Here is a 288,358-nt window from a genome sequence, read left to right on the forward strand (position 1 = left end):
GTGGCATCAGACCTCTGCCAAGACATGGAACTTCTAGAAAGACAGACCAGCTGAATCATCCAGTGTGGCAGGCCACGTCTTGGTCAGATCCTCAGGACAATGGCGATATCTACCCACATGTGCCTTTAGGCTCTTCGTTGGTCTGTAAAGCTCTTTGATGAAGGAATTCACTTGACTTATGAGTTATGTTAAAGCTTCTCAAAATGCCAGTTCATTGTGTGGTCCTTGCCCACTGTGCCAGTTTGCTGGGGCTGCCATAATAAAATGCCATCAACTGGCTTAAACAACAGAAATGCATTGTCTCGCATTTCTGGAGGATGGAAGTCTGAGATCAAGGTGTTGGCGTGGCTGGTTTCTGGTGAGCTCTCTCTCCTTGGCTTGTAGATGGGCTGTCTTCTCTCTGTGTCTTCACGTGGTTTTCCCTTCGTAAGTGTCTGTGTCATAATCTCATCTTCTTTTTTTCTAAAAAATATTTATTTATTTTTGGCCGCACGGCACGGCTTGAGGGATCTTAGTTCCCCGACCAGGGATTGAACCTGGGCCCCTGCAGTGAAAGTGAGGAGTCCTAACCACTGGACCACCAGGGAATTCCCATTGTCTTGTTCTTTTAAGGACACCAGACATATTGGATTAGAGCCCACCCTGATGACATGATTTAATTTAATTACCTCTTTGGACACTTTATCTCCAAAGTCTCCACATTCTGAGGTTATGTGGGCTGGGGGTTAAGGCTTTAACATGTGAATTTTGGGAGGGGGGTGCACAATTCAACCCACTAAATGCCAGAGGTGTCCTTCCCAGTCATTGTGCTAATCAAAAACACTCCCTAGGGTTTCCCTGGTGGCGCAGTGGTTGAGAGTTCGCCTGCCGATGCAGGGGGCACGGGTTCGTGCCCTGGTCCGGGAAGATCCCACATGCCGCAGAGCGGCTGGGCCCGTGAGCCATGGCCGCTGGGCCTGCGCGTCCGGAGCCTGCGGCCCGCAACGGGAGAGGCCACAACAGTGAGAGACCCGCGTACCGCAAAACAAAACAAAAAACAAAACAAAACAAAAACACCCCCTAGAGGGCTGGTACTACCCCCAGCTGAGCACAACTCAACACATCAATCTCTTTAGACAATCCCTGCATTTGTGTCCGGGGTGGGTACAAGCCAGTCAATTTATTGATCAACAAGTGCCCTTGACTAATAGCACAATAGTTCCTGTTTTGACTGAGAGCGGGGATGGGGGTGGGGGGGGTGATTAAGGCAAGGAGGCTCTGAGCAGGGGAAGCAGTGGGAGCAGGGGATTGGCATTCACCTCACTTCCTGTTCCCTCTGTACTTGTCTCCTCCCACCTCCACACCTGCCCCCCAACTCATCAGTATCGAAACTAACCCTCCATATGGCCCATAGACTGCAGAGTGGGTGGGCATCCTGTTCTAAGCCCTCTACCCAGGGGAACTTTGGCCCAAGAAACTGTTTTTGTCAGAAGAGGAAGAGGAAACTTCAGTTTCCCCGAATATGTGTGCTGAGAAATGGGGAAGCAGGAGCGCTGTGGTCACATCTCTGAGTCATGCTGTGGGGGAGTGGTCCATAGTGGAGCTGGTCCAAACCTATCTCCCTTCTGCATCTCTCATGATTGTCTAATTTCAGGTAGAGAGGAAAACATGAAGGAGGTCCTCTTTACCGCTTTTTTTTAAAAAAAAATTATTTAATTAATTTATTTTTGGCTGCATTGGGTCTTCCTTGCTGCCATTGGGCTTTCTCTAATTGCGGCGAGCGGGGGCTACTCTTTGTTGCGGTGCGGAGGCTTCTCATTGCGGTGTCTTCTTTTGTTGTGGATCATGGGCTCTAGGCGCGCAGGCTTCAGTAATTGCGGCACACGGGCTTAGCTGCTCTGCAGCATGTGGGATCTTCCAAGACCAGGGCTTGAACCTGTGTCCCCTGTATTGGAAGGTGGATTCTTAACCACTGTGCCACCAGGGAAAGCTCTCTTTACCTCTTTGGGTCTAGGGGACCAAAGGTTGGGCATTCTTGGTGGTTAAAAAAAAAAAAGCCATGATTAGTCAAGCATATATTATGCACTAGATAGATGGAGTAGCTCTCATTTAATCTTCATGATGATTTTGTGAGGTTGGAATAATTACCAACCCCATTTCATAGCTGGGAAAACTGAGGCCCAGAGGGTCTCATGGCCTGTCCATTGTCATTTAGTGGATAAGTGGCAGAGATGGTATTTGGACTCAGTCTGTGCCTCCAGTGGTTGATCTCTCTCTGTAGCACCTGCTGCCATTCAAGGGACTGTCCGTAAACCTGAATTATCTCTGAAAACTCTAACCCTGTGGCTCTTGCCTCAGCCCACAGTTATAGGAAAGGAACAACATGATATGATAGAACAGACATCCTGGACTGAGGTAGGAGAGCAGGAGTTGGATTCTGAGTCTGTTGATAAATCATCTCTGTGGCTCTCCTGGGGCTATTACAATAACGCAGGTGAGGGATGATGGGGACCAGGGAGCTAATTGTGAAGGCAGGAAGAATTCTAGATCTATTTTGAAGATACAGCGAGTGAGATTTGCTGATGAATTGGATGTCGGGTGTGAGAGAAAGAGAAGCCTAAAGAATGACTCCAGGTTTTCCGCTTCATTAGCAGGAAAGAAGGAGTTATCGTTACTAGAGATGGGGAAGAAAAAGTACTTATGCTAACAACACAGTTAAATTTAGGTGGTTCTTGAACTCCTGCCAAGTTCTAAGAACGTCTCTTGGGTCAAGGATAGAATCTCGTATGTAGCAGATGTGGTCATGCCCTGCTTATATCCTTAGTCCTCACATTTTCAGTGACTTCTGTTGGCCAGCAGCTGCCACTGGAAAAACACCTTATCTGGCAGAAGGCAGGTGAGAAGCATCAGGGGGAAAATGCTTCCCGGAACAATCCTCGACCAAAGCCTGAACTTGGTATACCCATGCCCCAGCTCCCTCATCCCTCAGGTGAGATGAGTCTGAGATGCAGGTCCCAAGTGATTGCCCAGAGGTCCCTGCTGGGATTAAGCTCCCATCTTGTATTGGCTTCCTTTCTTCCCCTGATTCACTTCTTTGCAACCCTGCTGGTGTTCACCGGGATCACCTCCAAAATAAACTACTTGCATTAGAATCCTTGTTTCAGAATTTGCTCCTGGGGGAACCCAAACTAAGACACTATGGGACAGGAGAAGATGAGATTGCAATATGATTCTGGTTTTCCTGGGATGGAGGGGTTTCTGGGATGCAGGACTTTTAGTGCCAAATCTGGGAAAGTCCAGGGCGAACTGGGATGAGTTGACCACCCTTATAGGAGGACAGTGTGGTGTTAGAGAAGCCAGGAGAAGAGAATGCTTCAAGAAGGAAAGGGGATAATGCATACATAGATAAAATCATCATGTTGTACACCTTAAATATATACAAATTTTGTTTGTTAATTATATCTCAATAAAGTTGGAAAAATACCTAAAAATACTTGATTGTCAAAAAAGAGAAGAAAGGAGGACCAACAGAGTGAAATGTGACCCAAAGGTCAAGTTAGGAAAGACTGAGAAGCCATCAGTGAACTTAGCACTGAGGAAGTATTTGGGACATTGAGTCATTCTTGGGTGTGTTGGAAGCAGAAATCAGACTGCGGTGGGCTGAGCAGTGAAGGGTGGGAGGAAGTGGGCACAGCAGGGTATAAACAAATTTTCTAGAATTTTGGCTATGAAGAGAAGTAGATAGAATGGTTATTGTAGCAGGGGGAACTTCTGGGGTGGAAGAGACCTGAACATACTTCCTCCCTACTCTTCCAACCTCTACCCCCAACTATTCCCATAGTAGATCTCCTCGGTCTCCAAGACTGATCATTTTCCTTCATGATTTTCATCTTTTGGCATTTTTTTTGCTCTGTTTTTTTCTTTTTTTTTTGAGATATTTCTTCCACATGGTCTTCTAACTCACTAATTTGTCTCATCCTCTTCTTTAATTCATCCAGTAAAATTCATCTTTTTATTTATTCCCTTTTTATTTGGTTCCATAGAATGTTTTGGTGCTGTACTTGAACCTCCTTGCATTCTTCTTTTTTATTATTCTTGTTTAAAGTTGTTGTCTGTCTACTCCAGCAGCTCGATTTTCCTGGGTGACAATTATGTTGGACCATCCTCTTTTTGGCTGTTGGGGGCCTCTCACGGGCTGTCATTTTTCTTTGGGGCTCAGATGTGGGGGTTGAGAACTCTAAGTGGTGACAGTTTCCCAAGTGATGAAAGGAGATGGATTCTTCCCTGCAGGGGTCTATGTGTGCACTAGGCAGGTGTGCAGAGGTGCCTCCTTGCTCCCCAATCTCCTTGCTTTCTTCTAGATTCAGGAGCAGAGCTCCTTTTGGAGTCCTTGGGAGCCAGATGGATCAGACACACACACACACAGGAGTGATGCTGACCTTATCCCAGGATGTCTGTGGACCCTGGTGGATCAGACTCTTCATAGGATGAACTGTCTGACTTCCACCCAGAGCATTCTTCAGCTTACCTTGGAACTTTCCACCTGGTGCCTAGGGGAGACATTTCAACCCCAGATTTCCCTTTGGGGATTCCCCCCAGAGATATCACTCTCATGCCCACCCAGCTGCCATGGGTCCCAGCAGACTTTTGATTCAAAGAGGCAGATATATTAAGGTAGAGCGTGGAGGGGAACTGAGATGTGTGCAGATGGCCATTTTCCTAGAATCTGCCATCTCTCTTTCTTTATCATGGGGGCCAGCAAACTATAGCATTGTGTGTGTGTGTCTCAAATCCTTCCTGCAGCCTGTTTTTGTATGGCCAGTGAGCTAGGGATGGTTTTTGTATTTCTAAAGTGATATACACATATATCCCTTTACACACATATCACACAAATGTATTTCTGTCTGTCTGTCTATCTATCACCTATCTTCCTATCTATCACTATATCTAGCCTGAAAAGTCTAAAATACCTGGCCCTTTACAGAAAAAGTTTGCTCCTCCATTTTTAAAAAAAGTATTTATTTATTTATCTATTTATTTATTTGGCTGTGTTGGGTCTTAGTTGTGGCATGCGGGATCTTTCATTGTGGTGCATGGGCTCTTTGTTGCCACACAGGCTCTTCTCTCTAGTCGTGGTGCGCGGGCTCTAGAGTGCGCAGTCTCAGTAGTTGTAGCATGCAAGCTCTCTAGTTGTGGTGCATGGGCTCCAGAGTACGCAGGCTCAGTAGCTGCAAACGTGGGCTTAGTTGCCCTGCAGCATGTGGGATCTCAGTTCCCCGACCAGGGATCGAACCCGTGTCTGCTGCATTGGAAGGTGGATTCTTAACCACTGGACCACCAGGAAAGTCCCGCTCATCCATCTTTAGCATATTTAAATGCCACTGAGGAATGTGAGGATGGGAGAGAGATGGAAGACTCAGGGAGAGAGGAGATAATCAATGGAGAAAGGTCCCCAAAGAGGCAGGAGGAGACAAGATCCAAAGCACAGCGGTGGAGGTTAGTTTCAAACAAGAAGAGGGACCCTCTCTGCCATTGTGGAAGAATGGAGGAGATGATGAGAATCAGTAGGGGAAGGAATCAAGGATGAGTGTGGATGTGGGTATAATTGTAAGGGATGTCAGAAAGTTGAGGGAGTTTTCATAAGCTGGTGTTTATTTTCTCTGTGAAGTAGGAGACAGTCTTCTATCTTATATAGAGAAAGAGGATGCAGATTGGGGAAAGAACTGAGAAACTAGAACTCCCCATGTGGGGAAGTTGACCAGGGAGAGGAAGAGTGAGTTCCAGGTAGCCTGGAAGGTCTTGTTTAGACCAGAAAACACACATTTGTATTGGCTCCTAGCTGAGTGATTCTGAGAGCTCACTGCCTTGATGGGGAGCAGAGAAGAGACATGATTGGTTCATAAGGAAGGATGCTTTGGACTGCAAGTAACAGATAACCTGACCCAACTGGCTTAACAAAAGGAGTTTATTTGTCTTACATATGAAAAAGTTCAAGGGTTGGTTCAGCAACCCAACAGTGTCATAAAAGCCCAGATTATTTCTGTCTTTTCACTCTTCCACCCTTAGTATTTCCATGATATCTTCTCTCCAAGCCTCATATTATTATATGATAGCAGCTAAAACTAGGAAGTAATCGGCAAGCCCTTCTTGAATTTGTATTTGTTTTTATCAAGGACAGAATATATGTGCCAGTAGGTGTTTCTTATATCTCAGTGGGTAGAATTGATCCAAATGCCCATCGCCAATGGTTTGGGAGGTTTCTCTACCTCAGAACTACTGATATTTAGGGATGGACAGTTCTTTGCTGTATATGTGGGGGGCTGTCTTGTGTATTGTAGGATATTCAACAGCATCCCTGGCATCTGTCACTTTGGTGTCAGTAGCATCCCCCCTTGCCCCAGTCATGACAACCAAAAATGTCTCTAGACATTGCCAAATGTCCCTAATGGTGGGGATAAATCACCTCCAGTTGAGAATCACTGGGCTGAGACCAATCTCAATGGACCTCTGGACCCAGGTACAGTGCTATCCCAAATATGAAAACAATCAAGGTTCTGTCAACAAGGAACATGTGATGGTGGTGATGGCTGCTGAGTAGACAAGCCACAGTGCCTGCCATGTTTGGATCAGTCCTGGATTTGGGTATTCCCAGCTAAATGTAGAATCAGACTGAGGAAGCAATGGTGTTGAGAGCATGGGAGAGGATCATTTGACATGGTTGATCACGAGATTTAGCCTGGATAAGAGAGGAGGTAAAGATGATGGTTTGGAAGAAGATGATGGTTTGAGGGACTCAGTGAGTTTAAACTTGTTTAGTTTAAACTCATAGTTTAGAGCAAGTTTAGGAGAGAGAGTAAGAAACTGAAAAAAGGCCTTGAAAAGGGCTTCTTTATTTACAAAAAGTCCAGGGAATATTTGCAATGGTCATGATTTGTGTATCCAGGAACAAGCATGGATTGAACACATCAGTGAAGAGAAGTCCAATTGAATACACATTTATTGAGAGCACATTATGCAGAACAAACACTTCAGGAAGTAAAGGTTAAGCATTTCCTCTCCAGGAATGACATGTATGATGATTCTTCTTGTCCCCACTTTCATTCTTTATGATGCCAACGAGATCCACATGTATGGCTTTCCATGAGGAGCTGAATGTTCTAGTTTTAGTATTTTCACTTGTCCTGGAAAACATGCCCCCCCCCAACAAGACGTTTAGATTAAAGGTAGATGTAAGGATAGAACAAACAAACAAACAAACAAACGAACGAACGAATGAATGACAACAAAACAGAAAGAAACAGCAGGAGTGGGTTAAAGCCAGAAATCTCCATCCAGCAGGCAATGATGGCATGATATCCTAGCATTTTGGAATCCTAGGAAAGGTGTGGCCTTCTTTAGCTTACAGTGGGAGGACTTCTCAAAAATCCAGGTTGAAGAATTCTTTTTTTGAAAAAAAGTTTGGATATAGTATCCTACTCTAGAATTTCAGCCCCCTGGATGTTGGTTTTTGTCCATAAAGAAAGGCTAGACTCTAAGCTCCTTGAAGGCAGGTACTGTGTTGGTCTTATTGCTTTTTGTACATCCACTGCCTACCATAGTGTCTTACACATTGTAGAACTCAACAAATACTCTCTTTGCCCCCTACAAGCTCCAGCTTGGTTTAGATGCCTCAGGCCCCCCAGAGGAACAAATATCTTGTACAACAGCCCATGAGGATAGGAATTCCTGACTCAGTTATAAGAGTCACTGTATGCAGGAAGTCCAAAGCTATGCCTTCCTTCCTGGTATTTATGGTTCATTCACAGAATTTCCCACCCAGTCAAGCATATGACTTTTCCCATAAACAGTATTCCCTGGTTATACAGCTGACCTTCCAATGTTATCAAATGTCTGGGGAACAGAGCTAGAAAGTTAACCCAAGACCAAATTTGTCTGTAAAGGACAGAGGGTTTTGTTAGCTTTTTACTCATACTCTGTGCATAAAAAATAAAAGCTTCAGAAATTCTTTTAATTAAAGCAAATGTATTTCTTAAATGCAGCTACATATAAAATATATTTTAAATATATAATATATCATATATAAATATATAATATATAATTCCCTTTCAAAAGATATACTCATTCAAGTTCCACAATGTTAAACAATAATAATAATAATAATAATAATAATAAAGCTTTCTTATTCATTGTGGGAAACCAGTAGCTGGAGTGCTGGCAGCTTTATTATTTTGGATTGTCTGGGAAACGTTTCAAAGGTCACAGCCAATGGTTAGCACCTACCACAATTTTACTCTTATTGAGAATGATTAAGCTTAATATATATTAAAAAATTTTCCAATCAGCTGACGTGACTGTCCTAAAACTTTTGTCCTAAAAATGGTTCCATTTTCCTCTTGGTTCTTTTGGAAAGATTTAGAATGAATTCCCTTTCCCTCCCTCCAGTATGGAATAGATGTTTCTTCAGTGACCTCAATATTTCCACGGCTGAAGAAAATCCCATATTTTCTCAAGAAATGTAGAAGACAATGTATCAGAAATTTCTCAGTTTTGTTTAGCTTAAAAACAACATATTCTAAGACTCTTTGGCTAGCAGATGTGGTAGGCATGTACATGGAAGGCATAAAACCAAATGAGATTGGGAGGATTTTTATGGATTTTGAGCTTTGGAGCCCATCTGGCTCATCTAGTGACATGGTTTCTTACAAGTATATTCTCCCATTTTTCTAAAAGAGCAATTAGGGGACAACTGTGGAGAGAAGTCTCAGATAGTACTGGGAGCTTATTCCTCAGTGCATTGGTCCTGAGTTAGCTCAATGGAAGAACAGACGAAAATCCAGCAACCAAGTTCCAGAGAGGTTCCCTTTCTAACAGGACCATTTCCTCTCCCAGGAAGGTCCCATTATCACATGCACTCCTCCTCTATAGGTATGTGGAGCATCTGGGGTGGGGTTCCTCTCCTGGATCCTTTCTGTGGTATCCACTAACTCCATGGGGCTCAAGTCCACCTCTCTTTAGACAGTGAGAGTTCAGGGGATGATGACCACTCTGCTATGTCTATGATTGTAAGTCTCCCGCTAAAGGATTCTACATTAGATGGTAGTGGTGCTGTACCCATACTTTAAATGACAGGAATATATTGAACAGCCAGCTTAAGCACTGTTAGCGGGCAAGGAAGAGTCACTGAGAAACAGTATGATGGGAATGAGGAATGCAAATCAGGTCATCAGGAAAAGAACTCTTCTCCATACCCTGCAAGAAAGGGAGTTTGTACTAAGACATGGAGAGGAAGTTCGGGGTGTCAAGGGGTAAAACATTAGAATAAGTCACAAGTCTTCTTACCTCACTGGGTTTTGAGTCAGGACCAAACCTGCTGGAAAGTGTATGAGTCTCAGGCTCAGATTTAGATTTGATGATCTCACCAAACCACTTTCGGACCTGGAACATCAAAGGAAAGGCTAGGATTGTTTTTGTTAACAATGGAGAAGAGAAAAGTCAGTGAGTGAGAAAGACGAGAGAGACATTATGAAAAACTTTTCCTACAAAATGTGATATATGCATACAATGGAATGTTATTTATTCCTTAAAAAGGAATAAAATTCTGACACATGCTATAACATGGGTGAACCTTGAAGACATTACACTGAGTGAAATATATGCGCCAGACACAAAAGGACAAATATTGTATGATTCCACATGAATGAGATCCTTATAATAGTCAAATTAATTGAGACAAAGTAGAATACTGGTTACCAGGGGCTTGGCAGGGGAGAATGGGGCATTATTGCCTAAGGGGTACAGTTTGGGATGATCAAAAAGTTCTAGGGGCTTCCCTGGTGGCGCAGTGGTTGAGAGTCCGCCTGCTGATGCAGGGGGCACGGGTTCGTGCCCCGGTCTGGGAAGATCCCACATGCCGCGGAGTGGCTGGGCCCGTGAGCCATGGCCACTGAGCCTGTGCATCCGGAGCCTGTGCTCCGCAACGGGAGAGGCCACAACAGTGAGAGGCCTGCGTACCGCAAAAAAAAAAAAAAAAAAAAAAAAGTTCTAGAATGGATGGTGGTGATTGTTGCATGACAATGTGAATGTATTTAATGCCACTGATCTGTACACTTAAGCATGGTTAAAATGATAAATTTTGTTATATATACTTTATCACAATAATTTTTTCATTTGTTGTAGAAACTCAACAAAATATGCATATGCAAAGGAAGAAAATAGAAGTCACACATAGTTGCTCAATCTAGCGAAAAATCACTGATCATGTTTTGGTGGTATCCTTCCATGTGTCTTGGTTTGGGGTCCCCCAGAGGCAGACCTTGAGACAAGGGTTCTAGTGCAAAGAGTTCTTTCGAGGGGTGATCCCAGGAAACACCAGTAGATCAGTGGGGAAGTGAGATTGAGAAGGGAAGGCAGCTAGTAAAGGATGCATAATCCTTTCCATTGTGGACATCTGGGGTTCAGTGCCACTCGGGGGCTCTGGAGACAACAGAGGACACACCTCAGAGTCATCCCACCTCAGGGACAAGGGAGCTGGGGCAACTATCTACCAGCTCCCATCAGTCATTGGTTGATGGCTGCTCTCAAGGGCCATTACTCTCTGGCACCACCAGCTTGCCCTGTGTATAAAGCAGGCATGTCCTGTGGGCAGTAAGAAGCCCACAGGCACAGAGTCACAGGTGTTTACAATAAGCAACCCTGGGCATGTAGAATATAATGCCAAAGTGATATGAGAGAGTCATCAACAACATTTGCTACACCAAGGTTTCCAACTTTGGCAATACTGACATTTTGAGTTGGATCATCCTTTGTAGTGGGGACTATCTTATTAACCGTAGGATGTTTAGCAGTAACTCTGGCCTCTACCAACTAATTGTCAGTAGTACCTTTTCCCCTAGTTGTGACAATCAAAAGTGTCCCCAGACATTGATAAATGTTCCCCCGGGAGTGGCAAAATTGCTTGAGAATAAGTGGTGTTTCCATATACACCATTACCCACACGTGAATAACTAGATAACATAGCATAAGAAATGAATATTTATATATGTTATATAAACAAAATAGAACCCTTCTGGAGCAATGTTTTGAAACTTACTCTTTCACTAATATATTTTTAAAAATTTAAAAATTATGTATTTTATTGATGTATATTTGGTTTACAATGTTGTGTTAGTTTCTGGTGTATAGCAAAGTGATTCATTTAAACATACATATGTATATATTCTTTTACACATTTTTTTCATCATGGTTTATTACAAGATATTGAATATAGTTCCCTGTGCTATACAGTAGGTCCTCGTTTTTAATCTATTTTATATATGATAATTTGTGTCTGCTAATCCCAAACTCCTAACTTATCCCTCCCTGCCCATCCTTTCCCTTTTTGGTAAAAATGTTTGTTTTCTATGTCTGTGAGTCTGTTTCAGTTTTGTAAATAAGTTCGTTTGTATCATATTTTAGATTCCACATATATTCACTAATATATTTTGAATATCCTTCCGGTCATAAAGTATTCTTGTGCCCAGACAAAAATTAACATTTGAATGGTCTATGCCTATGCTCATCCTTTGTTCTCTAGGGAGTGGCTGCTCTGTCGGCTCAGTTTCTTCCTCTCTCTTATCCTCAGAGGAGCTGTTCTTCCTTTCCTAGTTTGGTTCTTTGGGCGTGTGGATGCAGAGTGAGGAAAAGAGGGAGAGAGGAAGGAGCGCACGCGCGCGCGCGCGCGCGAGAAAGAGAGAGAGAGAGAGAGGGAGAGAGAGAAGAGGAAGAGGAGGAGAAGGAGGGAGGAGGAAGAGGAGAAGGAAGAGGAAGAAGTATATCAGTCAGGACATGTTTTGCTGCAGTAATAAACGACCTCAAAATCTTAGTGGCCGAGCTCAACAAAGCTCAGCTGGACTATGTGTCTTCTTCATGGTATTTGAGAAGTACAAATAAAGAACTTGGGTGATTTTGTATTTCTTCTGGCTGCTGGAATATCTTTATTTGGCCATTGCACCTCCTGGCCTGGATCATGTAGATCCAAGTTTCATTGGGGTTTCAGTCTTTTACATTATATTTAATAGTTGCATAGTATCCTGTTCTATAGATGAGTATAACTTAACTAAATCTAAGTAGAAGTATGTCAACGTGGTTCAGTAGTATACAGCACGGTAGCATCTTGCCTGGGGTTCATTTCTAGAGCCAGCATGCAGTTCATATTACCCCTGAGCACCCCTTAGTAAGGAACCATCTTAGAGATTTATCTCAACAAGCCCACAGCAGCCAGTATTTCCCAAGTGTCAGACGCACACTGTTTCTTTTGTTCAGCTGCAGACACATGAATTGGCTTGTGTTTAGTAGCCATATTGAATACAAAATATATATCTTGAAAAACTGGAGGCTCACACTGTGAGATGCCTCAGGCACTGAGATGAACTGGGGGAAGAGTACAAATAAGTCTTTTGCATGGTGCTCACTCAAGTGCATACATCCACTGAGAAGAGTTGCTTACAGTTTTCTTTGGCTGTACATGTGGATGGATGGGTAGATGAATAGAAGGGTAGGTATATGGACAGATATGTGATTAAGCAAACATAGCACAACGTTACTTACAGAATCTAGGTGATCGCTATTGCATGTTCACTACATAATTCTTTCAACTTTTTCGTATATTTGAAAATGTTCATGATCAAATGTTAGAAAAACTATATTATTATGTAATTTCATTATAGAGCTATTAAAACATTAGTAGAGAGGATATACATCACATGGAAATGTGTTTAAGAATTCATGTTAAGTGGTGTGGTAGATTGCTTTATTGATCTCAGTTATTCACTCTTCTGTAGTAGCATTACACCCTGTCTTAGCTTCGTGGTGAATGGAGTGTTTTTCTCCAATTGACTTTGGGCTTGGACATGGGATCTTATTTGGCCAATGAAATATTGGTGGAGGTGATGCAAACAGAATCACCTTGAAATGGCCTTGCTCAGTAGAGCTTGCCTTCTTGTGATTTTGCCATTGTTATAAGAAGAACTTATGTTAGGGAGATGCTCCCTTTTCTCCCAAGCCTCAGGGTCACAAAGAACAGACCTGAACATGATCTTCATCCTGGAGCCAGGTCAAGCTGAGCCCAGCCAAGATCAGCTGAACCCCAGTCAACCTGCAGACTCCAGAATGAGAAAAGTAAATATTTGTGTTTAAGCCACTGAGATTTTTGAGGTTGTTTGTTACATGGCAATAGATGACTATTACGCATGGGATAGTTGAAGAAAAACATGGTATTTCCTTGATGCAGCAATTATTTACTTTCTGAAAGCCATTAATAAATTAATATTTCTTACAATCAATAGCATCTCACAGTAGAGAACATATAGGGAGTGTTTACACACTACTCACAAGTGCCTATGAAAATTTAGAGAACGTGGATTTGAATGTTTATTAAACTATGTATCTCCAAATGTTTCTTAATTTTAAAACAATAAAGAAAGAGGTCACAGTTTACCTGCTGGCTGAGGAGGCAGTAGACCAAGAAAATGAAGAAACCCTGAAGGCTGTTGATGATGGTGAAGAGGTAGGCCATGACACGGGCAGCTGAGCCCAACTGCAAGACGCCCAGACACCATGTGCATCCCAGGATGAAGAGCTGAGCTGTTGCTTTGAGTGTCAGCATCCTGAGGGAAGTAGTAATCAATAATGTAAAAAAGCTAATGATGGACATGAATACTTCTACAGCATTGTTGTTACCGGTGAAGACTCTGGAGCTAGAATGCCTGGGTTTAAATCCAAGGCAGCACTAACTAACTGTGTGACCTTGGGCAAGTTACTGTCTGGCGTGTGTTTTGTTTTTTTTTTTTTGTTTGTTTTTTTTAAATCATGTGGCTTGGGAGATCTTATTTCCCTGACTAGGGATCGAACCTGGGCCATGGCAGTGAAAGCGCTGAGTCCTAACCACTACACCACCAGGGAATCCCTACTTTTCTGTAACTCAGTTCCCTAATCTTTGTAATACTCCTATTTCATAGGGTTGCTGCAAAGATTAAATGAGACCTTAACATATGTAAAGTATTTAGGACAGTATATAGAACAAAATTAGTACCATACATACGTAAAGCATTCTAAAACTGCAAAGATAAAGCTCTTTATCTCTCTCTATATATATCATTTATAGATGGAGGGGTCAAAATGTGTGCTATTCAGGGGAACTACATTCAATATCTTGTAATAACCTATAATGGAAAAGGATCTGAAAAAGAATATACATATGTATGTGTGTAACTGAATCACTTTTTTGTACACCTGAAACTAACAGAACATTGTAATCAACTATGCTTCAATGAAAAAGGAGTGTTTTTAATAATTACAATGCATCAACAAACATAACCTGGAACCATTCCAGGCAAACTGAGATGTAAGGTCACCCTACTTTTGTATCTATATATTCCTAATTTTAAAATATCATATTACATAAGTGAGAAAAGCTAGTTGAGGAACAATTTATGTAGTGATGCTATTGTATGTAAGTCTGTCTGTTCTACAGAAAATGCACAGAAAAAGTCCTGGGAAAATATCAGACATATCATATCATGCAGTTTGTTACCCCTGGATTCCCTGGGAGGTAAAAGTAGCAGGAAAAGAGGGAGTAAGCAACTTTCACTTTTAACTTTATATAGTTTGAAAACTTTTGCCAAGTAATGAACAAATAACAAATGTGTTATTGTTGTGATTACAATGAAAACCTCAACAAATTACATGTCAAATTAAGATGGATGCTGAGGTCTTCCCTGGTGGTGCAGTGGTTGAGAGTCCTCCTGCCAATGCAGGGGACATAGGTTTGTGCCCTGGTCCAGGAGGATCCCACATGCCATGGAGCAGCTGGGCCCGTGAGCCACGGCCGCTGAGCCTGCGTGTCCAGAGCCTGTGCTCTGCAATGAGAGAGGTCACAGCAGTGAGAGGCCCGTGTACCACAAAAAAAAAAAAAAAAAAAAAAAGATGGATGCTGAAAAATAAAAGAAATACTCATAGTTCCCAGTTTTTTGAAATAGTATTATACAAAATATATTTTAACCTAAATCCTCCCTGAACCTATTGCCTCTTGTGCTGTGTGGCCAAAGCTGTATTCTTCCATTCTCCTCTTCTTCCGTTTAGTGTTAGATTGCTTCGCTTTTTGAGATTTATCAAGGACACAGGGCTACCCAGTTAGAGACTACATTTCCCAGGCTCCCTTGCAGCTAGGTGTCACCATGTGACCAAGGTCTAGCCAATGGGATATGAGCAAATGTGGAACTTGCAACTTTCATGTCAACTCCTTCCTGCATATGGGATACTGATAAAGACAACATCCTAGGGGATGGTGGGGCAACACAATAGAAAGAACGTGAGTCCCTGGATCACTCTGTGGAGCCGAGCTTCCCATTAGCCCTGGACTGTTTACCTCTGGCCTGTGGCGTGAGAATGAAATAAACTTCTATTTCACTCCCATTTTTGAGTCACAGAAATTTAGCCTGTACTCTAGTGAATACAGCTTCTCATTAATTGTGATAGTGGAAGATGGTAGTGGTCTTGCTAGTCCTTAGAGCCTGGCTGTGGGGTGTATGTCTGTGTCAATATGTAGGAGGGACCAGTAGGAAGTGAGTAGAGGAAAAGAGGGTTAGAAAATACCACTTGCTTCATCTTACTTTAGATTCTGGATGGTTGACACTTCACTGTTGAGGGAGGAAAGTTTTCTTTTCAAAATCCAAAGAACCAAGATAAAAAATACAAAATTCACCTGCAGGAATGACACAGACCATGTAGAATACAAGTTAAGATGTACTATGTCCACTGTAAATTGTACACAACTCCTACCTCCCTGAACATGGGTTTGAATTGGTAGCAGGTGGAAAAACCAAATCATACAACCGAGAAAATATATGTCCCTTGTGCTATCTTGCACCCATGTCTGGTGCTTCTTCTTAGGTCAGGAACATCAGAGCCACATATTCACTCACACAGATAATGGCACAGACGGGGACGAGGAAAGCCCAGATGAATTTCTGGTTCAGGTCGAGCCAGCAGCTGGGAAAAATGGGAAAAGGGACGCAAAGAGAGATCAGAGAAAGCACATGAAATGGATATGAAATGACACCTTTTCCTAACAGAATTTTCCAATGTCTCCTGAAAATGTCAGCTGACAATGAAGGCTTTAATTGTTCACTACCATGTGTTACTGCTACATTTTACAGGCACAGTCCTGTTAAATTTTCACACTAGTATTCTGAAGGTGGGACCATGGAGGTGACCATTATCCCCATTTCACTAATGAGGGGACTGAGAATTAAGGACTTGAGGTCACAAATTATGGGAGAGATAAAGTTGGGACCTAACTGCAAAATTCTCCCCTTCCAGGGCCCGTGAGCCATGGCCGTTGAGCCTGCGCGTCCAGAGCCTGTGCTCCGCAACGGGAGAGGCCACAACAGTGAGAGGCCCACATACTGCAAAAAAAAAAAAAAAAAAAAAAAAAAAAAAACTCCCCTTCCAGAGCCTCTTACATCATTTTTCCCTGCCTCACTGGGAAAGAGATTAGAACCCTTATACTCAAGGAGAAAGTAGAGTGCATTTGATGTGAATATCCCAATCATCACTATTAACACTGCCCTCAAATATGTCCATGGCACAGGGTGAGAGTCAAGCTCACTGATCAGGTGTTCCATAAAGATGAGGCCTGGATGCTGCGGAAATGGTCACGATCACAGCCGGGACTCCGTAGCCCACTGGGAACATGAGCTTCTTCATGAACCTGTTGATACTGGAGTGGTTGACCACCGTCAGTTTGCGTGCAGTGAGGAAGAGGTACAGGCCCTCCAGCAGCATCCAGGTGAAGGAGGCCAGGTAGAGATAGTGCAAGGCACCTGCAATGATGGCACATAGCACCTGGGGAAGGAGGAAGGTGTCACCAGGAGGGATTGTCAGGGTGGAGCATGGCCCCAGGGCGTCTCTTTTATACTGACATTGAGTTCAGAACACCTGGTATTAGACCAAGGTCATTGAAGGTAAAGGTGGTTGATAATCAACGGCAGCACTACTCACCTTGGTACATCTCCCCCAACCTCCCTCTGGGGCCCAAGGCTATTTTATTAAGGTGTCCAATGCAGCATGGCTCCATGAACTCAGCAAACACTGGAGGCAGGGCAGGGGTATTTTGCGACAGTACAAGTACCTTGATCTCAGTTCTATCGATGGCTGTTAGGAAGAGCAGGTGGGCCAGGAAGAGGCAGAGTGAGAGCTGCAGGTGGAGCGAAGTGCTGGTGCTCTGGATGGCTTTGCACAGCAGGAAGGTGAGGGCTGCCAGGAGGAGGCACAGCAGAGACAGGCTCAGCCCCACATAGGTGATCACAGTCAGTGTGGGATCCTTCTCCTGGGACACATCAGAGAGGACATCACAGTCACCCTTTCCTGCTCTGGGATTATACTCCCCCACCCCTTGGAATGTGGCATCCCAACATAGGCAGATCACCTTCATCTCGGCAAGGAGGGGAGGGATGCAGGACTTCCTGTATGCTGTCACCCAGCCTGTGTTATCAGTACTCTGACCCCTCGTCTAGGATATGTGTCCAGTCTGACCTTCTCCCACCACCTTTGCTGCTGCCACCCAAATCCTGACCACCATCATCTCTCTACCAGTCCACTCCTGCTGCACAACCATCCATTCTTGACCCAGGAGCCAGAGATTTCTTCTAATAAGTATGCAGCATCCCTGATTCAAATTCTCTCTTGCCTTTCCATTGTAATTTGAATGAAATCCAAACTCCTGACCATAGCATTTGAAGTCTGATGCATTTTCCCTGTGCCCTTTTCTCCAACCTGAACTTTTCCACTTCCCTCTCATTCACTCTGCTCCAACCACATTTATGTCTGGAACACACCAAGTTTGTTCTCTCTCAGGACCTTGACACATACGTGTATCTCTTTTTGGGATGCTCTTCCCTGAAACCTTTTTTTTTTTCATTGAGGTAACATCCAAATAATATAAAACTAACCATTTTACACAGTACAATTTAGTGACTTTTAGTACATTCACAGTGTTGTGCAACCACCACCTCTCTCTAGTTCCAAAACATTTGAATCACCCCAAAATAAAACCTCATGCCCATTAAGAAGTTACCCCCACTTCTCCCCTTCTCCCAGCCCCTAGAAACCATCAATTTGTTCTGTCTCTATGGATTTGCCTATTCTAGGCATTTCATATAACTGGAATCCTACAATATGTGGGCCTCTGTGTCTAACTTATTTCACACAGCATGATATTTTTGAGATTCACCCACATTGTAACCCCACTGACTTAATATTCAGATTTCAGCCTGAGTAGTTAATTCTCCTCTAACCATGTTATCTAAAGTAGCACACTTCTGCAATCACTCCAGACACACGCTCTTTAAAAATTTTCCTTATAGCATTTATGGCCACCTAAGCAGGGCCTCCAAAAGGATTAGCTTGAGGAATTCAATGTTTACATCATACCTGTGTGTCGAAGGCCATGAGGACAGCGAAACTGGACAGGTGAGTGGCATTGCATATGCTGTGAGTCTTGTTTGCTTGTATCAGGAAACAGCCCTCCGTGGACCAGTGGCCGCCCTCCTTTGTACCTTTCCAGTAGACGCAGAAGACCTTTTTGATACTGGGCTTTATCTGAAAATAGAACAGGCTCATCATGTCCTTCCTTGGGAGGGACTGCTCTCAGAGTGTCAGTCTATGCCGGTGGGGTGCAAAGAGGTGACACCATGGGTTAGGAGAGATCAGGTAATTTCTATTTTAAGTGAAGAGGATGACCACCAGGAACCTGTCCGCGTAGTCCCAACTCTATTGGGATTCCACATAACAGAAAATGAACCCACCTCTCTCTGGGAGCCAGAATTTTACAAGATGTCATTGGCTTCAGGACTTGATCCTCCAACACGGGAGTCAAATAAAAATAGAGTATAAGGCTCACTTAAATTTTTCTCCCAAATACTCTCTAAGCCAAATTTCCCTGATGTCTTCACATCAATTCTGCCCTGACCGCTTACAACACAATAATTGCTCATACAATGACAGGGGTAGTGTAGGGAAGAAACATTACCAGGAGACAATAAAGTTAGTTTTCAATCTCTCTTTTTTTTTTTTTTGCCCCCAGGATGTCCATAGCAACACTTGATCGGGCCAAGGATGTGAGTTGGATGCTATCCTATTTGGCGGCTGTATCTCCTTTGATAATCCACTGGACCATCCCCAGATATCTTGCTCCACTTCCATTGCTCCATGCCATACATCAAAAATTCCATTCCTAGATTTTATGCATCAGATGGAGAAAACCTACCTTTCCTCACCTTCTCCCACTTAATTCTTATTTTCTTAAAAATTAAAAAAAGTTTGATTTATTTTTTCCAGCCTTATTGAGATTTAATTGACATATAACATTGTGTAAGTTTAAGGTGTATGTAATGATTCGATATATGTATATATTGCAAAATGATTATTACAACAAGGTTAGTTAACATCCATCACTTCACATATTTACAATTTTTATTTTGTGGTGAAAACTTTTAAAAGCTACTCTCTTAGCAACTTTCAAATATACCATACAGTATTGTTAACTAGAGTTAACTAGAGTCACTATTCTCTCCATTACATCCCCAGAACTTATTCATCTTATAACTGGAAGTTTGTAACATTTGATCACGATTACCTCTTTCTCCCACCTTCTGTCGCTGGCAACCACCCATCTGTCCTTTGTTTCTATGAGTTTGTTTTTACAGATTCCACATATATATGAGATCAGTCAGTATTTGTCTTTCTCTGTCTGACTTATTTCACTTGGCCATAAGGTCTTCAAGGTTCATCCATGTTGTCAAAAAAACGGCAAGATTTCTTTCAACTCTTACTTTCTAAACAGTTACTATGTCTGGCTATTAACCCTCCTGCCTTTAAGAGTTTGGGCAGAGAATGGGAAAAGGCAATGAATTATATAAAAATTTTTCTTCTGATTGAATTATGTAGTCTTAATAATTAATTCCAGGCTTTTGTGCAAGAATAAAAACTATGTCTCAGTTCAAATTTCACAGATGTAGGAGGTACCGGCAATTAAAAAATTCCACGAACTAGAATGATGCTGCCCAAGAGAAATATCATATGAGTCACTTATGTAATTTGAAAATTTCTACTACCACATTAAAAAAGGAAAAGAGGGCTTCCCTGGTGGCGCAGTGGTTGAGAGTCCGCCTGCCGATGCAGGGGACACGGGCTCGTGCCCCGGTCCGGGAAGATCCCACATGCCGCGGAGCGGCTAGGCCCGTGAGCCATGGCCGCTGAGCCTGCGCGTCCGGAGCCTGTGCTCCGCAACGGGAGAGGCCACAACGGTGAGAGGCCCGCGTACCGGAAAAAAAAAAAAAAAAAAAAAAAGGGAAAGAAACAGGTCAAATTACTTTTAATAAAATATTTTATTTAAAGCACTATATTCAAAATAATATCTTTTAATATGTCAATATAAATCAATAATCAATACATGTAATCAGTGTAAAATTATTGAGATGCTTAACACATTGTTTTTCTTACTAAGTCTTCAAAGTCTGGAAATACTGAATCTAAACCTGGAAATACTAAGTCTTCAAAATCTCAGTTCAGACTCACCATATTTCAAATGCTCAATAACTGTAGTTGGCTCCTGGCTATGATGTTGCACAGTGCAGGTCCAGAATGATTGACTTGGGAGTATTTAAAAATTGTTTGGTCTAACATCCATGAAACCTAAGCAAGTACAAATTGTAGCTTTCACCCACCTGCACGTGCTGAAAACTTAGAGTCACAGGCTGGGAGAGAGATGTGTTCCTTTGGGGTCCAATAGCGGCACTCACTACCTGGGAGTTCAGGTAAACTTGATCTTTCTCATTCACCTCTTCAAAAAATGTTGCATTTATGATGTTTCCAAGAGAAGAGTATGAAATAAAGGCAACTGCGCTGGGACCTGAGGAAACAGAATAATGGAGTCTTAAAAAGTGCCACCATTCCTTCTGTTGCCCTTTCCCACTCCATACCTGACAGACTCCCATGATCGCCACACCTGTGCTCAGCTGTGCCTAGGATGTTTACTTTTCCTCTCCTGCTCTTCCTACCCAAATATTCACAACTCCTCCTCAAAGACCCATCTGCAACCCAGCCTCTGGCTCGGGAAGTCTTCCCTAGAACCTCTGGCAGCTTGATGTGTCTTTCTCCAAATTCGTATTTCAAGTGCAGTCCCTGCCGTGCCAAAGAGAATTCAACTGTCCATTAATTATTTCCTGTGGATTAATCCTATTTTTCCAACAGGCACTAAACGTACTGAGTAACTAATACCGGATACTTCATTTGGAAACCACAGGGCTCCTAGCACAGTGCCAAGCATGTGGTAAATGATGAATTCTTTGAAAACATCTTTATTTTCTAAAAAAGTTTAACTTATATTTCAAACACTTAGAAAACTATAAAAAAGACATACAGACATTTACACTCGGATTTAAAATATATTATAGTTTTGTCGTATTGGCTTCAGAATTATGTATTTTTTTAAGAAATAAAATGTTTTAGATATGGCTAAAGATCCCACTATTATTTCATTCTCTTTCTTCCTTCTCGAGAAATAACCACGGACTTGAAGTGGAAGTGTGGCCTTTCCATGAATACATTTGTAATTTTACTACATAAGCATGTTTCCATTATAATATACAGTATTGTTTTCTGTGTTTAAAAATTCACATAAATGGTATCCTACATTGGGTATTCTTTTTTTAAAAAAATTATTTTATTTATTTTATTTTTGGCTGCATTGGGTCTTCGTTGCTGCGCACGGGCTTTCTCTAGTTGTGGAGAGTGGGGGCTACTCTTCGTTGTGGTGCGCGGGCTTCTCATTGCGGTGGCTTCTCTTGTTGCGGAGCAACTCAAGCTGCAACAACTCTTCCCTGGGTCTTCAACCTGCTGGCTAGATTTTAGACTTGCTACCCTCCACGATCACAGGAGCTAATTCCTTAAAATCTCTGTCTTTGTCCCTGTCTCTCTCTCCATACACACACACAGCCCCCACTGGTTCTGTTTCTCTGGAGAACCCTGACTGATACACCTACTGATGCTTCCTGGGATCATCTCCCAAATAAAATCATTACAACTGAACTCCTTATACTTGTCCATGGACTGCTTCTGAGTGAACCTAAACTGAGACCCAGGTAGAACAGCCCCTCAACTGCAAAGAAGTCTCTTTCATGCTGAAGAATAGAAAGCCTCTAGTTTAAGAAGATTTTTGTTTTTAAGGAAAAGACTCAAATGACACAGTTTTAGGGTAACAGACCCATTAGGGAGGAGCCTATTGTGGACCTTTCCTTACTACTCACACAGTGATATTGCTCTGCATGTCTTAGGGATTCTGCATGCAGCCACCACATGTACCTTGTGTATTTCCCTGGATGATGTCACTGCAGCGGATATTCATGGAGTTCATTAGGGCGCTCAAGTTGAAGATGACTCCTGTGGAGCAATTGTCTGTAACAACTCGAGTTTCAACAGCTGGTAGGAAAAACAACGGGCAAGCTTACCATTATTATAAGTTTTAAAAATGTGCATAGCTACACAAACAGCTCAAATTTACTGAATGTCTAAGATGTGCCAGGCACTGGACTAAGATCCTTATACATCATCATCTTATAACAGCATCATATAACGCCATGAGGAACCATTGTTCAGATGAGGAAACTGAAGTTCAGAATTTAAGTACGACTCTAACTCCTGAAACCAAGTTCTTAAATAATATTCTCTAGCATATTGTCTTTGAAGCAACAATTCTGTTTCTCGGAATTTATTCTAGGAGAACAATCATGGATAAGAGGACAGAATTAGCTACAAGAAAGATGTAGCTAATTTCACAACAGCAAAGACGATAATGGTGAAAAATGGGAAGTGACCTAAATGTTTAAGAAGGAACTGATTAAATAAGTTATGGCTTATCTCTTTAATGGGGAACCATGCTTCCAATAAAAATGAAGTCACAGAAAAGCAGGAAATAAGGGAATTCCCTGGCGGTCCAGTGGTTAGGACTCCACGCTTCCACTGCAAGGTTTGATCCCTGGTCGGGGGAACTAAGATCGTGCAAGTCACATGGCATGGCCAAAAGAAAAAAAAAAAAGAGCAGGAAATAAGCTCATGAAAATATTTATCTTAAAAATCAGACAGTCTGAGACTGGTCATGAGTTGGAAATTATTCAATCTGGATGATGAGTGCAGTAGGCTTATTATGTCTCCTTTTTTTACATTTAAAAAAAGTTAAAAAGAAGCAAGTAACAAAATAGCACTTAAAGAATGATACTATTATAAAGTAGATAGGAATATAAAAAATGATACTATTTAAATAAAACTTTATAATACTAAAGAGTGGAAAGTAGAATAATCAAAGTTATAGCAATTACCAGCCCTGGTTGTAAGTGTATTATATGCAGCATTATTATCTCATTTTATAGATGAAAAGACTGAAGCCCCTGAGGTAAGGGTACTGGTCATCGATTAAACAGTTAGGAACTGGCCAAATCAGGAAAGATGAGAGTTACTCGTAATCTGGTTTAATTTTGAAAGAAATTGTGCAGATTCTGGTTTCCCAGGAAGGTTAGACACTGAATTTTATTTTATTAAAGCAATTTAAAAAATTATTATTTTTATAAAGTATAAAGTACTTTATCATGCAAGTTGGTAAAACAAAATGGTTAGTTAGGCATACGCAAATACACTGACATCTCTGAGCTGAATAAAAAGCACAGCAAACAGCATTTCTGGAGGCCAATATAGTGATATGTATCAAAAGTCTATAAAATGTTTTTTTCCCTTTGACCTAACAATTCCTCTTCTATGAATTTATCCTAAGAAAACATCAAACAAACACACAGATAAATTTTCAATGGTCTTTGTCGCAGGGTTGTTTGGTAACAACCTGCGTTTACCAGAATAGGGAAATAAATAAATTATAGTATAAATAAATATATAGTATAAATAAATTATATATACAATGTAACTCTACAAGCCATTGAAGACAGTAACATAGGTAATGATGATGTATATGATTTACATGGAAAGATGTTAGTAATGTAGTGAGTGAGAAAGCAGGTTGTGCAACCGTATGTAATTTGTAACATACACAACAAACATGTGTCTCTTCATCAGACATGTAACTACATGGGTATCAGATTGGAGGATTGGGTTGTGGGCAGATTTGGCTGGTCTCAATTTAGTTTTGTGTACATGTTTTTTCCTAATTTTAAAAAAATTTAATACTTGGCTTTGCTATGGTATTTTATTTATTTTTATTTTCAAAAACAAAAATTGTATATATTTACGGTGTACAGTATGAAGACTTGACACACACATATACATAGTGAAACGATTACCAAGGTCAAGCTAACTGACATATCATCTCATCACATAGATATATAATGAATATGTATGACTAGTATAGTAAAAGTATTTCTTTTTTTGGCTGCGCTGCGTGGCTTGCGGGATCTTAGTTCCCCGAACTCAGGTCCCGGCAGTGAAAGTGCCGAGTCCTAACCACTGGACCACCAAGGAATTCCCTAATAAAAGTATTTTTATTTTAAAAATATGTAGTAAGATGTTCCTTCTGGGATGGTTTAAGTAGCATCCCTGTGACGTGTGCTGTTGAGTTATGTAAGCACTGGTTGAAAAAAAACCAAAAACCTAACTTCAAGCCAGCATCCCAGACTCAGGATTAGAAACCACTGACAATTTTTATCTATTTAAAATTTTTTTTTAATTTTTTAAAATTATTTTTATTAAAAAAAATTGTTGGCCATGTCAGGCGGCTTGTGGGATATTAGTTCCCAGATCCACCCGGGTCCTGGCAGTGGAAGCACTGAGTACTAACCACTGGACCACCAGGGAATTCCCCCACTGGCAATTTTTAAAAACAGCTCTATGGAGGTGTAATTGATGTACACAAAATTGCATGTATTAGAGTGTACAACTGGATGAGTTTCATTGAGTGTATACATCTGTGAAACCACCACCACAATCAAGGTAGAGAGCATTTCTATCACCCCCAACAATTTCTCCAAATTTTTCTCATGCCCTTTTTTCATCCCTTCACCTTTCCTCTCCTCCCTGTTACTATAGATTAGTTTGCATTTTCTAGAATTTTATATTAATGGACTCAGGCAGTACTTATTTACTTTTCTAATTGCTCAATCCAGACCCCAGTTAGTAACCACACCCTGTGTGTATCATGCCTTATTGTCTTCTTACCCACAGTACGGTTTTGGACTTTCTGGAGTTTTTGGTCTGGGGCTTTCAAGGCAGCTTCTAGAACAACTGATTCAATTTTCTGGAGAATAGATGTGAACGTGGTTGTGTTTTTCGTCTTTTCCGTTCCCCATACAGTCTCATTGGTGAGAAGTGACTCGATATTCTCAACAACCTGTTGCAACTTTGAAGAGAGAAAGAATTTTAAAAAATCCAATCTGACAGAGGGTCAGAAGAAAACACAAGAAAGCAGGTGCTGGAGCCAGACAACTAGTTTAACTCCTGACCCCACCATTCACCTGCTGAGCAACCTTGGGAAAGTCACTCAATCGCTCTGTGCCTCAGATACCCTGTTTAGAATGAGGACAGAACTAAGACCCCATAGAGTTTTGGGGAAGATTAAATAAGTGAAGAGATGCTACGTTTTTAGAACAGTGTCTGTGCCTGGTAAACACCATATAAGTGTTAGTTATTATGAACATCTTTTACCAACAAGGAAGTGGTAAGGTTTCTAGAAATAGACCAGTGGTTCTTAACTGGGGGTGATTTTGATCCCCAGGGGATCAAGTTAGTGACAATTTAGGACATTCATGATGTTGTGGAATCATCACCTCTATGTAGTTCTAAAACATTTCCATCATCCCCAGATAAAACCCATTAAAGAGTTACTCCCCATTCTCCCTTCCCCAAGCCTCTGGAAAGCACGAATCTGCTTTCTGTTTCCATGGACTTGCCTATTCTGGACATTTCATATAAATGGAATCATACACGATGTGATCGTTTGTGTCTGACTTCTTTCACTAAACATAATGTTTTTAAGGTCATCCATGTCGTAGTGGGAATCAGAATTTCAATTTTTTATGGCTGAATAATATTCCACTGTATGGACATACCACATTTTATTCATCCATTCATCTGTTGATGGTCATTGGGGCCATTTCTGCCTTTTGGCTATTGTGAATAGTGCTGCTAAGAACATAGGTGTGCAAGTATCTATTTGGGTCCCTGCTTTCTTCTTTCTTCTTTTTTTCTTCTTTTTCTTTATTTTATTGAAGTATTGTTGATTTACAATGTGTTAATTTCTCCTGTACAGCGAAGTGATTTTGCATCTGCTAATCCCAAACTCACTTTCCGTACCTCCCTTACTGCCCTCCCCCCTCCTTGGCAATCAAAAGTCTGTTCTCTATGTCTATGAGTCTGTTTCTGTTTTGTAAATAAGTTCATTTGTGTCATACTTTAGATTCTACATGCAAGTGATATCATATGGTATTTGTCTTTCTCTGTCTGACTGACTTCACTTAGTATGATCATCTCTAGGGCCATCCATGTTGCTGCAAATGCCATTATTTCATTCTTTTTATGACTGAGTAGTATTCCATTGTATATATGTACCACATCTTCTTCATTCATCTGTCAATGGACATTTAGGTTGTTTCCATGTCTTGGCTATTGTGAATAGTGCTGCTATGAAATAAGGATGTATGTATCTTTTGGAAATATACTTTTGTCCGGGTATAGGTTTGGGTCCCTGCTTTCAGTTCTCTTGGGTATATTCCTAGGAATTGCCGTGTCACCTGGTAATTCTATGTTTAATTTTTTGAGGAACGTGGCAATGACATTTTATAAAGAAATGCTCCTGTTGATAACATGATTATTTGTTCATTACTTCAATGAACAGTTGCTGAACTCCCAATGTGGGCTTGGTCTGATTCCTGCCCTCAAGAAGCTCACTGTCTAGAGGGTGACAGCACACCATGTAAATATTATCAGTCTGACGGAGATAATGATGGATAACATAGATGGAACATGTATTCTGGGTCAGGCACTGTGCTAAATACTACACATATATTATCTCATCTAAACTGCTCATCTATCCAAGGGTGCCATTACCACCCCTGTCTTACAGATGAGTAAATTGATCTTGAAGAGCGTGATGGTTAATTTTATGTTTCAGCTTAACTGGGTAATGGGTTACACAGATATTGGTCAAGCATCATTCTGGGTGTGTCTGTGAGGGTGTTTCTGGATGAACTTAACATCTGAATGGATAGATGAAGTAAAGCAGATTGTCCTTCCTGTTGTGGCTGGGGATCATCCAGTCAGTTGGAGGCCTGACTAGAATAAGAACTCTGAGGAAGGGATTTTCCTCCTGCCTGCCTGACAGTTCCAGCCTTGAGCTGGGACATTGTTTTCTTCCTTCAAACTCGAACTGAAACATCGGCTCTTCCTGGGTCTCAGACCTCTGGATTCAAACTGGAACTACACAATCAACTCTTCTGGGTCTTCAGCTTGTCGACTGCAGATTTTGGGGCCTGTCAGCCAATTCCTTATAACAAATCTCTTTATATCTTTTCCCCTATTGGTTCTGTTTCTCTGGATCACTTGCCATTGTGGTGCTGGGATTCAAACCTCTTTCTACACTTCTAAACCCCACATCCCCTACTGTAAGAACATAGTGGGGGGATATTAACTAAGATGGAGGAGTTTAGGGAGGCCATCCAGGAGGACATGACACCTGAATTGAGTCTTTTTTAAATTAATTAATTATTTATTTATTTATTGGCTGCGTTGGGTCTTCATTGCTGCGCGTGGGCTTTCCCTAGTTGTGGCGAGCGGGGGCTACTCTTTGTTGCGGTGCGCGTGCTTCTCATTGTGGTGGCTCCTCTTGTTGCAGAGCATGGGCTCTAGGTGTGCGGGCTTCAGTAGTTGTGGCATGCAGGCTCTAGAGCACAGACTCAGTAGATGTGGTGCACGGACTTAGTTGCCTCGAGGCATGTGGGATCTTAGTTCCCAGACCAGGGAACTAAGCTCATAGGCTCATAGGCTCTAGAGCGCAGGCTCAGTAGTTGTGGCACACGGGCTTAGTTGCTCTGCAGCATGTGGGATCTTCCCGGACCAGGGCTCGAACCTGTGTCCCCTGCATTGGCAGGTGGATTCTTAACCACTGCACCACCAGGGAAGTCCCCTGAATTGAGTCTTGAGTAAGGAAGAATGGGAGGAACCAGCCAGGTGAGGAACTGGAAAAAGGAGTTTCAGGTTGAGAGAACAGCATGTACTTGGAGGCCTGGAGCTTGGGAGGGCAAGGCATGAACAGTTTCTCTGGAGTAGAGCAGGGTGAGGGTGGGGAGTAGGGCAAATAAGGGACAAGTCCATTCTGCTAGACTATAGATTCTCAGAGACATGGATCATTCTTTTTGTTAAAATTCAGAGTCAGTTTACAGACACTAAATGATTACTACCTATCAGGCATCTTTTTGGTTTCTCTCTCTTAATTGTCCTACAATATCCATTTCCCCCTCTTACTTTTAATAATTGAATGAATTCCTCAAATTTTATCTGGGCCATGCTACCCAACCACAGACCATATTGTCCCAGCCTCCCTTGCAGCTAGGTTTGGCTATGATATATGCGACTTCTGGGTTATCACCTTAAGACATGTCTCTAGGGACTTCCCTTGTGGCGCAGTGGTTAAGACTCTGCCTGCCAATGCAGAGGACATGGGTCCAAGCCCTTGTCCGGGAAGATCCCACATGCTGCAGAGCAACTAAGCCCATGCACCACAACTACTGAGCCTGCGCTCTAGAGCCTGTGAGCCACAACTACTGAGCCTGCACTCTAGAGCCTATGAGCCACAACTACTGAGCCCGTGTGCCTAGAGTCCATGCTCTGCAACAAAAGAAGCCACTGCAATAAGAAGGCTGCACACCACAACCAAGAGCAGCCCCTGCTCTCCACAACTAGAGAAAGCCTGTGCACAGCAATGAAGACCCAATGCATCCAAAAAAAAAAGAAAGAAAAAAGACATGTCTCCAAGGAAGTTATCCTGACATTATTAGCATATCATGTAGTGAGTAGATGAGGAGACAGGCCCTCTCTCTACTCTCCCCTCTTCACCTTGTACTCCCGAGAACTTGCCCTGAGCACCCTCTTCCCTCTGTCCACCAGTACGAATGCAGCATTGCAGCAACCCAGCTTTGGCTATGCAGTTGAGGACAAGATGCCAGGGGATGATGGAGTGACAGTATGGAAAGACCATGGGCACACTTAATGGACTCATGGAGCAGAATCCCTTCACCAGCCTGGATTCCTTGCCTCTGGACTGATAAGTCAGAAAATAATAAAAATCTATCTTTTTAAAGCCATTGGATATTTGGGCCTCTTTGTTACAACAGCTCAGCATATCCTAATACAGTCTTGCTTAGTCTGTCTTTCTTGGTTTGGGATAGATCTTCTCTTTAGGGGGCAGACACACACATACCTATATATACATACACATACACCCTTATTTACATACATGCTGTATCTATCTATCTCTATAGTGAGATATGTAGCAATAAACATAGTGATGTACATGTATATATCATAGTTATACATAATACATATTAGATAACATTATAATAATATAATTAACACATATTATAATTAACATATATCAAAATATGTTGTCATAATATATATCATATATTTTATATTATCATATATATGGTATATGACATATAGCACACATATAATATATAGTATTCACCTCCATTTGCTAGCTTCGAGATTTGTAAATATTTGTTACCTGACTAGGTTCCAGGATTCAGCTTCCACTCACCTCTTTCATGCCACTGGTTTTCTCTGGGGGGGTGGTTTCTGAAAGAGACAACAAAGGATGTTACTGTCGGAATTGAAAGTTAAAGGGTGGAGAGGTTGGCAGGTAAGGTGGGTAACTTTGCATCTAGAAGGTCTGAACTCATACACTTTATGTTTCCTGACAAGGTCATTTGCTCTTTTGGGGGATCAGAGTCCAAATTCCCTGTTGTGGCATAGAGCAGTGCTTTTCAACTTATTTTGCCTCCAGGGGACCCTGGCAATGGCTGGAGATATTTTTGGTGGTCACTCATGACTTGGGGTGGGGGATGCTACAGGCATCTAGTGGGTGGAGGCCTGGGATGCTGCTCAACACCCTACAGTGCACAGAATGGCTTCTGACCACAAAGAATTATGGGGCCCAAATGTCAATACTGCTGTGGTAGAGATACCTTAGCATAGAGGAAGTGGAAATTTGCAAGCTCCAAATTCTTTCATTCAGACCTGGCTGAACATTATAACTGAAATGGCTGAGGAAACAGAAAATTAGGTGCTTCAGGTTTTAAAATTCAGCCTGGCTGGGAATTATAACTGAGACTAGAATGTCAGTTTATGATCTTCAGCTGTTAATGGGACCTTGGTATATTGCTTCTTGTATTGTACGTTGTGAGGATAATCATCTCTATTTTAGAAAGACGAGAAGAGTCTAGCAAATGTTTACATACCTGTTACCATCATACTGAGGTTAAATCTATACTTATTCTGTGTCTTGGTTTTCAGCTGAGTCTATTTGCTAAAAAGAGCAAAGAGTTTTCCTGTACATTGAAGGTTTTGTCTTAAGAGTTCAAGAACTTTTACTTACAGCCTGAGTCTGAAAATGTTTGTTATTGGAAACCACGTTCATTGTAGAAAAACATGCTTTTGGCTGAAAGCGGTATACATTTTTTGTGAGGGCTTTCTTGGACCTACCAACCTTGGTGATAACTAACCCTGGATGGACTCAATCCATATAAAAGAGCTCTTAAAATTAGAAAATGTCTTAAGATTAGGAAAATAACTAAGGCATTTCTCTTTCTTGTTAGATAAGGTGAGTTTAACAGATTAACATCATAACCCAGGCAAAATCTCAGCCTGTTTATACATTGTCAACAGAGGTGCCTGCTGCCTAGTAAAACGCTAATTCACTTTGGCTTCAATCATATTCTTTCACTCATTTACTCATTAATTCATGTAACAACTATTTATTGATTGTCTGAATTAGTGGTGGACTTATGGCACAGCAACCCCTTCCTACGCACCCCATGCTCATTTCTGTCACCTTCCCCACCTGGACCTCAGTCTCACACTTGGAGCGCGTGCAGCTCCAAGACCCTGGTGTGGGCTCCAGCTTGAGACTTGGGGAAATAGCGTAACCTGGGCCTGAATCTTGCAGGAGCACCTCCCATTGGTGGACAACATACTTTTGATATTAAAGAGAAACCTGAACTTTCCCAGACCTTTCTAACAGGAGCAGGGGTGTTAATGTAGTTTGGTTTTCCTGAGAATCAGATGAAAAGCTAGCAATATTAGCAAATACTTATAGGTACTGCACTAAATGCTTTAAATGGTACTATCTCATTTAATCCCTGCAATAGCCCTCTGAGGGCTGTATATCTTCCAAATTTCCAGCTCTCATCAGATGAACCCAGCTTTTGGATCCTGCTAACACCGCTTCCTCTTCTGTCCCCCTAGGTACAGGATGGCTACAGATTTCTGCTCTTGCTAATCCCTGGGTTGCTTCACTGTCCTTTTGACTTCTCAGCTCTTCCTTCACCAGCACCAATTCTCTATATGAAATTACTTATGTTTAAAAGACCTAGTGTGTTTCTGTTTTCCAGGCTTGATCTTGACTGATAAAGAGGAATAACTGATTATTACTATTATTATTATTATTGCACCAAAAAAACATGTGTTGTCCCTTTTATGGCTTCCCTGAGACCCATGTTGCAGTGTAGCAAGTGGCTGAGTGTGGACTCTCAATATAGGCTGACCTAAGCCTATCATCTTAAAAATCATCTTATTAGTTGGCAGACCTTGAACAAGTTACTTAACTTTTGGGTGCTTCAGTTTCTTTCTTTCTTTTTTTTTTTTTGTGGTACGTGGGCCTCTCACTGTTGTGGCCTCTCCCGTTGCAGAGCACAGGCTCCGGACGCGCAGGCTCAGCGGTCATGGCTCACGGGCCCAGCCGCTCTGCGGCATGTGGGATCTTCCCAGACTGGGGCACGAACCTGTGTCCCCTGCATCGGCAGGCGGACTCTCAACCACTGTGCCACCAGGGAAGCCCGCTTCAGTTTCTTTATCTGTAATAACAGTTTCTCCACAAATCAGTTTCCTAGAATTTAGCTTTAAAGACCCTCTCTCTTATGATTTCAACTGTAGTCAATACCTCATGGATAGTCTGCCAAGTCCCATGTTTCTTATGTATAGATCTTCTCCATCTATATGATTTCTATGACAGTGATCATGCTTATCCAAGGTCACAGATCTGAGGGTAGGCATATGACTCAAATTGGGCCAATTTGTACATTTCCAAGTAATATGCAATTATGTCCAAGAGAGAATCAATTGACCCTTCTTTGGGTGGTTGGATCAATAAAAATGGTAAGATTTGGAGCTGTTGGTGGCCAGATTTCCTGTCTTGTGGACAAGGAGTCAGAAAAGGCAGTTTGCAATGAAAGAGAGGAAAGGAGCAGACCCAGAGTATGAGAGACTGGGGTGCCCTGACAGTGTTTGGTCCCCAGCTTCAGTTCATTCCATAATCCCAGCTGTATTATTGCCATTGAGTTCCAAGACGTTTCCACGCATCTTTATCATAAACCCATCTTTTCTGCTTAAGTTAGCCTGAGTGGGTTTCTTTACTTTGCAATTCAAAGAATCTTCTCTCAGCCACAACCCTGTCACCTCCATCTCCAACTTGCCTTCTTCTTTTTTTGTTTTTGCCGCACTGCACTGCTTGTGGGATTTAGTTCCCCGACCAGGGATTGAACCCAGGGACATGGTAGTGAAAGGGCCCAGTCCTAACCAGTGGACCACCAGGGAACTCCCTCACTTGGCTTCTTAACCCCATTATTTCTCTAAACTTCCTTCTTTCCTTTTCCCCTCCTCTTTCCATCACCCATTTCCCTCCAGAAAATAGACATGTCCTGGACCCACCACAAGTATATATTTTCTGGTGTTAGACTCAATTAAAAATTAGAAAGGAGACAAGAAGACAAGAATTTTCTTACTCTGACAAGTGTTCTCATTGGAATTATTGAATTGTGCTTTCCCAGAGTGGGCTTTATATCCAGCCTTACAGTGACAGTAGAAACTTCCTTTGGTATTCTGACATTCAGCATTCACACCACAATATATACTAATGGGTGGTGTACATTCATCAATATCTGGAACACAAAGGAGAAATTTGGTTATTCATTTGACAAAGATTTATTGAACATCTAAATATGTGCCAGAAGCTATATCCTTTCCATCAGGGTCTATCCTGGCTTTCCAAAACAACTCAGTTAAGGTAATGGTTGTCTTTGTTCTGTCCTTTCTTTGTTGATTTTGGTTGGGTTCTCCAAGAAGCAGACATTGAGACAAGGATTCAAGTTCAAGTACTTTTTTTGGGAGATGGTCCCAGAAAACACTGGAATGGAAATGGTGAAATGAAACAGGGAAGGGAAGGCAGAAAATAAAGGGGGTATTATCCAGGAAATTTCTACTGTGGGCGACTGAGGCTCAATTCCTCTGGGAACCTCTGAGAGGCAGTGTAGAGCATGCACTTCAGGTAAGCCTACCTGAGGGGTGAGGGAGCTGGGATATTTATCCACAAAATCTTATTTATTGGTGGAGGAATGTTCCCAGGGAATGTAAACCCTCCAGTACTTCCATTTGTCCTGAGTGTGGACTGAGTGGTCTTCAGTAGCCAGAGAAAGCCTCAGACTTGGTGTACAAAGGAATGAAAAATGCTAAGGGCATATAGATGGGATACTGACCATGTTTGTATCTCCCCCCTACCCCCAGTTCATATGTTGAAGCCCTAACTCCTAGCGTGGCTGTTTTTGGCGATGGGGCCTCTTAAGAGGTAATTGACGTTAAATGAGATCATAAGAAAGGGGCCCTGATCTGATAGGAGTAGCATCCTCATAAGAAGAGACACAGGAGTGCTACTCCAAACCATTGTTTCTGCCCTTATGCCCAGTGAGGAAAGACCATGTGAAGATACAGCAAGAAGGCAGGTCTCACTAGAAACAGAATCTGCCAGAACTTTGATAATGGACTTCTTCCAGCCTCCAAAACTGTTATAAAGTAAATTTCTGTGGTTTAAGCCGCCAGCCTGTGGTATTTTGTTATAGGAACCTGAGCAGATTAATACATCTGCTAAACTAACTAATTGAGTTAGAATATTTTTGTTAAATCAATATGTCTCCAGTCCTCAGGGTCACTGTAGCCCCTTTACAATGATATCAAGTGGGAAGTAAAAATGTGGGATTTCCCTGTCTGTTACAGGAAACAGGGAATTTAGGATTTTCAGAGTGTGACATAGTGTGGCTGATGCTGTTGCTTACTCAATAGCTATTCCTTGTTTGGGAGGCCAAGCATGGCAATCTTGTTCCAGTTTCTCAGGTGCTCTCTTTCTCAGCCTCCCTTTCAGATAGGGTTGTCCTGTGACATACACTTAACCAATGAAAAGTAAGGATGGTCTCCTGAGAAAAACTTTACAAAATGTGAGATAGAAAGTAGTTACAATTCACTACAAAGGAATGAGACTCAATCTGGTACTGGAATTCCCAACTGCAAACCTGTAAACTTGAAGACGGTTTCTGTGATTACTGGGATATATATCGATGGATTACTGGGGTAAGAGGATGGAGTTAAAAAATTCTCTACACAGCCAAGATAGAATCTACTGGTTAGAGTAAAAGAAAGGTGAGGTTATACAATAATTGAGAGGGATATTACCCATGTACCCAATGTGAAGAAAACATGCAAAGAAATGCTCCAAGAAAACAACAAGTTAACAAGTATTAAATTAGCAAGTACAGAAACCTCAACTTGGAGGAAGATGAAGGGAAGAGGAAGCAGGGTTTCACAGTGAACATTGAAATAAAATTAACATTCATGGGGGGGGGATTGGAGGGAAGAGGAGGAAAGGAGAGGAGTAAAATGAGAGTATTTTAAGGATGTCATCTCTTTACTGGGGGAGGGGAAGTAAGGGTAAAATTAAGCATCTTGGTAGGGAAAACAATGCAACCTGGTGGGAAAAATAATTGATGAGTGTTTCAAATATTAGGAGAGAAATATGTGTTTGATTATGAAATTAAGAAAAGAGAAAGTAACCATTAATAGGATGAAAAGTATAGTAGAAATTCTAAATAAATAAAGGGAAAAATGGAACTAATAGCAACTTGATAAAACAAACACAAATAGGAAAAAGGCTAGTGGGAAGCAGCTGCACAGGGAGATCAACTCGGTGCTTTGTGACCACCTAGAGGGGTGGGATAGGGAGGGTGGGAGGGAGGGAGATGCAAGAGGGAAGAGATATGGGAATGTATGTATATGTGTAGCTGATTCACTTTGTTATAAAGCAGAAACTAACACATAGTTGTAAAGCAATTATACTCCAATAAAGACGTTAAAAAAATCCTATGCAAAAAAAAGAAAAAGGCAAATGAGGAAATTATAATAATATAAAATTAATAATAAATGTAAAGTAAGACCGTGGGAGTAACTGTGTCAGTCATTACACTAAATATAAATGGACTAATATACATTAAATATAAATGGAAATCTTCTATTAAAATAGAGACTAGGAAAAAAGAGAAAAAAATAGAGACTAGAATATTGAGTGTGACAGTTTCAAAACTGTCAAATTATTTGACACTCTTTCCATTGAGATGTGGGCACATTGTCTTATCTCTTTGTGTCCAAGTGTGCTCAGGACTGCTTTAGTCAAAAGACTATTGCAGGGTTTCCCTGGTGGTGCAGTGGTTGGGAGTCCGCCTGCTGATGCAGGGGACACGGGTTCGTGCCCCGGTCTGGGAGGATCCCACATGCCACGGAGTGGCTAGGCCCGTGAGACATGGCCGCTGGGCCTGCGCGTCCTGAGCCTGTGCTCCACAACGGGAGAGGTCGCAACGGTGAGAGACCCGCATACCGCAAAAAAAAAAAAGAAGAAGACTATTGCAGAAGTGTTACAATGGGACTTTGAGACAAGGTCATAAAAAACACGTAATTCTGCCTGAGTCTCTTGGAAGCCTCACTCTCTGGAAACTCCATGCTGAGACATTACCTCTCAGAATTCAACCATCAACTGTGAGAAGCCGAAGCTACATGGAGAGATCTAGCATAGGGGCTCCAGCTGACAATCCTAGATGATTCCAGTCTTTGCGTTATCCCATCCCAGGCACAGACATGTGAGGAGAGGTGCTTTCAGATAATTCTAACCCTCAACTGTTTGAGTCACCACCAGCCATTTGAGCCTTTTATCTGAGGCCTAAGATATCAAGGGGCAGAGAAGAGCCATCACTGTTTTGCTTGTCTGAATTCCTGACCCATATGAGCATAATAAAATGGTTGTTTTATCCTAATAAGTTTGGGTTTTATTATGCAGCAGTAGGTAAGTGGAACAATGGGCTAAAAAATGACACCCAACTATATACTGTTTTCAGGAGATTGATAATATTGGAAATAAAGAGGTGCACAAAGAGATACTAGGAGAATTCAAACAGAAATAAAACAATGTATAATATTAATATCAGACTCAGTGGAATTTAAGGTAAAGAGGGAAACTATGTAAAGGTAAAGAGGGAAACTATGTATTGATACTTAACACATTTTATGAAGAAAATTATATTCCATTCACAAATCTGTAAAACAAGGTAAAGAGGGAAACTATGTATTGATACTTAACACATTTTATGAAGAAAATTATATTCCATTCACAAATATGTATGCACCAAACAACACAGATAAATACAGAAAGCACAAACAAGTAGAAATGTAAGAAGCAATCAAAATACAATTATACTCGGATATTCAATTTACTTCTCTCGGAACTAGTAGATAAAAGATAAATAAGAGTAGAGAAGAACTGGATATCACAATCAATAAGCACATACAAACAGAGGAAAGATCTAGTGGATAAGAAGTAAAGATATGGGGAAATTAATGAGTAAATAAAATTAATAAATACACATATACAGAAAGTCAGAGAGACAGACAAAGGCACTCATGTGCGCGCGCGCGCACACACACACACACACACACACACACAGAAATAGAGACTGAAATAGAAGATAGAAGCCTATGCAGAGAGAAAGAATTTTATATTCCTTGAAAATAAAATATATACTTTCTTTCATAAAATCAATCATATGCTTCCACAAAGATATCTCTAATAAAAACTTATAAAGTAGAGATTTTCAGCCATTAGTTTAAAAATTCTAATAAATTTTTTAAAAGTAGAAATGATTCTTTAATTATCTAATAAAATTAGGAATATATAATGCAAAAATGTACAAAAAATCTTAACTTTTGGAAATGAGGAAGCACCCTCCCACATAATTCTTGGAGTAGCAAAACATCAAAAGGAAATTACAAACCATCCACAGATCAATAAGAAGAATACTTCATCCTGTAGAATATATCTAAACCTATACTCAGAGGAAAATTTATAATCTTATATGTCTTTATTTTTAAGAAAGAAAGGTGAAAAAATAAAGCATCTAAGTATTCATTTTAAGAACCCAGAAAAAAGAAATTAAGAAGAGATTAAAGCTGAAATCAATAAAATAGAAAACAAAAAACATAGTAGAAAGGATAAAAAATTCAAAAGACCAATAAGACAGATAAACCCACACAAGTTTGATGAAAAAAAACCTGACGGAAAATAGCAAGAAGGGGAACATACCACAGTTTCAAGGAGGTGATTAAAATAACCATAAGAGAATGCTGTATGTAACTTTATGGTCACAAATTTAGAAATTAGGGAAAATAAGTGATTTCTTATAAATAATAAATATTATTCCAAGAAGAAATAGAAAATTAGAATAAGCCCATTGAATCAGTAGGAACTGGAAAGATAATTCATGGTCTACCATTAGAAAAAGCACAAGGGGAGCATTTCAAGTGAGGAACAAGCCATGATGCTATATTTGCAAAGAAGGAGATGTCTGGGATCTGGCCGTGTGATTTTTATAGCCTTCATTCATGTGAGGTTTAAAAAGAGTTGGTAAGTAAGAGAGGAAGGATTTATTTGGAGAGAGCTGATGCTGTCCTGTGAGCCCCTCTACTTCCACCCAAGAGGAGAAGTGTGTGTGGGTGCTTTTCTCTTCAGCTTAATCCAAGAGAGGGATTTTAAGGAATTCATTCAGCTAATTACACTGTCTTTGCATTTTATGGGGACCCAGTTGATTGGTGCCTGTTTCCTCCTGAAAAATCTAAATAGTGAGCCACTTGGGCAGAAAAGAGATCTGCTGTACCTGCTCATCTCAAGTTTCTTGGGCAAAGGGTGAGTGAATATCTCCCAAGAGCTAGATGTGGGTCATGTGTGAGAAGTTTTGGGTGTGGGGTTGCTTAGTTTCTTTCAGAGAGGGCCACATGGAGTGTCAAATGGACTTTATCAGGGAGAAGCTAAAGAAGACACAGGATTCCTCCAGGATGAGTAAGGTGTAGGGATGAATTTGCTGTTATCAGGGGAATTTCAGGGGAGTGATTGGGGAATTGTCCTCAAATAACCCACAAAAGCTGTCACAACTGAAAGTGCTATATCTCAGGAACATAGAGACTAAATAGCAACAATAGTATTGTCAAGGAAAAACTTCCCTGCTCCCCTTTCCTCATCTCCCTGCCAGGTTACAACTCTTGCAAGATTGGGTGAAGGAAAGTAGAATGTTGGGTGGGGAAAGAGGAAAGAAACCAATTATACACCTTACTCCCAACTGTAGGCTTCCAACCAGGAGGGATGTTGAAAAGTAGGAAAGGGGAAAAACCTAATATTTACTCAACTCTAGAGTGTTCATTCTTCCATAGGATTGGACATTTAAATTATTGAGTTGAGGCAGCATCTTGCATCTTAGGTGACCACAGACTTTATATTAAAAAAAGTTTCTGCCCAAGCTTTTATTCTTTCTTTGCCATGACTTCAGTACATAATCTATCTCCTTAAAAAATTGTACAAAAAATTACACAATGCTTTATGATTCATGAAGTATAGTTACATTTATTATTACCTTATTCAAACCCCTTACTGCTATCATGAGGTCAGCATTATTATCCTTACATTATGGAGGAGAGAATTGAGACCTAACTAAGTTCTGGAAGAGCCCACTTTTCTGACTTCATGGAAGAATTTCTTTCTTGGTGAAGGTTGAGTTGGCAGAGGTTTCAGTATTGCATATTATTGTTACCCCCTCAAAGCCCTTATCCTGCCTTCTTTCCATATCTACCTCTAGGTGATTTGAAAATTATCCCTTTACCTTTACATGTCTCCAAGGGGAATGTGAAGTATCTCTGCCTGGATTCAGAAATGTATCCATGGTTGCAGGTACAGTGAGTGGCATTGACACAGGAAGAATGTGAGGGACACGAACGACAGGTCCCTGCAAGGAGAAGAGAGGCAGGTCAGATGTCACCAGAGTCAAAATCTCTCCTGTTATCATTTGGTTTTGCCTCTGAGCAAAGGCCTCTCAAGGCTGAGGAAGCTGCACCTTTTTCCTTTTGTGAGACGTCAGTACATTAAAAAGTTAAAAGATACCAAGCTACAGAAAAAAGTGTGATTCTTATGCATGATAAAGGACTGAGGTTGGCATTAAACAAGTTAATTTTAACACAAATATTTCAATGCAGTATAACTGTGTTATTCTCAAGATCATTGCAGAATATATAAAAGGGGAATGACTTGGTTAAGACCTGGGACACTGCGTTTGATTCTGGCTCCACCACTTACTACCCGTGTGTCTTTGCACAAGTGTCCTACCCTCTCTGTGCCTCAACTTCCTCATCTGTAAAATGGGTTAATGTGAGGAGTAAGTGAATTAATACATATAAAGTTCTTCAGGCAGTGCCTGGAACATATTAAATGTCAGCTATGATTACAAAAATTTGAATTCGTAGGGTACCACAGAAGGTATATGGTGATAAGGGTACATGTTATCTTTGTAACACTATGTGTAACTTCATTTAGATGGAGATCACTAAGGATCTTAATTTGAGGCCCCTTGAAAATGAATGGAAATAACAGGGGCTGAGGAAATATCTCAAGCTTAAGTCTAGTGGAGAATTCTGGGAGCTGTCCAGGGTTCACACAGAGTGGAGGCAGGGAACATGATGGGGGGAAAATGTGCAGAGCCTGGCAACTCAGAATGCATCCCTAGCTTTTAGCTAGAAATGTAGAATATCAGGCTCCACCCTAGGCTTGTTGATTCAGAATCTAGTGAGATCGCCAAGGGATTAAAGTTAACCTGGAATGAACTTCCTCATTTTTTGTTGACTTGCTTGTGATCGGAATGAAATGATTTTCATCATGCTCTGTCTCTCCTCACCAGAATGTTTACTTCATGAGAATTGGTGTGTTTTATTCACTGTTCTACCTCTACCTTGGTCATGCTGTGGTTACTAAAAACAAATATATAGACAAATAACAGTAAAATAAAAAAAAGATAACTTAAAATATACCCAAATTTGATGAAATGATGACTTAAAAAGAATTATAGGAGGAAACCTGCCCCATTTCTGTTCCCAGAAGTAGCCCCCTTCCTCTGTCTTGTTGGAGGATGTGAGTGGGCCCAGGTGCCTTATTGGTCTACACCCTCCCTGATCTCTGGCTATGGAAAAGTCAGGCTTTAAGTACTCACCTTTGGTTTTCTGAGCCACGACTCCTGACAAGGTTAGCAGAAAGCAGAGTCCTGGAACAGGGAAGCAGAAGGGAGACATGAAACGATTGAGGAAAGATTCTAGGATATTCTCCAAGGGCTGAGTATCAGTTATCTATTGCTGAATAACAACTATCACAAAATGCAGACATTCATTTTATTATCTCTTGTGGTTTCTATGATTTGGGAATCTGGGAAAGGCTCAGCTGAATAGTTCTGGCTTGGAGCTTCCTATACAGTTGCTGTTAGACAGTGATGGGGCTGGAGCTTCTGGGAACCGGCTGGACATGGCTTCATGTAGTCTCAGGGCCTAGGGTAGTTTGGGCTTCCTCCCATCATGTCAGCCTTGGTCAGGCAGCTTCAGAGCTCTAAGCATGAGGGTTCTAGCCAACCAGTCTACATCTCCTCTCAAGATCCAGTCCAGGAAGTCATGCAGCTCCATTCCACCGTATTCTCTTGGTTACAAGAAAGTCACATGTCCACCCAGATTCAAGTGGACCAGAACCAGAGTCTTTCTCCTGATGGAGGATAGGCAAAATTCCAGAAACATGTCTTGGAAGGGAAGTATTGTTTCTGCCTTTTTGAAAGATGAAGGCTGCCTCTATGTGAAGGCTACTTCTACTGTGGCTGCTAAAGTGCTATTTTCTTCTTCCCCAAACCTTCCCAACAACTGGCGGTATCATCAGCCATGTTCTTGCTTCTGCAAAGACCCGAAGGTGCTGGATAGATGGGTGGCTTTTCTCTTCCTTTCTTAATAAATCTTACACCACTCTGATTGTTAGTTCTCTCCTTACCTTCTTTTCATTCTCTTATAACATAGTAATGTCTAGAATAATTTGCCACTTGCAAGTACAATATACAAAATATTTAACAACTGGTATGTTTTAGGAACCAACCAATCAGAATGGACATTGGAGACCCTCTCTGAGGCAGCAGGTGTTAATCTTTCAGCTGCTGAATTGTGAGGCAGTCGATGGGGTCCCAGGAAAGGGTCTGGGCTGGCAGGAGTGTCCTGGGAGCTGATTCTGGGAAACAATTATTTACACATGGTGTGGAAACATTTCAATATGAACAACCAATGTGGCTCTTCTAGTGTGCACAGGTCCAGTGACTAGTAACCTTATTTGCAACATTGGTTACCTCCTAAGAAAGTGGGTCCTGCAGATGAATGGATAAAAAATGTGGTATATATATATATATATATATATACACACAATGGAATGTTATTCAACCTTAAAAAATAAGGCAGTCTTGCCATTTACAGCAACATAGATGAATCTAGAGGACATTACTCTAAGTGAAATGAAACCAGACACAGAAGGACAAATACTGTATGATTTCTCTTATATGAAAAGGAGTCAAACTCACAGAAGAGAATAGAATGGCAGTTACCAGGGCATTCTTTTTCAATGGGTATACAGTTTTTGCTACATAAGATGGATACGTTCTAGAGGTCTGCTGTAAACCATAGCAAATACGTTTAACAACTTGGTGTTGTATACTTCAAAATATGCTAAAAGGATAGAGCTCATGTTAGTCATTTTACAAAAAAAAGAAAGAAGAAAAAGAAAAACATTTCCACAAATAATGAACATTTTGGAAGTGATAGATATGCTTAATATCTTGATTGTGGGGATGATATCATGGGTGTATGGTGTATCCTTATGTCCACACTCATCAAGATGTATGCATTAAATGTGTGCAATTTTTTTGTATGTCAATTACACCTCAATAAAGCCAAAATAAAAAAAGAAAGTGGGTCCTGGTCATGGAAGGTGTCAGGTTACCAAGTTGGATGACAGGTTGGGTGAGGGTGGACTAGTTTGGTGGAGCTGGTAAACTTTGATTCCTGTTGGTAAAGGACTGGGATTGGAGGGCTCGAGGCTGAGAGTCTGGTGAAATGGGTGGGGGGGGATGTCTTGGCTTCCTTGGGGAGGTTCAGAAGATGTGGTGGCTGGTGTCTGTGGAGCAAGACTTGGAGGAGATGGGAATTTTTGGGTTAAAAGGCGGCATGCCCTGTGATGAAAACACCCCCCCATCCTGCCTATGAGCACATCAGTGAAATTTCTCTTGAAGAGAGAGACTCATGTCTTGGGGAGAGGATATCCTGGGTGGGGGAAATTGGGCAAAGTTCTAAGGGCAGCCTCCACAATATCCAAGAGGAATTGAGCTCTTACCACATGCCAGGCATTGTTCTAAACATTTTAGGTACATGAACATACTTCAGCTTTCTAACGACTTTAGAAGGTGAATACTAGAAAAATTAATTTTTAGCAAATATCTACTGGCAGATTTTGGTTTTTGGAAGTAATTTTGAGAGCATCTAGTTGCTAAGGAGTTTGGAGATTTCGTTTGCATGCACCGTTTTAAACAATGCTTTGCAAAAGATTCTGAAATAAAAAATAGTATATTGAAAAATTATACTCATGATAGTAATTAAATTACTGTCCCCTGAAATAATGTTTAATAATAAACATGTGAACATTCAAAATCCTTATGAAAGAATTATGAACTGGAGGGACAATTTGGGAAGAAAAACTCTAGGGAACAGCATTAAATATTTAATCTTTCCTGCTCTTCAGGTTATACTTCTGACTTTTCCTTTTAATTGCAATTTTTTAAAACAGAGAATTGCAAAATATAGAAATGACCCAGTTTGGAGACATATACAAATGTTTTCTTCTCTCAACCAGAAATTTAGACATAAGGAATAATAACTGGTTTATAAAGAATAAAAATACTTTCCAATATAACTAAAATTGCATCACTGAGACTCTTTTAAAAGCTTAAAAGTCATTCAACCATCATCCTATAATATTCTTTGTACTATCTCTAGTGTTATTTTTAGCAGGGAAAAGTTTATGTTTGGCATTTATTAACTTCAACTTCAAAATTATTTTTTTCTGAGCCACCAAATTATGGCTTCTGTTTGTTTTAATGATATTTTAGTTGAATTTATATTATAAACTAGGAGAGTTTGGGGGAGAATGGATACATGTTTATGAATGGCTGAGTTGCTTTGCTGTGCACCTGAAACTATCACAACATTGTTAATCGGCTATACTCCAATATAAGACAAAAAGTTTAAATGGTAAACAAAACAAAGAAAAACAAAACCAGAAAGCTGACTATGAGTGCTATTTCCATAGTAAATCTATAGTTGGAAATATTGAAATTACACAATGATTTACACATTCTAATCTAAATTATTTTATATTATAAACTAGAAAAACCTGATATATAGCTTTTTAAAAAAATGAGTGATCTTAGTGTGAAGGGGTTACTAAATCAGATCATTAAAATATTCATGAGAAAGAGAACACAAATGACATAAATTCTTAAGTTTTTAATTCCCATAAAATATCTCAAATATATAGAAAGAGTAACTGCTGTCAGCCAAACACTGCCTTGGACAGAAATGTGAGAACTTTTAAAAATGACTCACACTCAATCAAACAATAAAAGCAATAATATCTGCAGAAAACTATTTGTAAGTATATGTAAAATAATATGATGTATGTTTTGTCCTTTATTTTAAAATAAAAACACATGGAATAAAAAAAAAGAAGGTGCTCTAATTTCATTCTTTTACATGTAGTTGTCCAGTTTTCCTAGCACCACTTATTGAAGAGGCTGTCTTTTCTCCATTGTATATTCTTGCCTCCTTTATCAAAGATAAGATGACCATATATGCGTGGGTTTATCTCTGGGCTTTCTCTCCTGTTCCATTGATCTATATTTCTGTTTTTGTGCCTGTACCATACTCTCTTGATTACTGTGGCTTTGTAGTATAGTCTGAAGTCAGGGAGCCTGATTCCTCCAGCTCTGTTTTTCTTTCTCAAGATTGCTTTGGCTATTCAGGGTCTTTTTGTGTTTCCATACAAATTGTGAAATTTTTTGTTCTAGTTCTGTGAAAAATGCCAGTGGTAGTTTGATAGGGATTGCACTGAGTCTGTAGATTGCTTTGGGTAGTAGAGTTATTTTCACAATGTTGATTCTTCCAATCCAAGAACATGGTATATCTCTCTATCTCTTTGTATCATCTTTAATTCCTTTCATCAGTGTCTTATAATTTTCTGCATACAGGTCTTTTGTCTCCTTCAGGAGGTTTATTCCTAGGTACTTTATTCTTTTTGTTGCAATGGTAAATGGGAGTGTTTTCTTAATATCACTTTCAGTTTTTTCATCATTACTCCTTAACACCATACACAAAAATAAACTCAAATTGGATTAAAGACCTAAATGTAAGGCCAGACACTATCAAACTCTTAGAGAAAAGCATAGGCAGAACACTCTATGACATCAATCACAGCAAGATTCTTTTTGACCCACCTCCTAGAGAAATGGAAATAAAAACAAAAATAAATAAATGGGGGCTTCCCTGGTGGCGCAGTGGTTGAGAGTCCGCCTGCTGATGCAGGGGACACGGGTTCATGCCCCAAGTCAGGAGGATCCCACATGCCGCGGAGCGGCTGGGCCCATGAGCTATGGCCGCTGAGCCTGCGCGTCCGGAGCCTGTGCTCCGCAACGGGAGAGGTCACAACAGTGAGAAGCCCGCGTACCGAAAAAAAAAACAACAACAACAAAAAAAAAACAAAAACTGAATTTAGTGGCTTAAAAAAACAGAAATATATTCCCTTACAATTGCGTAGAAAATTCAATTCTGTCAAAAATCACTCTCATTGGGCTAAAATCAAGGTGTTAGTAGGGCTGATTTGGAAGCTCTAGGGGAGAATCCATCTCCTTGCTTTTTGCAGCTTTTAGAGGCTGCCCACCTTCCTTGGCTCACGGCCCCTTGGTCCATCTTCAAAGCCAGTGGCATAGCAACGTCTCTCCTTTCTGGTCTCTTGTCTCTCTCTGATGAGGACCCTTGTGATTATATTGGACCCACCAGTATAATCCAGGATAATCTGCTCATCTCAAGATCTTTAGCACATCTGCAAAGTCCCTTTGACCATGTGATGGGGTTCAGGACATGCCACCCCAAAATATTCCACTTTGGCATATTCATTATTTTGAGCTGGAGGCAATTGAGAGGCAGAAGATGCAGGACGACCTTTATGATCTACCCTTTTCTACCTAAAAACTGGCCATAATTTCCCACAAGAAAGGTGCCCTCCCTGTACCAGGATGAGAAGAGCATCTTTACTCCCAGAGACTGTGAATGGACCTTGAAACAGATCTGTACAAACAAACTTACTAAAATAACCCTATCTTCCAATACTTTCCCCTCCTCTGTATCTCCTAGTCACTTCCTCACAATTTATTGCATCTAGCCCCAATCCCTTTGTCTGTCTTGTTTCCTCACACATTTATCATTTCTTTGTCTAAAAGGTACAAAACTTTGTGCTCTGGTCACTTCTTTGGGTCTTCATTTTCTTGTGAAGGCTCCCGTGTACATGTTCAAATTTAATTAAATGTTTATGCTTCTCTCCTATTAATCTATCTTATGTCAATTTAATTCTTATTCCCAGCTAGAGACCATAAGAGGGTAGAGGAGAATTTTTACCTCCCCTGTATATGTGAGGTAACATATCCACACGTTTCAGGGGATGTTGACATCTTTGGTGGGGGCTGTTACTCCTCCTCCCAGGCTCTTATTCTAAATTGCCAGGTCTGTCCCGTGATCAATTACTTATGCAACTGCTTTCATGGAGCATTTTGAATATTTCCAGTGGTCCAATGAATATATTCTCAGCTGGGATGTGAACCGCTTAATGGCAGGATCCTGGAATATTTCTTAATACATTTAAATTTCCCTTTTTCCTACTTTGTATGATGATTAATTTGCAGCAGCTACACTAACATTACAGCTGCCCCAATGATGACTATAGCTTGCAGAGGCAGCTAGTAAAACATATGGCTGAAAAGTACTTCCTGGTTCCTAAAACTCAGGCAGTCTGGGTACCATCACATTTCCTCAAGGCTAGTCTTCAAGGTGTCCTTCCAGCCCAGCCAGCAATCCTGTGCTCAATAATACAGGCATGAGTCTTAAGTTAGAGCTCTCAAAGAGTCATTGGCATACCAGAATCCCAGAGTTCTAAGAGGCTTTAGAAATCATCAGCTGACTCTTTTTGTTAATGAGAAAAGAGGTCCCCAGGGGTCAAGTACCTCAGACACCAGTCGTGCAAATTGGAGCAGGTTGCTTAACTACTCTAAGTTTCCATATATGAAACAGGGTGATAGCATTGCCTGCCTCCTGGGGTTGGAGTGATGACATAAATGAGGGAATTGTGTAAAGCACAATGTCTGGCTGAAATCACTCCATAAATGCTAACTGCCTCTATTATCATTTTATTTGCACTAGAATTCTATTTTTAAATTCTTCACCTGATACTCATTCTACTACACTGTCTGTTCCATCTAGTGATGTGGTCAGAGAGGTCATGGATAACTGAAATTCACAAATAATCCATCTCAGAAGTTTCCAGGACTCTGCCTGCAGTTGCCCCAAAGCAGGAAACATCTTTTTTGAGCTTCTCTCATTAAAAGAGTTTTTTAGCTTTACTGAGGCATAATTGATATATAAAAAATTGCACGCTCTCTCACTTAAATTTGACCCCACAGATATATACTGGATACCTCTTATATGTAAGATGTTGCAGAACGGGCTGCAAAAGTGAGGGGACCTTTGCCTTCAAGTAGCTTATATTATTTTGATAGACTTTATGATCTATTACCTGCCTCTGCAACTAAATAAGTGTGAGGTTTTGAGCACCATTTCTGTGATGCCATTTTACATCTGTAATGTGGAGGTACTGTGCGATAATGAATATAGAACATCTTAGCCTGATACCAGGTGCTCAACATATGTTAGCTTTGGTTGATATTGTAGCTATTGATATTGTTATTTGATCTGGAGCCAGAGAATGGAAGGGATTTCAGAGTTGGAGAGCTACCTGCACAGATGTGGTTGTTGAAGCCATGGGATCTTAAGATTCCTCTAGGGAGAGAGAGTAGAAAAAGAGAAGGAAAAAACCCAAAGGCATATTAACAAAGATCTGAAGCCAGGAGGCTTGGATTCAAATCCTGGTTCTGCCATTTACAATCTGTGTGACCTTGGACGAGTAACATAACCTCTCTGTGCTCCAGTTTTCTCATCTATAAGATGGAAATAATATTAGTACCCACCTTATGAGCCCATTATGAGAATTAAATGGATTAATATGCAAGGTGCATAGTGAGTGCTTGAAAATTTTGGTTATTATTATTAGTATTCAGGAAAAGGCAAAAGGAGGAGAAAGAAAGAATAGCAAGAGAGGCAGAGGAAAATCAGGGCAGTGCTAGGTCACAGAAGTTATCAAGGAGGAGAGAATATCAGTTACAAAACAAGACCTGTGAAGAGGGAGATGAACAGCTCATTGGATTTGACCGTAAGGACAATTTTAGGGATATTTGAGAGCGTAGTTTGAAGAGGGTGGTGAGGAAGGAAACCATAACCCAAGGGTGAAAGGAGAGTGTTCAAAGCAGAGCAGAAGAAAGAGGAGAAGGGAAAGACAGCTAATTGTTGAACCAAGTAGCCCCTGATATGGGGTAGGTTAAGGTTACACATACCTGGAAGAAGCGATGACCCTTGCATTCCTGTGTGCAGGTAACCCTTGCCAGTCAGCACTCAAAGCTCCCTACTGTGCTCCCTCTCAACCACTTTTCCTATCTCAAGGAAATCTCATGAGACCTGACATGGTCAGCTGACATAGGAAACCACTAACAGAGAAGTGAACTTCTTCCATCTTTCACCATCAGACCCATGGTTCTTCTTTTCATTTTCTTTACCTTTTCTTCACTTGTTTTCAGATGTTTCCTTGGTAGTAGATTTTTCTAGCTATTGTTGATCACCTTTGGGATTACAGAATCAATTGACCCTAGAAAAGGAATGCCCTTTAATTACAGAGCATTGTCTGAGGAGCAGGAAGTGACTGCGGGATCAAAATAAACTTTAAATAACCCTGTGGTTTGGAGGTGGCTAAGCCAGAATTTACAGTATCTCTATCGTTATCTAAAGTTTCTGAAAGTGTCATTTTTTACAAATCTGTGATCCCCCTTCCCCCTCAAAATATGGCACTCATCAGATCTGACTGGAGTCTCAAAGTCTGGTAGAAGATGATGTATTATTTGGTCATTTGGAGCTATCTAGACCAATTGCAGGATTTGGGAGTCATTGCCTCTCTCAACAAATATTTATTAAGACAAATCTTATTGAGTGACAAGATCTGTGCTACTTTCTAGGGATATAGCAGTGAACAAAATTAACACAATATTTTCTATATAGAACTACAGAGAAAGGGAACATTGGAGGAAAAGCAGGTTTTGGGGGAGAGATAAAATTAAGTTTGGGGTAAGTTGATTTTGAGGTATTGTGATTTCAATATACATTGTATATGTAATCTAGATCACAAAAAAGAGGTCTTTTCCCTCCCACCCCCAGCCAATAGATGGTAGTTATAGCCATGATAATGGATTAAATCATTTAGAGATAGATTATAGAGTGAGAATAGAGTTCTGAGTAAGTAATTTAAAATCAGGGAGTGGAGGGATTTCCCTGGTGGCACAGTGGTTAAGAATCCACCTGTCAGTGTAGGGGACATGGGTTTGAGCCCTGGTCCGGGAAGATCCCACATGCTGTGGAGCAACTAAGCTCATGCGCCACAACTACTGAGCCCGCGCACCAGAACTACTGAAGCTCGCGCACCTAGGGCCCGTGCTCCGCAACAAGAGAAGCCACTGCAATGAGAAGCCCGCTCACTGCAACTAGAGAAATCCCACGTGCAGCAATGAAGACCCAACCCAGCCATAAATAAATAAATACATTTATATAAAAAATAAATACAATCAGGGAGTGGAGGAGCAGCTAATAGACGAGAGAGGGCAAGAGTGGTCAGACAGATGTGGGGGAATGAGTAGAGTATGGTGTCATGGAAGACCAAGGAAAGAGACCAAAATGAATTAAGACTGAAGAATATTCACAGGACAGAGCAGTAAGGAGGTTGTTCTATTCTAAGAGTAGTTCCAGTGGTGAGGATGATGGTGGTAATGAAGATGGTGGAGGTGGTGGTGATGGTGCTGGTGAAGATAGCAGAGGTGGTGGTGGAGATGATGGTGGCAGTGGGGACAATTGTACTGGTGGTTCTGGTGGTGATAAAGGTGGTGGTTATGGTGATGGTGATGGTGGTGAAAACAGTGAAGGTGGTGGCAGAGATCATGGGAGTGGAGGTGATGGTGGTGGTGATAATAGTGGGGAAGGTGGTGATGGTGATGGTGATGATGATGGAAACCAGAATGAAATAGATTGAGGATAAAATGGGAGGTGAAGAAGTGGAGGCACCAAGTATAGTCAACTCCAGAGAGAGGTGGAGAGAAGTGTGTGAATGAGAGAAGATGAACAAGGACCTCCTTGGGTGGTTGGAGCATGGTGGAATTAGCCAGTTATTGGGATGGACAAGGTCATGACTCCTACATAGTAAGACTGTTGGGCTCTCAACATCCCACTGGCCCAGCAACCATGTACTGGGTCTTCCTGTTGTTTCTTCCTAGTGGTCCTCTGGGGAGGGGGGAGAGGGGAGGGGGTGACAGTTGGAGGCAAGAGTTGATCAAGAAAGACAGGCAGTGCCCCCTAGTGGTCAGACCAATGCTATTGCAGAGTCCTGGCTCTAGAGCCAGACTGCCTACTTTCAAGTCTTGGCTTGGGCACTTATCAGCCGTGTGACTTTGGGGAAATTATTCAACTTTTCTGTCCCTAAGGCATCTCTGATATGGGATAACTTCAACAGTCTCCTAAATGGTTGTCTTTACATCCCATGCTCTACCTTTCATCCAGGAAAGCTTTCTGAAACAAGAATCTGAGCCCAGCACACACCTGCCTCACAGCCCCACAGATACTTTGCAGGCTAAATGTGCTTCATAGGCACATAAATCATACTCACTCTGGCCCCAGTCCACCTCACCAGCCTCATCTCCCACCCCTCTCCCTCCGGCTCCTCATCTGCCCTGAGTACTTGCTCAGGCATTGTCCAGCCTCCGTGTGGTCCCCTCCACCAGGAATTTCCCTTTTTCCTCCACTGCTCTGCCCCTGGCCAAGTCCTCCATGTGTGCATTCTTTTGTATGTCCTTCCTTGACCCCCAAGGTAGATCCCCCAGAGCCCTACTCTGCCCCTTTCCCTACCCCAAGGTAGAGTTAACATCTCCCCTCTTTATGCATTCTGTATGTAACCAAACCTAAGGCATCATTAATTTTAAGGTACGCCCGTATTTTAGGTACCACCAAACCTAACAAACTATGACACAATGCCTTCTTATTTAGAATTTTTATGTTATCCTTATTGAACAAGCTGTTGTAGATTTATTTGGAAAAAACTTTTACAACATATCACTCTTTCTTATATATGAAAAGGAAAACAGAAGCGGAAAATAAGTTAGTTAAGATATTTTGGAAACTTCTTTACATTCAGAATGTTCAAAATTGCTTTCAACACAGAGCTATCAAAGTCTATGTTTCAATGTCCATGTTTCCCTACATCGCTAGTTCTCAAGGTATGGTCTCTGGACCAGCAACATCAGCATCATCTGGGAACTTAGAAATTCAGATTCTCAGGCTCTGCCCCAGATTTGATGAACCAGAAGGTCTGGGGTGGGGCCCAGCAAGTTGCGTTTAACAGGTTCTCCAGGTGATTCTGGTGCATGCTCAAGTCTGAGAACCCAGATCTGCACAGTATTGTTCTCTGGTCTACCAACAGTATGATGATGAAGTATATATTAAAGGAACCCCAAAGAGAACCAGAAGCCATTGCTGGCTCTCTACCACCCTTACATTCCTCAGTAGAACACACAAGTACAAACCAAATATCCCTAGCTTTTTACCTGTGATAAGATGAGATTATAATAGCTTTTTTTTAAAAAAAATAATTATTTTTGGCTGCATTGGGTCTTCGTTGCCGCACGTGGGCTTTCTCTAGTTGCGGTGAGCAGAGGCTACTCTTCGTTGTGGTGCCCGGGCTTCCTAATGTGGTGGCTTCTCTTGTTGTGGAGCACGGGCTCTAGATGCATGGGCTTCAGTAGTTGTGGTGTGTGGGCTCAGTAGTTGTGGCTCACGGGCTCTAGAGCGCAGGCTCAGTAGTTGTGGCACACGAGCTTAGTTGCTCCATGGCATGTGGGATCTTCCTGGACCAGGGCTCAAACCCATGTCCCCTGCATTGGAAGGCGGATTCTTAACCACTGCGCCACCAAGGAAGCCCCTATAATAGCTTTTTATAACCAAGTTATTACAGCATAAAACTCCAGGGACTTTCTTGCTGAAAACCAGACCCTCTAAAATTGTCTCAGTATTTTTTTTAGCATTTCCTGCAGGTCCACCTTACAGATGCCTTTTCTATCCATCCATCCATCCATTCATTCATCCATCCATCCATCCACCCACCCACCCACTTACCTTTCCATCCATCCACTCACCCACCTATCTTTCTGTCCATCCCCAATCCATCCATCCATCCATCCATGCCAGACCTTTCACCTTACTGCCAGGTAGCTGTCTTTGCTACTTTTGACCTCCATGAGGTCACTGTCTTGTGCTGGTTCCTAGCCCTGACATTCATGCCCTAGACTCAGAAACTCTTTCTGCTTCCTCCTGGCTCATCTCAACCAGGTTGTGATGTTTAACAAGACTTTACTGAGGTCAGAGGTAATGTCATCCTGTTAAATCCATGTCGGATCCTGATCCTCCTCTGCTGAGAGTCCATGTGACTCCCACCTCACTCAGAGTAAAAGTCAAATTCCTCACTGTGGCCTGTAGGGCCCTGCATGATCTGCCCCTGTCACATCCTTGCCCTCACCTCCTCCCAGACTCTCCCTCACTTTTTCTGCTTTGACCACACTGGTTCTTTGTCTTTCCTTGAAGATGACAGGCACTCTCCTGCCTCTGGGCCTTTGCCTTTGCTGTTCCCTGTATCTAAATGCTTTTCCTCAGATACCTTCAGGTAACCATATGGCTCACTTCCTCATTTCAAGTTATTGGTTAAGTGTCCCCTTGTCAGTGAGGCCTTCCCTGACTGCCCTGTCTAAAATCACACACACACACACACACACACACACACACACACACACACACCCTATCCCCATTGCCCAATTATTTTTATTCATTGTACCCACCACCTTCTAATATACAAAACAGTTTGCTTATTTACTTTATTTATTTTGTTTATTGTCTCTCTCCACTACTGCAGTGCCAGATCCATAGGGCAAGGATTTTTGTTTATTCATTGTTGTAACCCTTAGAGTAGTTATCGGCTGCTTCGAGTCACTGACTAGCTCCTGAGAGGTCTCCTGATGGTGGGGGCCAGGAGCTCTCAGCAATGGGAATCTCTGGGCATCTACATATCGGAGTCCAGGCTCAATCTGCAGTCTCACCCCAGAGGGCACTGCTCCATTCTTGGTCCAAGGGATAAAATAGTGAACAGACAAAAATCCCCATTCTCATGGAGTCTTGTTTTTGCACACGCTGTTCCCTCTACCTGAAATTTCCTTTCTCTCTCTAACTCTAGCTCCCCTTCCAACTCCCAGACCCAGAAGAGATATTTCCTCCCAGGAAACCTTCACAATAGCTCCAAAAGTAACTTCTACTAATTGATAGACATTCCTTTATGATGTGGCCAGTCTCCTTTTAGCAGATCTTGAGGTAGGAATTAAGATGCACATGCTTTGTTGGGGAATGCACATGCTTTTGTAAGGGTTTGGATGTACTTGATTTGTCTGAGAGGCAGGGTTGTGATCACATGGTTTGTTGGGTTAGTAAGGGTTGGGATGACATAATTTGTTGGAGGAGTAAGTGTTGGCATGCAAATGATTTTTTTGGAGGGTAACAGTTAGACTGCACATGATATGTTGGGGGGAACAGTTAGCATGCAAATAATTTGTTGGGGGGTAATTGTTGGGATGTACATGGTTTATTGGGGGCAGGGGGAGAAGGGGTTGGAATGCCCATGATTATTTTAGGGAGGATATGGGTTGTCCCAGCTAATTCCAGGGGGGGAGCTCTGGAGTGGGTACCATGGAGATGATCCATCTTGAGGCAAAGCCTTTCATCCCCCTGTTTTAGTCAGTCGTTGGTTATGGGCTGCCTCTGGGGGTAGGGTGTTTACATAACTTGACAGGCAAAGTGATGAATGGGATCCGGACAGAACACCAGGAGTGTTCACTACAGTGCTCAAAACTTTGTCTGGTTATGTTTATCCACTGCCTCAAAAGTTGCTATACAGAATATGAATGTCACTTCCTCTTCATTTTAAAGTGTTCAAAATAATGATTTCCCATAGACCATGTTGCATCATCACATGATAAAGCCAGGGGTGAGCAGCTCACATGTAATTCTTAATTCTTTACAGCCTCAAGGATTATGATGTCACTCAGGCTTAATTCATGTTAAGTGTTGGTGTAGAGGATGATGTTAGTACCTCCCCTGGCCCCATTTCCTTAGAAACCAGTACTCCTTAGAACCAGTTCCATGAAAATATATTTTATTATTATTTTTTTAACATCTTTATTGGGGTATAATTGCTTTACAATGGTGTGTTAGTTTCTGCTTTATAACAATGTCAATCAGTCATACATATACATATGTTCCCATATGTCTTCCCTCTTGCGTCTCCCTCCCTCCCACCCTCCCTATCCCACCCCTCCAGGCTGTCACAAAGCACCGAGCCAATATCCCTGTGCCATGCGGCTGCTTCCCACTAGCTATCTACCTTACTACGTTTGTTAATGTGTATATGTCCATGACTCTCTCTCGCCCTGTCACAGCTCACCCTTCTCCCTCCCCATATCCTCAAGTCCGTTCCCCAGTAGGTCTGTGTCTTTATCCCTGTCTTACCCCTAGGTTCTTCATGACATTTTTTTCCCTTAAATTCCATATATATGTGTTAGCATACAGTATTTGTCTCTCTCTTTCTGACTTACTTCACTCTGTATGACAGACTCTAGGTCTATCCACCTCATTACAAATAGCTCAATTTCGTTTCTTTTTATGGCTGAGTAATATTCCATTGTATATATGTGCCACATTTTCTTTATCCATTCATCCGATGATGGGCACTTAGGTTGTTTCCATCTCTGGGCTATTGTAAATAGAGCTGCAATGAACATTGTGGTACATGACTCTTCTTGAATTTTGGTTTTCGCAGGGTATATGCCCAGTAGTGGGATTGCTGAGTCATATGATAGTTCTATTTGTAGTTTTTTAAGGAACCTCCATACTGTTCTCCATAGTGGCTGAACCAATTCACATTCCCACCAGCAGTGCAAGAGGGTTCCCTTTTCTCCACACCCTCTCCAGCATTTATTGTTTCTAGATTTTTTGATGATGGCCATTCTGACTGGTGTGAGATGATATCTCATGGTAGTTTGGATTTGCATTTCTCTAATGATTAATGATGTTGAGCATTCTTTCATGTGTTTGTTGGCAGTCTGTATATCTTCTTTGGAGAAATGTCTATTTAGGTCTTCTGCCCATTTTTGGATTGGGTTGTTTGTTTTCTTGATATTGAGCTGCATGAGCTGCTTGTAAATTTTGGAGATTAATCCTTTGTCAGTTGCTTCATTTGCAAATATTTTCTCCCATTCTGAGGGTTGTCTTTTGGTCTTGCTTATGGTTTCCTTTGCTGTGCAAAAGCTTTGGAGTTTCATTAGGTCCCACTTGTTTATTTTTGTTTTTATTTCCATTTCTGTAGGAGGTGGGTCAGAAAGGATCTTGCTGTGATTTACGTCATAGAGTGTTCTGCCTATGTTTTCCTCTAAGAGTTTAATAGTTTCTGGCCTTATATCTAGGTCTTTAATCCATTTTACTGTAAACATTTAAATATACATTTATGCTTGGAAAACAATGAACACTGTACTTGGATCATGGCAGGGTGCAAATAAGATCCCTTGTTATTAATATTATTTTATTGATTATGATGAGGATGATGGTTGAATCCTATTTGAACTTAGAGTACTTAGTCCTTACACCATACTGCCACCTTCCGGGGAACCTACGGAATAAGAAATTCAAAGCAGCTTCAAGTGCTGGGTTTATGAAACAGGTCGAAATCTTTGGGATGTGAGGAACTGAAGCAAATCCTACAGAAATATTAACTAGTGCCTTTTTATATCACCTTAAATCTATTAATATGTTCTTATTGCATTTGAAAATTCAGGTCCAAAGATACTCATTAAGTTAATAAGCTAAATTTTGTAACAAGTGCATAAAAATGGGGGGTAGGAACTTTATTCATCCCTCCACCTACCCACCCATCATCCACCCATCCACCCACCCATTCATCCATTCATCATCCACCATCCATTCACCCATCATCTACTCATTCATCCAACAAATGTTTAAGATATACCTTCTCTGTGCTAGTGATTTTATGTCAGGGTTATTAATTTTACTCAATCTCAATTTTCTCATACTTCAAGTGGGGTTAATCATGCCAATCCATTTACTCTTTAGGGGAAAGAAATACATTCATGGCACTAACAAAATTTGATTTTCTTTCTTTTATTTGTTAAAAAATGCATTGTTCATGCAAATAGTTCTAGGCAATAAAATCAGATAGTTGGTGCAGAGCAAGTTTGGGAATAAAGAAATGCTAGGGGATTAAAATAAAGATGTTGCTATGTAGTTAACTCATAACACTGACATATTTTGAGTAGCTATTGTAAATTATATACCACTTCAAATTTAATGACTTCACCACATTGCATTGTGTGGAATTATTTATTCAATTCCCTACTGATAGACCAGACACTTAGGTTGCTTCCATTTTCACCCTATAACAAATAATACTGCAGTGAACATCCTTATGTGTTTTATCACTGAGATCTTGTGCAAATATTTCTACAGAGTAACTTGTTGGAACTGAGTCAAAGGGTAAAGACCTTTGAGATCCTGACTTATTCTGTCTAAATGGTGCTCTAAAAAGATTTATGATTTATATTCCCTCCTGCTTTGATTGTCTCCTCTTCACCTCTTGGATGAGGAAGGGATTCTTGCCCAACTGTTAATGGGGATAGTGGAACACATGACATCTGATACTGGACAGACAGCACTTTATTAGTCACATATACTCATAGCCCTGGGGGGTGGGAGGATGCCATGTGTCACATAGGATTCCATGTGGCTATACTCAACAACAGAGTGAATAGCCAGGCTTTGTCAGAGGCAGGCTTTGTAGTGATAAGAGGATGAAGTGGCCTCTCGTTCCCATGGGTGGATGTGACTGGCTTGTTTGAATAATTCTGCAGGTTGGCAGGGCACTGAAGCCCGCTATTCGGGGATCAGCAGGAACTGCGCCTGGTCCCCATGATAAGGAGGATTGTTTGCTAGGGGATCATTTCTGTGGGAGCAGAGCGAGGAGGTGAACTTACAGTAGGCCATTCAAGACCATCCCAGTTTTCCCCAGATTTCAAGGCAGCACATAATAGTGAACCTTAATTTTAGGCCTTACACCACACCTCCCAAACAATAAGGTCAAGTCTAAGGAATAAAACAATGAATAATGTAAAAGCTCACCTCCCAGGCACAACCAGGATTAATAGTTGTGACCAGTCTTCCGTCTATCCCTGTCTGCATATCTGCAGAGAGAAGGATGGCAGACCAGGTCAACTGTAGGGAATATTTGTCATTCTTTTTTGACTGCCCAGATCATTTCAACACCTCCTATGCTTCTCACTCTAGAAGTCAGATCCCGCCCTTCCTTGCCTCCCTTGTAACACAGGGCTAGGCTCCACAAAGCAGATCCAGCATCACTTGAATCCTAAGCTAGCAATGCAGAAGGCAAGAATTTCAGGGGACCCATGCTGGGAGGGTAGTGAAATGGAGAGGACCCTATGGTCCTTCCCTGCCATGACCTCTGCCTGCCTTTTGTCTGCGGAAAATCTTTAGCCAAAGAATAAGTTTAATCAGAGAAGTGAGAAAATGCAGAAACAAAGGAAAACAGTCAAAGGAGACCAAATAATAGTAGTCATTAAGCATAGTCAAGGACCTTTATTTCCTTCTCAAGGACTATAGATAATATTCTGAGCCAGATCCTCTGAGCTGTCTTAGACATACTGAAACCCTCACCAGGTGGAAGATGTTAACTACATGATGACCAGACTGTAGCAATGACGTAAGCTGCCACAATTCCAAGAATTGGCCTCAAGGAAATGGGAAGAAACCAACCCTGGAAGTGAAGATTAACTGTACTTAAAACAATCAAAATGATGCTGCTCAGACCACTGCATGACCAATTTCAAGATGACTATCAGAGCTGACTGTGCTGTTTCTGCATGTAGCCCCCTCCCTCCGTCTATAAAATCTCTTGCCCACTGATTGTCAGTGGGAGAGGGAGTCAGCCTTTGGACAGGAGTCTGCCCTCCCACTGGTTGCTGTCGTCCAGGATAAAGCAAAGTTTCCTTTCCACCAACCTTGCCTCTTTATTGGCTTTTGAACAGCAAGCAGCTGGACCTCCTATTTTGGTAACAGTAGCAGCAGCTATACAAGGTTTTCTGGGGTTACCAGTGCCAGAGGATCAAGAGTTAGCATCCAGCACCCAGTGTTGGTCACATCAGTGTCTGGGTTTTGGTGTCTGTGCCTGCCACGTGGGAAATTACCTTAATGCAATGACAGGCCCCAACTATATCACCAGGCAAGCCATGCTGGAGGTCACAGCATAGAAAGGTTCACAGGCCAAACTGAAATACTTAAATCACATGGTTTACTAAATCAACTTAAAACACAGTGAGGAACAAGAGGAGAGATGGAGTAACACACTTAGGTGTGTGAGTGGACAGACCATGCTGAGTTCTAGGGTACACAATGTTCGTATGTCTTGTCTCCTTCCCTTTGCCCAGTCAGGCTTCCCTGCTGCTGCTGAGGACAGAGCTGAGGTTTGAGCAAGCGGTCCCCAACCAGAAGGTGCCCTGGACAATGACATATGCTTTTGGTCACTGGCATTGAAGTCCAAGGAGCAAGTGAGGAATTCGAGGACTGCAAGGCCAGTTAGTTGCTTCTATATGTGATGGGGAGCTTAAAAAAAAAGAATGACAAGCTCAAAGTCCTAAAATATTTGCTCAAGTCACTTGTCAGGGAATCAGGGACTCTATCGTACTTTACTAAAAGAATGTCTTATTTCCTACATCCTCAGGCTGAAATAATCTAAAACTAACCTTAAAGTTTTATCTTGCAGGTAGCAGAATTACAGCCACAGATAAACCCACAGCCTCAGTGGATTCTCAATTGTGATAGTGTTTGTGTTAAGGAGACTCCATAACTGTCCTAAAATAATCTCTGGGAACAAGTAAACTCTTAAGAACACTTTTAATTTGTATCTTCTAAAAGATATAACAAGAATAGTTGCAAGTAAAAAAAGAATAAGACAGAGCTTTAAGAAATTAAAATTATGGAAGCCAAGATGAAAATTCAATAAAAGGATTAGATATAAAGTGGTGACACTCTCAAGAAAGGAGACCAAAAAGATAGAGTCTGAGGAGTTTTAGAAAGAAAGAAACAAAAAAGAAAAAAAATCCAAGAGGAGCATGTTATCTAAGAAAATAATATACAATACTTTCCCAGAGCTGAAAGACATGAATTTCCAGATCAAAGAAGCCTACTGAGTAAACCACAGTGAAATTTTGGAACATGTAGTATATAAAGAAATTATTTTTTCTATTTCTTTATATTTCCCATAATATATAACATTTTAAAATAAGTAACATGGATGACTTTAAGTGGTCATAACCCTTTCTGTTCTATGGGGCATTTTTTTTGGTCAACTCCTGTTGGGTGTTATTCGTGTTTGTATTGTTGGTGTGGCAAGAACTCTACTGAGGATATAATCTTCTCTTTATATGAGGAATATATCTCCAAGTTTATCACTTATCATTTACTCTTTACTCTTGTTTAATATAGAGAATGTTATAATTTAAGTCTATTAAATCCATCAGTGTTTTTCTTTGTGATATATTAGAAAAATAAGTATTGAATAACACGGATGATTTTAATAATATAAATACAAAACAAGGCAGAAAGGAAAAAATAATTGATAATCAAGAAACAACACCAAATACTACTCTTAAATTTGACCATAACTTGTACTTTTAAAAATTAACACACTGAAGAAAAGGTGGAGCAAATTGAGAAGAGTAAAGAGAACTGGCTCACCCACCACCAGTCCCTCCCATCAGGAAACTTGCACAAGCCCCTTAGATAGCCTCACCCACCACAAGGCAGACAGCAGAAGCAAGAAGAACTACAATCCTACAGCCTGTGGAACAAAAACCACATTCACAGAAAGACAGACAAGATGAAAAGGCAGAGGGCTATGTACCAGAATAAGGAACAAGGTAAAACCCCAGAAAAACAACTAAATGAAGTGGAGATAGGCAACCTTCCAGAAAAAGAATTCAGAATAATGATAATGAAGATGATCCATGACCTCGGAAAAACAATGGAGGCAAAGATTGAGAAGATGTAAGAAACGTTTAACAAAGACCTAGAAGAATTAAAGAACAAACAAACAGAGATGAACAATACAATAACTGAAATGAAAATTACACTAGAAGGAATCAATAGCAGAATAACTGAGGCAGAAGGATGGATAAGTGACCTGGAAAACAGAATGGTGGAACTCACTGCTGCAGAACAGAATAAAGAAAAAAGAATGAAAAGAAATGAAGACAGCCTAAAAGACCTCTGGGACAACATTGAACGCAACAACATTCGCATTATAGGGGTCCCAGAGGAGATGACAGAGAGAAAGGACCCAAGAAAATATTTTAAGAGATGAAAGGGAAGAACCTACAACCAAGATTACTCTACCTGGCAAGGGTCTCATTCAGATTCGATGGAGAAATCAAAAGCTTTACAGACAAGCAAAAGGTAAGAGAATTCAGCACCACAAAACCAGCCCTACAACAAATGATAAAGGAACTTCTCTAAGAGAGAAACACAAGAGAAGAAAAGGACCTACAAAAAGAAACACAGAACAATTAAGAAAATGGTCATAGGAACATACATATCGATAATTACCTTAAACGTGAATGGATTAAATGCTCCAACCAAAAGACACAGATTGGCTTAATGGATACAAAAACAAGATCTATCTATATGCTGTCTACAAGAGACCCACTTCAGACCTAGGGAAACATACACACTGAAAGTGAGGGGATGGAAAATATATTCTATGCAAATGGAAATCAAAAGAAAACTGGACTAGCAACTCATATCAGATAAAATAGACTTTAAAATAAAGAATGTTACAAGAGACAAGGAAGGACACTACATAATGATCAAGGCATCAATCCAAGGAGAAGATATAACAATTATAAATATATATGCACCCAAAATAGGAGCATCTCAATACGTAAGGCAACTGTTAAGAGCTATAAAAGAGGAAATCGACAGTAACACAATAATAGTGGGGGATTTTAACACCTCACTTACACCAATGGACAGATCATCCAAAATGAAAATAAATAAGGAAACAGAAGCTTTAAATGACACAATAGACCAGATAGATATAATTGATATTTATAGGACAGTCCATCCAAAAACAGCAGATTACACTTTCTTCTCAAGTGCACACGGAAAATTCTCCATGATAGATCACACCTTGGGTCACAAATCAAGCCACAGTAAATTTAAGAAAATTGAAATCATATCAAGCATCTTTTCTGGCCACAATGCTATGAGATTAGAAATGAATTACAGGGAACAAAACATAAAAAACACACACACATGGAGGCTAAGCAATACGTTACTAAATAACCAGGAGATCACTGAAGAAATCAAAGAGGAAATCAAAAAATATCTAGAGACAAATGACAATGAAAACACGACAGCCCAAAACCTATGGGATGCAGCAAAAGCAGTTCTAAGAGGGAAGTTTATAGCTATACAAGTCTACCTCAAGAAACAAGAAAAATCTCAAATAAACAATCTAACATTACACCTAAAGGAACTAGAGAAAGAAGAACAAACAAAACCCAAAGTTAGCAGAAGGAAAGAAATCATAAAGATCAGAGCAGAAATAAATGAAATAGAAACAAAGAAAACAATAGCAAAAATCAATAAAACCAAAAGCTGGTTCTTTGAGAAGATAAACAAAATTGATAAACCATTAGCCAGACTCATCAAGAAAAAGAGGGAGAGGACTCAAATCAATAAAATTAGAAATGAAAAAGGAGAAGTTACAAGAGACACCGCAGAAATACAAAGAATCCTAAGAGACTACTACAACAACTTTATGCCAATAAAATGGACAATCTGGAAGAAATGGACAAATTCTTAGAAAGGTATAACCTTCCAAGACTGAACGAGGAAGAAATAGAAAATATGCACAGACCAATCACAAGTAATGAAATTGAAACTGTGATTAAAAATCTTCCAGCAAACAAAAATCCAGGATCAGATGGCTTCACAGGTGAATTCTATCAAACATTTAGAGAAGAGCTAACACCCATCCTTCTCAAATTCTTCCAAAAAATTGCGGAGGAAGGAACACTCCCAAACTCATTCCATGAGGCCACGATCACCCTGATACCAAAACCAGACAAAGATACTATAAAAAAAGAAAATTACAGACCAATAACACTGATGAACATAGATGCAAAAATCCTCAACAAAATACTAGCAAACAGAATCCAACAACACATTAAAAGGATCATACACCACGATTAAGTGGGATTTATCCCAGGGATGCAAGGATTCTTCAATGTACGCAAATCAATCAATGTGATACACAATATTAACAAACTGAAGGAGAAAAACCATATGATCATCTCAATCGATCGAGAAAAAGCTTTTGACAAAATTCAACACCCATTTATGATAAAAACTCTCCAGAAAGTGGGCATAGAGGGAACCTACCTCAACATAACAAAGGCCATATACGACACACCCACAGCAAACATCATTCTCAATGGTGAAAAACTGAAACCATTTCCTCTAAGATCAGGAACAAGACAAGATGTCCACTCTCACCACTATTATTCAACATAGTTTTGGAAGTCCTAGCCATGGCAATCAGAGAAGAAAAAGAAATAAAAGGAAATACAAATTGGAAAAGAAGAAGTAAAACTGTCACTGTTTGCAGATGACATGATACTATACATAGAGAATCCTAAAGATGCCACCAGAAAACTACTAGAGGTAATCAATGAATCTGGTAAAGTTGCAGTATACAAAATTAATGCACAGAAATCTCTTGCATTCCTATACACTAATGATGAAAAATCTGAAAGAGAAATTAAGGAAACACTCCCATTTACCACTGCAACAAAAAGAATAAAATACCTGGGAATAAACCTACCTAGAGAGACAAAAGACCTGTATGCAGAAAACTATAAGACACTGTTGAAAGAAATTAAGGATGATACCAACAGATGGAGAGATATACCATGTTCTTGGATTGGAAGAATCAATATTGTGAAAATGACTCTACTAACCAAAGCAATCTACAGATTCAATGCAACCTCTATCAAATTACCAATGACATTTTTTACAGAACTAGAACAAAAAATCTTAAAATTTGTATGGAGACACAAAAGACCCCGAATAGCCAAAGCAAGCTTGAGGGAAAAAAAACGGAGCTGGAGGAATCAGACTCCCTGACTTCAGACTATACTACAGAGCTACAGTAAGCAAGACAATATGGTACTGGCACAAAACAGAAATATAGATCAATGGAACAAGATAGAAAGCCCAGAGATAAACCCACAAACCTATGGTCAACTAATCTATGACAAAGGAGGCAAGGATATACAATGGAGAAAAGACAGTCTCTTCAATAAGTGGTGCTGGGAAAACTGGACAGCTACATGTAAAAGAATGAAATCAGAACACTCCCTAACACCATACACAAAAATAAACTCAAAATGGATTCAAGACCTAAATGTAAGACCAGACACTATAAAACTCTTAGAGGAAAACATAGGAAGAACACTCTTTGACACAAATCACAGCAAGATCTTTTCTGATCCACCTCCTAGAGTAATGGAAATAAAAACAAAAATAAACAAATGGGACCTAATGAAACTTCAAAGCTTTTACACAGCAAAGGAAACCATAAAGAAGATGAAAAGACAACCCTCAGAATGGGAGAAAATATTTGCAAACAAATCAACGGACAAAGGATTAATCTCCAAAATATATAAACAGCTCATGCAGCTCAATATTAAAGAAACAAAAAACCCAGTCCAAAAACGGGCAGAAGACCTAAACAGACATTTCTCCAAAGAAGACATACAGATGGTCAAGAAGCACATGAAAAGCTGCACAACATCACTAATTATTAGAGAAATGAAAATCAAAACTACAATGAGGTATCACCTCACACCTGTTAGAATGGGCATCATCAGAAAATCTAGAAACAACAAATGCTGGAGAGGGTGTGGAGAAAAGGGAACCCTCTTGCACTGTTGGTGGGTATGTAAATTGATACAGCCACTATGGAGAACAGTATGGAGGTTCCTTAAAAAACTAAAAATAGAATTACCATATGATCCAGCAATCCCACTACTGGGCATATACTCAGAGAAAACAATAATTCAAAAAGACATGTGCACCCCAATGTTCATTGCGGCACTAATTACAATAGCCAGGTCATGGAAGCAACCTAAATGCCCATCGACAGATGAATGGATAAAGAGGATGTGGTACATATATACAATGGAATATTACTCAGCCATAAAAGGAATGAAATTGGGTCATTTGTAGAGATGTGGATGGATCTAGAGATTGTCATACGGAGCGAAGTAAGTCAGAAGGATAAAAACAAATATTGTATATTAACTCATGTATGTGGAACCTCGAAAAATGGTACAGATGAACCGGTTTGCAGGGCAGAAATTGAGACACAGATGTAGAGAAGAAACGTATAGGCACCAAGCAGGAGAAAGTGGTGGTGGTGGTGGTGGTGGTGGTGGTGTGATGAATTGGGGTATTCGGATTGGCATGTATACACTGATGTGTATAAAATTGATGACTAATAAGGACCTGCTGTATAAAAAATAAATAAAATTAAGAAAAAAGAGAACTGGCTCAATCAACATACAAGAAACACAAATGATAAATAGAAAACATAAGATAAATGTAAAATAAGGTGGCAAAAGTACATTAAACATATCAATAATCACATTAAATGTAAGTGGATTAAGTTCCCCTGTTAGAAGAGAGTCACTTTCAGACTTCCTTAAAAAACAAAATCCAGCTACGTACTATTTCTTTTTTCTTTTGTTTCTTCAGCTATGTACTATTTATTAAAAAACATCAATTAAGAGAAAATGACAAAGAGGTTGAAAACAAGAGACATATCAGACAAATACTAACAACAAGAGCAAGAAGATGTTATGGCAATGTTAGACTAAAATTAAAGGCCAATTTTAAAAAGGGAAGAGGGGGAGATTTTATACTGATATAAGGTTATGTCATCAAAAACTATAATGATACTAGCCAATATTTATTGAACACTTATAACATGTCAGGTATTATGATAAGTGTTTTGCATATAGGCATTATATCATCCAATCCTCAGTGCTATCTCATTATTGCCCCCACTCAACAGTTTAGGAAACTTGAGGCACAGAGAAATTAGGTAGGTCACAGGTTGACTAGTTAAGTATCAAAAACCAGTACTCTTAACCATTGGGCTATGCAACTGATACCATACCTTTGAAAAATATAAAGCAAAATCTGTTAGGAATACTATTCCTATACTTTCATCTAATATCTTAAAGTTCTTTTTTAAGTTTGAGTCAGTCTTCCTGGAATTTATTGTTGTGAATGATGTGAAATGGGGATCTAAGAACTTAATCCTTTAGCCAATTGTCCCACTGCCTCCTTCCCCCATTGATTTGAGATACTACCCCCAACCCATACTAAAAGTCCATACATGCCTGAGTCTGCTTCTGAGCTATTGTTTCTTTGATCTATTTGTGTATTCCTGTGACAGTAACACACACAAAGAGCTTTAATCTCTAGCCATAACTCATTATTCAGTGTTCCCAGAACATGTATTCCCCCCTTGCCTCTGTGTTTTTGCTCACAATATATCCCCAAGTTGCAACATTTCTCACCCACTGCACTAACCATTCTCCATGACTTGATATTCATCCTTTAAGATCTACTTTCAACCAACTATGCCAAATTTCTTTATTTCTCTTCCACATATCCTTATCAGTTAAAAAAATTATGCTAATACACCACATATGACAATGTGTTGAGTTAGTTTTATTGGAATGGATCAATCTCATCTCTCTCTCCACATCTTCCCTCCAATCCTCCACTTGTAGCACCCTTGCAGGAAAGGGCTTTGTAACCTTAGCATGTAGCCATCAACTGATACTCTGTAGGTTACTTATTGAGAAAAATAATACACGCAGCGCTTGAAATATAAACGATATCAGGGAACTGGTCACAGTGGTTGTTTCTGGGGAGGAAAACTTAGGGATGGAAGGAGATCCCCCATTTGAACTTTTCCTATATGTATGTATTATCTGTACGACATAACAAATACATAATTTTAAAAAGAACAGTCAGATCTATCTATTGTCTTGAATAGAGTTTCACATTTTATTTTTAGTAAGAAAGGCAAATTGTAGAAGAAGTAGAATATATAATCTTATTTTTAGAAGAAATCAGAAATTCTGAACAAAACAATCTTACTTATGGGTATGTTTTTGCAGGGCATTGGGTTAAGGCAAAGGAGAAGTCAGGGCGGGGCAGGGTCGGGGGGAAGGAAGGGGGAGAGGAAAGTAGAACATCAAGCGTGCCAACGAGCCAGCGAGGCCCCGCCTCTGTTCCGCCCACCAAGCCCTGGCCCTCTCCCAATCCCCACCCATCGGGCTTCAGCTCTGTCCTTAGCCCCGACCAGTCGGCGTACACTCCGCTCCAACCCCACTCTTTAGGCCCGGTCAGAGCCCACCCCAGAGCTTGACCTCGCCCGCAGCCCTGGGGAAGGAAACTAGAATTCTTCCTCCAAGGTTGGATGAAGGAGTCAACCTTTCCGCCAGTGCCCTGAGGTCCTCTGGCCCTGAGGGCCGGTGCTCCGACCACTTCCGCTCCCGGCGGCCCTGACACCGGAAGCAGAAGTGCGCAGCGGCGGCGGATGGTGGCTGCAGTACGGGGCTGCACGGCGCGCTGCGGTGGGAGTGTCTCCGGCCGTTCTGCAGGTGCGGCCAGGCCCCTCGGGAGGGCGGGGAGGGCTCGGCGGGCGCGGGGAGAGGCCGGAGGGCCTAGGACGGCTGCCCGGGCCGAGGTGCTTACTCCCCGCGGTAACCCCGGGGCCGGGATGGGAGCCCGCACAGCTCGGCTCTGCAGCCGGGCTCCCCCTTTTCGGTCTGTCGCTCTCAGGTACCCCTTGTTCGGGCCAACAGGACTGTCATCCGCCTGTTGAAGGGGAAGTCACGAAGTACAGCCCAGGTCCCGCAGCTAACAAGTGGTGACACCAGCCGGCCCCAGTACTCACCCGTCTTCCCCGATTTGTAGGCCTACCGTATCTCCCATATGCAGGATAACTGTTTATTAATAAATCACGTTTTATTTCATATTACGTTTCAGGTTATCTAGCTCTGCAAATGGAAATTTAGGTCTGAGTCTACATGTGCAAACTGGTTTGAGGGACTTGGCATGTGAATTTAAAAAATGGAATGTACCCTCTATCAAGGGATGAATTAGTTGGTGACTGACAATTTGCACTTGCTTACCTTAGGACCTGTTAACTTAGCTTTCTTTTCCTTTTCCTTTCCTTTCCCCTCCCTCCCTCCCTCCCTTCTGACTTTTACTTTGTATCAGTTTTCTTAACTGTAAGGGGAGCATGTCCTAATAAAAGCTATTTCTCACTTATGTCACAAGTCTTATTAACATCAAAGAAAAGTAAGACTATTCAGTTCTTTTCAAGTTGGCTCCAGCCTGTAAATCGCCGTAAGGCTTCAAAAGATGGGACTCCAGGAAAAAGAACATAAGCTTTGTTAGTACCGGGAATTGAAATTGAGTTGGCAGTAAATGGGATGTCTTTTTTTTTTTTTTCTTCGGTACGCGGGCCTCTCACTGCTGTGGCCTCTCCCGCTGCAGGGCACAGGCTCCGGACGCGCAAGCTCAGCGGCCATGGCTCACGGGCCCAGCCGCTCCGCGGCATGTGGGATCTTCCCAGACCGGGGCGCGAACCCGTGTCCCCTGCATCAGCAGGCGGACTCTCAACCACTGCGCCACCAGGGAAGCCCGGGATGTTTTTTTTAAATCATAGGGTTAAGACTCATTTCTAATGAGAAATGGAGAAAAAATTAATTCTGGAGGAAAATTAAGCATCAGATTTCAATTTGATGAGTGTGGTGTTTGTTTTTAGAGAGGATTCATGTCCCACCTTGTCTTTTTAGAAAGAGTTAACGTTTCTTAAAGACAGCTGAAATCTAGTGTTGTGATTTTTGTTACATGAACAGGCATTTTAAGTCATTTTTATTTTTGACTTGGGGTGTTGTCTTATGTGTTTGTGTGTGTGTGTGTGTGTGTGTATGTGAGTGTGCATGTGGGCACATGGCTTCTTAGTCTAACTATATTGAATTATTCTTGAGGAGTGTTGATTGTTTGGCACATTTTCATTGGGGGTGCCCTCAATGAGCCAGGCCCTGTACAGGGGAAACAATGTGACTGAAATAGATTTAGTGCTTGCCCCTGTGGAGGTTTTGTTCTAGCTGGGAAGACAGATTTTAAATTAATAATGACAAGGGTGATGTAGAAACACAGAACAGGGGAACTTGAGGAGGAGATCAGCAAAAATATCTTAAATGGGACAAATGTTTGAAATTAAAAGATGAGTTTTATGTAACTAGACAGGGGTCAGGCTGTGGAGTCGGAGTGGGGAGGAGATTTGAAAGAACGGTGTATGCGTAATCCCTCAGGCAGTACAAAGCCTGGTGTATTCCAGGAGCTGAGAAAAGATAGGGAAAGCTAAAACACAGAAGGCAAAGGAGAGGAGGGCAGGGCCCTGAAGGCCATGGTAAACTTTGGACCTTGTTCTAAGGCCAGTGGGAAGCCACTGAATCAGAGTTTTAAGTAGGGAGTAATATGATTTTGTTTGTGATTTAAACAAACCACCAACTCCTGGGTTGAGCATGGTGTTTAGGATGGGCAAGAATGAATGCAAAGTCCACACATATAGCAGCTTGGGTTAGTTCAGGACTCAGACAATTGTGGAGTTGGAAAAGTTGGGGCTTGGTGGTGATCGTGGAATTGAAAAAGTTGGAATGTTTGCGATGCATAAGAGGTAGAACTGAGAGAATTTGGTGCTCGATGTATTCTCTCTACCACATGATATAGAGTAGGGCTTGGCAAACTGTGGCCTGTGGGCAAATCTGCCCCAGTGCTGGTTTCTATTAATAAGGTTTTATTGGAACACGTGTTTATGTGTTCCCTGTGGCTGTTTCTGTGCTATAACCACAGTTAAATAGTTGCCATACATGTGGCCCACAAATTTTAAGATATTTACTGTGTGGCCTTTTACAGAAAGTTTGCCAACCCCTAGTACGTAAAGTACTTAGTACTTACCAAGTGCGGTTCTGGTGGCAGGATTTGGAGTCCTGAAAAAAGTGGACACAGGTCTATACCTCGAGAGTTTACATCGTGGTTGGAGAGAGAGAGGCAAACTTACCTATACAAATACATATTAAAAAATCACAACTTGATAAGGGCAGTGGAGGAAATGTAGAGGATGTTAGAGGTGTTTTGAGGGAGGATAAGAGGAGAAATGATCCTTGTATTAGGTGACTGGAGCCAGTAGAAACGGTCAGGGCCTGTGGTGTGAAAGGTGGCTCAGGGCCCAATATGTTCCTTATTGAGATAATTTCCGGGTAAGCATGTTTCGCTTGGCCACCCTGCTGGTCCACAGAAATGGAATTATCTGGGCCAAACCCCTGCTTGGTGTTCTGCTTCCACTCTCATTTCTTCTTTTACCTCTGTCTCTCTTATTGCAGGAAGGACACCTACTGAAACTTTAAACCCTGGCGCTGGTGTCATGGTGAGGGGGAAGGAGGTGGTTAGGATGGATGGGGGGGGAATAATTATGTACTCTGGGCCCTGTCTCCTCTCTGCCTGCCTCCTCTCTGCCTGCCTCCCAACTGAGGAAGAAAGAAGAGGGAAGTGTGGAGCATCTTTAGCCCCGTCCCCAGGACCTGGCAACCTCTTTCAGTTCATAACCTCCGGAGAGAACTGGTTTGGGTGGAGGGTTCCCAAAGCGACCCTGGGGTTCTGTGCCTAATTCCAGAGTCTGACTGCAGTGCGGGGCTCATTTAGAGCCGGCAGCAGCAGAGCTCCAGGGCCATCCCTGCCATCGCTCGTGAGACCTACCAAAAACACATGGCTCTATACAGTAAAATTAAAATTAATTAAAATCCAACAAAATTAAAACCTCAGTTACTCAGTCACCCAAAGTACATTTCTCAAATGCTTAGTAGCCACACGTGCCAGTGGCTGCCTTTTTGGAAAGTGCAGACATAGAACATTCCCATTGAGCTTTACCAGTCAGTGCTGTTGTAGAGAATTCTGAGATTAAAAGGCCATCAAGTTTCTCAGATGCAATGGAAGTCCTATTTTAACAAGCATAAAAAATGACTAAATGCTTATCTATGTCTTGGGCGGCGTCCTAGGGACTTCATGAAAATTAAAAGATCAAACCCAAACTTTTGATGTCTTAAATAAGGAGTTTAGGAAAAGCTCTGTAAAGCTGAGAAGAACAGGCTGCGCCATCACTGGTTAGTGGAGTGACAGAGAGCCAAAGTTTATACTTTTGGATCTGTCCAAACGTTAAAAGAAAGTCAGTATTTTCTGCTGGGTCCCAGCAACTCCTCAGTTCTGCCCTTGTAGCACAAAAACTGCCATAGAGATAAACAAAGCGGTGTGGCTGTTTGCCAGTAAAACTTTATTCAGACAAACAGGAGGCAGGCCGGGTTTGCTAAGCCCTGCTTTGGAGAGAACACTCTCTGAATGTTCTTGCATTGGGTCTACCTTCCCCAGGGATAACCCCTCGTCCTGCAGAATGGTGAGAGTGGTCCTTGCTGAGCCGGAATATGTGTACTGTCTTAGGAATCAGTCACCTTGGAGGATGTGGCAGTGGGGCTCATCCAGGAGTGGGCGTTGCTGGATGACGCTCGGAGGAATCTGTGCAGATATGCGCTGCTGGACAACTGCAGGACCCTGGCCCCCCGGGGTAAGGCTGGTGCTACTCTGGTCCTTCCTGTATGCAAATGCTTTTTAAGCGCCTGCCACGTGACCATAGTGATGTAGTGTGGGTTTCCAGTTCATGGGCTTCCACAGGATAACAGCTCCATGCATTGCTTTTACTTAATTCTCTCCATAGTCACTCGTGTGGGTCTCACTGACCTTGAGCTTGGGCTTTGGGACTTAGAGAACCTCAGTTCCATGGGGCAGAGAGGGAGCGTTTGTAGTTTGGGCCCTTGTGAAAGAACCTCACTGAGTTCATTAAAAACTGGATGTGATCACTTAGGTACCCCATGTACTTGCTCGGGGTCAGGAGCTGAGGTCCAGGTGGAGGGTGGGCAGGCAGGGGAAGCATTTATTTTCCTCTGCAAGCCCTCCCTTCCCTCAGCATGTATGTTTTTCTCCACCAGCAGGGACTCCATCCTGCAAAACCTGTCTGGTCTCCCAGGTGGGGCCAAGAGAAGAGCTGATGACAGCAGAACGAGGCATTCTCTGTGCTACGGGTGTGGGTGAGTACCAGGGGGCATAGCACATTGTGACCCATCCAGACCGGGGTTTGAGGGTGGGTGCTGCTGGGAAGTGTCAGTCTGAGGGCATTTTTAAGGTTCTTTATTCTGAGGGGAAATAAGGTTGTTTGGGGTGAGTTCCTTTAGCTCTTCTTTTTTCACTTTTTAACTCTCTTACTTTTTGTTGGTTTCAGAAAAAGATCTGTTCCAATTTCTCTTTTTTTAAAAAAAAATTTGAGATACATACTGTAAAATTCACCCTTTTAAAGTGTACAATTCAGAGGTTTTTAGTATATTCACAGAGTTGTGCAACCATCACCACTATCTATTTCCAGAACATTTCTATCACCTCCAAAAGAAACCCTGTACTTATTAGCAGTTCCCCCCCATCCCCCTTCCTGCAGCCCCCAGCAACCACTAACTCACTTTCTGTCTCTGTGGATTTGCCTGTTCTGGACATCTCATATAAATGGAATCATACGTCTGTGTCTGTCTTCTTTCACTCAGCATCATGTTTTTGAGGTTCTTCCATATAGTAGCATGAAATGCTTCATTCCTTTTTAAGGCTGAGTGATATTCCATTGTGTGGATGCACCACATTCTGTTCATCCATTCATCAGATAATGGCCATCTGTCTTGTTTCCACTTTTTGGTGATTGGGAGTAGTACTACTCTGAACATTCATGTATAAGAATTTATGTGGAGCAAACATCATTCTCGATGGTGAAAAACTGAAAGCATTTCCTCTAAGATCAGGAACAAGACAAGGATGTCCACTCTCACCACTATTATTCAACATGGTTTTGGAAGTCCTAGCCATGGCAATCAGAGAAGAAAAAGAAATAAAAGGAATACAAATTGGAAAAGAAGAAGTAAAATGGTCACTGTTTGCAGATGACATGATACTATACATAAAGAATCCTAAAGATGCCACCAGAAAACTACTAGAGCTAATCAATGAATGTGGTAAAGTTGCAGGATACAAAATTAATGCACAGAAATCTCTTGCATTCCTATACACTAATGATGAAAAATCTGAAAGAGAAATTAAGGAAACACTCCCATTTACCACTGCAACAAAAAGAATAAAATACCTGGGAATAAACCTACCTAGGGAGACAAAAGACCTGTATGTAGAAAACTATAAGACACTGATGAAAGAAATTAAAGATGATACCAACATATGGAGAGATATACCATGTTCTTGGATTGGAAGAATCAATGTTGTGAAAATGACTATACTACCCAAAGCAATCTACAGACTCAATGCAATCCCTATCAAATTACCAATGACATTTTTTACGGAACTAGAACAAAAAATCTTAAAATTTGTACGGAGACACAAAAGACCCCGAATAGCCAAAGCAGTCATGAGGGAAAAAAACGGAGCTGGAGGAATCAGACTCCCTGACTTCAGACTATACTACAAAGCTATAGTAATCAGAACAATATGATACTGGCACAAAACAGAAACATCGATCAATGGAACAAGATAGAAAGCCCAGAGATAAACCCACAAACCTATGGTCAACTAATCTATGACAAAGGAGGCAAGGATATACAATGGAGAAAAGACAGTCTCTTCAATAAGTGGTGCTGGGAAAACTGGACAGCTACATGTAAAAGAATGAAATCAGAACACTCCCTAACACCATACACAAAAATAAACTCAAAATGGATTCAAGACCTAAATGTAAGACTGGACACTATAAAACTCTTAGAGGAAAACATAGGAAGAACACTCTTTGACATAAATCACAGCAAGATCTTTTTTGATCCACCTCCTAGAGTAATAGAAATAAAAACAAAAATAAACAAATGGGACCTAATGAAACTTCAAAGCTTTTACACAGCAAAGGAAACCATAAACAAGACAAAAAGACAACCCTCAGAATGGGAGAAAATATTTGCAAACAAATCAACAGACAAAGGATTAATCTCCAAAATATATAAACAGCTTATGCAGCTCAATGTTAAAGAAATAAAAAACCCAGTCCAAAAATGGGCAGAAGACCTAAATAGACATTTCTCCAAAGAAGACATACAGATGGCCAAGAAGCACATGAAAAGCTGTGCAACATCACTAATTATTAGAGAAACGAAAATCAAAACTACAATGAGGTATCACCTCACACCAGTTAGAATGGACATCATCAGAAAATCTACGAACAGCAAATGCTGGAGAGGGTGTGGAGGAAAGGGAACCCTCTTGCACTGTTGGTGGGAATGTAAATTGATACAGCCACTATGGAGAACAGTATGGAGGTTCCTTAAAAAACTAAAAATAGAATTACTATATGATCCAGCAATCCCACTACTGGGCATATACCCAGAGAAAACCATAATTCAAAAAGACACATGCACCCCAATGTTCATTGAAGCACTATTTACAATAGCCAGCTCATGGTAGCAACCTAAATGCCCGTCGACAGAAGAATGGATGAAGAAGATGTGGTACATATATACAATGGAATATTACTCAGCCATAAAAGGAACGAAATTCAGTCATTTGTTGAGATGTGGATGGATCTAGAGACTGTCATACAGAGTGAAGTAAGTCAGAAAGAGAAAAACAAATATCGTATATTAACTCATGTATGTGGAACCTCGAAAAATGGTACAGATGAACCGGTTTGCAGGGCAGAAGTTGAGACACAGATGTAGAGAGCAAACGTATGGACACCAAGGGGGGAAAGCCACGGAGGGGTGGTGGTGGTGGTGTACTGAATTGGGCGATTGGGATTGACATGTATACCCTGATGTGTATAAAATTGGTGACTAATAAGAACCTGCTGTATGAAAAAATAAAATAAAGTTCAAAAATTAAAAAAAAACGAATTTATGTGGATATGTTTTCATTTCTCTTGAGTATATACTTAGGTGTGGAATTGCTGGGTCATTTTTTAAACTTTTTGAAGAACCGCCAAACTGCTTTCTAGAATAGTCACACTATTTTACCTTCCCACCAGCGGTGCATGAGGGTTCCAATTTCTCCATATCATACAAACAATTATTGTCCAATTCCTCTTTAAACCAAACATTTCTTTGTGTGTTCCTTTTCTAATTGCTTCTTACTTGTTTGCCTGATAACACTGTCTGATAACGTCATTTTCAATCTCCACGGATTCCTTTGCTGGGAAAAAAGTCTCTCATATCCACCTCATTCCCATCACTGCCCAATTCCTACTCTTAGAGCCTCACTTTCTCACTGATAGCTTCTTCCATTTCAGTACTGACCCAAGTTTAGGGTCAATATTAAAAAAAAAAAATACATGTTGTGTGTGTCAATATCATGCCACTACTTCTTTCTGAAAGAAGGTAATTTTTTTTTTTCCAATTCATTTTAGACTGGGAATCTCAACTTAAACCCAAAGAGTCTACTCTTCTGCAGGATATTTTGGAGGAAAATTCATCCCATGATTTGCAAATGGTAAGATTCACGGGTGATGATTCTTTACTCCCTCTCATAGAAGAAGTTGAGGAATACGTGAGTTGGACACGCACACCAGCGCCAGGCAGATATTTGAGCCAGGGCTTTTCCTCAAGGACATGAAGTGTCTGGAGGGAGCATCCATGACCCATGAATGTGGGCAAATCCCACCTATCACTTAAGATTCTTTCTTCTTAGAAAGTTCCCCTGAGTAAACATTTCCATCAGTGAGAGTCAGACATTGCTTGTATGCAGTGTGATTTACTCTTCAACAGTGATCAGAAACACGTTGTCTGTTAGAGATGCCCCATGTAAGTTCAGGATGTGAGAAAGCCTAGTGGTGGAACCTGCCACATCCTGGAAGAACTCAACCTGTCTGAACAAGGCGCACCTTTGAAAATGCTGAAAACGTGCCCCTGACAAGGAGCATCCCTGGGTGACCTTTTTGTCATCATCCACCGCTCATCAGGAGCAAACTCCTCCTGGAGAGAAGCCACCTGCTGATTTAACCGTGGTGAGAAAGGCTCCTGGAGGAATTATACCTTGGACCTGAACAAGAGGACCTGCAGGAGAGGGCCACTCTGATTGTAAAGAATGTGGGAAAGTTGTCAGGGGTCCCACACCCCTAGGGAGACAAGTTGAGACCCCACACTGGAAGGAAGCCCTTGTCAAAGAGTGGAAAATCATTCAGAACCAGCTTGCACAGTATGGTGCGTGAGAAAATGCAGAGTCCTGCCATCCCCCCTTTGACCCTGAATTCCTGCCTTCCTAAACTACCGAGCCTCCAAGTTTGAGTTCCCATTCTTGGGGTTTTGAAGCTTAGGGTTAGGGCTAAGATTTGGATAGAGGGACATACAGAGCCCATCTTCACCCCCAGGCCCAGAGCCAATGAGGTATCTAGCTTCTCTTCCTCTCCACCTCTATCACGGATGGTGTCAGCCTCAGAGTGTCAGAGACACTGGCACAGTGCATGGGGTGGTGAGGCCGGGGTAGTAGAGACCCCTTTTCCATTCCTGTGCCCTGAGCACGCGGAGCCTCAGCCCTGCACAGCCTCGTGAGGAGTGGGCTGCCAGGCAGCTGAAACTCTCGCCCCTGCATGGCTGGCATCAGACCCCAGGGCAGCCGAGCCCTCTCCTTAGTGCCCAGATCCTCCTTGTCCTTGGTTTACACTCTTGTTTTGGAAGAGAACGTCCTCCACTAGCTGCTTGGGAAAGGGCGCTGGCTTTTGAGACCTTAGGATCTGCAAATGTCTTACTGGAGCTGCTGGATCCCAGGGGCCTCATCTGCTGTTGTTGTTGCAGTAACCCCATTATAGAGTGTTCTGTGCACCATTATAGAGCTCTCGATTGATGCCTGTTGAATGAAGGAGTGAACAGATGGGTGCTGGTAAAGACGGCTCCAGGCCCCTACCGGCACCATGCCTCAATCAGCAGATGGACCGTGTGAGGGCGGGAGTACGGGCCATGAGGGACGGGTGTCCTTTGTGGTTTCTGTGGGCTCTTTCCTCTCAGTATGGGGTTCCAGCACTTTCCACAGAACTTCACTGCCAGCTCAGTAGTGAGTACTGAGTGTGGGAGAGGAGGGGCTTCTGCTGTATCTGGAAACACAGGCAGTCACAGAATGTTGTGAGTGGGCATAAGTGGTCCACTTCCTTCTATATAGAGGAATCCCACTACAGTTCCTTCTGTGTAGAGGAATCAAGCAGCTCACCCCTGAATATGCCCCTAAGTGGTCCAGCATATGTGAGGTCGGGAGTCAAATCCAGGCCTGTCTCTAGAGACCGCCATCTTAGCCATCAGGGTCTTCTGCTTGAGGATCGCACATCCTGATACTTGGTCGATGTGGCTGAACCTTTGGTTATCCCTTCTAGGCCATGTGGGTGTCACTGAGCCTTGTCGCAATCACTGGGGCCCCTTATGGCAGCTCTGAGGTCACATGTGAATAAGTGCTGGTGGCCAGGGACAGACCAAGGCCCTGTAGCCCCAAAGAATGGGCATCTCCAGGCTCAGCCTTCCTACTGTCCCAGGGCCACCCACGCCACCTCTCCTGCACAACACCCAGCTCCTCAAGGCTGTGGTTTCACCTCTTCTGTTTCCTGCTGGATCCACAGTGCCTGTACTAGCAGTGCTCAATAAGTACGTGTTGAGCAAATAGGCGGAACTCCTAAAAACCTTCAAGAAGAGTGATCTGTGTCAGAATTATTCTGATGAAAACATTTGTCTCAAAATGGTACCCCCGGGATTTCAATTTACGGAGGTGACTGAGTGATGACATGGAGAGGCCAGTGACAGCGACTTACATTTCTTGAGAGGAGGGGGCTGGCCACGCCACACAGGGCCACACGAGGAAGCACCAGCATCAGTCAGGAGGCTGACAGGAGTGAGGGGAGACTCTAGGCCGGAGCCTTCATTGGTTTTCTGTAGGAAAGGCAAGGCAGGGCAGGGTAAACATCTTAGGATTGGTGAGTTTGAGTGATAATTCTGGGGGATCTTGAGGCGCAGGGGCTGTCCCCAGTTGTCTGGTACCTGGCCTTGGTGATTTAGGGCAGGGGGAATGTTGGCTTGGTGTGTGAGAACTAGCTAAAGGAGGTGGTTCGGAGTACGAGCTGTGGATCACAGGGGAGATGTAAACAGCTGTGGCCATCAGTTTGGCCCTGTGATTGATGGATGCCAGGGGCATCCTCAAATATGGAATCTAAGGAAACAGAATGAAGTTCATATTCAGAGCCAAGGGCTCCCAGCCTTTCTATAGCAACCTTTCTAGTAAAATATCTTGTAGCGCCTCCAAGGGCTTGTGGCCTGACCTCCAGACAGGGCCTCTCCAGAACCAGAAAGGGGTCAGGTCTGTCTCCAAGTCTCTGGCATGATCAGTCCTCGTTGGTGGCAGGGGCCCACAGTGCAATAGGGGGAGTCACGAGGTCTGAAACTACCAGGCCCACGTTCCCCAAATTCTGATGGCACGAGCCCCAAACTTAGGGTCTCTGAGGGTGAGAACAGCCTCCATACCGCCTCTGTCCTGCTCAGCACCCTCCATGCCTTTTCCCAGGGGCTGGGACTGGACCTGAGGATGCAGATCAAGCCCATGATGGGAGAGAGGGGGACACCTCTGACTCCAGGGGACCGGTCAGCTCTCCAGGAGTCACCTTGGTCTTCTGAGGACACAGTAAGCCTGGGAAGTGGTTTGCTGGGAGGGCCCCAGCCCCATCCAGGAAAGCCTAGGGTTCAGGAGTTTTGTTAGGTGGGGAGGCAGGAGGGAGGGATGAATCTAGGACCAACTGCCAACTGTTGGGGGAATTGGGAACATGCTGGAGGCCCAGGCTTACCTCCTGGTAGGAACTGCTGGACATGCCGTGGCATTTCTGCATTGAATGTAAATATCCCTAGTGTGATGTCAGGCCCAGAGCAGTCCTAGGGGAGGGGCTAGCACCTAGGGTTCAGGCCCTGCCTCTCTTCGTCCAGTCCTTCCACCCTCATTCCCACCCTGTCCATGGCCAGGAAACCTACAGGAATGAGTGGGTCCAAGGGCTGTGTGAAGAGTGTCCAGGCCGGTAACCAAGCTCTTGGCTCAGGGCCTTGTGTTTTGGTACTGAGGTGGACAGAGTTACCGAGAAGGACACTTTAAGGTGTGCTATGAGCCCCGCGCTGAGGAGGAGGGGCCTCCTCTCACCTGTCCCTGCCCATCACCTGCCCTGAGGGACCTGCCACATTTACTTCCCATACACCACCAAGTCCTACAAACTTTTCCTCCAAAATATAAACCTACCTCTGACTGCTCCTTCTGTTCCTGGTGCCACCACCCTGCCCAGAGCCACCGTTATTTCTCCTGGACCCCCGGGAACTGCTCCTGACAGGCTCCTGCTACCACTGGGCATCACCCTGGACACCGAGGCCAGAGGCATCCCTTAGAAATGCAAGTCAGTTCAAGTACCCTTCCCAAGGGAGTGGCTGGCGGTAGAGGAGAGTTCAGGTCCTTTCTCCCACAGCAGGGCTTCCCCTCCGGAATAGTTTACTTATGTCCCCTCATTTGCAGGGGTCCACCTCTGCATCCTCCCTCTACCCCCTCAATCTGCTGGCCATCCACTGCCCCTCTCTGCTCCAGCATTTCCCCCACTACCGGAGGCTGCTCAGAGGAGGCCTCCCTTACCCAGGCCCCCTCTCTCCATCCCATCTTGGAGTTGAAATTCCACGACGGTGGCTAACTTTATACTGAAGAATTGTAAACCTGGACAAGGGAACAGGGCCTGTCCCTGTATGTTCAGTGTGTTTCCCCAAAGCAGGGCCAGTCATGCCAATTCAGTCTGGGTGAGCAGGTGTGAGTGGATCCCACCGACTGTGTGACTAATATGTTCCTGTCACTCTGTCCAGGGGCTGAAGGTGGCTGTGCAGATTCAGAGGGTGGCCACGCCGGAGCCTGCGCTGCGCCTCCTCAACCTGTTGGGGGCTGGGGATTCTGGTGAGTGAGAGCTGGGTGGAATTGACAGCCAGAGGGCCCCGCTTTGCTGTGTTGTGTCTGGGAACTTGCATCCGCCGCCTTTTCCTCTGACTGCAGTCGTTGCCACAGGGAGAGAATGTATGAAGCAATCTCTCATTATTTACATACGCAAGGGGAAAGGCACTTTCTAGGGATTGTGGGCTGGGATTCTTTTTTTGTTTCTTTTGGTCTCAGATCTTTCTGTTATGGAAGAGCAGTCCCCACTCAACTATGGCAAAGGCCAGACCTCTTTTGGGGCACGGTTAAATTCTCCACTGCGCAAGCATGTCGATGCTGAAGGTTACAGTTGAATTTACTATAAGTGGCACATGTTTGAACTGAGCTTTTAAAAAATGAGGCTAAAAGCCACATCTCCTGAGAAGTGGGGGAAAAAATTAATTCTGGAGGACAAATAACATTGTAGCTTGTACTGCAAGGCGTTTGTTTCCTTCCATCTTAATTTATTGTAAGAATAATAAATTTTGATTATTAATCATATCATCCAGTCTTGCATTTGGAATCTGTATTATGCCACTGACAGGAAGTAATGCTTAGATTTGGGTTATATGTTGTTGTTCTATATATTTTTGGTACGCCTTCTGGGCCAGGCTCTGCCATAATGTACTCGTTTTATTTATTTATTTTTAAAATTTTTATTAGAGTATAGTTGATTTACAATGTTGTGTTACTTTCTGCTGTACAGAAAAGTGAATCAGTTACATATATCCATATATCCACTCTTTTTTAGATTCTTTTCCCTTTTAGGTCATTACAGAGTATTGAATAGAGTTCCCTGTGCTATACAGTAGGTCCTTATTAGTTATCTGTTTTATATATAGTAGTGTGTATATGTCAATCCCAGTCTCCCAATTTATCCCTCCCCACCTTTCCCTCCTGGTAACCATAAGATTGTTTTCTACATCTGTGACTCTATTTCTGTTTTGTCAATAACTTCATTTGTACCGTTTTTTTAGATTCCACATATAAGTGATATCATATGATATTTGTCCTTCTCTGTCTGACTTACTTCACTCAGTATGACAATCCCTAGGTCCATCCATGTTGCTGCAAATGGCATTATTTCATTCTTTTTTATGGCCGAGTAATATTCCATTGTATACGTGTACCACATCTTCTTTATCCATTCCTCTGTTGATGGATATTTAGATTGCTTCCATGTCCTGGCTATTGTAAATAGTGCTGCAGTGAACATTGGGGTGCATGTATCTTTTCAAATTATAGTTTTCTTCAGGTATATGCCCAGGAGCAGGATTGCAGGATCATATGGCAGCTCTATTTTTAGCTTTTTAAGGAACCTCCATACTGTTCTCCATAGTGGCTGTACCAATTTACATTCTCACCAGCAGTGTACGAGGGTTCCCTTTTCTCCACACCCTTTCCAGCGTTTATCGTTTGTAGACTTTTTAATGATGGCCATTCTGACCTATGTGAAGTGATACCTCATTGTAGTTTTGATTTACATTTCTCTAATAATTAGTGATGTTGAGCATCTTTTCATGTGCTTTTTGGCCATCTGTGCCATAAAGTACTGTTGAAGTACTTGGTGTGCTCTGTGCTTTTGAAGTACTCTGGAAGGTACTCTTGAAGTACTCACCGCTGTCATCCTGTGGTGAGATGGGCACTGGGAAACAATTGCAGACCAAACCCTGAGGCCCTCCCCCATGGAGTTCACAGTCTGGCTTGGTGGTCAGATTTTTCAATGGAGACTGGAATTCAATGGAAGCATATAACAGGAGGGCTTTATCTTGGGGGGCAGGGAGGCGCTCTGGGAAATTTAAGTTTAGACCAAGTTTCTCAACTGCAGCACTGCTGATACAGGGACTGGATCTCTGTGGTGGGGGCCGTCCTGCATGTTGTAGGATGTTCAGCAGCATCCCTGGCCACCACTCCCTAGCTGGCAGTACCACCTCCCCCTGTATTAGTTTGCTAGGGCTCCCATAACAAAGTACCACAGGCTGGGTGGCTTAAACAACAGAACTTTGTTTTCTCACAGTTTTGGAGGACAGAGGTCCAAGATCAAGAGGGCCGTGATCTGTTTTTTGGCTTGTTGATGTCCATCTTCTTCCTGCATTTTCCCTCTGTATGTGTCCGTGTCCAAATTTCCACCAATTACATTGGATTAGGACCCATCCTACTGACCTCATTTTAATTTAATGACCTCTGAAAAGACTCTATGTCCAAATACAGTTATAGTCTGAGATTCTAGGGGTTAGGACTTCAACATATGAATCTTTGGAGGGACACAGTTCAGCCCATAACACCCTAGTCATGACGACCAAAGACATCTTCAGGTGCTCTGGATTGTCCCCCTCTAATGCATATGTTGATGCCGTAACCTCCCATGTGGCTGTATTGGAGACAGGGCCTTTAAGGAGGTTGTTAGGGTTAAATGAGGTCTTAAGGGTGGAGCCCTGATCCCATAGAATTGGTGTCCTTATAAGAACAGGAAGAGAAAAAGCAGAGTTCTCCACCATGTGAGGACACAGTGAGAAGGCAGATGTCTGCTAGCCAGGAAGAGCATTCTCACCAGAGCCGGACCATGCTGGCACCCTGGTCTCAGACTTCCAGCCTCCAGAACTGTGAGAAAATAAATTTCTGTTGTTTAAGCCACCCAGTCTGTGGTATTTTGTTACAGCTGCCCGAGCTAAGATACTAGACACTGCCACCTGACCTCTGGGGACAGGGGTGGCTTAAGACCATAATAATTACTGTATCGTTTAGATGTTGGTCTGTTTGGAGGTTTGGGGAGAGGAGTTCAGGCCTAGGAATGGCATCTGTAAAATCCACTGGGCACTGGGGAAGAAGAGCCTGGTCCTTCAGCACCTGGGAGGAGGATGGGCCTCGGGAGGATATGAGTGGTGGGTGGAGGCAGTTAGGAAAAGGACGGTGGTGGCCTAGAGTTGGGGGTGAGTGTGGAGTAGGTGTGTCAGGGGTCCCTAAGACCACTCCCAGGTTTGACGATTCGCTAGGAGGACTCAGGACTTAGCTTACAGTTGTACTCATGGCTATGATTTATTCCATTGAAGGGGTGCAAAGCAAAGTCAGCAAAGGGAAAAGCCTCATGGGGTGAAGTCTGGAGGAATTCAGGCACACGTTTCTGGAGTCCTCTCCCAAGGGAGTCGCATGGGACACGCTTAATTCCCCCAGCAACAAGCTGTGACAACACGTGTGCAGTATTATCTACAGGGAAGTTCATTAGAGACTCAGAGCCCAGGGTTTTCCCTGGGGGCTGGTCATGTAGGCACCCTCTGCCCAGCACATACCTAAATTCCAGACTTCCAGAAGGAAAACAGGCATTCAGCATAAACCGCACTGTTTGTACAAAGAGTTTAAGCAGAGAGTGAGCCCCTCTTATCAGTTAGGGTGGTGGGAACCCTCTCGAAATCCAAGTTCCCAGAGGCCAGCTAAGGGTCAACCTTGCTGGCAGGCCTTGCTGAGGAGAGCAGTCAGGCCTGCTGTGTTAACTCTTGTCTGCACACCAGGTAAGCTAGGAACCATGTAAGATGTACACAGGAGGTTGAGTTGAGATAGTTTGGTGAGTCATGTGTGCATTCGTTTACCAGACATTCCAGGGCTTTTTTTTTTTTTACATCTTTATTGCAGTATAATTGCTTTACAATGGTGTGTTAGTTTCTGCTTTACAACAAAATGAATCAGTTATACATATACATATGTTCCCATATCTCTTCCCTCTTGCGTCTCCCTCCCTCCCACCCTCGCTATCCCACCCCTCCAGGCGGTCACAAAGCACCGATCTGATCTCCGTGTGCTATGCGACTGCTTCCCACTAGCTATCTACCTTACGTTTGGTAGTGTATATATGTCCATGCCACTCTTGCTTTGTCACAGCTTACCCTTCCCCCTCCCCAGGGCATTTTTATATGCCAAGCACGGTTGGGGGGTGAGGGTGTAGCAAAAGGAAAAGGACCCCAGGCTTGTTCTTCCGAAGCTGCCAGTCCATTGGGGGAGATGGAAGATAATCACCTAAGGAAGCAAAAAAAAAAAAAAAAGTAGCTGGTTATAGATAGGTAAGGGCTGTGAAGAAAGGAGAGGGTCTTTTTAGAGAAAAGAAAGGTATTGGGGAGGAGAGACTCTCCGAAGGAGTGACATTTAAGTGGGTCCAAATGAGAAGGTATGATATAGGCATTCCCCATAGCAGGGACAGGGTGGGAGGAAGGGGAATGGGGTGGGTGGAGGTGGGGAGGTGGGTGTAGAAATGTCATCACTGATTTTTTTTTTTTTTTGACTGATCGTTGGGGTCAGAGGGGGAGGAATTGCTCATCTGAGATCAGGGACACTGGAAGAAGGACAGGCTTTGAGAAGAAGGTGATAAGTGCATTTTTTTTTTGGATGGAGTGGGTGAAACAACAGAAATTTCTATCTCAGTTAGAGGTCAGAAGTCTGAAATCAAGGTGTCGGCAAGGCCATGCTTCCTGTGAAACCTGTAGGGAAATAATCTTTCTTGCCTCTTCCTAGCTTCTGGTGGTTGCTGTAAGCCTCAGTATTCCTTGGCTTGTGGATGCATCGTTCCCATCTCTGCCTGCCTTGCCACGTGGCTTTCTCCCCTCATTCGGTATCTCTTCTCCTCTTAAAAGGACACCATTTGTATTGGATTAAGGGCCCTCTACTCCACCATAACTTTATCTTAACATCTGCAAAAACCCTATTTCCAAGCAAGGTCATATTCTGAGGTACTGGGGGTTAGGACTTGTTATTTTTTGGGGGGACACAGTTCAACTCATAAAGTCTGCTCTCTGGACCCGCAAATTCATATCCTCCTTACATGCAAAATACAGTCACATGATCCCAACATCCCCAAAGTTTTTACCCATTCCAGCATCAACTCTGTCTAAAATCTCATCTAGATATTGACCCAGAATATCCCAGATCTTGTCATCTAAATAATCTAAATCAGGTATGGTGAGACTGGGGGTGTGATCCATCCTGGGGGCATAATTCCTCTCCATTTGTAAATTGGTAGAACCAGAAAACAGGTTCTCTGCTTCCAAAATACAATGGTGGGGCAGGCATTGGATAGACATTCCCATTCCCAAAGGGAGAGGAAACAAGGGTCCCGGGTCGCACGTACGTTTGAAACCCAGCAGGGCAAGTTCAAAGCCTGAGAATGATCCTCTGTGGCTTGAATCTCTGTCCTCCGCCTCCTGGGGCAACAGCTCACCCCATCTAGCTCATTTTGGATGTTTCATTCGTATTCCCCCAGGTAGATGAGTGGAGATATCGGAGCCAATGGTTGTGTATATGGGTCTGGAGTGCAGATGTGAGAGTCAGCCTGGAGATTTGGGCCTTGTCAGGTAGTTGGGAATTGACGCCCAGAGCCGGGGACGGTGCCTTCCGAGGCGGAGACTACAAGGTGAGAAGAGGAAGGTGTGCACCTTGGGGACACCAGCAAGTGATGGAGGAGGAGCCTATACAGGAAACCGGGAGGGAGGCTGCGGGGTGGGGGTGGGCACTGAAGCCCAGGGGGGTGGGTTTTAAGATGGAGGGATTGGATGACTGAACATGTCAACTAGATCCCCACTCTGGATGGAGGTTACAGGTGATCCTAGTGAGGTGCTGGTCCTTGGAATGGTGATGTTGGGAAGTGAGTAGGAGGTGAGAAAATGGATACAGAGATTGCCCACGATGGGGAACAGAGAGATAGAACAGTAGCTAGAGGGAAGTGTGGAGTATTACAGCTTGAATTGTGACCACCCCCAAAAAAGCTATATTGAAGTCCTAACCCTCAGTACCTGTGAATGTGACCTTATTTGGAAATAGGGTCTTTGTAGATGCCATCAAGTTAAGATGAGGTCATGATGGTGGGCCCTAATCTAATATGAATGGTGCCCTCGTAAGAAGGGGAAAATGCCATGTGAAGACAGGAACACACGGGGGGAGGACAGCCATGTGATGACAGAGGCAGAGATTGGAGGGACACGCAGTTACAAGCCCAGGATTGACCTTCACCACCAGAAGCCAAGAAGAGGCAGGGAAGGACTCTACCCAGAGTCTCAGAGAGAGTGTGACCCTGCCCACACCTTGATTTTGGGCTTCTGGCCTCCAGAACTCTGAGAGAATACATTTCTGTTGCTTTAAGCCACCCAGTTGTGGTACTTTTTTACAGCAGCCCCGGGAAACTAATGACATGGGGTCAGGGATTGGATGTGATTCAGGTTTAATTACCAAGGGGAAAGGTCCCATCGAGAGGGGAGGTGAGGGTGCAGGGAGACAAGGGTTGGCTGGGGAATCACTTGCTCCTCTGTAACAGGCCAGAGTGAGGAGGCCTGGTGCGGATGAGGGATGTTATTGATTTGAAGGCAGGAAAGGAAGGATGCTTCCTTCTCAGGCACACTCACAGGGAGGTGGCGGTTTCTCTGTCCCCTACTTGTGGTAAGTCCTGGGGTGCTATCGGCCCTGCAGAGTTGGGGCAGAGGAAGGGGCCCAGCAGCTAAGGCAGGACAGCTGACCCAGGGCTGAATCAAGGGGGAGAAGGGGGTGCCCCAGAAACTTCAGAGTCTGTTGGTGACTTGAGACTGTGGCTCCAGAGATTTGGAACAGAGGAAACGCGTGTGTGTGTGCATGCGTGTGTGCATGCATGTGTGTCTGTGTGTATGTCTGTATATTTCTGTGTGTTTGTGCTTGTCAGTGTGGGTATGCGCATACTGTGTATGCGTGGTGTGTATGTAAACATTTGTGTGAGTGTATGCATGCGTGTGTACTGGTGTGTGTGAGTGTACATGTGTGCCCAAGCAGCTGGGAGTGTGTGCAAGCATATGTGCATGCATCTCTCTGTGTACATTACATGTGTGTGTCCCTGGGAGTGTGTGCATATGTGTGTGCACATGCGGTCATTCACAGGGTGGGCAGCCCTTGGCCCTGCAAGTGGGGTCACTGGGCCAGGCCCAGACCCTAACGGCTCCCCTCTTCTCCTCCAGCAGTGCCTGCTCAGGACCCCACCTGGCTCCGGGAGGAGAGCACAGAGGAAGAAGCCGTGGCTCCTGGGACACTGAACACTTGTCTGCAGGTAAGTAACAAATACTTGTTCTTCTTGCTTTGCCTCCTTGTCCCCTTCCCCTGTCTGGGAGTTTCTTGACCCCAGAGGACTGGTCTCCAGGCTTCCAGGCACTGGGCCTCTAGTGGTGGGTGGGCAGTGACCCCACTCCCTCATTCAGGCCTTCCCCTGGTTATCAAGGGCCATGTTCAGCTGAATGTCAGGAGGGAAAGCAGGGCGAGGACGTGAGCTGTCCTTGTCTTATAGTCATCATGGTCTCCCAAGAGCAAACAGTTGTCATTTACCAAACATTTTTCTCTTGCCTGTAATGCGATCAGGTCTGCTGGACCCTGGGGCTAGAGGGGAAGGACTTCCCAGCTAGTTGTTAATAACTAAGTCCTGTCATGAAGTTTAGGTCCTTTTCTGCCACCCCTTGGGATGCTGTCATTTAGGGAGGGAAGAGTAGATGGAGAAGAGTTCTAGTTCTGAGGCCTGAGCAGAGAGACCTCAGAACTGTGTCTGAACATCTTCTACATGTAAGTGTCCCTTTCCCAGGCCTGCAAGCCCCACACTGTCCTCTTGAGTATTGGTTGGGGTGGCCCCTGGCTGAGCAGGGACGGGTGTGCATTTTAGGAACCAGTCACCTTTGCGGATGTGGCCGTGCTGTTCACACCGGAAGAATGGCTGTTTCTAGACTCTGCCCAGAGAAGCCTGTACAGAGACGTGATGCTGGAGAACTATAGGAACCTGACCTCTGTGGGTAAGGCTGGCCTCGCTGCTTCATCCACACACTTGCGCAGCTACTATGGTTTCCCGGAACTGTGCTGGTTTCAGAAATCGAGAGGTGAAGAGACAGGAAGGTCCTGCCTTCATTGTGCTTATAGTCTAGTGGTTTCTTCTTGGAAATGAAGATCTGTCCATTGTTTCTGGTCTTCTCAAGTTTGTCCCTGAGCCAGGCGCCGGGTTTTGGGGACTGGAGAGTCCCACTGTCCTTTGGGACCCAGTGAGGGAGCTTTTACTTTGGTTCCTTAGTGAAAGAGCTCAGCCGTGCCATCAGAATATAGGTGTGTCCATTTTGCTATTCCTATCTCCAGTGACCCTAAAGACTTCAGAATATCGGCTCCCATTGCATGGCAGGCACAGTTGCTCATACCCTGCATCTTTTCCCATGAGCAGGAGATCAACTCTGCAAAGCCAGTACATTTTCCCATTTGGAGCAAAGAGAAGAGCTGTGTGTCACTGAGAGAGGGATCTTCCCAGGAACCCACTTAGGTGAGCACCAGGCAGATTAGGAGTGCTTAGTGCCCTTGATGGGGAAGGCTGTTGGGTTGAGCTCCCTCAGTAAATTCCACTTTCTTTCCTCTTTCTCTTCCCTTTTTATCTCTAATGCTTTACTTTGGCTTCAGTAAAGATTTATCCTACCTCCTTTTCACATTTAGCACGTCCATGTGTATATTTCATCCAGTTCCTCCCCACTGTATGTTCTTACTAATACTTCCTCTCAACATCAGTCCCAATCTTCATAGAATCCCTTCTTAGTAAATTATCTACTATTTCCATTCCTTGTTCCTATGATTACGTGACTCCTCACGTAGCCAAACACCTTAAAATTTTCCTTTACCCTCTGATACATTCCTCTTATTCATAGTTTCTTCCCATATTTAGGATCAGTATTAAAAAAAAATCTGCACATGCCTAGCTTTTTTTGTCATCTTGATCCCACAGTTTCCTTCTCTGTGCGCTTAATATTTCTTCCCCTTAATTCATTCCAGAACCTCAACTTCAACCACAAGACTCAATTCCTAACCAAGATATTTTTGCAGAGATTTCATCCATTGGCACAAAAAGGGTAAGGCATAAAGGGGTTATTCTTGTTCCTCTACAGTAGGAAATGTCTGGGATTGCTGTAGGTTAGAAACACAAGAAACCCAGAGAGAGATTCAAGGCAAGTGGTACTCACCTAGGAGAAAGCAGTTTCTTGGGAGAGAGTCTGTGAATGTCATGAATTGGGGGAAAACTCTAAATGTAGATCAAGATGTGGCTTTACAGAGTTCCCAAAGCTAACCATTTTCGTAAATTTGACACATGTGGAGCATTTAAAACTTAATTTAGCCTTACATAATACAGAAAAAGTCTACATCTAAGAAGTCCCATGAAAGTAATGAAAATGATAGCTCTTTGTGGCAGAGTATCTGCTTGAAGGAACTCAGGGTAGAAATGGTATAGATACGCTAAAATGGTAAAATCTTCAGCTATAGGAATGTCTCTTTCCTACACTCACTTCACTTGGGGGAGAATATCTGTGAATGCAATAAAGCCTCTGGTCTTCCCATTTTCCTCAATTGACAGGAGCGACCTCAGACTGGAGAAAAACTCTATAAATGCAATGTACTAGGGAAACCTATTAACAGCATCAAACCACTTTTTCAGTACCAGAGAATTCCTGCAGGAGGGAACCCCTGTGAATGCCGAGAGAGTGGAAAACCCTTCTTCCAGACTGCTCACCTAATCGTGTCTGAGAAAATTCATAGCGGGGATAAAACCTATGCATGTAACAAATGTGAAAAATCGTTCAGATACAGCTCCGATCTCATCAGGCACGAGAAGACTCACACTGCAGAGAAGTGCTTCGAGTGTCAGGAGTGCAGGCAGGCCTTCAAGTATTCCTCAAATCTGCGGCGGCACATGAGAACTCACACTGGAGAGAAACCCTTCGAGTGCAGTCAGTGTGGGAAAACCTTCACGAGGAACTTTAACCTGATCTTGCACCAGAGAAACCACACGGGCGAGAAGCCCTACGAATGTAAGGACTGTGGGAAAGCTTTCAACCAGCCGTCCTCTCTGAGGAGCCACGTGAGAACTCACACCGGAGAGAAGCCTTTTGAATGTGGCCAGTGCGGGAAAGCCTTCAGGGAACACTCATCACTGAAGACACACCTGCGGACCCACACCAGAGAGAAACCGTACGAATGTAACCAGTGTGGGAAGCCCTTCCGGACGAGCACTCACCTGAACGTACATAAGAGGATCCACACAGGAGAGAAGCTTTATGAGTGCGCCACCTGCGGGCAGGTCTTGAGTCGTCTCTCAACCCTTAAGAGTCACATGCGGACCCACACGGGAGAGAAGCCCTACGCGTGTCAGGAGTGTGGGCGAGCCTTCAGTGAGCCCTCATCCCTCAGGAAACACTTGAGGACCCACACCGGCAAGAAGCCCTACGCGTGTCAGGAGTGTGGGCGAGCCTTCGGCCAGTCTTCACACCTTATTGTACATGTGAGAACCCACACTGCAGGGAGACCCTACGAATGTAATCAGTGTGAGAAAGCCTTCAGGCACAGCTCTTCACTTACCGTGCATAAAAGGACTCACGCCAGGAGAGAAAACGTCAGGACTGGTGGCCTGCCTTTATCAGTGTCTCTTGCTTACGGTGGGCCCCATGCTGATTAACTTCCAATTTGTAAAAACATAAACATCCAAGGCTGTGATCATCTCTCATAGTACTCGTTAAGCGACATCCCATGTTTTGATGTATAATATTTTCATTTCAGTTTAATTCTCCATATTGTCTTAGTTTCTTTTACCACTTATTCTTTGACACACGAGTTAAATGGAATTAGGTTTTTAAATAAAAGTACATGGGTATATTTTTATAGAGGCATAATTGTAGTGAAATGCATAAATCTTAAGTGTACAGTTGGATGAGTTTGACAGATGTATACTTGTGTGTAATCAATACTCCATTCAGGATATAGACTGTTTCTGTCGTCCTGGAAAGTTCCTGCATATATATGGGTGTTTCTTTTTAGTTGCCTTTTTGTTGTTGGTTTCTAATTTAATTACACTCTTAGCAGCGTATGTGGTCTTTATGTTGTTGAATGTTAAGTATTTGTGGAGATTGCTTTTAGGTCTAGTGTGGTGCGTCCTGTTAATTGCCTACCAAAATTGCCCCTTCTTGCTTACCAAAGCACTTAGGGTTTTTTTTATTCAGATTGGGTCTGTGCACTATTTTTTTTTTTTGTGGCTTAAAACAACAGAATTTTATTCTCTCAGAGTTCTGGAGGGCAGAAGTTGAAATCAAGGTGTCTGCAGGACCACACTCCCTCTAAATGCTCTAGGGGAGGTTCCTTCCTTGCCTCTTCCAACTTTTGGTGGCTCCAGGTGTTCCTTGTCTTGTGGCAGCATCTCTCCCATCTCTGCCTCCGTTTTCAAATGGACTTCTCCTCTGTGTGTCTGTGTCTTCTCCTCTTCTGTCTCTTTTAAGGACACTTGTCATTGGATTTAGGGTCCACCCAGATATCCAGGATGGTCTCATCTCAAGATCTTTAATTACATCTGCAAAGACCCTTTTCCAAATCAGATCACATCCATAGTTTCCAGGTGGACATATCTTTTGTGGGGGCATCATTCAAACCACAACACCATCAGGGAATGTGCACTATTAAAACACCTCCATCTTCCTGTCCTTGCTGCCAGGCGAGGCCACATCCTCCAGTCCTGGCCAGTATGAGACATCGCTGGGTGTGAGTCCTGGGAAAGATGTTGCAAAGGGGTGGTTTCATTTAGCCAGATCCCTCTCCTTCTTCTGTACAAGCAGACACCGTGTCCAGGGCTAGAGGAGCCATCCTGTGACCATGAGGGTGAAAGCCACAGGCTAAAGAGAGTGTGGCCAGAAGTCACAACCATCCTGGTTCCCCAGTTGGTGTCCTTGTATGGCTGTACCAGCCCTGGATTGTTTATTTCTGGACATTCTGTTACACGAATAAGATGTACCTCTTGCTGGTACATGACATTGTCTTTTTTGGGGGGAGGCTGGGGGAAGGCAGGGATGGGTTTATTATGGCTGAATGCAGTCTCTAACTGGTGCACTTAGTATATGGTCAATTTTTATAAATGCTTCGTGGGTAGTTGAAATCAATGTATTCTACATATATTCACTAGATGGAGCATATTATTTGTGTTTAAAAGTCTTTTACACATTTTAAAATATTGGTCTCTGTCTTAGCTCAGGCTGCTATAACAAAAATACTGTTGACTGGGTAACTAATAACAGAAATTTATTTCTCACAGTCCTGGAGGCTGGAAGTCCAAGATCAAGGCTGGTAGATTTGACGTCTGGTGAGGGCCCACTTCCTGGTTCATAGATGGCCACACTCTCGCTGTGTCCTCATGTGGCAGAAGGGGAGCAAGAGAGCTCTCTGGGGTCTCTATAAAAATAAGGGCACTGATCCCATTCATGAAGGCTACATCCCCATGACCTAGTTACCTCCCAAGGGCCCCACCTCTTAATACCATCCTCTTGGGGCTGAGGCTTCAGCATGTGAATTTTGGGGAGCACAAACATACAGTCCTTAGCAGTTTCTGATCTATCATATACTGAGAAGCCTCTCAGTATATGATACTCTCCCACCATAAGTATGGATTACTGAATAAGTCTTGTAATTCTGTCAATTTTAAGTTTCATATATTTTGAAGAAATGGAATTAAATGAAAATATTTTTGACATTTTATAAGTTTCCAGATAATTGTTCCTTTTATTCTTATAGTGACCATCTTTCTCCCTAGCAATGAATATTCAACCATTCATCATCATACTAGCAAATAATTACTTAGTGCTTATTATTACTAGATAGTAGCTACTACCCTAAACTTCCTATCTTTTAGGTTATTTAGTCCTCACAGACTTTCAGGAAGGTACTGGTTATTATCCCCAATTCACAGATGAGGAAACTGAGGGCTGGAAAGTTGAGGTGAGTTTACAGAGGTATGTAAGGTAGTAAGTGACAGAGTCTGGCTCTTTCTACAGAGCTTCACCCCAGGGGGCCATTCTCCATTTTAACCTGTACTCACATGATTCTATTTTTGTGTTTTAAAGTTCTTTAATTGAGGCATAAATTAGGTAAAATTTCATAAGTTTTAGTGTATACCTTAATGAATTTTATATATGTCTATACCACCCACATCAAATATAAAATATTTTATCTCCCCGGAAGTTTCCCTTGGGCCCTACCCCAGTCAATAAGCCCCATCATCAGAGGTAACCAGTATTCTGACTTCTATCACCATAAATCTGTTTTTCCTGTTCAGAGAAATAGAACCACACAGTATGTGGTTCTATTTCTTGTGTCTGGTGCCTGGTGTCTGGTGTTTTCACTTAATATAGTGCCCATGAAATTTATCTTTGTCACATTATCAGCAGTTTATTCTTTTTTTTAATTAAATTTTACTTTTTTTACATCTATATTGGAGTACAATTGCTTTACAATGTTGTGTTAGATTCTACTGTATAACAAAGTGAATCAGCTATATGTATACATATATCCCCATATCCCCTCTCGCTTACGTCTCCCTCCCAGCCTCCCTATCCCACCCCTCTAGGTGGTCACAAAGCACCGAGCTGATCTCCCTGTGCTATGCAGCTGCTTCCCACTAGCTATCTATTTAACATTTGGTAGTATATATATGTCAATGCTATGCTCTCACTTCGTCCCAGCTTATGCTTCCCCCTCCCTGTGTCCACAAGTCCATTCTCTACATCTGTGTCTTTATTCCTGTCCTGCTCCTAGGTTCATCAGAACCTTTTTTTTTTTTTTTTAGATTCCATATGTATGTGTTACCATACAGTATTTGTTTGCTTTTTCTGACTTACTTCATTCTGTATGACAGACTGTAGATCCATCCCCCTCACTAAAAATAACTCAATTTCATTTCTTTTTACGGCTGAGTAAAATTCCATTGTACATATGTGCCACATCTTCATTATCCATTCATCTGTTGATCGACACTTAGCTTGCTTCCATGTCCTGGCTATTGTAAACAGTACTGCAATGAACATTGTGGTACATGTCTCTTTTTGAATTATGGTTTTCTTGGGGTATATGCCCAGGAGTGGGATTGCTGGGTCGTATAGTAGTTCTATTTATAGTTTTTTAAGGAACCTCCATACTGTTCTCATAGTGGCTGTATCAATTTACATTGCCTCCAACAGAGGGTTCCCTTTTCTTCACACCCTCTCTAGCATTTATTGTTTGTAGATTTTTTGATAATGGCCAGTCTGACCGGCGTGAGGTGATACCTCATTGCAGTTTTGATTTGCATTTCTCTAATGATTAGTGATGTTGAGCATCCTTTCATGTGTTTATTGGCAATCTGTATATCTTCTTGGAGAAATGTCTATTTAGGTCTTCTGCCCATTTTTTGGATTGGGTTGTTTGTTTTTTTGATATTGAGCTGCATGACCTGCTTGTATATTTTGGAGATTAATCCTTTGTCAGTTGCTTCATTTGCAAATATTTTCTCCCATTCTGAGGTTGTCTATTCGACTTGTTTATGGTTTCCTTTGCTGTGCAAGAGCTTTTAAGTTTCATTAGGTCCCATTTGTTTGTTTTTATTTCCGTTTTTTTAGGAGGTGGGTCAAAAAGGATCTTGCTATGATTTATGTCATTGATTGTTCTGCCTATGTTTTCCTCTAAGAGTTTTAGAGTGTCTGCCCTTAAATTTCATGTCTTTAATCCATTTTGAGTTTATTTTTGTATATGGTGTTAGGGAGTGTTCTAATTTCATACTTTTACCTGTAGCTGTCCAGTTTTCCCAGCACCACATATTGAAGAGGCTGTCTTTTCTCCATTGTATATTCTTGCCTCCTTTACCAAAGGTAAGGTGACCATATGTGCGTGGGTTTATCTCTGGGGTTGCTATCCTTTTACACTGATCTATATTTCTGTTTCTGTGCTAGTACCATATTATCTTAATTCCTGGGGCTTTGTAGTAGAGTCTGATGTCAGGGCGCTGATTCTGCCAGCTCCGTTTTTTTTTCCTTTCCCTCAAGATTGCTTTGGCTCTTTGGGGTCTTTTGTGTCTCCATACAAATTGTGAAGCTTTTTGTTCTAGTTCTGGGGAAAATGCCATTGGTAGTTTGATAGGGATTGCATTGAATCTGTAGATTGCTTTGGGTGTATAGTCATCTTCACAATGTTGATTCTTCCAATCCAAGAACATGGTCTATCTCTCCATCTGTTTGTATCATCCTTAATTTCTTTCTTCAGTGTCTTATAGTTTTCTGCATACAGGTCTTTTGCCTCCTTAGGTTTATCCTTAGGTATTTTATTCTTTTTGTTGCAGTGGTAAATGGAAGTGTTTCCTTAATTTCTCTTTCAGATTTTTCATCATTAGTGTATATGAATGCAAGAGATTTCTGTACATTAATTTTGTATCCTGCTACTTTACCAAATTCATTGATTAGCTCTAGCAATTTTCTGGTAGCATCTTTAGGATTCTCTGTGTATAGTATCATGTTACTGCAAACAGTGACAGCTTTACTTCTTTTCCAATTTGGATTCCTTTTGTTTCTTTTTCCTCTCTGATTACTGTGGCTAAAACCTCCAAAACTATGTTGAATAATAGTAGTGACAGTGGGCAAGCTTGCCTTGTTCCTGATCTTAGAGGAAATGGTTTCAGTCTTTCACCATTGAGAACGATGTTGGCTATGGGTTTGTCATATATGGCTTTTATCTCTTGAGGTAGGTTCCCTCTATGCCTACTTTCTGTAGAGTTTTTATCATAAATGGGTGTTGGATTTTGTCAAAAGCTTTTTCTGCACCTACTGAGATGATCATATGGTTTTTATTCATCAATTTGATAATATGGTGTATCACATAGATTGATTTGCGTATATTGAAGAATCCTTGCATTCCTGGGATAAACCCCACTTGATCATGGTGTACAATCCTTTTAATGTGCTGTTGGATTCTGTTTGCTAGTATTTTGTTGAAGATTTTTGCATCTATGTTCATCAGTGATATTGTCCTGTAGTTTTCTTTTTTTCATTAAATCTTTATCTGGTTTTGGTATCAGGGTGATGGTGGCCTCATAGAATGAGTTTGGGAATGTTCCTCTGCTATTTTTGGAAGAGTTTGAGAAGGATAGGTGTTAACTCTTCTCTAAATGTTTGATTGAATTCGCCTGTGAAGCCATATGGTTCTGGGCTTTGGTTTGTTGGAAGATTTTAATCACAGTTTCAATTTCATTACTTGTGATTGGTCTGTTCATATATTTCATTTCTTCCTGGTTCAGTCTTGGAAGGTTATACCTTTCTAAGAATTTGTCCATTTCTTCCAGGTTGTCCATTTTATTGGCATAAAGTTGCTTGTAGTAGTATCTTAGGATGCTTTGTATTTCTGCGGGGTCTGTTGTAACTTCTCCTTTTTCATTTCTAATTTTATTGATTTGAGTCCTCTCCCTCTTTTTCTTGATGAGTCTGGCTAATGGTTTATCAATTTTGTTTATCTTCTCAAAGAACCAGCTTTTAGTTTTATTCATCTTTGCTATTGTTTTCTTTGCTTCTATTTCATTTATTTCTGATCTGATCTTTATGATTTCTTTCCTTCTGCTAACTTTGGGTTTTGTTTGTTCTTCTTTCTCTAGTTCCTTTAGGTGTAAGGTTAGATTGTTTATTTGAGATTTTTCTTGTTTCTTGAGGTAGGCTTGTATAGCTATAAACTTCCCTCTTAGAACTGCTTTTGCTGCATCCCATAGGTTTTGGGCCGTCGTGTTTTCATTGTCATTTGTCTCTAGGTATTTTTTGATTTCCTCTTTGATTTCTTCAGTGATCTCCTGGTTATTTAGTAACGTATTGTTTAGCCTCCATGTGTTTGTGTTTTTTACGTTTTGTTCCCTGTTATTCATTTCTAATCTCATAGCGTTGTGGACAGAAAAGATGCTTGATATGATTTCAGTTTTCTTAAATTTACTGAGGCTTGATCTGTGACCCAAGATGTGATCTATCTTGGAGAATGTCCTGTGCACACTTGAGAAGAAAGTGTAATCTGCTGTTTTTGGTAGGAATGTCCTATAAACTTTCTTTCATGATAGATGAATATCTTGGGTGAGTCTAGATGTAAACCACTGTGAGCTATCATAGGGTATCACCTGCTTTATACCCAATTATTCAGCATGATAAGCATGTGCTGCTCAATGGATCTTTTAGTGAAGTGCTCTGGGAGCAGTACATGATCTTACCACACTGTGTTTAGAGGGATCTGACAAGGTCTTGCTGGAGAGTGTGTACTTCTCAGACTCGGCTTTGGTTTTCTTCATCCTTTTGAACCATGTCCTGTACTGCTCTTTGACCTGTAGATGCAAAACGTGGTCTGGGTCAGAACAGAGAGGAATGAGGATGGGAAGAGTTTTGAGTGGGAGTCAGACAGTGATACCTGATGGCTTAGGAGGCAGTACACCAGGAAGATGAAGACACCCAGCAGGCTGTTGATGATGGTGAAGAGGTAGGCCATGATGTGGGCAGCCGGTCCCACCTGCAGGATTCCCAGACACCATGTGCATCCCAAGATGAAGAGCTGAGCTGTGGCTTTAAATGTCATCATCCTGGGTAGGAAGCGAAAGGAGGCTCGTGATGCACCCTGAGCAAAACAATCAAAGCCATTTCTTTTCTACACCATGGATGCCTCTGACTGAGTTGTGGCCACTCTGATATTTACTGTCAATGATTCTCGAAAAGAAATGCTTTTTCAATCCTGGATGGCATTTAGACTTGGACTGAAGTTGGTAGTGACACTTCATAATGTGGGTTTCAGTAATATGATGTTGCATGAATATCCCCAGTTTCAATCAACCGATATTACTGTGGATGTTCTGTACACCTGGCTGTGTGTTGGACCCTGTGCATTAAAAATAACAAGGGCAAGATTTTTGTTTTCACAAACCTTACAGTCTACTGGAAAGCCAAATACAAATGGTCAATGATTAATTTGTGAATATTAGGTACCTCTGTCCTTGGTCCCTCCAATGCTGTTCCTATCCTTTTCCTCTCTATGAACTGACCCAGAGCATGCTTTGCCCAGATGATTCATTCTTTGTAAACTTGAGGAAAGCAAAGCACATCCCTAGCCTCTTAGAAGATGTGATATGTGGCTAATGAACCTGATTTCATCAGGTAGCGCAGTGTGGTTGAGGGTAGCAGGAGGAGCTTAAATAAAGGTATGGGCAGGAAAGGGCATCCTGGGTTCTGGGTCAGGTATGTAATTTCCTAAGTGGTTTATAAGGATGTAAATGTTCTCAGGACCTTTCTCATAGAGCCATGGTAGTAATCCCTGTTTTTCAGAACAAAGTCAATTTTCTTTGTAGCTGAGGTAGTTTCATTCTTGGGTTATAGACGAATGGAATGTTTCCGGCTTGGGTGTCAGCAGAAAAACACTGTATCTGAACTTCCAAGGTGTGTGGCTATACATCTTCCCTCAAGTCTGCTTAGAATTCCTGTGAATGTACATCAGGAGCTTGGAACCGTATGGCCTCACTCCCGGGTCATGCTTTTTTATGAGGAGCAATGTGTACCTCTGATCCATCTCACCTAGTGATCCAGAGAGTGGACATCATCAGTGTTGAGAGCTTGTTTTTCACAATCCAGAAGGTTATCAGGAAATTAATCTGCAGAAACACCATAAGGCATATTGAATACATCCACACCTGCTAAATGTTCCTCCTGGCTCATCCAACACCTAAACCAGCAGGTAGGAATGTTTTTTATTTCACTACAGTCATAGAACACCAGACCAAACACCCAGTAACTCAGTTTGCATGGGAATTTACATCTTTAAACACTGAAAGTCCCGTGTCTAAGGAAGCAATCCTTCTTGGTTTTAAAGTGGAAATTCCTGCATCCTGGGGGTCCACTCATTCCTGAACAAACTGGAAAAACTGGTCACTCTGCCTATACTCCTCTTTACACCTCTGCTTTTGATTCACGCTCAACCAGATAGGAAGGATGCTCTGACGTCATCCATTACTCACAGAGAAGATGGTGCAGACAGGGCCAAGAAAGGTCCATATAAATCCTTTGTCTGTGTGGAACCAGCATCTATGAGAGAGGTGGAAGGAGATTCAAGAATATATTGGCCTTACCAGTCCCCTCCACCAGGAAGTCTACACAAGCCACTGAACCAACATTACCCACTGGGGGCAGACAGCAAAAACAATGGGAACTACAAACCTGCAGCCTGCAAAAAGGAGACGCCAAACACAGTAAGTTAAACAAAATGAGAAGACAGAGAAATATGCAGCAGATGAAGGGGCAGGGTGAAAACCCACCAGAGCAAACAAAAGAAGAGGAAATAGGCAGTCTACCTGAAAAAGAATTCAGAATAATGATACTAAAGATGATCCAAAATCTTGGAAATTGAATGGAGAAAATACAAGAAACGTTTAAAAAGGACTTAGAAGAAGTAAAGAGCAAACAAACAATGGTGAACAACACAATAATTAAACTTCTCTAGAAGGAACAATAGCAGAATAACTGAGGCAGAAGAATGGATAAGTGACCTGGAGATTAAATAGTGGAAATAACTACTGCAGAGCAGAATAAAGAAAAAGGAATGAAAAGAACTGAGGACAGTCTCAGAGACTTCTGGGACAACTTTAAACGCACCAACATTCGAATTATAGGGGTCCCAGAAGCAGAAGAGAAAAAGAAAGGGGCTGAGAAAATATTTGAGCAGATTATAGTTGAAAACTTCCCTAACATGGAAAAGAAAAGTGTCAATCAAGTCCAGGAAGTGCAGAGGGTCCCATACAGGAAAAATCCAAGGAGAAACACACCAAGACACATATTAATCAAACTATCAAAAATTAAATACAAAGAAAAATTATGAAAAGCAGAAAGGGAAAAGCAATAGATAAAAAAACAAGGGAATCCCCATAAGGTTAACAGCTGATCTTTCAGCAGAAACTCTGCAAGCCAGAAGGGAGTGGCAGGACATATTTAAAGTGATGAATGGGAAAAACCTACAACCAAGATTACTCTACCCAGCAAGGAACTCATTCAGATTAGACGGAGATATTAAAACCTTTCCAGACAAGCAAAAGCTAAGAGAATTCAGCATCACCAAATCAGCTTTACAACAGCTGCTAAAGGAACTTCTCCAGGCAGGAAACACAAGAGAAGGAAAAGACCTACGAAAACAAACCCAAAACAATTAAGAAAATGGTAATAGGAACACACATATCGATAATTACCTTAAACATATATAAAATAAATGCTCCAACCAAAAGACATAGACTGGCTGAATGGTTACAAAAACAAGGCCTGTATATATGCTATCCACAGAGACCTGCTTCAGACTTAGGGACACATACAGACTGAAAGTGAGGGGATGGAAATAGATATTCCATGCAAATGGATATCAAAAGAAAGCTGGAGTAGCAATTCTCACATCAGACAAAATTGACTTTAAAATAAAAACTATTACAACAGACAAAGATGGGCACTACATAATGATCAAGGGATCAGTCCATGAAGAAGATATAACAATTGTAAATATTTATGCACCCAACACAGGAACACGTCAATACATAAGGCAAATGCTCACAGCCATAAAAGGAGAAACCGACAGTAACACAATCATATTAGTGGACTTTAAACCCCACTTTCACCAATAGAGATCATCCAAAATGAAAATAATAAGGAAACACAAGCTTTAAATGACACCTTAAACAAGATGAACTTAATTGATATTTATAGACATTCCACCCCAAAACAGCAGAGTACACTTTCTTCTCAAGTGCTCATGGAATGTTCTGTAGGACAGATCACATCTTGGGTCACAAATAAACCTTGGTAAATTTAAGAAAATTGAAATCGTTTCAACTATGTTTTCCGACCACAACGCTATGAGACTAGATATCAATTAGAGGGAAAAAAAATGTAAAAAATCGAAACACAATGGATGCTAAAAAATATGCTGGGGCTTCCCTGGTGGTGCAGTGGTTGAGAGTCCGCCTGCCAATGCAGGGGACACAGGTCTGTGCCCCGGTCCAGGAAGATCCCACATGCCACAGAGTGTCTGGGCCCATGAGGCATGGCCGCTGATCCTGCACATCTGGAGCCTGTGCTCCACAACGGGAGAGGCCACAACAGTGAGAGGCCCATGTACTGCAAAAAAAAATAATAATAATAATATGTATATGTATATATATATATACATATATATGTATATATATATATATATATGCTACTAAATAACCAAGATATCACTGAAGAAATCAAACAGGACATCAAAAATACGTAGAAAAAAATGACAATGAAAACATGACGACCCAAAACCTAAAGGATGCAGCAAAAGCAGTTCTAAGAGGGAAGTTTATAGCAATACAATCCTACCTCAAGAAACAAGAAAAATCTCAAATAAACAAACTAAACTTACACCTAAAGCAATTAGAGAAAGAAGAACAAACAAAACCCAAAGTTAGCAGAAGGAAAGAAATCATAAAGATCAGAGCAGAAATAAATGAAATAGAACCAAAAAAACCCCAAAATAGCAAAGATCAATAAAACTAACAGCTTGTTCTTTAAGAAGATAAAGAAAATTGATCAACCATTGCCAGACTCATCAAGGAAAAAAGGGAGAAGACTCAAATCAAGAGAATTAGAAATGAAAAAGAATTAACAAATGACACTGCAGAAATACAAAGGATCATGAGAGATTACTACAAGCAACTATATGCCAATAAAATGGACAAACTGGAAGGAATGGACAAATTCTTAGAAATGCACAACCCTCTGAGACTGAACCAGGAAGAAATAGAAAATATGAACAGACCAATCACAAGCACTGAAATTGAAACTGTGATTTAAAATCTTCCAACAAACAAAAGTCCAAGAACAGAAGGCTTCACAGGCGAATTCTATCAAACATTTAGAGAAGAGCTAACACCTATCTTTCTCAAACTCTTCCAAAATATAGCAGAGGGAGGAACACACCTCAACTCATTCTACGAGGCCACCATCACCCTGATACCAAAACCAGACAAAGGTGTCACAAAGAAAGGACTCTACAGGCCAATATCACTGATGAACATAGACGGAAAAATCCTCAACAAAATACTAGCAAACAGAATCCAACAGCCCATTAAAAGGATCGTACACCATGATCACGTGGGGTTTATCCCAGGAATGCAAGGATTTTTCTATATACGGAAATCAATCAATGTGATACACCATATTAACAAAATTAAGGATAAAACCATATGGTCATCTCAATAGATGCAGAGAAAGCTTGCGAAAAAATTCAACACCCACTTATGAGAAAACCCCTCCAGAAAGTAGGCATAGAGGGGACTTATCTCCACATAATAAAGACCATATATGACAAACCCACAGCCAACATCATCCTCAATGGTGAAAAACTGAAACCATTTCCACTAAGACCAGGAACAAGACAAGGTTGCCCACTCTCAGCACTATTATTCAACATAGTTTTGGAAGTTTTAGCCACAGCAATCAAAGAAGAAAAAGAAATAAAAGGAATCCAAATGAGAAAAGAAGAAGTAAAGCTGTCACTGTTTGCAGATGACATGATACTATAGATAGAGAATCCTAAAGATGCTACTAGAAAACTACCAGAGCTAATCAATGAATTTGGTAAAGTAGCAGGATACAAAACTAATGCACAGAAATCTCTGGCATTCCTATACACTAATGATGAAAAATATGAAAGTGAAATTAAGAAATCACTCCCTTTTACCATTGCAACAAAAAGAATAAAATACCTAGGAATAAACCTACTGAAGGAGATAAAATACCTGTATACAGAAAATTAAAAGACACTGATGAAAGAAATTAAAGATGATACAAACAGATGGAGAGATATACCATGTTCTTGGATCGGAAGAATCAACATTGTGAAAATGACTCTACTACCCAAAGCAATCTACAGATTCAATGCAATCCCTATCAAACTACCACTGGCATTTTTCACAGAACTAGAACAAAAAATTTCACAATTTGTATGGAAACACAAAATACCCCGAATAGCCAAAACAATCTTGAGAAAGCAAAACGGAGCTGGAGGAATCAGGCTCCCTGACTTCAGACTATACTACAAAGCTACAGTAATCAAGACAGTATGGTTCTGGCACAAAAACAGAAATATAAATCAATGGAACAGGATAGAAAGCCCAGAGATAAACCCACACACATATGGTCACCTTATCTTTGACAAGAGAGGCAAGAATATACAGTGGAGAAAAGACAGCTTCTTCAATAAGTGGTGCTGTGAAAACTGGACATCTACATGTAAAAGAATGAAATTAGAACACTCCCTAACACCATACACAAACATAAACTCAAAATGGATTAAAGACCTAAATGTAAGATCAGACACTGTCAAACTCTTAGAGGAAAACATAGGCAGAACAGTCTATGACATACATTACAGCAAGATCCTTTTTGACCCACCTCATAGAGAAATGGAAATAAAACCAAAAATAAACAAATGGGACCTAATGAAAGTTAAGAGCTTTGCACAGCAAAGGAAACCATAAACAAGACCAAAAGACAACCCTCAGAATGGGAGAAAATATTTGCAAATGAAACAAGTGACAAATGATTAATCTCCAAAATTTACAAGCAGCTCATGCAGCTCAATATCAAAAAAACAAACAACCCAATCCAAAAATGGGCAGAAGACCTAAATAGACATTTCTCCAAAGAAGACATATAGATTTCCAACAAGCACATGAAAGACTGTTCAATATCATTAATCATTAGAGAAATGCAAATCAAAACTACATTGAGATATCATCTCACACCGGTCAGAATGGCCATCATCAAAAAATCTACAAACAATAAATGCTGGAGAGGGTGTGGTGAAAAGGGAACCCTCTCGCACTCTTGGTGGGAATGTAAATTGATACAGCCACTATGGAGAACAGTACGGAGGTTCCTTAAAAATCTAAAAATAGAACTACCATATGACCCAGCAATCCCACTCTTGGCCATATACCCTGAGAAAACCATAATTCAAAAAGACTAATGTACCACAATGTTCATTGCAGCTCTATTTACAATAGCCAGGACATGGAAGCAACCTAAGTGTCCATCGACAGATGACAGGATGAAAAAGATGTGGCACATATATACAATGGAATATTACTCAGCCATAAAAAGAAACAAAAATGAGTTATTTTTAGTGAGGTGGATGGACCTTGAGTCTGTCATAGAGAGTGAAGTAAGTCAGAAAGAGAAACACAAATACCATATGCTAACACATATATATGGAATCTAAAGAAGAAAAAATAATGGTTTTGACAAACGTAGGTGCAGGACAGGAATAACGATACAGACGTAGAGAATGGACTTGAGGACATGGGGTGTGGGAAGTGTAAGTTGGGAGTAAGTTAGAGAGTAGCGCTGACATATACACACTACCAAATGTAAAATAGATAGCTACTGGGAAGCAGCCGCATAGCATAGGGTGATCAGCTCAGTGCTTTGTGCCCACGGAGAGGGGTGGGATATGGAGGATGGGAGGGAGACCCAAGAGGGAGGGGATATGGGGATATATGTATACATATAGCTGATTCACTTTGTTATACAGCAGAAACTAACACAACATTGTAAAGCAATTTTACTGTAATAAAGATGTTAAAAATAAAAGCATATATTGGCCTTTGTGGATAAAGAATCGATAAATATACATATCCCTCATCCTCCAAAGTATTTTTCTGCCTCCGTTATTAATAATAATAGTACATATTATTATTGCTTTTTTTGGTAAGAATATTTCACATAAGAGCTACACCCTTAGCAAATTTTAAATATACAACACAGTATTATTAGCTATAGGCACTATGCTCTGTATTAGAGCTCCTGAAGTTATCATTTTGCAGAATTGAAAGTTTGTGTATGCCCTTTATTTTGGTAAGGGACATGGCTGTATACTTATTCCCAATTTATCAGGCTGTATACATGAATTATGTGCAGCTTTTTACATGTACAGCAAAGTTAAAAAGTGGTTTTAAAAAAAGAAAAATTTTTTTAAAAACGTGTTTTAAGTTTTGGTCTTCAGATACACTGGCAGAAAAATATACATGTTTTAAAGAAAAAATGAATAGAGAAGTTAATTTATGGTTTATTGGAGCAATATTGAGTGTCTCCTCCTGTATAAGGATTTGTACTTGGTTTTGAAGGCCCAGTTCTTGTTAAGATAGAGTGATGTCTGTCATCAGGGAGTTCCTAGCTAGGTGGGCACATCAACAATCAGAAAATAGAAACTATCAAAATGATGAAGTTTACAATCAAATATGAGGAGCTGTCTGAACATGTAGCTGGATCTATAACCTAGTCAGGGTTATAGGAGATTCAGATATTGGGAAGGATTCCCTGAGAGAATTGAATTGTGTTTATGCTGAGATGTGGATGATGAGTAGGTGTAGATAGGATAAAAAAAAATTGGGACAGCCAAGGAGAGAGAAAGCGAGAGAGTATGAGAGACAGAAACAACAGTAAACCTGACACTGCTATGGCAGGGTTCATGTGCATTATGTAATTTCTTCTTCATGACAACATAGGTAATCAAATGATCACAGGTCAGACATCTGAGGCATAAGGATACAGAGTCAGTAACTGAAGTTCACACTGATAGAAATGATTAAGTTGGTGTTTCATCCCAAGTAGGGAATTTTGAATGACTTGGGAGGTGTGAGGACCATGGAGAGGGTTAGCTGGATCCACCAGGAAGAACCTAAGAGAGAGCTACTAAGGCAGGAGTCAGCAAACTGCAGCCTGTGGTCCACGTTGGGCTGCTGTCTGATTTTGGAAATGTGTTTTACTGAGTCACAGTCACATTCATTTCTTATAGCTTTTCTGTGGCTGCTTTTGAGCTACAAGGATAGAGGTGAGTCGTCACAACAGAGACCATATGACCCACAAAGCCAAAATATATACTATCTTGCCTTTCACAGAGAAAGTTTGCTGACTTTTTTGCTAAGATATCTAGGAAGGCCGGCATGCCAGGGCCCATCTGATGCAGGTTAACATTAATTTTTATCAGCATAGGACTTTGTTGTGGGTGACAGTCTGCACTTGCTCACATCTCTGCTACCGATAACCTGATTTAAAAATGGCAGGAGAGCTGAATAGACGTTTTCCAAAGAAGACATAGAGATGGCCAGCAGGCACATGAAAGAATGTTCAACATCACTAATGTTAGGGAAATGTAAATCAAAACCACAATGAGATGTTCCAGCACAGCTGTCAGAATGGCTCTTATCAAAAAGGCATGAAATAACAGTGAGGATGTGGAGAAAAGGGAACCCTTATATTACTGTTGGTAGGGATGTAAATTGGTGCAGCCACTATGGAAGACAGTATGGAGATCCTCAAAAAAAAAATTAAGAATAGAACTGCCGGGCTTCCCTGGTGGCGCAGTGGTTGAGAGTCCGCCTGCCAATGCAGGGGACGCGGGTTCGTGCCCCGGTCCGGGAAGATCCCACATGCCGCGGAGCGGCTGCGCCTGTGAGCCATGGTCGCTGAGCCTGCGCGTCCGGAGCCTGTGCTCCGCGACGGGAGAGGCCACAGCGGTGAGAGACCCGCGTACCGCAAAAAAAAAAAAAAAAAAAAGAATAGAACTGCCATCTGATCCAGGTATCTCACGTCTAGATACTTATCCAAAGACTACAAAAACACTAACTCAAAATGATATATGGACCTTTATGTTCACTGCAGCATTATTTACAATAGATAAGATATGGAAGCAACCTAAGTGCCCATCAACGGATAAAGAAGGCATGATACACACACACGCACACACACACACGCGCACACACACACACACACACACACACACACACACACAGCCACACCAGCCATGGAGTACTACCCAGCCATAAAACTGATGAAATCTTGCCATTTGTGACAACATGGATGGACATTGGGGGTATTGTGCTAAGTGAAATAAGTCAGGTGGAGGAAGACAAATACAGTCTGATTTCATACATATGTGGAATACAACAAACTATAAACAAACAAAAGAAATGAACAAACCAAACCAAACAAGCCTCCTCCCCCTGTAGATACAGAAAACAGAGTACTGGCTGTCACAGGGGAAGGGGCATGGTTGAGGGGAGGCAAAATGGGTAAAGTGGGTCAACTTTATGGTGATGGATGGAAACTCAATTTCTGGTGGTTAGCAAGTTGTAGGTATACAGAAGTAGAAATATAAAGTTGTATACATGAAACGTATATAGTGTTACAAAACAATGTTACTTCAATAAAAAAATATATCTTAAAAAACTAAAGTGCTATGTTGGTTCTATGATGGCCATGGTCATGCTGGAGAAGATAAGTACAGTGGAGATTTGCTTTTTTTTTTTTTTAACATCTTTATTGGAGTATAATTGCTTTACAATGGTGTGTTAGTTTCTGCTTTACAACAAAATGAATCAGTTATACATATACATATGTTCCCATATCTCTTCCCTCTTGCGTCTCCCTCCCTCCCACCCTCCCTATCCCACCCCTCTAGGTGGTCACAAAGCACTGAGCTGATCTCCCTGTGCTATGCGGCTGCTTCCCACTAGCTATCTACCTTACGTTTGTTAGTGTATATATGTCCATGCCTCTCTCTCGCTTTGTCACAGCTTACCCTTCCCCCTCCCCATATCCTCAAGTCCATTCTCTAGTAGGTCTGTGTCTTTATTCCTGTTTTACCCCTAGGTTCTTCATGACATTTTTTTTTCTTAAATTCCATATATATGTGTTAGCATACGGTATTTGTCTCTCTCTTTCTGACTTACTTCACTCTGTATGACAGACTCTAGGTCTATCCACCTCATTACAAATAGCTCAATTTCGTTTCTTTTTATGCCTGAGTAATATTCCATTGTATATATGTGCCACATCTTCTTTATCCATTCATCCGATGATGGGCACTTAGGTTGTTTCCATCTCTGGGCTATTGTAAATAGAGCTGCAATGAACATTTTGGTACATGACTCTTTTTGAATTATGGTTTTCTCAGGGTATATGCCCAGTAGTGGGATTGCTGAGTCATATGGTAGTTCTATTTGTAGTTTTTTAAGGAACCTCCATACTGTTCTCCACAGTGGCTGTATCAATTTACATTCCCACCAACAGTGCAAGAGGGTTCCCTTTTCTCCACACCCTCTCCAGCATTTATTGTTTCTAGATTTTTTGATGATGGCTATTCTGACTGGTGTGAGATGGTATCTCATTGTAGTTTTGATTTGCATTTCTCTAATGATTAATGATGTTGAGCATTCTTTCATGTGTTTGTTGGCAGTTTGTATATCTTCTTTGGAGAAATGTCTATTTAGGTCTTCTGCCCATTTTTGGATTGGGTTGTTTGTTCTTGAGCTGCATGAGCTGCTTATAAATTTTGGAGATTAATCCTTTGTCAGTTGCTTCATTTGCAAATATTTTCTCCCATTCTGGCAGTTGTCTTTTGGTCTTGTTTATGGTTTCCTTTGCTGTGCAAAAGCTTTGAAGTTTCATTAGGTCCCATTTGTTTATTTTTGTTTTTATTTCCATTTCTCTAGGAGGTGGGTCAAAGAGGATCCTGCTGTCATTTATGTCATAGAGTGTCCTGCCTATGTTTTCCTCTAAGAGTTTGATAGTTTCTGGCCTTACCTGGGTGGGTGTTCCATAAAGATGGGGCCTGGATGCTGCAGAAATGACCACAATCACAGCCGGGACTCCGTAGCCCACTGGGAATGTGAGTTTCTTCATGAACTTGTTGACACTGGAGTAGTTGACCACCGTCAGGTTGTGTGCAGTGAGGAAGAGGTGCAGGCCCTCCAGCAGCATCCAGGTGAAGGAGGCCAGGTAGAGATAGTGCAAGGCACCTGCAATGATGGCACATAGCACCTGGGGAAGGAAGAAGGTGTAACCAGGAGGGATTGTCAGCTTGTAGCATGACCCCAGGACCTCTTCTATACTTCATCACTGGGGAGAACTCTGACGTATATGGAGGAGTTGTCAATGGAGTGTCTTCTAATTGTGCCAGTCAGTGTGAAATTGGCTACTTACATATCTAACTTTACCTGGAATGCCATTTTATTAAGGAGTCCAAGGCAGCATGGCTTCATGAACTCAGCATCCCCTGGGGCAGAGCAGGGGTATTTTGGGACAATTTAAGCACCTTGATCTCGGTTCTGTTGATGGCTATTAGGAAGAGCAGGTGGGCCAGGAAGAGGCAGAGTGAGAGCTGCAGGTGGAGCGAAGTGCTGGTGTTCTGGATGGCTTTGCACAGCAGGAAGGTGAGGGCTGCCAGGAGGAGGCACAGCAGAGAGAGGCTCAGCCCCACGTAGGTGATCACAGTCAGTGTGGGATCCTTCTCCTGGGACACATCAGAGAGGACATCACAGTCACCCTTTCCTGCTCTGGGGTAATGATGCTTCCACCATTTTTGTTTTTAGTTTTAGGCATATAAAAACCAGGAATGGAGGAGCCAAGTAGATATGTGATGTTTATGGCTAACTTTCTACAGGTTCAGAATGTTAGAATTTTATGCGATCTGATATGATTAATTCTGTCTCTGGAAGGATTGAGGGACAGGAGAGTCCTTAGTCAAGACCAAGCCCTGGAACTCACAAGTGTTTATTTTCCTTTAGACTTTTGGGCATGACTAAGCTTATGGGTCACCACAAGAGGTTCACATAGGCATGTAGTTCCATATTGAGCAAGCCTCCATCCCCATCATGTGATGGTGTGTGACATAGTCTGTACCTGGAGTCATGATGTCCAGGTATAAACCCTGACCCTGAACTCCACACACCTCATCCTGTAATAATTGTTCCTGACTCGTCACAAATCCTTACAGATTTAGAATTAAATCCTTGGTTAAAAGAGGAAAACTGATACATTTTGTTGACAGTGATGGGTTAAAATTCATATTTTTCTGCCACTTTTTGGAATACATCCTAAAATCCCTGAGGACAAGGAAAAAAACCCTCACCAATTCCCTTTTAGTGTAAGTCAGGGAAGGAGAGAGATCGAGAGATGGAGAGAGGTGGAGAGAGAGAGACAAAGAGAGGAAAGGATGAAGGAGAAAATGAAGATTAAAACATTCAAAGTAGGTGCATCTGGATAAAGAGCAATTGAGTATTTTTAGCACAAATTTTATTTTGCAACATATCTCTATGTTTGATTTTGTTTAGGAATAAAATGTTTAAAAATAAATAATGAGGCCACCAGATGATTTTGATGAACTATAAATTTTGAGAATATTTGGTTTATTGAATAAAACTAATTTTCCTACTGTATGAAGAGCTCCCCCAAATCCATAAGAAATTTACCAACAAGACAGTGGAAAAATATACCAAGGATGTGAACAAATTGTTTCCAGAGACAGAAATACTAATAGCTCCTAAATGAAGATGTTACAGTCCATTAATAATAAAAAACACACACAGTTTTTCCTAGATACGATATTTACATCTTAGATGGGTAAACATCCAAAAATTTGCTAGTAAACTTGTGGTAATGGTGTGAGGAATCACAAACTTTTACATAATACCTGTGTCAGTGTCCACAGGTGCGACCTCAAGATGTTGAAATACGGAAATATCTATCAACATGCAATTATGAATTTGACCCAGTATCCATTCTAACTGCATATTCAAACATGAGATCAATGAGGTAAGTGTAAACAGTTGCAACATTATTTGTATTAGTAAGTGATCTAATAAAAACGCCCATTATGAGAGGCCTTGATATAGAATTTACAGCACATTCACACAACAGAATGTATTTGGCCAGAAAATAATGAAGAATCCTTTGACAACTCAAGAGAATAATCTATCAGCTGTGTGAAAAAAGGAGAGCCAAAGAAGAAATACATATACTATATTTATATGTGTAAAATATCTATTGAAATCTGCAGGAGAAATTAACAACTTTGGTTGTTGAAGCAAGAGGAACTAAGTGTCTGGAGCTAAGATTGAGATGGAGAATCTCCAGTGTTTCCTCTCTTGTTCCGTTGGAATTCAAAACTCAACTATCTGAACTCTTCAATAAACAGGAAGCAGTATATAAGTAAAAGTATGAATATTGTGGTATTTAGGGACATGGCTGTAGTAAACATGGACTCGGAGTATCGTTCAAACTTCTGGGGGCTCCTATGAGGTCTGACCATGGTGCTGTGATCATTTCCATGCTTACTTTCATGTGAGTGCCACCTTTATTTCAGTAAATTCCCCATTACTTGAGATCACCAGAGAGTATTTGGTTTTGGTGAACCAGAGAAAGTAAGCAGCTCACCTGGCCAGGTGAGGAGGCAAAGATTTCTCCTGATCCACCTGTACTCACTGGCTCCCTTGGCCCCGTCTGCTATCACCAAATCTTCCTTTATGCAGCCCCTGTGCGTCCCTGGTCTGAAGACCCCTGTGGTAAGCAGAATTCTAATTGGCAATCATATCCCATCCCCTGAGGTACACATAACCACTTCCAGGTTTGAAGTCAAATGCCAATGTAGGTTCTGCTGTGAAGGGATTTGCAAATGGAATTCATGTCCCACATTAAGTGATGTTAAGAAAGTTTATCCTGCATGGGCTTGCCTTAATCATGTGAGCTCCTAAGAGATCTGGGCTTTTTATTGGAGAAAAGATCCAAAGTTTGAGAGAGTTTTGATGTGAGGAAGCTTCTCTTGCTGGCCTCCAAATAGGAACACTGATACACTGTGAGAGGGCCCAGGAGAGGTCCACATGAGAAGGAATGCAGGTAGCCCCTGAGAGCTAAACCTGGACCCCTGCTGACAGATAGGAGACAAGGAGACCTCAGTCCTACCATCACAAGGAACTGAATTGTACCCAGAATCAGAGGGTTAGAGGAGGACCCCAAGCCTCAGATGAGAATGCAGTCCAGGCTGACAGAATGATTTCAGCCTTGTAAGAACCTGAGCAGACAACCTAGCTATACCATGCCAGATTGCTGACCAGCAATAACTGTGAGATAATAATTTTTCAGGTTTTACATATGTGGGAATTTGTTACACAGTGGTTGACATTGAATGCAGCCCTTCTCAGGGCTCTCACCTGCACATCGTATTGGGCCATGAGGACAGCAAAGCTGCTGAGGTGGGTGCATTGGAAGATGGTGCTGTTGTCTCTGGTGCTGGCCATCCTGCAGCCTTTGGCGGCCCAATGACAAATTCCATTCTGGCCACACTCCCAGAAAACACAGCGTATCTTCTCCCTTGGCCCAGGGATCACTGACTTTAGGAACAGGAAATAGGTGTGAGATGGTGGTTCTGTAACTCAGAAATGCTGACCCAAATCTGGCTCATGAAGGGCTTTCCTGGGGATATTATGCACCCATGGGGGAGCCCCCTGAAGCCCAAGGCTGTGCCCAGGACACAGGGGTCTTCCACCTCACAGGTCCATCCCACCTGGACTCACATGTTGGAAGACAAAGGTGACTGGGGAGCTGAGGTTCTGGGTGTTATTGCTGGTGATAAAGGTAGATACAACATCTGACAGCAGGATGTGGGAGATTTCTTGCAGCAAACTCTTGTGTGTCTCAAGCAGAACTGCCTGTTCTTCAGTATCCAGGACCAGGGGGACTTTATCCAACAACTTCCCTATCCCTGGGGTGGAGACAAGGCCCACCACAATAGTACCTGCAGGATAAGAGCAAGGTTGACATCTTGGGGGTGCCCAACATGACCCCTCCTTTAGATGGACTCTTTCCTTGTGGCCCCACCATAACCCGCAATTCCCTTTAAAGTTTAGTTTTCTGTTTGTCACTTCTTTGTGTATCTTTTCCCACTGTGAATCCTCAGGGACCGTTTCCCTGCCTCAACCATTACCTGAGTCATTAGATTCGTGCACTGTATCCCAGGTCAGCATCATCTGTGTCTGACTCTGAATCAAGGTGATATTCCTGTCTTCTTCCTCCAACACCTTCAGGGACAGTTCTAAGAGTTGTGGGGGTTATACAAGGAAGTTAGATTAGCAATTGTGCCTACAGTGGTAAACATAATACTATTATTTGTATATATAAGAAAATAAATGTTTTACTATATTATATAAATATGTAAATACTTTATATATTACATAACATATATTATATATAATGGTATTATTTGTTATAAGTACTAACATTTGGTACACATAATAATGGTATATCTGTATATCTTTTGAATCTACAAAGGATTACAATAGAACACTATAAGAAATTTATTCCACAACAAGTTAGGCAACCTAGATGAAAAGGAGAAATTCCTAGAGACACACAAAATACCAAAAGTGACTTAAGAAAATGGAAAATCAGAATGATCTGGTAACAGGTAAGCAGGTTGAATCAGTATCCAAAACTTCCCCAAAAGAAAAGAACAGAACAGATGGCTTCTATGTTGAATTCTCCCAGCCATTCATGGAAGAATTAACACTAATCCTTTGTAAACCTCTCCATAGAATAGAAGAGAAAGGAACACTACCTAAATATTCTATGAGACCATCATTACCCTATAAATAAAATAAGATAAAGACATCACAAAAACCCCATAGAACAATATCCATTATAAACATGGATACACAAATAGTCAATTAAATATTAGGAAAAATTTTATCCAAGGAAACTCAAGACATATATTGAAAACTACAAAAGATTGTTGAAAGAAATTAGAAACCCTAAATATATCATAAGACATCCTATGTTCATAGACTGGAGAGTTCATATTGTTAAGGTTCATATTGTTAAGATGGCAGTAGTCCCCAAAGTGGTCTACAGATTCAGTGCAAGCCATATCAAAATTCTGACATCATTAAATTAATTTTTGGGGAGAAATGGAAAGCTCATCCTAAAATTCATAGGGAATTACGAGTGGCCTGGCTATGCAAAGCAATCTTGAAAATGAAAAACAAATTCGGAGGAGTTACAATTCCTCATTTCAAAACTTACTACCAACCTATGTTCCAGCCACTCTGGGGTCCATGTGTTTGTGGTCAGCATACAGTTAACTTCTTCCACCTGGTGGGAGTTTTATTATCAGGAAAACAACTCAAAGATACAGCTCAGATTATTATATATACCCTTGAGGAGGAACTCAAGTCCTTGGCTTTGTTTTCTGGCTAAACTATTATTATTTTGTCTTGCTTGACCCTTTTCCTTTCTTTCAGCATTCTCCCCCTTCTCTTATTAAATTTGCTCTTTGGAACTCCGGGAAGGCCTAGGAGGCTAAAGATTTTCTACAATATAAACATCAGGTGGGGGATACAGGGGTCTTTCCCCTGTAAAGTCCCCATGGGTTCTGCTTGGTTTGATATGGACTGAATATTAGATGATACCAAAATAGTCTCAACTTTTGAAGCGTGGTATTGGTATTATGGTTACACGGGACAATGTCCTGATTCTGGATGATTCATGCTGAAATATTTAATGGTGAAGTGTCATGATATTTTCAACTTTCAAATGGTTCAGAAAAAAATTATACATCTACATGCAGTCAGTTCTGCTATAATGCTTGTTTGAAAACATGATATTTTTCTGGGTATTGATAAATTTGGAAACAATTTGAACATAATGTAAATTTCATGTTTGCTTATGTGCAATTTCATCAGCAAGGCACACAAGAGAAACAGGAGTTAACTGCAGAAAACTGCACCCAGGTGAACCTAGCTGCTCAGAAATACACAAAACACATGCGCACAGCTCAAGACACTGCCAGCTCATTCAGTGCCTCTCAGGTGTTATGAAGGATCCCAATATCCATCTGGGTTCTGACTTTCTGTCTGATTTTAGGTAACTCTCCCTCCACCTCTTCATTATAATTCACAAGTGTCAATCCTTCTGATGATCACTTCTACAAGCAAAGGACAGGCCTCTTTCAAGTTAAAGTGCTCTGTTTCTTGTAGTGCTTTTGTATTTCTTAATCATTCAATATATGTAAGATGCTGTTTTATTAGATTCCTTTTTTTTTAAATGTCAGTGACAAGTTTTGAGAGTTGAACCCCACCCAATCCCATTTTTCCCATAAGCCCTGTGGCTTTCACTGTGTGATTATGCACAATATTGGTTAGGAACACCTATGAAAAAATCTTGTTTAAAAGCAAACTTCCCTGGAGGGGGCAAGTTCCAGCCCACTGGCTGAAACTCATTATGTTCAACCACGTGACCTTCTGCCCTGTTGTCACTCAGGGAAAGGGGGTGGGTTCTCGTGAACTGTCCAATCAGGGGCGCAGCACGAGAAGGTGGGTGGGGCAACACTTAGCCGACCACTTAAAGGCTCCTGTAGGTGCTCAGCGTCAAGTTTCATCTGCTCTTCCGGGTGCCAGGTGTGTCTTTGTAGCGTATATGATGCTGTGAACTACAGAGGCGGCAGGAGTGGAACGGAGGACCCCAGGGGGACCCCAGAAGCCAGGAAATGGTGAGTTGAGGGGCCAGGTGTCCCAGGACAGGGAGGAGGGGTTGAGTCGGAACCTGCCACTGTGGGACCCGGACCCTGCTGCGGTCAACTCCGGAGTCTGCAGACCGAAGTCCGCCCGGGGCTCAGCTCAGACCTAAGCCCCCTCCAGCTCTCAGCGCGGGGGCTGGGCCAGCAGCCGAGACTTCGGGCGTCCTGTCCTATCACTGTGCGTGGTGACTTTGGCCCCGGAGCCTCTCTGGGCAGCTCTGCACCCGCAACCCGTCTCTCCTCAGATTGTACATTGACCTCGGGTAGAGTCTTAAGACTCTGTGTCTGGTCTTTAAGTGTGGGTGGAGCTTTTGTCTGTGGGGACCCCCGTGCCAGTTTTCTCCCCAAGAGGACCCGTTTTCTCCTGAGTTTTCCAAATGTTTGGGGAAGCAGAGTCTCAAATCCACGAACCTGTCGCCCCAGCCTAGCTCTTCCTAGGGCTGGCATTAAATCCATAAACTCCAGGTCCCTCCCCGCCTTCCCAAAGCCAACTGCGTCTCTAATTCACAGTATCATTATCAACTATTTGTCCTCCGTGGTGCATGTCAAACAGACGCCGTATTTTTCTTTCCAGGGCAGAAAATTTATGTGTTCATTTATTTAATAATAAAATCAGGGCTTCCCTGGTGGCGCAGTGGTTGGGAGTCCGCCTGCCGATGCAGGGGACGCGGGTTCGTGCCCCGGTCTGGGAAGATCCCCCATGCCGCGGAGCGGCTGCGCCCGTGAGCCATGGCCGCTGAACCTGCGCGTCCGGAGCCTGTTGCTCCGCAACGGGAGAGGCCACAACAGTGAGAGGCCCGCGTACCGCAAAACAAACAAACAAAACAAAATAATAAAATCAATAGTATTATTAATGGAAATAAAAATTATTTAATGCTCACCATATATCAGGGACTGTGCAGACACCTTACACAGATCTCATTTAATCCTAACATGCAATAAATATTAAGCTCACTTTTTAGAAGCAAACATTGAAGGATCCAAGAAGTTAAATCCTTACACAGGGTCCCACAGCCCCTCTTTGGCAGAGGGGGATGCAGAATTTTGTCATTTTCCCACAGCCAATGAGCGGCTCATGTTTAAAGGTGTAGTTTTTGGTTTTCCTCTCTTTACCATGAGAGGAAAGCAGAGAATAATCACCTGTATCTAGGCTGTGTGAAACCCTTGGGTGTCTCCCCCCAGAGTCTTTCCTGGGCACAGACATCCTGTATCCTATGGGAAGCCCTTGGGTGTAGCTACCCCCTGAGAAATGTTCCTGCTCCTCCATGGGTTTGTCACCCTTAAAAGTTTTATTCACTTTTTAGTCACCGTTTTACAGTAATTGTAAACTAAAGAAAGAGGTGAATTTCAGAAAAGTATAACATAACATTAGTACATTGCCTGTGTTAAAATTTGTTTCCCTTTCTTCCTGCCCTTAGCGGGTGTTTCTGAAGTCTTTTGCTTACTTTTGGGTGCTTTCGAATGTATCAGTAATTCCAGGGCTTAGGCTTGCAGAGCAGAAGTGCTCAAGTATGATTGTTTACAAAAGTTTCTTGTCATGGAAATAATAACCAGCATCATTATTTTCTGGAGTCAATAGATACTCGTGGCTTTTCTTGTTGAGCTGGCAGAATGCCTTACAATCTTCATTTTTTTTTTTTCCTTCTTCATTTTTCATGAAGTGTTGTGTTGCTGTCTTTGCATTTGAAGAAACAGTCACCTCCTCCAGTTTTTACTGACTGGCTTTGGGAGAGAAACACCCTCACCATTCAACCCAGATGGTTGCCTTTCCTTGATCCCTCACATCCAGGCTGGATGCTGTGTTTGCTTCCCCTGAAATGCTCAAGTCTGTATGTCTTCCCAATCCCACCTAGTCATGTGTGTGCTTACGAGCTACATGTGTGTGCTTACTGTGCAGTCTTGTGCTCCTCACCTGGGGGTCATGTGAGGAGCCAGACATAGGGTGGGGGTTGACGTATATGGAGCATTGGGTGTGCCCATGGCCAGTTGGAAGTGTCTGCAGGCAGAGTATCCCAAGCAGCTGGTGTGCAAGGCTCCTGATGGATTCAGTGAGCAATTAGTAGGGTGTGCAGCCCTTTTTTGGACTTCCAAGCCCTGGTTGGTGTGAGTCCTCATGACTTCCTGGTACCAGCCTTCCAGCCACTCATCCATGCTGACCCCCTTGGTATTCTTATTTATTTATTTATTTATTTTTGGCTGTGTTGGGTCTTCTTTGCTGCATGCGGGCTTTCTCTAGTTGTGGTGAGTGGGGGCTACTCTTAGTTGCAGTGCATGAGCTTCTCATTGCGGTGGCTTCTCTTGCTGCGGAGCACTGGCTCTAGGGCACGTGGACTTCAGCAGTTGTGGCTCACGGGCTCTAGAGTGCAGGCTCAGTAGTTGTGGCGCATGGGCTTAGCTGCTCCATGACTTGTAGGATCTTCCCAGACCAGGGCTCGAACCCATGTCCCCTGCATTGGCAGGCGGATTCTTAACCACTGCGCCACCAGGGAAGCCCAGTTTTGTTTTGTTTTGTAATCTACTGTGACAGGTTTTTTTGGTTTCACTTATTGTATTTAGACCACCGATGTTTAAAGTGATTATTGATACAGCTGGATTAATATCTACCATATTTTAACATTTTTTATTTGTTGCCCTTGTTCTTTGTTTCTTTTTTGTCTTCCACTTCTCTTCTGTCTTCTCTACCTTTTAGGGGATATTTTACTTGATTCCATTTTTTCTCTTCTCTTAACATATCATTATAACTTTTTTTTTTTTACATTTTTGGTCATTGCCCTTGAGTTTGTAGTATACATTTACAACTAATCCAACTCCTCTCTGAAGTAACACCATAGCATTTCACTGGATGTGAAAATTCTCTCCCTTGCCCCTTGTAACATTTCTGTCATTCATTTCACTCATCCAAAAGCTATAATTACTGAATATGTTGCTGCTATTATTATTTTCAACAAAATGTTATGTCAGATTAATTAAGAATAACAAAAACAAATGATTTTATTATTACCGTCATTTTTTCCTTTTCTAACACTTAACCTTTATCATTTACCTTCTTCCTGATGAATTTCTTTTAACTTTTTTTTGCAAAGCAGGGATATTGGTGACAAATTCCCTCCATTTTTTTGGAAGTCTTTATTTCTCCCTCACTTGAAAGATAATTTGCTTGACACAAAATTCTAGTTGGGTGGTTTCTCTTTCAACGCTGTGTTTCACAAAACTCTCTTCCTGCTTGCATGGTTTCTGAAAAGTCCAATTTACTTCTTATCCTTGTTTCTCTGTAGCTAAGGTTTTTTTTTTCCCTGACTTCTTTCAAGATTTTTTTTGTTTTTGATTTTTCTTGAGTTTGAATATATATTTCTAGGTGTGCATTTTTAGGGTTTTTATCCTGTTTGGTGACCTCTGAGCTGCCTACATCTGTATTTTGGTATCCATTATTAATTTGGGGGAAAATCTCATTATTATTTTATGTATCCTGTTTATTTCTTCTCCTTCATGTATTCCCATGTTGTATATGTTACACCTTTTTTAATTGTCCCAAAGCTCTTGGATTTCTGTTCTGTCTTTTTACCCTTTTCTTATCTTTGCATTTCAGTTCAGAAGGTTCTAGTGACAGCTCCTCAAGGTTGCCGATTCTTTTTTCTCACACATTTCCACTGTAATGATAAGGTCCCCCCAAAAAGGAATTCTTTACTTTTGTTCTGTTCTTTTGCTTTTTTAAAAAAATTTCTTTGATTTCCCTTTGGTTCTTTTTTAGAGTTTCCAGCTCTACACATGTTACCTATCTGTTCTTGCAGGTCATCCATTATTTCCATTAGAGCACTTAGCATATGAATCATGGTTGCTTTAAATTACGGGTCTGATAATTCCAGCATATCTGCTACATCCGAATCAGGTTCTTTTGCTTGTCCTAATCCCAGAGATGTGTTGGGGTGGTTTTTTTTCTCTCTCCCCACTTTTTGTTATTTTTTTAGGAGATGTGTTTTTTAAGTCTTTTATTGTGCCTTTTAATCTTTTGTTGAATACCAGACATGACGTACCATGAAAAGGAACTGAGGTTTTTAGGCCTGTAGTATGAGATTTTAGGTTTATCTGACTAGGGTTTGGACTTATTATTTGCTGTGGCTGTTAGAGGCTAAAATATCTTCAGGTGTCCTTGCTTTTGTCTCCCATGTCATCTTTAGGAGTACTATAGAGACTTGTAAATGAGTTCTGAAACATACAGTTCTGTCAGTGTTTTATACTGTTACTAGGTGTCTTCTTGATGTGGTGGTATGTTGAGGGTGGAAAGGAAATGTTTTCTAGTCGCATGATTGGGTCTCAGTATGTGACCATGGGCTGTGACCCTTCTGTGGTATAAGAAGGATATTTGGTCTTTGTCCATGGTTCTTAGCAAAGACCTCCTAAAGCCCTTGGAATTTCCCATGTGATAAGGGTGATAGTAGCATCTTATGTTCTAATGAGGCAACTGTTTCCAGACCCATAGATAATTTCATGATGGGGGATGGTTACCAGGAAGAACAAAGCTATGATTAGAGGCTTAGAACTTTCAGCCCAGCCCACCCTCAAGCCCCCAGTGTTGAAAACTCCATCAAAACCCCTAAACTTCGGGATTCAGAGAAATCTGAGTTGGTGAACACATCACTGTGCTGGGAGGCTGTCATGCCAGGAGAGGGCATGGAACCTTCCTGCCCCTGTTCCCCTACTTTGCCCTGTGCACCCTTTCCATTCAGCTGTTCCTGACTTGTATCTTTTCAAATAAACTGATAATAATAAGTAAAGCATTTTTCTTAGTTCTAATATTCTATCAAATTAACAGACATGAGGGGTTATAGGGAACTTCCGAATTTGTCGTCAGCCATCCAGAAACGTGTGTGGCCTGGGCCTTGCATTTTCAGCTGGCATCTGACACGGGGGTCGTCTTGTGGTGTTGCAGGAAGGGGAACCCCTTCCTGGGCCTGAGAATGGGCTCTTGTCTAACACTCAGAAATGAATTGTCCAAGGAGACACACATGCTGACAAAGCGAGAGATTTCACTGGGAAGGGGCGCCCGGGTGGAGAGCAGCAGGGTAGGGGAACCCAGAAGAACTGCTCTGCCACATGGCTCAAAGTCTCACGTTTTATAGTAATGGGGTTCGTTTCTGGGTTGTCTCTGGCCAATCATTCTGACTCAGGGTCCTTCCTGGTGGCACGCCCATCGCTCAGCCAAGATGGATTCCAGTGAGAAGGATTCTGGGAGGTTGGTAAGATACACGGACTGGCATCTCTTCTCTCCTTTTGACCTTTCCCGAATTCTTACGGTTGGTGGTAGCTGTTAGTTCATTCCTTACCAGAACCTCCTGTTGTAAGATAACTCATTGCAAGCGGTTACTATCGTGTCTGGCCAGGGTGGGCAGTTACGGTCAGAGGTTCCCCCAACAACAGGACTTGGCCCTTCAACTGTGGAATCTGATGTTAACTTTGGTTAGTGTTAGAATTGAGTTGTAAGACACCCAGTTGGAACTGGAGAGCTGGTGAAGTGGTTTCGGAAAACACACCACGTGTTTGCTGTTGGGGTTTAAACAAAACAAAACAAAACTCTCAACCTCACAAGTCTTTCTGAGGTCCCCTCAACTTAGGTTAGGCAGAAAGGCTAGAGGAGACTCAAGTTAGCAATTTTCCCTGTTGCCAGAAAAACTTGGCTCTCTGTGCACTGATATTGAACAGGAATATGGAGGCAGGGTTTTTGGAGGAAAAGAAAGATAGCTTTTAATTCTTTGCCAGGCAAAGGGGAAAACACAGCAGGCTAGCACCTCAAGAACTGTGCCCTCACTTCCTGAGGAGTCAGAGGAGATCTTATAGGTGGGGCTCGAAGTCCGGGGGTGTATGATAAGGATCAAATCATGAAGGTCTTGCATTTTTCTTCTTCTTGCATTATTTCAAAACAGTCACAGCTGGAGTCAGGCAGCCCATCCCTGTAACTGGGCCTGTTTGTCTCTGGTTTATTGGCCTGTGACCTTTCTGAAATGCAAAAAGCGACAAGGGGTGACTTGTAACAAGGGAGTGCAGGGAGCTTAAACACCAGGTGCAGGATGTAATTTACATCACACAGAGTTAGGGAGTGATAGGTGTAGGATGTAATTCACATAGTGTCAGGTAGTGATAGGTTAGCTTTGTGAAGGACTAATCTAGTTACAGACACTACAGATTAGTACCAGTTAAAATATAGCTAGGAGTGATTAACTCTTTCAGGCCTGTTGGTTTCTTCACTAGCCTGATCACTGTTCCCTTAACTTTCCTTGTTCTCAGGAGAGGAAAAACTTCATTTCTATTTTTGCTGCAACAAACTCCCCACTGCTGGTTCATTCCCTCCATATCAGTGGAGGAAGGGAAACGGGCATCATTCTTGTCTGGCTGAGGACAAAACTTCAGTTTTGCTCCACTTGACAAACACCAGCTGTCTGGCCCAGGGGCCCATCCATCTCCTACTTCACCCTCCCACCGTGTCAGTTAGGCACTGGCTAAACAGACTCTTTTGAGGACAGGCATTGTTAAGAGCAGAATATTGTGGGCGTATTTCAAATTTTCTATTTTACTGTCTCTCCAATTTTGGAGACAGCAGTCGGCCCTGTGATTAATGGTTTGATAGATCCGAGTCGTTAATTTGAGGTTTGTTTGCTTTCTTCTGGTGAGGATAATAGGAATGTCCCCTTCTGTGCTCTTCACATGCCAGATGAGAATCTAGAAGTCTGACTCCCTTTTTTTATGTTTGACTGCTGACAACTTTTAAAGCCTCATCCTTCCTTCTCCTGGTGCCCCACATCTGTACAAGATGACGAGAAGCCCTGGGTGCTTACTTCTTTGGTGCTGGTAAGAGATGAAATCCTTGGTAGCCTCTGCCTTTCTGTGCAAAACCTCACACTAGTCCGCCTCCTAATCTCAATTCAAACAAACAAGCAAACAAAAACCTCAGGCCGAAATTTGCAGCAACATGGATGGACCTAGAGATTCTCATACTGAGTGAAGTAAGTCGGACAGAGAAAGACAAATAGCATATTATATCGCTTATATGTGGAATCTAAAAAAATGGCACAACTGAACTTATTTATAAAACAGAAATAGAGTCACAGATGTGAAAAGCAAACATGGTTACTGGGGGGAAAGGGGGGTGGGGAAGGTTAAATTGGGAGATTGGGATTGACATATACACACTAACATATATACAATAGAGGGATTTTCCTGGTGGTCCAGTGGTTAAGACTCTCCACTTCCAATGCAGGAGGCACAGGTTCAATCCCTGGTCTGGGAACTAGACCCATGTGCTGCATGGTGTGGCCAAAAAATTTTTTTTAATTAAAATAAATAAAATAGATAACTAATAGGGACCTACTGTATAGCACAGGGAGCCCTACTCAGGACTCTGTAATGACCTATATGGGAAAAGAATCTAAAAAAGAGTGGATATATGTTTATGTATAATTGATTCACTTTGCTGTACGGCAGAAACTAACACAACATTGTAAATCAACTATACTCCAATAAAAATTTTTTAAAAAACAAAAAACTCAGGCCAGGCTCCTTGCCTTGTTCTGTCCAGGCACTTCCCACCTGCTTAAGAGGCCTTCCCTGCCCTCCCCAGACACTTCCATTATGGAAGTAATAAACTCTTTCATACGTTCCTGGCAGTAATGTGTTGTCAGTCAAACCTAGGGTAGGGACCCCCCCTAACACAGTAGGTTACCATAACAGTTATAGAAGGGGTAAGGTATTGTCAACTGAAAAAAATATTCACAACCTGAAAGTTGAGAGTTATGTTTTCTTCAGTGGACATACTGAGGACTTCAAGTTTGGGAGGCAGCATCTTAAGCAACTCTGAGGAGGCGAGGGGGGAACTAGGATATATAGGAGTTTTGCAACAAAGGGCAGGTAGTAGGAACAAAAGGTTACTGTTAATAAAAGAAAACTAGGTACAGTAAGTCCCCTACATAAGAATGAGTTCTGATTCTGAGAGCACTCTCATCGGTCCGATTTGTTTGTAAGTCCAACAAAGTTAGTCTAGGTACCCAGCTAACACCATCGGCTATATGGTACTGTACTGTAATAGGTTTATAATACTTTTCACACAAATAATACATAAAAAACAAAGAATAAATAAAACATTTTAAATCTTACAGTACAGTCCCTTGAAAAGTACAGTAGTACAGTACAACAGCTGGCATACAGGGGCTGGCATCGAGTGAACAGGCAAGAAGAGTGACTGACTGGAGGAGAGGGAGGAGGTGAGAGATGGTAGAGCTGAAGGATCTTCAGCAATAGGAGACGGAGGGCGAGCTGCAGTTTCACTCAAGCCTAACGTTGATGGAACGCTCATTTGCATCTTTGAAAGTTCGCAACTTGAAGGGTCGTTTGCAGGGACTTACTGTATCTCAAGTTAAGGAATTTAGCGCTTTTCTATGTTTGGGAAGATGCAAGAGTCTGGGCTCACTGAAATCATTCCTTTGATATGCACCTCAGCTATCTGGGGCCAGTATCCTGTGTTTTCACATCCTGAGCTTCCTCCGGGCTCACCGGCTCACCTTTTCGGCGCTGCAATCGCTGATGACTGTGACATCGTTTGCTTACTGATATGGCAGGCAATATTTTATTTCTCAGTATCTTTATCAATACACTTTGCTTAATTGTTCTATTGATAAATACTCCAGATTTTTATGTATCAATGCATGCCACCCTTTATTTTTAAAAGGTACATATGATGATGAATTTATGTAATCCATTTTTTCTAAATATTGGGTTGGCCAAAATGTTCGTTTGGGTTTTTCCATAAGGTGGACCATAATGTGGAAAAACCCCAACGAACTTTTTGACCAACCCAATAGATACATGGCTTGTTACTGTGGATGAAAAATGCTGCCTGCCATATCGATAAACAAAGGATGTTGCAGCCATCAAGTCATCAGCCTTCAAGCCATCTCCAACTGTGCACCCTGAGGGGATTCAGGGTGGAAAAAAGGATACTGGCCCTAGATAGTTAAGGTGCATATCAAAGGAATGTTTTCAGTGAGCCCAGACTCTCACATCTTCCCACACGTAGAAAAGCGCTAATTCATTAACTTGAGATATCTGGTTTTCTTTAATTAACAGTAATCTTTTGATGTTCCACTACCTATGGCAAAACTCCTGTATATCCTGGCTTCTCCCTTACGTCTTTGGAGCAGTCCCTCAGAGCTACCTGAGAGACGGCCTCCCAAGCTTGAGTCCTCAGAAAGTCCGCCAAATAAAACATACTTCTCAACTTTTATCTTGTGCATTTTTTCAGTCGATATTACTAATTTTTGCTGCCAAAACCATGAATGAAAACTCAGATTGCCACCTGACAGGGCAAACAAACATATACAAATTATGTTACTTTCCAAACTGAATTTCTTCTTAAAATTTTTATCATAAAATATATTCAGGGAAAAATGTACAAAATGTTTTGTGGTAAGATTTAGTAATAATATACACATCCTTGGAATCATCATGAAGATTCTTAAATGGCCTGTGGGCAGTGGTGAGAGTGTCCTGATGTTCCCATCCCTGACTTATCTCCATCCTGCCCCATTCATGACCACTGTCCTGATTTTTTGTTTATCTACATACCCTTGTCATCTAAATATTATTTTTCACTCAGCAGTGTTCTTTCAGTTTTACCTGCTTTGACCTTTCGACAATCGAGTATTAATGGAATTCCACTGAAAAGGTTTCCCGGTGGTTTCTCTGCCTGTGTTTCACACTTGCTAGTGTCTGAGGCTTCAGGGCTGGTCTAGGACTGTGGGGTTCATCCTCCCACCGGAGCCAAGTGCCCCTGAGGCAAGGGGACTTTTTAAAGTACCAAATGAGTGGGGGTGGGGAGGGAGGGAGAGAATTCTCCTAAAGGAAATGGTTAAAGATGAAAGTGGAACAGAGTCTTTTTTTTGGGGGGGGGGAGGGTGGGAGCTGCTCTGCGGGGCTTGTGGGACTTTGGTTGCCAGACGAGGGATCCAACCCGTGCCCCCTGCAGTGGAAGCACGGAGCCCTAACCAGTGGACGGCCAGGGAATTCCTGGAACAGCCTCATTATTAGTGAATAGTGAGGACACAGAAGTGTCCATGTTTGTGAAGGGTCACAGTTCTGTGCCAGGCCTCAGTGGCCTTATGGTTTGACGCTGGGTCCTTGGAGAGACCATTTCCCACCCACTGGCAGGACAAGGTCGGCTCAAAGACGCGACCTCCGACCTCCTGTCACTCAGGCACGGGAGGGCGGGGCCCTGTGAACTGTCCAAACAGGGGAGTTACCAATTATTTTATGGGGCGGTGCTGTTCCGATGGCGGCGGAGGCGTGGATTGCGTGCTCAGTGCCGCTTGTTCTGACAGTGGCCGTATCAGCTCCTGCTGCCCTTAAAGGCTCCAGGTGGTTATGCCGCATTCTGTGTCGCTGTGACCGGCATGCCGCGGCGGTCATGGGGTGGACAACCGGAAACTCCAGGAACCGAAAAATGGTGAGTGTGCGGGGTCGGGTGTTGGGAGAGGGAGGCGGTGGGACTGATGGAACCGGGCCTCCCGCGCGGCCGACTCCAGAGTCTGCGGACCCGAGTCAGCCGGTGGCGCGCCACACAGCCTAGGGGCTGGGTCGACAGCCGCGACCCCCGGGTGTCCTGTCCTGTTCCTGCGAACCCGAGTCTCCCCCACACGGCGCGGTGGCCATAGGGAGGGACTCGGGGCAATCGTGACTCGGTCTCTGGGGTACACGTGTGGGAGCAGCTGTGGTCTGGGGGTGTCCGGTTCCCCCTTTCTCTCCAGGGGAATCATTTTACTCTCACTTTTTAAAATGTTTGAGGAACAGGATCTCAAATCCACGACCCTGTCCCCCCAGCCTGGCTCTTCCTAGGGCTGGCAATAAATCCCTAAATTTACGGATGTTTCCCCGCATTCCCAAATGCCATCTTCCCCTCGGCAGTTCATAGTATCACTATTAACTGTTTTTCTCCGTGGTGCGTTTCAAACCGATGCAGTATTTTAATTGTTTAATCATTTATCAACAGAGCCATGGATGGCTCTTTAATTTAAAGATTTATTTTTATGCCTATTTTACTTGAGAGGAAAGCAGAGAACCACCACCTGGAATATGTTATATGGAATGCTTGCGCCTCTCCTCTCGAAATCTTCCTTGGTCACGGACATCTTATGGGAAGACCTTTGGGTGGAGGGTCCTCTTGAGAAACTTTCCTGGGTGATCTTTTTTCAGCACTGCCTCCGTTCCTGAGTTTCTCTCTTTGAAAAGATTTATTCACTTATTTGAGACTCAGTTTTTCAATAAATGTAAATTTTATTTATTCAGTAGACCTGGGGAGACAGTATAAATTTTTTCCAAAGAGGCAAGAAAGGTGAATTTTGGAAAAATATTTCATTATTACATTCTGTGTATGAAAATTTTTGTTTCCCCCCCTTTTTTTTCCACCCTGAGCGGATGTAGTAATATTCTGAGGTCCTTTGGGTGATTTCCAATAGCATATCAGGACTTAGACTTGCAAAATCTAGAAGTGTTCCAATATGATTGTTTACAAATCAGTTTCTCTTTTTGGAAATAAGTCATTGACATCTTCATTTTCCGACAGGAATAGATGTTTTGGGATTTTCCTGTTTAAAAAATAAAATTGCCTTACAGTCTTCTCTCTTCCTTTACACATAAACACTGGGTTGAGTGATTTTTCTGGATTATTGAAACACTGGGTTTATGTCATTTAAATTATCAGTGGTGATCCAAAGTATTGTGACTGGAGCAGAGGCCTGAGGCCAGTGACTCCAAACTAAAGTTCCCATCTGGAGCTGGCAGTGGGGGGGGGGGGGTTCTTTGGCCTAGATATTTTATGTTTGAGTTCTGCATCCATGATATAGGTGCACCCGGAGTGTATTTTGTGTATTAAAAAAGCCTGTGGTCAGGAGTTCTGTCTCCTGGACAAAAAGTTTATGAATTTGGGAGTTTGAGTCCGATATTAAACTGAATCTGCCTGAGAGTTTCCTCACGTGAGAATGTGAGGAGAGCTCTCTTCAGTGACTGCTCAGGTGTCCCTACCCTCCTTCACCAGGGACTGACCCACCTTAGGGGCTGTATCTCAACCTGGTATCTAGACCCGAAGCTTGGGAATGTGTTTAACTTTCTGAATGTGGATTTTCGTTCTTAACTGTGGGCACGCAGACTTCTTACCTGAGCTGATTTGAATATTTGTGTTTCTTTTCTTTAGATGCCTTTATCTATTGGATATTTCAGTCCTTTAACTCTAGTTTCCCTTAGCAGTTTGCAGTTTTATTTCCTTGGTGAGTGTATATGATTTTTGATTTCTTAGGCTTTGAAAAATATAAGTTGATTGAAAAATATGTGTTTAAGGCAAGAAAATCCTGGAACCAAACAGAATTTCTGCTCCTTTTAGGCAACAGAATCTTAAGCTGTGAGATGGGTGTGTTTAGGTTCTCAGGCACATTTTTCATTTTTAGATCAGTTTTTGTATGTGCTTGTCCCTAGAGAACTTTGATACTTAAAAGGCCGTACAATTCTTAAGGCAAGTGAATTTCTACTTGTATTGATGAGTGAGAAAAACTATTGAATTTCTGTTTTAATTGATATGATAAAAACTACTCAAACTTAGGGGAATCTCTGAAAATCCTAGTATGTTTCTTCATGGATTAAATGCAAACCCCTAATGCATTATAATACGATACTCATTCCTAACCATATCCTGAGTGTGAAATATAGTGGAGGGACAAACTATGATGTCATTTGTCCTTTTAGTTAGAAAGACATTTGAAGTCTTTCACTTTCTACAGTTTGCAGTTTTATACCCAATAGTGTTTAAAGAATTAAATTTAGAATGATTTCCTTTGTAGAAAAGTTAAAATTAATTTAAAAATAAATTTAAAGTAGCAGAAGTTAATTAAAAACAGACTACTAGGTAGGAAAGTATGGTGTATATAAATTTCTCTCAATTTTAAATAATGCTTATAAAGGATTTATAAAATAGTAAGATATGAAACAGTGAGATTTCCGGTTTTTAGAACATTTTAGGCTTACAGAAAAATTGATCAGAAAGTACAGAGTGTTTCCACTTGACCCCTCTGCATCCACACAGTTTGTACTATGTTTTTACATCTCATATTATTATGGTATATTTGTTACAATCGATGGATCAATATCGATGCTATAAAGTCCACTGTTTATATTAGCCTTGACTCTTTGTGTTATACAATGTAGGGATTTTGGCAAATGTATAATGACATGTGTCCATCATTTCTATAGAATAGTTTAACTTTGCTAAGGATACCCTGTGCTTCACCTATCCATTCGTCCCTCCCTCAAACCCCCAAATCCTTCCCAAGCAAAGATCTTTTTACTGGCTCATAGTTTTATCTCTTCCAGAATGTCCTAAACAGTAGGAATCATACAGTATGTAGCCTTGTCAGAGTGTCTTCTTTCACTTAGCGATATGCTTCTAAGTTTCCTGTTTCATTCAGGCAAATTATGCTCAGAGACTGAGACTGTCTTTGCCAGTAATTTATTTAACACAGGTTCACTGCGGGAATTATAATTTATAATATTTCACAAGCCAATAGCAAATAGGATAATGTCTCTTAATAAGCCAGTAAAGACATAACGTACCCCAAACCAATGATAGTTTAATTACACTGTTGTTCCAGCCAAAGGGAAGATGAAAGAAATAAAGTCCAAATTTAGTTGAGTTGCACCTTTATATGGATTGGTTCTTGATAGCGTCAGTCCTTCCAACTAAAAGCTGGGTATCAGATGCCCGCTTAGATCCCTCCCTGCTGGGCAAAGGCACTAGTGTTGGCAGGCAAGGTAGGCTGCTTGGTCCAGGGACCATTTCATGGCTTGCACCACTGCCTATGAGGAGTAGGCTCGCCAAGGCAGAAACAAATATGTCCCTTCTCTTCCTGAGACTGCTGCTTGGTTTAACACCATTGCTATCCAAGAGTAACCTGGCCACAGCAGGAGCAAGTGTCTCGTGATCCTCTGAGAGCTTTTTAGATTAACAAAGAGTAGCCTTGCCCAGACTGAACACCCAAATTAAGTCCTCACAAATTCCTGGTATTTAAAGTTTAAATGTCCGTCACATGATTGTCACTCCTCCACATGTTCATAATGGTAAGCACAATTTTGATGGCGTCATCCTGACATGGCCTCCCAAAGTAAACAAATTCACTCTTGGACCAAAACGTCTTTACTTGAGCCATAAACAAGTAGATCAAAACAACTTCACTTAAGCCATAAATGCGTAAATTTAAAATTATAACAAACCAATACACAGCAGTTTCCTCCTTTCTGTTGATAGCTTGATAGCTCATTTCTTTTTATCACTGAACAATATTTCATCATATGGATATACCACTGGTTGTATTCAACTATTGAAGTGTATCTTGCTTAACTCTAAGTCTTGGCAATTATGCATAAAACACCTGTAAACACTATTTGCATATTTCTGTGTGAAGGCAAGTTTTCAACTCATTTGGGTAAATATAAATATACAAGGAGTTTAATCTAGGAGCTAGATCCTGTGATAAGGGTATATTTAGTTTTGTGAAAAAACTGCCTGTCTTCCAAAGTAGGCATACCATTTTCCATTCCCATCAGCAATGAGTAAGGATTCCTGTAGCTTTACATCTTCATCAATATTTGGTATTCTGAGTGTTTCGTATTTTACCCATTGTAATAAGCGTTTAGTGGTATCTATTTGTTTTATTTGCAATTTCCTAATGACATTTGATGTTGAGTTTCTTTTCATATGCTTATTTAACATCTGTATATCTTCTTTATTGATGTGTGTGCAAATCTTTTGCCCATTTTTTCCCCCATGTTTGGGACTTTATTTTTTCCCCCCAGGGATTCTTGTTTTATTTTCAATTTTGCCCCCATTTTTTTTTTGGCTGTGCCACACGGCATGTGGAATCTTAGTTCCCCAACCAGGGATCAAACCCGCACCCCCTGCATTGGAAGCGTGGAGTCTTAGCCACTGGACCACCAGGGAAGTGTCCCGAATTTTGCCCATTTTTTAACTGGGTTGTTTGTCATCTTACTGTTGCATTTTAAGAGTTTTTTAGACATGTTGGATACCAGTCCTTTGTCAGATAAATGTTCTGAAAAGATATTTTTCCCAATCTGTGACTGTCTTTGTATTCTCTTACCACTGTCTTTTGTAGCACAGGGGATTTTAATGAAGTAAAGCTTATTGTTTTCTTTCTTGGATCTTGCTTTTGGTGTTGTATCTTAAAATTCATCAATTAACACAAGGTAACCTTGATTTTCTCCTACGTTATCTTCTAGAAGTTTTTTACTTTTGCATTTTACATTTAGAGCTATGGTCTATTTTAAGTTTTGTGTAAGGTCTGTGTCTAGGTTTACTTATTTGTTTTTTGCATGTGGATATCCACTATTTCCAGCACTGTTTGTTGAAAAGACTTTTTTTCCATTGAATTGCCTTTTAGTCCTTTATCAAAGATCAGTTGGCTATATTTCTCTGGGTCTATAAGAAAGCAGTTGACTTCTGTATTCTCAGTCTTTCTATACTCTCATTAATTCCTGGAGTGATCTCTGGTGTTACGGTTTCTTTCAGATATTTTACATAGAAAATCATGTCATATACAAAAAAGACAGTTTTATTTCTTTCTTCCCAATCTGTATACATTTTATTTCCTTTTCTTGCCTTATTGCATTAGGTAGGTCTTCCAGCACAGTGTTGAATAGGAGTGGTGAGAGGAGACTTCCTTACCTAGTTTCTTATCTTACAAAAAAAAAAGCATCTAGTTCCTCACTATTGTGATGTTGCCTACAAGTTTCATGAAGATGTTGTATCTCAAGAGCCTGAACTCCCCTCTATTCCTAGTGTGTTATCATAAGTGGATGTTAGATTCTATCAAATGCTTTTCCATTTTACTTACCCTCCTTTCATTCCTGATATTACTAACTTCTGTCTACCCTCTTTTCTCAGTTAGCTTGACTAGACCTTTATCAATTTTACTGATTATTTCAAAGCGCACCAGCTTTTGATTTTGTTGATAGTCTGTATTCCTGCAATTTTTATGTCTTCCCTAATTATTTCTGTTTTTGGTCATTTTACTTATTTTTATTGAGATATAATTGACATATAACATTGCTTTTAAGTGTACAACATAACGACTTGATATTTGTATACATTGTGAAGTATTACCACAATAAGTCTAGTTAACTAGACTAACATCATCACACAGTTTTTTTTTCTTGTGATGAGAATTTTTGAAATTTCCTCTTTTCAACTTTCCAATATGCAATAAAGTATTATTAATTCTAGTCACAATGCTGCACATTATATCCCCTGACTTATTTTATAACTGAAAGTTTGTAACTTTTGATCTGCCTTCATCTGTTTCACCCACGCCTTGACACACACACACCCACACACACCTTCACGTGCCACCTCTGGCAACCACCAATCTGTTCTCCATTTCTCCATTGTTTGTTTTGCTGCATGGCTTGCAGGATCTTAGTTCCCTGAACAGGGATTGAACCCAGGCCCATGGCCGTGAAAGCACCACGTCCTAATCACTGGACTGCCAGGGAATTCCCAAGGTTTTCTTTCTTTGTTTCAGATCCCATATATAGGTGAGATCATATGGTATTTTTCTCTCTGACTTATTTCACTTAGCATAGTACCCTTAAGGTCTATCCATGTCACAAATGGCAAGATTTCCTTTTTTATGACTAATATTCCATTATGTGTGTGTGTGTGTGTGTGTACATTTTTAAAATCCGTTCATCCATCATTGGGCACTTAGGTTGTTTCCATGTCTTGGCAATTGTAAATAGTGTTGTAGAGAACATGGGGGTGCAAATATTGGGTTGGCCAAAAAGTTTGATTGGATTTTTTGATTTTTTTGAGGAACCTCCACACTGGTTTCCATAGTGGCTTCATCAACTTACATTCCCACCAACAATGTGCAAGAGTTGCCTTCTCTTCACTTCCTCACCAACACTTGTCAGTTTTTGTCTTTTTGATAATAGTCATTCTAGCAGGTGTGAGGTGATACCTCATTGTGGCAGTAATGTTGAGCACATTTCATGTACCTACTGGCCAACTGTATGTCTTTGGATAAGTATCAGTTCAGATCCTCTGTTCACTTTTCTTAATCATATTGTTTATGTGCAGTTGAGTTGTATGAGTTCTTTATATATTTTGGATAGTAATTCCTTATCAGATATGATTTCAAGTATTTTCTCCCACTCAGTAGTTTGCTTTTTCATTTCATTGATGGTTTCCACTGCCGTGCAGAAGCTTTGTAGTTTGATGTAGTCCCACATGTTCACTTTTGCTTTTCTTGCCTTTGTTTTTGGTCTCAAAACCAAAAAAATGATCTCCAAGGCTGATGTCAGAGAAGTTACCACCTGTGTTTTCTTCTAGGATTCTTATGGTATCGAGGCTTATGTTCAAGTCTGCCATTTAAAAAAATTTTTTTATTGGAGTGTAGTTGATTTACAATGTTGTGTTAGTTTCAGGTGTACAGCAAAGTAAATCAGTTATAAACATATCCACTCTTCTTTAGATTCTTTTCCCATATAGGTCATTTCAGAGTATTGAGTAGAGTTGCCTGTGCTATACAGTAGGTCCTTATTATCTTTTTTAAAAAATAAATTTATTTTTGGCTGTGCTGAGTCTTCGTTGCTGCATGTAGGCTTTCTCTAGTTGCAGCGAGCGGGGGCTACTCTTCGTTGTGGTGCATAGCCTTCTCATTGCAGTGGCTTCTCCTGTTGCGGAGCATGGGCTCTAGGCGTGCAGGCTTCAGTAGTTGTGGCACATGGGCTCAGTAGTTGTGGCACATGGGCTCAGTAGTTGTGGCTCGTGGGCTCTAGAGAGCAGGCTCAGTAGTTGTGGTGCACAGGCTTAGTTGCTCTGTGGCATGTGGGATCTTCCCGGAGCAGGGATGGAACCTGTGTCCCCTGCATTGGCAGGTGGATTCTTATCCACTGCACCACCAGGGAAGTCCTCTATTTTTTATATATTAGTGTGTGTATGTCTATCCCAGTCTTCCAATTTAGTTAATCCATTTTGAGTTGATTTTTGTGTATGGTGTAAGATAGTGGTCCAGTTTCGTTCTTCTGCATGTAGCTGTCCAGTTTTCCCAGTCTGTTTATTGAAGAAACTCTCCTTTCCCCATTGTAAATTCTGGGTTCGTTTGCCAAAAATTAATTGACCATATAAGCTTGGGGTTTCTTCCTTAGACTGTTTATTCTGTTCCACTGATCTATATATGTCTGTTTTATGCCAATACCGTACTGTTTTGATTACTTTAGCTTTGTAATGTAGTTTGAAATCAGGAAGCATTATGCTACCAGATTTGTTCTTTCTCAAGATTGCTTTGGCTATTCAGGGCCTTTGTGGTTCCATACAAGTTTTAGTATTGTTTGTTCTATTTTATGGAAGGTGCCATTGAAATTTTGATAGGGATTGCATTGAATTGTTCATTGCTTTGGGTAGTATGGATATTTTTCCAATCCATGAGGGCAAAATATCTTATTTGTATCTTCAATTTCTTTCATCAACACCTTATAAATTTCAGTATACAAATCTTTCACGTCCTTGGTTAAATTTATTCTCAGGTATTTTATTCTTTTTAATGCAGTTGTAAATAGGATTGTTTTCTTTCTTTTTTTGTCATTGAAGTAGAGAATTTTTTGGGTTTTTTCGCAAAAGATAAAATTTAAATTTATACTGATGTTTCCACAGGACTACAGGATTTTAGTGTCTCTACTAAATGTGTATCTCTTTTCTCTCAGACTGAAATTCCTGGTTTTCAAGAGTTTGATCTAATCAGAATCTTATCTGATTTGCTAATTACTAATTTGCTTTTTCTAAAAAATTGAAGTATACTTGATTTACAATGTTGTGTTTCAGGTATACAGCAAAAGTGACTCAATTATATATAATCCTTTTTCAGATTATTTCCCATCATAGGTTATTACAAGATATTGAATATAGCCCCTTGTGCTAAATAATAGGTCCTTATTTATCTATTTTCTGTATAGTAGTGTGTATCTGTTAATACCAAACTCCTAATTAGTATTGTTTTCTTAATTTCTCTTTTTGATTATTCATTGTTAGTGCATAGAGATAGATTTTTGTATACTGATATTGTATCCTGCAGCTTTACTGAATTCGTTTATTGGTTCCAACAGATATGATGGAGTCTTTAGGGCTTTCCATATATAATGTCATGTCATCTTCAAATAGTGACAATTTTACTTCTTTCTTTCCAATTTGGATGCCTTTTGTTTCTTTTTCTTGCCTAATTGTTGTAGCTTATCATCCAATACTATGTGGTGGGCATCTTTGTCTTGTTCCTGATCTTAGAGGGAAAACTTTCAGCTTTTCTGTATATTAATTTTGTATCCTGAAACTGTACTGAATTCATTAATGAGCCCTAGTAGTTTTTTGGTGATGTCTCTGGGATTTTCTATGTATAGTGTAATGTCATCTGCAAAAAGTGACAATTTTACTTCTTCCTTTCCAATTTGGATTCTCTCTCTCTCTCTCTCTCTCTCTCTGATTGCTGTGGCCAGGACTTCCAATACTATGTTGAATAAAAGTGGCAAGAGTGGGCATCCTTGCCTTGTTCCTGATCTTAGAGGGAATACTTTCAGCTTTTCACTGATGAGTATGATGTTAACTGTGGGCTTGTAATATATGGTCTTTACTATGTTGAGGTACATTACCTCTATACCCACTTTATTGAGAATTTTTATCATAAATAGATGTTGGATTTTGTCAAACGCTTTTTCTGCATCTATCGAGATGACCATGTGATTATTATCCTTCATTTTGTTAATGTGGTGTATCACATTGATTGATACATAGCTGTTGAAACATCCTTGCATCCGTGGAATAAATCCCACATGAACATGGTGTGTGATCCCTTTAATTTGTTGTTGAACTTCGTATAATAATAGTTTCTTCAGGACTTTTATATCTATGTTCTTCCTGACCTGTAATTTTCTCATGGAGTCCTTGTCTGGTTTTGGCCTTGTAAAATGAGTTTGGAAGTGTTCTGTCCTGTTTTTTTGGAAGAGTTTGCAAAGGATTGATCATAGTTTTTCTCTAAATGTTTGTTAGAATTCACAAGTTAAGCCAGCTGGCCCTAGACTTTTCTTTGATGGGAGGTTTTAGATTACTGATTGAATCACCTTACTAGTAATTGGCCTGTTCAGATTTTCTATTTCTTCATGATTCAGCCTTGGTAGATTGTATGTTTCTAGGAATTTCTTCTAGGCTGTCCAATTTTGGGGGAGTGTAATTGTTCATAGAAGTATCTTCTGATCCTTTATATGTCTGTGGTACCTATTGTAACATCTCTCATTTCTGATTTTATTTATTTGGATTTTCTCTTTTTTGTATTCGTGAGTCTAGCTAAAGGTTTTTCAGTTTATTTTATTTTTTTAACATCTTTATTGGAGTATAATTGCTTTACAATGTCATGTTAGTTGCTACTGTATAACAGTGAATAAGCTATACGTATACATATATTCCATATCCCCTCCCTCTTGCAGCTCCCTCCCACTCTCCCTATCCCACCACTCTAGGTGGACACAAAGCATGGAGCTGATCTCCCTGTGCTATGTGGTTGCTTCCCACTAGCTATCTGTTTTACATTTGGTAGTGTATATATGTCAATGCCACTCTCTCACTTCATCCTGGCTTACCATGCCCCCTCCCCATGTTCTCAAGACCATTCTCTACGTCTGCTCTTTTATTCCTGTCCTGCCCCTAGGTGCATCAGAACCTTTTTTTTTTTTTTAGATTCCATACATGTGTGTTAGCATACAGTATTTGTTTTTCTCTTTCTGACTTACGTCACTCTGTATGACAAACTCTAGGTCCATCCACCTCATGACAAATAACTCAATTTCGTTACTTTTTATGGCTGAGTAATAGTCCATTGTATATATGTGCCACATCTTCTTTTTCTATTCATCTATCAATGACACTTAGGTTGCTTCCATATCCTGGCTTTTGTAAATAGTGCGGCAGTAAACATTGTGGTACATGACTTTTTTTGAATTATGTTTTTCTCAGGGTATATGCCCAGTAGTGGGATTGCTGGATCATATGGTAGCTCTATTTTTAGTTTTTTAAGGATCTTGCATACTGTTCTCCATAGGGACTGTATCAATTTACATTCCCACCAACAGTGCAAGAGTGTTCCCTTTTCTCCACACCCTCTCCAGCATTTATTGTTTCTAGATTTTTTGATGATGGCTATTCTGAATGGTGTGAGGTGATACCTCATTGTAGTTTTGATGTGCATTTCTCTAATGATTAGTGATGTTGAGCATCCTTTCATATGTTTGTTGCCAATCTGTATATCTTCTTTGGAGAAATGTCTATTTAGGTCTTCTGCCCATTTTTGGATTGGGTTGTTTTTTATTTGGATATTGAGCTTCATGAGCTGCTTGTATATTTTGGAGATAAATCCTTTGTCTGTTGCTTTGTTTGCAAATATTTTCTCCCATTCTCAAGGTTTGTCTTTTGGTCTTGTTTATGGTTTCCTTTGCTGTGCAAAGGCTTTTAAGTTTCATTAGGTCCCATTTGTTTATTTTTGTTTATATTTCCATTTCTCGAGGAGGTGGGTCAAAAAGGATATTGCTGTGAGTTTTGTCATATGCTGTTCTGCCTATGTTTTCCTCTAAGACTTTCATAGTGTTTGGCCTAACATTTAGGTCTTTAATCCATTTTGAGTTTATTTTTGTGTATGGTGTTACGGAGTGTACTAATTTCATACTTTTACATGTATGTGTCCAGTTTTCCTAGCCCCACTTTTTGAAGAGGGCTGTCTTTCCTCCATTCTATATTCTTGCTTTATTAAAGATAACGTGACCATAGGTGTGTGAGTTTATCCCTGGGATTTCTATCCTGTTCCATTGATCTATCTTTCTGTTTTTGTGCCAGTACCATATTGTCTTGATTACTGTAGCTTTGTAGTATAGTCTGAAGTCAGGGAGCCTGATTCCTCCAGCTCCGTTTTACGTTCTCAAGATTGCTTTGGCTATTCGGGGTCTTTTGTGTTTCCATACAAATTGTGAAATTTTTTGTTCTAGTTTTGTGAAAAATGCCAGTGGTAGTTTGATAGGGATTGCATTGAATGTGTAGATTGCTTTGGGTAGTAGAGTCATTTTCACAATGTTGATTCTTCCAGTCGAAGAACATGGTATATCTCTCCGTCTGTTTGTATCATCTTTAATTTCTTGCATCATTGTCTTATAATTTTCTGCATACAGGTCTTTTGTCTCCTTAGGTAGGTGTATCCCTATATATTTTATTCTTTTTGTTGCAATGGTAAATGGGAGTGTTTTCTTGATTTCACTTTCAGATTTTTCATCATTAGTGTAGAGGAATGCCAGCGATTTCTGTGCATTAATTTTGTATCCTGCTACTTTACCAAATTCATTGATGAGTTCTAGTAGTTTTCTGGTAGCATCTTTAAGATTCTCTATGTATAGTAACACGTAATCTGCAAACAGTGAAAGCTTTACTTCTTCTTTTCTGATTTGGATTCGTTTTATTTGCTTTTATTCTCTGATTGCTGTTGCTAAAACTTGCAAAACAATGTTGAATAATAGTGGTGAGAGTGGGCAACCTTGTCTTGTTCCTCATCTTAGTGGAAATGCTTTCAGTTTTTCACAGTATAGGATGATGTTGGCTGTGGATTTGTCATATATGGCCTTTATTACGTTGAGGAAATTTCCCTGTATGCCTACTTTCTGCAGGGTTTTTATCATAAATGGGTGTTGAATTTTGTCGAAAGCTTTCTCTGCATCTCTTGAAAAGATCATATGGTTTTTCTCCTTCAATTTGATAATATGGTGTATCACGTTGATTGATTTGCATATATTGAACAATCCTTGCATTCCTGGAATAAACCCCACTTGATCATGGTGTATGATCCTTTCAGTGTGCTGTTGGATTCTGTTTGCTAGTATTTTGTTGAGGATTTTTGCATCTGTGTTCATCAGTGATATTGGCCTGTAGTTTTATTTCTTTGTGACATCCTTGTCTGGTTTTGGTATCAGCGTGATGGTGGCCTTGTAGAATGAGTTTGGGAGCGTTCCTCCCTCTGCTATATTTTGGAAGAGTTTGAGAAGGATAGGTGTTAGCTCTTCTGTAATTGTTTGATAGAATTCGCCTGTGAAGCCATCTGGTCCTGGGCTTTTGTTTGTTGGAAGATTTTTAATCACAGTTTCAATTTCAGTGCTTGTGATTGGTCTGTTCATATTTCCTATTTCTTTCTGGTTCAGTCTCGGCAGGTTTGCGTTTCTAAGAAGTTGTCCATTTCTTGCAGGTTGTCCATTTTATTGGCATAGGGTTTCTTGTAGTAATCTCTCATGATCCTTTGTATTTCTGCAGTGTCAGTTGTTACATCTCCTTTTTCATTTCTAATTCTATTGATTTGAGTCTTCTCCCTTTGTTTCTTAATCAGTCTGGCTAATGGTTTATCACTTTTGTTTACCTTCTCAAAGAACCAGCTTTTAGTTTTATTGATCTTTGCTATCGTTTCCTTCATTTCTTTTTCATTTATTTCTGATCTGATCTTTATGATTTCTTTCCTTCTGCTAACTTAGGGTTTTTTTCCCCTTCTTTCTCTAATTGCTTTACGTGCAAGTTTAGGTTGTTTATATCAGATGTTTCTTTTTTCTTAAGGTAGGATTGTATTGCTATAAACTTCCTTCTTAGAACTGCTTTTGCTGCATCCCGTAGGTTTTGGGTCGTCGTGTTTTCATTGTCATTTGTTTCTAGGTAATTTTTGATTTCCTCTTTGATTTCTTCAGTGATCACTTAGTTATTAAGTAGTGTATTGTTTAGCCTCCATGTGTTTGTATTTTTTATAGACTTTTGCCTGTAATTGATATCTAGTCTCATAGCGCTGTGCTCAGAAAAGATACTTGATACGATTTCAATTTTCTTGAATTTACCAAGGCTTGATTTGTGACCCAAGATATGATCTATCCTGGAGAATGTTCCATGAGCACTTGAGAAGAATGTGTATTCTGTTGTTCTTGGATGGAATGTCTTTTAAATATCAATTAAGTCCATCTTGTTTAATGTATCATTTAAAGCTTCTGTTTCCTTATTCATTTTCATTTTGGATGATCTGTCCATTGGTGAAATTGGGGTGTTAAAGTCCTCTAGTATGATTGTGTTACTGTCGATTTCCCCTTTTATGGCTGTTAGTATTTGCCTTATGTATTGAGGTGCTTCTGTGTTTGGTGCATAAATATTTACAGTTGTTATCTCTTCTTCTTGAATCGATCCCTTGATCTTTATGTAGTGTCCTTCTTTGTCTCTTGTAATAGTCTTTATTTTAAAGTCTATTTTGTCTGATATGAGAATTGCTACTGCAGCTTTCTTTCCATTTCCATTTGCATGGAATATCTTTTTCCATCCCCTCACTTTCAGTCTGTATGTGTCCCTAGGTCTGAAGTGCGTCTCCTGTAGACAGCATATATACGGGTTTTGTTTTTGTATCCATTCAGCCAGTGTATCTATGTCTTTTGGTTGGATCATGTAATCCATTTACATTTAAGGTAATTATGAATATGTATGTTCCTGTTCCCATTTTCTTAATTGTTTGGGGTTTGTTATTGTAGGTCTTTTCCTTCTCTTGTGTTTCCTGCCTAGAGAAGTTCCCTTAGCATTGTTCTAAAGCTGGTTTGGTGATGCTGAATTCTCTTAGCTTTTGCGTGTCTGTGAAGGTTTTAATTTCTCCATTAAATCTGAATGAGATCCTTGCTGGGTAGAGTAATCTTGGTTGTAGGTTTTTCTCCTTCATCACTCTAAATATGTCCTGCCAATTCCTTCTGGCTTGCAGAGTTTCTGCTGAAAGATCAGCTGTTAACCTTATGGGGATTCCCTTGTGTGTTATTTGTTGTTTTTCCCTTGCTGCTTTTAATATTTTTTCTTTGTATTTAATTCTTGACAGTTTGATTAATATGTGTCTTGGCGTGTTGCTCCTTGGATGTATCCTGTATGGGACTCTCTGTGCTTCCTGGACTTAACTACTTCCTTTCCCATATTAGGGAAGTTTTCAACTATACTCTCTTCAAATATTTTCTCAGTCCCTTTCTTTATCTCTGCTTCTTCTGTGAGCCCTATAATTCAAATGTTGGTGTGTTTAATATTGTCCCAGATGTCTCTGAGACTGTCCTCAATTCTTTTCATTCTTTTTCCTTTATTCTGCTCTGCAGTAATTATTTCCACTATTTTATCTTCCAAGCCACTTGTCTGTTCTGCCTCACTTATTCTGCTATTGATCCCTTCTAGAGAGTTTTTAGTTTCATTTATTGTGTTGTTCATCATTGTTTGGTTGCCGTTTAGTTCTTCTAGTTCCTTGTGTTTTCTTTATTCTATTTCCAAGATTTTGGACCATCTTTACTATCATTATTCTCAATTCTTTCTCAGGTAGACTGCCTATTTCCTCTTCATTTGTTCGGTCTGGTGGGTTTTTACCTTCCTCCTTCATCTGCTGTGTGTTTCTCTGTCCTCTCATTTTGCTTAACTTACTGTGTTTGGGGTCTCCTTTTCACAGGCTGCAGGTTCATAGTTCCCATTGTTTTTGGCGTGTGTCCCCAGGGGCTAAGATTGGTTCAGTGGGTTGTGTAGGCTCCCTAGTGGAGGGGACTAGTGCCTGCCTTCTGGTGGATGAGGCTGGATCTTGTCTTTCTTGGGGGTAGGTCCATGTCTGGTGGTGTGTTTTGGGGTGTCTGTGGCCTTATTATGATTTTAGGCAGCCTCTACGCTAATGGATGTGGTTGTGTTCCTGTCTTGCCAGTTTTTTTGCATAGTGTGTGTAGCACTGTAGCTTCCTGGTCATTGAGTGAAGCTGGGTCTTGGTGTTGAGGTGGAGATCTCTGGGAGATTTTTGCCATTTGATATTACATGGAGCTGGGAGGTCTTTCGTGGACGAGTGTCCTGAAGTTGGATCTCGCACCTCAGAGGCACAGCCCTGACTCCTGGCTGGAGCACCTAGACCCTTTCATCCCCACGGCTCAGAATAAAGGGGAGAAAAAGAAGAAAGAAAGAAGGAAAGAAAGAAAGAAGATTAAAACATAAATTTATTAAAATTAAAAATAATTATTAAGAAAAAATTTTTCAAAAGAAAGAAAAACAGATGGACAGAACCCTGGGACAAATGGTAAAGGCAAAGCTATACAGACAAAATCACACACAGAAACATACGCACTCACAAAAGAGTGAAACGGGAAAAAATATATATCTTTGCTCCCCAAGTCCACCTCCTCAATTTGGATGATTTGTTGTGTATGCAGGTATTCCACAGATGCAGGGTACCTCAAGTTGATTGTGGAGATTTAATCTGCTGCTCCTTTGGCTGCTGGGAGAGATTTCCCTTTCTCTTCTATGTTCGCATGGCTCCAGGATTTCAGCTTTGGATTTGGACCCACCTCTGCGTGTAGGTTGCCTGAAGGCGTCTGTTCTTTGCTCAGACAGGACAGGGTTAAAGGAGCAGCTACTTCAGGAACTCTGGCTCACTCAGGCTGGGGGTGGGGGTTGGGGAGGGAGGGGCACGGAATGCGGGGCCAGCCTGCGTCAGTAGAGGCCTGTGTGACGTTGCAACAGCCTGAGGCATGCCGTTCATTCGCCCGGGGAAATTGTCCCTGGATCACAGGACCCTGGCAGTGGCGGGCTGCACATTCTCCCGGGATAGGAGGTGTGGAGAGTGACCTTCTTTATGGCTGCAGCAGCAGCCTTAGCGTCGCATGCCCGTCTGTGGGGTCCACGCTGATAGCCGCAGCTCGCTCCCGTGTCTGGAGCTCTTAATTCCCGCTTCTGGAGCAGCAGGAAACAAAGAGGGAAGCAAAAGTCTCTTACCTTTTCAGCAGCTCCAGACTCTTTCCCGAGACTCCCTGTTGGCTAGCTGTGGTGCACTAGTCTCTTCAGGCTGTGTTCCCACAGCCAACCCAGTCCTCTCCCTGGGATCCAAGTGAAGCTGAGCCTCAGCCTCCAGTCCCCGCCCGCCCTGGTGGGTGAGCAGACAAGCCTCTCGGGCTGGTAAGTGCTGGTCGACACCCATTCCTCTGTGCGGGAATCTCTCCGCTTTGCCCTCCGCACCCTTGTTGCTCTGCTCTGCTCTGTGGCTCCGAAGCTTCCCCCCTCCACCACCCACAGTCTCCGCCCACGAAGTGGCTTCCTAGTGTGTGGAAACCTTTTCTCCTCCACAGCTCTCTCCCACTGGTGCAGGTCCTGTCCCTAATTTTTGCCTCTGGTTTTTCTTTTTTCTTTTGTCCTACCCAGGTAGGTGGGGAGTTTCTTGCCTTTTGGAAGGTCTGAGATCTTCTGCCAGCATTCACAAGGTGTTCTATAGGAGCAGTTCCACGTGCAGATGTATTTCTGATGTAGTTGTAGGGAGGAAGGTGATCTCCGCGTCTTACTCTTCCGCCATCTTGAAGCTCCTCCCTTTCTTTATTCTTCTTCTGGGACCTGTATAATTCGAATGTTGGTACATTTAATGTTGTCCCAGAGGTCTCTGAGACTGTCCTCAATTCTTTCTTTTTTTTAAAATTTTAATTCTGCTCTGCAGCAGTTATTTCCACTATTTTATCTTCCAGGTCATTTATCCTTTCTTCTGCCTCATTTATTCTGCTAATGATTCTTTCTAGGGAATTTTTAATTTCATTTATTGTGTTGTTCATCGTTGTGTGTTTGCTCTTAGTCCTTCTACATCTGTGTTACACATTTCTTGTATTTTTTCCATTCTATTTCCAAGATTTTGGATCATCTTTTCTATCGTTAGTCTGAATTCTTTTTCAGGTAGGCTGCCTATTTCCTCTTCATTTGTTTGGTCTGGTGGGTTTTTATCTTGCTCCTTCATCTGCTGCATATTTCTCTGTCTTCTCATTTTGTTTAACTTACTGTGTTTGGTGTCTCTTTCTTGCAGGCTACAGGTTTGTACTTCCCGTTGTTTTTGGTGTCTGCCCCTGGTGGGTAAGGTTGGTTAAGGGGCTTGTGTAGGCTTCCTGGTAGAGAGGACTGGTGCCTGTGTTCTGGTGGGTGGGGCTGGATCTTACTGGTGGGCAGGGTCGTGTCCAGTGGTGTGTTTTGGGGTGTCTCTGAGCTTAGTATGATTGTAGGCAGTCTGCTAATGGATGGGGTTGTGTTCCTGTCTTGCTAGTTGTTTGGCATGGGGTGTCCAGCACTGGAGCTTGCTGGCCATTGAGTCAGCTGGGTCTTAGGGTTGAGATACAGATCTCTGGGAGAGCCCTCGCAGATTGATATTACATGGGGCCCGGAGATTTCTGGTGGTCCAGTGTACTGCACTCAGCTCTCCCACCTGAGATGCTCAGGCCTGACAGCAGGCCAGAGCACCAAGACCCCGTCAGCCACACGGCCGGGTACATGGGAAGTTTCTTGCCCTCTGGGAAGTCTGAGGTCTTCTGCCTGCGTTTAGTAGGTGTTCTGTAGTTGTTCAACATGTAGATGTATTTGCGGTGTATTTGTGTGGCGGAGGGTGATCTCCACGTCTTATTCCTCTGCCATCTCTATTGGATATCTATCTTATATTTTAAAACCTCTTAGTTTCATTGATTGTTTTTCTCTTCTCATTTTAGTCTTTTTCATTTATTTCCACTGCTATGTTTGTTATTTCCTTCATTTTACTAACTTTGGCATCTGCTTTTTCTTCTTTTCTAGTTCCTTGATATGTAGAGTTAGGTTTTTTGAGATCTTATTTGTTTCTTGATTTATCACTATCACTATGAACTTCCCTCTTGGAAATTCTTTTGCTGCATCCTGTAAGTTTCAGTATGTTGCACAATAGTCCCCCTTTATCTGCAGTTTTGTTTTTTACAGTTTCAGTTACCTGCAGTCAACTGTGGTCTGAAAATATTAAATGGAAAATTACAGAAGTAAACATTTTTTAAATACTTTAAAATAGAGTTTTGAATTGTGCATTGTCCTGAGGAATGCAATAAAACGTTGTGCCACCCTTCTCCATCTTGCCTGGGATATGAATCATTCCTTTGTCTGTTGTATACACAGTGTGTGTGCATGTGTATGTATAGGAAAAGACATAATAATTGTGGGTTTAATTGCTATTAATGGTTTCAGGCATCCACTCAGTGTCTTGGAATGTATCCCTCACAGATAATGGGGTTCTACTATATTTCCATTTCATTTCTCTCAAGGTACTTTTTAAAATTTCTCTTTTGATTTCTTTAACCTATTGGTCGTTCAGTATCATTTTTAATCTCCACATGGGAATTTTCCAGTTGTCTTCTCATAATCAATTTCTAGTTGTATTGCACTGTGGTTGGGAAACATGCTTAATATGACTTTAATCTTTAAAAATTTATTAAGACTTGTATTGTGGCCTAACATATTCTCTCTCCTGGAGAATGTTCCATGTGCCCTTGAGAAGATTGCGTATGGTGTTGCTTTTGGATGGAATGACTGGCCTAATGTGTCACTGAAGGCCAGTGTTTCTTTCTTCTTTTTTCTAACATCTTTATTGGAGTATAATTGCTTTACAATGTGTGTTAGTTTCTGCTTTATAACAAAGTGAATCAGTTATACATATACATATGTTCCCATGTCTCTTCCCTCTTGTGTCGCCCTCCCTCGCACCCTCCCTATCCCACCTGTGTAGGTGGTCACAAAGCACTGAGCTGATCTCCCTGTGCTATGCGTCTGCTTCCCACTAGCTATATGATTTATGTTTGGTAGTGTATATATGTCCATGCTACTCTCTCACTTTGTCACAGCTTACCCTTACCCCTCCTTATATCCTCAAGTCCATTCTCTAGTAGGTCTTATTCTTTATTCCTGTCTTACCCTTAGGTTCTTCATGTCATTTTTTCCCCATAAATTCCATATATATGTGTTAGCATATGGTATATGTCTTTCTCTTTGTTACTTACTTCACTCTGTATGACAGAGTCTAGGTCCATCCACCTCACTACAAAGTACTCAATTTCGTTTATTTTATGGCTGAGTAATATTCCATTGTATATATGTGCCACATCTTCTTTATCCATTCATCTGATGATGGACACTTATGTTGTTTCCATCACCAGACTACTGTAAATAGAGCTGCAGTGAACATTTTAGTACATGACTCCTTTTGAATTATGGTTTTCTCAGGGTATATGCCCAGTAGTGGGATTGCTGGGTCATATGGTAGTTCTCTTTGTAGTTTTTTAAGGAACGTCCATACTGTTCTCCATAGTGGCTATACCAATTCACATTCCCACCAGAAGTGCAAGAGTGTTCCCTTTTCTCCACACCCTCTCCAGCATTTGTTTCTAGATTTTTTGATGATGGCCATTCTGACTGGTGTGAGATGATATCTCATTGTAGTTTTGATTTGTATTTCATTAATGATTAATGATGTTGAGCATTCTCTCATGTGTTTGTTGGCAGTCTGTATATCTTCTTTGGAGAAATGTCTATTTAGGTCTTCTGCCCATTTTTGGATTGGGTTGTTTGTTCTTTTGTCCTTGAGCTGCATGAGCTGCTTGTAAATTTTGGAGATTAATCCTTTGTCAGTTGCTTCGTTTGCAAATATTTTCTCCCATTCTGAGGGTTGTCTTTTGGTCTTGTTTATGGTTTCCTTTGCTGTGCAAAAGCTTTGAAGTTTCATTAGGTCCCATTTGTTTATTTTTGTTTATATTTCCATTTCTCTGGGAGGTGGGTCAAAAAGGATCTTGCTGTGAGTTTTGTCATAGAGTCTTCTGCCTATGTTTTCCTCTAAGAGTTTGATAGTTTCTGGCCTTACATTTAGGTCTTTAATCCATTTTGAGCTTATTTTTGTGTATGGTGTTAGGGAGTGATCTAATCTCATACTTTTACATGTACCTGTCCAGTTTTCCCCACACCAATTATTGAAGAGGCTGTTCTTTCTCCACTGTACTTTCCTGCCTCCTTTATCAGAGATAAGTTGACCATATGTGCATGGGTTTATCTCTGGGCTTTCTATCCTGTTCCATTGATCTTTCTGTTTTTGTGCCAGTACCATACTGTCTTGATTACTGTAGCTTTGTAGTATAGTCTGAAGTCAGGGAGCCTGATTCCTCCAGGTCCGTTTTTCATTCTCAAGATTGCTTTGGCTATTCGGGGTCTTTTGTGTTTCCATACAAATTGTGAAAATTTTTGTTCTACTTCTGTGAAAAATGCCAGTGCTAGTTTGATAGGGATTGCATTGAATGTGTAGATTGCTTTGGGTAGTAGAGTCATTTTCACAATGTTGATTCTTCCAGTAGAAGAACATGGTATATCTCTCCGTCTGTTTGTATCGTCTTTAATTTCTTTCATCATTGTCTTATAATTTTCTGCATACAGGTCTTTTGTCTCCTTAGGTATGTGTATCCCTAGATATTTTATTCTTTTTGTTGCAATGGTAAATGGGAGTGTTTTCTTGATTTCACTTTCAGATTTTTCATCGTTAGTGTAGAGGAATGCCAGCGATTTCTGTGCATTAATTTTGTATCCTGCTACTTTACCAAATTCATTGATGAGTTCTAGTAGTTTTCTGGTAGCATCTTTAGGATTCTCTATGTATAGTAACATCATCTGCAAACAGTGAAAGCTTTAGTTCTTCTTTTCCGATTTGGATTCGTTTTATTTCCCTTTATTGTCTGATTGCTGTTGCTAAAACTTGCAAAACAATGTTGAATAATAGTGGTGAGAGTGGGCAACCTTGTCTTGTTCCTCATCTTAGTGGAAATGCTTTCAATTTTTCACAATATAGGATGATGTTGGCTGTGGATTTGTCATATATGGCCTTTATTACGTTGAGGAAATTTCCCTGTATGCCTACTTTCTGCAGGGTTTTTATCATAAATGGGTGTTGAATTTTGTCGAAAGCTTTCTCTGCGTCTATTGAGAAGATCATATGGTTTTTCTCCTTCAATTTGATAATATGGTGTAACACGTTGATTGATTTGCATGTATTGAAGAATCCTTGCATTCCTGGAATAAACCCCACTTGATCATGGTGTATGATCCTTTGAATATGCTATTGGATTCTGTTTGCTAGTATTTTGTTGAGGATTTTTGCATCTGTGTTCATCAGTGATATTGGCCTGTAGTTTTATTTCTTTGTGACATCCTTGTCTGGTTTTGGTATCAGCGTGATGGTGGCCTTGTAGAATGAGTTTGGGAGCGTTCCTCCCTCTGCTATATTTTGGAAGAGTTTGAGAAGGATAGGTGTTAGCTCTTCTGTAATTGTTTGATAGAATTCGCCTGTGAAGCCATCTGGTCCTGGGCTTTTGTTTGTTGGAAGATTTTTAATCACAGTTTCAATTTCAGTGCTTGTGATTGGTCTGTTCATATTTCCTATTTCTTTCTGGTTCAGTCTCGGCAGGTTGTGCATTTCTAAGAAGTTGTCCATTTCTTGCAGGTTGTCCATTTTATTGGCATAGGGTTTCTTGTAGTAATCTCTCATGATCCTTTGTATTTCTGCAGTGTCAGTTGTTACATCTCCTTTTTCATTTCTAATTCTATTGATTTGAGTCTTCTCCCTTTGTTTCTTAATCAGTCTGGCTAATGGTTTATCACTTTTGTTTACCTTCTCAAAGAACCAGCTTTTAGTTTTATTGATCTTTGCTATCGTTTCCTTCATTTCTTTTTCATTTATTTCTGATCTGATCTTTATGATTTCTTTCCTTCTGCTAACTTAGGGTTTTTTTCCCCTTCTTTCTCTAATTGCTTTACGTGCAAGTTTAGGTTGTTTATATCAGATGTTTCTTTTTTCTTAAGGTAGGATTGTATTGCTATAAACTTCCTTCTTAGAACTGCTTTTGCTGCATCCCGTAGGTTTTGGGTCGTCGTGTTTTCATTGTCATTTGTTTCTAGGTATTTTTTGATTTCCTCTTTGATTTCTTCAGTGAACACTTGGTTATTAAGTAGTGTATTGTTTAGCCTCCATGTGTTTGTATTTTTAACAGACTTTGCCTGTAATTGATATCTAGTCTCATAGCGCTGTGCTCAGAAAAGATACTTGATACGATTTCAATTTTCTTGAATTTACCAAGGCTTGATTTGTGACCCAAGATATGATCTATCCTGGAGAATGTTCCATGAGCACTTGAGAAGAATGTGTATTCTGTTGTTCTTGGATGGAATGTCTTATAAATATCAATTAAGTCCATCTTGTTTAATGTATCATTTAAAGCTTCTGTTTCCTTATTCATTTTCATTTTGGATGATCTGTCCATTGGTGAAAGTGGGGTGTTAAAGTCCCCTACGATGATTGTGTTACTGTCGATTTCCCCTTTTATGGCTGTTAGTATTTGCCTTATGTATTGAGGTGCTTCTGTGTTCAGTGCATAAATATTTACAGTTGTTATCTCTTCTTCTTGAATCAATCCCTTGATCATTATGTAGTGTCCTTCTTTGTCTCTTATAATAGTCTTTATTTTAAAGTCTATTTTGTCTGATATGAGAATTGCTACTGCAGCTTTCTTTCCATTTCCATTTGCATGGAATATCTTTTTCCATCCCCTCACTTTCAGTCTGTATGTGTCCCTAGGTCTGAAGTGGGTCTCCTGTAGACAGCATATATACGGATTTTGTTTTTGTATCCATTCAGCCAGTGTATCTATGTCTTTTGGTTGGATCATGTAATCCATTTACATTTAAGGTAATTATCAATATGTATGTTCCTATTCCCATTTTCTTAATTGTTTGGGGTTTGTTATTGTAGGTCTTTTCCTTCTCTTGTGTTTCCTGCCTAGAGAAGTTCCTTTAGCATTGTTGTAAAGCTGGTTTGGTGATGCTGAATTCTCTTAGCTTTTGCTTGTCTGTGAAGGTTTTATTTCTCCATTAAATCTGAATGAGATCCTTGCTGGGTAGAGTAATCTTGGTTGTAGGTTTTTTCCTTCATCACTCTAAATATATCCTCCCAGTTCCTTCTGTCTTGCAGAGTTTCTGCTGGAAGATCAGCTGTTAACCTTACGGGGATTCCCTTGTGTGTTATTTGTTGTTTTTCCCTTGCTGCTTTTAATATTTTTCTTTGTATTTAATTCCTGTCAGTTTGATTAATATGTGTCCTGGCGTATTGCTCCTTGGATGTATCCTGTATGGGACTCTCTGCTTCCTGGACTTGATTAACTACTTCCTTTCCCATATTAGGGAAGTTTTCAACTATACTCTCTTCAAATATTTTCTCAGTCCCTTTCTTTATCTCTGCTTCTTCTGTGAGCCCTATAATTCGAATATTGGTGCGTTTAATGTTGTCCCAGATGTCTCTGAGACTGTTCTCAATTCTTTTCCTTCTTTTTCCTTTATTCTGCTCTGCAGTAGTTATTTCCACTATTTTATCTTCCAAGCTACTTATCCGTCCTGCCTCAGTTATTCTGCTATTGATCCCTTTTAGAGAGTTTTTAGTTTCATTTATTGTGTTGTTCATCATTGTTTGGTTGCCCTTTAGTTGTTTTAGTGCCTTGTTAAAGGTTTCTTGTGTTTTCTCTATTGTATTTCCAAGATTTTGGACCATCTTTACTATCGTTAGTCTGAATTCTTTCTCAGGTAGACTGCCTATTTCCTCTTCATTTGTTCGGCCTGGTGGGTTTTTACCTTGCTTCTTCATCTGCTGTGTGTTTCTCTGTCTTCTCATTTTGCTTAATTTACTCTGTTTGGGGTCTTCTTTTCACAGGCTGCAGGTTCATAGTTCCCGTTGTTTTGGTGTGTGTCCTCAGTGGCTAAGATTGGTTCAGTGGGTTGTGTAGGCTTCCTAGTGGAGGGGACTAGTGCCTGCCTTCTGGTGGATGAGGCTGGATCTTGTCTTTCTTGGGGGTAGGTCCATGTCTGGTGGTGTGTTTTGGGGTGTCTGTGGCCTTATTATGATTTTAGGCAGCCTCTACGGTAATGGATGTGGTTGTGTTCCTGTCTTGCAAGTTGTTTGGCATAGGGTGTGCAGTGCTGTACCTTGATGGTCGTTGAGTGAAGCTGGGTCTTGGTGTTGAGGTGGAGATCTCTGGGAGATTTTTGCCATTTGATGGGAGGTCTCTTGTGGACCAGTGTCCTGAAGTTGGATCTCCCACCTCAGAGGCACAGCCCTGACTCCTGGCTGGAGCACCTAGACCCTTTCATCCACACGGCTCAGAATAAAAGGGAGAAAAACTAAGAAAGAAAGAAGGAAAGAAAGAAAGATTAAAACATAAATTTATTAAAATTAAAAATAATTATTAAGAAAAAAATTTACAAAAGAAAAAAAAAAGAGATGGACAGAACCCTGGGACAAATGGTAAAGGCAAAGCTATACAGACAAAATCACACACAGAAACATACACACTCACAAAAGAGTGAAACGGGAAAAAATATATATCTTTGCTCCCCAAGTCCACCTCCTCAATTTGGATGATTTGTTGTGTATGCAGGTATTCCACAGATGCAGGGTACCTCAAGTTGATTGTGGAGATTTAATCTGCTACTCCTTTGGCTTCTGGGAGAGATTTCCCTTTCTCTTCTTTGTTCGCATGGCTCCAGGATTTCAGCTTTGGATTTGGACCCACCTCTGCGTGTAGGTTGCCTGAAGGCGCCTGTTCTTTGCTCAGACAGGACAGGGTTAAAGGAGCAGCTACTTCAGGGACTCTGGCTCACTCAGGCTGGGGGTGGGGGTTGGGGAGGGAGGGGCACGGAATGCGGGGCCAGCCTGCATCAGCAGAGGCCTGTGTGACGTTGCAACAGCCTGAGGCATGCCGTTCATTCGCCCGGGGAAATTGTCCCTGGATCACAGGACCCTGGCAGTGGCGGGCTGCACATTCTCCCGGGATAGGAGGTGTGGAGAGTGACCTTCTTTATGGCTGCAGCAGCAGCCTTAGCGTCGCATGCCCGTCTGTGGGGTCCACGCTGATAGCCGCAGCTCGCTCCCGTGTCTGGAGCTCTTAATTCCCGCTTCTGGAGCAGCAGGAAACAAAGAGGGAAGCAAAAGTCTCTTACCTTTTCAGCAGCTCCAGACTCTTTCCCGAGACTCCCTGTTGGCTAGCTGTGGTGCACTAGTCTCTTCAGGCTGTGTTCCCACAGCCAACCCAGTCCTCTCCCTGGGATCCAAGTGAAGCTGAGCCTCAGCCTCCAGTCCCCGCCCGCCCTGGTGGGTGAGCAGACAAGCCTCTCGGGCTGGTAAGTGCTGGTCGACACCGTTCCTCTGTGCGGGAATCTCTCCGCTTTGCCCTCTGCACCACTGTTGCTCCGCTCTCCTCTGTGGCTCCGAAGTTTCCCCCCGTCAGCCACCCGCAGTCTCTGCCCATGAAGTGGCTTCCTAGTGTGTGGAAACCTTTTCTCCTCCACAGCTCTCTCCCACTGGTGCAGGTCCTGTCCCTAATTTTTGTCTCTGGTTTTTCTTTTTTCTTTTGTCCTACCCAGGTAGGTGGGGAGCTTCTTGCCTTTTGCGAGGTCTGAGATCTTCTGCCAGCATTCACAAAGTGTTCTATAGGAGCAGTTCCACGTGCAGATGTATTTCTGATGTAGTTGTAGGGAGGAAGGTGATCTCCGCATCTTACTCTTCTGCCATCTTGAAGCTCCTCCCTTTCCTTATTCTTCTTCTGGGACCTGTATAATTCGCATGTTGGTACATTAAATGTTGTCCCAAAGATCTCTGAGACTGTCCTCAATTCTTTCTTTTTTTTAAAATTTTAATTCTGCTCTGCAGCAGTTGTTTCCACTATTTTATCTTCCAGGTCATTTATCCTTTCTTCTGCCTCATTTATTCTGCTAATGATTCTTTCTAGGGAATTTTTAATTTCATTTATTGTGTTGTTCATCATTGTTTGTTTGCTCTTAGTCCTTCTACATCTGTGTTACACATTTCTTGTATTTTCTCCATTCTATTTCCAAGATTTTTGGATCATCTTTTCTATCGTTAGTCTGAATTCTTTTTCAGGTAGGCTGCCTATTTCCTCTTCATTTGTTTGGTCTGGTGGGTTTTTACCTTGCTCCTTCATCTGCTGCATATTTCTCTGTCTTCTCATTTTGTTTAACTTACTGTGTTTGGTGTCTCTTTCTTGCAGGCTACAGGTTTGTACTTCCCGTTGTTTTTGGTGTCTGCCCCTGGTGGGTAAGGTTGGTTAAGGGGCTTGTGTAGGCTTCCTGGTAGAGAGGACTGGAGCCTGTGTTCTGGTGGGTGGGGCTGGATCTTATTGGTGGGCAGGGCCGTGTCCAGTGGTGTGTTTTGGGGTGTCTCTGAACTTAGTATGATTGTAGGCAGTCTCTCTGCAACTGGGTCGGGTTGTGTTCCTGTCTTGCTAGTTGTTTGGCATGGGGTGTCCAGCACTGGAGCTTGCTGGCCGTTGAGTCAGCTGGGTCTTAGGGTTGAGACACAGATCTCTTGGAGAGCCCTCGCAGATTGATATTACATGGGGCCTGGAGGTCTCTGGTGGTCCAGTGCACTGAACTCAGCTCTCCCACCTGAGATGCTCAGGCCTGACAGCAGGCCAGAGCACCAAGACTCTGTCAGCCACACGGCCGGGTACATGGGGAGTTTCTTGCCCTCTGTGAAGTCTGAGGTCTTCTGCCTGCCTTTAGTAGGTGTTCTGTAGTTGTTCAACATGTAGATTTATTTGCGGTGTATTTGTGTGGTGGAGGGTGACTCCACGTCTTATTCCTCTGCCATCTCTACTGGATATCTATCTTATATTTTAAAAGCTCTTAGTTTCATTGTTTTTCTCTTCTCATTTTAGTCTTTTTCATTTATTTCCACTGTTATGTTTGTTATTTCCTTCATTTTACTAACTTTGGCACCTGCTTTTTCTTCTTTTCCTAGTTCCTTGATATGTAAAGTTAGGTTTTTTGAGATCTTGTTTGTTTCTTGATTTATCACTATCACTATGAACTTCCCTCTTGGAAATGCTTTTGCTGCATCCTATAAGTTTCAGTATGTTGCACAATAGTCCCCCTTTATCTGCAGTTTTGCTTTTTACAGTTTCAGTTACCTGCAGTCAACTGTGGTCTGAAAATATTAAATGGAAAATTACGGAAGTAAACATTTTTTAAATACTTACAGAGTTTTGAATTGTGCATTGTCCTGAGGAATGCAATAAAACGTTGTGCCACCCTTCTCCATCTTGCCTGGGATATGAATCATCCCTTTGTCTGTTGTATACACACTGTGTGTGCATGTGTGTGTATAGGAAAAAACATAGTATTTGTGGGGTTAATTACTATTCATGGTTTCAGGCATCCACTCAGTGTCTTGGAATGTATCCCTCACAGATAATGGGGTTCTACTATATTTCCATTTCATTTCTCTCAAGGTACTTTTTAAAATTTCTCTTTTGATTTCTTTAACCTATTGGTCGTTCAGTATCATTTTTAATCTCCACATGGGAATTTTCCAGTTGTCTTCTCATAATCAATTTCTAGTTGTATTGCATTATGGTTGGGAAACATGCTTAATATGACATTAATCTTTTAAAATTTACTAAGACTTATTTTGTGGCCTAACATGTGCTCTCTCTTGGAGAATATTCCATGTGCCCATGAGAAGATTGTGTATGCTGTTGCTTTTGGATGGATTGACTGGACTAATGTGTCACTGAAGGCCAGTGTTTCTTTCTTCTTTTTTCTAACATCTTTATTGGAGTATAATTGCTTTACAATGGTGTGTTAGTTTCTGCTGTATAACAAAGTAAATCAGTTATACATATGTTCCCATGTCTCTTCCCTCTTTGTCTCCCTCCCTCCCATGCTCCCTATCCCACCTGTGTAGGTGGTCAGAAAGCACCGAGCTGATCTCCCTGTGCTATGCATCTGCTTCCCACTAGCTATCTATTTTACGTTTGCTAGGGTATATATGTCCATGCCACTCTCTGACTTTGTCACAGCTTACCTTTCACCCTCCCCATATCCTCAAGTCCATTCTCTAGTAGGTCTGTGTCTTTATTGCCATCTTGCCCATAGGTTCTTCATGACCGTTTTTTTTCTTAGATTCCATATATGTGTGTGTTCGCATACGGTATTTGTTTTTCTCTTTCTGACTTCACGCTGTATGACAGACTCTAGGTCCATCCACCCCACTAAAAATAACTCAATTTCATTTCCTTTTATGGCTGGGTAATATTCCATTGTATATATGTGACACATCTTCTTTATCCATTCATTAGTTAATGGACACTTAGGTTGCTTCCATGTCCTTTCTACTGTAAATAGAGCTGCAATGAACATTTTGGTACATGACGCTTTTTTCTGTTTTTACATCTTCGTTGGAGTATAATTGCTTTACAATGGTGTGTTAGTTTCTGCTTTATAACAATGTGAATCAGTTATACATACATGTTTGCTTATCTCTTCACTCTTGTGTCTCCCTCCCTTGCATGCTCCCTATCCCACCCCTCTAGGTGATCACAAAGCACCGAGCTTATCTCCCTGTGCTATGAGTCTGCTTCCCACTAGCTATGTGTTTTACGTTTGGTAGTGTATATCTATCCGTGCCACTCTCTTGCTTTGTCACAGCTTACCCTTACCCCTCCTCATATCCTCAAGTCCATTCTCTAGTAGCTCTGTGTCTTTATTCCTGTCTTACCCTTAGGTTCTTCATGACATTTTTTTTCTTAAATTACATATATATGTGTTAGCATATGGTATTTGTCTTTCTCTTTCTGACTTACTTCACTCTGTATGACAGACTCTAGGTCCATCGACCTTGCGACAAAGAACTCAATTTTATTTTATAGCTGAGCAATATTCCATTGTATATATGTGCCACATCTTCTTTATCCATTCATCCAATGATGGACACTTAGGTAGTTTCCATCTCCGGGCTATTGTAAATAGAGCTGAAATGAACATTCTGGTACATGACTCTTCTTGAATTATGGTTTTCTCATGGTATATGCCCAGTAGTGGGATTGCTGGGTCATATGGTAGTTCTCTTTGTGGTTTTTTAAGGAACCTCCATCCTTTTCTCCATAGTGGCTTTACCAGTTCACATTCCCACCAGAAGTGCAAGCGTGTTCCGTTTTCTCCACACCCTCTCCAGCATTTATTGTTTCTAGATTTTTTGATGATGGCCATTCTGTCTGGTGTGAGATGGTATCTCATTGTAGTTTTGATTTGGATTTCTCTAATGATTAATGATGTTGAGCATTCTTTCATGTGTTTGTTGGCAGTCTGTATCTTCTTTGGACAAATGTCTGTTTAGGTCTTCTGCCCATTTTTGGATTGGGTTGTTTGTTCTTATGTTCTTGAGCTGCATGCACTGCTTGTAAATTTTGGAGATTAATCCTTTGTCAGTTGCTTCATTTGGAAATATTTTCTCCCATCCTGAGGGTTGCCTTTTGGTCTTGTTTATGGTTTCCTTTTCTGTGCAAAAGCTTTGGAGTTTCAAAAAGTCTCTTTTGTTTATTTTTGTTTATATCTCCATTTGTCTGGGGGGTGGGTCAAAAAGCATCTTGCTGTGATTTTTGTCATAGAGTCTTCTGCCTATGTTTTCCTCTAAGAGTTTGATAGTTTCTGGCCTTACATTCAGGTCTTTAATCCATTTTGAGCTTAATTTTGTGTATGGTGTTATGGAGTGATCTAATCTCATACTTTTACTTGTACCTGTCCAGTTTTCCCCGCACCAATTTTTGAAGAGGCTGTCCTTTCTCCACTGTACATTCCTGCCTCCTTTATCAGAGATAAGGTGACCATATGTGCATGGTTTTATCTCTGGGCTTTCTATCCTGTTCCATTGATCTATCTTTCTGTTTTTGTGCCAGTACCATACTGTCTTGATTACTGTAGCTTTGTAGTATAGTCTGAAGTCAGGGAGCCTGATTCCTCCAGGTCCGTTTTTCATTCTCAAGATTGCTTTGGCTCTTCGGGGTCGTCTGTGTTTCTATACAAATTGTGAAATTTTTTGTTCTAGTTCTGTGAAAAATGCCAGTGCTAGTTTGATAGGGATTGCATTGAATCTGTAGATTGCTTTTGGTAGTAGAGTCATTTTCACAATGTTGATTCTTCGAATCCAAGAACATGGTATATCTCTCCATCTATTTGTATCTTTAATTTCTTTTATCATTGTCTTATAATTTTCTGCATACAGGTCTTTTGTCTCCTTAGGTAGGTTTATCCCTAGATATTTTATTCTTTTTGTTGCAATGGTAAATGGAAGTGTTTTCTCAAGTTCCTTTTCTGATTTTTCATCATTAGTGTATAGGAATGCCAGAGATTTCTGTGCATTAGTTTTGTATCCTGCTACTTTACCAAATTCATTGATTAGCTCTAGTAGTTTTCCAGTAGCATCCTTAGGATTCTCTATGTATAGTATCATGTTATCTGCAAACAGTGACAGCTTTATTTCTTCTTTTCTGATTTGGATTCCTTTTATTTCCTTTTCTTCTGTGATTGCTGTCACTAAAACTTCCAGAACTATGTTGAATAATAGTGGTGAGAGTGGGCAATCTTGTCTTTTTTATGATCTTAGTGGAAATTTTTTCAGTTTTTCACCATTGATGACGATGTTGTCTGTGTGTTTGTCATATATGACCTTTATTATGTTGAGGAAAGTTCCCTCTATGCCTACTTTCGGCAGGGTTTTTATCACAAATGGGTGTTGAATTTGTCGAAAGCTTTCTCTGCATCGAATGAGATCATCATATTGTTTTTCTCCTTCAGTTTTTTAATACGGTGTATCACATTGATTCATTTGCGTATATTGAAGTTTCCTTGCATTCCTGGAATAAACCCCACTTGATCATGGTGTATGATCCTTTTAATGTGCTGTTGGCTTCTGTTTGCTAGTATTTTGTTTAGGATTTTTGCATCTATGTTCATCAGTGATATTGGCCTGTAGTTTTCTTTCTTTGTGACATCTATGGTTTTGGTATCAGGGTGATGGTGGCCTTGTAGAATGAGTTTGGGAGTGTTCTTCCCTTTGCTATATTTTGAAAGAGTTTGAGAAGAATAGGTGTTTGCTGTTTTCTAAATGTTTGTTAGAATTCGCCTGTGAAGCCATCTGGTCCTTGGGTTTTGTTTGTTGAAAGATTTTTTTTTTCTTTTGCCGTACGTGGGCCTCTCACTGCTGTAGCCTCTCCTGTTGAGGAGCACAGTCTCCAGACGCACAGGCTCAACAGCCATGTCTCACGGACCTAGCCTCTCCATGGCATGTGGGATATTGCCAGACTGGGGCAAGAACACATTTCCGCTGCATCAGCTGGCGGACTCTCAACCACTGCGCCACCAGGGAAGCCCTATTGGAAGACTATTAATCACAATTTCAATTTCAGTGCTTGTGAGTGGTCTGTTCATATTCTCTATTTCTTCCTGGTTCAGTCTCGGCAGGTTATGCATTTCTAAGAATTTGTACATTTCTTCCAAATTGTCCATTTTATTGGCATAGAGATGTTTGTAGGAATCTCTCATGACCCTTTGTATTTCTGCAATGTCAGTTGTTACTTCTCCTTTTTCATTTCTAATTGTAGTGATTTGAGTCTTCTCCCTTTTTTTCTTGATGATTCTGGCTAATGGTTTATCAATTTTGTTTCTGTCTCAAAGAGCCAGCTTTTAGTTTTATTGATCTTTGCTATCATTTCCTTCGTTTCTTTTTCATTTATTTCTGATCTGATCTTTATGATTTCTTTCCTTCTGCCAACTTTGGGGTATTTTTGTTCTTCTTTCTCTAATTGCTTTACGTGCAAGATTAGGTTGTAATTTCAGATGTTTCTTTTTTCTTAATGTAGGATTGTATTACTGTAAACTTCCCTCTTAGAACTGCTTTTGCTGCATCCCAGAAGTTTTGGGTCGTCGTGTTTTCATTGTGATCTGTTTCTACGTATTGTTTGATTTCATCTTTGATTTCTTCAGTGATCACTTGGTTATTAAGTGGTGTATTGTTTAGCCCCCATGAGTTTGATCTTTTCCATATTTTTGCCTGTAATTGATATCTAGTCTCACAACGCTGTGGTTGGAAAAGATACTTGATACGATTTCAATTTTCTTGAATTTACCAAGGCTTGATTTGGGACCCAAGATATGATCTATCCTGGAGAATGTTCCATGAGCACTTGAGAAGCATGTGTATTCTGTTGTTTTTGGTTGGAATGTCCTATAAATATCAAGTCCATCTTGTTTAATGTATCATTTAAAGCTTGTGTTTCTTTATTTATTTTCATTTTGGATGATATGTCCATTGGTGAAAGTGGGGTTTTAAGTCCCCTACTATGATTGTGTTATTGTCGATTTCCCCTTTTATGGCTGTTAGTATTTGCCTTACATATTGAGGTGCTTCTGTGCTGGGTGCATAAAAATTTACAATTGTTTTATCTTCTTCTTGGATCGAGCCGTTGACCATTATTTAGTGTCCTTCTTTTTCTCTTGTAATAGTCTTTGCTTTAAAATCTATTTTGTCTGATATGAGTATTGCTACTCCAGCTTTCTTTTGATTTCCATTTGCATGGAATATCTTTTACATCCTCTCACTTTCAGTCTGTATATGCCCTTAAGTCTGAAGTAGGTATCTTGTAGACAGCGTATATACGTGTCTTGTTTTTGTATCCATTCACCCAGTCTATGTCTTTTGGTTGGAACATTTAATCCATTTACATTTAAGGTAATTATCAATATGTATGTTCCTATTCCCATTTTCTTGACTGTTTTGGCTTTGTTATTGTAGGTCTTTTCCTTCTCTTGTGTTTCCTGCCTAGAGAACTTTCTTGTGTTTTCTCTATTGTATTTCCAAGATCTGGATTATCTTTACTATCATTTTCTGAATTCTGTACAGGTAGACTGCCTATTTCCTCTTCATTTGTTCAGTCTGGTGGGTTTTTACCTTGCTTTTTCATCTGCTGTTTGTTTCTCTGTCTTCTCATTTTGCTTAACTTACTGTGTTTTGGGTCTCCTTTTCACAGGCTGCAGGATCATTGTTCCCGTTGTTTTTGATGTGTGTCCCCAGTGGGTAAGGTTGGTTCAGTGGGCTGTGTAGGCTTCCTAATGGAGGGGACTAGTGCATGTGTTCTTTTGGATGATGCTGGATCTTGTCTTTCTGGTGGGCAGGTCCACATCTGGTGGTGTGTTGTGGGTCGTCTGTGGCCTTATTATGATTTTAGGTAGCCTCTCTGCTAATGGATGGGGGTGTGTTCCTGTCTTGCTAGTTGTTTGGCATAGGGTGTCTAGCACTGTAGCATACTGGTCGTTGAGTGCATCTGGATCTTGCTGTTGAGATGGAGATCTCTGGGAGATTTTTGCCATTTGATATTATGTGGAGCTGGTTGGTCTCTTGTGGACCAGTGTCCTGAAGTTCGCTCTCCCACCTCAGAGGCACAGCCCTGACTCCTGGCTGGAGCACCTAGAGCGTTTCATCCACACGGCTCAGAATAAAAGGGAGAAAAAATAAGAAAGAAAGAAAGAAGGAAAGAAGAAAAGAAAGAAAGAACATAAAATAAAATAAATTTATTAAAATAAACAATAATTATGAAAAAAAAATTTAAGTAAAAAAAAAACAACGGATGAACAGAACCCTAGGACAAATGGTAAAAGCAAATCTATACAGACAAAATCACACACAAATGTATACACATACACACTCACAAAAAGAGGAAAAGGGGAATAAATATGTATCTTTGTTCCTCAAATACACCTCCTCAGTTTGGGATTATTCACTGTATTCAGGTATTCCACAGATGCAGGGTACATCAAGTTGATTGTGGAGATTTAATCCACTCCTTCTTTGGCTTCTGGGAGAAATTTCCCTTTCTCTTCTTTGTTCGCACTGCTCCCGGGGTTCAGCTTTGGATTTGGACCTGCCTCTGCATGTAGGTCGCCTGAAGGCATTTGTTCTTCGCTCAGAAAGGACGGGGTTAAAGGAGCAGCTACTTCGGGGGCTCTGGGTCACTGAGGCCAGGGGGAGGGAGGGGCCCAGAAAGCAGGGATAGCCTGAGGCGGCAGAGTCCAGTGTGACATTGCAACAGCCTGAAGCATGCCATGCATTATCCCGGGGAAGTTGTCCCTGGATCACGGGACCCTGGCAGTGGCAGGCTGCACACGCTCCCAGGAGGGGAGGTGTGGAGAGTGACCTGTGCTTGCACACAGGCTTCTTGGTGGCTGCAGCAGCAGGCTTAGCATCCCATGCCCGTCCTGTGGTCCGCGCTCATAGCCGCGGCCTGCGCCCGTCTGTGGAGCTCCTTTAAGTGGTGTTCTTAATCCCCTCTTCTCGCGCACCAGGAAACAAAGAGGGAAGAAATAGTCTCTTGCCTCTTTGGCAGCTCCAGATATTTTCGCAGACTCCCTCCCAACTAATTGTGGATCACTAGTCCCTTCAGGCTGTGTTCCCACAGCCAACCCCAGTCCTCTCCCTGGGATCCAACCGAAGCCCAAGCCTCAGCTCCCAGCCCCCGCCCGCCCCGGCAGGTGAGCATACAAGCCTCTCAGGCTGGTGAGTGCTGATTGGCACCATTCCTCTGTGAGGGAATCTCTCCACTTTGCCCTCTGCACCCATTGCTGCTCTCTGCTCTGTGGCTCCGAAGTTTCCCCCCTCTGCCAACCACAGTCTCTGCCCGCAAAGGGGCTTCCTAGTGTGTGGAAACTTTTCCTCCTTCACAGCTCCCTGCCACTGGTGCAGTTCCTGTCCCTATTCGTCTCTTGTTTTTTTCTTTTTTCTTTTGGCCTACCCAGGTAGGTGGGGAGTTTCTTGCCTTTTGGGAGGTCTGAGGTCTTCTGCCAGCGTTTAGTAGGTGTTCTATAGGAGCAGTTCCATGTGCTGATGTATTTCTGATGTAGTTGTGGGGAGGAAGGTGATCTCCGCATCTCATTCTTCTGCCATCTTGAAGCTCCTCCATTTTTTATCTTCTTCTGGGACCTTTATAATTTGAACGTTGGTAGATTTAATGTTGTCCCAGAGGTCTCTGAGACTCTTCAATTCTTTTCATTCTTTTTTCTGTATTCTCCCTTGCAGCAGTTATTTCCACTATTTTATCTTCCAGGTTATTTATCCTTTCTTCTGCTCATTTATTCTGCTCTTTATTCCATCTAGGGAATTTTTAATTTCATTTATTCTGTTTTTCATCATTGTTTGTTTGCTCTTTAGTCCTTCTACGTCCTTGTTAAACATTTCATGTATTTTCTCCATTTTATTTCCAAGATTTTTGGATCATGTTTTCTATCATTACTCTGAATTCTTTTTCAGGTAGGCTGCCTATTTCCTCTTCATTTGTTTGGTCTGGTGAGTTTTTACTTGTGCTCCTTCTTCTGCTGCATATTTCTCTGTCTTTTCATTTTGTTTACCTTACTGTGTTTGGGGTCCCTTTTTTGCAGGCTACAGGTTCGTAGTTACCGTTGCTTTTGGTGTCTCCCCCTGGTGGGTAAGATTGGTTAAGGGGCTTGTGTAGTCTTCCTGGTAGAGAGGACTGGTGCCTGTGTTCTGGTGGGTGAGACTGGATCTTGTCTTTCTGGTGGGCAGGTCACTGTCCATTGGTGTGTTTTCGTGTATGTGTGAACTTAGTATGATTTCAGGCAGTCTCTCTGCTAATGGGTCGGGTTGTGTTCTTGTCTTGCTAGTTGTTTGGCATGGGGTGTCCAGCACTGGAGCTTGCTGGCTGTTTAGTGGACGTGGGTCTTAGGGTTGAGACAGAAATCTCTGGGAGAGCCCTCACCAACAGATATTACATGGGTTTGGGAGGTCTCTGGTGGTCCAGTGTACTGAACTCAGCTGTCGCACCTCAGAGGCTCAGGCCTGACAGCAGGCCAGAGCACCAAGACCCTGTCAGCCTCATGGCCGGGTATGTGGGGGAGTTTGTTGTCTTCTGGGAAGTCTGAGGTCTTCTGCCAGCATGTAGTAGGTGTCCTGTAGTCGTTCCACATGTAGATTTATTTGCGGTGTATTTGTGTAGAGGAAGTTGATCTCCACACCTTATTCCTCCACCATCTCTAATGGATATCTGTCTTGTAATTTAAAAGCTCTTAGTTTCATTATTGTTTTTCTACTCTCTTCTTAGTCTTTTTCATTTATTTCCACTGTGATCTTTGTTATTTCCTTCATTTTACTAATTTTGGCATTTGCTTTTTCTTTTTGTACTTCCTTGATATGTAAAGTTATGTTTTTTGAGATCTTGTTTGTTTCTTGATTTATCACTATCACTATGAACTTCCCTCTTGGAAATGCTTTTGCTGCATCCTGTAAGTTTCAGTATGTTGCACAGTAGTCCCCCTTTATCTGCTGTTTTGCTTTTTACAGTTTCAATGACCTGCAGTCAACTGTGGTCTGAAAATGTTAAATGGAAAATTACAGAAATAGACATTTTTTAAATACTTTAAATATTTTTTAAAATAAAGTTTTGAATTGTGCATTGTCCTGAGGAGTGTGATAAAACTTTGTGCCATCCTGCTCCATGTTGCCTGGGATATAATCATCCCTTTGTCCGTTGTATACAAACTGTGTGTGCATGTATATGTAGGAAAAAACCATAATATTTGTGGGGTTAATTACTATTCATGGTTTCAGGCCTCCACTCAGTGTCGTGACATGTATCTGTCACAGATAATGGGGTTCTACTACATTTCCATTTCATTTGTCTCAAGGTAATTTTTAAAATTTCTCATTTGATTTATTTAACCTATTCGTTGTTCTTGTATCATTTAATATCTCCACATGGGAATTTTCCAGTTATCTTCTCATAATCAATTTCTAGTTGTATTGCATTGTGGTCGGGAAAGATGCTTAATATGACTTCAGTCTTCTTAAATTTATTAAGACTTCTTTTGTGGCCTAACATATGCTTTATCCTGGAAAATGTTCCATGTGCCCTTGTGAAGATTGTGTATACTGTTGTTTTTGGATGGAATGACTGGCCTCATGTGTCACTGAAGACTAGTGTTTCTTTTTTTTTAAGCATCTTTATTAGAGTATAATTGATTTACAATGGTGAGTTAGTTTCTGCTTTATAACAAAGTGAATCAGTTATACATATGTTCCCATATCTCTTCCATCTTGCGTCTCCCTCCCTCCCACCCTTCCTATCCCACTCATGTAGGTGGTCACAAAGCACCGAGCTGATCTCCCTGTGCTATGCGTCTGCTTCCCACTAGCTATTTTACGTTTGCTAGTGTATATATGTCAATGCCACTGTCTCACTTTGTCACAGCTTACACTTCCCCCTCCCCATATCCTCAAGTTCATTCTCTAGTAGGTCTGTGTCTTTATTTGCATCTTGCCCCTAGTTTCTTCATGTCCTTTTTTATTTTCTACATAGATTCCATTTATATTTGCTAGCATACAGTACTTGCTTTTCTCTTTCTGACTTACTTCACTCTGTATGACAGACACTAGGTCCATCCACCTCACTACAAATAACTCAATTTCGTTTCTTTTTATGGCTCAGTAATATTCCATTGTATATATGTGCCACATCTTCTTTATCCATTCATCTGTTGATCGACTCATAGGTTGCTTCCATTTTCTGGCTATTGTAAATAGATCTGCAGTGAACATTTTGGTACATGAGTCTTTTATTTTCTTCTTCTTTTCCTTTATTGGAGTATAATTGCTTTACAGTGGTGTGTTAGTTGCTGCTTTATAACAAAGTTGATCTGTTATAAATGTACACATGTTCCCATATCTCTTCCCTCTTGGGTCTCCCTCCCTCCAACACTCCCTATCCCACCCCTGTAGGTGGTCACAAAACACCGAGCTGTTCTCCCTGTGCTATGCATCTGCTTCCCACTAGCTGTCTGTTTTATGTTTGGTAGTGTATATATGTCCATGCCACTGTCTCACTTTGTCACAGCTTACCCTTTCCCCTCCCCATATCCCCAAGTCCATTCTCTAATAGGTCTATGTTTTTATTCCCACCTTGCCCCTAGGTTCTTCATGACCTTTTTCCTTTTTTCCTTAAATTCCCTATATATGTGCTAGCATACGGTACTTACTTTTCTCTTTCTGACTTACTTTACTCTGTATGACAGACTCTAGGTCCATCCACCTCACTACAAATAACTCAATTTCATTTCTTTTTATGGCTGAGTAATATTCCATTGTATACATGTGCCACATCTTCGTTATCCATGCATCTGTTGATGGACACTTACGTTGCTTCCATGTCCTCGCTATTGTAAATAGGGCAGCAATGAACATTTTGGTACATGATTCTTTTGAATTTTAGTTTTCTCAGGGTATATGCCCAGGAGTGGGATTGCTGGGTCATATTGTACTTCTATATTTAGTTTTTAAGGAACCTCCATACTGTTCTCCATAGTGGCTGTATCAATTTACATTCCCACCAACAGTGCAAGAGTGTTCCCATTCCTCCACACCATCTCCAGCATTTATTCTTTCTAGATTTTTTGACGGTGGCCATTCTGACTGGTGTGAGATGATATCTCATTGTATTTTTGATTTGCAGTTCTCTAATGATTAACGACGTGGAGCATTCTTTCATGTGTTTGTTCGCAATCTGTATATCTTCTTTGGATACATGTCTATTTAGGTTTCCTGCCCATTTATGGATTGCGTTGTTTGTTTTGTTGACATTGAGCTGCATGTGCTGCTTGTAAATTTTGGAGATTAATCCTTTGTCAGTTGCTTCATTTGCAAATATTTTCACCCATTTTGAGGGTTGTCTTTTGGCCTTCTTTATGGTTTCCTTTGCGTGCAAAAGCTTTTAAGTTTCATCAGGTCCCATTTGTTAGTTTTTGTTTTCATTTCCATTTCTCTAGGAGGTGGGTCATAAAGGATCTTGCTGTGATTTATGTCATAGAGTGTTCTGCCCATGTTTTCCTCTAAGAGTTTGATAGTGTCTGGCCTTACATTTAGGTCTTTAATCCAATTTGAGTTTATTTTTGTGTATGGTGTTAGGGACTGTTCTAATTTCATACTTTTACATGTACCTGTCCAGTGTTCCCAGCACCAATTATTGAGAAGGCTGTCCTTCCTCCACTGTATATTCGTGCCTCCTTTGTCAAAATTAAGGTGACCATATGTGCATGGGTTTACTCTGGGCTTTCTATCCTGTTCCATTGATCTATATGTCTGTTTTTGTGCCAGTACCATACTGTCTTGATTTTGTAGCTTTGTAGTGTAGTCTGAAGTCAGGGAGCCTGATTCCTCCAGCTCCATTTTTTGTTCTCAAGATTGCTTTGGCTATTCGGGGTCTTTTGTGTTTCCATACAAATTGTGAAATATTTTTTTCCAGTTCTGTGATAAATGCCAGTGGTAGTTTGATAGGGATTGCATTAAACCTGCAGATTGCATTGGGTAGTATAGTCATTTTCAGAATGTTGATTCTTCCAATCCAAGAACATGGTATATCTCTGCATCTATTTGTATCATCTTTAATTTCTTTCATCAGTGTCTTACAATTTTCTGCACACAAGTCGTTTTTCTCCTTAGGTAGGTTTATCCCTAGATATTTTATTCTTTTTGTTGCAATGGTAAATGGGAGTGTTTTCTTAATTTCCCTTGCAGATTTTTCACCATTAGTGTATAGGAATGCCAGAGATTTCTGTGCATTAATTTTGTATCCTGCTACTTTACCGAATTCATTGATTAGCTCTAGTAGTTTTCAGGTAGCATACTTAGGATTTTCTATGTATAGCATCATGACATCTGCAGTGACAGCTTTACTTCTTCTTTTCCAATTTGGATTCCTTTTATTTCTTTTTCGTCTCTGATTGCTGTGGCTAAAACTTCCAAAACTATGTTGAAAAATAGTGGTGAGAGTGGGCAACCTTGTCTTTTTCCTGATCTTAGTTGATTTTGTTTGAGTTTTTCACCATTGAGCATGATGTTGGCTATGGGTTTGTCATATATGGCCTTTATTATGTTGAGGAAGGTTCCCTCTATGCCTACCTTCTGTAGGGATTTTATCATAAATGGGTGTGGAATATTGTCGAAAGCTTTCTGTGTAGCGATTGAGATCATATGGTTTTTCTCCTTCAATTTGTTAATATGGTGTATCACATTGATTGATTTGTGTATGTTGAAGAATCCTTGCATTCCTGGAATAAACCCCACTTGATTATGGTGTATGATTCTTTCAGTGTGCTGTTGGATTCTGTTTGCTAGTATGTTGTTGAGGATTTTTTCATCTATGTTCATTAGTGATACTGGCCTGTAGTTTTCCTTCTTTGTGACATCTTTGTGTGGTTTTGGTATCAGGGTGATGGTGGCCTTGTAGAATGAGTTTCAGAGTGTTATTCCCTCTGCTATATTTTGAAAGAGTTTGACAAGGATAGATGTTAGCTCTTTTCTAAATGTTTGTTAGAATTCGCCTGTGAAGCCATATGGTCTTGGGGTTTTGTTTGTTGGAAGATTTTTTTTTTTTTTTTTTTTTTGTGGAACGCGGGCCGCTCACTGTTGTGGCCTCTCCTGTTGCGGAGCACAGTCTCCGTACGCACAGGCTCAGCGACCATGGCTCACGGGCCTAGCCAGTCCGTGGCATGTGGGATCTTCCCTGACTGGGGCAAGAACCCGTGTCCCCTGCATCAGCAGGTGGACTCTCAACCACTGCATCACCAGAGTAGCCCTGTTGGAAGATTTTTAATCACAGTTTCAATTTCAGTGCTTGTGATTGGTCTGTTCATATTCTGTTTCTTCCTGGTTCTGTCTTGGCAGGTTGTGCATTTCTATGATTTTGTCCATTTCTTCCAGGTTGTCCATTTTATTGGCATAGAGTTGCTTGTAGTAATCTCTCATGACCCTTTGTATTTCTGCAGTGTCAGTTGTTACTTCTCCTTTTACATTTCTAATTGTATGGATTTGAGTCTTCTCCCTTTTTTTCTTGATGAGTCTGGCTAATGGTTTATCAATTTTGTTTGTGTCTCAAAGAGCCATCTTCTAGTTTTATTGATGTTTGGTATCTTTTTGCTGCATTTCTTTTTCATTTATTTCTGATCTGATCTTTATGATTTCTTTCCTTCTGCCAACTTTGGGGTATTTTTTTTTCCCTAATGGCTGTAGGTGCAAGTTTAGGTTGTTTATTTCAGATGTTTCTTTTTTCTTAAGGTAGGATTGTATTGCTGTATACTTCCATCTTAGAACTGCTTTTCCTACATCCCATAAGTTTTGGGTCATCACGTTTTCATTGTGATTTGTTGCTAGGTATTTTTTGATTTCGTCTTTGATTTCTTCAGTGATCACTTTGTTATTAAATAGTGTATTGTTTAGCCTCCATGTGTTGGATTTTTTACAGACTTTTGCCTGTAATTGATATCTAGTCTCACAGCACTGTGGTCGGAAAAGATACTTGATATGATTTCAATTTTCTTGAATTTACCAAGACTTGATTTGTGACCCAATATATGATCTATCCTGGAGAATGTTCCATGAGCACTTGAGAAGAATGTGTATTCTCTTGTTTTTGGATGGAATGACCTGTAAATATCAAGTCCATCTTGTTTAAAGTATCATTTAAAGCTTGTGTTTCCTTATTTATTTTCATTTTGTATGATCTGTCCATTGGTGACAGTGTGGTGTTAAAGTCCCCTACTATGATTGTGTTACTGTCGATTTCCCCTTTTATGGCTGTTAGTATTTGCCTTACGTATTGAGGTGCTTCTGTGCTGGGTGCATAAATATTTACAATTGTTTTATCTTCTTCTTGGATCGATCCCTTGATCATTATGTAGTGTCCTTCTTTGTCTCTTGTAATAGTCTGTGTTTTAAAGTCTATTTTGTCTGATATGAGTATTGCTACTCCAGCTTTCTTTTGATTTACATTTTTTTCCATCCCCTCACTTTCAGTCTGTATGTGCCCTTAAGTCTGAAGTAGGTGTCTTGTTGACAGCGTATATACCGGTCTTGTTTTTGTATCCATTCAGCCAGCCTATGTCTTTCGTTTGGAGCATTTAATCCATTTACATTTAAGGTAATTATCAATATGTATGTTCCTATTCCCATTTTCTTAACTGTTATGGCTTTGTTATTGTAGGTCTTTTCCTTCTCTTGTGTTTCCTGCCTAGAGAAGTTCCTTTGGCATTTATTGTAAAGCTGGTTTGGTGGCGCTGAATTCTCTTAGCTTTTGCATGTCTTTCAAGGTTTTCATTTCTCCTTTGAATCTGAATGAGATCCTTGCTGGGTAGAGTAATCTTGGTTGTAGGTTTTTTTCCTTAGTCACTTTAAATATGTCCTGCCAATTCCTTCTGGCTTGCAGAGTTTCTGCTGAAAGATCACCTGTTAACTTTATGGCGACTCTCTTGTGTGTTATTTGTTGTTTTTCCCTTGCTGCTTTTAATATTTTTCCTTTGTATTTAATTTTTGATAGTTTGATTAATATGAGTCTTGGCGTGTTTCTCCTTGGATTTATTCTCTGTGGGACTCTCTGTGCTTTCTGGACATGATTAAATATTTCCTTTCCCATATTAGGGAAGTTTTCAACTATAATCTCTTCAAATATTTTCTCAGTCCCTTTCGTTTTCTCTTCTTCTTCTGTGACCCCTATAATTCGAATATTGGTGTATTTAATGTTGTCCCAGAGGTCTCTGAGACTGTTCTAAGTTCCTTTCATTCTTTTTTCTTTATTCTGCTCTGTAGTAGTTATTTCCACTATTTAATCTTCCAGGTCACTTATCTGTTTTTCTTCCTCAGTTATGCTGCTATTGATCCCTTGCAGAGAATTTTATATTTCATTTATTATGCTGTTCATCAGTCTTTGGTTGCTCTTTAGTTCTTCTAAGTCTTTCTTAAACGTTTATTGTGTTTTCTCTATTGTATTTCCAAGATTCTGGATTATCTTTACTATCATTATCTGAATTCTGTCCCAGGTAGACTGCCTATTTCCTCTTCATTTGTTCAGTCTGGTGGGTTTTTACCTTATCCCTTCATCTGCTGTGTGTTTCTCTGTCTTCTCATTTTGCTTAACTTACTGTGTTTGGGGTCTGCTTTTCACAGGCTGCAGGTTCATAGTTCTCGTTGTTTTTCATGTGTGTCCCCAGTGGGTAAGGTTGGTTCAGTGGGCTGTGTAGGCTTCCTAATGGAGGGGACTAGTGTCTGTGTTCTGTTGGATCATGCTGGATTTTGTCTTTCTGGTGGGCAGGTCCATGTCTGGTGGTGTGTTGTGGGGTGTCTGTGGCCTTATTATGATTTTAGGCAGCCTCTCTGATAATGGATGGTGTTGTGGTCCTGTCTTGCAAGTTGTTTGGCGTAGGGTGTCTAGCACTGTAGCATGCTGGTTGTTGAGTGAATCTGGATCTTGGTGTTGAGATAGAGATCTCTTGGAGATTTTCGCCATTTGATATTATGTGGAGCTGGGAGGTCTCTTGTGGAACAGTGTCCTGAAGTACGCTCTCCCACCTCAGAGGCACAGCCCTGACTACTCAGTGGAGCACCTAGAGACTTTCGTCCACACGGCTCAGAGTAAAAGGGGGAAAAATAAGAAAGAAAGAAGGAAAGAAGAAAAGAAAGAAAGAAAATGAAATAAAATAAATTTATTAAAATAAAAAAAATTATGAAGAAAAAAATTTTAAAACGTAAATAACAACAAAAAAAACGGATGGACAGAACCCAAGGACAAATGGTAAAAGCACATCTATACAGACAAAATCACACACAGAAGCATACACACTGACAAAAAGAGAAAACAGGGAAAAATATGTATCTTTGCTCCCCAAAGTCCACCTCCTCAATTTGGGATGATTCGATATGTATTCAGGTATTCCACAGATGCAGGGTACATCAAGTTGATTGTGGAGATTTAATCTGCTGCCTCTTTGGCTTCTGGGAGAAATTTCCCTTTCTCTTCTTGTTCACACAGCTCCCGGGGTTCAGCTTTGGATTTGGACCCGCCTCTTCATGTAGGTCGCCTGAAGGAGTTTGTTTTTGCTCAGAGAGGACGGGGTTAAAGGAGGAGTGACTTCAGGGGCTCTGGCTCACTCAAGCCAGGGGAAGGGAATGGCATGGAAAGTGGGGATAGCCTGTGGTGGCAGAGGCCGGTGTGACATTGCAACAGCCTGAAGCATGCCATGCATTCTCCCGGGGACGTTGTCCCTGGATCATGGGACCCTGGCTGTGGCGGGCTGAACAGGCTCCCAGGAGGGGAGGTGTGGAGAGTAACCTGTGCTTGCACACAGGCTTCTTGGTGGCTGCAGCAGCAGGCTTAGCATCCCATGCCCATCTCTGTGGTCCACGCTCATAGCCGCAGCTCGCACACGTCTCTGGACCTCCTTTAAGCGTTGCTCTTAATCCCCTCTTCTCGCGCACCAGGAAACAAAGAGGGAAGAAATAGTCTCTTGCCTCTTTCGCAGCTCCAGATGTTTTCCCATACTCCCTCCCAGCTAACTGTGGCTCACTAGTCCCTTCAGGCTGTGCTCCCACAGCCAACACCAGTCCTCTCCCTGGGATCCAACCGAAGCCCGAGCCTCAGTTCGCAGCCCCCACCCATCCCGGCGGGTGAGCATACAAGCCTCTCAGGCTGCTGAGTGCTGATTGGCACCATTCCTCTGTGCGGGAATCTCTCCACTTTGCCTTCTGCACCCATTGCTGCTCTCTCCTCCATGGCTCTGAAGTTTCCCCCCTCTGCCACCCACAGTCTCTGCCCACGGAGTGGCTTCGTAGTGTGTGGAAACCTTTCCTCCTTCACAGCTCCCTGCCACTGGTGCAGGTCCCGCCCCTATTCTTCTGTCTCTTTTTTCTTTTAGCCTACCCAGGTATGTGGGGAGTTTCTTGCCTTTTGGGAGGTCTGAGGTCTTCTGCCAGCGTTTAGTAGGTGTTCTATAGGAGCAGTTCCATGTGCTGATGTATTTCTGATGTAGTTGTGGGGAGGAAGGTGATCTCCGCGTCTTATTCTTCCACCATCTTGAAGTTCCTCCATTTTTTTTCTTCTTCTGGGACCTCTATAATTCGAATGTTGGTAGATTTAATGTTGTCCCAGAGGTCTCTGAGACTGTCTTCAATTCTTTTCATTCTTTTTTCTGTATTCTTCTTTGCAGCAGTTATTTCCACTATTTTATCTTCCAGGTTATTTATCCTTTCTTCTGCCTCATTTATTCTGCTCTTTACTCCATCTAGGGAATTTTTAATTTCATTTATTCTGTTTTTCATCATTGTTTGCTCTTTAGTCCTTCTAGGTCCTTGTTAAACATTTCATGTATTTTCTCCATTCTATTTCCAAGATTTTTGGATCATGTTTTCTATCATTACTCTGAATTCTTTTTCAGGTAGGCTGCCTATTTCCTCTTCATTTGTTTGGTCTGGTGAGTTTTTACTTGTGTTCCTTCATCTGCTGCATATTTCTCTGTCTTTTCATTTTGTTTAACTTACTGTGTTTGGTGTCTGTTTTTCGCAGGCTACAGTTTCATAGTTACCATTGCTTTTGGTGTCTGCCTCTGGTGGGTACGATTGGTTAAGAGGCTTGTGTAGGCTTCCTGGTAGAGAAAACTGGTGCTATGTTCTTGTGGGTGGGGCTGAATCTTGTCTTTCTGGTGGGCAGGGCAGTGTCCATTGGTGTGTTTTGGCGTATGTGTGAACTTAGTATGATTTCAGGCAGTCTCTCTGCTAATGGGTCAGGTTGTGTTCCTGTCTTGCTAGCTGTTTGGCATGGGGTGTCCAGCACTGGAACTTGCTGGCTGTTTAGTGGAGCTGGGCCTTAGGGTTGAGACAGAGATCTCTGGGAGACCCCTCACCGATAGATATTACATGGGGTTGGGAAGTCACTTGTGGTCCAGTGTACTGAACTCAGCTCTCCCACTTCAGAGGCTCAGGCCTGACAGCAGGCCAGAGCACCAAGACCCTGTCAGCCACACGGCCGGGTACGTGGGGAGTTTGTTGCCCTCTGGGAAGTCTGAGGTCTTCTGCCAGCATTTAGTAGATGTTCTGTAGTCGTTCCACATGTAGATGTATTTGCGGTGTATTTGTGTGGAGGAAGTTGATCTCCACATCTTATTCCTCCACCATCTCCACTGGATATGTATCTTGTATTTTAAAAGCTCTTAGTTTCATTATTGTTTTTCTACTCTCTTTTTAGTCTTCTTCATTTATTTCCACTGTGATCTTTGTTATTTCCTTCATTTTACTAATTTTGGCATTTGCTTTTTCTTTTTCTATTTCTTTGATATGTAAAGTTAGGCTTTTTGAGATATTTTTTGTTTTTTGATCTGTCACTATCACTATGAACTTCCCTCCTGGAAATGCTTTTGCTGCATCCTGTAAGTTTCAGTGTGTTGCTCAATAGTCCCCCTTTATCTGCAGTTTTGCTTTTTACAGTTTCAACTGTGGTCTGAAAATATTAAATGGAAAATTACAGAAATAAAGTTTTTAAATACTTTAAACATTTTTTAAAATAAAGTTTTGTATTGTGCATTGTCCTGAGGAGTGTGATAAAACTTTGTGCCATCTTGCTCCATCCTGCCTGGGATATGAATCATCCCTTTGTTCATTGTATACACACTGTGTGTGCATGTGTATGTATAGGAAAAAAACATAATATTTGTGGTGTTAATTACTCTTCATGGTTTCAGGCCTCCACTCAGTGTCGTGGCATGTATCCCTCACAGATAATGGGGTTCTACTATATTTCCATTTCATTTCTCTCAATGTAATTTTTCAAATTTCTCTTGATTTCTTTAACCTATTGGTTGTTCTTGTATCATTTAATATCTCCACATGGGAATTTTCCAGTTATCTTCTCATAATCGATTTCTAGGTGTATTGCATTGTGGTTGGGAAAGATGCTTAATATGACTTCAATCTTTCTAAATTTATTAAGACTTGTTTTGTGGCCTAACATATGCTCTGTCCTTGATAATGTTCCATGTGCCCTTGTGAAGATCGTGTATACTGTTGCTTGTGGATGGAATGACTGTCCTCATGTGTCACTGAAGTGTAATGTTAGTTTCTTTTTTTAAACATCTTTATTAGAGTATAATTGATTTACAATGGTGTGTTAGTTTCTGCTTTATAACAAAGTGAATCAGTTATACATATACATATGTTCCCATATCTCTTCCCTCTTGCATCTCCCTCCCTACCACCCCTCCTATCCCACTCCTGTAGGTGGTCACAAAGCACCAAGCTGATCTCCCTGTGCTATGTGTCTGTTTCCACTATCTATCTATTTTACGTTTGCTAGTGTATATATGCCCATGTCACTGTCTCACTTTGTCACAGCTTACCCTTCCCCCTCCCCATATCCTCAAGTTTATTCTCTAGTAGGTCTGTGTTTTTATTCGCATCTTGCCCCTAATTTCTTCATGACTGTTTTTATTTTTTCCATAGATTACATTTATATATGCTAGCATATGGTACTTCCTTTTTTCTTTCTGACTTACTTCACTCTGTATGACAGACACTAGGTCCATCCACCTCACTACAAATAACTCAATTTCATTTCTTTTTATGGCTGAGTAATATTCCATTGTATATATGTGCCACATCTTCTTTATCCATTCATCTGTTAATGGACGCTTAGGTTGCTTCCATGTCCTGGCTATTGTAAATAGATATGCAGTGAACATTTTGGTACATAACTCTTTTTTTTCCTTCTTTTTCTTTATTGGAGTATAATTGCTTTACAATGGTGTGTTATTTTCTGCCTTATAACAAAGTAAATCAGTTACAAATATACATCTGTTCCCATATCTCTTCCCTCTTGGGTCTCCCTGCCACCCTCCCTATCCCACCCCTGTAGGTGGTCACAAAGCAGCGAGCTGTTCTCCCTGTGCTATTCATCTGCTTCCCACTAGCTATCTATTTTACGTTTGGTAGTGTATATATGTCCATGCCACTGTCTCACTTTGTCACAGCTTACACTTCCCCTTCCCCATATCCTCAAGTCCATTCTCTAGCAGGTCTATGTCTTTATTCCCATATTGCCCCTAGGTTCTTCATGACCTTTTTTCTTATATTCCATATATATGTGCTAGCATACAGTACTTGCTTTTCTCTTTCTAACTTACTTCACTCTGTATGACAGACTCTAAGTCCATCCACCTCACTACAAATAACTCAGTTTCTTTCTTTTTATGGCTGAGTAATATTCCGTTGCATATATGTGCCATATCTTCTTTATCCATGCATCTGTTGATGGACACTTACGTTGCTTCCATGTCCTCACTATTGTAAATAGAGCAGCAATGAACATTTTGTTACATGATTCTTTTGAATTTTGGTTTTCTCAGGGTATATGCCCAGGAGTGGGATTACTGGGTCATATGGTAGTTCCATATTTAGTTTTGAAGGAACCTCCATACTGTTCTCCATAGTGGCTGTATCAATTTACATTCCCACCAACAGTGCAAGAGTGTTCCCTTTTCTCCACACCCTCTCCAGCATTTATTCTAGATTTTTTGACGGTGGCCATTCTGACTGGTGTGAGATGATATCTCATTGTAGTTTGGATTTGCATTTCTCTAATGATTAATGATGTTGAGCATTCTTTCATGTGTTTGTTGACAATCTGTATATCTTCTTTGGAGAGGTGTCTATTTAGGTTTTCTGCCCATTTTTGGATTAGGTTGTTTGTTTTTTTGATATTGAGCTGCATGTGCTGCTTGTAAATTTTGGAGATTAATCCTTTGTCAGTTGCTTCATTTGCAAATATTTTCTCCCATTTTGAGGGTTGTCTTTTGGCCTTGTTTAACGTTTCCTTTTCTGTGCAAAAGCTTTTAAGTTTCATTAGGTCCCATTTGTTTGTGTTTTTATTTCCATTTCCCTAGGAGGTGCGTCAAAAAGGATCTTGCTGTGAATTATGTCATAGAGTGTTCTGCCTATATTTTCCTCTAAGAGTTTGATAGTGTATGGTCTTACATTTAGCTGTTTAATCCAATTTGAGTTTATATTTCTGTATGGTGTTAGGGAGTGTTCTAATTTCATAATTTTACATGTACCTGTACGGTTTTCCCAGCACCAATTATTAGGGAGGCTATCTTTCCTCCACTGTATATTCTTGCCTCTTTTATCAAAGATAAGGTGACCATATGTGCGTGGGTTTATCTCTGGTCTTTGTATCCTGTTCCATTGATCTATATTTCTGTTTTTGTGCCAGTACCATACTGTCTTGATTTTGTAGCTTTGTAGTGTAGTCTGAAGTCAGGGAGCCCAATTCCTCCAGCTCCATTTTTCGTTCTCAAGATTTTTTTGGCTTTTCAGGGTCTTTAGTTTTTCCATACAAAATGTGAAATATTTTGTTCTAGTTCTGTGAAAAATGCCAATGGTAGTTTGATAGGGATTGCATTATTAAACCTGCAGATTGCTTTGGGTAGTAGAGTAATTTTCAGAATGTTTATTCTTCCAATCCAAGAATATGGTATATCTTTGCATCTATTTGTATCATCTTTAATTTCTTTCATCATTGTCTTATAATTTTCTGCACACAGGTCTTTTGTCTCTTTAGGTAGGTTTATCTCTAGATATTTTATTCTTTTTGTTGCAATGGTAAATGGGAGTGTTTTCTTAATTTCCCTTTCAGAGTTTCATTATTAGTGTATAAGAATGCCAGAGATTTCTGTGCATTAATTTTGTATCCTGCTACTTTACCAAATTCATTGATTAGCTCTAGTAGTTTTCTGGTAGCATCCTTAGGATTCTCTATGTATAGTATCATGTCATCTGCAAACAGTGACAGCTTTACTTCTTCTTTTCCAATCTGAATTCCTTTAAAATTTTTTTTTTTTTGTCTCTGATTGCTGTGCATCGATTGAGATCGTATGGTTTTTCTCCTTCAATTTGGTAATATGGTGTATCACAATGATTGCGTATGTTGAAGAATCCTTGCATTCTTGGAATATACCCCACTTGATCATGGTGAATGATCCTTTCAATGTGCTGTTTGCTAGTATTTTGTTCATGATTTTTTCATCTATGTTCATCAGTGATACTGGCCTGTAGTTTTCTTTCTTTGTGACATCTTTGTCTGGTTTTGGTATCTGGGTGATGGTGGCTTCGTAGAATGAGTTTGGCAGTGTTCCTCCCCCTGCTATATTTTGGAAGAATTTGAGAAGCAAAGGTGTTAGCTCTTCTGTAAATGTTTGATAGTATTTGCCTGTGAAGCCATCTAGTTCTGGGCTTTTGTTTGTTGGAAGATTTTTAATCACAGTTTCAGTTTCAGTGCTTGTGATTGGTCTGTTCATATTCTCTATTTCTTCCTGGTTCAGTCTCAGCAGGTTGTGCATTTTTAAGAATTTGTCCATTTCTTCCAGATTGTCCATTTTATTGGCATAGAGTTGCTTGTAGTAATCTCTCATGATCTTTTGTATTTCTGCAGTGTCAGTCGTTACTTTTCCTTTTTCATTTCTAATTGTATGGATTTGAGTCTTCTCCCTTTTTTTCTTGATGAGTCTGGCTAATGGTTTATCAATTTTGTTTATATTCTCAAAGAACCAGCTTTTAGTTTTATTGATCTTTGCTATCGTTTCTTTCATTTCTTTTTCATTTATTTCTGATCTGATCTTTATGATTTCTTTCCTTCTGCTATCTTTGGGGTTTTTTTGTTCTTCTTTCTCTGATTGCTTTAGGTGCAAGGTTAGGTTGTTTATTTGAGACATTTCCTGTTTCTTAAGGTAGGATTGTATTGCTGTAAACTTCCCTCTTAGAACTGCTTTTGCTGCATCCCATAGGATTTGGGTCATCTTGTCTCCATTTTCATTTGTTTCTAGGTATTTTTTGAATTTCTCTTTGATTTCTTCAGTGATCACTTCATTATTAAGTAGTGTATTGTTTAGCCTCCATGTGTTTGTATTTTTTACATATCTTTTCTTGTAATTGATGTCTAGTCTCACAGTGTTGTTGTCAGAAAAGGTACTTGATACAATTTCAATTTTCTAAACTTTACCAAGAATTGATTTGTGACCCAAGATATGATCTGTCCTGGAGAATGTTCCATGAGCACTTGAGAAAAATGTGTATTCTGTTGTTCCCTAGGTCTGAAGTTGGTCTCTTGTGGACAGCATATATATGGGTCTTGTTTTTCTATCCATTCAGCAAGTCTGAGTCTTTTGGTGGGAGCATTTGATCCATTTACATTTAAGGTAATTATCGATATGTATGTTCCTATTCTCATTTTCTTAATTGTTTTGCATTAGTTACTGTAGGTCTTTTCCTTCTGTTGTGTTTCTTGCCTAGTGAAGTTCCTTTAGCCTTTTTTGTAAAGCTGGTTTGGTGGTACTGAACTCTCTCAGCTTTTGCTTGTCTGTAAAGTTTTAATTTCTCCATCACATCTGAATGAGATCCTTGCTGGCTAGAGTAATCTTGGTTGTAGGTTTTTCTCCTTCATCACTTTAAATATGTCCTGCCACTCCCTTCTGGCTTGCAGAGTTTCTGCTGAAAGATCAGCTATTGACGTTATGGGGATTCTCTTCTGTGTTATTTGTTGTTTTTCCCTTGCTGCTTTTAATATTTTTTCTTTGTATTTAATTTTTGATAGTTTAATATGTGCCTTGGTGTGTTTCTCCTTGGATTTATCCTGTATGGGACTCTCTGTGCTTCCTGGGCTTGATTATTTCCTTTCCCATATTAGGGAAGTTTTCAACTATAATCTCTTCAAATATTTTCTCAGTCCCTTTCTTTTTTCTTCTTCTGGGCCCACTATAATTTGAATGTTGGTGCATTTAATGTTGTCCCAGAGGTCTCTGAGACTGTCCTCAGTTCTTTTCATTCTTTTTTCTTATTTCTGCTCTGCAGTAGTTATTTCCACTATTTTATCTCCAGGTCACTTATCTATTTTTCTGCCTCAGTTAATCTGCTATTGATCCCTTCTAGAGTATTTTTTTCTTTTTTTTTTCTCATTTTTTGCCGTACGCAGGCCTCTTACTGTTGTGGCCTCTCACGTTGTGGAGGAGAGGCTCCAGACATGCAGGCTCCAGATATGCAGGCACAGCGGCCATGGTTCATGGGCCCAGCCACTCCGCGGCATGTGGGATCTTCCCAGACTGGGGCATGAACCCGTGTTCCCTGCATTGGCAGGCGGACTCTCGACCCCTACGCAACCAGGGAAGCCCCTCTAGAGTATTATTAATTTCATTTATTGTGTTGTTCATTGTTGCTTGTTTCCTCTTTAGTTCTTCTAGGTCCTTGTTAAGTGTTTCTTGCATTTTATCTATTCTATTTCCAATATTTTGGATTATCTTTACTATCATTATTCTGAATTCTTTTTCAGGTAGACTGCCTATTTACTTTTCATTTGTTCTGTCTGGTGGGTTTTTACCTTGCTTCTTCACCTGCTGTGTGTTTTTCTGTCTTCTCATTTTTGCTTATCTTACTGTGTTTGGGGTCTCCTTTTTGCAGGCTGCAGGTTCGTAGTTCCCATTGTTTTTGGTGTGTGTCCCCAGTGGCTAAGGTTGCTTCAGTGGGTTGTGTAGATTTACTGTTGGAGAGGACTAGTGCCTGTGTCTTTGTGGATGAGGCTAGATCTTGTCTTTCTGGTGGGCAGGTCCATGTCTGGTGGTGTGTTTTGGGTTGTCTGTGGCCTTCTTATGATTTTAGGCAGCCTCTCTGCTAATGGGTGGGGTTGTGTTCCTGTCTTGCTAGTTCTTTGTTGTAGGGAATCCAGCACTGTAGCTTGCTCGTTTTTGAGTGAAGCTGGGTGTTGGCTTTGAGATGGAGATCTCTGGGAGATTTTCACGGTTTGATATTACGTGGAGCTGGGAGGTCTCTTGTGGACCAGTGTCCTGAATCTGGCTCTCCCACCTCAAAGGCACAGCACTGACTCCTGGCTGGAGCACCAAGAGCCTTTCATCCACATGGCTCAGAATAAAAGGGAGAAAATGTAGAAGGAAAGAAAGAGGATAAAATAAAATAAAATAAAGCAAGATTTAAAAAATAGTTATTAAAAAATAAATATTGGGCTGCCCTGGAAGTGCACTGGTTGAGGGTCCACCTGCTGATGCAGGGGACATGGGTTTGTGCTCTGGTCCAGAAAGATCCCACATGCCATGGAGCGGCTAGGCCCATTACCCTTGGCCACTGAGCCTGTGCGTCTGGACCCTGTGCTCCACAATGGTAGAGGCCACAACCATCACAGACCTGCGTACCACAAATAAAAATGTTAAAAATTATTAAGAAAATGTTTTTTAAAAGTAAAAAGATAGGCATACAGAACCCTAGGACATATGGTGAAAGCAATGCTATACAGACAAAATATCACACAGAAGCATACACATACACACTCACAAGAAGAGGAAAAGGGGAAAAAATCATAAATCTTGCTCTCAAAGTCCACCTCCTTATTTTGGGATGATTCGTTGTCTATTCATGTATTCCACAGATGCAGGGTACATCAGGTTGATTGTGGAGCTTTAATCTGCTGCTTCTGAAGCTGCTGGGAGAGATTTCCCTTTCTCTTCTTTGTTCTCACAGCTCCCAGGGTTCACCTTTGGATTTGGCCCTGCCTCTGCCTGTAGGTTGCTTGAGGGTGTCTGTTCCTCGCTCAGAGAGTACGGGGTTAAAGGAGCTGCTGATTTGGGGGCTCTGGCTCTCTCAGGCCAGGGGGAGGGAGGGGTACAGATGCCCAGAGAGCCTGTGGTGGCAGAGGCTGGTGTGATGTTGCACCAGTCTGAGGCATGCCGTGCGATCTCCTGGGATGTTGTCCCTGGATCACGGGACTTTGGCAGTGGCAGGCTACACAGGCTCCTGGGAGGGGAGTGACCTGTGCTTGCACACAGGCTTCTTGGTGGCTACAGCAGCAGCCTTAGCATCCCATGCCCATCTCTGGGGTCCGTGCTGATAGCTGCGGCTCGCGCCCGTCTCTGGAGTTCCTTTAAGCGGTGCTCTTAATCCCCTCTTCTCATGCACCAGGAAACAAAGAGGGAAGAAAAAGTCTCTTGTCTCTGCATCAGCTCCAGGCTTTTTCCCAGACTCTCCCGGGTAGCTGTGGTGCAGTAGTCCCTTCAGGCTGTGTTCACACAGCCAACCACAGTCCTCTCCCAGGGATCCAAGTGAAACCCGAGCCTCAGCTCCCAGCCCCCGCCAGCCAGAGCAGGTGAGCAGACAAGCCTCTCGGGCTGGTGAGTGCTGGTTGGCACCATTCGTCTGTGTGGGAATCTCTCCGCTTTGCTCTCCACACCCCTGTTGCAGCGCTCTCCTCTGTGGCTCCGAAGCTTCCCCCGTCAGCCACCTGCAGTCTCCGCCCGCGAAGTGGCTTCCTAGTGTGTGGAAACCTTTCCTCCTTCACAGCTCCCTCCCACTGGTGCAGGTCCCATCCCTATTCTTTTGTCTGTGTTTTTTCTTTTTCCCTACCCAGGTATGTGGGGAGTTCCTTGCCTTTTGGGAGGTCTGAGGTCTTCTGCCAGTGTTCAGTAGGTGTTCTATAGGAGCAGTTCCACATGCAGATGTATTTGTGATGTAGTTGTGGAGAGGATGGTGATCTCCACGTCTTACTGTTCCGTGATCTTGAAGCTCCTCCCTTTCTTGTTTTCTTCTTCTGGGACACCTATAATTCGAATGTTGGTACATTTAATGTTGTCCCAGAGGTCTCTGAGACTGTCCTCAATTTTTTTCATTCTTTTTTCTTTATTCTGCTCTGCAGCAGTTATTTCCAGTATTTTATCTTGCAGGTCATTTATCCTTTCTTCTGCCTCATTTATTCTGCTATTGATTCTTTCTAGGGAATTTTTAATTTCATTTATTGTGTTGTTCATTGTTGTTTCTTTGCTCTTTAGTCCTTCTAGGTCTTGTTAAACATTTCTCGTATTTTCTCCGTTCTATTTCCAAGATTTTTGGATCATCTTTTCTGTCATTACTCTGAATTCTTTTTCAGGTATGCTGCCTATTTCCTCTTCATTTGTTTGGTTTGGTGAGTTTTTCCTTGTGCTCCTTCACCTGTTGCATATTACTCTGTCATCTCATCACTTACTGTGTTTGGTGTCTCTTTTTCGCAGGCTACAGGTTTGTAGTTCCTGTTGTTTTTGGTGTCTGCCCCCGGTGGGCAATGTTGGTTAAGGGGCTTGTGTAGGCTTCCCGGTAGAGAGGACTGGTGCCTGTGTTTTGGTGGATGGGGCTGGATATTGTCTTTCTGGTGGGCAGGGCTGTGTCCAGTGGTGTTTTGGGGTGTCTGTGAACTTAGTATGATTTTAGGCAGTCTCTCTGCTACTGGGTTAGGTTGTGTTCCTGTCTTGCTAGTTGTTTGGCAAGGGGTGTCCAGCACTTGAGCTTGCTGGCCATTGAGTGGAGCTGGTTCTTAGGGTTGAGACAGAGACCTCTGGGAGAGCCCTCGCTGATTCATATTACATGTGGCCATGAGGTCTCTGGTGGTCCAGTGTACTAAACTCAGCTCTCCCACCTCAGAGGCTCAGTCCTGACAGCAGGCTGGAGCACCAAGACCCTGTCAGCCACACAGCCAGGTACGTGGGGAGTTTCTGCCCTCTGGGAAGTCTGACGTCCTCTGCCTGCATTTAGTAGGTGTTCTGTAGTTGTTCCACATGTAGATGTATTTGTGGTGTATTTGTGAGGAGGAAGGTGATCTCCACGTCTTACTCCTCCACCATCTCTATTGGATATCTATCTTATATTTTAAAAGCTCCTAGTTTCATTGATTGTTTTTCTACTCTCTTTTTAGTCTTTTTCACTTATTTCTACTGTGATCTTTTCTCTTTCTTTCATTTTACTAACTTTGCATTTGCTTTATCTTCTTTTTCTAGTTCCTTGATATGTAAAGTTAGGTTTTTTGAGACCTTTTTTTGTTTCTTGACTTATCACTATCACTGTGAACTTCCCTCTTGGAAATGCTTTTGATGCATAATGTAAGTTTCAGTTTGTTGCACAATAGTCTCCCTTTATCTGCAGTTTTGGTTTTTACAGTTTCAGTTACCTGCAGTCAACAGTGGTCTGAAAATATTAAATGGAAAATTACAGAAATAGACATTTTTAAAATACTTTAAACATTTTTTAAAGTACAGTTTTGAATTGTGCATTTTCCTGAGGAGTGTGATAAAACGTTGTGCCATCCTGCTCCATGTTGCCTGGGATATGAATCATCCCTTTGTTTGTTGTATACACACTGTGTGTGCATGTGTATGCACAGGAAAAAACATAATATTTGTGGGGTTAATTACTATTCATGGTTTCAGGCATCCACTCAGTGTCTTGGAATGTATCCTTCACAGATAATGGGGTTCTACTATATTTCCATATCATTTCTCTCAAGGTACTTTTTAAAATTTCTCTTTTGATTTGTTTAACCTATTGGTTGTTCAGTATCATTTTTAATCTCCACGTGTGAATTTTCCAGTTATCTTCTCATAATGGATTTCTAGTTGTATTGCACTGTGGTCGGGAAAGATGCTTAATATGACTTTAATCTTCTTAAATTTATTAAGACTTGTTTTGTGGCCTAACATATGCTCTGTCCTGGAAAATGTTCCACGTGCCTTTGAAAAGATTGTGTATTCTGTTGCTTTTGGATGGAATGACTGGCCTAATGTGTCACTGAAGGCCAGTGTTTCTTTCATTTTTTTTAACATCTTTATTGGAGTATAATTGCTTTACAGTGGTGTGTTAGCTTCTGCTTTATAACAAAGTGAATCAGTTATACATATACATATGTTCTCATATCTCCTCCCTCTTGCGTCTCCCTCCCTCCCCCCTCTGTAGGTGGTCAGAAGCACCAAGCTGATATCCCTGTGCTATGCAGCTGTTTCCCACTAGCTATTTATTTTACGTTTGGTAGTATATATATGTCCATGTCACTCTCTCACTTTGTCACTGCTTATCATTCCCCGTCCCCATATCCTCAAGCCCATCCTCTAGTAGGTCTGTGTCTTTATTCCCGTCTTGCCCATAGGTTCTTCATGACCTTTTTTTTTTTTTCTTAGATTCCATATATATGTGTTAGCATCCGGTATTTGTTTTTCTCTTTCTGACTTACTTCACTCTGTATGACAGACTCTAAGTCCATCCACCTCACTACAAATAATTTCGTTTCTTTTCATGGCTCAGTAATATTTCATTGTATATATGTGCCACATCTTCTTTATCCATTCATCTGTTGATGGACACTTAGGTTGCTTCCATGTCCTGACTATTGTAAATAGAGCTGCAATGAACATTTTGGTACGTGTCTCTTTTTGAATTATGATTTTCTCAGTGTATATGCCCAGTAGTGGCATTACTGGGTCATATGGTAGTTCTATTTTTAGTTTTTTAAGGAACCTCCATACTGGTCTCCATAGTGTCTGTACCAATTCACATTCCCATCAGCAGTGCAAGAGTGTTCCCTTTCCTCCACACCCTCTCCAGCATTTATTCTTTCTAGAGTTTTTGATGATGGCTATTCTGACCAGTGTGAGATGATATCTCATTGTAGTTTTGATTTGCATTTCTCTAATGATTAATGATGTTGAGCATTCTTTTATGTGTTTGTTGGCAGTCTGTATATCTTCTTTGGAGAGATGTCTATTTAGGTCTTCTGCCCATTTTGGGGTTGGACTGTTTATTTCTTTGATATTGAGCTGCATGTGCTGCTTGTAAATTTTGGAGATTAATCCTTTGTCAGTTGCTTCATTTGCAAATATTTTCTCCCATTCTGAGGGTTGTCTTTTGGTCTTGTTTATGGTTTCCTTTGCTGTGCAAAAGGTTTGAAGTTCATTAGGTCCCATTTGTTTTTGTTTTTATTTCCATTTCTCTGGGAGGTGGGTCAAAAAGGATCTTGCTGTGATTTATGACATAGAGTATTCTGCCTATGTTTTCCTCTAAGAGTTTGATAGTTCTGGACTTACATTTAGGTCTTTAATCCATTTTGAGCTTATTTTTGTGTATGGTGTTAAGGAGTGATCAAATCTCATTCTTTTACACGTACCTGTCCAGTTTTCCCAGCACCAGTTATTGAAGAGGGTGTCCTTTCTCCACTGTACATTCCTGCCTCCTTTATCAAAGATAAGATGACCATATGTGCATGCATTTATCTCGGCTTTCTATCCTGTTCCATTGATCTATCTTTCTGTTTTTGTGCCAGTACCATACTGTCTTGATTACTGTAGCTTTGTGATATAGTCTGAAGTCAGGGATCCTGATTCCTCCAGCTCCACTTTTCATTCTGAAGATTGCTTTGGCTATTCGGGGTCCTTTGTGTTTCCATACGAATTGTGAAATTCTTTGTTCCAGTTCTGTGAAAAATGCCAGTGGTAGTTTGATAGGGATTTCATTAAGTCTGTAGATTACTTAGGGTAGTAGAGTCATTTTCACAATGTTGATTCTTCGAATCCAATAACATGGTATATCTCTGCATCTATTTGTATCATCTTTAATTTCTTTCATCAGTGTCTTATAATTTTCTTCATATTGGTCTTTTGTCTCCTCAGGTAGGTTTATTCCTAGATATTTTATTCTTTTTGTTGCAATGGTAAATGGGAGTGTTTTCTTAATTTCCCTTTCAGATTTTTCATCATTAGTGTATAGGAATGCCAGAGATTTCTGTGCATTAATTTTGTATCCTGTAACTTTACCAAATTCATTTATTAGCTCTAGTAGTTTTCTAGAGCTACTAGTTAGCTTCTAGGTAGCATCTTTAGGATGCTCTATGTATAGTATCATGTCATTTGCAAACAGTAACAGCTTTACTTCTTTTCCAATTTGGATTCCTTTTATTTCCTTTTCTTCTCTGATTGCTGTGGCTAAAACTTCCAAAAACTATGTTGAATAAGAGTGGTGAGAGTGGGCAACCTTGTCTTGTTCCTGATCTTAGTGAAATGCTTTCAGTTTTTCACCATCAAGGATGTTGTTGGCTGTGGGTTTGTTATATATGGCCTTTATTATGTTGAGGAAAGTTCCCTCTATGCCTACTTTCTGCAGGGTTTTTATCATAAATGGGTGTTGAGTTTTGTTGAACACTTCTTCTGCATCTATTGAGATGCTCATGTGGTTTTTCTCCTTCAATTTGTTAATATGGTGTATCACATTGATTTATTTGCGTATATTGAAGAATCCTTGCATTCCTGAAATAAACCCCACTTGATCATGGTGTATGATCCTTTTAATGTGCTGTTGGCTTCTGTTTGCTAGTATTTTGTTGAGGATTTTTGCATCTGTGTTCATCAGTGATATTGGCCTGTCGTGTTATTTCTTTGTGATGTCTTTGTCTGGTTTTGGTATCAGGGTGATGGTGGCCTCGTAGAATGAGTTTGGGAGTGTCCCTCCCTCTGCTACATTTTGGAAGAGTTTAAAAAGGATAGGCGTTAGCTCTTCTCTAAATGTTTGATAGAATTCGCCTGTGAAGCCATCTGGTCCTGGGCTTTTGTTTGTTGGAAGATTTTTCATCACAGTTTCAATTTCAGTGCTTGTGATTGGTCTGTTCATATTTTCTATTTCTTCCTGGTTCAGTCTCGGCAGGTTGTGCATTTTTAAGAATATGTCCATTTCTTCCAGGTTGTCCATTTTATTGGCATAGAGTTGCTTGTAGTAATCGCTCATGATCTTTTGTATTTCTGCATTGTCAGTTGTTACTTCTCCTTTTTCATTTCTAATTCTATTGATTTGAGCCTTCTCCCTTTTTTTCTTGATGAGTCTGGCTAATGGTTTATCAATTTTGTTTATCTTCTCAAAGAGCGAACTTTTAGTTTTATTGATCTTTGCTATCATTTCTTTCATTTGTTTTTCATTTATTTCTGATCTGATCTTTATGATTTCTTTCCTTCTGCTAACTTTGGGGGTTTTTTTTTGTTCTTCCTTCTCTAATTGCTTTAGGTGCAAGGTTAGGATGTTTCCTTGAGATGTTTCTTGTTTCTTAAGGTAGGACTGTATTGGTATAAACTTCCCTCTTAGAACTGCTTTTGCTGCATCCCATAGGTTTTGGTTCGTCGTATTGTCATTGTCATTTGTTTCTAGGTATTTTTTGATTTCCTCTTTGATTTCTTCATTGATCTCTTGGTTATTAAGTAGTGTACTGTTTAGCCTCCATGTGTTTGTATTTTATTACAGATTTTTGCCTGTAATTGATATCTAGTCTCATAGTGCTGTGGTCGGAAAAGATACTTGATACAATGTCAATTTTCTTGAATTTACCAAGGCTTGATTTGTGACCCAAGATATGATGTATCCTGGAGAAGTTTCCATGAGCACTTGAGAAGAAAGTGTATTCTGTTAAGTCCATCTTGTTTAATGTATCATTTGAAGCTCTTGTTTCCTTATTTATTTTCATTTTGGATGATCTGTGTACTGGTGAAAGTGGGGTGTTAAAGTCCCCTACTATGATTGTGTTACTGTCGATTTCCCCTTTTATGGCTGTTAATATTTGCCTTATGTATTGAGGCGCTCCTATGTTGGGTGCATAAATATTTACAATTGTTATATCTTCTTCTTGGATCGATCCCTTGATCATTATGTAGTGTCCTTCTTTGTCCCTTCTAACAGTCTTTATTTTAAAGTCTATTTTGTCTGATATGAGAATTGCTTGTCCAGCTTTCTTTTGATTTCCATTTACATGGAATATCTTTTTCCATCCCCTCACGTTCAGTCTGTATGTGCCCTTATGTCTGTAGTAGGTGCCTTGTAGACAGCGTATATACAGGTCTTGTTTTTGTATCCATTTAGCCAGTCTGTGTCTTTTGTTTTGGAGCATTTAATCCATTTACATTTAAGGTAATTATCAATATGTATGTTGCTATTCCCATTTTTTTTAAATGTTTTGAGTTTGTTATTTTAGGTCTTTTCCTTCTGTTCTGTGTCCTTCCTAAAGAAATTCCTTTAGCATTTGTTGTAAAGCTGGTTTGGTGCTGCTGAATTCTCTTAGCACTTGCTTGTCTATGAAAGTTTTAATTTCTCCATAAATCTGAATGAGATCCTTCCTGGGTAGAATAATTTGGTTGTAGATATTTCTCCTTCATCACTTTAAATATGTCCTGCCACTTCCTTCTGGCTTGCAGACTTTCTGCTGAAAGATCAGCTGTTAACCTTATGGGGATTCCCTTGTGTGTTTTTTTCCCCTTGCTGCTTTTAATATTTTTTCTTTGTATTTAATTTTTGATAGTTTGATTGATATGTGTCTTGTCGTTTTTCTCTCCTTGAATTTATCCTGTATGGGACTCTCTGTGCATTAAACTCTGTGCATCAACCCCACTCCTCTCCCTGGACTTGACTATTTCCTTTCCCATATTAGGGAAGTTTTCAACTATACTCTCTTCAAATATTTTCTCAGTCCCTTTCTTTTGCTCTTCTTCTTCTGTGACCCCTATAATTCGAATGTTGGTGTGTTTAACGTTGTCCCAGAAGTCTCTGAGCCTGTCCTAAGTTCTTTTCATTCTTTTCTCTTTATTGTGCTCTGCAGTATTTATTTCCACGATTTTATCTTCCAGGTCACTTATCCGTTCTTCTGCCTCAGTTAATCTGCTATTGATCCCTTCTAGAGAATTTTTAATTTCATTTATTGTGTTGTTCATCATTGTTTGGTTGCTCTTTAATTCTTCCAGGTCCTTGTTAAACGTTTCTTGTGTTATTCTATTTCCAAGATTTTGGATCATCTTTACTATCATTATTCTGAATTCTTTCTCAGGTAGACTGCCTATTTCCTCTTCATTTGTTCGGTCTGGTGGGTTTTTACCTTGCTCCTTCATCTGTGATGTAGTTCTCTGTCTTCTCATTTTGCTTAACTTACTGTGTTTGGGGTCTCCTTTTCGCAGGTTGCAGGTTCGTAGTTCCCGCTGTTTTTGGTGTGTGTCCCCAGGGGCTAAGGTTGGTTCAGTGGGTTCTGTAGGCTTCCTAGTGGAGAGAACTAGTGCCTGTGTTCTGGTGGATGAGGCTGGATCTTGTCTTTCTGGTGGGCAGATCCACGTCTGGTGGTATGTTTTGGGGTGTTTGTGATTTATTATGATTTTAGGCAGCCTCTCTGCTAATGGATGGGGTTGTGTTCCTCTCTTGCTATTTCTTTGGCATAGGGTGTCCAGCACTGTAGCTTGCTGGTCGTTGAGTGAAGCTGAGTCTTGGTGTTGAGATGGAGATCTCTGGGAGATTTTCACCATTTGATGTTATGTGGAGCTGGGAGGCCTCTTGTGACCAGTGTCCTGAAGTTGTCTCTCCCACCTCAGAGGCACAGCCCTGACTCCTGGCTGGAGCACCTAGAGCCTTTCATCCACACAGGTCAAATTAAGAGAGAGAAAAAATAAGAAAGAAAGAAGGAATGAAAGAAAGAAAGAAGATAAAATAAATTTATTAAAATAAAAAATATTAAGAAAAATATTTTTGAAAGTAAAAAAAACGGGATGAACAGAATCCTAGGACAAATGGTAAAAGCAAAGCTATACAGACACAATCACAGGAAGAAGAATACACATGCACACTCACAAAAAGAGGAAAGGGGGAAAAATATATATATCTTTGCTCCCCAACTCCACCTCTTCAATTTGGGATGATTCGTTGTCTATTCAGGTATTCCACCGATGCAGGGTACATCAAGTTGATTATGGAGATTTAATCCGCTGCTCCTGAAGCTGCTGGGAGAAATTTCCCTTTCTCTTCTTTGTTCACACAGCTCCTGGGGTTCAGCTTTGGATTTGGACCTGCCTCTGCGTGTAGGTCGCCTGAAGGCGTCTGTTCTTTGCTCAGACAGGACAGGCTTAAAGGAGCAGCTACTTCGGGGTCTCTGGCTCACTCAGGCCGGGGGGAAGCAGGGGCACGGAATCGGGACTAGCCTGCATTGGCAGAGGCCTGTGTGACGTTGCAACAGCCTGAGGCATGCTGTGCGTTCTACTGGGGAAGTTGTCTCTGGATCACAGGACCCTGGCAGTGGCGGGCTGCACAGGCTCCCGGGAGGCAAGTTGTGGATAGTGACCTGTGCTCGCACACAGGCTTCTTGGTGGCTGCAGCAGCAGCCTTAGCGTCCCATGCCCGTCTCTGGGGTCCGCACTGATAGCCGCAGCTCACGCCCGTCTCTGGAGCTCCTTTAAGGGGCACTCTTAATCCCCTCTTCTAGCGCGCACCAAGAAGCAAAGAGGGAATAACAAGATTCTACCCTCTGCAGCAGCTCCAGAGTTTTTCCCAGACTCCCTCCCGGCTACCCGTGGTGCACTAGTCCCTTCAGGCTGTGTTCTCACAGCCAACCCCACTCCTCTTCCTGGGATCCAACCAAAGCCCGAGCCTCAGTTCCCAGCCCCTGCCAGCCCTGGCGGGTGAGCAGACAAGCCTCTCGGGCTGGTGAGTGCTAATCGGCACCGTTCCTCTGTGCGGGAATCTCTCTGCTTTGCCCTCCGCACCCCTGTTGCTGCGCTCTCCTCTGTGGCTCCAAAGCTTCCCCCCTCTGCCACCCATAGTCTCCACCCGCGAAGGGGCTTCCTAGTGTTTGGAAACCTTTCCTCCTTCACAGCTCCCTCCCACTGGTTCAGGTTCCATCCCTATTCTTTTGTCTGTTTTTTCTTTTGGCCTGCCCATGTACGTGGGGAGTTTCTTGCCTTTTGGGAGGTCTGAGGTCTTCTGCCAGCATTCAGTATGTGTTCTATAGGAGCAGTTCCATATGCAGATGTATTTCTGATGTAGTTGTGGGGAGGAAGGTGATCTTTGCGTCTTACTCTTCCACCGTCTTGAAGCTCCACCCTTTCTTGTTTTCTTCTTCTTCTGGGACCCCTATATTTCGAGTGTTGGTGCGTTTAATGTTGTCCCAGACGTCTCTGAGACTATCCTCAATTCTTTTCATTCTTTTTTCTTTATTCTGCTCTGCAGCAGTTATTTCCAGTATTTGATTTTCCAAGTCATTTATCCTTTTTTCTGCCTCATTTATTCTGCTATTGATTCTTTCTAGGGAATTTTTAATTTCATTTATTGTGTTGTTCATTGTTGTTTCTTTGCTCTTTAGTCCTTCTAGGTCTTGTTAAACATTTCTCGTATTTTTCCATTCTATTTCCAAGATTTTTGGATCATCTTTTCTATCATTACTCTGAATTTTTTTCAGGTAGTCTGCCTATTTCCTCTTCATTTATTTGGTGTTCTGGGATTTTTTTTTTTTTTTTGCGGTATGCGGGCCTGTCACTGTTGTGGCCTCTCCTGTTGTGGAGCAAAGGCTCCGGACACACAGGCTCAGCAGCCATGGCTCGGGCCCAGCCGCTCTGCGGCATGTGGGATCTTCCCGGACCAGGGCACGAATCCGTGTCCTGTGCATTAGCAGGTTGACTCTCAACCACTGTGCAACCAGGGAAGCCCTGGTCTGGTGGGTTTTTACCTTGCTCCTTCATCTGCTGCATATTTCTCTGTCTTCTCATTTTGTTTAACTTACTGTGTTTGGTGTCTCTTTTTCACAGGCTACAGGTTTGTAGTTCCCGTTGCTTTTGGTGTCTGCCCCCGGTGGGTAAGGTTGGTTAAGGGGCTTGGGTAGGCTTCCTGGTAGAGAGGACTGGTGCCTGTGTTCTGCTGGGTGGGGCTGGATCTTGTCTTTCTGGCAGGTAGGGCCATGTCCAGTGGTGTGTTTTGGGGTGTCTGTGAACTTAGTATGATTTTAGGCAGTCTCTCTGCTACTGGGTTAGGTTGTGTTCCTGTCTTGCTAGTTGTTTGGCATGGGGTGTCCAGCACTGGAGCTTGCTGGCCGTTGAGTGGAGCTCGGTCTTAGGGTTGAGACAGAGATCGCTGGGAGACCCCTCGCTGATAGATATTACATAGGGTCGGGAGGTCTCTGGTGGTCCGGTGTACTGAACTCAGCTCTCCCACCTCAGAGGCTCAGCCCTGACAGCAGGCTGGAGCACCAAGACCCTGTCAGCCACACGGCCAGGTACGTGAGGAGTTTCTTGCCCTCTGGGAAGTCTGAAGTCTTCTGCCTGCGTATAGTAGGTGTTCTGTAGTTGTTCCACATGTAGGTGTATGTGCGGTGTATTTGTGTGGAGGAAAGTGATCTCCACGTCTTTTTCCTGGCATCTACCTTATATTTTTAAAGATCTTAGTTTCATTTATTGTTTTTCTCCTCTCTTTTTAGTGTTTATTTATTTCCACTGTGATCTTTGTTATTTCTTTCATTTTACTAACTTTTCCATTTGCTTTTTCTTTTCTAGTTCCTTGATATATAAAGTTAGGTTTTTTGAGATCTTGTTTTTCTTGATTTATCACTATCACTATGAACTTCCCTCTCGGAAATGCTTTTGCTGCATCCTGTATGTTTCAGTATGTTGCACAATAGTCCCCCTTTACCTGCAGTTTTTCTTTTCTCTTTTTCTTTTTTAAGGTTTTTAAATTTATTTTTGGCTGTGTTGGGTCCTCGTTTCTGTGTGTGGGCTTTCTCTAGTTGCGGCGAGCTGGGTCCACTCTTCATGGCACTGCACAGGCCTCTCACTGTCGTGGCCTCTCTTGTTGCAGAGCAAAAGCTCCACACGTGCAGGCTCAGTAGTTGTGGCTCACAGGCCCAGTTGCTCCGCGGAATGTGGGATCTTCCCAGACCAGGGCTCAAACCTGTTTCCCCTGCACTGGCAGGCAGATTCTCAAGCACTGCGCGCCACCAGGCAAGCCCTGCAGTTTTGCTTTTTACACTTTCAGTTACCTGCAGTCAACTGTGGTCTGAAAATATTAAATGGAAAATTACAGAAATAGACATTTTTTAAATACGTTAAACATTTTTTAAAATAAAGTTTTGAATTGTGCAGTGTCCTGAGGAGTATGATAAAACTTTGTGCCATCCTGCTCCATCTTACCTGGGATATGAATCATCCCTTTTTTCATTGTATACACACTGTGTGTGCATGTGTATGTATAGGAAAAAACATAATATTTGTGGGGTTAATTACTATTCATGGTTTCAGGCATGCACTCAGTGTCTTGGAATGTATCCCTCACAGATAATGGGGTTCTACTATATTTCCATTTCATTTGTCTCAAGGTACTTTTTAAAATTTCTCTTTTGATTTCTTTAACCTATTGGTTGTTCAGTATCATTTTTAATCTCCACATGTGAATTTTCCAGTTATCTTCTCATAATGGATTTCTAGTTGTATTGCACTGTGGTCAGGAAAGATGCTTTATATGACTTTCATCTTCTTAAATTTATTAAGACTTGTTTTGTGGCCTATCATATGCTCTCTCCTAGAGAATGTTCCATGTGCCCTTGAGAAGATTGTGTATTCTGTTGCTTTTGGATGGAATGACTGGCCTAATGTGTCACTGAAGTCCAGTGTTCCTTTATTGATTTTCTGTCTGAATGATGTATCCACTGATGAAATTGGGGTATTAAAGTCCCTTTCTGTTATTTTTTATTTTTTTTATTTTTTTTATTTTTTATTTTTTTGCTGTACGCGGGCCTCTCACTGTTGTGGCCTCTCCCGTTGCGGAGCACAGGCTCTGGACGCGCAGGCTCAGCGGCCATGGCTCACGGGCCCAGCCGCTCCACAGCATGTGGGATCTTCCCGGACCAGGGCACGAACCCGTGTCCCCTGCATTGGCAGGCGGACTCTCAACCACTGCGCCACCAGGGAAGCCCCCTTTCTGTTATTGTATGGCTTTCTACTTCTCCCTTTAGATCTGTTAAATTTTGTTTTACATATTCAGATGTTCCTTTTTTGAGTGCATAAATGTTTACAAATGTTATATTCTCTTTTTGGATTTACTCCTTTATCATTATATAATGACCTTTTTTGTCTCTTATAACAGTCTCTATCTTAAATCTATTTTGACTGCCCAGTTTTCTTCTGGTTTCCATTTGCATGGAATATTTTTTTTCCATCCTTTCAGTCTGTGTGTGCACTTGTACCTCAGGTGAGGTTTTTGTAGGCAGTATATAGGTGAGTCTTTTTTTTTTAATTCATTCAGCCACTCTGTGTTTTGATGGGAGAATTTATTATTTGTTTTACATTTAAAGTAATTATTGATAGGTATGTCCTTATTGCTATTTTGTTCACTGTTTTCTGGCTGTTTTGTAATTCCTATTTTCCTGTCTTCTTTGCTTGCTTAGATTCCTGTCTTTTTTGGTATGCTTAGATTCCTTTACCTTTTTCTTTTGTGTATCTACCACAGGTATACCACAGAGATATTGCAGGTTCAGTCCACTGTAATAAAGCAGTTATCACAATGAAGCAATTATCACATGAATTTTGGTTTCCTAGTGTATATAAATCTATGTTTACCCTATATTATAGTCTATTAAGTGTATAATAGTATTATGTATAAAAAGTGTAGATACCTTACTTTTAAAATACTTTAGAGCTAAAAAATACCAACCATCATCTGAGCCTTCAGTGAGTCATTGTAGTAACATCAAAGATCATTGATCACAGATCACCATAACAAATAGTATAATAATTTGAAAGGAGAAAGGGAAATCAAGATGACAGGGTAGGAGGATGTGGAACTCCCCTACCCCTACAACACATCAAAAATACTTGCTACAGTTCTCACAGAAAATTAACTGGAACCTGGCAGAAGAACTTTTTTTTTTTTTTTGGCCCACACTGCACAGCTTGCAGGATCTTAGTTACCCAACCAGGAATTGAACACATGCCCGTACAGTGGAAGTGCAGAGTCTTAACCACTGGACTACCAGGGAGGTCCCCAGAAGAACTTCTGTACAACCAAAGCCGCAAGAAAGATCTCCACATAACTGGGTAGGACAGAAAAAAAGACATTAGATTGGGTTCTGTGCCCTTGGGAGGGATCTGAAAGGAAGAGAAGGTCCACACGGGCAGCCCCTCACCTTGGGGAGCAAGCAGGCGGAGCCACAATCTGTGTATCCCAGTCCTGGCGTCCTGTGGAGAGGAGACTAGCCCTCTTGGCTGCTCGGAAAACCACTGGGACAGTCAGAAGGGCTGGAGAAGCCAAGATGCTACTCGCAAGGAGTGTGCACATGCTGGCTTGTCAACAATCAGCGCAGAGAGAGCCTGGCACTGGCAGCTGCTGCCTCGCCACTCCCCAGTGTGAATTGGGCAAACACCCTGGCCCTCTACACTCCACACCACAGCCTGGTGGGAGATCTGGGCCAACTGGGCCCTGGGAAAAGACTCGGTCTGTACACAAAGACAGACCAAGGGTCTTGGGTGTGATCTTGGTGGGGCAGCTGGAAGCAACCATTGTCCTTGCACACACAGGGCAGCACCCCAGGAATCCTAGGCAGATAGGCTCTGGGAGAGGACTCAGTCTAGCTATGCAGAGACAGCCCGGAGAACCCGGGTGTGATCCAGGCAGGGCAGCAGCAGATGTTGTCATGCGTATAGGAACATACAGCAACTCATCTCTCGTTGCCCATAACTGGCAATTCCCTATGCATAGGGCAAATGAGAACACCCACATCAAAGTGAGTAGAAGCTGAGGCACTATCTTACCATAACTGGCCCCCAACCCATGTATGGCACTCCACCTTCAGGAAGGCACTCAAAACTCCAAGCTTCTCCTTAAGGAGCAAAGGGTTTAGACCCCACACTTGGCACCCCAGCTTTTAAGAGTCACACATGAAGACAAGCCCCCCAAACATCTAGCCTTTCAGGGGTGGGGGGCACAACCACACAGCATGTGGGATCCTAGTTCCCTGATCAGGGATGGAACCCACGTCCCCTGCAGTGGAAGGGCAGAATCTTATAACCACTGGACCACCAGGGAAGTCCCAAAACATCTAGCTTTGAAAACCAGTGGGGCTTGTGTCCATGAGACCAACAAGGCTATAGTGAACTGAGAACAGCTCTTAAAGGGTCCTCTTTTCTAATGTTCCACCTGTTTATATCATTTTCAGACATACCTTATTTTATTGCGATTCACTTTATTGCACTTTACAGATAATGCATTTTTTGCAAGTTGAAGATTGGTTGTAACCCTGTGTGAAGCAAATCTATCGGCACCTTTTTTTCAATAGCATTTGCTCATTTTGTGTGTCTGTCACATTTTGGTAATTCTCACAGTATTTCAAATTTTTGTTACATTTGTTATGGTGGTCTGTGATCTTTGATGGTTAGCATTTTTTAGCAATAAAGTATTTTTAAATTAAGGTATGTACATTGTATTTTTATACATAATGCTAGTGCACACTTAATAGAGTACAGAATAGTATAACTTTTACATGCACTGGCAAACCAAAAAATTCATGTGATTTGCTTTATTGTGGTAGTCTGGAACTGAACCCTCATTGTCTCCAAGGTATGCCTGTACCTCCTAATGAATTTCTTTTACTGTTTCTTGTAAAACCAGGTGTATTGATGTTAGAGTCCCTCAATTTTTTCTCAGAAAGTATTTCTCCATCACTGTTCTTCCTGAGATGCAGCAGTCCTAGAGATTTTTTTTATTACAAAGGCTTATCTGCTTTTTAATATTTTTTTATTGAAGTATAGTTGATTTACAGTGTGTATTCATTTCAGGTATCCAGCAAAGTTATTCAGTTATATATATATTCAGTTATTATATATATATTCAGTTATTTTATATATATATATAATTATTTTCCAGATTCTTTTCACATATAGGTTATTACAAAGTATTCTCCCTCACTTTTGAAGAATAATTTTGCTTGACACAGAGTTTTAGGATGGTGGGTTTTTACCTTCTGCACTTTAAATATTTCATTCCACTCTCTTCTTGCATATTTGGGGGTTTTTGTTGTTGTTTTTGTTTGGTTTTGGTATGTTAATGTTTACAGCAGCTTTATTCATAATCACCAAAACCTGGAAACAACTCAAATGTCATTTGGTGAATGAATAAATTATAGTACATCTGTACAATGCAATCCTACTCAGCAATAAAAAGTAATGAACTGTTAATATGTGCAACAACATGGATAAATCTTATATATTCATATATGTGTATGTATATATGTATGTATATATATTCATCTGTATGTATATATATGTGTATGTATATATATGTATATATATGTATGTATATGTGTGTACATACATATATGTGTGTGTGTATATATATATATATATATAGCTAAGTGAAAGAACCCAGATTCCAAAGGATAAATATGATGTGATTCCAGTTATATGATATTTCTTGCTTGCATAGTTTTTGAAAAGAGGTCTGATTTAATTCTTATCCTTGTTTAAATAAAACTAAGGTTTGTTTTTTCCCTCTGGCTTCTTTCAGAATGTTCCCTTTGTCTTTGATTTTTCTCCAGTTGAAAATGATATGCTTGGCAGTGCAGTTTTTGGTGTTCTTTTTTTTCATGTTTTGTGTTTTTCTTAGCTTCCTGAATCTGCAGTTTGCTGTCTATCACTAATGTTAGGAAAATCTCAGTGATGATTGCTTCACTTATTTTTTTTGTTCCTTTCTGCTTTTCTATCAGGTATTCTCATTTTGTGTATTTTACACCTGCTGTCATTGTCCCAAAGTTCTTAGATATTGTATTCTTTTTTGTCTTTGCATTAAGCCCTGGTGAAACAGTCTCTTTTGAGGATAGGCCTTGTTAAGAATAGTTATTTCAAAATAGCTTCTTTCTTTCTTTCCAATTTTGGAAACAGTGGTTTGCTCTGTGTCTTCAGTTCTTTGCTTTTCTTCTTGTGAGGTTAGGAAGGATGATTTCTAAGTTCTTTATACAAAGAACAAGAAAAGAGAAGTCTCTGACTCCAGTTTTTTGACTGCTGACAGCTTTGAAGCCTCATCCCTCCTTCCTCCTCTTGTGACCCACATGTATCCATGATGATAGGAAAGCCTTAGTTTCCTTCCTGTGGCAGTGACAAGAGATTCAATTCATGCCTGCTCCTGCCCTTGTATGTGAACTCTCTCTTCAGTCCACCCACAACCTCAACTAAAAAATAAGTCCATGTACTTTTCCTTGCACTCTCAAGCCATTTCATGCCTTCTTGAGAGGCCTGCCTTACTCCCCAGAGACCTCAATTATGGAAGTAATAAACCTTTGTACACTATTGGCAGTGTGTGGTGTCATCAACTTACATATTCCTGTAATCGGGGCTGGGCTGTTATGCTTCCGTGCACCATATGGGAGTTCAGAAGTGAGAGATGTTGGGAGGATTGCCTCTGGAGTGGCTGGCCAGGAAACTTCCACCTGAAATTAGAGAATGGAGGTTTTACATTGTTTGGAGGAAAGCGCTGTGAATTCTTTATGTATTATATAATCATGGGCAGATTCACCATCAGACCTTTGTGGAGTGTTGTGAATTCCTGTGCAATATGCAGCTCTTAACCCATTCCTCAAGGTTATTTAGCAAGGGCTTTGACCAAAAAGAAATGTTTTAGCACTTTATCGTTTCATTATGTGTGCCTGTGTGTGCTAAAAACCTAGTGAGAAGCAGCCCTGAGGCTCATTGTGTATAGGGTTTTGTGGAGGTCTAAGTAGCTGTGTCTTTTTAGCATGTCATACCATGCAAAGTTGTCTGAGCCTTAACTTCTGAATAACTTCCTAGCTCCATGAATGGGACAGAGAGAGAATGGAGAAACTGAGTCTGCAATAAATTTTACACAAGCTAAAAGTACTACTTCTTTACAACAATACTTTAATCTAGCCAGTTGCACCTGGCTATTTCTTATCACCTGGAGTAATTCTCAGGCCAGTATGGCAAACTGATCCTTGTCACAAGTTGGATTTCCATAGGCCTCATGTTTGGTGATGAGAATAGAAGAAAAAGCTTCCAGTTCTTCACTGTGTTTTATTCATTGAAAGCTCCTGCAGATTTGACCTCATACATCATGGAGTGTACTGAGTTAAATGGTGTGTAATAACAAGGGAGATGAGTTTTTCTCACAAGAGATTGATGTGTTTAAAATGATTCATTTGTGTAGCATTTCTCTCATTTCTCCAGGGTGCTCTAGACCCTGACATCAGAGAGCAATAACATTTAAAGTAATCACAGTGAAAATGAATAAATAATTTGCATGTGTTCATTATGCTGTTAAATTCATGAAGAAGTAAGGACATAGAGTCAGTTTCTGATGACCAAGACATAAAATAAATGTTTGAAGGTGACAGAATCATATGTAATCTTCCTGTAAATTGAGTATAAATCCCCAGTTCTGTCAGACTCACACATTTTACTGGAAACATATTTGGTCTGTTTTAGGACCCAGTGACCTTTGAGGATGTGGCTGTGAACTTCACCCAGGAGGAGTGGGCTTTACTGAATCCTTTGCAGAAGAAACTTTATAGAGATGTGATGCAGGAAATCTTGAGGAACCTGGCCTCAATAGGTAAGCATGACAACATTCCTTCACTTCTTCAGTTAGAGAACAAGTATTTCTTGCCCATCAACACTGTTCCAAGATGTGGAATATGGAAAAGTAATACAGTAGTCCCCCCTTATCCGCAGGGGATACATTCCAAGACCACCAGTGGATGCCTGAAACTGCAGATAGTACTGAATCCTATACATACATACCTATGATAATAAGTTTAATTTAGAAATTTGGTGCACAGTAAGATATTGATAACAATAAGAATAAAACATGTAAAATAGACATGAACTTAACATGCGTAAGTGTTAAGTGTCCATAACTTGCAGTTTGAGATGAGACAGCAAAACTAAGATCAACTTCTTTTTCCTTCTTTACAATTTCATGATAGAAGATTCATTTTTCCTGTAGATCTTAGCAACATCAGTGTATGATTTTTTTCTTCCCTTAAATCAAGAACTTTCATCTTTTCACTGAAAGGAAGCACTTTATAACTTTTCTTTGGCATATCCTAATTACCAACATCACTATTCTTGTGCTTTGGGGCCATTGTTAATTAAAATAAGGACTACTTGAACACAAGCACTGCAATACCACCACGGTGATCTGAAAACTGAGATGGCTACTAAGTTACTGATGGGCAGATAGCATATACAGATTGGATACACTGAACAAAGGGATGATTCACATCCTGGATGGGACAGACCTGGACATTGCAAGATTTCATCATATTACTTGGAAGGGTGCACAGTGTAAATTAGTATTTTCAGACTGCAATTGACCATAGGTAACTGACACCATCGAAAGCGAAACTGTGGGTAAGGGGGAACTGCTGTACATTGGTAAATAAACTAAGCATGGTCACAGCTCATTGTGGACCTAAAATCTAATATTTTTCTATAATTTCTAATAATTTGCATTATTTTTCTGGGTCTGCATTTTAGGGGAAAAAATGGGACAGTCATAACACTGAAGATTGGTACAAAATCCAAGGGAGAAAACTAAGGTGAGTCACACACACAGTAGATATCAGTGTGCCACATGAGAATCCTGGTATGTCATAAACTTTTTAAAATAAAACAATCCCAGCTTCAAAGTTATCCATAAAATTTTTTCACCAAAAACATTTACTTAAACATGGACATCTATGTCCAGTGTTTTTGGAAACAATATTAAGAAACCTAATATATTAATATTACTGTTTTCATAATAGGTATGTCAAGTCCTCTTACAGAGCTTTCAGTATAAATCACCCTCAAAAAATTCAGAAAGGGCAAAAAACCTTCACTTTTGCTATAAAATATAAAAATGTAATTCTAATACCCTACTAAGAAATGTGAAATTGTTAAAGAAATCATCAATAATTTCTCATTTTTTACAGAAGTCATATGGTAGAAAAACTCTGTGAAAGCAAAGAAGGTAATCAAGATGGAGAAATTGTCAGCCAGATTCCAAATCTTAATCTGAACCAGAAAACCCTTTCTGGAGTAAAACCATGTGACTGTAACGTGTGTGGGAAAGTCTTCATGCGTCATTCATTCCTTAATAGGCACATCAGATCTCACAGTGGACACAAACCATATGAGTATCATGAAGATGAGGAGAAGCCATATAAATGCAAGGGATGTGGGAAAGCCTTCAGTTACCACAAATCTGTTCACAGACATGAAAAGACTCACACTGGAGAGAAATCCTATGAATGTAAGGAATGTGGGAAAGCCTTCACGTGGTTCACAACCTTTCAAAGACACATGATAACACACACTGGAGAAGGACCCTATAAATGGAAGGAATGTGGGAAAGCCTGTAGTTATTCCGCTTCCTTTCGAGCACATGAAAGAAATCACACTGGAGAAAAACCCTATGAATGTAAGCAGTGTGGTAAAGCCCTCAGCTGTCCCAGTTCCTTTCGAAGACATGAAAGGATTCACACTGCAGAGAAACAATACGAATGTAAACTATGTGAGAAAACCTTCAGTTCTCCTCTAGGTTTGCAAATACATGAAAGAATTCACACTGGAGAGAAACCCTATGAATGTGAGGAATGTGGTAAAGCCTTCATTTCTCTTTCAAGCATTTGTACACACATGATAACACATACTGGAGATGAACCTTATAAATGTAAGGAATCTGGGAAAGCCTCCATTTGTCCCAGTTCGTTTTGATCACATGAAAGGATTCACACTGGAGAGAAGTCATATGAATGTATACACTGTGGTAAAACTTCCAGTTGGCCCAATTCATTTCAAATACACGAAAGAACTCACACTGGAGAGAAACCCTATGAATGTACAGAATGTGGGAAAACCTTCATTTATCACACAACCTTTCAAGGACACGTGAGAAAGCACACTGGAGAGAAACCCTATAAATGTAAAGAAAGAATGTGGGAAAGCCTTCATTTCTCCCTCAAGTGTTCAAACACACATGGTAACACGCACTGGAGATGGACCTTGTAAGTAAGGAATGTGGAAAAGCATTCAGTTTTCTCTGTTCATTTAGAATATTTCAAAGAACTCACACAGGAGAGAAACCCTATGAATGTAAACAATGTGGCAGAGCCTTCAGTTGTTACGCATCCTTTTGAACACATGAAAAAACTCACACTGGAGAGAAACTTTATGAATGTACAGAATGTGGGAAAACCTTCATTTACTGCACTACCTTTCAAGGACACATGAGAATACACACTGGCAAGAAACCCTACAAATGTAGAGAAGGTGGGAAAGCCTTCAGTCGACCCAGTTCCTTTCGAAGGCATGAAAGATCTCATACTTAATGGAAACTTCTTGAATGTAAGCAATGTGGGGAAAACATCAGTTGGCCTTCATTCTTACATGTGAAAACTCCCACTGGAAAGAAACCCTATATGTGTAAGAAATCTGAGAAAGTCTGATACAAATTAATCCATGTATAATGTTCCAAAAAAAAATAACACGAAAGAATAATTTTTAGAGTTACATCGTCTTTATCAGTGCCTCATTCTTAAAGGGGATCTCTCGACTGGATATTTACTACTTACGTTCAAAAATGAACACTGAAGGTTTTGGACGGAGCGCAGGGAGAGGACTGGGGTTGGCGGCTTGAACATAGCCTGAAGGGGTTAGTGCACCATGGCTAGCCGGGAGGGAGTCCGGGGAAAAGTCTGCACCTGCCGAAGAGGCAAGAGACTTTTTCTTCCCTCTTTGTTTCCTGGTGCGTGAGGAGAGGGGTTTAAGAACGCTGCTTAAAGGAACTCCAGAGACAGGCACGAGCCGCGGCTAAAAGCGCGAACCCCAGAGACGGGTGTGAGCCGCGGCTAAAAGCGCGGACCCCAGAGACGGGCGCGAGCCACGGCTAAAAGCGCAGACCCCAGAGACGGGCGGGAGACGCTAAGGCTGCTGCTGCCGCCGCCACCAACGGGCCTGTGTGCGAGCACAGGTCACTCTCCACACCCCTCTTCTGCAGAGCCTGTGCAGCCCGCCACTGCTAGGTTCCCAGGATCCAGGGACAACTTCCCCGGGAGAACGCATGGCGGGCCTCAGGCTGGTGCAAAGTCACGCCAGCCTTTGCCGCCGCAGGCCCACCCCGCACTCCGTGCCCCTCCCTCCCTGCCGGCCTGAGTGCGCCAGAGCCCCCGAATCAGCGGCTCCTTTAACCCCGTCCTGTCTGAGCAAAAAACAGACACCCTCCAGCGACCTACACGCAGAGGCGGGACCAAATCCAAAGCTGAGCCCCCGTGAGCTGTGAGAACAAAGAAGAGAAAGGGAAATCTCTCCCAGCAGCCTCAGAAGCAGCGGATTAAAGCTCCACAATCAACTTGATATACCCTGCTATACCCTGATATACCCTGGAATACCTGAACAGACAACCAATCATCCCAAATTAAGGAAGTGGACTTTAGGAGCAAGATCTATGATTTTTTTCCCTTTTCCTCTTTTTGTGAATGTGTATGTGTATGCTTCTGTGTGAGATCTTGTCTGTATAGTCTTGCTTCCACTATTTGTTCTAGGGTTCTATCCGTCCATGGTTTTTTTAAAATTTTTTTCTTAATAATTAGTTTTAATTTTAATAACGTTATTATACTTTACCTTCGTTTTCTTTCTTTCCTTCCTTCCTTCCTTCCTTCCCTCCTTTAGACAACGAATCATCCCAAATTGAGGAGGTGGTCTCTGAGAGCAAGATTTATGATTTTTCCCTTTACCTCTTTTAGTGAGGGTGTATGTGTATGCTTCTGTGTAAGATTTTGTCTGTATAGCTTTGCTTCCAACATTTGTCCTAAGGTTCTATCTGTCCCTTTTTTTTTTCTAAATAAGAATTTTTTAATTCAATAACTTTATTATACTTTATTTTATTTTTACTGTATCTTCTTTCTTTGTCTTTTTTCCTTCTTTTCCTCCTTCCTCCCTCCCTCCCTCCTTTCTTTCCTTCTTGCCTTCTTTCCTTCTTTCTTCCTTCCTTCCTTCCTTCCCTCCTTTCCTTCTTTCTTTCCTCATACTTCTACTAATTCTCTCTACTTTTTCTCCCTTTTATTCTGAGCCGTGTGGATGAAAGGCTCTTGGTGCTCCAGCCAGGAGTCAGGGCTCTGCCTCTGAGGTAGGAGAGCCAACTTCAGGACACTGGTCAACAAGAGACCTCCCAGTTCCACATAATGTCAAACGGCGAAAATCTCCCAGAGACCTCCATCTTAACACCAGCACCCAGCTTCACTCAACGACCAGCAAGCCACAGTGCTGGACAACCTACGCCAAACAACTAGCAAAACAGGAACACAACCTCACCCATTAGCAGAGAGGCTGCCTAAAATCATAATAAGGCCACAGACACCCCAAAACACACCACCAGACGTGAACCTGCCCACTAGACAGACAAGCTCCAGCCTCATCCACCACAACACAGGCACTAGTCCCCTCCACCAGGAAGCCTACACAACCCACTGAACCAACCTTAGCCACTGGAGACAGACATCAAAAACAGCGGGAACTACGAACCTGCAGTCTGCAAAAAGGAGACCCCAAACACAGTAAGATAAGCAAAATGAGAAGACAGAAAAACACACAGCAGATAAAGGAGCAAAATAAAAATGCACCAGACCTAACAAATGAAGAGGAAATAGGTAGTCTACCTGAAAAAGAATTCAGAATAATGATAGTAAGGATGATCCAAAATCTTGGAAATAGAATGGACAAAATGCAAGAAACAGTTAACAAGGACCTAGAAGAAATAAAGATGAAACAAGCAACGATGACCAACACAATAAATGAAATTAAAAGTACTCTAGATGGGATCAATAGCAGAATAACTGAGGCAGAAGAACGGATAAGTGACCTGGAAGATAAAATAGTGGAAATAACTACTGCAGAGCAGAATAAAGAAAAAAACATGAAAAGAACTGAGGACAGTCTCAGAGACCTCTGGGACAACATTAAACGCACCAACATTCGAATTATAGGGGTTCCAGAAGAAGAAGAGAAAAAGAAAGGGACTGGGAAAATATTTGAAGAGATTATAGTTGAAAACTTCCCTAATATGGGAAAGGAAATAGTTAATCAAGTCCAGGAAGCACAGAGAGTCCCATACAGGATAAATACAAGGAGAAATACGCCAAGACACATATTAATCAAACTGTCAAAAATTAAATACAAAGAAAGCATATTAAAAGCAGCAAGGGAAAAAAAACAAATAACACATAAGGGAATCCCCATAAGGTTAACAGCTGATCTCTCAGCAGAAACCCTACAAGCCAGAAGGGAGTGGCAGGACATACTGAGAATGATGAAGGAGAAAAACCTGCAGCCAAGACTACTCTACCCAGCAAGGATCTCATTCAGATTTGATGGAGAAATTAAAACCTTTACAGACAAGCAAAAGCTGAGAGTGTTCAGCACCACCAAACCAGCTTTACAACAAATGCTAAAGGAACTTCTCTAGACAAGCAACACAAGAGAAGGAAAACACCTACAATAACGAATCCAAAACAATTTAGAAAATGCGAATAGGAACATACATATCGATAATTACCTTAAATGTAAATGGACTAAATGCTCCCACCAAAAGACACAGATTTGCTAAATGGATACAAAAACAAGACCCTTGTATATGCTGTCTACAAGAGACCCACTTCAGACCTAGAGACACATACAGACTGAAAGTAAGGGGATGGAAAAAGATATTCCATGCAAATGGAAACCAAAAGAAAGCTGGAGTAGCAATTCTCATATCAAACAAAATAGACTTTAAAATAAGGACTATTAAAAGAGACAAAGAAGGACACTACATAATGATCAAGGGATCGATCCAAGAAGAAGATATAACAATTGTAAATATTTATGCACCCAACATAGGAGCGCCTCAATACATAAGGCAAATACTAACAGCCATAAAACGGGAAATCGACAGTAACACATTCATAGTGGGGGACTTAAACACCCCACTTTCACCCATGGACAGATCATCCAAAATGAAAATAAATAAGGAAACACAAGCTTTAAATGATACATTAAACAAGATGAACTTAATTGATACTTATAGGCCACTCCATCCAAAAACAACAGAATACACATTTTTCTCAAGTGCTCATGGAACATTCTCCAGGATAGATCATATCTTGGGTCACAAATCAAGCCTTGGTAAATTTAAGAAAATTGAAATTGTATCAAGTATCTTTTCTGACCACAACACCATGAGACTAGATATCAATTACAGGAAAAGATCTGTAAAAAATAAAAACACATGGAGGCTAAACAATACACTACTTAATAATGAAGTGATCACTGAAGAAATCAAAGAGGAAATTAAAAAATACCTAGAAACAAATGACAATGGAGACACAACGACCCAAAACCTATGGGATGCAGCAAAAGCAGTTCTAAGGGGGAAGTTTATAGCAATACAAGCCCAACTTAAGAAGCAGGAAACATCTTGAATAAACAACCTAACCTTGCACCTCAAGCAATTAGAGAAATAACAAAAAACCCCCAAAGCTAGCAGAAGGAAAGAAATCATAAAAATCAGATCAGAAATAAATGAAAAAGAAATGAAGGAAATAATAGCAAAGATCAATAAAACTAAAAGCTGGTTCTTTGAGAAAAGAAACAAAATAGATAAACCACTAGCCAGACTCATCAAGGAAAAAAGGAAGAAGACTGAAATCAATAGAATTAGAATGAAAAAGGAGAGGTAACAACTGACACTGCAAAAATACAAAAGATCATGAGAGATTACTACAAGCAACTCTATGCCAATAAAATGGACAATCTGGATGAAATGGACAAATTCTTAGAAATGCACAACCTGCCAAGACTGAATCAGGAAGAAATAGAAAATATGAACAGACCAATCACAAGCACTGAAATTGAAACTGTGATTAAAAATCTTCCAACAAACAAAAGCCCAGGACCAGATGGCTTCACAGGCGAATTCTATCAAACATTTAGAGAAGAGCTAACACCTATCCTTCTCAAACTCTTCCAAAATATAGCAGAGGGAGGAACACTCCCAAATTCCTGCTACGAGGCCACCATCACCTTGATACCAAAACCAGACAAGGATGTCACAAAGAAAGAAAACTACAGGCCAATATCACTGATGAACATAGATGCAAAAATCCTCAACAAAATACTAGCAAACAGAATCCAACAGCACATTAAAAGGATAATACACCATGATCAAGTGGGTTTATTCCAGGAATGCAAGGATTCTTCAATATACACAAATCTATCAATGTGATAAACCATATTAAGAAATTGAAGGAGAAAAACCATATGATCATCTCAATAGATGCAGAGAAAGCTTTTGACAAAATTCAACACCCATTTATCATAAAAACCCTGCAGAAAGTAGGCATAGAGGGAACTTTCCTCAACATAATAAAGGCCATATATGACAAGCCCACAGCAAACATCATCCTCAATGGTGAAAAACTGAAAGCATTTCCACTAAGATCAGGAACAAGACAAGGTTGCCCACTCTCACCACTCTTATTCAACATAGTTTTGGAAGTTTTAGCCACAACAATTAGAGAAGAAAAGGAAATAAAAGGAATCCAAATCAGAAAAGAAGAAGTAAAGCTTTCACTGTTTGCAGATGACGTGATCCTATACATAGAGAATCCTAAAGATGCTACCAGAAAACTACTAGAGCTAATCAATGAATTTGGTAAAGTGGCAGGATACAAAATTAAGGCACAGAAATCTCTGGCATTCCTATATACTAATGATGAAAAATCTGAAAGTGAAATCAAGAAAACACTCCCATTTACCGTTGCAACAAAAAGAATAAAATATCTAGGAATAAACCTACCCAAGGAGACAAAAGACCTGTATGCAGAAAATTATAAGACACTGATGAAAGAAATTAAAGATGATACAAATAGATGGAGCGATATACCATGTTTTTGGATTGGAAGAATCAACATTGTGAAAATGACTCTACTACCCAAAGCAATCAATAGATTCAATGCAATCCCTATCAAACTACCACTGGCATTTTTCACAGAGCTAGAGCAAATAATTTCACAATTTGTATGGAAACACAAAAGACCCTGAATAGCCAAAAGCAATTTTGAGAACGAAAAAAGGAGCTGGAGGAATCAGGCTCCCTGACTTCGGACTATACTACAAAGCTACAGTAATCAAGACAGTATGGTACTGGCACAAAAACAGAAAGATCAATGGAACAGGATAGAAAGCCCAGAGATAAACCCACGCACATATGGACATCTTATCTTTGATAAAGGTGGCAGGAATGTACAGTGGAGAAAGGACAACCTCTTCAATAAGTGGTGCTGGGAAAACTGGACAGGTATATGTAAAAGTATGAGATTAGATCACTTCCTAACACCATACACAAAAATAAGCTCAAAATGGATTAAAGACCTAAATGTAAGGCCAGAAACTATCAAACTCTTAGAGGAAAACATAGGCAGAACACTCTATGACATAAATCACAGCAAGATCCTTTCTGACCCACCCCCTAGAGTAATGGAAATAAAAACAAAAATAAACGAATGGGACCTAATGAAACTTCAAAGCTTTTGCACAGCAAAGGAAACCATAAACAAGACCAAAAGACAACCCTCAGAATGGGAGAAAATATTTGCAAATGAAGCAACCGACAAAGGATTAATCTCCAAAATTTACAAGCAGCTCATGCAGCTCAATAATAAAAAAACAAACAACCCAATCCAAAAATGGGCAGAAGACCTAAATAGACATTTCTCCAAAGAAGATATACAGACTGCCAACAAACACATGAAAGAATGCTCAACATCATTAATCATTAGAGAAATGCAAATCAAAACTACAATGAGATATCATCTCACACCAGTCAGAATGGCCATCACCAAAAAATCTAGAAACAAAAAATGCTGGAGAGGGTGTGGAGAAAAGGGAACACTCTTACACTGCTGGTGGGAATGTGAATTGGTTCAGCCACTATGGAGAACAGTATGGACGTTCCTTAAAAAACTACAAATAGAACTACCATATGACCCAGCAATCCCACTACTGGGCATATACCCTGAGAAAACCAAAATTCAAAAAGAGTCATGTACCAAAATGTTCATTGCAGCTCGATTTACAATAGCCCAGAGATGGAAACAACCTAAGTGCCCATCATCAGATGAATGGATAAAGAAGATGTGGCACATACATACAATGGAATATTACTCAGCCATAAAAAGAAACGAAATTGAGCTATTTGTAATGAGGTGGATAGACCTAGAGTCTGTCATACCGAGTGAAGTAAGTCAGAAAGAAAAAGACAAATACCATATGCTAACACATATATATGGAATTTAAGGGGAAAAAATGTCATGAAGAGCCGAGGGGTAAGGCAGGAATAAAGACGCAGACCTACTAGAGAATGGACTTGAGGTTATGGGGAGGGGGAAGGGTGAGCTGTGACAGGGCGAGAGAGAGTCATGGACATATACACACTAACAAACGTAGTAAGGTAGATAGCTAGTGGGAAGCAGCCACATGGCACAGGGATATTGGCTCAGTGCTTTGTGACAGCCTGGAGGGGTGGGATAGGGAGAGTGGGAGGGAGACGCAAGAGGGAAGACATATGGTAACATATGTATATGTATAACTGATTCACTTTGTTATAAAGCAGAAACTAACACACCATTGTAAAGCAATTATACCCCAATAAAGATGTTAAAAAAAAAAAAAGAACACTGAAGTGAGATAATTCTGTAAGTACTCTGTAAGCAGTACTACATAATGATTAACAGGTATTGTTTTGCCCTTAAAGCAATTAACACTTTTCTCTTTTCATTTTGGAGCCTGTTTGATCCATGGTTGAATTGATATGTATTCCTAATATGCAGGTTGGTTTAATTTTTATGTTTTGATCATTTTGTATGGGGCTATTGATAAATGACATTTTGGTATTTGTTGGGATTTTCCTACTGGCCTCCTGTAGTGCCAGGTATTGGATATTCCTTACCCATTATATAGTCCATCCTTCTTATGAGAAAATCTACTCTTGTTTTGGCCAGAAGAGCCTTATTTCATTTTCCTTGCTAGTAAAAGATGGCATAAATTTGTAAATATCATAGTGTATACAGTCTCATGTGAATTATTTCTATGTTTTGCTCTTTGCTCTTTGTCATTCCTTCTGGCTAGGATTTGAATAATAAAGAGTTTGCATTAACACATAATTGACCAGGGGATTTTTGCAGAAACTAACACCTGTGGCCGGCAATTTGTTATGTAAATGAATATTGAAACACCCACATTTGAGTAAATATCAACAACTTTTTTTGCACTTAATGTATTTATTTGAAACTTTGTACATGTCTTACAAAAGCATTCTAATATTTCTTTAGAGCGTGATAGGCAGTATAGCAAGCAGAACATCTATTACAAACATACCGTGTTTCACCGTGCTTTCCCCTGGAAGAGTAGACTTTCTGGCGGTTTTTTTTTTTTTTTTTTTTTTGGTCCTGTGGGTATTATTTCCTCTAAAATATGTTCGTTTATTTTACTTGATAGTCGACAAGGTGGATCTTTGCGGGGGACTCTTTTAATATTTTTTTTATTTTTGCGGTACGCAGGCCTCTCATCGCTGCGGCCTCTCCCGTTGTAGAGCACAGGCTCTGGACGTGCAGGCTCAGCAGCCATGGCCCACGGGCCCAGCCGCTCCACGGCATGTGGGATCTTCCCGGACCGGGGCACGAACCCGTGTCCCCCGCATCGGCAGGCAGACTCCCAACCACTGCGCCACCAGGGAAGCCCCGGGGGACTCTTTTAAAAACGTCACAAGAAGGACCAGGTGCAGGACTACCACTGCATTCACCAGAATGGTCAGTTACCCATTCTCTAGCTACTGCTAACAATAATTGCTTGTAAGTCATTTCATTAAGACTACAATAAATTTTAAATGCATTGAATAAACCGCAGTTACTCAAATGGAAACCCACTTTCTTATACCATTTTCAAGTTTTCCAGAGGATATTGAAGTTTGCCAGATACTGATCGGATCGATCAACTCCTTTCATATATTTATTATACTCTAATATACAAATGGGCTTAGTTATCTGATGGCCAGTCCTCCTGTCTTCCTTTCCTGTAGATGCTATGGAAGCATCATGAATAGTTGTCACCCTGCGGACTAGCCTCTTGTCTTTCCATATAGGAAGAATCACTTCTCCCTTCCATAAGGATGTTATTTCTCCCCTCTGTAGATTTTTAGATTTCTCCTTTAATTGGTTTGGTAGACCATGATTCTCTTATAGTCCCACAAACTCTGGTTTTATATTTCAACAGTATTTCAGATGTGGACACACTGTTGTAATAATTGTCTTGGTAAATATGGTGCCATGAACCAAGATAAGGTTGTACGACTGATAATATTGTTTCTTGCAGTTTCTTTACTTCACCTGTGTAAATCTCAAGGTTGCATATATAACCAGTTTCACTTTCGCTAACAATTCTGAGCAAAATTCCATATTTTGTAAGTTTTCCAGGATTTGAATCTGAGTTGTCCTCTCCACTTTATCATTCTCTCGTCAAGTGATAGCTCTTGTTTGGGTATACAGATTGATTGAAATTTTGATAGAAAATAATCCAAAAGAGGTTTAACTTTTGAAATTCTGCAGGAAGTGGAGTTTTCCGAGTTATCATTAAAGTGAAGAAATGTCTATTTGTTCAAACCTTTTTCTCTTCATAATCTTTCGAAAGATAGATAGGTGTTTCAATTAAGGGATCAGTCGACCAATATTCTTTCCAGTGTGACTTTCTTATTTGTCCCATCGAAAGTATTAACCCAAGAAACTTCTTTGTGTCACTGTTGGTTACATCAGTCCATTTTAAAGCCTTACCATACTTTTTATATGATTTTTCATTCTGTTGGTGATACAAGTTTGTTTGAGAAGGAACCAACTCAAGAAAGTTGTTACCGAATATTGTTATTTCACTAACACTTTGTGGGTTATTTGCACCTGGCACACTGTAGAGTCTTCTGATTTTCATGAAATGTTGTCTTCAGTCCACTCTTCTGTAGAAGCAAAGGAGCATTCTCCAGCACTGTGAGTTTCATTTTCATTTCCTGTATCAGAATCAATCATTAAGGTTTTTTGTCTTTTTGTTGGTCTAATATTCACATTGTCTGAATCAGAACTATATTCTGAGACACTAGTATATATGTCACATGGACAATCAGAGAAAGTATCTGCATAAAATTCACCAAAAAATTCTTCTTCACTCAAAATTTCACGATGCATCATTTTTGAAAATTGTATGGCCATAAACTTGCGTTTATAATAGATAACAAGGTTGGAACAAAAACCTAATGGAGCAAAGTGTGAATGATAATGACAATCACAAGTTGTATAATGAAACTTGATCAATTTTAAGCTCTAACAACTCTGCACAGTGATGTTAATTGTATCACTCTCTAAAAACGTATTGGTACATCTCTGGTCAATAACATTCAGGTAACAAAAGATATATTAATACACCTCTTGTCAATAATGTGTTAAGAGGGACTTCCCTGGTGATCCAGTGGCCAAGACTCCGCACTCCCAATGCCAGGGGGCCGGGTTCGATCCCTGGTCAGGGAACTAGATTCCACATGCTGCAACTAAGAGTTCACATGCTACAACTAAAAATAAAAATTCCACATGCTGCAACTAAGACCCAATGCAGCCAAATAAATAAATAACTACTAAAAAAATAATTGTTAAGACAGACCTGTCACTGAACAATAAAATGTAGAATTGGAGTTGGCTTTCCTACCTTGTTTTGTCACCTGGGTAATGTGACATTTTCTATAATCCATTTCTCTTATGGTTCCATGTGAGAATTCACATGTAGCCTCACTTGCATGAGATTTGAAATTCAGAAGTACAGGAGGCATTAGTCAGATTTCAGCAGCGTGCAGGGAGACAGACGTGCAGGAACTTTGAGGACACTTGTTCTAGCCTGTTTTCCTGATTCCTTACCCTGCCAATCCAGAGTATCCTGGAAACCATAATCAGCTGGTTGACTTCCATTTTCTCAGACGTGTAGGTTTCCACACATCTTCACAAGTTCCACATCAAAGATACATCGTATTTTGGATTTGGATTTTCCTGCAAGTTTCCATGAGTCCACCAGGCAACTAATTCTAACTTTCATGGTTCAGAGTGTTCTTTGATGCTTGGACGTCCATCTTCTCTAGATCATATTCATACAGGGTCTAATTTGTGTAGTAAACACCTAATTCTGGTAATACTGATAGTGACCATGTGTTCCTGATTCCACTATGACAGCTATGGTTGCACAGTCCAAAAGAACCATATTGGAGTTTGTTCCTCTGCTGCACTGTTCAGTGACTGCCCTGGCCCAGCCCCTCCAAGTGAGAATTGGCACCTTCCTTATATCAGGCAGATTGTGGGTGCTTCCCGTTGCTCACAGCTGTACACAATTCCTCAGTACATTTTCAATTATGTTTGATTGTGATTACAAACAATACATTTTTGTTGAACAAAATCTTCTGTTGTTTCTTAGAAATATTTTCATTAACTGTTTTCATACAATTTGCACACTAATAAATGTGTTTTTCATTTCCTGAACACGTATATTTAAATATTCTGTTGTGACTATGAATTTTCAGGTGAACTTTGTAATTTGGTCAAGTTAATTGCTACACGTTCTCATTCAATAATCCCTTGTGTATACATGTTCCGGTATTTCTTTCCTCGGGTAAATTTTATTTTTATTTCTACATAGTTATGATTTTTGTCTTGAAACGAATTTCTCATTTGTTTTGTCAGCGTCGTGTGGCCAGAACCCACTGGGATCACACCAGCAGTCAACAAGAGTGGTGTCATAAATTGTAGTACTCAGAATGACCACAAACCCTAAATGACTGGATTTATCAGTAAGGGTGCTCAAAAGGATTTACAATTTGGCTTTTGGTAGGTGATTTGATTACTCTTCAGGGAAGCAAGATGTTTCTGGATGTACTGGATGCTGCAAGAAGGTGAACTTAATTCTATCATAGGTAATCATAATCAATGTTTTCTAGGAGACAAAAACAGTGTAGTGAAGCTAAATCTAATTCACAGGAAGCTCCACAGTCAGTCATATTATTGAGAAGAGCAGAATCTTGGTAATTTTTATGATTTGGAATTGTCTCATCGTTTTTAGTGATATGGTTACAAAATACCCTTATTTTTGTCTTGATCCATTTGTGATCACTGAACAGCTTTGTCTGATGATGCAAGTGTTTGACATTTTTCCCTTCAACATGATAAAAGAACACAAGGCCAGCATCCAGTCCCCTGGTGTTACTTTTTACCTTTCCTACCCATTATCTAAACACTCTTATACTTCCTGTGGTATACTGGATGGATAGTGTTTACCATAAAGTACCTCAGTGAAAATATATAAATTCACTTCTTAGTAAAGTATACGATACCTTTTAATATCTCCTTTATAACTCAGCTGATACCTATATGTTCAGGTAAATTGTGAGAGAACACAAACCTAGCAAGAGAGAAAGACAGGATCACTGTTCTAGTTAAGCATTTCTTGCTCAGAGACTATACTCTTGATGCTATTTCAACATGCCTGGCACTAGATTCAACACATACCCAGTTTAGCACAAATAAGGCACTCTAGGATTTGGATATAGAGGCATGAAACAAGTTCTTACAGTCCTGGTGCTCATATTTTTGTGGGAAAAGGGAGATAGTTAACAACTGATGAAGCTTTGGTTTATAAGATGGAAATGAGAGCTTTGAAGGAAAGTAAATAATGACATGTCAGATAATAGAGAGGCTGGGAGTGTGTGTATATCTTTCTTATGAGGGTAGGAGCCTCAAGTGAGTGAGGATGTCATTATTGATCACTTGCATTTCTATTAAGTTACAGGAACTGCTTGGGTGTGGAAGTAAATAGAGGGCAGCAGTGTAGAAAGTCCTGCTTTCTTTGATTAACAGTAAAGATTCCCCATAAAGGTAAAGATATAAATATGGTTCATCTTCATTTTTACAGTTTCCTGTACACAACATGTGATCATGAGTTTGGACATAGGTTTCTGGGACTTGAGACTTTCCTTTGATCTGGCCACAGATATTTGTGGCATCTTTTTGTTTAACATCCTTTAAGAAACTATTCACTTTAACTATTTCAAGTTTTATATTTGGCATTTTCATTTTGCTTGTATACTGACTGAAACAGTATATACTCTATTAAACCCTGGAGTTCCCCCCAGTCTGAGAAAAGGTTATGTTCATCTGCACTGTTCTAGCCCAGCCTGAGTTTATACCGTGAGTAGAGTGATATTTATGTAAGTCTACTGTGATTTCCTGGTGGAAACAACAAAAAGAGCTATGGATGTTTAGAAGGCAATCATCCAAGGAATAACTGAGGTGAGCTACAGAGAGAGGGTATAATTTTGAGTAATATCCTAATTTAATGTGAAAGGAGATAGTGGAAAATTTTAATGCCTTTCTATAAGAGAATTAGTTGAAAGCTTTTTCTTTTCAGTGACCCACAAAGCCTCATATCCCATCTTACTGTTCACAGGTATCATTTCTATATGCTTAGACTTAAAGCACATATTCTAGAGTAGGAGGATACAAAAGTAACAGCTCTGAGTTTTATTAAAGAGCAAAGGAAAGCCAAATTCTGTCCATTTTTAGTGCTAACTTACATTTTCTTAGCACTGTAAAGATTGTCATTTCATAATTATTAGTCCCCCTTTTGACGTCCCTGCAAGTCATTCCTTCCATCATTCCTAACGTCTTAACGAGAAGGTTAACCATGGTAGAAGAGGTTATTACCCAAACGTACAGAGCTCACAGTAATGGAATCTCAGTTTTGAAAGCCTAATGTATGCCACCAACTTATCACTTGTCAAAATTTTAAACTCAGAAGAACACTGCAAGGGACTTCCCTGGTGGTCCAGTGGCTAAAACTCTGTGCTCCTAATGCAAGGGGCCCAGGTTCAATCCCTGGTCAGGGAACTAGAACCCACATGCCACAACTAAAGATACTGCATGCTGCAACTGAGGAGCCCATATGCTGCAGCTAAGACCTGACACAGCCAAATAAATAATTTTTTTAAAAAAGAAGAATAACACTGCAAGAAATTACTCACTTTGAAAGAAAATATGGCATCAAATTTCACAGATGACTCAAGTGGCAATATGTTCTATTTATGTTACATTCTGGAAAGGCATACATAGGGACGTAAGCCATCAGTCAGTGGTGAAGGGGTTTGGTAGAAAGGGGCATCACAAAAATGTCCTTTTGGGGTGATGGAGTATAACCCACCTTTTGGTGGTAACGCTACTGTACATTTGTGAAAACTCACAACTACACTTAAAATATGGTATATATAGGTATTTAAAATAACTAACAAAAAGCAATGCTTTCACATGCTAGGAAAATGTTAATCTTTGCTGAATCTTGATTTTTACATGTGCAACAGTTATTTCCACCACCTTTTGGTACTACTTACAAAGAATTGAAGGACCAGGAAGAAGGACTCAGTCCTCAACAGGCCTCTCTTGAAATCTCAATTTAGAAAACACCCTCTAGGGCTGCACTGGCCCTCATCTCATAACAGGAGTGGAGTGAGAGGGCTCCCAGATCTTTTGAGTTTAAGTTAGGTTCCACGGTCAGCTCTTTGGAAGTACTATGGTTCTGAAACATAAAGGTGTATCCCACAGTCTCCCCAAGTGGAATCTGCCTGGGAACATCCTAATTCATGATCATCAGCATCATATCTTTTCCAGGCTCATCTTTAGGCCATTTCCAGCTCTACATTTTCCAGCTCAAGCCTACTCTGTGCCCCCTACTGGCAAACATCTTTAGAAATCCACACCTGCCCCACTCTGGAAAATTTCTCTGTGGCAACACCAGGGGGTTGTGAGCTGAGATGGTGGAAGAAACAGTGGTCAAACCCATGTCATGGGTACATACCTCTCAGCTGCAACAATCCCAGGTGTCCCATAATTATCATCTCTACTTGCTTACTTACAAAATACTTAAACATCAGCAGATTTTGAACAGGAAAACAAAAGGATCTAGACTCTGACCAAATAACAGGCACTACGTTAGCGTTGCCCTCCCCACACTCCTACACCACAAAGGCCCTAGCAGCCACCCCTCATGCCTCTCAAGTCTCTAAACCACCCATGATGGCCATAAACCAGGACATTCTGGTGTAAGAAACTATTCTCAGCCTAGTGCTAAACAGAGAGCAGCCACTGTTGGTAATGGACACAGTCTGGAAATGGAGGATCTCAGAGGCCCTGAGCTGATGATTCAGTGTAGCCAGCTTTCCATTTTGTCTTGAGTCGTGAAGCCAGGATCCCTCAGGCTTTTTTCACCACAGAGGCTTCCTCATTGAAAGGATAATGGTACCTACAGGATAAAGCCAAAATTGGGACCTCTGGCACATCTCAACTACAGGAGGAAGTGTGTTCCCTTCTGAGTAATGCAGTTGTTCTGGAGGAGGTCACCCCTTTTCTAGACTCATTGGCCATTTGGAGAGTCGCTTAGGATCACATGAAGGACCATGAGAGTTCATATACTTTATAGACCATGTGCTACCACCACACCGATGGAGTCCACTGGAGAGAATGGCAGGTTCTGCCCCCGATCAAAGAAGATATCCCTGATAAAAACTGCACCCAAGCATCCGCTCAAATTCCAGCAAGCACACTAGCACTACAGGATGCCCTGGCCAACAGTCAAACTCATCTGCACATTTTCACAGATCCTCTGACCGTTGCCAATGATCTTGCTATCCAGTTCCACCAATAGTGACAAGAACTCCTTATCACCACTCTGGAATAAAGAACTCTGGGAATGTCTTGCTTCACAGTTACCCAATCAAGGTCACTCCTAACTCTGCACATATGAAACTCTGCACTCCCAACTCTGCACATAAGAAACCTCTCAAACCTGATGGTATTAATCTTGTCTCTGTGGGCCCATGATGTGTGAAACCGTTGAGAGACCTCTACCCTAAAGCTCTAGGCTAAAGCTCTACCCTAAAGCCCATAAGCTCTAGAATGCAAGGGACTCCCCTCTGCCATGGCTAACTTACTAACTGTCAAGTTTACCTGATAAGGAAAACAATGCCCCTAGTAGTATAATCAATGGACATAATTTGCAGGCTGAGGAAGGGGTCCCTACAGCTGATGGAAAATAGACCTAATAGGACCCTTCATCCCCTCAGCAGGACTACTTGCTATGCTCTGACCATGGTATATACTTATATAGACATACTCCTCACTTATCCTATTAGACACACCACTGATGAAGCCAAAACGGAAGGACTCACCAAGACACTGATGTGACCTACTCATTTCTCAAAAACAAACCAAAAAAACCCTCAAGACACTGGGCTCTAGAAAAAGGCATTCTGTGGCACTTTTACTTCTTATGACCCCAGGATACAGCCCTCATAGAAGTTAGAATGGCTTCCTTAGACAAACTGTGTTAACTTCTAAATGAGTCTTCCTGCTGTTTGAGGCATTAGTTAGACCCTCCCCCCCACCCCCCCACCTCGGTACATGGGCCCATTACTTTGTTCTGATCCTCAGGCTTAGTGACACCTTATAAATAGAGGCCTTTCTGCATGAGACATTTCTGTCAAATGGTCATTCTCAACAATCCTTTTGTTTACTGTAAGAGTTTCCAGTAGCAAACACTCATATCCCACCACCGGACCTTCCTCCTAACACCACCTATACTCTGTACCCTGGATGTCAATATTTTATTTGGGGCATCCTCCTTCATAACACGCTGTGGCCCTTCCCAACACAAATGTGTTTTCCTACCGATTGCACTCACTGTCCTGAGAGTCACTGGCATTGCCCAGGGTACACACGATGCCATTCAACAAACTCACATCACTGATCCCAGTCAAGAAATGTCTGAAACACTCTAAACACATGCAGCAGGCAACTAACATTTTAGAGACTTTCCATGAAGGGGAACTCCCTGGCAGCCATGGTGGCTGATGACTAGTTGGCTTTAGACTATTGGCCACCCAGGGAAAGTTCTGTTCCCTTAAAGGATTGCTTGCTGCCTGTGGGTAAACAACATGGCAAGGGGCCACCAATAACTCAACACATGAGAAAACAAATGAAAATAATGAATAACATAACTAAGGTAATTGAATTGAGTTCTGGAACCCCACTGACATATTTTCCTGGATTTCTCCAACTCCTTAGGATGACTGGAATTGGAATGCTTTTTTCAAGACTTCCTCATCTTAACATGTTGCTTGTGCTTTTCACATGGCTACTCAAATTCTTGTGAGATGTGGCATAATTCAGTCCACAATCATCAGGAGTGAACTTTTAATAAAGACACTGATTCCACTTTTGATGTGTGACTGTTAATTGGTTTTAGATACTCACCCTGCCTGGTCCACTATAGGCAATCAAGTTACAAAGGTAGACACATGCCTCTTTTCTCTTTGTGCCAGTGGATAGGAGGGTCAAACCTTGAATACCCAAACTCAACTCCTTGATACATTAGAGGCCCAACCCACTCTCCTCTTTGCTGCAGCCACCTGCACCCACTTACACTTGCCCTACTCTCCTAAAAATTGCCTTTGCAGAATAAACTGGGAGCAGAAGCCACTCAAGCCAGTAAACTGTAGGAACACATGAATTGCTGGAGACACAGTGTAAACTAGCTCGAGAATTAAAAGGTCTGCAGAACCCAGTCTTAGAGGGCCACCCACAATTCATGAATTCTTCCTGAAGGAGCCAAACCATGTTCTTACCATAAATATTTTTTTTTAAAAATTGCCTCATGCTTCATGCAGCAAACAGGGAAATATTTTGATATATACACAGTGCATTCTGTTCTTTGCATCTTAGGCTATTTCTCAAAGGAAACTAGCTTGCCAACGCTTTATCTGATTAGAGAAAGAGCAATTATGCAACTCCAGCCCTTTTCAGCTTTCCTCTCTGATTTAAAAAAAAAAAAAAGGGAAAAAAGAAGGGCTGAGAACTTTCTCTGATTTTCATAGTCCAGTCCATAGAAACAGTCCTATGCACAGTCTCCTCCACCAAAACACTGCAGGCTCAATCATAACATAATAGAACATATTCCATCCCAAAGACCTTACCACCATATATCATTAGGGTCCCAATACAGTAACAGTGGATTAAAACAGAGAGCTGCAAGACATAGACTCTACTCAAGAATGAGCTTCTGGGACTACTCAAACACGAGGAAGAAAAATTCAAGGGCACTAGAGGATATTGAAGCTCCTGATACTTACAGCTATGTCAAGCATTAAACATACTCTAATCTCCTGTTCAAGAACACATAAAACCTCACACTAAAGACCTATTTACCTCAAATTACCTGATACATCTGGTTTTCAACCAAAAATTAGAAGGCATACTAAAAGGTAAGAGAAAACACATTGTATGGAAACAACCTAAGTGCCCATCATCGGATGAATGGATAAAGAAGATGTGGCACATATATACAATGGAATATTACTCAGCCATAAAAAGAAACGAAATTGAGCTATTTGTAATGAGGTGGATAGACCTAGAGTCTGTCATACAGAGTGAAGTAAGTCAGAAAGAGAAAGACAAATACCGTATGCTAACACATATATATGGAGTTTAAGGGAAAAAATGTCATGAAGAACCTAGGGGTAAGGCAGGAATAAAGACGCAGACCTACTAGAGAACGGACTTGAGGTTATGGGGAGGGGGAAGGGTGAGCTGTGACAGGGCGAGAGAGAGTCATGGACATATACACACTAACAAACGTAGTAAGGTAGATAGCTAGTGGGAAGCAGCCGCATGGCACAGGGATATTGGCTCGGTGCTTTGTGACAGCCTGGAGGGGTGGGATAGAGAGGGTGGGAGGGAGGGAGACGCAAGAGGGAAGAGATATGGGAACATATGTATATGTACAACTGATCCACTTTGTTATAAAGCAGAAACTAACACACCATTGTAAAGCAATTATACCCCAATAAAGATGTTAAAAAAATAAATAAATAAAGTAATGGGAAAAAAAAGAGAAAACACATTGTGAATAGAGAAAGCAATCATCAAAACAATACTCAGGTACAGGAGAGATTTTTGAATGACCCGGCTATTAATTTAAAATAACTATTAATTTCACACAAAGCTGATTTCAGAACAAGGAAAATTATCAGGGAGAAAGAGGGGCATTACATACAGATAAAAAGTGCCAATTCTCCAGGAAGACATAATAAGCCTTTATTATACATGTGCTGAAACAGACTGACAGAATAAGTGATGCAAAAATGTAAAAAACTGGAATATGAGGTAGACAAATCTATAATTCTAACTGAACATTTCAATGTCACTGTCGGTAACTGACAAATCCTGCAGGCAGAAAGTCAGTAAACATATTTTTGAAGAGAACAGTACCATCAATCAACTGGTTTTATTTGATATTTATAGAATACATCATCCAACAACAGCAGACTAGCCATTCTTCTCAAGATAACATGGAACATTTACCAGATAGACCACATTCTGGGCCATAAAACACGCCTGTAAAGTAAAGAATAGAAGTCCTACAAATAGGGAGAGATGGAGGGAGAGGGAGAGATGGAGGGAGAGGGAGAGACATGGAGGGAGGGAGGGAGGGTTTATTATATCCTATAATATGGTTTATTATAGGATATTGAATATAGTTCCCTGTGCTATACAATAAGACCCTGCTGTTTATCTATTTTATATATAGTATATTTTATCTGCTAATCCCAAACTCCTAATTTATCCCTCCCCTACCCCCTTTCCCCTTTGGTAACCATAAGTTTGTTTTCTATATCTGTGAATCTGTTTTTGTTTCATAAGTTCATTTGTATCACAGTTTAGATTCCACATGTAAGTGATATCTTATGGTATTTGTCTTTCTCTTTCTTCACGTAGTATGATAATCTGTAGGTCCATCCATGCTGCTGCAAATCCTAATGACCTCATTTTAATTCAATCACTTCTTTAAAGACTCTATCTCCAAATACACTCACATTCAGAGGTACTGGGGGTTAGGGCTTCAACATATGAATTTCGGGGGGACACAGTTCAGGTCATAAGACAACTCAAAAGTCTATCAACAAATGGATGGACAAAAAACTGTCTTCCATCTCTACAATGGAGTACCACGTAGCAATAAAGAGGGGCAAATGACATTGATGCACGGTGACATGGATGCATGTCACAGACACAAAACAATAGATACTATATGATTCCATTGGTATGAAATTCTCAGGCGAAACTAATGCTTAGTAACAGAAATCAAAACTGTGACCATCTCTTAATGGGGATGGGACCCACTTGCGAGGGGTGCCAGGCAGGTGATGGGAATTTTCTCCATCTTGATCTGGGCAGTTGATGACACAGACAAATACACACATTAAAAAATCCAGCTACCCTTAAAAAAAAGAATCAGACCCTTAAAAAAAATCCAGCTGTACATATAAGATCTTTACATTTTAATAATAAAATCTGGAGAGGCACAAAGCAAAGATCAGAGTCACTCTATCCCAATTCTCTGCTTTATTTTGATTGTAGAAGTTCTCACTCTTTCAAATCCCCTTGTTCGTTGTGGAGTTTGCCTGCCTGCCTTGTTCTTGAGACAGGCCGGGGCGGCATTGGTCTGTCTTATTGCTACGTGCATGCCCAGCCCCGGAACCAGGACTGTAACAGTCAGCAGTAGATCAGTGGTTGTGTGACGATGTCTGTGTAAGTTTTTGATTAGTAGTTGCAAACGATTGCATGTCAGTGTGGACAAAGCTCACAGGCATATTACACATGTGCCTGATCATGGTCACTGTGGTGATGATGGGGTGTTAGAAAGGCTTCCTCATGACACAGAAAGAGGAAACAAGTGCTGACCATTCGTTTTGGCTGTCGTGAGATTCAATGTCTTTTTTTCTATAGCTTGCTTTTTAAAAACTGCAAACATGCTTGAGGGAGAAAAGTAGGTTGCAGATAGATATGTGTGGTAGAATAGATTAACCTAATGTGTTTTTCTTGTTGTTGTTTTCTTTTTGTGGTACACGGGCCTCCCACTGTTGTGGCCTCTCCTGCTGCGAAGCACAGGCTCCAGATGCACAGGCTCAGCGGCCATGGCTCACGGGCCCAGCCGCTCCGAAGCATGTGGGATCTTCCCAGACCGGGGCATGAACCCGTGTCCCCTGCATCGGCAGGCGGACTCTCAACCACTGTGCCACCAGGGAAGCCCTAACCTAATGTTTTTAAAGACACAGAATAACTGAGTTTAGGGACAAAAGATAACTGTGGAAAAACCTGGACAGGAAGGAGACAGACCAACACTTTCATAGTGGTTGTGTCTGGGGAAGCAGCAGACGGGGATCCGAGATGGCACACAAATGGGCTTCAGCTGTTCCTTGAATACTTATTTAACTAAATAAAGACAAAAAGAAAAACACCCTGCTGTTGTGGAAAACAGTATGACAGGTCCACAAAAAATTAGAAATAGAATTACTGTAGAATAGAAATATAACCCAGCAATTCTACTGGGAATTGCAAGTGTGGTCTCAGGACTTCCCTGGCAATCCAGTGGTTAAGACTCCACGCTTCCATTGCAGGGGGCATGGGTTCGATCCCTGGAACTACGATCCCACATGCCATGCAGCATGGCCAAAAGATTAAAAAAAAGGGGGGGTCTCAAACAGATATTTGTACATCCACATTCATAGCAGCATGATTCACACTAGCCAAAAGGTGGAAGCAACCACAGTGTCCATCAACGGATGAATGAACAAAATGTGGTCCATTCATACAATGGAACATTATTCAGTCTTAAAAACGAGGGGGCTTCCCTGGTGGCGCAGTGGTTGAGAGCCCACCTGCTGATGCAGGGGACACGGGTTCGTGCCCCGGCCCAGGAAGATCCCACATGCCATGGAGTGGCTGGGCCTGTGAGCCATGGTAGCTGAGCCTGCATGTCTGGAGCCTGTGCTCTGCAACGGGAGAGGCCACAGCAGTGAGAGGCCCGCGTACCGCAAAAACAAACAAACAAAAAATAAACACGAGGGACTTCCCTGGTGGTGCAGTGGTTAAGAATCCGGCTGCCAATGCAGGGGACACAGGTTCGAGCTCTGGTCTGGGAAGATCCCACATGCCATGGAGCAACTAAGCCCATGCACCACAACTACTGAGCCTGCACTCTAGAGCCCACAAGCCACAACTACTGAACCCGCATGCCACAACTACTGAAGCCCGCGTGCCTAGAGCCTGTGCTCCGCAACAAGAGAAGCCACCGCAGTGAGAAGCCCACTCACTTCAACGAAGAGTAACCCCTGCTCGCCACAACTAGAGAAAGCCCGTGCACAGCCAAAAATAAATGTTTATTTAAACAATAATTTTAAAGACTATTAAAAAAACAGGAAGGAACTTTTGAGAATTCCCTGGCGGTCTAGTGGTTAGGACTCTGTGCTCTCACCACTAAGCGCCTGGGTTCAATCCCTGGTCGGGGAACTAAGATCCCACAAGCTGTGCAGTGTAGCCAAAAAAAACCAAAAGGCTAAAGTATTTTTAAAAAAAAAAAGAGAGGAGGAACTTCTGACACTTGCTACAATGTGGATGTACCTTGAGGACATCATGCTCAGTGAAATAAGTCAGTCACAAAGAGCAAATACTGTGTGATTCCACTCATATGAGGTCTCTAAAGGAGTCAAATCCAGAGAGACAGAAAGCAGAATGGTGGGTGCCAGGGGCTGAGGTTGGGGAGGGATGAGGAGTTAGTGGGGGGTTTTTTGCTTTTTTTGTTTTAATTGAAGTATAGTTGATTTACAATGTTGTGTTAATTTCTACCATACTGCAAAGTGATTCAGTTATACATATATATATATTCCTTTTCATATTCTTTTCTATTATGGTTTATCTCAGAATATTGAATACAGTTCCCTGTTCTATATAGTAGGACCTTGTTGTTTACCCATCCTATATATCACAGCTTACACCTGCTAACCCCAAACTCCCAGTTCTTCCCTCCCCCAACACCCCTCCTCCTTGGAGACCACAAGTCTGTTCTCTATGTCTATGAGTCTGTTTCTGTTTCTTAGGTAAGTTCCTTTGTGTCATATTTTAGATTCCACACGTAAGTGATATCATATGGTATTTGTCTTTCTCAGTCTGACTGACTTTGCTTAGTATGATAATCTCTAGGTCCATCCATGTTGCTGGAAATGGCATTAGTTCACTCTTTTTATGGCTGAGTAATATTCCATTGTGTATACATACCACATATTTTTTAAAATTTTATTTTATTGAAGTATAGTTGATTTACAATGTTGTATTAATTTCTGCTGTACAAAGTGATTCAGTTATAAATATATATACATTCTTTTTCATATTCTTTTCCCTTACGGTTTATCACAGGATACTGAATATAGTTCCCTATGCTATATAGTAGGACCTTGTTGTTTATCCATTCTCTATACAGTAGTTTGCATCTGTTAATCCCAAACTCCCAATCCATCCCTCCTCCACACCCCTAGGAGTTGGTGTTTAATGGGGACAGAGTTTCAGTTTCACAAGATGAAGAGAGTTCTGGAGATGGATGCTACTGATAGTTCCACAATGTGAAATTACTTAGTGCCATTGAACTGTACACTTAAAAACGGTTAAGATGGTTTAAAAATTTTTTTAAATCTCAGTCATGATTCTTGACTGAATAAATTAGATCATTAAGGATTACGAAATGATTACCTCAGTTTATTCTTTCACCTACATTTATTAATTGTCATTCTATTGGAAATAGAGCTTTCTTCTGATCAGCAGGCATGATCTGGTTATCGTGAAACACAGTCCCTGCTGGAAAGAAGGGAAAAGAGTCAATGATTTAAAAATGTGGCATTTGTAGGAATTCCCTGGTGGTCCAGTGATTAGGACTCAGGGATTTCACTGCCGGGGCCTGGGTTCGATCCCTGGTCAGTGAACTAAGATCCCATAAGCCGCGCTGTGCAGCCGGAAAAAAAAAATTGGCATTTGTGAATAGTCACTTCAAATGGTAATGAGGTTTTTGTGTGTGTGTGTGTGTGTTTGTTTGTTAATTTTATTTATTTATTTTTGGCTGCGTTGGGTCTTCATTGCAGTGCACGTGCTTCTCATTGCGTGGCCTCTCTTGTTGCGGAGCACAGGCTCTAGGTACGCCAGCTTCAGTAGTTGTGGCACGTGGGCTCTAGAGCACAGGCTCAGTAGTTGTGGCACACGGCCTTAGTTGCTCCATAGCATGTGGGATCTTCCCAGACCAGGGCTCGAAGCCGTGTACCCTGCATTGGCAGGTGGATTCTTAACCACTGCACAACCAGGTAAGTCCAGTAATGAGGTTTTGAGCACCAGTGGATTTCCATTGATTAAATGTACTCCAATCTGCAGCCACTGTGGAAGACAGTATGGAGGTTCCTCAGAAAACTAAAAATAGAATTACCTCGGGGGTTACTTACAATTTGGGACCTCCCTGGAGGTCCAGTGGTTAAGACTTCACCTTCCAATTCAGGGGGTGTGGGTTCGTTCCCTGGTCAGGGAGGTAAGATCCCACATGCCTTGCGGCCAAAAAGCCAAAACATAAAACAAAAGCAATATTGTATCAAATTCAGTAAAGACTTTAAAAATGGTCCACATCAAAAAAAATCTTAAAAAAAAATTATCATATGATCCAGCAATCCTGGGCATATATCCAGACAAAACTCTAATTCAAAAAGATACATCCACCCCTATGTTCATTGCAGCACTATTCACAATAGCCAAGACATGGAAACAACCTAAATGTCCATCAACAGATGAATGGATAAAGAAGATGTGGTATATATGTATATATATATATATATATATATATATACACATACACACACATACATACACACACAATGGAATATTACTCAGCCATTTAGAAAAAGAATGAAATAATGCCATTTGTAGCAACATGGATGCAGCTAGAGATTATCATACTAAGTGAAATAAGTCAGAAAGAGAAAGACAAATACCACATGTTATCACTTATATGTGGAATCTAAAATATGGCACAAATGAACCTATCTATGAAATAGAAACAGACAGACATAGAGAACAGACTTATGGTTGCCGATGGGGAGGGGGAATGGGGGAGGGTTGGACTGCAAGTTTGGGGTTAGTAGATGCAATCTATTACATATAGAATGTATAAACAAGGTCCTACTGTACAGCACAGGGAACTATAGTCAACATCCTGGAATAAACCATAATAGAAAAGAATATTTTAAAAATGTATATATGTGTATAACTGAGTACAGCAGTACTTTGCTGTACAGCAGAAATTAACATAGCATTGTAAATCAACTATATTTCAATTAAAAATTAATTTAAAATAAATAAACAACATTCGTAAATAAAAACCCAACAAGGGTTTAAAATCAAGATTGAAAGTTACTTCACCACAGTGGAGTTAAAAAAAAAAAAAAGGACAATGCAGAATATCACAATATATTGGTACCTCACCTTCACAACAAAAATATTTTTCTGTCTTTCACTACATTACAGATTTCATATGCATTCATTTAAGTTTATTTCATATCTTTACTATCTGATGTAACAGATGCATCTAATGATAATGATGACAATGAGTGTCTGTGTTGCCAGGATGCATGTAGAAAAGAGGATGTACCTAAGTAGTTTTAACCCTCCACTATGGTTTAGGGGGTGAAAGAGAAAATCAGCTTTGCAACGGAAATAGTCTATATTAATTTTTAACTGGATATTTTTCTAATAAACATCTGGAGTTAGGCTGTTATAAAATTATAAAACAGACTCACAACTGTGACATTTAGCATTCTGGACCTAGGCCTGGCCTGCTCCTGAGGCTTTGTCCTTGTGAATTACACCTACTGGTTGACACTTGGTGTGGTACTTCTCCAGGAAGGGAAGGCTCACAGACAGTTAATTCCCCGAAACTCAGCAGCAGCCACTACGTAGATAAATGCTCATGATTTGTTTGGTTGAGGGATTTCTACAAAAAAAATGTACTTTTAATAAAATAATAGCATAGAGGACTTCCCTGGTGGCGCACTGGATAAGACTCTGTGCTCCCAATGCAGGGGGCCCGGGTTTGATCACTGGTCAGGGAACTAGATTCCCACATGCATGCCGCAACTAAGATTTCGCATGCCACAACTAAGGAACCCACGAGCCACAACCAAGGAGCCTGCCTGCCTCAACTAAGGAGCCCATGTGCTGCAACTAAGGAGCCTGCAACTGCAACTAAGACCCAGCACAACCAAATAAATAAATATTTTTAAAATAAATAAAATAATAGCATAAATATAGTAGACTTTAAAATACTTTCAGCCCAGAAGATTTAAAGAAAAAAGCTACATAGACATTATTGAGCAGACTGATGTGAAACTGTCAGTGCCTATTTAAATAACTATTGTTTTGTAAGCTTAAAAAAAAAATACATTCACGCCTATGCTGACAGCAGCACTACTCACAATAGCCAAGACATGGAAACAACCTAAATGTCTGTCAGCAAATGAATGGATAAAGAAAATGTGGTACAAATGCACAATGGAATACTACTCAGACATTAAAAAGAACGAAATAATGCATTTGCAGCAACATGGGTGCAACTAGAAATTATCATACTAAGTAAGGTCAGTCAGAAAGAGAAAGACAAATACCATGTGATATTGCTTATATGTGGAATCTAAAATATGACACAAATGGACTTATCCACAAAACAGAAACAGACTCACAGACATTGAGAACAGACTTGCAGTTGCCAAGGGAGGGGCCGAGGGGGGAGGAATGGAGTGGGAGTTTGGGGTTAGCAGATGCAAACTATTATATACAGAATGAATAAGCAAACAAGGTCCTATTATATAGCATGGGGAACTATACTCAATATCCTGTGATAAACCATAATGGAAACAAATATGAAAAAGAATGTATAGGGAATTCCCTGGTGGTCCAGTGGTTAGGACTCCATGATTCCACTGCAGGGTCCCTGGTTGGGGAACTAAGATCCTGCATGCTGTGTGGTGCAGCCAAAAAAAAAAAAAGAATGTGTGTGTGTGTGTGTGTGTGTGTGTGTATATATATATATATATACACACACACACACACACACACATATGTGTAACTGAATCACTTTGCTGTGCAGCAGAAATTAACACAACATTGTACGCCAACTCTACTTCAATTTAAAAAAAAGAACCGCTGTCATCAAAAAGTCTACAAATAATAAATGCTGAAGAGGATGTGGAGAAAAGGGAACCCTCATATACCATTGGTGGGAATATAAATTGGTGCAGCCACTATGGAAAACAGTATGGAGGTTCCTTAAAAAACTAAAAATAGAACTACCATATGATCCAGCAATTCCATTCCTGGTCATATCTGGGAAAAATGAAAACTCTAATTTGAAAAGATATATGCACCCCAATGCTCATAGTAGCACTATTTATAATAGCCAAAATATGGATGCAACCCAAGTGCCCATCATCGGATGAATGGATAAAGATGTGGCACATATATACAATGGAATATTACTCAGCCATAAAAAGAAATGAAATTGAGCTATTTGTAATGAGGTGGATAGACCTAGAGTCTGTCATACAGAGTGAAGTAAGTCAGAAAGAGAAAGACAAATACCGTATGCTAACACATATGTATGGAATTTAAGAAAAAAAAATGTCATGAAGAACCTAGGAGTAAGACAGGAATAAAGACGCAGACCTACTGGAGAACGGACTTGAGGATATGGGGAGGGGGAAGGGTGAGCTGTGACAGGGCAAGAGAGAGTCATGGACATATACACACTAACAAACGTAGTAAGGTAGATAGCTAGTGGGAAGCAGCCGCATGGCACAGGGATATTGGCTCGGTGCTTTGTGACAGCCTGGAGGGGTGGGATAGGGAGGGTGGGAGGGAGGGAGACGTAAGAGGGAAGACATATGGGAACATATGTATATGTATAACTGATTCACTTTGTTATAAAGCAGAAACTAACACACCACTGTAAAGCAATTATACCCCAATAAAGATGTTAAAAAAAAAAAGATGTGGTATATATACATATACACACACACACACACACACACAATGGAATATTACTCAGCCATAAAAAAGAATGAGATATTGCCATTTGCAGCAACGTAGATGGACCTAGAGAATATCATGCTAAGTGAAATAAGTCAGACACAGAAATAGAAATACTATATGATATCACTTATATGTGGAATCTAAAACATAATACAAATGAATCTATATACAAAACAGAAACAGACTTACAGATGCAGAAAACAAACTTATTGTTACCAAAGGGAGCAGGGAAGAAGGGAGGGAGAAATTAGGAATATGGGATTAACATAAAAAAACCACTATATGTAAAAACAGATAAGAAACAAAAATTTACTGTATAGCACAGGGAATTATACCCAATATCTTGTAATAACCTATAATGGAATATAATCTGAAAAAAACTTGAATCACTATACTGTACACCTGAAACTAAAACAACCTTGTAAATCGACTATACTTCAATAAAAATAAAAATTAAAAAAATAATAAAAATGAATGTATATGCAAAACAAAAACAGACTCACAGATATAGAAAACAAACCAGTGGGTATCAGTAGGTAGAGGGAAGCAGGGAGGGGCAGTTAGGGGTATGGAATCAAGAGGTACAAACTGCTATATATAAAATTCATGTGCAACAAGGATACATTGTATAGCACAAGGAATTATAGCTATTATCTTGTAATAACTTTTAATGGAGTATAATCTTTAAAAATATTGAATCACTATGCTGTACACATAAAACTAATATAATATTGTAAATCAACTATACTTCAATTAAAAAAAGAAAATCAATAATGTAATCTTCCACTGTAGGAAACTAGGGTAAGACGAATTAGAAGAAATAAGATGATCAGAACATAAATCAATGAAATTAAAATAACAGGGAGTTTTTAATAGAGAAAATCCATAAAAACCAAAGCTTATTCTTTGGAAAGGTCAATGAAATTGATAAACTTCTAGCCAGGCTAGCCAAGAAAAAAAGAGAAGGCACAAATTATTAATATCATAAATGAAAGTGAAGCCATCACAAATGATCTCATTGGCAGTAAGGGATAACAAAGGAGTATTATGAACAATTCCATGCCCACAAAGTTGATAATGTAGATCAACGGAACCAATTTACTGAAAGACACAATCTACTAAAACCCCTGAAAAGAAACAGGTAATCTGAATAGACCTATATCTATTAAAGTAATTGAATCAATAATTGATGACCTTCTAAAAATAAGAAAGCACCAGGCCCAGATGAATTCACTGGTAAATTCTACCAAACACTTAAGGAAGAATTATATCAATTCTCTTCATTCTTTTCCACAAAACAGAAGCAGAGGGAATACTCCCTAAATCATTCTATAAGGCCACCATTACCTTAATACCAAAACCAGAAAAAGACATAAAAAAGGAGAAATTCAGATTATTATCTCTCATGAACATAGATGCAAAATCCTCAACAATAATAGCAAACTGGATCGAACAATGTATAAATAGAATTATAGACCATGACCAACTATAGACCATGACCAACTGGAGTTTATTCCAGGTATGCAAGGGTAGATCAACATTCAAAACTCAATTAAAGTAATCCATCACATCAACAGGCTAAAAGAGAAGTCATAGAATCATATCAATAGATGAAGAACAAGCATTTGAAAAAATCCAACACCCATTCCTGATTTCAAAACAAAACTATCAGCCTTCTAGGAATAGAATGGAAATTCCTCAACTTCACAATGAACACGTAAGAAACCTTTCAGCTAATATCATACTTAATAGAGAGAAACTAAACCCTTCCTCCTCCCACCCTGAAAACTGGGAACAAAATAAGGATGTTCTCTCTCACCACTCTTATTCATACTAGAAATCCTAGCTAAGGTTTTGGGGGAAGATGGCGGAAGAGTAAGATGCGGAGATCACCTGCCTCCCCACAGATACAACAGAAATACATCTACACGTGGAACAACTCCTACAGAACACCCACTGAACGCTGGCAGAAGATCTCAGACCTCCCAAAAGGCAAGAAATTCCCCACGTACCTGGGTAGGGCAAAAGAAAAAAAAACAGAGACAAAAGAATAGGGACGGGACATGCACCAGTGGGAGGGAGCTGTGAAGGAGGAAAGGTTTCCACACACTAGAAGCCCCTTCGTGGGTGAAGACTGTGGGTGGCGGAGACGGGGAGAAGCTTCAGAGCTGCGGAGGAGAGCACCACAACAGGGGTGCAGAGGGCAAAGCGGAGAGATTCCTACACAGAGGAACAGTGCTGACCAGCACTCACCAGCCCGAGAGGCTTGTCTGCTCACCCGCCAGGGTGGGTGGGGCTGGGAGCTGAGGCTCGGGCTTCGGTCGGCTCGCAGGGAGAGGACTGGGGTTGGCGGCGTGAACACAGCCTGAAGCGGGATAGTGCACCACACGTAGCTGGGAGGGATTCCGGGGAAAAGTCTGGACCTGCCAAAGAGGCAAGAGACTTTTTCTTCCATCTTTGCTTCCTGGTGCGCGAAGAGAGGGGATTAAGAGCGCTGCTTAAAGGAGCTCCAGAGGCGGGCGCGAGCCGCGGCTAAAAGCGCGAACCCGAGACGGGCATGAGAGGCTGAGGCCGCTGCTGCCGCCACCAAGAAGCCTGTGTGCAATCACAGGTCACTCTCCACACCGCCCCTCATGGGGGCCTGTGCAGCCTGCCACTGCCAGGGTCCCGTGACCCAGGGACAACTTCCCCGGGAGAACGCACGGCACGCCTCAGGCTAGTGCAACCTCTCGCTGGCCTCTGCCACTGCAGGCTTGCCCCGCACCCCATGCTGCTCCCTCCCCCTAGCCTGAGTGAGCCAGAGCCTCCAAATCAGCTGCTCCCTTAACCCCGCCCTGTCTGAGCGAAGAACATACGCCCTCCAGCGACCTACACGCAGAGGCGGGGGCAAATCCGAAGCTGAACACGGGGAGCTGTGCGAACAGAGAAAGGGAAATTTCCCAGGCAGCCTCAGGAGCAGCGGATTAAATCTCCACAATCAACCTGATGTACCCTGCATCAGTGGAATACCTGAATAGACAACGAATCATCCCAAATTGAGGAGGTGGACTTTGAGAGCAAGATATATTATTTTTTCCCCTTTTCCTCTTTTTCTGAGTGTGTATGTGTATGCTTCTGTGTGAGATTTTGTCTGTATAGCTTTGATTTCACCATTTGTCCTAGGATTCTGTCCGTCCATTTTTTTGTTTGCTTGTTTGTTTGTTTTTTTGTTTTGTTTTTTTCTAACTTAAAAAAATTCTTTTTCTTAATAATTACTTTTTAGTTTTTATTTTAATAACTTTATTTTATCTTACATTACTTTATTTTATCCTCTTTCTTTCTTTCATTCTACTTTTTCTCCCTTTTATTCTGAGCCGTGTGGATGAAAGGCTCTTGGTGCTGCAGCCAGGTGTCAGTGCTGTGCCTCTGAGGTGGGAGAGCCAACTTCAGGACACTGGTCAACAAGAGACCTCCCAGCTCCACATAATATCAAACAGCGAAAATCTTCCAGAGATCTTCATCTCAACACCAGCACCCAGCTTCACTCAACGACCAGCAAGCTACAGTTCTGGACACCATATGCCAAACGACTAGCAAGAGAGGAACACAACCCCACCCATTAGCAGAGAGGCTGTCTAAAATCATAATAAGTCCACAGACACACCAAAACACACCACCAGACGTGGACATGCCCACCAGAAAGACAAGATCCAGCCTCATCCACCAGAACACAGGCACTAGTTCCCTCCACCAGGAAGCCTACACAACCCACTCAACCAACCTTAGCCACTGGAGGCAGACACCAAAAATAACGGGAACTACGAACCTGCAGCCTGCAAAAAGGAGACCCCAAACACAGTAAGATAAGCAAAATGAGAAGACAGAAAAACACACACCAGATGAAGGAGCAAGATAAAAACCTACCAGAACTAACAAATGAATAGGAAATAGGCAGACTCCCTGAAAAAAAATTCAGAATAATGATAGTAAAGATAATCCAAAATCTTGGAAATAGAATAGAGAAAATGCAAGAAATATTTAACAAGGGCCTAGAAGAACTAAGAGGAAACAAGCAACGATGAAGAACACAATAAATGAAATTAAAAATACTCTTGAAGGGATCAACAGCAGAATAACTGAGGCAGAAGAACGAATAAGTGACCTGGAAGATAAAATAGTGGAAATAACTACTGCAGAGCAGAATAAAGAAAAAAACATGAAAAGAACTGAGGACAGTCTCAGAGACCTCTGGGACAACATTAATCACACCAACATTTGAATTACAGGGGACCCAGAAGAAGAATAGAAAAAGAAAGGGACTGAGAAAATATTTGAAGAGATTATAGTTGAAAACTTCCCTAATATGGGAAAGGAAATAGTTAATCAAGTCCAGGAAGCACAGAGAGTCCCATACAGAATAAATCCAAGAAGAAACATGCCAAGACACATATTAATCAAACTATCAAAAATTAAATACAAAAATAAATATTAAAAGCAGCAAGGGAAAAACAACAAATAACACACAAGGGAATCCCCATCAGGTTAACAGCTGATTTTTCAGCAGAAACTCTGCAACACAGAAGGGAGTGGCAGTACATATTTAAAGTGATGAAGAAGAAAAACATACAACCAAGCACTGAAATTGAAACTGTGATTAAAAATCTTCCAACAAACAAAAGCCCAGGACCAGATGGCTTCACAGGCGAATTCTATCAAACATTTAGAGAAGCGCTAACACCTATCCTTCTTAAATTCTTCCAAAATATAGAAGAGGGAGGAATACTCCCAAACTCATTCTACAAGGCCACCATCACCCTGATACCAAAACCACACAAGGATGTCACAAAGAAAGAAAACTACAGGCCAATATCACTGATGAACATAGATGCAAAAATCCTCAACAAAATACTAGCAAACAGAATCCAATAGCACATTCAAAGGATCATACACCATGATCAAGTGGGGTTTATTCCAGGAATGCAAGGATTCCTCAATATACGCAAATCAATCAACGTGATACACCATATTAACAAATTGAAGGAGAAAAACCATATGATCATCTCAATAGATGCAGAGAAAGCTTTCGACAAAATTCAACACCTATTTATGATAAAAACCCTGCAGAACGTAGGCATAGAGGGAAATTTCCTCAACATAATAAACGCCATATATGACACACCCACAGCCAACATCGTCCTCAATGGTGAAAAAATGAAACCATTTCCACTAAGATCAGGAACAAGAAAAGGTTGCCCACTCTCACTACTATCATTCAACATAGTTTTGGAAGTTTTAGCCACAGCAATCAGGGAAGAAAAGGAAATAAAAGGAAACCAAATAGGAAAAGATGAAGTACAGTTGTCACTGTTTGCAGATGACACGATACTATACATAGAGAATCCTAAAGATGCTACCAGGAAACTACTAGAGCTAATCAATGAATTTGGTAAAGTAGCAGGATACAAAATTAATGCACAAAAATCTCTGGCATTCCTATACACTAATGATGAAAAATCTGAAAGTGAAATCAAGAAAACACTCCCATTTACCACTGCAACAAAAAGAATAAAATATCTAGGAATAAACCTACCTAAGGAGACAAAAGACCTGTATGCAGAAAATTATAAGACACTGATGAAAGAAATTAAAGATGATACAAATAGATGGAGAGATATACCATGTTCTTGGATTGGAAGAATCAACATTGTGAAAATGACTCTACTCCCAAAGCAATCTACAGATTCAGTGCAATCCCTATCAAACTACCACTGGCATTTTTCACAGAACTAGAACAAAAAATTTCACAATTAGTATAGAAACACAGACGACCCTGAATAGCCAAAGCAATCTTGAGAACGAAAAACGGAGCTGGAGGAATCAGGCTCCCTGACTTCAGACTATACTACAAAGCTACAGTAATCAAGACAGTATGCAACTGGCACAAAAACAGAAAGATAGTTCAATGGAACAGGATAGAAAGCCCAGAGATAAACCCGCACACATATGGTCACCTTATATTTGATAAAGGAGGCAAGAATGTACAGTGGAGAAAGGACAGCCTCTTCTATAAGTGGTTCTGGGAAAACTGGACAGGTACATGTAAAAGTATGAGATTAGATCACTTCCTAACACCATACACAAAAATAAGCTTAAAATGGATTAAAGACCTAAATGTAAGGCCAGGAACTATCAAACTCTTAGAGGAAAACATAGGCAGAACACTCTATGACATAAATCACAGCAAGATCCTTTTTGACCCACCTCCTAGAGAAATGGAAATAAAAAATAAACATATGGGACCTAATGAAACTTCAAAGCTTTTGCACAGCAAAGGAAACGATAAACAAAACCAAAAGACAACCCTCAGAATGGGAGAAAATATTTGCAAATGAAGCAACTGACAAAGGATTAATCTCCAAAATTTACAAGCAGCTCATGCAGCTCAAGAACAAAAAAACAAACAACCCAATCCAAAAATGGGCAGAAGACCTAAATAGACATTTCTCCAAAGAAGATATACAGACTGCCAACAAACACGTGAAAGAATGTTCAACATCACTAATCATTAGAGAAATGCAAGTAAAAACTACAATGAGATATCATCTCACACCGGTCAGAATGGCCATCATCAAAAAATCTAGAAACAATAAATGCTGGAGAGGGTGTGGAGAAAAGGGAACACTCTTGCACTGCTGGTGGGAATGAGAATTGGTACAGCCACTATGGAGAACAGTATGGAGGTTCCTTAAAAAACTACAAATAGAACTATCGTATGACCCAGCAATCCCACTACTGGGCATATACCCTGAGAAAACCGTAATTCAAAAAGAGTCATGTACCAAAATGTTCATTGCAGCTCTATTTACAATAGCCAGGAGATGGAAACAACCTAAGTGTCCATCATCGGATAAATGGATAAAGAAGATGTGGCACATATATACAATGGAATATTACTCAGCCATAAAAAGAAACGAAATTGAGCTATTTGTAATGAGGTGGATGGACCTACAGTCTGTCATACAGAGTAAAGTAAGTCAGAAAGAGAAAGACAAATACTGTATGCCAGCACATATATATGGAATTTAAGAAAAAAATGTCATGAAGAACCTATGGTAAGACAGGAATAAAGACACAGACCTACTAGAGAATGGACTTGAGGATACGGGGAGGGGGAATGGTAAGCTGTGACAAAGCGAGAGAGTGGCATGTACATATATACACTACCAAACGTAAAATAGCTAGCTAGTGGGAAGCAGCCAAATAGCACAGAGAGATCAGCTCGGTGCTCTGTGACCACCTAGAGGGGTCGGATAGCGAGGGTGGGAGTGAGGGAGACGAAGAGGGAAGAGATATGGGAACATATGTATATGTATAACTGATTCACTTTGTTATAAAGCAGAAACTAATACACCATTGTAAAGCAATTATACTCCAATAAAGATGTATAAAAAAATCCTAGCTAATAAGACAAGAAAAGGAAACATACTCCTTCCCCTTTGCTTACAGTTTTCTCTATTTTTAACATTTTGCATTAGTGTGCATTTGTAAAAATGGATGAACCAACATTGGAACATTAACTAAAGTCTGTAGATAACATTACAGTTCTTTCTTTGTTTTGTACACTTCTACGACTTTTGACAAATGCATGATGTCATATATGCACCGTTACCATATTTTCCAGATACTGTTCACTGTCCAAAAAATCTCCTGTACTTCACCTATTCATCCCTATTTACTTACCTCACCACACACTCCCAGTTTTCAGATCCTTGGCATTGGTGATATTTTATTGTCTCCACAGTTTTGCCCTTTCCAGAATATCATATAGTTGTAATCATACAGATTGTAGCCTTTGGGGGTAGGAGGGTTTTTTCACTTAGCAAAATGTATTTAGGGTTCCCATATATTTTCCTGATAGTTCTTTTCTTTTTAGTCACTGAATAAATATTCCATTGTTTGGATATACCATGATTTGTTTATCCATTCGTCTATTGGGCCTCTAGATTGCTTCTAGTTTTGGGTATATATGAATAAAGCTTCTATACATGTGTGTGTGCATGTTTTTATGTGGCCATAGGTTTTCAAATCATTTGGGTAACTATGTAGAGGCACAATTGCTGGATCATATATATGGTAAAACTTAGGTGTAGTTTTGCAAGAAACTATCAGACTGTCTTCCAAAGTGAACTTCTCAGGCCCAAGATATATAGTTGGAATAGATGCACTTATTAACCTATATTGGTTTCTAACACTTTTGTTGAGGCATATTCTGGTAGGAAAGGCCAAATGGATGCTTCTTGATCTGTTCCCCAGCCAAGATAATAACTCAGAAGTGACACCTTATCCATGGAAGAATTACATAGATAAGTTCTGTCATCAAAGACCTGAAAGATACAGGAGCATTTTTTTTACCACCTTCTTTTTAAATTCACATGTCTGTTACAATACAAAACTATGGTGAGTTTATAATATTACATACATAAATAGTTTGGGATGTTAATCACAGCTGTTTTCTAACTATAATATCATTACTGGAGCATAGGAACAAGCTTTGTGGCATCTGGTATGCAGCTTCTGCTTTTTGCCCATCTCTGCCAGTAGAGTTCATCGGAATCAATTTTCCCTTTCTTGGCAATCACAATAGTGTATTTTTACTGTCTTGTCTTAGGGCTAGGTCGTAAGTCCTTACCTTTATCAAAATAGAGTACAGACACGCATATCAGATATCAGGGTATAAGTGCCATGAACGTACATGGCCAGGTATGTTTGTGGATTTTCTAGGGTTTCAGTTGTCTGAGAACAGGATGAAATATGACCTGCAGTATGTGAGATAAATTGGTGCACCTTGTACTGTCCTCCATCAGGTAGGTAGCAAGGTCAGTGGGAATGTTTAGATTATGGAGCCCATATACATATTTGAGCTTGCCACTCAGACTCATCTACTGGTCACACATAAGAGTGCCAGTTTTGCATAGGAACCAGAACAGGAAAAGTTCTGCATCATGTCCTTGAAGAAACTGCCTTTCTATTTAGGTCTTATTACACAGATCTGATTGGAATATGCTGTGTGGAACTGATGGAAATTCCAAATAGTAGAATCACAGAGTAGATCCCTGAAATTGACAGTCTGGTCATACCCTCTTCTCCTGAAAACCTTTCAAACTTTGAAAAATAACCTTGGCTTCCTACTGGGTTCTGGTACAGACTAAATTTCTGACCACAAGGGACTATATAACGTTGACCTTTAATGCCCATCATCCCTGGGCACTGAACCATAAAACTGCATTAAGAATAGCATTCATTATAATATGGGAAAGGTATACATATACGACTGGGCCTGAGCATGTTTCAGAACACAAGTTCCAGGACTCCCCTGGCAGTCCAGTGATTAAGACTTCGCCTTCCAGTGCAGGGGCTGGGGGTTTGATCCCTGATCAGGGAGCTGAGATCCCACATGCCTCGAGGTAAAAAAATCAAAACATAAAACAGAAGCAATATTGTAGCAAATTCGATAAAGACTTTAAAAATGGTCCCCATCAAAAAATAAAAAGAACACAAGTTCCTTTTTTAAAAAATTAAGATACAATTGGTATATAACATTGTGGAGGTTTAAGGTGTACAATGGGTTGATTTGATCCATTTATATACTGTAATATGTTTACCACTGAAGCTTTAGCTAACACCTCTATCATGTCATGTAATTATTACTTCTTTTGTGGTGAAAACATTTAAGGTCTCATCTCTTAGCAGTTTTGAAGTATATAATACAGTATTATTAACTATAATTACTGTGCTGTGCATTAGATCTCCAGAACTTTTCATCTTCTAGTTGCAAGTCTGTACCTTTGTAAAACATCTCCCCAATTCCCCCACCCCCTGGTAACCACCATTCTGCTGTTTCTATGAGTTTGACTTTTAATTAGCAGGTAGTTCAGACTTCCTTTGTACTTGTGCCTAGTAATATCCTATCATCTTCACCCTTAGCCCACATCTCTGTTCTCCTGGGTGTCTTGAGTCAGATTCTTTCAATGTATATTACCCAAAGATATTTAATGGGAAGTTTTGTACATTTCCAGGTGGAAGAACCTTCTTGTCTTTTGTTTTTGTTAATTTCTATTTTTAAATGTACTATTTTGCATTATCTTCTGAGACCATCTTAGTCATATTTCGGCATTATGGACACATTGATATTTTGTTATGCTTTACTCTGTATTTTGGTGAATGCCATGTCACCTAAGACAAACGTACATTCTTATCATTAGAATGCTGCCTTCCATATATATCCATTGGATACATCCTATTCAGAAGTGTTATATTTTCATCATGAACTGTGGCTTTTAGCATCAAAAAAGTGTCCTTCAAAATAAATAAACAATGGAAACCAGGAAAAAGAAAAAAATTTTAAAATAAAAAAGTGTCCATTATCACCTTTAATGCTTTAGGCTTTACTTCTACTTTGTCAGATATTGGAACATTACCCCTGCTCTCTTTTTGTTTACATTTGCCCAGTGTACCTTGTCTATCCTCTTGGGGTTTTTTGTTTGTTTTTTGGGTTTTGGGTTTTGTTGGCCATACTGACTGCTTTCTTTTTTTTTAACATCTTTATTTGAGTATAATTGCTTTACATTGTTGTGTTAGTTGCTGCCGTATAACAAAGTGAATCAGCTATACATATACATATATCCCCATATCCCCTCCCTCTTGTGTCTCCCTCCCACCCTCCCTATCCCTCCCCTCTAGATGGTCACAAAGCACGGAGCTGATCTCCCTGTGCTATGCGGCTGCTTCCCACTAGCTATCTATTTTACATTTCGTAGTATATATATGACCATGCCACTCTCTCACTTCGTCCCAGCTTACCCTTCCCCCTCCCCGTGTCCTCAAGCCCATTCTCTACGTCTGTCTTTATTCCTGTCCTGCATGTCTTCTGAATACAGTATACACTTGCATCTTGTTTTGTAAACTAAATCAAAAATATTTTTCTTTTAATATGTTTATATTCATATATGAATGGTATGTTTGGTCTCAACCCTGTCATAATAATTTTCATAAAACTTGCTATTTTCTAATAATTTTAGATTTAGAAAAAAATTTCAAGGATAGTAAAGGGAGTTCTTATTTACTTGTGCTCAATTTCTCCTACTATTAACATCTTAACATTAGTATGGGAAATTTGTTACATTTAATGGACCAGTATCCACAATTATTAATAATTTCCATACATTATTCAATTTTCTTGTTTTCCTTGATGTCATTTTTCTGTTCCAGGAGAAGATTAAGGCTATCACATTACATTTGGTCATTCATCCTCTCAGGTTCTCCTTCACTGTGCCCATATGTCACTTTTCTTGTTTTTTATTAACTTGAGAGTTTTGAGGAGTACTGATCAGATATTTTTGAAATTGTCTCACTTTGGAATTTTTCTGAAGTTCTTTCTCATCATTAGACTAGGATCATGGGTTTTGGGGAGGATAAGCCCATAGGTAAAGTGCCATTTTTATTATGTCATATCAAAGGTACGTACCCTCAGCATGACTTACCACTGTTCATGTTGACCTTGATCACCAGACACAGGTTGTGTTTCTTGAGTACCTACATTATAAAGTCTTTCTCAACCCAGTTGCCTACTGTACTCTTTGCAAAGTATTCATTATGCAGAGGTCACACAGAGTGGGGAGTTACCTCCTCAAGGGAAAAGTATCTAAGAACATTATTTGGAATTCTTCTGCATGGGAGATTGGCTCTTCTCCTGCATTCATTCATTCATTCATATCAATACGGATCATGGATATTTATTTTAAACTTTGAGTCATATCCTAATATGACATTATTTACTTTGTTGCTCAGATTGTTCCAGCTTTGGTCACTGGCAGCTCTTTCAGTTGGCTCTGTGTCTGTCATACTGTTTTTAAAGCATTTGCTGGTATTATACGATGCTCCAGGCTCATCTGTTATTTCCTTCCCAGTCCTAAAATCAGCAATTTCTCCAAGAAGCTTTGGTTTCTTTTATTCGGTAATAGTCTTAGTAACCAAGACACGGGTATAGGTAAGCTTTTTGCTATTAGGGTGTCCTTTTTTTCTAAGTATCATAAGGTTTTACAATTATGCATATTTTGTTTTCTATGCTGTTTCTTTATGAGATATGTATTCTTTGCTCCTTTTGAAATTTAAGGCTTGCAGTTTTGTTCTATCGATAATTGTTATCTTGGTACTTATTCCTTTTTAATACTTCTATTTCTGTTTGCTTATTTAACTGTTCACTATCTGGGTAATTGTCAGGTTTGTTTTTATATCCTTTAATGCCCTCCTATTGCCTATACATCAATGAGCTTTACTCTGCTTCATTTTTCTATCTCCCTTTTCCTCTCATTTACAATTACATTATTTCTACCTTGTCAGAATGTGAATATTTGTACCTTTGTCTTCCACCCTCATTCCCATGTTTGGCTTAGTCTGCGACTTATATTTACATATTTTAAGTGCTCATCATCAGTCCTTTTGCTGCAGTTTCCCAATTCTCACTTGGGTGGAAAATGTTCATCATCGAGTAGACTCAAGAAGCTGATGGTAGCTAAATACTCTATGTTCTTATCTGTTGCAAGCTGTCTTTACATAGCCCTGATACTTGACGGAAAGCGTGTAAAATCCTTGGTTCATAATTACATTGTCCTTTTAAAAACACTGATCCATTGTTGACTTTTTTGTACAAGAAACTAATAAAATTATTACCTACGTACTTTGGGGTAAGGAGACAGAAATGTGAGTTGACATACTAAGAGCAAGTCCTCAGGTAGACTGTTAAATGTCAGGCTGATTGTTTGAAACTTGACATTTGCTGTTAATTCATAACAAACAAAAATTTGTATTAATCATATGTGATGTTTAATTTTACAAGTCAAGTTGGCTGGGACATGGTGCTCAGATATTTGGTCAAACAGTATTGAGCATGTTTCTGTGAAGGTGTTTTTTGGATTAAATTAACATTTAAATCAGCTGATGTTGAGTAAAGCAAAGTACCCTCCAGAGTGTATATACCTCATCCAATAAATTAAAGGCATTAATAGAGCAAAGACAGACCTACCCTGAGCAAGAAGGAATATTGCCAGCAGACTGCCTTTGGAATGGAACCACAAGTCTTCCCTGGGTTTCCAGTCTGCCTGCCTACACTGCAGCTTTTTGACTTTTCAAACCTTCAGCATCACATGATCCCATTCCTTAAAATTAATTAATCTCTGTCTTTCCATCTCCATATATATATGCATACACATGCTCTTGGTTCTGGTTCTCTGGAGTACACAGACTAATACAAATTTTCGTTAACAAGAGTGGTTTTGGAGGAATATAAGCTTAAGGATTCGTTTTCTAAAATGTTTTTGGAGTCTCTGGAATTGGCTAATATGATTAGATTTAAAGACATTAATGACTCTATTTCCAATAGTAAAGAGAGCACTGATGGTGCATAATGTGATGTGGCAACAGAGATACACAAAATACCACCACTGCATATTCCTAATCGAAGAAGTATAAGAGGCAGAGTGCTGTATGCTCATGTATATGATACCTTTGAACATTTTTGTGAAACTAATGAGCATAAAGAGATTGGCTGGTTGCTCCTAATATGATTCATCAAAGCAGGAGAAGAAGAGGACAGGCTCAGAGATAGGAAGTCCCAGATAAAGCTGCATAAATGATATGAAAGTTGACAAATCTGCCCTGAAAAAGACCCATATCTCCTGTAGCTGCAGAGCTGAGACTGCTAAAAACCAAAACGTAGAATCTCATGCTTTGAACGGCTGAATTACAAGATAAATTGAATTCCCAATTCATAAGACATCTACTGCTAAAGTGAGGGTGGGCATTGTCTGGGAAGGAGTTGGATCCTGAAAATTGGAGTGGGGATGTACGGAAAGACCCTGATGAAGCAGGGGTCCTTGAACCCCTAAATTGCGACGAGTCTTCTTTGCCAGAAGAAGCAGTCTCTCCACCCCCACGTAAGGAAATTAACCCTGCATTTATTCAGGAAACTATAATAACACAAGACACTGCTGATTCTCCTCAGGAACTACCCCTATTAGCCCTCTTTTCTTCTAGACTTATAACTAGACTCAATTCCCAGCAAGCCCCTAAGGGTGAAGTACTGAGTGTGATCCATGAAGGGAAGCATTACACTCCAAAAGAAATACTTATTTTTTCTAATTTATAGAGAAAGAAATCCAGAGTATATGCATGGGAATGGATATCAAACATGTAAGATAATGGTGAAAGGAACCTAATGTTGCTTCAGGCTGAATTTATTAATATGGGCCTACTTAGCAGAGATTCCACATTTAATGTTGCAACTTAGGGAACTGAGTATCTATCTGCCAGTTTTGTTGGTTAGGTAGGTGAAACATAGACAAAAAGGCAACTAAAAGTAAATGAGCCTGCAATGCCAAGACTCTCTTGGTTTACTGCAGCGGAAGGGATTCAAAAACTTATGCAGGGCTTCCCTGGTGGCGCAGTGGTTGAGAGTCCGCCTGCCGATGCAGAGGACACGGGTTCGTGCCCCGGTCTGGGAAGATCCCACATGCCGCGGAACGGCTGGGCCTGTGAGCCGCGGCCGCTGAGCCTGCGCGTCCGGAGCCTGTGCTCCGCAACGGGAGAGGCCACAACAGTGAGAGGCCCGCGTACCGCAAAAAAAAAAAAAAAAAAAAAAAAAAAAAACTTACGCAGAATGGAATTAAAGTAGATTTGTCACCAAAGACCTACTCACTCACAAGTTGGACACACCTTTTATCACAACTGTGAGAAATTAGTTTATGAGGGGAGCTTCGGCCTCCTTGATGAGCTCTGTGATAACTGTTTTCCTTAGCCCAGAATTTACACTGGGAAATCCTGACACTGAGTTGGGAAATCTAAATGCAATAGGAGTAATTAGATCCTGGGATAGCAGGGGCCAAGTGGTAGCATGGAATTCGCCAAAGGCAAGATGGACATGGTTACCATCATGGACATAAGAGTCAAAGCAGGAATCAGAAAAGTCTGTCTCAGGGAGACCTACAGCACTGTCTGGTTGATAATGTTGTTCCTAGAAGTGAAATACATAGGAAGCTTAATAAATTCTTACAATCTGTATAAGCAGAAAGGTTCGAGGTTAGTGAACAAAATTCTAACTTGAATCATCAAAAGACAGTCACAGTCCCTCACTCAATTCCCAGACTTGAGTCACTTTACAGTTCCAGAACCCCTTGAATTAAGAGGAGGATAATTCCCCATGAGGAAGGACCCAGGTACACTGCCAAATGTATACATTTAATCTTTTTCCCAGCCTTCCCAACAGGGCCTTATAGTCAGGGTGACAGTACATGGGGAAAAGGAAATAATCAGACCTACTGGAGATTAATTACATTAATTCCAGGAGACCCAAAATGTCACTATGATCCACTACTCAGAGGGGCTTAAGAAGGTCAGATGATCTATGGAGATTTAGCTCAGATCCATCTCAGAGTGGGCCCAGTGATTCCCTGGACTTATCCTTTGGTTACTTCCATAGTTCTGGAATTCATAATTGAAATAGACATAGTCAGCAACTGGCAGAATCTCCCACTGGTTCCATGACCTGTGGAGTGAGGGCTATTATGGTGGGCAAAGCCAAGTGAAAGCCACTAGAATGGCCTCTACTCAGAAAAATAGTAAACCAAAACCAATTCAGCATTCCTAGAGGGATGCGGAATTAATGCCACTATCAAGGACTTGAAAGATGCAGGCAAGGTTATGGCCAGCACATCCCCATTCAACTCACCTATTTCTCCTATGCAGAAAACAGATGGAACATGAAGAATGACACTGGATTACCATAAGCTTGACCAGGTGGTAACTCTAATTGCAGCTGTTTTACCAGATGTGGTTTCACTGCTTGAACAAATTAACATAACCCCTGGTACCAGCTATGCAGCTGTTGATCTAGCAAATGTTTTTTTTTGGGGGGGGGTTGGTTTTGGGGTTTTTTTGCGGTACGTGGGCCTCTCACTGCTGTGGCCTCTCCCGTTGCGGAGCACAGGCTCCGGACGTGCAGGCTCAGCGGCCATGGCTCACGGGCCCAGCCGCTCCGCGGCATGTGGGATCTTCCCGGACCGGGGCACGAACCCGCGTCCCCTGCATCGGCAGATGGACTCTCAACAACTGTGCCACCAGGGAAGCCCTAGCAAATGTTTTTTTCTCCATTCCTCTTAATAAAAAACCACCAAAAGTAATTTGCTTTCACATGGCAAGGCTAGCAATTCACCTTCCCTTCCTACCTAAGGAGTATATCAATTCTCCAGCCCTAAGCCATAATATAGTTTTCCAGCCTTGATCACCTCTTCATTCCAAAATATGTCATATTACATTGATGGTACTCTGCTGACTGGAACTAGTGAGCAAGAAGTAGCAACTACTCTAGACTTCTCGATAAGACATTTGCACGTCAGAGGATGAGAAATGAATGCAACAAAAATTCAGGTGCCTTCTACCTCAGTGAAATTTCTAGGGGTCTGATGGTGTGGAACATACCAAAATATTCTTTCTAAGGTGAAGGGTATATTATTGCATCTGGCCTCTCATATACCAAAGAGAGGAAAATGCCTAGTGGGCCTCTCTGGATCTTAGTAGCCAACATTAACCTCATCTGTGTGTGCCACTCCAGGTGATCCAAAAGGCTCCTAGTTTTGAGTGGGGCCTGGAACAAGAAAAGGCTTTTTAACAGGTCCAGGCTGCCTACAAGCTGCCCTTCACTTAGGCCATGTGATCCAGAAGATCCAATGTCGCTTGAAGTGTTAATGGCAGATAGGATACTCTTTGCAGCCTTGGGCAGGCCCATATTGGTGAAACATGGCAAAGACCTGTAGGATTTTGGACCAAAGCCCTGATATCCTCTGCCAATGATACACCTCCTTTTGAGAAAAGGTTTGCTAATGATCCTTAGTAGAAACTAAACATTTAACCACGGGCTCCCAGGTTGCCACGCTAACTGAGCCACCCGTCATGAACTGGGTGTTATCTGACAGACCAAGACATGAGGTTTGGTATGCAGAGCAGCACTGTAGCATCAAAAGGAAGTAGTATAGGGACTTCCCTGATGGCCCAGTGGTTAAGACTCCACGCTCCCAATGCAAGGGGTCTGGGTGCGATCCCTGGTCGGGGAACTAGAACCCGCATGCTGCAAATAAAATAAGATCCTGCTCGCAGCAACAAAGATCCCATGTGCCACAACTAAGACCTGGTGCAGCCAAATAAATAAATATTTTTTTTTTAAAAAAAAGAAGTAGTATATACAAGAAGAGGTACAGACCATGAAGGTGCCAGTAAGTAAGTGGATCAAATGCCCATAGTCTCCACTTCTGCTACACTACATTCTCCCTCCCGACCTGTACCTGTGGCACCTATGGGGAGTTCCCTGCAATCAGCTGACAGAGAAAAAGGAGTCTAGGGCCTGGTTAACAGAAAGTTCTGATGCAGGCACCACCTGAAATGGACAGCTGCAGCAGTATAGCCCTTTTCTGGGACCTCCCTAAAGGAGATGGTGAAGGGCAATACTCTTCAGCAGGCAAAACTGCAAGCACTGCACCTGTTTGTTCACTTTCCTTGGACGGAGAAATGGCCAGAAGTATGATTATACACTGAATCATGGGCTGTGACCAAAGGTATTGGCTGGATGGTCATGGACTAGGAAGAAACATGATTGGAAAATGGATGACAAGAGAGTTGGTGAAAGTGTTATGTGGATAGATATCTCTGAATGGTTGAAAAAGTGAAGATATTTGTGTCCCATGTGAATGCTCACCAAAGGGTGACTGCAACAGAAGAGGATTTTAATCATCAAGATTTATAGGATGACCCATTCTGTGGATAACAGTCAGCCTTTTCCCACAGCCAACCCTGTCTTCACCCAATGGGATCATGAACAAGTGACTATGGGGCAGGAATAGACGTTATTCATGGGCTCAGCAACATGGACCTTCGCTCACCAGGGATGACCTGGCTACACACACTGAGTGCCCAATCTGCTATCAGAGACCAACACTGAATTCCCGATAAGGCACCATTCTCTAGGATAATCAGCCAGCCACTCAGTGGCAAGTTGATTTCATTGAACTGTTTCCATCACGTAAGGGGCAGCATTTTGTTCTTTCTGGAATAGACATTTATTCTGGATACAGATACACATACACTCATAGGCAATGCTCTTGCATAAACTACCATCCATGGACTTACACAATGCCTTACGTACCATTATGGTATTCCAGACAGTATTTCTTCTGATCAAGGAGCTCACTTCACAGCAAATGAAGTGCAGCAATGGACAAATGCTCATGGAATTCGCTGGTCTAACCATGCTCCCCATCATCCTAAAGCAGCTGGCTTGACAGAACTGTAGAATGGCCATTTGAAGACTGAGTTATAGCACCAGCTGGATGACAATAACTTTTAGGGCTGGGACAAGGTTTTCCAGGAGGCTGCATATGCTCTAACTTAGCATCCAATATATAGTCATGTTTGTCCCGTAGGATACACAGGTCAAGGAATCAAAGGGTGAAAATGGGATGGCACTGCTATTTCTCCTGATGACCCATAGCAAACTTTTTGCTTCCTGCCCCTATGACCTGATGCTCTACCATCCCAGAGGTCTTTGTTCCAGATAGAGTAATGAATTCATCAGGACATACAACCATGATTCCACTGAACTGGAAGTTAAGATAGCCATCTGGCCACCTTAGGATCCTCATGCCTCTGAATCAACAAAGATGGGAGTTATTGTGCTGGCTAGGGTTACTGATCCTGCCTACCAAGTGGAAATTGGTCTGCTATTCCACCAATGAGGCAAGGAAGAGTATGTCTGATCTACAGGACATCCGTTAGGGCATCTCTTATTATTACCATGCCCTGTGATGGAAGACAATGGAAAACTGTCACTACAACAACCAAGTCAGGCAGGATGACAATTTTGGTGAAAATAACAAGCCCCAGAGTGAAAGGAACCAGTCTACAGAGTTGCTACAATGTATCATCTAAAATGTCCCTTTGCAGGACTTCCCTGGTGGTCCAGTGGTTAAGACTCCGTGCTCCCAGGGCAGGGGGTCCGGGTTCCATCCCTTTTCAGGGAACTAGATTCCACATGCCACAACTAAAGATCCCTCATGCCGCAACTAAAAGACCCCACATGCCACAACTAAAAAAGGATCCCACACGCCTGCAACAAAGATCCCATGTGCCGCAATAAAGACGTGATGCAGACAAATAAATAAATAACGTGCCTTTGCAATAAAATTAGGAGACATACAAAGAAATAGGAAAGTGTGAATCATACAACAACAACAAAAAAGCAGGCAATCAAAACTGCATGTGTGAGCAATCAGATGTCAGATTTAACAGAAAAAGACTTCAAAGTAGCCATTATAAATACGTTCATGGAATAAGAAAAAAGCATGATTAAAGAAGTATGTTGAGGGACTTCCCTGGTGGCGCAGTGGTTAAGAATCCACCTGCCAATGCAAGGGACACAGGTTCGAGCCCTGGTCTGGGAAGATCCCACATGCCACGGAGCAATTAAGCCCGTGCACCACAACTACTGAGCCTGTGCTCTAGAGTCCGTGTGCCACAACTACTGAAGCCCACAGGCCTAGAATGCATGCTTCACAACAAAAGAAGCCACCACAATAAGAAGCCCGCACACTGCAACAAAGAGTAGCCCCCACTCACCACAACTAGAGAAAGCCCGCATGCAGCAACCAAGACCCCACTCAGCCAAAAATAAATAAATAAATGTATTTTTTTAAAAAAGATGTTGAAAATGTTTGATCAAATAAAATTACCAATCAAGAGATAGAAATTATGAATTGAATCAAAAGGAAATTCTGGAGTTGAGAGGTACATCAACTGAAATGAAAATTTCACTAGGGGCTCTCAACTGTAGATTTGAACTGGAGAAGAATGATCAGACTTGAAGATAGACTGACGGGGAATTCCCTGGTGGTCCAGTGGTTAGGACTCTGCACTTTCACTGCCGAGGGCCCAGGTTCTATCCCTGGTCAGGAAACTAAGATCCCGGAAAAAAAAGAAGATAGACCAATGGAGATTATGTAATCCAAAAACAGAGATAAAAAAGAATGCAGAATCCTGAACAGAACCTCAGAATAATGTGGAATACCACTAAGTACACCAATATATTATAATGGGAGTATCCATAGGAGAAGAGAGGAAGAAATGAGAAAAGATATGTAAAGAAATAATAGCTGAACTTTTCCAAAATGTATGGAAACACTAACCTACACATCCAGGAGCTCATCAAACTCCAAGCAGGAGAAACACAGAGGGCCACAAAGAGACACAGCATAATAAAAATGCTGAAAGTCAGTCGATGACAAAATCTTCAAAACGTCAATAGTAACTGGAAGAAGAACCAATGTTTACAAGGACACCTCAGTAAAATTAACAGCAGACATCTCAGCAGAAAAAAGAGGGGCCAGAATGCAGAGTGATGACATATTCAAAGTGCATTAAGAAAAAGAAGGTCAACCAAGACATTTGGTCAGCCTATATTCAGTGAAGCTACCTTTTAAAAATGAAGGCAAAGACTTTGCCAAATAAACAAAAACTGAGAAAATGTACTGACAGCCAATCCAACTTACAAGAAATACTGAAGGAGGTTCTTCAGGCTGAAAGTGAGTGAGCCTAGATGGTAATGCATAGCAACATGAAAAAATAAGGAGTGCTAGTATAAGTATTTATGTATTTATGAAAGACAGAATAAGTACACATTTAATCCTTTATTTTCTTAACTGATATCAAATAAATTACATAAAGTAATATGTATATAATGCGATGTTAGGTCTATAGCATAAAGAAATATAACAGGTTTGTAATATGTTTGCCAATAAATCCTACAAGGGCAGAAGCAAAACTGTATTGGGCTGACAAAATGAGCACAAGAAGTAAAGTAATAAGCATAACAGTGTATTATTGGGTTATACCATTAATAGGTATAACCTGTATGATAATACTACTACAAAATGGCAAAAGGGAATAGAGCTGTACAGGAGTAACCTCTCTATATGTCATTTGAATTAAACTAGAATATACCTGAAGCTGCTTCTAATAAAAAGAATACTATAAACAATAGAGCATCCAATAAAAAATAACATCAAAAATATGGTAAAAAATTCATTCAAAATATTAAAATGCAACATTACAAAATATTCACCTAACACAAAATAAAGAAATGAAGGAAGAATAAAAGAAAACTCTTAGAGGAAAACATAGGAAGAACACTCTTTGACATAAATCAAACAAGATCTTTCTTGATCCACCTCCTAGAGTAATGGAAATAAAAACAAAAATAAACAAATGGGACCTAATGAAACTTCAAAGCTTTTGCACAGCAAAGGAAACCATAAACAAGACGAAAAGACAACCCTCAGAATGGGAGAAAATATTTGCAAATGAATCAACAAAGGAATAATCTCCAAAATATATAAACAGCTCATGCAGCTCAATATTAAAGAAACAAACAACCCAATCCAAAAATGGGCAGAAGACCTAAATAGACATTTCTCCAAAGAAGACATACAGATGGCCAAGAAGCACATGAAAACCTGCTCAACATCACTAATTATTAGAGAAATGCAAATCAAAACTACAATGAGCTATCAGCTCACACCAGTTAGAGTGGGCATCATCAGAAAATCTACAAACAACAAATGCTGGAGAGGGTGTGGAGAAAAGCGAACCCTCTTGCACTGTTGGTGGGAATGTAAATTGATACAGCCACTATGGAGAGCAGTATGGAGGTTCCTTAAAAACCTAAAAATAGAATTACCATATGAGCCAGCAATCCCACTACTGGGCATATACCCTGAGAAAACCATAATTCAAAAAGAGTCATGTACCAAAATGTTCATGGCAGCACTATTTACAATAGCCAGGTCATGGAAGCAACCTAAATGCCCATCGACAGACGAATGGATAAAGAAGTTGTGGTACATATGTACAATGGAATATTACTCAGCCATAAAAAGGAATGAAATTGAGTCATTTGTTGAGACGTGGATGGATCTAGAGACTGTCATACAGAGTGAAGTAAGTCAGAAAAACAAATATCGCATATTAACACATGTATGTGGAACCTAGAAAAATGGTACAGATGAACCGGTTTGCAGGGCAGAAGTTGAGGCACAGATGTAGAGAACAAACGTATGGACACCAAGGGGGGAAAACCGTGGTGGGGTGGGGATGGTGGTGTGCTGAATTGGGTGATTGGGATTGACATGTATACATTGATGTGTATAAAATTGATGACTAATAAGAACTTGCAGTATAAAAAAACAAACAAAAAAACAACTAATACTATACTTTCTTTGGGTTATTTATATGGAAATATGTTAATATAAATGTTTCAGACATTACATGAAATTTCTAAAAATCTTATATGTTCTGCTATAATGTTATGTCATAACTCTAGTTATTACTTTAAAATGTGTATCTCAGAAATAACTAAATTTCCTTGTCAATTGCATTATTATGAACTTTCATCAAATCTTTAACCATGGTCATTTTTAAGTCTTTTGTCATTTACAGACAGTTCTGGGTGTACTCTGATGCTTTTGCAAAAATGTTCCTATAAAAGGGTTTCATCTTCAAGGAATTCATGGAAAAGACTCTGACAAATACAGGTTTCTGGTAACTGACTATACTGCTGAACTGAATGAATAAGCATTTTCAGAACTCTAATGGAAAACTGATGAATTCATAAAAGTGCTAACAAAAGATCAAGATGAAAAAAAATTAATTACATGGGACTGAGTGAACTGATGAGGATGATTATAATTTTTGTGACTTTCTGTTTGAATAAAAAAAAAATCCCACAAGGACTCAGAGGCAAAAAATATACAAATCAATTTTCACTGCAAAGTAAAGGAGCTGTTACAGTGGAGGATTACTGGACTGAATGTCAATATTATGGCATAGTATGAGGGTGTTTCATGTTTCATAATTGCAATCATTGTTGCTTTTGTTGTGGTCATCCATTTACGATGCTTGGTGTCAGTTTATCTCTTGTAAAAATAAAACACAATGTGTGTGTGTGTGAAAAAAAATTAAAATGCAACATTACAAAATATTCACCTAGGGCTTCCCTGGTGGCGCAGTGGTTGAGAGTTCGCCTGCCGATGCAGGGGACGTGGGTTCATGCCCCGGTCCGGGAGGATCCCACATGCCGTGGAGCGGCTGGGCCCGTGAGCCATGGCCACTGAGCCTGCGCGTCCAGAGCCTGTGCTCCGCAACGGGAGAGGCCGCAGCAGTGAGAGGCCCGCATACCGCAAAAAAAAAAAAAAAAATTCACCTAATGCAAAATAAAGAAATGAAGGAAGAATAAAATAACTAAGAATAATGTGAGAACTGTAGAAAACAAAAGGTACAATGGCAGATGTAATTGCAACTATATTAATAATACCAAATATGAATGGATTACATAATCCAATGAAGGGGCAGAGATTGTCACCCTAGATTTTTTTTTAATTTTTTAAATCTAAATACATGCTATCAATAGGAGATGCAGGTTAAATTTAAAATACAAATATATTGAAAGTAAAAGAATGGGAAAATATACATCTGTAAACATCACCCACTAGAAAGCTAGAGAGACTACACAAATAACAGTCAAAACAGACTTTAAAACAAAAAATATTACTAAAGATAAAAAGGAACATTATATCATGATAAGAGGATTAATCCATCAAGAAGCTATAACAATTATGAAAATATATGTATCCAATAACAGTGTGCCAAAACACAGGAAGCAAAAAAATGACACAAATAAAGGGAGAAAGAAATCAATCAACAAGAATTGGAAACTTCAATATCCCACCTTGTATGATATATGCAACAACTCAATAGAAGATCAGTAAGGAAATAAGACTTGAAAAACACTATAAACCAGGCATGCCTAAGCATATCTACAGAACACTGGGCCCAACAAAAACAGAATATTCTTCTCAAATGCACAGGGAACTTTCTCTAGGGTAGAACAAATGCTGGACATAAGACAATCCTCATTAAATTTAAAATCTATGGCCTGTGACGAGAATGGAACGAAATTAGAAATCAGTAACTTGAAGAAAATTGGGGAAATTTACAAATACAAGTAAATTAATGCATTGGTTATTAACGCATCCCTAAATAACCAATAACCATTAACATATAAATGAGAAAACAGTGTGTGTTGAATGAAAGGGCAAAGTTACTGGGCTGCCTCTGAAACACTACTCAAAGAAACATTTATCGATGTAACTATACTAATATTATGATTTTGTTAAATTAACATTTGTTAAGTGGAACCCCAGGTGGGAGACATATGGTGAGCCACGGTTCAACAAAGACCACGAGCGGAAGTGAAATAGAGAAGTTTATTACTCACAGATCCTGGAGGAGGTACACAGGAAGTCGAGGCAGGGTGCAGGCACACTAAGAGCACCACGCCCTGGGGCATACGACTTTATTCGGGTCCACGGGTTGGATGTTTCTGGGGTTCCCAGGCTGAAGATGGGGATTGGTCGCTTCAAGCCAAAAGGAGCAGGGGTTTCTGGTAGGCCCAACAAGGGTCTTATCTAAGGAGCACAGACGGGAAGGAGCTGGGAAGCAGGAGAGATTTTGCCCCCACATTGTTGGAGAAGTCCTATCAGAAACTTATATTTGCCCTACCACATCCTACCTATAGGAGGCCCTCTCACATTTCAGGTGCATACATCACAAGGCTCAAGTTCTGCCAAGTCCACGCAGATGTTCTGCGCCGCATGCGCTGACCCCGCCCCCAGCCCCTTGCCTCAGAGCCTGCCTCACTTACACCCATCCTGGGCGGGCCTGGAGCCTGCCCGCTGAGACCAATACCTACTCCTTCCTGGAATGGGACCGCTCCTCCGCTCACCCCACCCCACAAGCGCTCCAGCTCTGTGGCCTGCCGGAAATGGTGACCTTGGAGCAAGAGCCCCTCGCTTCACGTGCACCCCAGAATGCAAAGTACGCTCATCTCCTGGAGACTTAAAAGAGTTTCCGGTTCCCCTGAAGTGCGCAGTCTCAGGAGGTGGCATCTCCTTTGTCCAAAGTGAGCCCACGGTTCTCGGATGACTATATATACAGTGCGGGGGGAGGGAAGTGGCAGAAATAAGGGAGGCCACATTCCCAAGCATGCTAGCAACAGCTTCCAGCCCATTCCTGGGTCCCAGAAGCAATTTCTGTGGCTGGAAACTTGTCTGAGCTCAGGAGGCCTCCTCCCTCCCCCAACAGCAGCAGATGTGACTACAGAACGCAGTCGCCACGCTTGGACCCTGCAGGATTTATGGGAGAAACCTCTATGGACAGATGAGACGCCTGTGGGAGTGCTGTCCACCAAAGAGACCACATGGAGGATGTGGCGGCCAGGTGGGGGGATGCAAACCTTTACAGACCTTAACTACCCTTACTGGTAGTGTTTGGAAAACCAAAATGAACAAAGGGTCAGGTCAACTACGGTGCGTTTCTGGAGGTGAGTCTGGAGCATGAGGGGTTGGAATTATGTCCTGGCCCTGACTCTCACCTCTTCAACTCCTGTTTTGCGTTTCTGTATAGTGAGCTGAGGAAGTGTGAGATCCCTTCCTCATCAGGAGGGGCAGATGGACCCTCCTTTGGGGATTGCTTTGGGGGCCAGGGCACACCCTTCTACCATGTGGCCTGGGGGTGAGAACAGTTCACTCTGTGAAGATCAGGTGGCTGTAGGCCTGAGATTTGTGTAAAACCCCTGTGTGGGGGGGAGGGGGGGCGGGGGGAGTGTACGTGGGAGTGAGAGGGCTCAATTATTCAGTAAGTGTCAATTCCCTCCTGTGTAGTAACAGGCCTTCTAGTAGGTGCTGAAGTGAAAAAAGCCAAACAAATATCCCTGTCCCCTTGAAGCTGACATTCCAGGAGATAAGAAATAAGAGATACAAGTAAATACATAATGTATCTGGTAGTGGTTATTCAGAAGGAGAGAAATAGAGCAGGGGAGGAGTCTGGGGGACTGGGCCTGTGCATTTGTGTAATTTTGTATGTCTGTCTGGGGGACTGTGTGTGCATGTCCTTTAAAATTTGGAATGCTTTTATATCATTTTCTTGCCTAATTGCTATGGTAGCCCCTCCCTTACCATGTTGAATAGAACTGGCAAGAGCTGAATACCCTTGCTCTGTGTCTGCTCTTAGGGAGAAAGCAGTCAGAGTTTCACCATCAAATATGATGTTAGCTGTTGGTTTTTCTAGATGCCTTACATCAGGTTGAAGAGGTTCCCTTCGGTTTACTGAGAGTTTTCCATGTAAAGTGTTGTTGAGCTTTGTCAAATGCTTTTTCTCCATCTATTGAGATGATCCTGTGGTTCCTGAGTTCAGCATGATTATAGGAGGCAAGATCAATATATAAAAATCAATTGTATTTTGATACACTTGCAGTGAATGGTGGGAAAGTAAAATTAAGACAATTTCATTTACAATAACATCAAAATGTATAAAACACTTAGGAATTTAACATGAGGTACAAAACACATTGAAAACAACAAAAAATTGTTGAAAGAAATTAATAATATTATAAATAAATGGAAAAATACCCCATATTCATGGATTTGAAGACTTAATACACTTGAGATGGCAGTACTCCCCCGAATTATCTACAGATTCAGTGCGATTCCTATCAGAATCCCGGCTAACTTCTCTGTAGACAATGAAAAGCTGTTTCAAAAATTCATATGGAATTGCAAGGGACACAGAAAAACAAAACCAATCTTGAAACAGAAGAAGGAACCACATTTCCCAATTTCAAAACTTACTGCAAAGCAATGGTAATCAAGACAGTAGACAGTGTGGTGCTGGCATGATCAAAGAATAAAATTTTGATTTCAGAAATAAACCCATACAAATATGTCAAATGATTTTCAACAATGGTGCCAAGAGCATTCAATGGTAAATAATATTCGTGTCAACAAATGGTGCTAAGACAACTGGATAATCACATGTAAAAGAATGAAGTTTGGCTCTGACCTCACACCATCTACAAAAACTACTCAAAACTGGATCAAAGACCTAAATGTTAGAGTTAAGACTATAATACTCTTAGAAGAAAACATCAAGTAAAATCTTCATGACCTTAGATTTGGGAAAGGATTCTTAGAAGTCACCCCAAAAGCATGAGCAACAAAGAAAAAGGATAAGTTGGACTTCATCAAAACTGAAAACTATGGAGAACAGTATGGAGTTTCCTTTAAAAACTACAAATGGAACTACCATATGACACAGCAATCCCACTACCGGGCATATACCCTGAGAAAACCTTAATTCAAAAAGAGTCATGTACCAAAATGTTCATTGCAGCTCTATTTACAATAGCCAGGAGATGATAGCAACCTAAGCAATCATCAGATGAATGGATAAAGAAGATGTGGCACATGTATACAATGGAATATTACTGAGCCATAAAAAGAAACGAAATTGAGTTATTTGTAGTGAGGTGGATGGACCTAGAGTCTGTCATACAGAGTGAAGTAAGTCAGAAAGAGAAAAACAAAGACCATATGTTAACACATATATATGGAATCTAAGAGAAAAAAAAAAAAGGTCATGAAGAACCTAGGGGTAAGATGGGAATAAAGACACAGACCTACTAAAGAATGGACTTGAGGATATGGGGAGGGGGAAGGGTAAGCTGTGACAAACTGAGAGAGTGGCATGGACATATATACATTACCAAACGTAAAATAGATAGCTAGTGGGAAGCAGCCGCATAGCACAGGGAGATCAGCTCGGTGGTTTGTGACCACCTAGAGGGGTGGGATAGGGAGGGTGGGAGGGAGGGAGACGCAAAAGGGAAGAGATACGGGAACATATGTGTATGTATAACTGATTCACTTTGTTATAAAGCAGAAACTAACACACCATTGTAAGGCAATTATACTCCAATAAAGATGTTAAAAAAAAAGAACTCTTACAACTCAATAATTTTAAAAAACATAATTTTTTAATGAACAAGGGATCTGAATATACATTTGTCCAAGCAAGACATGTCCAAGTGACTAAAAAGCACATGAAAAGATGCTCAACATCACTAGTCATCAGAGAAATGCAAGTCAAAACCACAAAGAGATACCACTTCATACCCACTAGGATAGCTAGAATTTTTTAATGTTGGTGAGGATGTGGAGACACTGGAACCCTTAAACACTGCTGATGGGAATGTGAAATGATGCAACCACCTTGGAAAACAGTGTGACAGCTCCTCAAATGATTAAACATAGACTTAACATGTGACTCAACAATTCCACTCCTAGGTGAAGAATACCATTCCCCAAATAAATTAAAACATATGCCCATATAAAATGTGTGTATGAATGTTTATAGCAATGTTATTCATAATACTGAAAAAGTAGAAGCAAACCAAATGTCCATCAGTGGGTAAATGGATAAATCTAGCACCCAATGTGCTAGATCAATACAATGGAATATTACTAGGCCACAAAAAAGAATGAAATACTGATTCATGCTACAACATGGGTATCCCTTGAAAACATTATGCTATTGTAAATGGAATTGTTTTCTTAATTTACTTTTCAGATTATTCACTGTTAGTGTTAGAAATGCAACCAATTGTTGCATATTAATTTTGTATCCTGCAACTTGGCTGAATAAGTTTATGAGTACTAGCGGGGGGGTGTGTGTGTGTGTGTCTGTGTGTGTCTGTGTGTGTGTATATGTTATATTTAGCGTTTTCTACATGTAAGATCATGTCATCTGCAAAAAGAAATAATTTTATTTTCTCCTTGCTAATTTGTATGTCTTTTATTTCTTTTTCTTGCCTATTTATTTGCTCTGGCTAGATTTCCCAATATTATGTTGAATACAGGTGTTAAAAGCAGGCGTCGTGTTTTGTTCCTTATGTGAGAAGAAAAGCTTTCAGTCCTTCATCACAGTACGAGGTTAGCTGTGGGTTTTCCATATATGGCCTTTATATTATGTTGAGATAGTTTCCTTCTATTCCTAGTTTGTTGAGTGCTGTTATCATAAAAAGGTGTTAAATTCTGTCAAATGCTTTTTCTTCATCAATTAAATGATCATGATTTTGTGTGTGTGTGATTCTGCTAATATGGTATATTACATTATTTGATTTTCACATGTTGACAATTCTGCATTCCAGGAATAACTCTCATTTAGTTGTGGTTTCTAATCCTTTAAGATGCTGCTGAATATGGTTTGCTGGCATATTTTGAAGATTTTTCCATCAATGTTCATAAGCAAAATTTGTCTGAGTTTTCTTGTACTGTCTTTGGCTTTGAAATCAGAGTTTATGCACACCTCATGGAGTGAGTTCTGAAGTGTTTCCTCCTCTACACTTTTTCAAAAGATTTTGAGGAGGACAGTTGTCAATTCTTTCAATGGTGGAATTCATCGGGGAAGTAATCTGGTTTTAGACTTTTCTTTGTTGGGAGGGATTTGTGGGTTTTTTTGTTTTCATACTGCAGCACTCTCCTTACTAGTTATAGGTCTGATCAGATTTTCTCTTTCTTCATGAATCAGGCTTGGTAGTTTGTGTGTTTATAGAACTTGTCCATTTCATCTAGATATTTGTTACTGCACCCCTAGAAACCTCTTAAATAAGGTCTGAGGCGTGCAGTTCCTTCAGTTGTGTTCCCCTGTTATTTTACAGGAGCCCTCTTACGTGGAGGAAGGGAGGAGAATTCTAGAGTCTATATCCTGTGTCCCTGGGCTGTGACTTTCACAAGCGCTTTTCCGTACCCTGCCCCCCAATTTGGTTGAGGCAGAAAGGCTAGAGAATGATGGAGTTGGGTGTTTCCCTTTCTCCAAGTCAGTTAGGCTCTGGTAAAATCCTAGTTGGTTAGGCTTTGTAAAATAGTTTCTTTTGAGGGCAGGCCTTCTTAAGAAGTACAGAATACTTGGGACATATTTCAAGATGGATACTTTTCCCCTCCTTGTGCTGGAAGAACAAAGAGATTTTTCTCAGATCTTCCCTCTAAGAACCTGATAGGGATCTCTGGATGTAAAATTCACAAATTGGTGGGGACACCCTAAGACTGTGTCCTGTGGGGTTTTTAACACTAAAAGTTGTCCACACGTGACCTCCAGCAATTTGTCAATTACGGTTCAGGTTTTCCTACCTGAGCACATGTGCATGAAAAGTATCACCCTGACCCCACACTAACCACAATCAAAAACCAGGCAGTCTCCTTTCCTTGCTTTCTCAAGCCATTTCCCACCTGCTTGAGAAGCCTGTCCTCCTCCCCCTAGAGCCCTCAATTATGTGAGTAATTAATATTTTCATACCCTCTTGGTCTGTATGTGCAGTCCTCAGTCTCAACACTGGCACCAAACTTTGGGTGGATGTCCACCTGCATCACCAGTTGACCACAACAGTTACAGAAAAGGTAAGATAGTTTTTACATTGCAGTACTTTGTTCTATTGATAAATCTTCTAAGATCTTTTCATATCAATACATGCCACCTCTCATTTTAATTACAGGTATATATGATGATGACCTTATGTAATCAATTCTTTCTAAATAGACACTGAGCTTGTTTCTAAACTTTTGTTACCAAAATTGTTCATTAAAACTCATATTGTGGGGACTTCCCTCGTGGTGCAGTAGTTAAGAATCCACCTGCCAATGCAGGGGACATGGGTTCGAGCCCTGGTCCAGGAAGATCCCACATGTTGCAGAGCAACTAAGCCCGTGCAACACAACTACTGAGCCTACGCTCTAGAGCCTGCAAGCCACAACTATTGAGCCCGTGTGGCATAACTACTGAAGCCCGCACACCTAGAGCCCATGCTCCGCAACAAGAGAAGCCACCACGATGAGAAGCCCATGCACCACAACGAAGAGCAGCCCCCGCTCGCCGCAACTAGAGAAAGCCTGTGTGCAGCAACGAAGACCCAACGAAGCCAAAAATATTAATTTTTTTAAAACCTCATATTGTGGGAAATCCCTGGTGGTCCAGTGGTTAGGACTCTACACTTTCACTGCTGAGGTCCCAGGTTCGATCCCTGGTCAGGGAACTGAGATCCTACAAGCCACACAGCAAGGCAAAAACAAAAAGCAAACAAACAAAAACTCATGTTGTCATGTTATAAGGCAAACAAGTATATTAAAATTCTCTTCTTTTCCAAATTTAAATAGTGCTTTGAAGTTTTATTTTGAAACATATTCCAGAAAGAATACATAAAATGTCTTGTGGTAAGTTTTGGTAATAATAACAATATAAACATTCTTGGACTCATCAAGATTCATAAATGGGCCTTGGGCACTTGTTAGGGTGCTCTGATGTTCCCCTCACTGAACCCATCTCTGACATGGCCCATAGATGGGCCACCGTTATAATTCTTCATTTATTCTTCATATCTTTACCATGTATTCTTTCTCACTAAGCAGTCTTCATTTAGTTGTGCCTGTTTGGGACTTTCCATAAATGAATATTAAAGCAGTTACACCGAAAAGGGTTTTTTGTTGTTTCTTTGCCTTGGTAGTTTCACTTGGTGGCATCTGAGGCTGCAGGTCATCCAATTTGTTCATCCCTTCCAATGCTTTCGGTGTCTGGGTTTTATCAAAATTATATTTTACTGTTGAGAAAAATACCACTGCTGTCTTTCTTTTTCAGACTCAGGTGTAAATGTACAAGAAATTCTTTGCATATTAGAGAAAGGTTGTTGGGGTGTAGACCATAGTCAAGCCTACATTTACAGGAAATAGCAATGGATGTATCAGCTGACCCTCCTACCACTCTTTGTCTAACTATTTACTCAGTATGGTCATCAACACTTGGGATTGTTTTATTTCCGAATTTTTGCCCCTCTAATAAATGTGAAATGGGACTACTTGAGATTGTATCTGGATACTTTTTCATTACCAAGGAAGCTGACCTTTTTTTGATATGTAATCTTTCACCTTTTATGAAATATGTTCTGGTCATATTCTCCTTTTTAAATTACTCGCTCATCCATTTTTACTCTCTGCACTAATCCTTTTATATTGCATGCAATGCAGAAAAATTTCTCCCAGTTTGTGTATCTTTTAACTCCCTTAAATTTTTTTCATTGAAGTATAGTTGATTTACAATGCTGTGCTAGTTTCAGGTGTATGGCAAAGTGATTCAGTTTACATATATATATATAAAATTATAGAATAGTATATAGAATATAGAATATTCTATAATATAAAATATATTCTTTTTTCAGATTCTTTTCCATCATAGGTTATTACAAGACATTAAATATTGTTCCCTGTGCTATACAGTATGTCTTTGCTGTTTATCTTTTTAACTCCCTTAATTTTAATGTATTTGAATCCTTTATGGCTTACTCATTTTTTTCTTGTATAAGAAAATTCTTCCCTATTCCTGTGTCAAAAGAATATTTGCCTGGGGACTTACCAGGTTGTGCAGTGGTTAAGACTCCATGGTCCCAATGCAGGGGCCCAGGTTCGGTCCCTGGCCAGGGAACTAGATCCCACATATATGTCACAACTAAGAGTCCGCATGCTGCAACTAAGGAGCCTGTGTGCCGCAACTAAGGAGCCGGTGAGCAGAAACTAAGACCTGGCACAACCAAATAGATATTAAAATATACACATATATTTGCCTGTGGCTTCTGAAGTATTTAGTTTTGTCTTTCACATCGAAATCTACAATAAATTGATCACTGTCCGTAGTATGGAGGGGAATGTCATGTATTTTTCCAACATAGATAACAGTTTGTCCCTGCCCCATGTATTAAAGTGTTCACAATTTTTGCCACTACTCTGTAATGCCTTCTCTATCTAATCAGATTTCCATAACGTGCCAGCCCACTGAAGACTGTTTTCCTTTCCCTTGGTCTATTTGTCAACTCTCTGCTAATATACTGTCTGTAATACTATAGTATTAAAATCCTTGATATATATTATGCCAGTCCTCACGTTGTGATTCAGAAAATTTTGACCAATTTTAGACATCTGTTCTTCCTATTAGGTTTGCAGTAGTTTTTGTTAGTTCCTTCAAAGGAAGTGAAATGGACAGACAAGTCATAGACAGCTAAGTCTTAGAATAAATGTTTGAAGACCACAGAATCATGTGACTTTCTTATGAATTGAGTGTAGATACCCAATGCTGTTAGCCTCACCCATCCTCCTATACTCATACATGGGAAGTTTTAGAACTCAGTGGCCTTTGACAACGTGGCTGCGAACTTCACCCTGGAGGAGTAGGCACTGCTGGATCCTTCTCAGAAGAAACTCTACAGAGATGTGATGCTGGAAACCCTCAGGAACATGGTCTCAGTCAATAAGGTGACATCACACCTCCATTTAGTGAATTAGAGGACAGCCCTCATTAAATGTCATAATGACTTACTTAGACAAACCTTGCTAAGAGTACAAAATATCTTTTATTTTAATAAATTTATTTATTAATTTATTTATTTTTGGCTGCATGGGGTCTTCGTTGCTGCACATGGGCTTTCTCTAGTTGCAGCCAGTGGGGGCTACTCTTCATTGTGGTGTGCGGGCTTCTCGTTGCAGTGGCTTCTCTTGTTGCGGAGCACGGGCTCTAGGCACACGGGCTTCCGTAGTTGTGGCTCTCGGGCTCTAGAGCACAGGCTCAGTAGTTGTGGTGCACGGACTTCATTGCTCTGCGGCATGTGGGATCTTCCCAGACCAGGGCTCGAACCCATGTCCCCTGCATTGGCAGGTGGATTCTTAACCACTGCGCCACAAGGGAAGCCGCACAAAATATCTTTTAAACATGTTCTTCTAAATTAGCATCCCTCCTGTTTGAGGGCTCAACCCCCAGCCTGCAGGGCCTTAATCATCAGGAGCACGGACATCTTACAAATAAAGTCATTCCTATACCAGACACTTCTATCAGAATGGTCACTCCCACAGGCCTTTGATTTGTTGTTTTGTGCTCACTAGCCACCATTCATATCCTACACCTGGGCCTTCCTCAAGGTGCCACTATTTCCTTTTGGATACTTACCCTCAGGCCCATCTCAACACAAGTGTGCTGTTTTCCTACCAATTGCACTCATGCACTCACTGTTGTGGGAATCTCCAGGACTGCCCTGGGCATACATGACATCACTCAACAAACTCACATCATTGACACTAGTCGGGAAATATCAAAAAGTCTCCTAACTCATGCAGCAGACACCTAATGTCTTAGATGCTTTCCATGAAGGAAAACCCTCTCTGGCAGCCATGGGAGCTGGTGAAAGTGTGGTTCTGGATTATTCGTTGGCCCGTCAGAGAGAGCTCTGTTCCCTTAAAAGAGGTTTTGTGCTGCGTGTGGGCAGACAACAATGACAAAGCACCACCAATAATTCAACAAATGAGACAACAGATTAAAAGAACCAATAACATGACTAAAATCACTGAACACAGCTCGAGCCCCACTAACATATTTTCCTGGGTTTCTCCAACACCGGGATGACTAGATTCAAGTGCTTTTTCAAACCTTCCTCGTCTTATTTAGAATGTTGCCTGTGCTTTTCACTTGGCTTTTAAAACTCACATTCAAAACCAAATTCATGTAAATGAGATATAGCATATTTCAGTCAACATCAAACATCAGAAGTAAACTTTAATAAAGACATTGACTCCATTTTTGATGTTTGACTATTAACAGATTTTATATACTTATCCATCCTCCCTGCCTGGCCCAACACAGATAACCAAGTTAAAAATGATCACAATGTCCCTTTTCTTTTTGTGCCAGTGGCTAGATTTGTCAAACTTTGAACAGCTCTAGCTTCAACCTATAGACACAATAAAGATACAGCTGACCCTATCTGCTTTATTTGAGCCATCTTACACTTGCCCTCCTTTCCTTAGAAGGTCACACTGAGTAATAAACATTTTTGTATTCACTTGCTGTGTGTGACATCATCGGTTTTGACACTCAAACCCATTTTGGGTAGGGGGTTGATCCTTCCCCAAAAGGGGGCAAAGATAAAACCAAAGATCACCTGTGGGAAATGTTTTTGAGGTGATGAACAGGAGCTTAGGGTGGGGAATTTTGAAAGGAATATGAGGATAAAACATCCAAATACAGAGTCCCCCATATGATAAGCTTTTTAGACCCACTGGTTTAATAACTCTGAAATAACTCAGAGTTTAAAAACTCTGAAACTACACAAATGGTCACTAGCCATAAAATCAACAAGTGAAAATCCTATGGTCTCACAAGGGAAAAACACACAGCAACAGAAGTGAATAAATGGTTTCTGCTCTGACATGAAAAGAGCTTGGAGTCATCAGTTACATCATAAGTAAAAAGGTGACCAAAATGAAAATCAACAATTGTTCTTAAATCCATCAGAGAATTGAGATTATAGGGTAAACCACTGCCCTAAAAACTGGAGCGGAGGGACTTCCCTGGTGGTTCAGTGGCTAAGGCTCCATGATCCCAATGCAGGGGATCCCTGGTCAGGGAATTAGATCCCACATGCCACAACTAAAGATCCCACATGCCACAACTAAAAGATCCCCCCATGCCGCAACTAAAAGAGATCCCGCATGCCGCAACAAAGATCCCTCCTGCCGCAACTAAGACCCGGTGCAGCCAAATAAATAAAAAATTTTTAAAAACTGGAGGGATGGGCTTCCCTGGCGGCACAGTGGTTAAGAATCTGCCTGCCAATGCAGGAGACATGGGTACAAGCCTTGGTCCGGGAAGATCCCACATGCCGCAGAGCAACTAAGCCCATGCGCCACAACTACTGAGCCTGCGCTGTAGAGCCCGTGAGCCACAACTACTGAGCCCGCATGCCACAACTACTGAAGGCCGTGTGCCTAGAGCCCGTGCTCTGCAACCGCAATGAGAAAACTGCACACCACAGTGAAGAGTAGCCCCCGCTCACCACAACTAGAGAAAAGCCCACGTGCAGCAACGAAGACCCAATGCAGCTAAAAATAAATAAAAATAAAAATTAATTAATTAATTAATTATAAAAAAACTGGAGGGATGTGTGAATATAGAGAATTACCAGTCGCTGGGAGCGGAAGCCACTGGAGCAAGCAAACTGTGGTAACACATGAACCACTACAGACGGACTGCTGGAGACACAGTATGGACAAGCTTGAAAGTATTCTGGGGGGACCCAGTCATAGTGTACCACCCCACAATGAATTTTACCTCCAAGAGCCCAAGCCTTGTGCTTCACACAGTTAAAGAAGAAAAACATTTTTAAATACACTCAGAGCATTCTGTTCTCTGTAATTTATGCCACCCTTCAAAGAAAACTAATTCACCAAAGCCTTATCTGACCTGAGGAAGGGCAATTAGCCAACTATAGCCACTTCCAGCTTTCCGGTATGACAAAAGGGGAGGAAAAATAGAGGCAAAGAAACTGTTCTGAAGGTCACAGCCTCAAGAATCTGTCACACCAAATCATCACAGGCTTAATCATATTGTTATAGAACACCCTTGCCTTCCCAAATACCTATCACCATACTAACAGGACTTCAATTTAATAGTAAGAGTAGATTACAACTGACATAGGCAGTAAGACATAGGCTCTACTAAGGGATGAGTTTCTAGGGAAACCCAAGCACAACGGGGCAGAAAAATACAAGGACCGTAAAGGATACTGATGCCCATAACACCCATAGCTACAGCATGCAGGAATTGAACTCCTGTTCAAGAAAACATAAAGTCTGACACTAAAAGCCTGTCTAACTCAAATCTTATTACCTGATCTATCGTGTCCAGTTTTCACAAGAAATTACAAGACATGCAAAAAGGAAAGAGAAACAATTTGAAGAGACAAAGTAAGTATTAAAACAAAACTCAGATATGGCAGAGATTTTTGAAGGACCAGACCAAGAATTTAACTCCACAGAAAGCAGACTTCAGAACAAGGAAAATCAGCAGGGATAAACATGGACATAACATAGTGATAAAAAGGCCAATTCTCAAAGAAGACATAACAATCAATCTATGCTCCTAACAAAAGATTCCCTAATTTGCCATTCCCTAAGGACATTAATGATAATGTTGATCAACTTTTCATATGTTGGATTTGCCATCAGTATATCTTCTTGGGTGAGATGTCTGTTCAGATCTCTTACCTATTTTTTAAACATTTATTTTCTCTAATTTTAATACATCTCCTTTTCTTTCTTTGTTCTTTTTTTTTTTTTTTTTTTTTTTTGCCGCACAATGTGGCTTGCGGGATCTTAGTTCCGCAACCAGGAATTGTATCCCAGCCATGGCAGTGAAAGTGCTGAGTCCTAACCACTGGACCACCAAGGAAATCCCTTGCATATTTTTTAAATTGGATTGTTTGTTTCATTACTGTTTAGCTTTAAGAGTTCTTTTTATATTCTGGATACAAGTCCTTTATCAGATATTTTCTTCTAGTGTGTGGCTTAACTTTCCATTCTCTTAACAGTATCTTTTTCAAATTGCAAGTTTTTCATTTTAATGAAGTTCACCTTATCAATTTTTCTTTCTCAGATCTTGCTTCTGTTCAATATCTAAAAGCCTCATCATCAAAACCAATGTTTCATAGATTTTCTCCTGTATTTTAGAAGTTCAATAGTTCTGCATTTTACATTTAGGTCTATGACACATTTTGAGTTACTTCTTGTGAAAATTGTAAAGTCTATGTCTAATGTACAACAGTGTTCATTGCAGCACTGTTTACAATAGCCAGGACATGGAAGCAACCTAAATGTTCATCAACAGATGAATGGATAAAGAAGTTGTGGCATGTGTATACAATGGAATATTAGCCATAAAAAGAAATTAAATTGAGTTATTTGTAGTGAGGTGGATGGACCTAGACTCTGTCATACAGAGTGAAGTCAGGAAGAGAAAAACAAATACCATATGCTAACGCATATATATGGAACCTTAAAAAAGTGGTACTGATGAACGTAGTGGCAGGGCAGGAATACAGACGCAGACATAGAGAATGGACTTGAGGACACAGGGGGGCAGGAGAAGCTGGGGCGAAGTGAGAGTACCACTGACATATATACACTACCAAATGTAAAATATATAGCTAGTGGGAAGCAGCAGCATAGCACAGGGAGACCAGATCGGTGGTCTGTGACTACTTAGAGGTGGGGGATAGGGAGGGTGGGGGATAGGGAGGGTGGGAGGGAGGCTCAAGAGGGAGGGGATATGGGGATATATGTATGCATATGGCTGATTCACTTTGTTGTACAACAGAAAGTAACACAATACTGTGAAGCAATTATACTCCAATAAAGATGTATTTTAAAAGTCTATGTCTAGATGCATTTCTTTGCATGTGGATGTCCAATTGTTCCAGCACCAATTGTTGAAAAGACTATCCTTTCTCCATTGAATTGCCTTTGCTCCATTTTCGAAGATCAGTTGACTATATTTGTAGGGTCTATTTCTGGGCTCTCTATCCTGGTTCCACTGATATATGTTATGCCTGTTCTTTTGGCAACACCCCCGTTGTCTTGATTACCATAGCTTTATAGTTCATACAGAAGTCAATTGGTGTCAATCCTCTGATTGTTTTTCTTCTACAGTATTGTGCTGGCCATTCTAGGTATTTTGCCATATAAACCTTAAAATCAATCTGTTGGTATCTACAAAAGAGTCATCTATAGATCAAATTGGAGACAACTGACATCTTAACAATACTGAGCCTTCCTACCTATGATCACAGAATATCCACACTTAATTGGATCTACTTGGATTTGATTTTTTCATCAGTTTTGCCATCTCCTCATATAGATTTTATACATATTTTGTTAGATTTACATCTAAGTAGTTCTCTTTTTTTGGCACTACTATAAATTGTATTGTGTTTTTAATATCAAAATCCAATTGTAGGGACTTCCCTGGTGGCACAGTGGTTAAGAATACGCCAGCCAATTCAGGGGACACAGGTTCGATCCCTGGTCCAGGAAGATCCCACATGCCGCAGAGCAACTAAGCCCACGAGCCACAACTATTGAGCCCGCACTCTAGAGCCCGCAAGCCACAACTACTGAAGCCCACGTGCCTAGAGCCCATGCTCTGACAAGAGAAGCCACCGCAATGAGACGTTGCGCACTGCAACGAAGAGTCGCCCCTGCTCGCTGCAGCTAGAGAAAGCCTGTGCACAGCAATGAAGACCCAACGCAGCCAAAAATAAATAAATTTATTTTTAAAAGTCCAACTGTATATTACCAGTATATAAAAAAGTAATTGATATTTGTATATTTCCCTCATATTCTGTGATCTTCCTCTGATTGCTCATTAGTGCCAGGAGTTTGTTTTTGTGTTTTCTTTTTTTTTTGCAGTACGCAGGCCTCTCACTGTTGTGGCCTCTCCCGTTGCGGAGCACAAGCTCCAGACGCGCAGGCTCAGCGGCCATGGCTCACAGGCCTAGCTGCTCCGTGGCATGTGGGATCTTCCCAGACCGGGGCACGAACCCGCGTCCCCAGCATCGGCAGGTGGACTCTCAACCACTGCGCCACCAGGGAAGCCCAGTGCCAGGAACTTTTTAAATAAACTTGGAGGGGATTTTCTACATAGACAATCATATTAGAAAAGTTTTATTTCTTCCTTTCCAATCTCAATACGTTCTATTTCCTTTTCTTGTTCTATTCCATTAGCTAGGACTTGTAGTACAATGATGAATTGAAACAGTGAGAAGGGACATTCTTGCCTTGTTCCTGATCTAAGTGGAGAAGCATCTAGTTTCTCAAAATGAAGTATGATATTTGCTGTGTGTTCTTTTTAGAAGTTCTGTATCAAGTTGAGGACTTGGCCTAGGCCAAGCCGTTCTGGGGTTTCCATAGGAGTGGTAAGATGGGGCAGAATAAACATCTTATGACTGTCTAGTTTCAATAATTACAGAAGGCTTTGGAGCATGGGGGCTGTTACAAGTTGTCTAGCACCTGACCCTGGATTGGTTTAGGACAGAAGATATATTGGTTTGGGTGTGGGAAACAGATAAGGAGGTGGGTGGGGATATGACACTGGATTAGGCAGTCTGCACAGGAAAGGTGGGCTCCTGGCAAACTGTCCACTACCACCACCCCTTGGAATTAGGTACCTCTGGGAGGAGCAATCACTCCCCAGGTCTAAAAGACCCCCAAATGTCAAAACATCTTAAGACACAGAAAATATAAAAACATGATTAATACAACCAGAAACAAGACAATGATGTCTGCTATTGCCAGTTCTATTCAACATGGTATGGGAGGGGCAACCAAGGACAATAAAATATAAAGCATTCAAGATTTTGAAGAGTACACACACATATCCCCTGTACTCAGACATACAAAACCACACAGACTTTGTCACTGCACATACAGGTAGACACACCCTGACATAGATATGAACACTCATAAGCCCTCAGAGAAGATGCAAAGACACACAGAGCCCAGGTCCTCAGACTCCTCCCTGCTCTCTCCCCTCCTTTTGAATCATCGCCACCAGATACATTGTATATTTTACTTGTATCTCCTTTCTTATCTCCTAGAATGTCAGCTTCAAGGAGACACAGGTGTTTGTTCTGCTTTGTTCACTGCAGCACCTACTAGAAGGCCTGTTACACAAGAGGGAATTGACATTTATTGAATAACTGGACGCACACACACACACACACACACACACACACACACACAGGGTTTTTACACAAATCTCACCACAGGCCTACAGCCACCTGATCTTCACAGAGTGAATTGTTCTCACGCCCCAGGCCACATGGCAGAAGTGTGTGTCCTGGCCCCCAAAGCAACCCCCAAAGGAGGGTCCATCTGCCCCTCCTGGGGAAGAAGGGATCTCACACTTCCTCAGCTTACACTGTGTAAAAAGATTATGTCTACAGATCTGCAAAACAGGAATTAAAGAGTGAGAGTCAGGGCCCAAAATGGCTGCAATTATGTTCCAGCCCCCTCACACTGCTATAATCACCTCCAGAAATGCACCCTTGTTAACTTGACCCTTTATTCACTTTGGTTTTCCAAACACTATCAGTAAGGGTAGAAAAGGTTTGCGTCTCCCTGCCCAGCCGCCACATGCTCTCCTCAGTGGACATCACCTCCACTGGGGTCTCATCTGCCCACAGAAGTTGCTCCCATCAAGCCTGCAGTGTCCAAGCGTCCTGACTGCAGCCTGCAGTCACATCTGCTGTTGGGGAAGGGGTGAGGCCTCCTGAGCTCAGACAAGTTTCCAGCTACAGATATTGCTTCTGGGACTCAGGAATGGGCTGGAAGCAGTTGCGAGTGCACTTGGGCACATAGCCTCCCCTCCAGGGCAATGTATACAGTCCTACAAGAAACTGTGGGCCCACTTCCAACAAGGGAGGGGTCACCACCTCCTGCACATGTGCACTTCAGGGAAAGCATGACTCCCAAAAGGCTCCAGGACACAGTCTATTTGGAGACGAGTGTACTTTGCATTCCAGGGTGCATGTGAAGTGAGGGGGCCCCAGGGGCTGCAGAGCCTCCAAGATCACCATTTCCAGCAGGCTACGGAGCTGGAGTGGGGTGGGGGGGAGGATCCCGTTCCAGAAAGAAGTAGACAGTGGTCTCACAGTAGGTTCCAAACCCACTTTGGATGAGTGTCGGGGAGGCAGGCTCTTACGTAAGGGGCTGGGGCGTAGCCAGCACATGCACTGCAGAACCTCTCAGAAGGGAATGTGCAAAAGAATTTGGGTCACATGATTCATGGACCATGAGGTGTGAGAGGTCCTCCTATAACTGGGACATGCTAGCGCATCTTTTGGCAGGTTGGAGACTGTTATATGACTTTGCAGGTGGGTGTGGAACTGATGATGACGGGAGAGCAGGGGTTATTGTGGCTGAGGGGGGTATGCCCTGTGACATGGGTTCTGACACTAAGTCTTGTCTTTTACCTTAGAGCCACTGGAGGTTTCCACAGAGAAAAATCCTCACTTTGGGACAGGTGTGGCTATTTAAAGATGTTTCCCAGAAATAAAGCACAGAAGAGGCTTGAGATGGGAAACTTAGAGCTGAAAATGGCCTCAAGATGGCCTTGGAAAGACATGACGCTGATGCCCATGAATTAGCATGTCCCAGGAAGATGTTACTTGAGAAGATCTATGGGGTGCACCTTTATGTTCCAGAGCCACAGTATTTCCAAAGATATGACCCAAGAAATCTGGTGTCAATGCAGACAGATCTTGGCAGCTGTCTCATTTGTCTCCAGTATGTGTGTGAGGTGAAGGCAGGTGAAGTGCTAAAAAGTGTTTCCTAACTTCAGACTGAGTTCCAAAATGGCCTGGTGGGGAACCCAAGTTCTTACTCCACAGTCCTTAAATTCTTCCAAAGAAGGACATCAAGGTGATAGAAAGAAGCGCCGAACACATAAAAATCAAGATTCAGGGGAGTTTAACGTTCTCCTGGCATACGAAAGCAATTTTTTTGTTGTTTTCTATTGTTTTTAGTGCAAACACATATGATTTTAATTGTAACTGCGACTTCTCACAAATGTATAGTTATACCACCACCAAGATAATACTATCATAAAAGACAGCCAAAGCAATCTTCAGAAAGAACAATGGAGCTGGAGGAGTCAGGCTCCCTGACTTAAGACTACACTAAAAAGCTAGAGTTATCAAAACAGTATGGTTTGGAAAAAAAAAACAAACAAAAAAAAAACAGTATGGTTTGGGCACAAAAACAGACACACAGATCAATGGAACAGGATAGAAAGCCCAGAAATAAACACATGCACTTATGGTCAATTGATCTACAACAAAGGAGGAAAGAATGTACAATGGAGAAGTCTCTTCAACAAGTGGTACTGGGGAAACTGGACAGCTCCATGTAAAAGAATGAAATTAGAACATTCTCTAACACCATATAAAAAAATAAACTCAAAGTGGATTAAAGACCTACATGTAAGACCAGATACTATAAAACTCCTAGAGGAAAACATAGGCAGACACACTTTGATATAAATTGCAACAATATCTTTTTGGATCCATCTCCTGGAGTAACGGAAATAAAAGCAAAAATAAACAAATGGGACCTCATTAAACTTAAAGCTTTTGCACATCAAAGGAAACCATAAACAAAACGAGAAGAAAACCTACAGATTAGGAGAAAATTTTGCAAATGATGCAACCAACAAGGGATTAATCTCAAAAATACACAAACAGCTCATGCAGTTCAATATTAAAAAAACAAAAAACCCAATCAAACAATGGGCAGAAGATCTAAATAGACATTTCTCCAAAGAAGACATACAGATGGACAAGAGGCATGTGAAAAGATGCCCAACATCACTAATTATCAGAGAAATGCAAATCAAAACTACAATGAGGTATCACCTCACTGCAGTCAGAATGGCCATCATCAAAATATCTACAAACAATAAATGCTAGAGAGGGTATATAGAAAAGGGAACCCTCCTACACTGTTGGTGGGAATGTAAACTGGTACAGACATTATGGAGAACAGTATGGAGGTTCCTTAAAAAACTAAAAACAGAACTACCATATGATCCAGCAGTCCCACTCCTGGGCATATATCCAGAGAAAACCATAATTTGAAAAGATACATGTACCCCAATGTTCACTGCAGCACTATTTACAATAGCCAGGACATGGAAGCAACCTAAATGTCCATTAACAGAGGAATGGGTAAAGAAGATGTGGTTTATCTATCTATAGATAGATAGATACACACACAAACACAATGGATTATTACTCAGCCATAAAAAAAGAACAAAATACTGCCATTTGCAGTGACATGGATGGACATAGAGACTGTCATACTAAGTAAAGTCAGACAGAGAAAACCAAATATCATATGATATCGTTTATATGTGGAATCTTAAAAAATGGTACAAATGAACCCATTTACAAAGCAGAAATAGCGTCACAGATATAGAAAATCTTACGGTTACCAAGGGGGAAGGGGAGGAGGGATAAACTGGGAGATTAGGATTGACATATACACACTATATATAAAATAGATAACTAATGAGGACTTACTGTATAGCACAGGGAACTCTACTCGATACTCTGTAATGACCTATATGAGAACAGAATCTTAAAAAGAGTGGATATGTGTATATGTATAACTGATTCACTTTGCTGTACACCTGAAACTAACACAACATTGTAAATCAACTGTACTCCAATAAAGATTAATTTTTAAAAAAATTTTTTAATAAAAAAATTTTTTAAGCAAAAAAAAAGAATATACAATGGAGAAAAGACAGTCTCTTCAGCAAGTGGTTTTGGGAAAGCTGGACAGTTACATGTAAATCGATGAAATTAGAACACTCCCTCATACCACATACAAAAATAAATTCAAAATGGTTTAAAGACCTAAATGTAAGACATGACACTATTAAACTCCTAGAAGAGAACATAGGCAAAACATTCTCAGATATAAACTGTAGTAACATTTTCTCAGATCAGCCTCCCAAGGCAAAAGGAATAAACAAATAGGACCTAATTAAAGTTAAAAGCTTTTGCACAGCAAAGGATATCATCAACAAAGTGAAGAGACAACCTATGGAATGGGAGAAAATATTTGCAAATGATGCAACTGAAAAAGAGTTAATATCCAAAACATACAAACAGGTCATACAACTCAATATCAAAAAAAAAAAAAAAGGGCTTCCCTGGTGGCGCAGTGGTTGAGAGTCCGCCTGCCAATGCAGGGTACACGGATTCATGCCCCAGTCCGGGAAGATCCCACATGCTGCACAGCGGCTGGGCCCGTGCACCATGGACGCTGAGCCTGCACGTCTGGAGCCTGTGCTCTGCAACGGGAGAGGCCACAACAGTGAGAGGCCCATGTACTGCAAAAAAAAAACCCAAACAACCTGACAGTCACAGAAAGACAGACAAGATGAAAAGGCAGAGGGCTATGTCCCAGATGAAGGAACAAGATAAAACCCCAGAAAAACAACTAAATGAAGTGGAGATAGGCAACCTTCCAGAAAAAGAATTCAGAATAATGATAGTGAAGATGATCCAGGACCTCGGAAAAACAATGGAGGCAAAGATTGAGAAGATGAAAGAAATGTTTAACAAAGACCTAGAAGAATTAAAGAACACACAGAACTGAACAATACAATAACTGAAATGAAAGCTACACTACAAGGAATCAATACCAGAAAAACTGAGGCAGAAGAACGGATAAGTGACCTGGAAGACAGAATGGTGGAATTCACTGCTGTGGAACAGACTAAAGAAAAAAGAATGAAAAGAAATGAAGACAGCCTAAGAGACCTCTGGGACAACATTAAATGCAACAACAATCGCATTACAGGGGTCCCAGAAGGAGGAGAGAGAGAGAAAGGACCACAGAAAATATTTGAAGAGATTATAGTTGAAAACTTACCTAACATGGGAAAGGAAAGAGCCACCCAAGTCCAGGAAGTGCAGCAAGTCCCATACAGGATAAACCCAAGGAGAAACACGCTGAGACACATAGTAATCAAACTGGCAAAAATTAAAGACAAAGAAAAATTACTGAAAGCAGCAAGGGAAAAACAAGTGATGAAAGGGAAGAACTTACAACCAAGATTACTCTACCCAGCAAGGATCTCATTCAGATTCGATGCAGAAATCAAAAGCTTTACAGACAAGCAAAAGCTAAGAGAATTCAGCACCACCAAACCAGCTCTACAACAAATGCCAAAGGAACTTCTCTAAGTGGGAAACACAAGAGAAGAAAAGGATCTACAAAAACAAACCCAAAACAATTAAGAAAATGGTCATACGAACATACATATCAATAATTACCTTAAACGTGAATGGATTAAATGCTCCAACCAGAAGACACAGGCTTGCTGAATGGATACAAAAACAAGACCCATATATATGCTGTCTATAAGAGACCCACTTCAGACCTAGGGACACATACAGACTGAAAGTGAGGGGATGTAAAAAGATATTCCATGCAAATGGAAATCAAAAGAAAGCTAGAGTAGCTATACTCATATCACATAAAATAGACTTTACAAAAAAGAATGTTACAAGAGACAAGGAAGGACACTACATAATGATCAAGGGATCAATCCAAAAAGAAGATATACCAATTATAAATATATATGCACCCAACATAGGAGCACCTCTATACATAAGGCAACTGTTAACAGCTATAAAAGAGGAAATCGACAGTAGCACAATAATAGTGGGGGACTTTAACACCTCACTTACATCAATGGACAGATCACCCAAAATAAAAATAAATAAGAAAACAGAAGCTTTAAATGACACAACAGACCAGATAGATTTAATTGATATTTATAGAACATTCCATCCAAAAACAGCAGATTACACTTTCTTCTCAAGTGCGCTCGGAACATTCTCCAGGATAGATAACATCCTGGGTCACAAATCAAGCCTCAGTAAATTTAAGAAAACTGAAATCATATCAAGCATCTTTTCTGACCACAACGCTATGAGATTAGAAATGAATTACAGGGAAAAAACATAAAAAACACAAATATATGGAGGCTAAACAATACGTTACTAAACAACCAAGAGATCACTGAAGAAATCAAAGAGGAAATCAAAAAATACCTAGAGACAAATGACAATGAAAACACGACAATCCAAAACCTATGGGATGCAGCAAAACCAGTTCTAAGAGGGAAGTTTACAGCTATACAAGCCTACCTCAAGAAACAAGAAAAATCTCAAATAAACAATCTAAACTTACACCTAAAGGAACTAAAGAAGAACAAACAAAAGTCAAAGTTAGGGTTTCCCTGGTGGCGCAGTGGTTGAGAGTCCACCTGCTGATGCAGGGGACACAGGTTCGTGCCCCGGTCTGGGAAGATCCCACATGCCGTGGAGCGGCTAGGCCCGTGAGCCATGGCTGCTGAGCCTGTGCGTCCGGAGCCTGTGCTCCACAACGGGAGAGGCCACAACAGTGAGAGGCCTGTGTACCGCAAAAAAAAAAAAAAAGAAAGAAAGAAAGAAAAAGAAAAACCAAAGTTAGCAGAAGGAAAGAAATCATAAAGATCAGAGCAGAAATAAATGAAATAGAAACAAAGAAAACAATAGCAAAGATCAATAAAATTAAAAGCTGGTTCTTTGAGAAGATAAACAATATTGATAAACCATTAGCCAGACTCATCAAGAAAAAGAGGGAGAGGACTCAAATCAATAAAATTAGAAATGAAAAAGGAGAAGTTACAAGAGACACCACAGAAATACAAAGCATCATAAGAGACTACTACAAGCAACTCTATGCCAATAAAATGGACAACCCGGAAGAAATGCACAAATTCATAGAAAGGTATAACCTTCCAAGACTGAACCAGGAAGAAACAGAAAATATGAACAAACCAATCACAAGTAATGAAATTGAAACTGTGATTAAAAATCTTCCAACAAACAAAAGTCCAGGAATAGATGGCTTCACAGGTGAATTCTATCAAACATTTAGAGAAGAGCTAACACCCAGCCTTCTCAAACTCTTCCAAAAATTTGCAGAGGAAGGAACACTCCCAAACTCATTCTATGAGGCCACCATCACCCTGATACCAAAACCAGACAAAGGTACTACAAAAAAAGAAAATTACAGACCAATATCACTGATGAATATAGATGCAAAAATCCTCAACAAAATACTAGCAAACAGAATCCAACAACACATTAAAAGGATCATACACCATGATCAAGTGGGATTTATCCCAGGGATGTAAGGATTCTTCAATATACGCAAATCATTCAATGTGATACACCATATTAACAAATTGAAGAATAAAAACCATATGATCATCTCAATAGATGCAGAAAAAGCTTTTGACAAAATTCAACACCAATTTATGATAAAAATTCTCCAGAAGGTGGGCAGAGAGGGAACCTACCTCAACATAATAAAGGCCATATACAACAAACCCAAAGCAAACATCATCCTCAATGGTGAAAAACTGAAAGCATTTCCTCTAAGATCAGGAACAAGACAAGGATGTCCACTATCACCTCTATTATTCAACATAATTTTGGAAGTTCTAGCCACAGCAATCAGAGAAGAAAAAGAAATAAAAGGAATACAAATTGGGAAAGAAGAAGTAAAACCATCACTGTTTGCAGAAGCCATTATACTATACATAGAGAATCCTAAAAATGCCACCAGAAAACTACTAGAGGTAATCAATGAAATTGGTAAAGTTGCAGGATACAAAATTAATGCACAGAAATCTCTTGCATTCCTATACACTAATAATGAAAAGTCTGAAAGAGAAATTATGGAAACACTCCCATTTACCACTGCAACAAAAAGAATAAAATATGTAGGAATAAACCTACCTAGGGAGACAAAAGACCCATATGCAGAAAACTATAAGACACTGATGAAAGAAATTAAAGATGATACCAACAGATGGAGAGATATACCATGTTCTTGGATTGAAAGAATCAAAATTGTGAAAATGACTTTACTACCCAAAGCAATCTACAGATTCAATGCAATTCCTATCAAATTACCAATGGCATTTTTTATGGAACTAGAACAAATCATCTTAAAATTTGGATGGAGACACAAAAGACCCCGAATAGCCAAAGCAGACTTGAAGAAAAAAAAAGGAGCTGGAGGAATCAGGATCCCTGACTTCAGACTATACTACAAAGCTACAGTAATCAAGACAATATGGTACTGGCACAAAAACAGAAACACAGATCAGTGGAACAAGATAGAAAGCCCAGAGATAAACCCACACACCTATGCTCAACTAATCTATGACAAAGGAGGCAAAGATATACTATGGAGAAAAGACAGTCTCTTCAATAAGTGGTGCTGGGAAAACTGGACAGCTACATGTAAAAGAATGAAATTAGAACACTCCCTAACACCATACACTAAAATAAACTCAAAATAGATTCAAGACCTAAATGTAAGACCGGACACTATAAAACTCTTAGAGGAAAACATAGGCAGAACACTCTATGACATAAATCACAGCAAGATCTTTTTTGATCCACCTCCTAGAGTAATGGCAATAAAAACAAAAATAAACAAATAGGACCTAATGAAACGTAAAAGCTTTTGCACAGCAAAGGAAACCATAAACAAGACGAAAAGACAACCCTCAGAATGGGAGAAAATATTTGCAAATGAATCAACAGACAAAGGATTAATCTCCAAAATATATAAACAGCTCATGCAGCTCAATATTAAAGAAACAAACAACCCAATCCAAAAATGGGCAGAAGACCTAAATAGACATTTCTCCAAAGAAGACATACAGATGGCCAAGAAGCACATGAAAAGCTGCTCAACATCACTAATCATTAGAGAAATGCAAATCAAAACTACAATGAGCTATCACCTCACACCAGTTAGAATGGACATCATCAGAAAATCTACAAAACAACAAATGCTGGAGAGGGTGTGGAGAAAAGCGAACCCTCTTGCACTGTTGGTGGGAATGTAAATTGATACAGCCACTATGGAGAACAGTATGGAGGTTCCTTAAGAAACTAAAAATAGAATTACCATATGATCCAGCAATCCCACTACTGGGCATATACCCAGAGAAAACCATAATTCAAAAAGACACATGCACCCCAATGTTCATTGCAGCATTATTTACAATAGCCAGGTCATGGAAGCAACCTAAATGCCCATCGACAGATGAATGGATAAAGAAGTTGTGGTGTATATATATACAATGGAATATTACTCAGCCATAAAAAGGAACGAAATTGAGTCATTTGTTGAGACGTGGATGGATCTAGAGACTGTCATACAGAGTGAAGTAAGTCAGAAGGAGAAAAACAAATATCGCATATTAACGCATGTATGTGGAACCTAGAAAAATGGTACAGATGAACTGGTTTGCAGGGCAGAAGTTGAGACACAGATGTAGAAAACAAACGTATGGACACCAAGGGGGGGAAACCACTGTGGGGTGGGGATGGTGGTGTGCTGAATTGGGCAATTGGGATTGACATGTATACTCTGATGTGTATAAAATTGATGACTAATAAGCACCTGCAGTATAAAAAATGAAACAAACGAACAAAAAACTAATACTAAACTTTCTTTGGGTTATTTGTATGGAAATATGTTAACATAAGTGTTTCAGACATTACATGAAATTTCTAAAAATCTTATATGTTCTGGTATAATGTTATAAGTCATAATTCTAATTATTACTTTAAAATGTATATCTCAGAAATAACTAAATTTCCTTGTCAATTGCATTATTATGAAAGTTCATCAAATCTTTAACCGTGGTCATTTTTAAGTCTTTTGTCATTTACAGACAGTTCTGGGTGTACTCTGATGCTTTTGCAAAAATGTTCCTATAAACGGGTTTCATCTTCAAGGAATTCATGGAAAAGACTGACAAGTACAGGTTTCTGGTAACTGACTATACTGCTGAACTGAATGAATAAGCATTTTCAGAACTCTAATGGAAAACTGATGAATTCATAAAAGTGCTAACAAAAGATCAAGATAAAAAAATTAATTACATGGGACTGAGTGCACTGATGAGGATGATTGTAATTTTTGTGACTTTCTGTTTGAATAAAAAAAAAAGTAACCTTTAAAAATTGTGAAAAAGAAAAGAAAGAAAAAAAACCAACAACCTAATCCAAAAATGGGCAGAAGACCTAAATAGACAGACATCTCTCCAAAGAAAATATACAGATGGCCAGCAGGCACATGAAAAGATGCTCAACGTCGCTAATTATTAGAGAAATGCACGTCAGAATCACAATGAGGTATCACCTCACACCGGTCAGAATGGCCATCATTTAAAAGTCTACTAATAATAAATGCTGCAGAGGGTGTACAGAAAAGGGAACCATCCTACACTGTTGGTAGGGATGTAAATTTGTGTAGCCACTATGGAGAACAGTATGGAGGTTCCTTAAAAAACTAAAAATAGAGTGGCCATATGATCCAGCAATCCCACTCGTGGACATATAACTGGACATAACTCTAATTCAAAAAGATACATGCACCCCAGTGTTCACAGCAGCACTATTTATAATAGCCAAGACATGGAAGCAACCTAAATGTTCATTGAGAGATGAATGGAAAAAGAAGATGTGGTATATCTATATATATAATGGAATACTACTCAGCCATAAAAAAGAATGAAATGCCATTTTCAGCAACATGGATGGACCTAGAGATTATCATACTAAGTGAACTAAGTCAGACAAAGACAAATACCATATGATGTCACTTATATATTGAATCTAAAATAAAATACAAATAAACTTACAAAACAGAAACACACAGACATAGAAAACAAGTTTATGATTACCAAAGGGTAAAGGACGGGGGAGGGAAAAATTAGGAGTATGGGATTAACAGACACAAACTACTATATATAAAATAAACAACGAGGTCCTACTGTATAGCACAGAGAACTACATTCAATATCTTATAATAACCTATAATGGAAAATAATCTGAAATATATATATATATATATGATTCACTTTGCTGTAGACCTGAAACTAACACAATATTGTAAATCCACTATACTTCAATTTAAAAAATGAAGTCAGAGACCTCTGGTTTCTGGTCTGGCATATAAGGAGCATAGAAGCCGGTCATGCTGTCCTCATAGGAAAAAAAAAAAAAACGAACACACTTAAACCAACACCACTTCCAGGAATTCCCTGGTGGTCCAGTGGTTAGGACTCTGCACTTTCACTGCCAAGGGTGTGGGTTCCATCCCTGGTCAGGGAACTAAGATCCCGCAAGCCGCACATTGCAGCAAATAAATAAATAAATAAACAACAAAAAACAACAACGATACTTCCATCAGAGAACTGTGGTCAGAAGGCAAACTGCCGTCTCCAGAATTGGAACAAGGGACAGGGAAGTAACCATTCTGAAATATGCCCAGAACATTCTGTTCTTAACAAGGCCTGTCCTCAAAAGATTCTGTTTCAGCAGAGTCTAACTGACTGGGACGCTACCGACTGCCCTGGGCAGAGAGAAATACTAAACTTGAGTCTCCTCTAGCCTTCCTGCCTCAGCTAAGGTGCGGGTAGGGGGCTGAGAAGCAATTCTAAAGGTGATAAGTTTGTTTCCCTCTTGACACCAAATACGTGGTGTCTTTTTCAATACCACTTCTCCACCTCTCCAGCATCAACACAAATGTGTCCTACACTTCAATTCTAAAACTACCTACCTGGAGTTAGCATCAGACGCCACAGGTGAAGGGCTCAATTCCACAAGACTGTTCCACTGCAGATGCCAGTCACAAATAGCATGCCCAGGCTACCCACATTTCTGCTCAGCCAGCTATAGATTTGGGGGCTCCCTCCACACCGCCTCAGGTTAGATACGTCATTAGAACTACGCTCAGAGCTCAGAAAAGCACTTCACTTACCATCACCAGTCTTTTTAAGGACACCATTAAGAAACTGTCAAATGGAAGAAATGAATAGAATGAAGTTTGGGGGATGTGCAGGGCATAAAGCTTCCACATCTCCACTAGGCATGCCACCCAGAACCTCGACGCATTCACCCACCCAGAAGCTCTCTGAACCCCGATGCTTAAGCGTTGTTTATGGAGGTTTCATTACGTAAGGATGATTGATTAAATCATTGTCATTCATGATTAGCTCAGTCTCCTGCCCCTCTCAATTCTCTGAAGACTGGGGCTGAAAATTCCAAGCTTCTAATAAAGGCTGCATCTTACTGGTGACCAACCCCCATCCTGAAGCTTAAATCTACGGAGCTGCCAAGAGTTGCTTCATTAGAAGAAAAGAAGTTCTATCACCCCTTTCACTCAAGAAATTCCAAGGGCTTTAGGAGGTCTAGGAACCAGAGACAAAGAACAAATATCTTTCTCATTATATCACAGAAGGTCAGAGCCCAGGGACCCAAGCTCACTAACAGACTGAGATCAAATCACAAACTACAGAAGTCTTCCCCTCCACCCACACTTACCTCTATGTTGGGAGGGCTCCTGTTTAATAACGGTGGAATATGCTGAAGGAAATGCACTTTTCAGACCTTATTTAAGAAGCCTCTAGAGCAGGGGTCCCCAACCCCAGAGCCAAGGACCACTAATGGTCCGTGGCCTGTTAGGAACCAGGCTGCACAGCAGGAGGTGAGCGGCAGGCAAGCAAGTGAAGCTTCATCTGTATTTACAGCTGCTCCCCATCCCTCGCATTACTGCCTGAGCTCCGCCTCCTGTCAGATCAGCAGCAGCATTAGATTCTCATAGGAGCACAAACCCTACTGTGAACTGCACATGCGAGGGATACAGGTTGAGGCAGTGTGGAGGGAGCCTCCAAACCTGTAGTTGGCTGAAAGTACAGATTATCATCAGCAGAAAGGGTTGACTGCACAGAGACCATAATAAATCAATTGCTTGCAGACTCATATCAAAACCCTATCAGTGAGCCTTCCTTGGTGGTGCAGTGGTTAAGAATCTGCCTGCCAGTGTAGCGGACACGGGTTCAAGCCCTGGTCCGGGAAGATCCCACATGCCACAGAGCAACTAAGCCCATGTGCCAAAACTACTGAGCCTATGCTCTAGAGCTCACAAGCCACAACTACTGAGCCCACGCACCACAACTACTGAAGTCCACATGCCTAGAGCCTGTGCTCCACAGCAACAGAAGCCACCACAATGAGAAGCCCATGCACCACAATGAAGATTAGCCCCCACTCACCGCAACTAGAGAAAGCCCGCATGCAGCAACAAAGACACAACACAGCCAAAAATAAAATAAATAAAAAATAAATTTATTTTAAAAAAACAAAAACAAAAACCCTATCAGTGAGTGGCAAGTGAAAACAAGCTCAGGGCTCCCACTGATTCTGCATTATGGTGAGTTGTATAATTATTCCATTATATATTACAATGTAATAATAATAGAAATAAAGTGTGCAATAAATGTAATGTGCTTGAATCATCCCAAAACTATCCCCCCTCCCCCACCCCCATCCATGGAAAAATTGTCTTCCACGAAACTGGTCCCTGGTGCCAAAAAAGTTGAGGACCACTGCTCTAGAGAACCCCAAAGATGACAGAGGAGACAAAGGAAGGACACCACAGAAAAGTTCAACCTCTGACACTTGCAGGTACAGCAAATAGTAAACACAGACTAGCCAGATAAACTGAAAATATCACACTAAACGCCCATTTATCTTAGTTCCTTTGTCTCAGCACATCATGTCTGGCTTCCAACAAAAAATTACAAGGCATACTAAGAGACTTAATCTTGAAAGAAATCAGAAGAGAAATAAACCACCTTAGTTATGGAGAAAGAAGGATAAAAATTAAATCAGACTTCTTTTCAGAAATCATACAAAAAGAAAAGTTTGTGTTGAAGATTAAAAAAAAAACACCCAGGAAGAGGTCTGTGTTGAGCAAAATTATCTTTCAAAAGTGAGAGAGAAATAAAGACTTCCTGAGACAAACAAAAGTTGAGGGAATTTGTCACCAGTACACCTGCTTTGCAAGAAATGTTAATAAATGAATCACAAACAAGGAAAATGAAAAAGAAAGGTAGAGCATTAGAGAATGAATAACTGAAGGGAAAACGAAATCATTTGTTTTTCATACTCTTAATTAATCTCACAAATAACAGTATGTTGAAAATAATAGCAACATTGTTTTCAGTAATTATAGCTTATGGATAAGTGAAATGTAAGCAATGTTATAAGGGCAGGGAAGGGATAATTGGGAACTCTGTTTTGAGGAAGTTATACAACCAGTGAAGTATTATAGTGTTCCCTGAAAAAATACATAGATTAATTGTAAATATATGCTGCAAATTCAAGGGCAACCACTAAAACAGGTTTTTTTTTTTTAAAGCATAATTGATATGCCAAAAGAGGAGGGGGAAAAAAAACAGAATCAGGTAAAATGCTCAATTAAAGCCAGAATGCAGGGGAAAAAAGGTGGAAGACAAAAGAGAAACAAAGAGCAAACACAACAAATACAAAATAGTAAGAGGGACTTCGCTGGTGGTCCAGTGGTTAAGACTCCATGCTCACAATTCAGGAGGCCTGGGTTCGATCCCTGGTCAGGGAACTGGATCCCACATGCATGCTGCAACTAAAAGGAGCCCACATGCTACAACTAAAGGAGCCCATATGCCACAACTAAAGAAGCCCACATGCCACAACTAAAGATCCCATATGCTGCAACAAAGATCCCACGTGCCACAACTAAGACCCAGCACAGCCAAATAAATAAATTAAATATTTTTTAAAAAGGGAAACAGTAAGAGTATGGTAAATACTAATCCTGATATATGTATAATTATTTTAAATGTCAATGGTCTAAATATAAGAACTGAAAGACAGATACCATCATAGGGTTTTAAAAAATAACAACTTATTGAATGTTGTCCATAAAAAAGCCACTTTAGGAGAAACTGACAGTAAAACAATAATAGTTGGGAACTTTAACATCCCACTTACATCAAGGGACAGATCATCCAGACAGAAAATCATTAAGGAAACACTGGCCTTAAATGACACATTAGACCAGATAGCCTTAATTGATATATAGAAAGCATTCCATCTGAAAACAGCAGAATACACATTCTTTTCAAGTGCAAGTGGAAAAGATAATTCCAGGATAGATCACATGCTAGGCCACAAAACAAGCCTCAGTAAATTTAAGAAAATTGAAATCATATCAAGCATCTTTTCCAACCACAATGCTGTGAGACTAGAAATCAACTACAAGGAAAAAACTGCAAAAAACACGAACACGTGGACCTAAACAATATGTTACTAAACAACCAATGGATCACCAAAAAAATCAAGGAGGAAATCAAAAAATACCCAGAAACAAATGAAAATGAAAACAGGATGATCCAAAGCCTATGGGATGCAGGAAAAGCAGTCCTAAGAGAGTTTATAGCAATACAAGATTACCTCAGGAAACAAGAAAAATCTCAAATAAACAATCTAATCTTACACCTAAAGAAACTAGAGAAAGAAAAACAAAACCCAAAGTTAGTAGAAGGAAAGAAATAATAAAGATCGGAGCAGAAATAAATGAAATAGAGACCAAACAACGACAACAAAAACAGAAAAGGTCAATGAAACTAAAACCTGGTTCTTTGAAAATATAAGCAAAACTTCAGTCAGGCTCATGAGGAGAAAAAGGGAGAAGGCCCAAAATAATAAATCAACCAGCACCACAGAAATACAAAGGATCATAACCGACTACTATGAACAATGATATGCCAATAAAATGGACAACCTGTAAGAAATGGATGAATTTTTGGAAGAGTAAAATCTCCCAAGACTGAATCAGGAAGAAATAGAAAATATGAACACACAAATTACCAGTAATGAAATTGAATCAGTAATGATAATTAAAAAAATAACTTCCCAGCAAACAGAAGTCCAGGACCAGACGGCTTCACAGGTGAATTCTACCAAACATTTAGAGCACAGTTAATACCTATCCTTCTCAAACTATTCAAAAGTGCAGAGAAAAGAAGAACACTCCTGAACTCACTCTATGAGCCCACCATCACCCTGATACCAAAACCAGACAATGATATCACACAAAAAGAAAATTACAGGTCAATTTCACTGAAGAACATAGATGCAAAAATCCTCAGCAAAATACTAGCAAGCCAAATTCAACCATACATTAAAAAGATCACACCATGATCAAGTGAGATTTATCACAGGGATGCAAAGATGCTTCAATATATGCAAATCAGTCAATGTGATACATCACATTAACAAACTGAAGAATAAAAACCATATGATCATCTCAATAGATGCAGAAAAAGCTTTTGACAAAATTCAACACCAATTTATGATAAAAACTCTCCAGAAACTGGGCCCAGAGAGAACCTATCTCAACATAATAAAGGCCATATAAGACAAATCCACAGCTAACAACATTCTCAATGGTGAAAAGCTGAAAGCATTTCATCTAAGATCAGGAACAAGACAAAGACCACTCTCCTCACTTCTATTCAACATAGTTTTGGAAGTCCTAGCCACGGCAATCAGAGAAGAAGAAGAAATTAAAAGAATCCAAACTGGAAAAAAAGTAGGAAAACTTTCACTGTTTGCAGATGACATGATACTATACATAGAGAATCCTAAAGATGCTCCCAGAAAACTACTAGAGCTCATCAATGATTTTGGTAAAGTTGCAGGACACAAAATCAATATACAGAAATCTCTTGCATTCCTATACACTAACCACAAAATATCAGAAAGAGAAAGTAAGGAAACAATCCCGTCTACCATCATATTGAAAAGAATAAAATACCTAGGAATAAACCTACCTAAGGAGGCAAAAGACCTGTACCCTGAAAAGTATAAGATGCTGATGAAAGAAATCAAAGATGACACAAACAGATGGAAAGATATACCATGTTCTTGGACTGAAAGAATGAATATTGTTAAAATGACTATAATACCCAAGGCAATCTACAGATTCAATGCAATCCCTATCAAGTTACCAATGACATTTTTCACAGAACTAGAACAAAAAATTTTTAAATATGTATGGAAATACAAAAGACCTCAAGCAGCCAAAGCAATCCTGAGAAAGAAAAAGGGAGCTGGAGGAATCAGGCTTCCTGACTTCAGACTATACTACAAAGCTACAGTAATCAAAACAATATGGTACTGGCACAAAAACAGAAATATAAATCAATGGAACAGGATAGAAAGCCCAGAAATACCCACAAACTTACGGTCAGTTAATCTACAACACAGGAGACAAGAATATACAATGGAGAAAAGACAGTCTCTTCAATAAGTGGTACTGGGAAAACTGGACAGCTACATATAAAAGAATGAAATTAGAACATTCTCTAACACCATATACAAAAATAAACTCAAAATGGATTAAAGCTCTAAATTTAAGACTGGATATCAAAGACTCCTAGAGGAAAACATAAGCGGAACACTCTTTGACATAAATCGTAGTAATATTTCTTGGACTTGCCTCCTAAAGCAAAGGAAATAAAAGCAAAAATAAACAAGTGGGATCTAATTAAAAGCTTTCACACAGCAAAGGAGACTACTGACAAAATGTAAAGACAACATACTGAAAGGGAGAAAATATTTGCAAATGATATGACCAATAAGGGGTTTGTATCCAACAAATATAAACAGCTCATACAACTCAACATCAAAAAAGTTAAAAACCTGACTTAAAAATGAGCAGAAGAGGGATTTCCCTGGTGGTCCAGTGGGTAAGAGTCCATGCTCCCAATGCAGGGGGTCTGGGTTCAATACCTGGTCAGGAAACTAGATCCCACTTGCATGCCGCAACTAAGAAGCCCACATGCTGCCAACTATGAGGCTGCATGCCACAACCAAAAGATTCTGCATGCCGCAATGAAGATCCTGCATGCCGCAACAAAGACCTGGAACAGCCAAAATAAATAAATAAATAAGATAACTATTTCAAAAATAACTTAATTAAAATTTCTAAAAAAAAAATGAGCAGAAGAACTGAATAGACATATTTCCAAAGAGGACATGCAGATGACCAACAGGCACACGAAAAGATGTTCATCATTGCTAATAATCATCAGAGAAATGCAAATCAAAAACACAGTGAGCTATCACCTCACAGCACCAGAATGGCTGTCATCATGAAGAACACAAACAACAAATGTGGAGAGGATGAGGAGAAAAGGGAACCATTCTACACTGTTAATAGGAATGTAAATTGGTGCACCCACTGTGGAAAACAGTATGGATTTGTCTCAAAACACTAAAAATAGAACTACCATATGACCCAGCAATTCCATTCCTGGGTACATATCCCAAAAAACAAAATTCAAAAAGACACATGCACCTCAACGTTCATAGCATTATTTACAATTGCTAAGATATGGAAGCAACTTAACTGTCCATCAACAGATGAATGAATAAAGAAGATGTTGCATATATATATACAATGAAATACTACTCAGCCATAATAAAAAACACAAAACGAAATTTTGCCATTAGCAGCAACATGGATGGACTTGGAGGGCATTATACTAAGTGAAATAAGTCAGACAGAGAAAGACAAATACCATATTATATCACTTACATGTGGATCCTAAAAAATACAACAAACTAGTGAATAAAACAAAAAAGAAGTAGATTCACAGATATAGAGAACAAACTAATGTTTACCAGTGGGGAGAGAGAAGAGGGGAGGGGCAATATAGGGGTAGGGAATTAAGAAGTACAAACTATTCTACATAAAGTAAGCTACAAGGATATATTGTACAACATGGGGAATATAGCCAATTTTTTTTTTTTTTTTTTTTTTGCGGTATGCGGGCCTCTGTTGTGGCCTCTCCCGTTGCGGAGCACAGGCTCCGGACGCGCAGGCTCAGCGGCCACGGCTCACGGGCCCAGCCGCTCCGTGGCACGTGGGATCCTCCCGGACCGGGGCACGAACCCGTGTCGCCTGCATGGGCAGGCGGACTCTCAACCACTGCACCATCAGGGAAGCCCATAGCCAATATTTTATAATAACTATAAATGAAGTATAACCTTTAAATATTGTGAATCACTACATTGTACAACTGTAATTTATATAATATCATACTCAACTATACTTCAATTTTAAAAACTCAGCAATAAGACAACCACCCCCAATTAAAAATGGGCAAAAGTTCTTAACACACATGTCACCAAAAAAGATACGTAGCTGGCAAACACACATACAAATGATGCTCAACATCACATACCGTTAAGGAATTGCAACTATAACAAAATGAAATACCAGCAGACAATTATTAGAATGGCTAAAATTCAAAACACTGAGAACGTGATATGATGGAGATGTGAAGCAATAGGAAATCTCATTCATGACTGGTGAGAACGGAGGATGACATGCCTAAGGTGGAAAACAGGAAGTCTCTTTCAAAACTAAATATACTCTTAATATTCTAAATGTTTATATAAGCTTTATTTCTATCTGGCAAGACTTAGAGGTAACAAAGATATCCTTCAATAGGCAAACAGATAAACAATTAGTGGTGAAAATATCCATATGATGAAATATTATTCTGTGATAAAAAGAAATGAGTGATAAAAAGGCAGGATGAGACAAAGGAAACTTAAAACCATATTGTTAAGTGAAAGAAGCCAATCTGACAAGGCTACAAAATTCCAAGTATACGACATTCTGGAAAAGACAAAAATATAGACCATAAAAAGATCTTTGGTTGCCAGGAATTTAGGGGTGGGGTGGACAAATGAATGAATAGGTAGAGCACAGGGAGTTTTAGGGCAGAGAAAGTATCCTGTATGTTACTGAAGTGATGAACACATGTCATTGTACATCTGCCAAGAACCACAGATTATACAACACAAAGAATCAACTCTAAGGTAAGTGTGGACTTTAATGCATCAATATTGTTGAATCAATTATAACATGCATACACAGTAATACAGATATAAACAATAAGGTTAACGGCATGAAGGCAGAGGGATTATATGTGAACTCTGTATTTTCTCAAGTTTTCTGGAAAATAAAAACTCCTCTTTAAAAAGTAGTCTAGGGAATTC

At 40.8% G+C, this 288,358-nt stretch overlaps 4 protein-coding genes across 14 annotated transcripts; 2 read left to right on the top strand and 2 right to left on the bottom strand.

Annotated features, from left to right (window-relative positions):
* Positions 1 to 7,046: 7,046 nt before the first annotated feature.
* Positions 7,047 to 48,314, bottom strand: ADGRE3 (adhesion G protein-coupled receptor E3). 2 transcript variants are annotated; one of them, XM_070045107.1, is made up of 16 exons: positions 48,249 to 48,314; positions 40,677 to 40,727; positions 39,300 to 39,422; positions 33,066 to 33,221; positions 29,825 to 29,862; positions 25,231 to 25,411; positions 22,378 to 22,494; positions 20,742 to 20,926; positions 18,448 to 18,615; positions 17,147 to 17,344; positions 16,625 to 16,860; positions 15,939 to 16,005; positions 15,627 to 15,718; positions 13,454 to 13,622; positions 9,319 to 9,414; positions 7,047 to 7,160 (listed from the first exon to the last, which is right to left on the bottom strand). In XM_070045107.1, the coding sequence occupies exons 1-16, from the start codon at positions 48,271 to 48,273 to the stop codon at positions 7,152 to 7,154; spliced, it is 1,911 nt and encodes a 636-aa protein (XP_069901208.1). In that variant the 5' UTR covers positions 48,274 to 48,314; the 3' UTR covers positions 7,047 to 7,151. The 2 variants fall into 2 exon arrangements, with proteins under 2 accessions (XP_069901208.1, XP_069901209.1); XM_070045108.1 differs by lacking the exons at positions 7,047 to 7,160; positions 9,319 to 9,414 and adding an exon at positions 9,415 to 9,434.
* Positions 48,315 to 66,596: 18,282 nt separating this feature from the next.
* Positions 66,597 to 92,518, top strand: ZNF333 (zinc finger protein 333). 10 transcript variants are annotated; one of them, XM_030879826.2, is made up of 12 exons: positions 66,597 to 66,866; positions 69,663 to 69,706; positions 70,771 to 70,894; positions 71,316 to 71,414; positions 74,759 to 74,841; positions 77,887 to 78,003; positions 79,206 to 79,293; positions 86,268 to 86,356; positions 86,957 to 87,083; positions 87,500 to 87,595; positions 88,096 to 88,172; positions 88,673 to 92,518. In XM_030879826.2, the coding sequence occupies exons 1-12, from the start codon at positions 66,803 to 66,805 to the stop codon at positions 89,768 to 89,770; spliced, it is 2,106 nt and encodes a 701-aa protein (XP_030735686.2). In that variant the 5' UTR covers positions 66,597 to 66,802; the 3' UTR covers positions 89,771 to 92,518. The 10 variants fall into 10 exon arrangements, with proteins under 10 accessions (XP_030735686.2, XP_060153047.1, XP_060153046.1 ...); XM_060297064.1 differs by having other exon boundaries at positions 88,754 to 92,518; XM_060297063.1 differs by having other exon boundaries at positions 86,271 to 86,356.
* ADGRE2 (adhesion G protein-coupled receptor E2) lies at positions 92,352 to 124,932 on the bottom strand. Its single transcript, XM_070045093.1, has 11 exons — positions 124,803 to 124,932; positions 111,934 to 112,041; positions 111,514 to 111,744; positions 111,161 to 111,336; positions 108,268 to 108,465; positions 107,752 to 107,993; positions 98,123 to 98,189; positions 97,683 to 97,759; positions 96,532 to 96,700; positions 96,338 to 96,448; positions 92,352 to 92,399 (listed from the first exon to the last, which is right to left on the bottom strand). The coding sequence occupies exons 1-11, from the start codon at positions 124,930 to 124,932 to the stop codon at positions 92,352 to 92,354; spliced, it is 1,557 nt and encodes a 518-aa protein (XP_069901194.1).
* On the top strand, positions 124,872 to 201,217 carry LOC115865521 (zinc finger protein 709). Its single transcript, XM_060297068.1, is given in 6 exon segments — positions 124,872 to 125,005; positions 197,261 to 197,395; positions 198,323 to 198,375; positions 198,751 to 199,744; positions 199,746 to 199,828; positions 199,830 to 201,217. Coding segments are annotated over 6 exon segments (1,740 nt in total). The 5' UTR covers positions 124,872 to 124,966; the 3' UTR covers positions 200,266 to 201,217.
* The last annotated feature ends 87,141 nt before the right edge of the window (positions 201,218 to 288,358 follow it).

Source organism: Globicephala melas, chromosome 3, assembly GCF_963455315.2.
Source record: "Globicephala melas chromosome 3, mGloMel1.2, whole genome shotgun sequence".
Taxonomy (NCBI): Eukaryota; Metazoa; Chordata; class Mammalia; order Artiodactyla; family Delphinidae; genus Globicephala; species Globicephala melas.

What these genes read in the sequence shown, in the direction of transcription:
- ADGRE3 (XM_070045107.1), bottom strand. Translation starts at nt 48,273, where the DNA reads ATGCAAGGGTCATCGCTTCTTCCAG. An exon ending in CGTGGCTCAGAAAACCAAAG is followed by an intron (nt 39,423 to 40,676) that starts GTGAGTACTTAA and finishes TTCTCCTTGCAG; the next exon opens with GGACCTGTCGTTCGTGTCCC. An exon ending in CATCCAGGGAAATACACAAG is followed by an intron (nt 20,927 to 22,377) that starts GTACATGTGGTG and finishes CTGTTTCCTCAG; the next exon opens with GTCCCAGCGCAGTTGCCTTT.
- ZNF333 (XM_030879826.2), top strand. Translation starts at nt 66,803, where the DNA reads ATGGTGGCTGCAGTACGGGGCTGCACGGCGCGCTGCGGTGGGAGTGTC. An exon ending in CAGGACCCTGGCCCCCCGGG is followed by an intron (nt 70,895 to 71,315) that starts GTAAGGCTGGTG and finishes TTTCTCCACCAG; the next exon opens with CAGGGACTCCATCCTGCAAA. An exon ending in GTTGGGGGCTGGGGATTCTG is followed by an intron (nt 79,294 to 86,267) that starts GTGAGTGAGAGC and finishes CTTCTCCTCCAG; the next exon opens with CAGTGCCTGCTCAGGACCCC.
- ADGRE2 (XM_070045093.1), bottom strand. Translation starts at nt 124,932, where the DNA reads ATGCGGCATAACCACCTGGAGCCTTTAAGGGCAGCAGGAGCTGATACG. An exon ending in TCAACAGAACCGAGATCAAG is followed by an intron (nt 107,994 to 108,267) that starts GTGCTTAAATTG and finishes TTCCTTCCCCAG; the next exon opens with GTGCTATGTGCCATCATTGC. An exon ending in ATCCCTCTAAACACAGTGTG is followed by an intron (nt 92,400 to 96,337) that starts GTAAGATCATGT and finishes TTCTCTGAACAG; the next exon opens with GAAAAACAGATTTATGGTGA.